The following is a 288,358-nucleotide window of genomic DNA, read 5'->3' on the forward strand; positions in this document are numbered from 1 at the left end:
AGTATAGCGGGCGTGTCATCCATCTTTATATACAGTCTACTTGTGGTAGATACACCTCAAAATTGTGCGATCAGCTAAACAATAATTTTATGTGATTTATAGAGCCTAATATTATTTGTAATAATGCATATGACAATCATGTATTTTTATTTTTCATGTATATTGTGAATGAAAATAATAAATGGAAGCAGCACCCAGGTGGAACTTTGGCCATGGGAGCGGTGCACCCCGGTTTGTTTTCCGGCTGCACCCCAAACGCCGTCTGGATGACGAACTAAAAGCTCCACGTTTTATCTGCATTGAACGGGTCAGTAGTTGGTGCTAAATGCCAAATTCAACTTCATAAAGTGTAACTTTACATGGGAAAATGTTATTAGGATGTTTTGCGATCGTTTGTTTTTTGTTAACTGAGTATTGTGCAGGCAGGTCGCTGGGCTTTTTGGTTAATTACTTTGCATATTGCTTTGTTGTGTCTGTTTACAGTATGTAATTTTATTTAATGAAATGTATTTATAAATATTTCCCTCATAGCACTTCATAGTTGAAGAGATACACATGTCTATGGAGAATGTAAACCTTCGACATCACTATTAGACACTTTTCACAAATATTTAAACCTGTGAACTCTTAGCAAATTGGTGCAATTTCGTTCAAAAACATGGGGAAAAAGGCAATGAGCAACTTGGTAACAAATGTTCTACAAGTTTCAAGAAATGAGTAGATTTAGAAATTTATTTTTATAAAGCTAGTGGAAAATGCTTAGGGGGAAAAGAAAAAAAGCTAGGGAAAATAGATTTATAGCGTTACAGATTTCTTATATGTACACTTTATTTCCTCATGTGTTTGTTTTTAACTTTTTATTAGTTTTTCTGTTTGTTTTTTTTCTCTCGCTATCTTTCAGGTAATTTTGTTGTACTTACAAATTTCTTGCTCATTTTTGGGTCATTTCTCCTTTCATTGCTTGTTTTTCAAAGTAATCAGGTTTCAGAGGGTTAATATTGTGATGTATATGTTTTGATGTATACATTTTAAAGGTACATTATAGGTGAATGTTTAGTTATAACTGAATGGGTTTTACATTGAAAATGTAGTGAATTTGAGTGAGTTATTTTACAAAATGTGTAATTGCAGATTAGATGCTACATGTGTTCAGTACAGTTGAGCAATGCTGTAATTTGCACTATATTTAATATAGTGGCCCAGTTTCACTTATGTAATGGTGATAATGAGTATTAGGATGTTTCTTGGAGTAAAATACTGCAAGTACACAAGGAGTGTATGATATTATGGGACAGTTGGACTTATTAATTGTTTTATGCACTTGCTATATAGACTGAACTGCACTGAGAGAGATTGACACTCAGGCAAATGTGATGTATTGAATAGTTTATTAAGAATTTGAATAGATACGGTCTGCATTACGAACTGAGCACTTTGTGGGTTTTTTTTTTTTGCTGCTGCATTTTATCTGCATTTTACAGAATCTCTTTTTTTGTGGCTGTCCAATTCTGGGACCCCTAACATTAAAACTCCAAAAAAATTGTGTGACAGCAATCAGATGTAGTTAACCCATTCACCAGAGAAAACCCCTGTTGTGCAAAGATGGCGTGAACATTTTTCTGAGTTCACCCATGAGTCTTAAATGGGCAGCAATCAAGAAAAACTGTACGTTTTTCTTTGTGTAATTTATGACTCAAAGCCACTTTGAACAGGGTGTAAGAATTCCCGGCTTTACCGTCACCTTGTGAACATTTAGTGGCACTGATTTTGAAATGCAAAAGTGAAAGTATTTACAGTAACTTGCATCTTTATGGTGGCTTGTCAGGGTTAACAGGAAATAAAACTTCACTGAGTTGGACAATTGCTTTAGCCGTGTAGAGTTCATGGTCAGGTCATGCCTAACCTTATGTCGACATGGCAACTGCAGTATAACAGGAAACATTCCCAACTAAAATGTTTAAGCTAACATGCATTAATTACAATCACATGTCAGTTATTTAATCTTTATATGTATACAAAACAGAGGATTGGCCCTGAATCATATATAACTTGTTGTTTATCTAGAACATCTTTAGCCACAAAGACGAGAGCTCATGTTCTTCCTCTGGTCATCAGTGTTGGGCAATTCAGTATTCAGGAGGAAAGCAGAGTGTGTGAGCCCAAACTTTGATGACTTATGAGTGTTACTGTTAAAGGAAATGGCTGGTATAAAACTCTGATATGTTGTGGTGCTCAGATGACCAAAATATAGAATTGTTTTTTAAGTTTGATATGTTTTCCAATTGTGTGGCTAAAGCCTGGAGGAGAAGGCAAGAAAATGTGTTTAACCCTTTGTTTAACTTGGATCGACATCACTTTTCTTGTGCTGCATTCAGACACCTTCACAAGTATTTAAGCTCTCCCTTTAAAACATAGAAAAGAAGCTATTGAGTTACTTTGCAAGAAGTCTTATGCAAACTGCAAGAAAAAAGTAGATTTAGAAAAGTATTTTTGAAAAAGCAAGGGATAAATTTCCATTTTTTTGTCAATAATCATCTTAATTGTATTTTTTAAAATATTTTACAGAATTATTATTATTATTATTATTATTATTATTAGGGCATTTTAGCCTTTATTAGATGGGCCAGATCAGTAGTGTGAAAGGGGGAGAGAGTGTGGGGGCGACATGCAGCAAAGGGCCTTGAGCGGGAGTCGAACCCGACGCCGCTGCAGTGAGGACACTGCCTTTATTCATGGGGCGCCTGCTTTATCCACTCAGCCAGCAATGCCCTAGAATTATTATTTTTAAGCACATTTTCCCACCAGGCTATTTTATTTATTTATTTTATTTTTATTTATTTATTTTTTAAAATATTTTTTAAAGACTTTTTTCTTTTTTAAATTTTGATTTATTTTTGCAAATATTTATTTTTATATATACATACACACACACACACACACACACACACACAGACACACAGACACACACACACACACAGATAGATCTGCCATTCTGAAAACATGTTGGTCTAAAACAGTTTTCTGTTTCTTGCTTCTTGCATGTATATATGTAAATATATATATTTGGGCTGACATGCAGGGAAACTAAATTAAATACAGTTAGAAAAAGCGGCAAAATTTTAAGGGCTTTTGTCAAAAACACTGAATCAGTTGGCCATTAATTTAGTGGAGATTTTTGGTGAGGTCCATCTGAATATTTCCACTGTGACACAACAGAGTTTGAAATGCTAAAGGGAAGTGTTTCTTAACTGAAAGATTGCTAACATTAACTGTCTTTTTATTGCAGTGAATGAATACTACCTGATTTTCAAAGGTAAAGTGCCAAAGAGAACAAATGGTTTTTGCAAGTTTGTTCTTTTGTGGTAAAACTTGACATCCATATATTTAAACATGACTGCCACAATATTCTCCTTTTTTTAATTTTTCAATAAATGCATCTTTGTTTAACCGTGTGAAACCTGAGCAAACTGGTTGATTTTTTCTGATTTTTTTCTTTCAAAAACATAGGGGGGGGGCAACAACAAAAGACGTGGCCCAAAAATAAGCAAAAAAAAAAAAAAAAAGGAAAAACATTTCGATGAAAAATTCCTGAAAATAAGAACAAAATGTACAAAATTTAAACAAAATGTTGTAGAAAAGTACAGAATTGTTAAAATTAAAAATATAGTCTTCTGGACATTTTGTTTTTTTTTTTTACCTATTTCTTTTATTATTTTCTAATAATGTCCCCCTCTTCTTCACAACTGTTTTTTGGGTAAAATTTCTTGCAGTTTGTGTGATAATTCTTGCCCAGTTACTCATTTCCTTTTGCTCTGGGTTAAAGGGTTCAATACTTTGTGAAAGGTGTAAACAAAGTGAAACATTTCACCAACTATGTACTTCTCTCTTGTAAATCACTAGTCTTTTTGCCCTCAGACTGTTCACCCACAAAGGCCACAGATCATCATTGGGCCATATTTGCCACATTGCCTTATTTAATCTTCATATTTTGCACTTCTGAAAACCAGTGTGGCTTTCAACTGTCGAACAAAACATAAAATACTTTGTTGGCAGCTCCAAGAGCAAAAAGAAACTGACTGAAGCTGACTCATTCAGCTTGATATTTGAAAAAGAAAACAGCAAATATTTTCCGTATTTTATTTGTGTTATTTGTGTCTTGAGTCTGTTGACCCTGAATGCGTTGCACTTTAGCGCTTTGTGGTGATAAGTGTCAAAAGTAACCACTGGCATTAAAGCAGAACATGCGAAATCTAAGAGTCTGCTGATCTTCTTCATTAATCCATTAAATTTATGAATATGCTTATGATTTTTCATATTTTATGTCCTGTTTTTTTTTCACTCATATATATATAATTTGGCTTTCTGCAGAACTGAAAAAAATCAAACTAATTCAATGGTCGCATATATTCTGTTTTTATTGAACAGACATTGATCCACAGTCATTTACAGCTTTCACATATTAAAATTTGTTTATTCTCCAGGAGTTACAAAATGGTCAAGAAAGAAGACCAATATGCTTAAGCTGCAGCTGCTCCAGAGTCTCAGAGAAAGACTGTGATCATGCTGGAGGATAGCAGCAGAAAGAGGACACTGGAAACAGTGGGTATGTTGCTGGAACCAGTGGGTTTGGGGGTAGAAACTGGTTTTGCACCACCTTCAGTCGCCTGGCCAGTGTTACACAAGTCCTTGTCACAGCACTTTATGGGGCCAATACATGCATCACTTGGGGCACAGGTCTTGCTGACGACACCTGCAATATATGAGAAGGAAAAAAATTGTTACAACAATAAAAGCCACCAGACTTTTAGTACAGCATCAGCTCCGATAAATAATATTTTTGAAATACTTAATATTAGTTGTAGAAAAATAATTCACCATTCGCTTCGGCGTAGGCACAACGGCTATTGCTGAGAGGACAAGTAAACTCGTCTTTGCATGTTTTGCCGTTACATACGAAGCATCTCAATCCGCATGCTGTACAAAAAAACAAGAAGAGTGTCACACATGTTTTAAGATACTCCACGTCTAATACTCACTGTTTTACATATTTCCATAAAAGAGAATATGAGGAGAAACATGAAGAAAAACTCAAATAAGCTGACAAATATTACGTTTTGGTATGATAGTGTTTTTTAAAAATCAAATAGAATGCAAGCATTGTTTTAAAATCCGTTCCTCATAAAACAAAAAAAATCCATAATTTCATTATTGTATTATAAACCAATTCACATGAATCACAAGCTGTTCTTACCTGCAGAGACAGTCATAAAGAAGATCAGAGCTCCAAAGAACTGCATTGTGAACGGAAAGAAAGTCAGACCTGTAATCAGCGTGTTAGAGGAGAGCTGGAGAGAAGACCTGAACTCTTCCTTTTATAGTCTCACCCCTCAGTCCTTTTTCAAAACCTGACAGTTGCATTTCTTCACAAAGCCTCTGCCCAGATTGAACACATTATGTACAAGAAACAGTCATGCAACTGAATGTTTAAATACAGGAACAGAAAGTGACATTAAATCATCTTTAGTAGCTTGTAACAAAACAGTTTTTTTTTGGGCGAAACTAATCGGAGCAGAAACATTGAGGTAGTTTAAAGTACTGAACTGATTTATACAGCAACAACTGACATTTGACATTAATTTTACAATCTATTAGCAAATTATGATTTTTTTTTGTGACTTGTTCATCTGTGATCATTAAGTCTTGCAGAGAGAGCAGAGGTTATCCGACATTCAAGATTTCACCTTAATTAAAAGTATTACCAGCAAAATGTAAATTATTGAAAACAGGCAGAATGGTCCCTTTCAGGTAATTGTTTTATGTATTTAATATTATTTATGGGAATATTATTACTCATGCTTCACAACGTGAACAGCATTTAGATGTTGCAGCTGGTAGAGGTGAAGCACATTTGATCTATTTTACATACTGATAGATAGTTTCATCTACAGCTCAGTATTATATTTACCACCTCCAGCTAGTTCAGAATGCAGCAGCTCGCCTTCTTACTGGTTTTACCAGACGACATCACATCGCCCCAGTCCTGGTTTCTCTCCACTGGCTCCCTGTTCGTTTTAGAATTGATTTTAAGGTTTTACTGATCACTTTCAAAGCTCGGTTGGGTCTGGCTCCAAGCTGCATAACAGAAATGTTGACCCCTTATGAGCCAGTTTGCAGCTTTAGGTGGGGCCCCTCTGGCCGTTCCAAAGTCGAGGCTTTGAATTAAAGGTGAACGTGCTTTTGCCCTCAGGGGCCCTCGGCTTTGCACTTCTTTTAAATCACTTCTTAAAACCCATTTGAAAAAAACAAACAGAAAAAATCCATTTGTATAGACTTGCTATTATGTGATGTTTTTTAATTTCGTCTTTTTATTTCTTATTATTTTTTATACATTTTACCTTTTAAATTTATGTTTTATCCACTTTATTTCCTTCTATTTGTTTCCTTTTCATTGTTTCTGTTATTATTGTTTTTGGTCTCTTTTGTTGTATAATTTTATATTATTATATACAGACATTATGCGTCCTGCATCTTGCATTTTTCGGTCCTCTGGTTTTAATTCTATCCTAACTCTACATTAGCTTCCTCTCGATTGTGTTCAGTAGGACTGTCTGGCTTTGCATTGTTGTATTGCTGTCTATATATCCTGTTTTTGCTTTGCTTTGTTTGTCAAAGCACTTTGTAAACTCTGTCTTAAAGGTGCTATATATTTTTTTTTTATTATTTTTATTAATAAATTTAAAGTAACTAGTAACTCCAACTGTCAAATAAATGTAGAGGCGTTAAAGTAGGCTACAATGTTCCCACAGCTTGACCCACAAAAGGAATTTTCCGTAAGAGGTTCACAGCAACTTCCTTTCTGAGAAACTTTGGTCAACAGACTCATTGTCTACTTTCAAATCACTCCTCAAAACCTACTTCTACAGGAAGCTTTGGCTGTCGCCTGGTTCCTGTCCCTCTTTTATCAATGTTATTATTTTTTCATTACACACTCTACTTTATCCAGTCTTAACCCAAGTTGAGTGAAGTTATTTATGTGATTGCTGTTTCTTTTTTTTACTTTTTTGTTTGATCTATATAGCACTTATAACTGTTTTGAAAAGTCTTATACAAATAAAGTTATTTATTTATTTTTAGAAGTTAAAGTTCTTATTATTGCTGTTGTCTTATTATTGTTGGTAGTAATTTCTAAAGTAGCATCAAATTGAAATACAATAACAGTACGTCAAAATTGTTTTTAAGTTAAATAGGCTACTTTGTGAAATGCACTTAGTTACTTTTCATCACTGCCAGAAAGACATATGAGTAGTTGTATTTCAAGTTCTGCATTAGTGTTAAATGTTGTTTTTCCTCTGATTTGTTTGTCAAAGCCACTTTGAACATCTGGTGAGAATAAAAAGGTTAAAGCTGCTTTCTGTCTCCTCAAATAAAGACACGAGTGTGTCAGATTTAGGGGGATGATAATGGCAGACATGGAATAGAATCTGTTTTCATTAGTGTCTAACCACCTGAACATAAGAATAAGAATTGCTTTGCTGTGTTTTAGTCTATCATGTTGCATTGCCATGTTTCTATGGTAGCCCAGAATAGACAAACCTAACACTGGCTCTAAATAGGCCCATCTGCGTTTTCGCATCAGCCACCGTTTCAAGAAGACCCTCCTCAATGAAAGGGTTCGACAAAAAGTACAAGAATTTTTTGAGCATGAATCTGATATTTTTAGTTTTTTTTTTTTTTTTTTTTTTTTCACCAGTATAAATAACAAGATCAGTTTGTTTTGGAGACGAAGAAACCTCTGCGGGTAATTCATGTTATGTTGAAAACCTCCTGAATGTCTGGGTCTTAAGTTATCAGAGATAAAAGCTAAACACACATCAGCAGGTGCTGGTCAGGCGGCCGTCTCTGACATGCCAACAGTGTCAGAGAAACCCTTATTTGTAACATGAAGATGCTTTATTCTGTGTTTTTACTGGATGTTATCACCAGATTAATTTGCTTTGGAGAGAAAGAGGTCATTGTTGATAATACTCCTCTTAAAAACCTCCTGAACAATAAACACTGAAGAATTCTAGCCAGGAGGAGTTTCAACTGGTTGCAATCTGCAATCCTGCCACTAAATCCCTAAAAAGGTACAAAACATTATTTTACATTTGAGTGGTGTCCTTCAACTTGACTTGACGTGACTGGCAGGTCTATTAAACTTTTAAACTAAACTATAAACAGGAATGTGAGACACTGCACTGTTAGTAATTAAAGTAGGTATGGGTATCAGAGACAAAATGGTAAATTAAAGCTACGCTGACACAAGCGCTCGCAGCAGCATTTGTACTTTATGCCAATTCTGTATAATTCTGTTTTCAATTGGGCCACCCTGGTAAAAAAAAAAGTCTGGATACACCATTGTTTAGAAAACTCCTTATCTGGATTTGTTAAACTCAAAAAGTTTGTATCTGGATTATTGTGATCCAATCCAATGCTTTGAAAAATCAGTTGAAAGGTCGTATGGATTAGCTGGTCCCAGACAGCAAAACATAGGATTTCTAAATCAGGATCATTCTGATCCAGATAAAAATTTTGAGTGCTGACCAAAGTTTTTACTTATTCATTAAGATGTCCTAACGTCTACTGTATGGATAGAGTCAAAATCTGCATACATTCACACTCCCCAGGGGATGAATTGCTGTATACGCACGCAGCATTGCTGTATGCTATTCTGGTTTATATTTCTTTTATCACCAAAAGAGAATGTTAGGTGTAATAATTACACTTCATAAATTATCAGAAGCACTTTTGTTATTATGCAACAGGTTGAAAAAGAAGAACTAATGTGAACCAAAGATTAAACCTGTTTTAATTTTAGCCTTAATTGTGTTTTTCACACACACTTTGTCTTTCTGTTCATCCTTTCAGTCAAATTCCCATTTTCACCTCACCTTCCCAGCCCACTGTTTCCTAACTAGTCTGCTGTATTTACAACAGCCCATTACCACGCACACCAGATTGTCCACTTTGCATGTGCCTCTATACCTGGTTTTGCCACGTTTCTGATATAAGGAAAGTGACTTTTTATCTTAAGATGTTACAAATGCGACCAAAACGGTGTTAACACCATCACTCCAACGTAGCTTGTAACTTAAACTACAGCTAGAATAAACTGGTTAAGAAGTGAGAATAGGATGATGACTCTTTTGCACACTGCAAAGGTATATGTAAGCATTGTGTACAAGTTGCTGTACTTTTCTTTTTGTAATCCATCATTATAATTATTAATATTATTGTCATTATTATTTAACATCATTAAAACTATTTTTTTAAATTACAGCTACCTATAACTACTATTTAGATGTGATGTTTGTTTACATTTTTTCTTGTACCGAGAAAGGTTTCTTATGTAGGATTGGAGGGAGGGGACTTGTGAATCAAAATGATGTCAAAATGAACAAAATAGCCAATACATATTATTATAATGATTTTTTTTTTTTTTAAAAGTTACAAATCCTGGAGGACGGCAGTGAGACCAGTTGGTATGTCTCTGTTACATAAGTCCCCCTCACAGCAAATCATGGCAGCTTCCCATGCTACGCTGGTTTGGCAGTTCTTGGTAATTATGTAACCTGCAAAAGATGATGGAAATACTCCCCAAAACTTCCTTTGCACCTTTACATTTTTAGTCATTGACATTGCAAAAGTTTGTGAGGATTAACCATGAGTACATGTTTGTCTGCTCTCACTGCTTTCACTTCTGGCATGAAAATAAAGCGCACCATTGGTTGAGTTATCTAAATACCTTGTTTGAACATAATTATACTGCATAAGATTGCAATGCTTCAGCCACTATAATTTGATGATTTTTATGGGATTCAAGCGACTTTGAAATTATTCTGATGGATTTTGTTTGTCTTTGTGTCGCTTTCTTGCATTCTTGATGCCACCATCAGATGGCGCCAATGTCATTATTGTTTAAATCTTCACACACTAAAGAATTTTTTCAGAATTTCAGAATTTTCAGTATCACGTTTATTGGCCAAGTTCAACAAATGAGGAACAAGGAATTTTTTCCGGGTTGGCAATGCTCACAGTACAGGGGAGTGAAATAAGTTAGGGATAAGAAAAATAGAAAAAAAGACAGACATAGACATGTAATTGTATTTACAAAAGGAATAGATAGGGAATATATACAAAATGTACAGTATGTAATTCAAAAATATACAGTTAGTGCAAAAACCACTGTGCATGAGGTAGTATGAATATATATATATATATATATATATATATTTGTTGTTTGTTGTTTTTTTTTTTTTTGTTTTTGGTTTTTTGGTTTTTTTGGTTGTTTGTTTTTGTTTTGTTTTGTTTTGTTTTGTTTGTTTTTCTCTCCTGACACTCTGACTATTTACAGTTCATCAGAGTGACAGCCTGGGGGTAGAAACTGTCTTTGTGTCTGGTGGTCTTGGCATACAGTGCTCTGTAACGCCTTCCAGAGGGGAGGAGTTCGAACAGACAAAAGACAAAAGAAGATACATTTATGGTAGTGTTTCTACAATTAAAAAAATGCAGATTTTGGAATAATATTACTCATATGGAATTTGGGTTTGACATGTAGGGATTCAGTCAAAACAAGGAATTAATGTACCAGCCATATATGTTATTGTAGGAGACATTTGGTGAAATCCATCTGGATATTTCCACTGTGACACAACAGAGTTTGATGAAGTGAAGTGTTTCTTAATTGAATTACTGCTGGTTTTAATGGTCTTTGTATTACAGAGAAATAATAATTACTGGATTATGAAGGTAAACCATCAGCTGCACTTTCTTGTGTGGATAAACTTGACATCCATATGTTAAATTACCCTAAACTTACTCTTGCAATAAGTTGAAAACATGAAGAACACCAAAAGTGAATTTAGAACTTTTCATATCTCAAAAAAGGCCCATTTTACACATATTTTCAATAAATGTGCCTTTGTTTAAGCTCCTGCAGACAAAGCAAACTAAAATATTTAATAAACAATGTACTTTATACCTGTGAACCACTAGCGTGTTGCATTATCTGTAGATTGTCTTCATATTAATCACCTATAAAGTTGGTTTAATTCAAACAGCACTTAGATGATACAGCAGGTGGAGGTCAAGCACATTTTAATTACTTTGTTGGATAATTGAATCTATAGCTCAGTATTATATTTCATAAATTGATCATATGTTTGTTGAATCGTGAAAGTAACTAGTAATTTCAGCTCTCAGATAAATGTAAAAATGTGAAAAGTACAATTTTAGAATGAGGCCACAGCCTGCCTCAAAGGAAACTGAGCATTTTTCATTTTCATTTTCATGCAGGATGGTAATTTCTTCTTTTAAGTCACTCCTTAACACCTATCTTTACAGGAAAGCTTTTTTTTTTTTTTTTTTACAGTTAACATGTTTGTCTAGTTTCCTCTTTTATCAGTTTTATTATTACTTCTTTATTACACACTTTTGGTGACTTTAAGAAAAAAATCCATCTGGATATTTTCTAAAGTGTTTTTTTTTTTTATTTAAAGGACTGCCAATGTTAATGGCAAAGTAATAATAATTACTGGACTAAAAAACTAAGATAAAAAACATTTTTCTTGTACTCTTGTTTGTTCCGAGTAAAAACTTGACATCCAGATACTTTATTATCTTAAATATAATAAAATAATATAATAACTTAAAAAAATCGACATCAACAACATTAAATTCAGAACTTATCATATCTCAATACGTGAGTTTTTTGCTTAAGTTCCTATGGACAAAGTAAACTAAAATGTTGAATAAACAGTGTATTTTACGCCTGTAAACCACTAGCCTGTTGCATTATCCGTAGATTGTCTAGAATATTCACTTTAAAAAAACATTTTATGTTTCATATTTGCCACATTGCCTGATTTCCTCCTCTTTTCCCCAACTCTAAAAATGAAATGTGGCTCCAGTTTTGACTTTGACAAAAGATAAAAGATATGTGACACAGAGTGCACCAAATATCTGCTACATTTTGTTTGTGTCTAAAGTGATGGGAGTTAGTTGACCTTTGAATGCTTTGCATTTCAGCAATTTGTGATGATAAATATAAAAACCAAAACCATCAAAAAAGGGAAGTGCCCAACCCTAAAGTCAGCTGATCAGCTTCGCTGATCCTCAAATCAACAAATTTATTCAGTTGCATTTGCATGCAAATTGTTGATTTACCAATGGTTATTGAAGTGTCATGTCCTGTTTGCCAATCATGTTTACGATTTAAGATTCTGCAGAAATAAAAAAACAAACAAAAACATTTCAGTGGTTGATCAGATTGGGTTTTTATTGAACCAACATTGATCTGCGCTCATTTTCAGCTTTTACACACTGAAAATATTGCTGCTTCCTTTGGAGTTACAAACTCAGTAGGAAAGAAGGAAGACAAATATTTTTAAGCTGCAGCTGCTCCAGAGCCTCAGAAAAAGAGAGTCATGATGCCGGAGGACACCAGCAGGAGGAGGATACTGGAAGCAGTGGGTGTGGCGCTGTTACACAAGTCCGTGGAGCAGCACTTTATGGGGTCAATACACAAAGCACTGAGCATGCAGGTCTTGGCGACGTTACCTGTGTTACATTATGGAAAAAAAACTCACTTTCAACAACGATAAAAGTCCCCAGGCATTCAGTAAAGCGATATGCCAGCTCAGATAGACAGTTCACCTAAGTATTAGAAATGCTTCATATTGCTGTGAAATGCTGTGGAATAACAACTCACCATCCTTTTCGGCGATGGCACACTGGTCAACACCGGGAGGACAATCTACTGAATTTTTGCAGGATTTGCCTGAACATGTGTGGCATTTCAATGCGCATGCTATAAAAAAATAAAAAAACAGAGAGAAAAGTGTCAGACAGAATTTAAATTACTCCAAATATGATCCTTGTAATGTATGTTTAACGCTAAAGAAGAGCAAACAAGCTGATAAATATGAATCTTAAATTCTCTTAAATATAAAAAATAAGAAAACAAAAATCATTACACCACAGTCTGGGTGCTTTGCAAATGGGCTATTTTAGGATAAGCCTACGCCCACCATGGAAAAAAACACATTCATAACTTACATTACTATATAAGTGAATAATAAACTGTTTTACCTGCAGACAGAGCCATAAAAAGGATCACAACTCCAAAAAACTTCATCGTGAATACAGAGAAAATCCTGTAATCGAGTGTGTGAGAGGAGAACTGGAAATTGAAGTTAACTCTTCAAAGCTTTTCACTCGGTGGTCCGACCCCTCTGTCCTTATTTAAACCTACTGCTGCCTCTCCCTTTAAGCCCTCCTCCTTCCTGACAAAGTGCGCACTTTATCCATCTACATGAAAAATAGTCATGTAGACTTTTTGTAAATAAATACAAGAACTTAAAGGGGCAGTAAATCACCTTTAGTAGCACATTACATTTACTCTGGGTTATATAAACCAGAGCAACAGTGCTGCAGTAGTTCACTTTGCAGTATGCCATTGAGTTCCACAGTACTTTTGACTTTTGCTTTGAAATCTATGGAGTAAATATGAAACAAAGATGAAGTTATTTCCTCACTGTGGTTCATCTGGTTTCACTTAATCTGTCAGAAAACAGTAGTGGAGTGGATGAGAAATGATGCAAGTGTCTAAGTGAATGATAATCAGTATGGTTGTTGAAGGTTTTTGTCTGCAAACAGTAAATGTGTGTTGTTTTGTAAAAGCGTGTGCTTAAAAAAATGTCAGTTTAAGTTGAAAAACATGCAGACATCCAGTCGGGCAGAGGTCTTCAATGTTTTTCAAGCCAAGGACCCCTAATTAAAACAGAGAGGGAGCAGGGACATACTGCATGCACTGTTTAAAATCAGCTGGCATGACTTCCAGTTGTGATGTCTTGAGATATGGAGACATTTAGGAGAGCTACATCCCCTCCCTGTGACTGCAGCAAAGACTAAAAACCATCATGGCATCCAGTAAAAGACTACAAGACCCACAATAAGTAAGCAGGTCAGGGAGGGATTGCTGCCCAGCTGAAAGTAATCAGCTGATTGCCTCAGGGAGGGAGCTGAAGGGGAGGAGGAGTCAGGGCATGTGGAGAAGACAAGTGGACACAGACAGAGAACAATGAGATTTCTAATAATGCTACCCAGAAGACAATGAACTTAAAGTTTGATGTACAAATTTGTTTTTTTTAACTTCTGTCTGCAAGAAATATGTTGACCTTTTAAAGAGGACTGAATGCGCTGAATTTAAGTTTGAAAGCAACATTTAATGGTTTTCATTTTCTGCATCCACACCTTCAGCACCCCAAAAGAAAAGCTCCCGACCTCTCAAACCATCACAACGTGTAGGGCAGTTTTAAATTACAAAATAAATGTAACCAGTTACTGAGAAAAACATGCAATTAAATCAAAGTAGTTATATATGAAAAATAATCATTTCCATAAAAAGTGTTGAATAAACATTAATTCTGATGTGTTACATCTTTGTGCCGTGCAGGAATGCCATCTTTTTGGCAAATTCTAGTTGTGTGTCAGCAAAGCTGTTGAGACAAATTTGAGTGCAACATGTACTTATGTTTTTAGGTCTTTTTAGCTCTATTGCCCTGTTTAAAACATTTGTTTAAAGGGTAAACAAAAAGTAATGTTGTCATAAGTTACCTCACTTTGATGAAGTAGCCTAATTAAAATAGTTCCATAGCATTACATTTTATAACAGGGTAACTAGTAATCTGTAACCTGTTACATTTCAAAAGTAACCTTCCCAAAAGTGGGTGTGTTTCCATGAACCCCTCAAATTGCGCAAAATGAAATTGTGAATATAAAATAGCCTATGTCTAATGGAAACTTGATAATTTCAAAAAAGTTTTTATGCTCTCATGAGGTGGAATTTCAGGCTATTCGAAAAAGCCATATTTCACAAAACTGCAATGGAAACACTTTTTTCGCTTTTATAGCTCATATGATGTGTAACACTGAGTGGCGGTAATGCGACTTTATGGTTGCCAACCGCCACTAAACCCAAAGAAGATGAAAAAGTACAATAAAGTCTTGTGACATTCTACAAAACAAAGCTCGGTATGTGTGAAAGGAAGAAGAGACCGAGATCTTCTTCAGTCTTAAATGAGACAAAGAAATTACGGTGATATTAGATTTTCTGTCCGTTCCCTGTATGACCGGTGCCAGAGCTTGGTCCGCATTGCCGGCAGTAAGTCGAACTCGTTTCCGGTGAGGGTTGGACTCCGCCAGGGCTGCCCTTTGTCGCCGATTCTGTTCATAACTTTTATGGACAGAATTTCTAGGCGCAGCCAGGGTGTTGAGGGGGTCCGGTTTGGTGACCTCAGGATTGGGTCTCTGCTCCTTGCAGATGATGTGGTCCTGTTGGCTTCATCGGGCCGCGACCTTCAGCTCTCACTGGATCGGTTCGCAGCCGAGTGTGAAGCGGCTGGAATGAGAATCAGCACCTCCAAATCCGAGGCCATGGTTCTCAGCCGGAAAAGGGTGGCGTGCCCCCTCCGGATTGGGGATGAAGTCCTGCCCCAAGTGGAGGAGTTTAAGTACCTCGGGGTCTTGTTCACAAGTGAGGGAAGGATGGAACGGGAGATCGACAGGCGGATCGCTGCAGCGTCTGCAGTAATGCGGACTCTGCACCGGTCTGTCTTGGTGAAGAGGGGAGTTGAGCCGAAAGGCAAAGCTCTCGATTTACCAGTCAATCTTCATTCCTACCCTCACCTATGGTCATGAGCTTTGGGTAGTGACCGAAAGAACAAGATCGCGGGTACAAGCGTCCGAAATGAGTTTCCTCCGTAGGGTGGCTGGGCTCTCCCTTAGAGATAGGGTGAGAAGCTCGGTCATCCGGGAGGAGCTCGGAGTAGAGCTGCTGCACCTCCGCGTTGAGGAGAGCCAGATGAGGTGGCTCGGGCATCTAATTAGGATGCCTCCAGGACGCCTCCCTGGTGAGGTGTTCAGGGTACGTCCCACCGGTAGGAGGCCCCGGAGTAGACCCAGGACACGCTGGAGAGACTACGTCTCACAGCTGGCCTGGGAACGCCTCGGGGTCCCCCGGGAAGAGCTGGACGAAGTGGCCGGGGAGAGGGAAGTCTGGGCTTCCCTGCTTAGGCTGCTGCCCCCGCGACCCGACCCCGGATAAGCGGAAGAAAATGGATGGATGGATGGATAGATTTTCTTTACTGAGTGGCTGCAATAGAAATAAACCTGCCAATGTTTTGGACATCCATCACCATGGCTACTGGAATGTTATTGCGAGAGGAAAGTCGCTTAACATCACGAGAGAAGTCAGTGGAAACGCAGTCATCTCGCAATTGTGTTTTATCAAAATTTCGCTTAAGTTTTGGCACAAATTTTAATGGAAACCCAGCTAGAGATGATGATTGCATAATTCATGAGTAACACATTATCATCAGTTTTGTCTAACGTTAACTCAATTGTTTTTTAAAAATGATTAGGCTAATTTATTTTTGATAATAGTATGTTGGGTACTATTATCAAATTTTAATTAAACACACACATGCACGCACGCACACACACACAAAATTAGAATTCAAATTTAAATTAAATTACCAAATATACTTTTTTTATTCTTACTAATAAAGTGAGAGAAGTTACCTTTAAATTAATATGTCGGTTCTACACAGCAAAATGTTCCTTCAGGAGGCATAAACATGACATTGAGTTTGAATGCAATTTAATGCAGTAAGGAGTTCTAATCAAGCATCAGTTCACTTAACTGTACGCATCACTGGCTATATTTCAACGGCAGTAATTACTATTACAGCAACTTTGTTGCCCTTGAAAGTACTTTATCTGCAGTGACTTTTTGGGCTATAAGTTTAGCCTATTGACTAATGAAAGAAGAATTGTAATCAGCAGTTTTTGAAACAAAAATGTGTATATATATATATATATATTCAAAATCACAGGGTGTCGAAGTGCAAAGCATGCAAAGATAATAAAAATCATATCAGTTCAGACACAAATAAAATGTTGCTATTTGGATTTGGTGTTTTCTGTGTCAGATATTCAGCTTAATCTGTCAAATAACAAGTTTCTGGACGTGTTTGGACCTGCTGAAAGAGAAGATCAGACTATGTGGCAAATATATGGCACAGTGAGAATAAAACTGATGAAAATCTTCAGTAAATGTCCTTTGAAATATATACAGTTCAACAGGGGGAGGTGTGGTAGGGAGCTGAGGAGGAGTGAGGAAGGGAAGAGGGAGGAGGAATATACTAGAAAGAAAAAGGGGGAGGCTGAGGAGTCTGCCGCAGGTTCTGCATTGCATTTAACGAAATTGAAATATGTTAAAATATGTGCACACACTTGTTTAACAGCATTAAAAACATGTTTTTATAGTTTCACATATATTTTTTATATACATATTTTTTTAAATTAGTTTATATTTCTCCAGCTATGCATGCTGGCCACCCAAGAATTAAAACTCCTTGAAAAATGCATCTTTACAATAAATGAACAAACCTGTTTTTTTTTTCAAGCCTAAAGAAGAACAAAACCACTTAGAGGGGAGATCTTGACTGAGATGGTCATAATGTATGCACGATAGGGTTAAGTGCGACCACCACACCCTGTTAAATGACTGCATTTCCCAGAATACAGAAACCACTTAAGGATTAAAAAAAGAGCATGGGTGGGGACGAGTGACGCTACCATGGGTCGGGCAGATGGATGTAGGCTGATTTACTACATCCATGGCCGGGGTGGGAAGGAAACGTGACCATGGGTGGGGCGGTGTGACGCAATGATTACGCATTATATCGGCGATCAGACCGAGGGAGATTTAAAAATCAGCTGTTAGCAACTAGCGGCTAATTCAAAGAAGAAAAACAGCGGTCGTGAATGTCCGCAAACTGCAAAAACAATGATGTCAGGGGGCTCCGAGGTCAGCTGCCGAAGAACACACACGTACACGATTGTCACCGATATGTTATTCCTTTGTTATTGTTTAGAAAGCAATGCCGACGCGCACATTATATGTCACACTGTAAGTCGACGCTGTTACATGTCACGGCCGTCATGCCTTTTTAGCTGCCGCAATGCAGCGTGTTACGCTGGAGCGGAGTGACGCTGTAAATGCAATTGGGGTATATAGAGGGGACTTCCATCTTGGCCCTTCAGTGTAAAAGCGACTTTTGGATGGGGTACTTGTTCCTGAAAAGAAGATTGAAGGGTCCAACTATAAAATCAAGAACTTTATAGAAATCACATTTTCTCTCTAAGTCCTCTTTCACATTGTTGATTAAAAGGTTTTTTTTTCTCTTTAGTCATGATGAAGGTCTTTGGAGCTGTGGTCCTTTTCATGACTTTGTCTGCAGGTAAAATCATCTTATAATTCACGTGTACAGGCTTATAATGAAATATATGGATTTTTTAAATTCTTATTGGTCAGATTTTAAAATGATCTTTGCAACTCATTCAGACTGTCTTGTAATAATTTCTTCTGTTTGTTTTGTTGTGTTTTTAAAAATGAAATATTACAAAATATAAAAATATTAACATTTGTCAGCTTGTTTGTGAAAATGTCTGAAACAGTGTGCATTAGATTTGGAGTATCTTAAGCCACGTGTGACACTATTCTCTTTTTTCTGTGCAGTGTGTGGATTGAGATGCTACCAGTGTACATCAGGCAAATCCTGCACAGAGCAGTTAACTTGTCCTCCTGTCTTTGAGCGTTGTACCTCCTTTGTGATGAATGGTGAGTTGCTCTTCCATAGCTAAAACTAGATAATTCAAATGAATAATTTATCTGTCTGAGCTGATGTATTTCTGTACTTTATGTCTGATGACTTTTATTGTTGTTGAAACTGATTTTTTCAATCATGTCTCGCAGGTGTTGTCACCAAGGGCTGCATGCTCAGTAACTTATGTCTTGGCCCCGTAAAGTGCTGTGCCACGGACTTGTGTAATAGTGATCATCCGGCTGATGACATCGCAAAACCCGAAGTTTGGGGTGTTACTGATACCAAACCCAAACCTTCCAAGCCCAAATCCCATGGTTCCATACCCAAACCCACTGGTTCCAGCAACATACCCACCGGTTCCAGTGTCCTTCTCCTGCTGGTTTCCTCCAGCATCATCACACTCTTTCTCTGAGGCCCTGTCACAGCTACAGCATAAGAATATTGGTCTTCTCTGTAACCCAATTTGGGACTTCTGGAAAATAACCAAATTTGCAAATTGTAAAGCTGTAAATGAATGGATTGCTGGTTCAATAAAAACATAATATGATTTAACATTGCACTGTTTGATTCTTTAACGTCTGCAGAAACCCTCATTAGAAACATTAGTGAATAAACAGGGCATAAAATAACAATCATGAGCAAATCAATAAACTAAATCTTTAGTTGTTGATCTGAAGATGAAAGTACGCTAGAAATGTAAAAGTGGAAGTGTTGAAGTGAATGCTAATTCACACAGTTGTTGACTTTTCTGTTTGCAGTATATTTTTTAAACTTTGGCTAAAAGCATGTGGTTGAAAAAAGTTTTAGTTTTAAAAGGATGCAGACGTCCACTCAGACAGTGATCTTCAATGTTTTTACAGGTCAAGGCACCCTTAAATGAAAGAGTGGCAGAGCAAGGAACCCATACTACATATACTCTATAAATTTGAGAAGGATGTTAAACTGGGTCCAAAATAACACATACATCAGTCTAAAGTGCCAAGTCTAAACATATCATTTATGGTTCATATAATACTAAGATATTAAGAATAATAATCACTGGTAGGCTCATATATTAATACACCATGTTTGTTTCTGAGTTTCATAGTATTTTAGAGACTCCTACTCAAAAAGTTACAAAGCCATCGACTGTGGCCTGATTGTGGCTCATATTAGTGTACCTCCACCTAAAATAATAGTACAGCTAACTGGGCAACATTTTTTAATAATACATAAATGTTAGCTTGTTTGCCTAGCTGGCATGTACAGGTGCTGCGCCGTGATTTAGCATATAGCTACCATGATTGTACCAGGATTCAAGGATAAAAGTTAGACGTACTGTAAACTCAAAAGTTGTTATTTTTTTTTAATAAGGCAATTTATTTTTGCTAAACTATTTGATTCATGTTAATATGTAATGTCAGACATATTCATTTTTGAAAAAAAAAACCCACAACAACCTTCAATTACATTATCAAATAAAAATTTAGCAAGCCCCCTACAGTAATCCGTCATGTATGTACACGGGGGTGTTATAGGAATATTGATTTTCATGAGACATGTAAAAAGCTTTGTAGGTATATTGTCTTTTTCGGAATGAGTGCAAAAACCGCACCATTTTATGCATGTATACACACTAAATGATTTTCCTATAAATATGACTTTTATTCCAGTTACAATTTACAAATACCCTAACAGAGTTCTTAAAGGATTACTCCACTCCCTCTAACAAGGATCTCCTTTCTTTTGTATACAGCCTTCACTGAAGCTTGTCGCAACTGTTGCACGGTCTCCATCTCTCCACATAACGTACATTTCCCATCCTTTGTGTTTCCCCACCAACAGTGGTCCGCTCTGCAGTCCTCAGTGCCCCACCCTAATCTAATCAGCTTGATTTCATCTACTCTATTTAGTTTGGCTTTACCATTTCCATAGACCCTTTGGTGAATAGAAAGAAAGATGCCAGCCCTTTGGCTCCTCCTCCCACTCTCTCTGCCAGTACATATTGATTTCTTCTTTAATTAGATTACCACACCCACTTCTACCAATAGAAACCCAGGCATCTATACTCTCCCGCCTTAGTGCAGCCTTGGACATCCTATCTCCTGTCTCATTACCCCCTATCCCGACATCTGCCATGAGCGAATCTACAGGGCAGTTATTGGTTATTTATGCTCAGCACGTGATGAGGGAAACAAGACCATTGGCTAGATCACACTGCAGGACATACCATTTACATGGCTGTTTCTCCAGAGAGGATGAGATTACTATGGGTGGGGGTTTGGTCCGGAAATGTTGCTGTGGCGTTGAAGAAACACCAAAGAGTTAAACTGTTATGAAGAAGCGTGAGAGATCACATGCTCACTCCAGTTCTCCTTTTACAGGGTTGATTAAAAGTCTTTTTCTCTTTGGTCACAATGCAGTTGTTTGGACCTCTGATCCTTTTTATGACTCTGTCTGCAGGTAAACAGCTTATGATTCATGATTATTGGCTTGAGCCTATACTAATGATTAAACAAACAGAGAGTTGTGTAATAATTTCCATTGTCTGGTTTTCTCTCAAGTTTTTCTTCACATTATCTTTGAAAAAATGTCTAAAACATTGAGCATTAGATTTGGAATATCTTGAACCATTTGTGGCACTACTCTGTATTTCTGTACAGTGTGTGGATTGAGATGCCACCATTGTACATCAGGCGAATCCTGCACAGAGCAGTTAACTTGTCCTCCCATCTTTGAGCGTTGCACCTCCTTTGTGTTGCACGGTGAGTTATTGTTCCACAGCTAAATAATTGAATATTTCAAATAATGTATTTATCTATCTGTGCAGATATATTGCTTTACTAAATAGAGACTTTTTATTGTTGTTAAAACTGATTTTTTGCATCATGTCTCACAGGTGTTGTCACTAAGGGCTGCATGCTCAGTAATTTATGTATTGACCCCATAAAGTGCTGTGCCACGGACTTGTGTAACAGCGATGAGCCAGCTATTGACATCCCCAAACCCACTGGTTCCAGCAATATACCCACTGGTTCCAGTGTCCTTCTCCTGCTGGTGTCCTCGAGCATCGTCACACTCTTTCTCTGAGGCTCTGGAGCAGCCACAGCGTAAGAATACTGGTCTTCTCTCAATAATAACCAAATTAGCAAATTGTAAAGCTGTAAATGAATGTTGGTTCAATAAAAGCACAATATAATAGACCATTGCACTGTTTGATTCTTTAGGTTTTGTGGAAACCCTCATTAGAATCAAGAGTGACAAAAAAGGACATAAAATATGAACTATTATGAGCAAATCAATAAATTATATTTTTGATTGTTGATCTAAAGATTAAAGTCAGCTTGAAATGTAAAAGTGGAAGTGTTGAAGTGAATGATAATATATCTTCATATATCATATGTCACATCGATACAGTTATTGACTTTTCTGTTTAAAGTATATGTTTGGTCTTTTGTAAAAAGCAGGTGCTTAAAAAATGTCAGTTGAAGTTAAAGTCTTTAAGTTAAGGTCTTTCAGTGTTTTTCAGGCCAACTAGTTAGTAATCAATGACAAAATAATTGTAACTGTAATCAGTTACAGTTACTAAGAAAAAATATGCAATGAAATGCAATTACTAATCAAAATGATGGTGATTACAAAAAAGGTTACATACATACACAAAAAAACTTTCAGCTCAATATTTATGCACTTGTGTTTTTAGGTTTTAAATCAAAATTCTTATCAAATAAGTAAAAATCACACACGAATGAGATTACTACCATTCTTGTTTTGAGATAACAAAACCTCACACAGGGGACTCCTGCATAGAGCCTTGCCTAAACTGGTTTAAAAACCAACAACCATGTACCCACATTTGGGCACCTTTGTTTGCAAATCACTGAACCATCTGATGACTGTCAATGTGGTTCTAACAACGGTTATGTTGATCCAATCTTTGGTGCAGTCTGAAATACTTATTAACTTTTGGAGTGCTATGACATTCAGCTCAGACATTCATGGTGCCCAGATGATAACTTTGATGATGCTTTGGTTAACTTATAAAGCACTTTTGTTCAGTGTTGTGTCCAGACCTTTTATTTATGCCGTGGCCCAAGTGGGGCACTGACTCATACAGGGCTGGCATGAAGTGCGAGTGCTGTTGCAAGCGCACGCATTGGCATAGCTTTAATGTACTATTTCTGTCTCCACCATGCCTGCTTTATTTACACACATTGTAATGTTTTACATTCCTGTGTAAAGTTCAGTTTAAAAGATAAATAGACCTAATAATAACACAACAGCGTGACACCACACAAATGTAAAATAAAGCTTACATACTCTCATAACAAAATTGTTCCTCCAAAATTAAATTGTATAACGGTAAGTATAAGTAAGTATACTTGTAGCTTTGACTTCACCACATATAAAAGACAAATATTGTACTTTTAACTCCACTATATTCCTCTGAAGGTTCTCACTACTCGTTAAATTTGCTGTGGATGATTTTAAACTGATGCAGTTCTGCATGTGAATTGGTTGTTGTTACCTTGCACATGTGATGCTCAGATTGGGCAGTTTATCAGTAGAGATATGTGGAGAGGTCAAGCTGTTTCACTTTTCTGGCAGTGCTGTGTAACAGGAGTTGAATTAATATACGAACTGTTGACAAAACAGTTGACAAGTATTGGTCCTGATTTAGGCTGAGAGTTTGTTAGATTCTTCTGTAAGACCTGTTGTTTTTAATTTTGGTTTAAAATTTCAAGTTCTCCTCAGAAAAAAAAACAAAACTAAAATGGTGAGTAAAAAAAAAAGAAGTTGGATTAACCCAGCCAGCAAAGATGTCCGTGCATTCAGTGGTTTATTTTTTTGAGTCATTAAGTTCTGCAAATGTACTGTAATAATATACAATAATGCCCTGAGATTAAAAGATTTAAATACTTCAGTATTTTCAGAAGCAAGTACTCCAGTACATTAACTCAAGTAATAATTTGACTCAGCGGTAATGTTTTACCAGGAGTATCTATACTCTGACTTAAGTAAAAGAGTTGTGTAAGTTTTACACCGCTGCATTGTATATGAATTTCTCATTTTTGCTGAATTACAGATTTAGATTTTATTCATCTGATTTGAATTTTTTTCTGGTGGTCTGAGAGACTAAAAACATTCATCATAAACTAGTCTATTTGTACATCAAAATTGGACTGTTTAATTATTGAAGTATTCAGCAACACTTGTAAGCAGCCTGAGTGTGATGGGTGTTAACATCTGTACAGATGTGTAGCCCTGATTATGGGCTGTCTGACTGATCTTTTCTGACAGCAGTCGTATATGACGCCAATGTTTTTATTTTATTTATGTAGTTTGAGGGTGACGGGTCTGCTCAGCTGATATACAGCAGCAAACTGGTATGACGCAGACTGACATGAGAATTCATGTGGAATCATTTATTATCTCAGGATGGGAGTGTTTTTGTAACTTCCTGTACAGACTGTAAACTGCTGGAATCCATGGTGATTTGACTGCGTTTTTTTGGTCACTACATCCTGCTGCAGGTTGCCTGCTGTGGTCCACTTTTCAGGCGAGGTGCAGCTCATCTCCAATGAGCCTATTGTGCAACAAGTTTTGAAGTAATTTTTTCTCTCCCAATCGGCAGCAACATTTCACAACCTTTTTCAAAACCGTTAAAACAGATCTCATAGAAAGACCTAGAACTCTATTAGTTTAACTGTGTTAAATAAAAGGAAGTCATCTATTCACATCTAATAGAAAAACCTGCATAATTATGAATTATGAATAAAACACCTGTGTAAAAACTCCTTTGCACAGTTCTTCAATTAGCAATCAGTCCTAATTCATCTATAAAAGATACATCTCTGTGTTGCTGTTTGCAAGCCTGAATCAAAGAGGAAAAAGGCAAGTATGCAGAGGAGGAGACAAATAGCATTTCTGAGTTTGAAAAGTCTAAAAACAAGACTTGGTCAAAATGTATATGTAAGTGTATGTGTTTCTGAGTTTGGGCTTCATTCTTTATTTGTTCTTTTGTGAATAGCACATGCAGTACTAAAGCTGTGCTATAATGACTGTCTAATCAAGGACTTACTACAGGTCTTTCATATATGCCAGTGACAGATGATGGGTGCGGAAAAATGTGTACACGAGATTAGAATAATAGAAGAAAACTTTCTTCCCCCTTCTTCTTCTTCTTCTTCTTCTTTGCCCACAGTATTTCAACAGCACATCTCAAAGTGTAAAAAGGGCAGGCTTAGAGTGCAGCAGGGTTTTTTGTTTTTCTAGTAAAATTATCATTAGAGATAAGAATACAGTTTATGCTGTGATATGTTTGCTTCTCTTTGTTAGCACGTAGGCAACTGCACCTATGTATAGTATCACCAAATAACACACGCACTGAACACAAAATATTGCAAGGTAAATGTGGTTCATATTGATGGCTTTATTTAGCATTTTGTTGTCCTTTGTACAATGATTGATCGAATACACTCAGTTGACCGCAAGTTGTGTTGATTGATGTAAATATTGTTGCATGTTTTTAATGTTTTTTGGACGTGAGCATATCATGCAAACAAAATGTGTCATTGTGGCCAAAAAACCGCACCATATTAAAATGAATTGTGTTTGTGTAGTAGAGCAGTATGTTCAACACTCAAACATCCAGCCACTTCCTCCTGCCCTACATTTAACACCCCGCCCACTTGTTTCCTATGTCCTTCATTAGTCTGAAATATCTACACAAGCCAATTTCCAACCGCACTTAGGCAGGGTGCCTAGTTTGCAGTCGCCTTAGCTTTCCTGCCTTTGTTTCTGCCTGCTGCCCTTTGGACAAGTGTGCCTGCTCCTGCTTTATGGAAAGTGAACTTTTATCCTAAGCTGTTACAAATCCTGGAGAGAGGCACTGGGACCAGATCTCTCTGTTACACAGGTCCCCTTCACAGCAAGTCATAGCACTTTCACATGGTACACTGGTTTGACAGCCCTTGGTAATCATGTCAGAACTTACAAAACATGATGAGGAAAACTCTCAGAAACGTGTTGTATCAACTAAGTGATGATTGATTTTGGTGTGTGCTTTGAATTCTTAATATTAGAAACATACAAAGTGAAAGAAAAACAGTTGAAAGAGAAACGACAGTTAAAGATAAAGATAAAATAAGATTTGATGTCTGTTCAGGTGTTTCGTTCAATAGAGATACTCCAAATCAAAGATACAGTTTAAACAGATGTTTCTTTTATGGACTTCTGTGTTCTGCTGCAACCATAAATAACCACTGACTGTCTGATCTCAGGTATTGTCTCTCTGCTGTTTACTATATACTTGTATTGCTCTTCAAACAGGCCAAATCTTTTGTGTATTTATTTCCTGAGTGCTGAGGGTTTGCACGCAATTTTCCAGCGCCATTGATAACCACCCATACCAGATCCACTGTCAGAGGTACTCAAAAGGTTGAGCTAGAAGACACAGATATCATATCACACACAGGCCTATACTGTAAGGCTCTGGCTGAAATAACACATTTTATTTGAAAAATGCTCTAAACACATACAACAAAAGCAAATAATTCTATCAATCAGCACAACTTGTGGTAAAACAGATATATTCTTTCACGGCATTTTGTACTGCACTTTGAACTCAATAATAATAGTAACTGAAAAAACACAGCAAATAAATAAATTTAAAATTCATAAAATACATAAAACAATAAGCCCTTTTCCCTGTCATCTAACTTTTACAGGCCCTGTTTTAGTTTCACCGCTAACTTTTACACGTTGATTACTTTTCTGTCTTTATATTTTTCAATGTGACGCCAATATACATGAATCATAAGCAGACTTTTAAGACTTCTTCCAGGTGTCAACACAGAAACACACAACACCAACATACAACATACATGAACACTCAACAACACAACCCACACAAAACCCAAATTCCCCTTACACCCACCCAGCACCCTTAGACCCCCCCTGCCCCCACTCCATAAAGAACCCTCTCAGCTTCAGAGTAAAGCCACACCACCAACAACAAACTCTAACTATAACAATAAACAGAGAAAACAAGATGAATTAGACAAAAGTTTCTATCAGGAAGGAAAGCACTCTGCAAGACAGCAAAAACAAACAGCACAGACTAAACAAAATGAGACAAGCTCTCTGGGAGGGTAACAAGATCAAAAGATATACAGCCATACAGCAGTTTTTCATATTTAATTATTTCTTTATTATTATTATTATTGCAGAAATGTTGCTGATTTATAAGGCAACGACACTTTTAGCAGGATGTAAAAATTCGTCCATTTGGCGCCATCTTGTGAATGTCTGATGGTAGTGAATTTGAAATGCTTAGTGGAAATGTTCAAGCTTGTTTAAACAAACTATAACAATTATAATTCCTAATTCACTTCATTCTCAGTGAGCCATATTTCCCGTTTCACAGTATAAACCATTCACCTAGTGACTGTTATTAAATCAGATTTAACCTCTCCTTCCACTATTTCTTTCTGTATTTCCTTCTTTAGGTATCTTCATCAGACATTCGTGGATGAAGTTTAGCCATTATTAAGCTGCGTCTGCCTTTGTTGACATGGCAATAACTTACATGTAAAAACAGGTTAGGATTATTTTGTCCTACTTTGGAAAAATAGCTAATCTGCACTAACAAGTTACTGAGGTGCATCTCTCTCTCCCTCCCTCTTAGTCTGTCTGATCAAAACAGCTAATTCCAAGAAAACAAAAACACAACAATTCCTTTTTTTAGGTGATTATAAACTAGTGAAAACATAGTTATGAATGTTATACACCATTTCTGTGAATAGATGCCTGTAGATCCTACACACTGGACCTTTTAAACAAGATTTATTATTTATTTTTATTTATTTCATTTTTTATTATTTTTTTTTTAAGTTTCTTTTTTCTATTTACCACATCTTCACACAGGGAACACCTGTATGGAGCCTTGCTGAACCAGGTTTTAAACCAACACACTGGTCTTCATGCTGGTATAGGTGTGTGCTAACCATTGAACCATCTGACTACTGGTGCTGTGGGTCCAAACATGGCCATGTTGTTCAGTAGGTCCACCTCTTTAATCCAGACTGAAATATAGATGTTAGTATGATGTGAGAGCAGCTTAACATTTAAGTTGTTTATTCTTCTTGAGTTGTACAAATTGGGTCAGAAAAAAAGTGCAACATTGAAATAACAAAATCCCAGAGACTCAGAGGAAGAGTGTGATGATGATGATGACTGAAGATAGCAGCAGGAAGAGGATACCGGGACCAGCTGGTGTAGCGCTGTTACACAAGTTTCCTTCACAGCAACCCATGGCACCTACACATGTTAGGCGGTTTTGGCAGCCCTTGGTAACGACATTAAAACCTGACAAAGATGATAGAAAAACTCTCAGAAACCAGTTTACAAAACATGAGTCACAGCCACCAGGCGTTCAGTATGGCATTAATTACTTTGAGTTTGGTTTCTGCAAATAAACTGTAAAAACTATTAACATGAAAGAAAAACGTACCATCTACTCTGACAGAGAAACAGCGGTCGAAAATGACAGGACAGGATTTGGTGTCTGTGCAGGAGTGCAGGTCAGCGGCTGTGCACGTGAAGCATCGTAGTCCACATGCTGCACAGAGACACAGTGCACAGGTCAAGACGCACCACACATCACACATCACATTTATATTTATACACTGTCATTTGGATTTTTTCGCAGTATGTACATGTACGTGGAAAAATACATGATGTTTACAATATGCTTTACAGCTTTATTCAGCAATATAAAAACAGAACTACAATATTTTACTGTATAAATTTCCAGAGATTTCAAATATTTTATACTCAAATATACATATATAAATATATATAAAACCCAAAGTATAGTGAGAGTATCAGTGGTAAAAACGTGTCAGATACTGTGAGGCTGCTGCACTAAAGTGGAAGTGATAGTTTCAGGGGTTGATATTTATAGCTTTAGTTTCAATGTTGTTAAATTAGAACAGAAACTGTATGTATTGATGAAAAGGTTTAGTTCTTAGCGTTGAGTGACAAGTTTTGAGAAGGTGGTGCCATTTTGCAGTGTTACTGCTGTGTTTTGCTGTGTTGTTTTTGTCATTTTTAGTCTGGTTACGGCTGTGTGTGAGTTGCTTGTAAAAGTAAACCTTGGATGGAAAAATGTGCTGAAGCGATCAAGAAAAAACTGTTTAGTTGGGAGTGTTTTGCAAGAAGACGCTGATCACTGCAGTTTTCAGTAAATAGTCAAGTAAAGAGGTGACTTAAAACGAGGGGAGGCAGAAATGACATGTGACAAAAGTTCTCTTCAGGTTGAGTCCCCAAAGGTTGCAATGCGTTCTCACTCCCAGCTCATCAAATACCGGTGCTTGGTCAGTGGCCCCACGTGTAAAACTATGACACTCTAGCTATCCATCCAGCATCAATTTTTGACAGTCTGGGATGGCATGATAGCTCCCAGTCATTACATACATTGGGCCATATCCACAAAAAGACTGAACTGCTTTTGCAGCCACTAAACCTGTTCTGATGAGACAAAAAGATAGCATAACAATCCACAAAGCACACTGGTGAAATGCATGCAAACTGAATGCAAACTGCAATGCCAAGGAGACAATGTCCTATTGTGCCTATCCCATTTGCATGTATGCATATTAAGGGATATTCGAAATATTTGGTGGAAAATTTTCTCCTTCCTATGCCAAGATGGCTCATTGCAAATACAAAATACCATATTCACAAAGACCAGCACTAACTGCCACAGCCAGTTAAAGTGGTGCTATTTAACGCCATTGAGACCCCTGTATTAAATAGGTGCAACTTATCTCCCTTCAACATGTGACCTTTGAATGATATTGAATTGATATTGAGTGATATTATGGGCCAAATATAGAGTCAGAGTGAGGAATCAAGTGCGTTGTGAGCTTATAACAGATTTTGAAATAATATAGTTTTGATGGAGATCAGGATTCATCCATAAGGGCTGCCTCATCACAAACAACCTCACTGTATAAACCCGCGGTCTATGTGTATCAGCCGACCTGTGTGGATGTGGTGCAGAAGAAAACATTTATTACCATCAAATCTCAGCTGATCCACCTGATACTATGAAGCCACCGCAGCACCATGGTTAAAAGTGCACGGCCTATGCCTAATCTGGGAGACATGTATAGTGTCAGCTGCTGTGAGATGCAGGAGCCAGCTGCAACACACCAACTGCGGGCAACAAACAAAAGTGACACTCACTGCAAAGTTTTGTGCTCTCTGCAGTTTTCAATATGAACCAATCTGAAATATGGAGAAAAGCCTGAATTACTGGGAAGAGATCAGCCTGCTCAATTAAACACAAAAGGAGGGCAAATTGCTCTGCGCTGCCAAACTTTGTGGGCTTGTTGGTGCCTGGATGTTGTTAGTGCAAATTCTTTTGTGGATAGAGTGCTAAATCGGGGCAGATTGCCAGTGCTAAATCTGTGTAAATAATGGTGCTATTAGCAGGCGCAATCCTTTCTTTGTGGCTATGGCTCATGGTGTCTTTTTAAAATAAACTTCCACTGTTGGTTTATTTCATTTTTAGGTACTTTCTTAGATAAGGCAGCAAAAGCACTTGGTTAGATTTAGAAAAAAGATCATGGTCTGTGTTAAAATAAAGGCATTTTGATTGTGATGTAACATAATGTACACACATACATCATATGTTATGTAGTAAAAAAAAACTTAAACCTTATTTTGGTTTTGTATGGGACACAAATAGCAATCTTGCTGGGAAAGTGTTGTGTTTTACCCACTTGTGAACCCAGACCTCCTCCTTACATCAACTTTCCAACTCTTTATACTATGTCAGTCAAAAATGACACACTCGGTGCCACGGTGGGTTGGTATGAGGTGCTGAGGGCCTCTCACCAAAACCAAGTGTGATAAATAGCACCCTAGTGACCTACTCACAATACTGTGCTCTATTTAGTCAGTATGCTTATAATTCTTAGTATCGTCAATTCTTCACAATCTTGAGGTGAAGAAACCTGGAAGTTTCCACCTCAGAACAAGAAAAAGTTTGAGGCCATTAAACCAAAAATTTAAGATAAATTTAACATTTGCTGGCTGTATGGACAAACATAATAGTGGTATTAATCTTCTAATAAAAAGCGGCACATCAAACTACTACTTTAACTCTAAGACACCACTTCCCTTTGTGCTTTAAGGGTACAAGTAAGAGCTTTTAAACATTTAAACTAATTTTAAATTTAAATAAATTTAAGTCATAATGTTTAGTCAGACATAGGCCTGACTTGAAAGCTGTTCTTACCTGTAGACAGGGTCATAAACAGAATCAGAGCTCCATAAAGCTGCATCGTGAACGGAGAGGAAACAGATTGTTAAAGTGAAAGGAGAACTGGAGAGAAGCCGTTCTATAACAGCCCAACTTTCCTGCTGTTGTTTTCCTGAACTTGAACATTTGCATTTCCTCACAAAGCCTCCACCCAAGTGACCTGAATAATGTCACCCTTAAAGTGACCTCATTATCCCTGAGACAGTCATCTACTTTTCTGGAAATGAAGACAAAAACTTAATACTGTTGAACAGACTCTGAAATCAATTTTAGTAACGGGGGGAAAATTAACAAATATAAGGATATATATTTTTAATCTCTCCTAATTTCCTGTCTTGACAAACACAGACAAAGCACTTTCACTTCCTTCTCGTGGTTCTTTAAATAACATTTTTAAAGGAAATAAGCAAAAACAAATCCTTAGGCATTCTGTCACCAGAACAAATAAAGCTCTAGATAAAAAAATCAGCAGAGAGGGGACATGAAGTAATGAAAAGAGAAGTGTAAGTCAAATGGAAACTTTGACCCATTAGCCACTCTCTGACCAGTCTAGACAGTGTCATCACTTTGACATGGGACGAAAAGTCTGGTTAGAATAAGGATGGAATGGGTTAATGTTATTTAGTCACATAAAAGTGGTGTCTTCTGTGTGCAATTCATCTAACTCAAATCATTTTAGTCCTTAAAATGCTAATTCTTCCCCTGACATTACTGCCTTCTTCTCCCCGCATCCACCTCATATGTCTGCATATGAGAGGTGATAGCCAATCAGAAAGCTTGTTACATCCCATTATATTGTCTTGTATTGTTTTATCAGCACAAGGCCTAAAATGTCACAGAACGGCTAAATTCAGAGGCCAAAAGCATAAGCTAAATGACTAAGGAAATAAAAACATTTACCAGGAAAAGGAAAAGGTGGAGAAAATGCAAATGCAAATGGGAAAGGAAATTGCCCTTTTAAATGCCTGATTAAAATCTGTATTCTTAATGCAATATGTGAATCCAGTTATTTGATACTCTTTTTCAAACTGCATTCTGAAATACAGTTGTAAATACCATTATTTATTTATTAATTCATTAAAGTATCTTGAAATGATGTACTTACTAGCTGCTTTATTGAATTGCCCATTAAAGAATCAAATAATAGATTACTTTGTAATTTTTTACTCAATTTATTTACAGAGTCATAATTAATTTACAAGTATTTATTAATGTCTGTTGTATCTGTATAATTAGTTATTAATTAATGAAATACTTTGGTATTATTTCTGTGACACTTGTGGTCCTCCACAGCAAGCACAAAGGTGGACTGAAATCTAAAAGATAAGAATCTCTCAGAGGACAGGCTGCGGGAGACTTTGTATGAGTGGTTTTGTATAGCAGCTGCTATATAACTACATAACATGTCCAATGATTCATTGTGATGATGATGGGACACAGCAGCATCTCCTAATGGACTGTTACAGAGCCCTGGACATCTGGGATCTTTGATGGTCAATGTTATAAATCTGTCATGTATTGTAATACGGAAGATGAATTGCAATCTGTGTTGTGTGTTTTTATGTTATAGAAAACAAGATTTGCTATTGTTACTCAGCAGAGAGAGGTACCTGTTGACCTCCATAATTCATGGAACATACTGGACTTACAAACTATCAGCATTTTATAACAATTTATCATTGACTAAATTTACACCTTTGGATGTTTGCACTTGGCATTGGTTTGCACTTTATTTTATATTGTTGTATATTGTTTGTGATCTTGCAGTAAAATTTCAATAAAGATCTTCAAGAACGCAGATGTGGAGGTGTTAAAATCCTGTGCTTGAGTTTGTCTACCGGACTAGTTCACATGATATTGGGTTTTAACAATGATAGATGGCACATTCGCTCATGTATGTTTTAGAAGCATATTTTTCATCTGCAGTTCATGAATTTTTTATTTTTTAAATTGTACAGTCAAAAGGGCATATCATATGACCTAATGAATACAGATTAAAGCATTAACATCCCTGAGCAAACTACAGAATAAATAATAATTCACTTTTTTAAAAATTCACTTTTTTTTGTAGCCCATAGAATTGTCTTTTTAGAAATGCAGGGCTTGCAATTAAAAAGCCACAAATTTGAATGAAATATTTTGCCTAAATAATTACATTATTAATTCCAGACCCTGCTTTCTTGCTTTCCAGTTGGAGACCAAACTTTGTATATTTTTTAAAATAATTTAGAATAATAATATTTTTATTATATCAACAGAAGTTGACCAATATTGAAAAAGTCCCCAAAGGTCTTTGTTTAACTACAAGAAAAAAAAAAGGAAATACAAATATTCAAATCTAGATTGAATGTTTAGTGTATTATGTATGTGTAAATCTTGTCCAATTTTTATTCATCATTTTATTTTACTACATTGTCTTTTGTATATAGCTTTATTTTTTAAGGTTTTGATTTAACACATACAAGAGACTTTACAATTGTATATGTGAAACAATAATCTGTTGGACAAACAAACAGCAAAAATATCGCAACTGTAACAAGTGTAAATTAAAATTATTATTAATGATAATAAATAACAACAAAATAATAATGATAATAATAATAATAATAATAATAATAATAATAATAATAATAATAATAATAATAATAATAATAATAATAATAATAATAATAATAATAATAGATAAAACAATGTAACAGGAGCAATAACTGATAACAACTGTAGAACAAAACAGAAATAATTGGTTTAATTTTGAAAAAATGTAACCGGAAACATTGTCACGTTCTGATTGGCCTGACACTATTTTCGTCATTTACGCGCCAGCGTGATCTCAGCACATGCGCCGCTGTGTTTTGAAAAGCCGGGCAGCCAAAGCCTCTCTCTGTACTGTTTTGCTTCGCGTGTGCACAGATTTCTCCACATTTATGTCATGATGCATCCGATTTAAGGGCAAGTTAAAACATGCCGAAGTCTGTGAAGAAGTCGTGCACCAGTCAGACCTCCATCAGCAGTTATTTCGGAGGACTGAGCAGCAGCAGCAGCAGCAGCAGCAGCTCAAACACTCAGAGTGGGATCAACCAAAATCCTGCTAAGCACCAGCTTTTGAGAGGCAAGGTTAGTGTGCTTCATTGCACTCACCTCACACATAAACTCATGCTAAGAGCAGATATACTGGCATTCAACCCGTTTTGTCATTTCCTCCATTAGCGTCTTACAATGTGGTTATTTCTTTTAATCTAATTTTTTATCTGCTTAAATGAGGTTAATTCTCTTTCCCGCATTGTATTTACTTATTTTTGAAATTTAATTTCGAAACTTGCACCCTCATATGTTGTTGTACACATTACTATTTTTATTATTGTGCTTAAATATTCTTCTCCATTGTGGTCTCAATTTTGGTTATATCTTAAGGGAGCAGGGGAGGGGCTACATGGGTTTCTGACATCTTGTTTTATTTTATTCTGTAAACCTTTTTAATTTGGGAAAATCTTTGTGCTTAAGCTTGGAAATTTCTATATAAATAAAGATTATTATTATTATTATTATTATTGTAGTTGTTGGTATAGACTTATTTCAGTGCTAGTAACTAAACCTCAACTGCTTTTGTCCCGCAGAAGAAACTCTCCCCTGATGACGATTTTGGATTGCCATCAAAACGAGCTAAGCCTCAGGCACACGTGGAGGATTTGGACTGTCAACCAGCATCCGGTCAGAGCACTGAAGGTGAGTGTGAGCACCTCAAACAGAACATTTCCTCTTTGCTCTCACACGTCACCCACGAAAAGCTTCACATCTCTCCAAACAGCGTGTGCAGTAATGCTAAATCCTCCAGGTGATCTATCCAGGTGATGGTTTCAGATATCTTTTATCGGTCTCATTAACTGCTAATAATCAAAGCAAAGGGCCGGGGCTGGGATTGAACTCGTGGCCGCTGCGGCGAGGACACAGCCTCTGTACACTGAGCCACCAGGCGCCTGGGTTGTTTGAATTTAAATAAACACATCAAGTTATTATATTAACTTTGTACTGTTTATTTAAAAAATGACTAATAAATCCACATTGTATGTTGTGATGATTGTTTGACTTTATGATCTATGGATGCACTGCTGCTTGTTTTTGAACTTGTAAGTTGCCTATTAATAACATGTATTATCCAATCCAAATTAATTTATAAAACACATTTAAAAACAACAGAGGTGAACAAAGTGCTGTACACCAATGAACAGATAAAACATGACATAAATAACATAAAACAGGACATAAAAAAATATACAAAAAGGCAATAAAACCACAAGATAAAACCACAAGCTGGCAACTGTCATACAGGGTCTGAGAAGGCCATGGAGGTAAAAATGGGTTTTTATATGAGATTTAAACACAGGCAAGGAGGAGGAAAGATTTAGTATTAATATTATTGTTATATGAAATTTAATTAATCAATAGGCTATGCTGTCAGAATATATGCAATATGTTGCTATGAGCATTGATTGAGGAAAAATGCATTTTGGTATTGTTTGAAATATAGTTTATGCTGTTGTTTTTTTTCAATTAACAATTAATCAGTAGTTAATTCTACCAATAATCGATTGAGGAATGTGAGTATGATTTGCAAACCTAACGTGGACTGATGTGACATGATGTTAGTGTGACAAATTAGTGATTAAATGGAGGAGAAAATCATCCTGAGTCCACTTAAGTTAAGATTATGTATGAAAATATTAAATATTTACTATTTTATTTGGGATTTCCTTTCATGAGATATATTGTATAAGTTAAAGTCACACTCTACTTGTTTTTCTTCTCAATCCAGAGAAGACGCTAACAACGAGCCGAGGAGCAGCCGTGCTCTGCTCGTCCACCTTGGAGAAGCTGAAAGGCTTCAGCTGCTCGGCTGAGCTCAGCGTCGGACAGAGTGACACTCAGAGGGGAGAAAAGAGGGCAGATGGGGCTGTCAGTAAAACCCAGAACCAAGGGAGCAGCGTTTTACCTCCTCTGGACGTTACAGATCAACACAGGCGTAAAAAAGGACAACAGACAGAGGAGGAGTGTGAGGATGACGAGGAGGAGGTCGAAGAAATGGAGAGTTCAGTTCTGGCTGCTTCAAAACAGGTACGCAGTGTATACATGTCGACTCCATCACATCACGGTCATCAGAGGATGTGTTATCCCCATAGTGTCTATGAGCACCATTGAAGCTGACCTCTGACCTTTTGAGAGGAGGGCAAGAAAAAAGTCAGTTTGGCCATATGACAGGATGGGCTAGAGTTTGAGCTGTGGGGAGTTTCATAATTGTTTCGTAAATAAAAGGGGAAAATATTGATTGGCAAATCCTTTTCAACCTGTATTTAATTAAATGCAGCACAAAGAACACGCGCATGTTTGCTTTTTGCAAACATGCACTCATTCAGATTTTGATGCCTGCAGCACCACGTTCCAAAAAAAAAGCCAAGACAGAAGCATGTTTACCACTGATACCCCTTTTCCACCAACATGGAACTGGTTCACTTCCAGCCGAGTTAGTGATATGCAGTATTAGGACATGAATATTTGCAAATAAAGAGAGAGAAAGGAGAGAGGAGCTCAGTGTATCATAGGAAGTCCTCCCTGAGAGGGGAACAGTTTTCACTGAACAGACAAAGAGTGATTCAATATGTTTTGTTTTCTGTTGTAGGAGTTCCGCTTGTCCCAGTTTGCCAAACCAGGAAGAGGAGGAGGAGGAGGAGGAGGAGGAGGAGGAGGGGGAGGAAGGAGCGGCGTGCAAAGTTCTGCGTCTGACTCTAGCGGCCCCTCCAGGCGCTCAAAGAGTGTCTACACCCCCCTGGAACAGCAGGTCATCCAGCTGAAACAGCAGCATAAGGATGTGCTGCTGGCTGTGGAGTGTGGATACAAGTACAGGTTCTTTGGAGAGGATGCAGAGGTGAGAACTGAAACTGTGAAAGAAAAGTAACAATATCAATCCAAAATATATCACTTCTGTTACTGTGTGAAAGTCATGTTTTACTGCTGGCTAAAGGATATTTTCAGACATTGTTAATGCCTTGTTAAAGCATGTCACCTCTATCTTCTTTGGTAATGTATCGCTAAATAATGCATATTTATAATTCATTTATTTTATTTGATAGTGACGATGCATTTAGTTCCAATACAGAGTAGAAACTGATGTGTTGCACAGAGAGTTTTAACTATTGCCAAATTTTTAACTCTCTTCCCTAATTTAGTGAATAGGAAACAATGATGTTGTTTCCTCTGATTGCCACTGATTTATAAATGCTAAGATAAAAACATGAAACTTACACGCCAGCAGTTTATCTAAATTCAGAATTTCCCTGGACTGCTTTATCAAAAACTAATTTGCCTGAACTTTCAACTTGGCCCTTCTTGCAAATGTCATCTTTATGTGTGTAAACAGATTGCTGCAAAAGAGCTGAATATCATCTGTCACCTGGATCATAACTTCATGACCTGCAGTATCCCCACGCACCGTTTGTTTGTTCACGTCAGGCGGTTGGTGTCTCATGGACACAAGGTATGAAATATATCTTGTTTATTGTTGGTGTTTAGAAGCCGTTAGAGTCACGATGTTTCTTATCGCAATGTTATTGTCTTTCATTGCTAGGTTGGTGTGGTTAAGCAGACGGAGACGTCTGCGATCAAGGCGTCAGGGGCCAATAGGAACGCTCTGTTCGCTCGCCAGCTGAGTGCTCTGTACACCAAGTCCACTCTGGTGGGAGAGGGTATCCTTAAACGCTGTGAATGTCTGTGTGAGTGTGAGATTGTCAACTTAGACCGTATTTTTGCAAATTTTTGTGTCTGTGACTAATGGGAACATCAAAATTGGTCCAGTATTAAGTGAGACGGCTTTAGCTGGCAGCTGCAAAACTGGCTGCGATGTAAACACTTTGGGTATGTTTTCACCGTACATTTATGTCCACTAAAAGTGCTTGTTTTCACCTCTGACAGGCTCAGATTGTTGAAAATATCAAGAAAACTATGTTTATAATTCTTACAATTATATATTTAGAATTATGTTACAGTACATATTATTTTTAGGACTTTAATGTATTTTTTTGTTTTTGTTTTTGTAATTTACTTTTATTTTTATGGCTTACTTTAGGGTTTTCCTGTACCTTTTTAATTCTTTTTTAAAAATTTTTTTTTTTACATTTTTTTTTACTAATTTCTTGCTAATGTTTGGGCCACATTTTGTTAAGTTGCTTATTGCCTTCTTCCCATGTTTTTGAGATAAAGCAAGACAAGTTGCTAACCCAAACCCTCAACAACATGGGAAAATACAGTCTAGGTTGAAAAATATCAAAGTTACCCTTTAAAGCAACCTTTTCTATTTCTTGTATCCAAAGTGGTGTCCTTAACAGATTTTTTTTTTGAGACGTGAATCCGGTCTGCAGACTGGGGGGTGTGGAGGAGGAAGGCTGTGGTGACGTAGTGTCGGATCCTCCTGACAGCTTCCTGCTGTGCATCAGTGAGAACTGGGACAAACTGAAGAAGCAGCTCACTGTGGGACTGGTGGTGAGTCTGATGAGTGCTAATTCTTAAAAACTATGGATTCATTCATTTTCTGAAGAAAAGCATCTCTGTGTGCAATGAAACTTTTATTAAAAACAGGGTTCCCACGGTCATGGAAAATCTGGAAAAGTTGTGGAATCATGGAAGTTTTAAATGTCATTGAAAGTTTTGCAAAAATCATGGAATTTTGTTATGTGTAATGGAATTGTTAAAGTAATCTTCCTTTGATAATTTACTGTAACATAACCGCAAATTGATTTTCTGAAGTTGTCGATGTAAAGTAACTCCACTATGGGCTGGATGTATGACAACATTTGTTTAACGTCGTGTACGTTTCTTCATTTTTCTCTCTGCATTCATTCTCTCCCTCAGTATCTGCTAGTTGGCAAGAAGAAAAAATATTATGAGTCCTTGAAAAGTCATGGAACTGTTTTGAAATTGTGTCCATGTAAATGTTTGGGAACCCATGTAAATTAATTTAAACTCTTAAGTAAATGAACTGTGTGAAGACTTTAATTCATAGAAACGTAACGACCAATGTGTGCGTTAATTAAATGCATGTGTTTTGTATGCAGGCGGTACAGCCCGGCACAGGAGACGTGTTACTAGACTCTTTCCCTGATGGTCAGTCTCGCTCTGAGCTGGAGAGTCGTGTCCTAAAGATCAACCCTGTGGAGATCCTGGTGCCCTCTGACCTCTCCGAGCAAACCAGCAGACTCCTGCAGAGCATCGCCAATGCCAGGTAATGTGCTGTCAGGCCAGTAGGGGGCAGTCTGCGCTCATTTACTACATGAGAGTTCATTCTCTGTGTTTATGAGTTTAGTTTACTTCATTCTGAGGGATTGTGTTTCGATTTCCCCCGGCGGGTAGACAGTTGTTTTGTCTGGAGCTCTCTGGGCTCCATCTGAATGAGGGAATCAATGCAGGCTCATTGTGAGTTTATGTGGTAATGGCCCTCAGCTCGCTGGTTTCCACCGCAGGGCTAAACAGTTTCCAACCGGGATCCAACCAGGGCTTGTTCATTTTAAAAATGAAAAAAAAAACCCAAAACATTTTAATAATAATAGTTTTAGAAAGACACGTGTTTGTCAGATGATGTATTAAGTTTGTTTCGTTGATCAAATGTGTAAAGCAGTTATAAATGCTTAAAAAAAGTTAATAAAAGTTACAGTTAATAAAAGTTGGCCCTGAAGGCCCCAGCAGGCTCTAGTGATGATAAATGTATTTGTGAGGCTTCAGAAGTTTCTACTCGGGGCCAAAGAAATAAACTTCTTTGCTATTTTTCCAAACTAAAGTCACTGAAAAGTCTGACTGAGGAAGCTAAAGATAAACATGGGTATAAAAACCTATAGTTTTACAATGTACCTCACAGTCACTTCACAATATTTGCAATGCAGAAAATAATTGTTAGTGGATGCTATTACACAGAAAAGTGGAGGAAAAAGTATTCAGACTAATATTATCAACACCATCATGGAAGAATACTGCCATACAAGTAAAGGTATAACATTTAAAATATGACTTTGCTAAATATTTTAGGTGTTAAAGTGCAAGTAATGGAAGGATAGGTTTATTTTTTCGAGCCCTTCTTAAAACAATATTGAGAGTGCCCCCTGAACATTGGAACAAAAAGTCCTGCTCGCTGTAGTTATTCTCTCTGTTCATACTTTTATGCATGTTGTAAAAAGTGATGAAGTGAAATGTAAGTAATGTGAACAAAATTCACAGTCCTTGTTCTGTGCAAAAAAATGTTTACCTATTTATTGAGGTTTTGATTGAGGCAGCTGTAACTACTCAAATTAAGACAAACTGTACAGGCATATGTGGAAAACAAAGTTCTCTTTAAAAATTCAGCGTTACACAGGGGGAGGAAGTATTGTGAAGTATTCCCTCAATGGCCAATATGAACAGAAATAATTTCTACAGCCAGCAAAACCCTCTTTAAATGTTTTATTTAAGAAAACAGACTTTAAAAAAAATTGAGTGCATCTTTTAAGCACGTCACTGAGTATTCACATTCAATGTGTCACCGTCATTTCAAATGATCACAGTTATCTTCAGCGGTCAAATCATCCCAGTGTTTAGCTCAGCGAAGGTACACGAGGTACAACAGGGAGTCGTCAGCTTTTATGTCGGACTAACAAGCTTCAGGCGAGACTCTGCTGCAAAAACAGACATCAGTTTAATGCACGCAGGCTGCTGTGTGAACCAGCAGATCAAAAAGAGCTAAATAGTTGTTATTTGTTGGTTGGCTGACTAACATGGTCAGCGACAGCTACTGCTGAACTGATGTAATCCAGAAACCTGTTGCCTCCCAACATGCTGCCATTCGCCGGCAGTCCGCAGCCAGCATGTTGACACCAGTGAGGACGGGGTCCTCTGGAGGCTGCTTGTGATCGCGTTATGTTCTGAAAATTAAATGAGGGAGTGGGAGGGATGAGATAAGAGGGGGATGGTTGGATAAATGGGAGAGATGTCTGCTACTTTTTGTTCTTTACTCCTTCATTACATACATTTCTCATTATTTTTTTTTTTTATTCCAGTGGCTACTTTCTTTCCTTCCCTCCCGTTCCCTTAATCCCTCTGTTTCAATTTCATTCTGGAAAATTTGGTTCATTTGTATTCTTTGTTGCTCCCCCTCCTCCTATTTTTCAGCTGTCCGTGTTGAGTGATCATAGCGGAGATGGACCTGTAAAGGCCAGTCCAATTATTGTGTTTGAACAGCACTGCTCTCTAGCGCTGTGCTCATCAGAGACAAGACTCTTCTCAATTTGCAGCCTGTATCATACAAATACAGGGAAGCTTTGTCAGTTCAGCTCAGACAGAAAATTCATATTCACACAGGCGGGTTACAGATCACTACTAGTGGCGACCTCCCTGGATATTTTTCTTTTTTCTTTTTGTTTTTTTCCACAAAAATGATTTATCGGTTTAAACAAGTGACTCTTAACATGCATACAATATTTTTAATTTGATTTTGTGCATATTGGTACTGTTTACAATAAGATCCCACCCAGGTGAGCATTTAAAACAGGATTTTTCTGGCCACTGACGTTAGCTCGACAGCCTCCATGTCTCTGGGGTGGGCTGACGAGACGGGCCCCTTGGCAACGGGAGGTATGTGTGTCCATGGAGCGGCAGGTAATTAGTCCCTGGGAGGTTGGTAGCAGCTAGGTGCAGTATTGGCTGCTTTACTCATCCACAGCCTGGAGTCATGAGTCAGGATCAGAGCAGTGACGGGGATTAGAGCGACTGGAAAAGCTCACTGACTGATGTTGTTAACAAAAATGTTCTCGCTTTTTCAAAGATTTTAAGTCGATGAATGACACTTTCACTCACAAGTTAAAGTTACATCCTGGGAACATGGTGAGACAGTCGTCATATGTTCACACACACACACACACACACACACACACACACACACACATCAGAAGACATAATTTGTGTGTTTTATGTGTGTGTGTGTGTGTGTGTGTGGTTTTAAACAACCACTCTCTTAGCTGTGTATTCACCCCACAGCAATAGAGCCTGTTTACACCTGGTATTAACATATGTATTTGGTGATCTGATTATAAGTGGACAACCTAAGTCTCTTTTCAAAACTAGCATCACAATGCTGCTCTGCATGCATCTAGAGTGACCACTTGTCGTATCTCACTTCCCCGCTCTATATGAATTAAACAAGTGAATCTTTGCATTTTTGTCAAGCAGCAACGCTTCGAGGCAAATGCAGAAGTCCCTAAGCTGCAGTTTATCAATATGCCAATTTAGGCCGACTTCAGAACAGAATAAATCCCCATAGACCTCCATGTTAATACAAACATGTTTACGGCCTTGTACAACAAACAGTTTTAGTCTCTTTGGCTTATTTAAACATTCACAACAACTGTATGGAGGGTGAATATTTATATAACTCAACTGTTTATTGTTTATTAAGGCCCAAAGTTATGCATATTTAGCACCTCACTCCTTCACAGCTCCACCCTTTAGGCCAAATATGGTCATCTCTGGCTCCAAAAACCAAGATGGCAACGGCCAAATGGGCTTCACAATGGCAATCCATAATACAGATGATGATGTCATGGTTGACACATCCGTTATTTGTACAGTCTATGTTGTTTTTAACCGGTAGTGGTATAGACAGACTTCAAGCATTACTGTTTGAAATGAGTAAAATCTTATTTAGTTGTAGAGTTGTATGCAACGTATTGATTCACAGCCCCTCTTTGCCACGCTCTCTCTCCGTCTCTGTTTATCATTTTATCATGAGACAAGTGCCGCTTGAAGACTAAAGCTGCAGGATTTTGAGCTCCAAGCAGGTGACACATACAGTGATAGGACTAACTGTTAACCTTTCACAAAAATAGCTTCCTAACGGTCTTTAACAAGTTTAGCAACAGAGTTGATTCACCGATGGTCTGAGTTTGTTGGAACAGTTCAACAGCTGCTGCTGTGTTAGCTCGTGCTAACTGAGCAGATGCTGAACTGACTGTCCACCAGGAGCAGAGTGGCTTCAGAGACGGTCTTTCAGCTCTTCATCTGTGGGATTCATAGATTTGAACCAACAAACGTTAGATCAGGAAGGATGTCATTCAGTCAAAGTAGGTGATTGTTTAATATGGCCACTCAGAACATACTCATCAAGTACCTTGATCTGTTGTGCTCATTGACCTTTGATGTCTGAGTCGCAACATCTCTGACTTAACCTTTAGCCATCCTTGATTTTGATTATCACTATTAAATTTCTCTGGATGTTTGAAAAAAAAACAAACAAAGTCTGCATAATGTAAAGCACCCTTAACCCAAAAAACAAAAAGAAAAAATCCACTAACATGATTGTTGGGGTTTGTATTAAATGTAATTTCATTGTTGTGACAACCAAAAAAATTCAGTTCACAATGCTATGTCATGTCAGGGTTTTGCAGAAATACTTCGGTGTACCCTTCTGTCCCTGGATCAATACCAGCAGTTGTTGCCGTTCTTGTAAACCTCGTAGTATGGCTGAATTGACTGGTTAAATGATTAATGGTCGTTCGTGCGCCTCTGGAACAATATGCGGTCTATTGATCACTTTTATCTTTGCTCCCGCTCTGACCAGTGACTGAAGTGAGAGATGATGATCTCTCTATGTGTGGGTGTATGTGTGTGTATAAGCATTAGGAAACGGAAGAAAGAAAATGCTCCAGCACTGCGTCCAGAGCCACGTGTTTTGCCTTGGTTGCCCTGGAAACAACAGAACGGACAAAGCAACTGAGTCCTTGAAAGCAGCAACGCTGAGCGAGTGAATGGAGCAGTAGAGAGATGCGATGGAGCAACAGGAAGATGCAGGGAAAGTGTGTGTGTGTGTGTGTGTGTGTGTGTGTGTGTGTCTGTGTGTCTGTGTGTGTGTGTGTCTGTGTGTGTGTGTGTCTGTGTGTGTGTGTGTAAGTTGAACAAAAGGACGGTTGGAGCATGCAGTGTTGCTGAGTCTAATATTTCTCACAGTCAGGAAAATTATCAGATATTGGATGTTGTCTTTTCTTCATTTGTGTGTCCTCACAGTTACAAGCACCACTGACCTCTTGAATCAGTGCTGTCATGTTGTTCCCCTCCAGTGCTCAGGCTGATGACCGAGTGAGAGTTGAGAAGAGGGACAGCGCTCAGTTTGAGTTCACCTCTGCAATGAACACAGCGACTGAGTTCTACTGCCACACCCAGGAGAAAGGTGTGTTTGTTTCTGCCTCATTTCTTTTTAGTCTTTTACTTCATATTCCCTGAAGTTGCTTATATATTCTCCTTAGGCCTCATTCACTGACCGTTCTGAAGAGCCTTCTTAAAACCATCTGACGCAGTTTCACTTAGATTCTGATATCCACCAATGTTTTCTTACCTGGGATTTGTTTTTAGGAAAGAGCAGAATCTATGCACACCCAAGAGCACACTTACACACATTTTATTTGTGCAAAATAATGTGTTATTGTGTTTTCTTTATTTCTTCAGTCATATATTATCATATGATTTAAATTACAGTAAAAACTTTATATTAGTTTTTAATTTTTAATTTTTGTCACTAGGGGTTTACAGATTATCGGCCTGACCGATTATTGAGACAGATACTTGACATTTTGGCAATTATCTGTATCAGCTCTTTATTTTAATGATCCCGAATAATATTAGTCAACTAAAAAGTGCAAACAAAGTGTAAGCATTGGAGGATTGTTTACTACGACCTATTTGTATTTTTATTTTTTTTGACTAAAATTTTCACTTGACTTCATAAAAAAAAAAAAAGATGCTGGGAGCTCGTTGTATATGATGTTGAAAGTTTCCGTTTTGAGTAAACATTCGATAAAGGCCTTTAAACAAAGTTTTTGTAGAGTTTGTTACATTACAGATTATAAATATTGACTGAAAGATTTTCATTTTTGTTGTAAGTGCATATCGATTCGAAATGTCGGTTATTTGTCTCAATAGCTACTAATAATCTGTATTGACATTGGTTCTGTCTTCCTCTTTGTTGTCTTCATTGTCTTCTTGGTCATCATTGTTGTCTTATTTGTCCTCCTCTGCATAGTCTTTGTCTTCTTCATCATCTATGTTGTCTTCTCAGTCGTCGTTCGTTTTTGTAATCAGCTTCTTTGTCCTCTTTGTTGACTTCATTGGCGTTGTCGTCATTTTTGTCTGCGTTGTCTTTGTCTTCATCTTTGTCATGTTCATTGTCTTCTTCTTGCCTTCTTCTATATCCTGTTAGTCTTCTTCTTTGTCTTCTTCTTCACTACAGAGGTGTTTTTTTCTTTTTTTATGTTTCCGGTGCTCTTTCACCCTCTATGGACCTTTGTTTTGGCATTTTCCTCCTCCTTCATCCTCTTCTTCTTCTCATCATCCTGCTTCTTCTTCAGTTACCGTGTGTGCACCTGGCCCAGCAGTCTCATGGCATGTTAAAGGGATTTGCGGGGTGGTTACCTATGGTAGTTAAGAGTGACTGGCACACGCTATGAATTTACAAGGACAATGGGATTCACAATGTTAAGAGCAAAGGTGTGAAAAATTCTGCTTCTAAAGAGTCCGTCATGAACCTAATGTAGACTTTAACTATAAATTTTAGAAAAAAAATGAAGAAGATATTGGTGAATGAGGCCCAATGAGACCAAGATAGCCATTCAGCCGTAACACTCTGGATGTTTCTGAGCAGTGGGCCTGTGAGTCATGGCTGTGTTTTATCTGTAAAATGTGGCATGTTTGTGTGTCTGTGCCCTCCAGGCTCTCGCTCTCTGTCAAGTGTAGCATCCTTGGAGAGTCCACTGATCTGCTGTCTGGGGCCGCTCATCCAGTACCTCCAAGAATTCAACCTAGAAAGAGTTCTTCAGAGTGAAAGGTACACACACACACACACACACACACAGACACACACACACACACACACACACAGAGGCTACAATATATTATCCAGTGTTCCTGCTGGTCATTGAAAACCTGGTCAGAGCTAAGACAATTACTCAGTTACTCGAATAGGCATTCAACCATAAGATAATTGCCCAATATTTTAATCTTTTCATTTTTTTAAACAAAAATAGTAAAAACAAATGCCAAATATTCTCTCAGATGAGAGATTTTGCAGCTTTGCTTTGTTATGTATCACTCAGACTGAAGGATTAGTTGATTTTTCCAAAAAGATAATCAGTAGATACATTTTTAGTTGCAGCCCTAATCATAGGATTAAGGTTTACAGGAATGTAATACAATGTATTTCACACTTTTGTAGCTTTAAAATTCAGCTTTTAGCCCTTTTTTTTCTCCATGTACATTTTTGCTGCGAACTGCAACTTTTACAAGCCAAGAAGGAAGAACAGTTTTCTGTCAAATGTCGATTTGATTTATAGAAATACATTTTTCACTCAATGCAGCTCATTCAAGCGTCTCTCCTGTGAGTCGGAGAATATGATCCTCAGTGCCGCCACCCTAAGGAACCTGGAGATCCTCTGCAATCAGGTAAAAGCACGTCCCAGCCGGCAGTCATGGCAACTGGTCAGGCGTAATTATGATGGGCAGGGGTCTGTCTGGATGATAAATGGTTTACACTGCACCGTACTTTGTGATTCTCCAGTGTACACTCATTGCCAAACAGAACATCTCCACTTTATCTCAAGTCTCAAGTGTGTGAAGGGAGGTCATGTTGCAGGTCTTTACAAGCAAAGTGCCAGTCAGTTGCATGTCTTTAAGGTCTTTAAATGCTGATCATTAAAGTGATACAGCATGTGGAAATTTTCCTTTAATAACATTGTTAGTATTGTATGTACACAGCTGTGACCAAGTCATTTTATAAATAAGCCTAATCTTTGCATTTTTGGTTATCTTGTTCAGATGGCACTAAGACGATGTCTTCTCCTCTAGCGTCACCTTGAGGTTGATTTGAAGCCGTTACATCAAAAACACCAGACTAAATTGAGAAAAACAGTCATTTTACTCCACCAAACAGCAGAGTTCCAGGTCTGCCGCTGCCTCGATCAGCTGTTGTGTACAGTAAAATTTAGTAAATTTTCAAATATATTGTACAATTGAACTGATGTTGATTTAAAAAAAATATGTTACTGTTACGATTGAAAATGACAAAAGACTTAAAAAAAGTCTGCTGAATCTACATATCTCTGCAGTTCAAAAGAGTTGACAGTTTTCTACCTGGAAGTGATTTCTAATGTCAGCGTCATTTCATGGTGATCCGGACTCTAGTGTGGCAGCATTATGGGAAGCTAGACTCCTGTGTGTGAGTGTAGAAAAAACTGTAACTGACGTGGAAAGTGGTTCCTTCATAAAGAAGTCATGGAAAAGTTTAGAAATTTTGTCTGTGAAAATGTGTGGGAACTGTGATTTTTAATGAGATATCTCAACAACTGTTTGATGGATTGCTGTGAAATATCACGTCGTCCATCACTTTGGTTTATGACTAAATATCTAAAATATTAATGACATTCCCATCAGCCTCGTCATGTTTTTGGACATCAGATTCATTCTTCATCGTCCACTATGGAGGAAATTTTCTCTCACAGTCTGTGCAATCAGACACTCAAAATAAGTAACACACATGAACGAACAAGAACAGCACAACACAGGACTATTAAAACAGTGGTTTCTAACTGGTGAGTCGCAGGTCCGAACATGTCAACTTTGTAAAAAAAATACATTTCATTTTGAAATACAGTGTATTTCCAGCACAGTGCTTTTGTTTTAAAGGGCCATTTCCTGCTGTGCAGCAACAATTTTACTGCCCTGTTGTTGGTATTATTTGGCGAATTAACATGCTGTGCCTTTGCGGCGATTTTATGTCACCAATCACTTTTTTCACTTTTTTAGTTGCACTGCTCTTTATTGACTAAGTCTTAGGTAATTGCACTTTATTTTTAGAAAAGTTTTTATTTCTTTGTGTTCTAAGCCCACATGTTGTACATTCTGTGAAATAAAATTGAATATGTGGTAATTTATCTTTTGTGTGGACCTTGAACTAATCTGGACCCTGTGGCTGGACCAGTTGGGAACCACTCTATTACAGTAGATATTTTTCCATTAACCCTGAAATTGTGAATATAAAATACACCTAATGGAATCGTGTCAATTTTAAAAAAAAGTGATATTTTGATTCGAAAAAGCTATATTTAGCAAAATTGCGATGGAAACACTTTTGGCTTTTATAGGTCACATGATGCCATGGCTATGCACTTGTTTGAACTGGCTCCCTCTGACATGATGCAGCAGGCGATAAAAGGTTTTATTGCATTGCATAACTCTTCAAAAGTGGATCATCCGGATGTTTTGAATCTGCACTTCTTCTGTTAAATTGTGGACTATCACCTCCTAGAAGTCTCTCATACGTAACTGCTTCTACGTATAAGGGGCTTGCCTTTTCGTCATAGCAGGCATAACACGGCTACGGCGCCTTCAATTGGAAATAATGACGGCTAGTGCAGTGAAGGCAATAGAAATAATCCTGCTGATGTTTTTAACATCCATCGTCATTCTTCTTGAAATGTTATCATGAGAGGAAAAGTCACATAACATCACTCAGTGGAAACGCAGCCTTCTTGCAATTGTGTTTTATCGACATTTTAAGTTTTCCGCAAATCTGTAATGAAAACCCGACTAGAGACCCCAGTCTGTTCAAGGCTGTGATGAGATTTCTTGCAGAGTAGTTGTCTGAATCTGTGGCCGCAGGGGAGAAGGGTAAAGCATGGGTTAAAGGGGTGGTGCTGGTTGTTTGCTATGATCAGTGCTCTGCAAGTGGTGACAGAGTCAATGAAGGCATTTGGGGGTTGGGGAGGCCAATTATTTTAGAAGATATATTGGTGATTTTCAGGAGCTTGTTTCTATCGGTGTGGTGGTGAAAAATCAGGAGGATGGGTTCAATATGTTCAATGCTAAAGACCGAGCATTGTCCTTTGATACATTGCTTTTTAAAAATATCGATTATAGCTTCAAGTGAAGTCTCCATTTTTGTGACGTATGGCTGACTCAAATCCAACTCTCAAGTCTTCTGTTTTTGAAGGAGACTGCTGAATGGAGGTGCATGTCAGTTATACTTCACTGCGCAGGTTTAAGAAGTTTGAACATGACGTTTGAAACATTCAGACAGACAGAGGAAGTTTTCCATTTTGGCAAGCTTTCACCAGATAACAGCCGGCCAGTTTGAAATATCATGCAGCTTAACAGATAGATAGACAGCTTCCAAATATATAGTTTTTATACATGTTATAATTTTCCTGATTATGTCCATACAACTCATAATAACTCAATTTGCAGTCATGGTTGCACGAAAGCTGTCAGTGGTTGAGTTAAATTGTCAATCCTCCGATCACAAGAAAATATTTATTGACTAGCGAGGCTCTCTTTGGTGATGGCTCAAAAGTTCAGCACAACAGTGCTGCCGTAACATGTGTGTCATATATGAAGTTCAAGCACACTTCAGGCCTTCTCACCCAACTGCTTGTGGTTTCCATCTTCTTATCAAATCTCACACTTATTACATCATAATATTTTTTCTGCCTGAACTTCGGCACTTTCAAAAGATACTTGTGTAAGCTGTGTTTTCTGTGTGTGTGTGATCTTTTGATAGACAGATGGTGGTGTGAAGGGCAGTCTGTTGTGGGTGTTGGACCACACACGCACTTCATTTGGGAGGAGACTGATGAGGAAGTGGGTGAGCCAGCCGCTCACAGACTCACAGTAAGTGCATCACAGCCTCTGACCTCTGACGAAGCTTGACTGTCAGTGCTGAACTCCGCTGATTCAGCATCTTTCCTTCACGTCTTGTCATTCAGTGTCACAGGGACAGACAATGACAGTGTAATCTGTGAGCACTTTCTTGCCCTGAATTAAGAGTCTTAGGCATTGCTTATGTCGCTTTAATATCAAATAAGATGACTGGTAGAGATTAAGAATTAATCGATCACTGGTTTTATGATAAACCCTGGAGAAATTCCAGACAGTTAGTAATACTGTGAGTAATTAATAAGTATTAATGATCATTAAAACTATGTTGGACATGGTGCTTACTACTGCTTTTTTGTTTGTCTGTTTTTTAAAAATAAAACCTGATGCATTTTTTTAGTACTTTTTGGAGAAATTACATTACAAACATTTTAAGAACACCATGATCAGGGATGTCCTGATCGAGCTTTAATGCCCCTAATCCCCTTCTAAGTCCTTTGAGTATCTGTCGATGCTGATACCTGAATCCTGATGTGATACATGTATTTGCCTGGATAATACAGCTGCACAATGCACACTTCAAGTACTTTAAACTCAATTAATCCAGTGTATATGCCTTACAGTTTAATAGCCCTGCAATGCAATACAAGAAAAAATATCTGCATCCACACAATGCCTTAAGGTTGTTTTTTTTTTTTGTTTTTTTTTTTTTACAAAATAAGAAAGTAAACAAACTGAAAATAGTTTTTACAGCTCTTATCACAGCTCCACTTAGTGCAGCATTTATTTTTTTTGACAAAATAACAAAGTAAACAAACTTATATGTGTCTTAAGAGATTGCTCTCAAACCCACTAAGTGTAGTGCTGTAATAACAGTGCAGAACACTATAAATGAGTGAAATAATCACAATTCCACTTCATAGTGGTGTTATAGCTGAACTTTAACATTCCCAGTCACAACAAATAAACATTGGTCCCAGTTTTGCGTATTACTGCATTAAAGTAAAACTCGTTCACTAAAAATGAACAAAAACTTAAATTCCACTTTAATTGGTGAAAAAAATCAGTTTCTACTTATTGGAAAAGCAGCTTTACAATAAAACCTGAATACGTGCCACAAATCGTGCATTCTCAAAGTAACCGATACTGATCAGTTACAAATTGTGTTGATCATGCCCGACTCTGATCCTTTAGATCTGATCAGGATGTCCTTAGCTCTGATAATAATAATAACAGTGATCATTTTTGGTCACTATTATGGGTACATGAGATTCTCCTTTCATCTCTTGTAGAAATGGGATAAATTCCAGTGTACAAGTTACAAGCGTACACCTCATCCGAAATCTCTAGATGGTTGAGTGATTACAGTGTGTCATGCGTTGACAAAAATAAAATACTGTACATTGTTAATATGACATTATATCCATTAAATCTGACGTTTAGTACCTGAGACTTTGGCTAACATGACGGTTCGTAAGGTTTTTATCAGGGTCATTGTCATGGCACGATCATGTTGATGTGACATGGTTGCAGCATTGTTCCAAGGCCGTTCACCCGCCTTCCAAAAGCTCCTCTCATTACACGATCTGGTAATTTTTAAGGTAAGAGATGTTAGCTAGAGTCATGTGTTTTTAGTATTTTTCAAGCAGCCTTGCTGCAAATAGAATTCCCTCTTGTGGGACTAAAAAGATTTGAAATGAACTGACCTGACAGCCTTTGGTCTGTCAGTCTCAGCACAGGAACACAGCCTTCAGGTCAGAGGCAGTGCTTCTTTCTCAAGCTAACTTTGGGCAAATTAGACTTCCAGGACCGTGCAGCTTTGGATTCACTTTATTGTGTCAGTGGGACAGAGAGCAGACTTGCACAATGACTGTAATGTTGTTATTTGAATGATTAAATCCCATGTCAGGACCAGAAATAATACAAGCAACTAGTGAAAGGCAGTATTCTCTGATTTTGATAAAGTAACATAAAATAATATTTATTTTTTTCATGTTTGAAATAACGTAATGACTGAAATCACTTTAAAATAAGCCGGCATTGTTGGAGGGGATGTAAGACAGCGGCCACAATATGATCACTATTTTTCTCCAAGCGGAGCAGCTGTTCCTCCTGTCGAAAACACTGCAGAGTGAAAACACACATAAAAAGCGTTCTGGAGGCGCTCTCCCTAAATAAAAACACTGAAACTGACTCACAGCACCTCAACTATAAACCACCTCTCAGTTATATTATTTCAGCACTGTTCCAGTTCTTTTCTCTGAACAGTAATTTTATTATCCATATATTGATTGCGTGCGTATTTTTGTCTGTGGCCCTCTCCCTCCCACAGAGCAGGGATTATAGCTGTGGAATGGGCACTGCTCTCAGATTATGCAGACAGCTCCTCTGCAGAATTTCAACATCAATAAAACCCAGATTACACGCAGGCACATTAATTCCAAGACACACAGTGCAACAGCACCACATGACACAAACACTCATGCACATACACACACGCACACAATAAACATGCATGATTGAGTGTGAGTTTCATGTCCATTTTATTACATAACTGTGCTTTACTTTTTCTGCTTTTTTCGGTCCATTTTTGTCTAATGTTTCAATCCACAGAATAAGTTTGTACTCATGTCATTAATGGGATGTGTTTTCACAGGTTATGTGTAATTTAGACACAAGTCATCAGTTTTTTTTTTAACACTTTAAACTCTGATACATTGAAACATGAAAGATGCAAGCTCACATTATAAAAGTACAAAACTGCAGCCTCATCCAACACCAGAAAGGATACCATAAAGATCCTGTAAACTAATGGAAAAATATCACATAGATGGTTGGCTTTAAAGGCATTTGGTGCTCCACCTACCAAATGACCTCTTTAATATAAGTAACTTACCCTGTTTATCATTTATTTTGTGAAGAAATTTTTGTTTTTTTAAAATGCTTTAATTAATTAAACAAAGTGTCAAAAAATGGAGAAAATTCTCAGTAAATTGAAGTCACAGGGGTTTACGTGTAACAACAGCAAAACTATTTCAAAACATCTGTCAAGAGACTCTCACACATCATGAGCAGTATAATCCATGTGTCTTTTCTCCAGTTATATGGTCAGTACTTCCCAAACAGACAGCTCCTTCTGATGAGAACTGAACTGAAAGTGAAACTTATCAAATACTCTCTTCAAAACCAGACTCCAGTGACAAAAACTGTAATTTTACCTCATTTACCAACATGGGAGCTGCTGGTGTACCGCTGCATTAATCGGTCAGTAAGTTTGTGTTATTGTGTGACTTTGGTGAATTTGAAATAACTCTTTAAAACATCAAAGTCGCACAATAACATACATAAAGTACTGATTGAGGCAGCAGTATACCAGCATCTCCCGTGTTCAGTGAGGTAAAATTACTGTTTTAGTTAGTGGAGTCTGGCTTTGAAAAGAGCATAAATAGATTTCGTATTTGGATAAATGAGACTTGGATTATACTGCACAGGTTGTGTGAGAGTTTGTAAACAGATGATTTGATACAGTTTTGCTTTCATTAAACGTGAAACCATTTTACTTCAATTCATACAGAATTTTCTCAGTTTTTGGCTTCTTTGTTCAAAATGGAGGCATACAGGAAAGATTTGTTCTCTTAATAAATTCCTTGCAACATGTGGTGAGTAACTGATATGCAGATTGTCTTTTAGGGGGTGAGGTATTCCTTTATATTGGTTGGGCTACTTCCAAACCTCAGCACGTCACATTTGGCATTTATTTCAATGAAGTCCAATTTAGTTCTCCAAATAAGACCATATTTTTGCTGAGGATTTTTGCACACTGCCTTCTTTGCTTTTCTCTCATGAACACACAGGTCTATCTCAGAGAGGCAGGATGCCGTGCAGGAGATCCTGGAGTCGCACTCTCTCACTTTAAATTCCATCAAATCTCTGCTGTCGCATTTACCCGACCTGGAGAGAGGCATCTGCAGCATATACCACAAAAAGGTAAGAAAAGAAGCATGAAAAAAGACACACACACCTCTTACCCCTTGGATATGATCCTTTTCTCACTACCTTGGTATTTTTGAGGAGAACTGGGAATCATTGCTGTCGGTTATGATAACATTTAACAACCACATTGAGGTTAGATCTGTGGGCGTAGTGACCATTTAAAACTGCTGGGAAAAAAAAACACTCAAACAAAGGCGCTGACAAAAGCAAATCTCCCTTTTCTTACTCTTTTGCATAAAAATGAAAAACAATTTTATCTCTCTCCCTCTGTTTTATGACGTGCCTCTTGATTAACGGCAGGGAGCAGTCGCCTCAGTGGCACTTACCTGATTGTCTGACACAATCTCATTTCCCATCGGACCCATTTTTGAAATGTCAGATGGCTTCATCCCACCTGTGTGTGTGTGTGTGTGTGTGTGCACGTGTGTGTGTGTGAGCGTGTGTGTGTGTGTGTCTGTGTTGTACAGAGATGAGAGAGGCACTCTGATCTGAGCTCATGATCAACTTTCTGACTCCTTCATATATTGTTAAAAGAAAACGATCAAATGTCACCGAACACACACAAATACACACACACAACACACACAGGGGCTTTAATTGTCATTTTGCCCATCTGTAGATAAATGTGCCTGTGTGTAATGGCCTGTGTCTCGATGGCTCCATTGACATAATGGGTGGTAGGGCATACTTATGGTCTCCAGTCGCTGTCTGTTTGGGTTCATGAAAGAGCATCACGGGGGACCATTAAAACTGCAGCATGTGATTAATGCCATAAACTACTGTCAGTGTGACTCTCATTAACCTTTCATGACTTGTTTCTATACTGTGACATCACTAATGGTAATTTGAAGTCAATATAATCTACGATATTGATCTTCCAAGATATTTCCATTGCGAGCATTAATGAACGATTCACTTGATTTCATCTTAAAGGTCCAGTGTGTAAAATTTTGCGGGCATCTGTTTGCAGAAATGGTGGATGATGTTCATAATTATGTTTTCATTACTTTATAATCACCTGTTTCTGTTACCTTAGAATGAGCCATTAATATCTACATATTAGTATGCCATGTTTTCTACAGCAGCCCAAACCCAACAGATCAGTCAGTGGCTCTCGATATGGCCATTCACTCACTGTCGATCACTGTAGTTCTTCTGTGTGCAATCTGCAATCTCACTACTAGATGCAAATAAATCCTACACAAAATCCTATTTAATATAATTTAATTTAATTATACTTTATTTTATTTTTTATTTTGTTCTGTTTTCTTATTTTCTTTTATTTTCTTTTCCTTTCTTTTCTTATTTTTCTTATTAATTTGTAATAAAATTAATAATAATAATAATAATTATTATTATTATTTTGATTATTTATTGTGGAATTCAAATCTCCCATGTTTCACTGTATTTATGTTTAAAGCTTCTGCATTGAGGAAACATTAAACAGTATCTGCTCTGTTTAAGATAAAACAGCTGTGTTTGCTGTATTATGGATTGTCAGTAATTACCAAAAGAGCTAAAAACTACACAAAATGAAATAAAGTAATGGCAGCCTTCGATCACCCCCTAACTAAAAAGTAATGATGAATGTAGATACATGTCTTGGTGGTATTTGGCATGAATGAAGGAGGATATCAGTGACTGAAATTTTGAATAAATCCTGCATCTGCATTTTTACACACATGTAACTCAATAAAACATCTTGGATGTTTTGTTTTTGGGGGCTTTATTTTCTTGCTGCCGTATTGTGAAGACTTGCAAACTGTGCTGCTGCAGTTAATGAGTGGTGTCTCTCACCACAGCCTTGGCTGTAATAGATGGTCGCTCTTTAAGCTTGGCTGCCAAACCCAGTGCTGATGAGATTTAGTGATCTAATCTCGCTGGCTTACAGAATCCCTCAGTAACACAACACACACACACAGACACATTTTGCCACAATACTAAAATTTTCAGCTTTAATGCAAAGCGAGTATTAAAACAATGAAAAAAATAATACTCAATGCCTCTTTCGATACCACAGCTAAAGAAAAAAAAAAGTTCTGGGCACTGAAAATATATAATTTCTTAATTAACAACCTAAGGAGCCCCTAAACCCATCAAAAAGTAATGTTTTTTGTTTTTTTTTACCTTTTGTGCAAACACAGTAATTATGCTGTTTTTTACTCTTTTTTTTTATAGCTTTGGTAGTTTCAATACCATTGAGAGTATAATTAAGTGAGATATATCCTGTAGAACACGTGGTCTGGATAAAGCATCAAAGTATTGATTATTTGACAACCTTAACACACACACACACACACACAGACACACACACATACTCACTCACACCTCACTAGGCTATAAAATGATTTGCTTTTTGTTGAAGTATAAAGACAGTATTTTTTGCCTTCTGATCGATTGCAGCTTCACTTACCACCCTAAACACTTATTCCACCCATTCACACTTCATCAAATATGATACATATCTGTGTGTGTGTGTTTGTTCTCCAGTCTTCCACGCAGGAGTTTTACCTCATTACCAGCAGTCTGTCTCGCCTGGGGCTTGAACTTCAGGCCTTGCTCCCAATCATCCAGTCACAGATCAGCTCTGCGCTGCTGCGGGGCCTCCTGTTGGACACTCCTGACCTGCTGGCTCCAGCCCACAGCCACCTCAAGGTGCTCAATGAAAAGGCCGCCAAGTGAGTATGAGGAGGACCACAGTACCACAAAATTAGGCCGAGGATACTGTTGTGAGTAATGCTACATGCAGCTGTCACTCTGCATATGTATTAACAGTCGGCATGGAGCTCCAAGAATTTTCTTTTTTTTTTTTCCCCAGTTTTTACTCCTGAACAGGTTCTCAGAAACTCTCCTGTATTGTGTGTCTGTCCTCTTGAACAAGCCGCTTTGAGCTGCACTATGATTTGTTACGAGCTGCCGTCTCATTTAGACTGTTTCTGTGTTTGTGGAGGTCGGGGAATAAGACAGAGCTGTTCTCAGATCTGTCCAGCTTCCCAGTGCTGCAGGAAAGGAGGGAGCAGATCCAGACCGTCGTGGACGAGATTCAAGACCACCGCAAAGAAATCCGACTGACGCTGAAGGCCCCGGCACTCGACTACACGTCCGTCTCTGGACAGGAGGTACCCACTGTGTATGTTTGAGGCTGAGAGTGAAAGACAGGTGGGAGGAGATTGATGGCCTGATTCGGGTGGAAGACTGAGTCACAGTGATGATCTGGTGTGTGTGTGTGTGTGTGTGTGTGTGTGTGTGTGTGTGTGTGTGTGTGTGTGTGTGCGTGTGTGTGTGTGTGTGCGTGTGTGTCCGCGCCCGTGCGCACATTTTTGTATCGGCGTGTGTGTCAGTTTTAATCAAGAGTGACGCATTGTTTTGAACCGACTGCTCCCGTCTTATTTATCAAAGTCTCCTTCCTCCTCTTCTTCCTCCTTTGCCCCCAGTTTCTGATTGAGGTGAAGAACTCGCTGTCGTCTACTGTTCCACCTGACTGGGTCAAAATCAGCAGGTGAGCTCACAGTTACAGCTCACACACACACACTCACACTTACACAATCACAGCCAGCCAGTTTTTTTTAAATTATATGATAGTGGCACTGACTAAAATTTTCTCCATGGTGTTAAAATCACAGACTACTAAGTGCCATCAGAGATTTAGCTGCATAATTCTGAGGACATTTTTGTTTTTTTTTAATGAACAGTTTATTGTGGAGAGTGATTGTCTCTTAATCACAAAAGATAGCGAATTAGTAATGGAATTACTTTAAAAATGTTAATATATATGATACATTAAGGCAATACAATGGAAAACACGTTTATGATACTATTGATTTCATTTGCAGAGAAACGTGAAATCAGTAACTTGTTATTTCTGTTGTCATTTTCAGCCGTAGCTGTACTCTTAAAGATAAATAGTTAAAAATGGTGGCCTTTCTGATGTTTTTTTTGTGTTAAGGATAAATAGTTAAAGATAATGGATGAATGGATGGATTATTTTTTTACTTTCTTTAGTTTGCTATATTTTGCTTGCAAACTATAGGATGGATGTTTTTCACTTAATTGTTGATCTGGTCATTAACCGGGGACAAAATGCTTGCTATGTGTTAAACGTTGCTTTGCTTAATGGCGGAACAAAACAGAGAAGTTGGTGTCCGGCGGTCTCTGCACTTGTTGAAACTCAGTATGACGTATCGTTCCTTTAATAATGGTTGATGTGACATGTTATACGCGTGATTAATTCCACACTTTTTATCCATTCTTTGCTTTGCCTTCTGCACCTCACCTCCTTGCCTCCCCTCTGCAGCACCAAGGCAGTCAGCAGGTATCACTCTCCCTTCTTGGTGGAGCGCTACAAGAAGCTGCTGCAGCTCCGAGAGCAGCTGCTGCTCGACTGCCAGAGGGAGTGGACTAATTTTCTGGAGTATGACACACACACACACACACACACACACACACACACACACACACACAGAGCTGATCATAAACTTAAATGAAAACTGCTAAAAACATGTCAGTCTCTGGCTCAGAGAGCTGCCTGCACGTCTCTCAGCCTGCCAGAATTAGTCAGTTTGTGGTCAAGTGTGCCGTCAGAGCCGTCTGCTCAAAACGCAACATGCACTCACCTTAATTTACACTTGAAAATCTCTCTCTCTCTCTCTCTCTCTCTCTCTCTCTCTCTCTCTCTCTGCAGTCAGTTTGGGGAGCACTATCACACCATGAAAAGGGCTATTAGTCACCTAGCAACCATGGACTGTCTCTTTTCATTGGCTGAGGTGGCTAAACAAGGGGACTATTGCAGGTGATGTCCTCTCATAACGACTGTAAATATTGGTATATGTGTGTGAGTTTGTTGGTGTGTGTGTGTGTGTGTGTGTGTGTGCTTGTGCGTGGAATATAGGGTGTGTGTGGGTGTTCTGTGTCGTGTCCTATAGTCTCAGACAGGCTGTGTGTGGGAGTGTGCACCAGGCTCTGCAGCATGCTCTGCCAAAACGCCAACATCTCTCCCACACACTCACACACACACACACACACACACACACACACACACACACACACACACACACACACACAGAGTCACACACAGTCACACACACCTTTATTTTGTCAATTTCTAGCAATTCTAGTGTTTTAGCCTCACATCCGTCCACGTCTTCTTTTGCAGTTGCTATTTTTTGCTGTATTTGGACATTTACTTCCTCCTACGTGCTGCTGCTCTTTAAATCGTTGTCCTCCATTCTGCCACCTTTCCACTTCTCCTGCATGCAAATATGTTTTTGACATTTTGGGAAATACATTTCTTTGCTTTCTTGCCTCTGATTAAATAAGAAGATATAAAGTATATCAATCATGTTTGCACGGTAAATATGAAGCTAATCCAGCAGCCAGTTAGCGTAGCATAAAGACTAAGTGTGGGGAAACAGCCAGCCTGGCTCTGTCCATAGCTGTTAAGTGTTAAAACAACATGTTGTAGTTTAATGATGGGTTACAGTATGTGCCGGGCTTCTTCTTGGCGAGGAGCAGAAACCTCCTGGAGTCTCTGCCTGGTAGTGTGTTTGCCAGGAAGTCACTGTGCCAGTCCTCCCATAAACTGTAACTCTCAGCGAGAAAGTCAACAAGCATATTTCCCCTAATGCTGAACTGTTCCTTTAATGAATAAATGCATCCAAGGTTAATGTGCGTGTTTTAGTAAATTTGAGTTTGGCCTGGCCAATAGATCACTGAGCTCAAATTTTGGGTGGTATCAGGTTATCACAGATAAATTGGGGTTTTGTAGACATGCAAAAAGAAATAAATGAGCATCAAGACATGTTTTATTGGTGGCAAATGTATGTATTTGTAGCTGTATTTTTTTCTCGATTCAAGTTTATTTTGTATTTGTTTTGTATTTTTTATTTGAAATCTTTTAAATTGTAATTATAAATGTCCAAAATAAATGTTTTATTCACTGTTACTGTAATGCTTTATATTTTTAACCGTATTCAATATCTTATTGTAGACCTTTTTTGTTTTGTTTTTGTGTTAATATAAAAAACAAATATCAGTTGAACTTGTTTTTATTCGATTATTATTATTTACAAACTTAATATCAGCCTCAAAAATGCTATATAAAAGCAAACTTTTTTTGTGTGTGTGTGTCACTTTGTGATCATTCTTTGTCGCCTTTGTGGTATCAGAGGTTTCTGCAGGTCCATGAACGCAGCGCAGCCCCTTATTATTGTTTTTTTTTTCCTCACAAGCATGTTTTTGAATTTGATTTGCAGGGTAGGTAATTGATCAGTCAGTCAGTTTGTGGGTGGAATCTGTCAGAACTGATCAGATCAAGTTGTTGGATTATAGGAGCAGCTGCTGCAGAGGCAAGTAAAACTTTGAGACCCAGCGCTGGACCACAGGGTGCACATTTTCCATGGGAATTCAGCCAGTTTCATCTCAAGTAGCGGACAACACTATAACATGAGTGCTTTTGTACCAACAAATAAAGCGCTCTTTTTCTATATGAATTAATGAACATTTAAGTTTCATTTTCATTGTGCTTGCCACTCTGCTGCTCCGTCTGTACCCAGAGTACGCACTGCTCTCCTGGAGCGGGGAGTGCTGAATATCTGACCAGTATATATTCCAACAGTGCTCTCAAGTAACAATCCAGCTCCAAAAATAGAAATTCAATATGTGGCGGGCTGCCACAGATACATGAATGTGTTGGAAACCTTGGGTAAACTTACTGAGTGTGTTCTCTGTGTTCAGGCCAGAGGTGTGTGAAGGTCAGCGTCAGATTGTGATCAGGGACGGCAGACACCCTGCCATCAACCTGCTGATGGGAGAGAACAACCAGTATGTGCCCAACCACACCGAACTGCAGGTACACACACACACACACAGGCACACACACTGGCTCATTAAGAGTGCTTTAAACAAAGTTGAGCCAACACTAACATAATCGCTTGCTCACTAACTCATTGAGGCACTTCTGAAAAATTGTAACAGCACACACATAAATACACACATGATGCACACACGCACAGATTTGCACAGCACTGCACACACTTCCTCGCTCAGTGCTGGAGTGTGTGTGGGTTAATTTTGCAACAGTAGCACAAGCCAATAGGAAGAGAAGCCAAGCTTTCAATCCACCCACCTCCTCAGCTGTGCAGGACAGCATGCAAATATCTTATTCTGTCTCTCCCCTCGCCTTCTGTCTATGTCACTGTTATTCTCCTCTCCTCCTCCTCCTCCCCCCCTTTCCTTTGCTACAGGGTGATGGCAGGAGAACAATGATAATCACTGGTCCTAATATGGGGGGTAAGAGCTCCTACATCCGCCAGGTGGCCCTCATCAGTGTGATGGCTCAGATGGGCTCCTATGTCCCGGCTTCTGAGGCCCGCCTGGGCATGCTGGACGGCATTTACACCAGGTATGAACACATGCACACTGAAATCTACTAGTGCCATCCTCTTGATTTACAACCGCCACAGTGAGAAATGATAACAGACTACATTTGATGACTTGCTGGAAACCTATGGTCACCATATTTTCATGTTTTGAGAAGTGACCTCAAGGTAGTTTATGCAGATCCCAAAAACCACACATCAGGACAGTCTTAAAAAAAAAAAAAAAAGCACCCAAACACTGAGCAGATGCCCCCCAAAAACATGATATGGAATGATATGGAAGTGATGTCTCTGAGATTTGTGCTGAGGGATTGTAAATAATTTGATGTGTACATTTTGATGCAATTGATGTGTTCACTTTGAGGAGTCGCACCTGTGTTGAATCAGGTGAAGTTTATACTGTTTATGAACATTCACATGCTGATTAAGACATAATTGCACAGAATTTTGGTCTTTTTGGGAGGAACTATTTTGTATGTGGGCATCAGTGTTTCTAACAAAATATGATCTGTGTGGCGGTAGTTGATGATGATAAAAAGCTCAGCAAACTGTACTTTTTTTCTTTCTTGTATGTTTGATGAGAGTTTTTTTGCGGGCATATAAATGGAGCACAGGCAGAGCTCTCCATATGAATCCTTCTTCTCCTCAGCATCAGTTTGTGGACTTTGAATTGTGGAGTGGATAATTGATCTGTCAATCCAATCAGAGCTGATCAGACTGATGGACAAGAGGAGCAGCTGCTGCAGAGGCGAGGGAAAGCAAACTTTTAGAACCAAAAAAATGAATGGTTAGGTTTCACTTTCACTGCGTCAAGCGTTCTGCTGCTCCTTCTGTGTCCAGAGTACGCTCTGTGCCCCGACAGTTTGTTGCAGTTAATTACTGGATGGTATATACATTTCCATAGAATAGTCCAGCTCATCAACCCGATTTTCATTTTAACCAAAAATCTGTAACATCTGTCCGATGTAAGAGCCCAGCGTCTTGCATATTCACGTCAGGTGCCGGTAGGAATAGTGTTCAAGTTGTGTGAGAGTTTGTGAAGAGATGCTTATATATAGTTTTGCTGTTGTCAAATGTGGTCCGCGATTAATCAGTAAATCAACGCTATTTTCTGTGGAGGCATGCAAGAAAAACCAAGTATTCCTCAAAAATTCAAGGTTACACAGCATGACTAAGTGATACACAAATGATAATTTTGTAGATGATTATTTTAATCTTTGTTCTTGGTTTCTCTAAAGATAATGAGAATTTCACTCTGTTTTCCTCTGCAGCAGTTATTTTAATTCTTCTTCGAATAAACTACTTCGAGGAAAATTCAACAGCAACATCTACATCAAAACTAATTTACAGTGGATAATTCACAGAGCAGATGATCAGCTGCTTTCCTCCAAAGCACTACCTGAAACAACAGCTGAAAGCTGTAAGGGTTAACTGTAAAAATATGTTTTGTAATTTGCGTGAACTGACACTTTAATATGAATCCTCTTGTGAATTGGCTTCATAAAACAGTGTGGATTTTTACAGCAAGATGAAATGAATGAAAGTGATCATTTGATGTAACTGCACAGAAAAATGAGCACAGCTTACACCAACATGTAGATGTTTATTTTCCTGGTGAGCATATAAACAGTTAAACATCCGTAAATACTGACATATTCACAGCATATAAACACTTGTCTATACTTTGTCTATAATGTAAAAGTGACTCAGTATTGCTACTGCCACTAACGGTGTACTGAAGGTTACAGTATTGTAATCCTAGTTCTATTTGCACAGACTGAGCCATCTTCCAAGAGGCTCTGTCACTCCTACAGTGCTCGCTTGTATAATGTCTGATGTGGGAATCCCTCTGTATGCTGTGGGGTCCACACTTATTTGTGTAGGCAAACCCCGATTGGCTGGCTATCTTTGTGCTTTTCTCAGTGTACAAATGCATGTTCATGATTCGAGGCATTTTTTACACAGAACCAAACAACGGCGGTATCATGCCACTCCAGTGTCTGATTTTAGCCAGCATGCAGGCTGAGGCAAGAGGCAAGAGGCTTGAAGTTTAACACAACAGAGTTGCCCTGTAGTGCAACATATAACATATGTGTCGACAGCACTTTATAAACAACAACAGTAGCATAACATGTCAATAACAATCACTTTCCATCTCTAGTGGTTAATCTCGTCCTCTGCTCAGAGAATAAGGAGCTCCCAAATCTCATTGTTTTCCCAGTTTGCACTCATTTTTGGCCACTGCTCTTCTACCTTGAGTTAGCTGCTAACTGCTTTTAAAATATTCAGCAGTGTGTCATATGCATATTACATCATCAAAATGTCACACTCTGCCCATTATTCTGTCCTGCCTGCCTTAACTTCAGTGCTGTTACTACCTCCACTTCCAGCTCAAAGGCGAGACTTGTCCCCCTGCTCTGCTATTATACTTTTCATACAGAACTGTGAGGTGCCGTAATGATGCAGTATTTCCACCTTGAATAGGTGCTGTAAAAGAGGCTAATGTCTCCTCCAAATTGGCTCACTATGAAAACTACAGACAACGGTAGTCAAGCAGGTTCAGCCACATATACTTCTTTGTTATTGGATGAGGCTGCAACTTTGCCAGACAAATTTCGCCAAAGTTGAACTCAATGCAATGTAAATATGTGAATTTGCTTTGCCCCAGGAGCGAAAGTGTTGTTTGCCCTTTCGTTCTTATGTAATTGAAGTGAATGAGAGGTGAATGTTGGCCAGTGTTAATTTCTCACATGTGTGAGCGTGCCCGTAGTGTGAATGTAGCCTCAGACTAATCCCTTGTAATCCCATTGTGTATCTTAGCACACAGGATGAGGTGTGTGAGTGGGAAAAAAAGATGAACAGGAGTTGCTTGACAAGGCCGGCTCTATTGTTCTGTCACGGTTCTGTACGATGCAGCTCTCTGTTTCGTAGGAACCCTCAGACAATAAGGCTTTGTTGAAGAAGATCTTTTTTTTTTCCTCAGCTGATGATTATTCTCATTATGATGAGAGTAGCAGTAAGCTCTGCATGAAGTTTCCAGTCCTGACTGCATATTAGTGCAGAGCACAGGCCAACATGCTGTATGGTCTCTGTTATTCTGCCTCTGCTGCACTATGTGATTAGACCTAATGGCTTGCAGATGTGTGTAATTGTCTTTTTTTGTGGGTTAAGCATGTTCCTATATATTAACCCAGTGGGTGCCAGAGACCTATCAGCACACCAAGAGTGTGTGTGTGCGTGTGTGTGCGTGTGTGTGCGTGTTTTAGACTACATATTAGTGTAATGAGGCCATTCTGGCCAGTTCTCACATATGTAAGAGTCCACTTTACAGTCAGGGTTTGGGTTTAGTGTTATTAGAATGACAGTTTGGGTTGAGTGGACAGAAGTAGAGCTGATCGTGAATCTTTTCTATTAATTGGTGTATACATTATATATTTTGTCATCCTATGAATTGAAAACAAAAGATTTAAAGTACACTAAAATTAGGCCTGTCATGATAATTACGTTATCAACTTATCAATAAGGTTGCTTCCATATATCATATGATATTGCCGTTGTGTTTGTTAAAAAATGTCACCAACGTTTAAGCAAGAATAAGCATCAGGATTTTCCGCGCCATTAAAAGACTTAGGTGCAGCGCCAAAGTGTTTCTTTTCACAACATCTAGGCCGAATGAACTAAAAAAACAAAAACTATGCTGGGACTCGATATCTGGGTGCACTGCTTCTATTGTGCTATCAGGCAGCTCCTCTATATACACAAACATTTAATTTTATTTATTTATTTAGGATATTTGAATTTTTTTTTTCAATTCCAAATTCAATTTCTGAATATTCTTTAGAATGTATAATTTGTACTTACATTATTATGCTATTATATAATCAGTGATTCTTAAAATGACAATAATATCATTTTTTGCAATTATTTTTTAGACAATATGTCGTCCACCAAAAACTGTTATTGTGACAGGCCTAACCAAAATAATCAAAAAAACATCTCAGTTGGCATGGAACAATTTAGTGCCGTGTCAAGTTACATTTTCCAAATAAATTTGAATAGAGTTACACTTTAATATGAATGTATTTTTATTTTGATTAATATTTTTGACTGTTGACTTTAAATAAAAACCTTTGAAATGTGATTTTAAAAAGTAAATACTTCCAAAATCCAGATGAAAATCCATTTTTTAAAATACCAACAGCAAAACACTGTAGGTTAACATGTTTTTTTTAAACTAAATCTGAAGGACGTAATCAGGTGATGAGACACTCTTGTGTGTGTCCCCTATCTCCATGTTTTTCTTCAATGTGCTCATCACAAAAACTGATTTTTTTTTCCTTTGTACACTAAGGTAATTGAGTACCTTCTTCCAGGTGGAAATGACAGCTTTTAGTAGCACAGGCACAAAAAACCTTAGTGAAAATCAGTTTAGTTTGATCAGCTTTGTTGGAGCATTTTATGCCTTTATATAAGCGAGTTGATAGTATAGAGATTACGCAAAATGAGGGGAGACAGCTACGGAGCAACATGCAACACAGCTGGATTCAAAGAGGATGTTGCGGTTCGTGGTCGGCGCCTTAAAGCCTCACGTCATCAAACTGCCCCAACTGATCTGAGTTTTTACAAATCTGGATATTTATTAGGTAAAAATGGTAACAAAAAATGCATTTTTGGATACTAGTGAACACTAGTTTAGATGTTTGAATTAGGGAGTAATTAGCATCAGTTGGAGGTCAGAGTGTGGTGTTAGTTTAGAGAATTGGTGTGTTTCAGACAGCAAAGGTTTACAAAAGTTAGTATTCTCTCTTTCTCCTAAAAAAAATGTGTCTTAAAGATCTAATAAATGCACATACCCACGCAGTATCTGCTGTCCTCTCTTTACCTCCGCTCGTACCTCCATTGTTCTGTCTGTTTCTAATTGGCCAGCTCGGCATCTTTTTATCACTGAGATCCTGGGGAGAATCTGTTTTGATAATAAGTGCTCAATCAATTCCCACTGCTGTGTCAAGTGTAAGAGGCACAGTGGTTGTAATTGCTGAATCCTGTGTGTGTGTGTGTGTGTGTGTGTGTGTGTGTGTGTGTGTGTGTGTGTGTGTGTGTGAGAGGTGTTGTGTGTTTATAAGCAAGAGCGGAGACAGACGTGGAGTGAGAGCTTGTGAGTGGAATTGCCAGACTCTGTGGGCTGGGGGTAATGAGATGGTGCGTAGGTGTCTAATGGGATATCCTGTCTGAACTGATCCACATGATTGATTATCAATGAGGATAAAGTGAATAATCTGGAGATCGGTTTAAAGCAGCATCCTGTCTCGCAGATTCTTGGTTTTATTTTCCTGCCCACTCCACTGCGTGACAGCATTTTTACAAATATGCTTCACAGAGGTTTGAGCATCATTTTGTGTCTGTGAGTCCTTCACAGACTTTAATAGTAAGCCTGGTGTGTGTGTGTGTGTGTGTGTGTGTGTGTGTGTGTGTGTGTGTGTGTGTGTGTGTGTTTGTATGTGATTCCTGGCGGCTGACGGTTGCATGCATGTATGTGCATGTATGCAGCTGCTTTTTGTGCGTTTCATTGTGGGTATTGTGTTGAGTCCTGAAGGTTATAGAGCACATTCTTACATCCCTTCATGGTTGTTATGGAAACAGCAAAAGGAAGCTGAATGTAAAACCGTGTATTGAAAAGGACCTTTAATCGACCATGGACTCGTAGCAGTGATTATACCGTGTTTTACTAAAGTCTTTCACAAGCTCCCCTCCTGCCAGAAAATGCAGTTTTTTTTTGTTGTTTTTTTGTTTGTGAGGTCTTTTTGAATATTAGCAACAGAGATGTTGCTAATATTCAGAAAGACCTCACAAATGTTGCTGAGTGTTTTGGTGCCAGCGGGTCTCAGTGTAACATAGTCACCTTGGTGGGTGTTGTGCAGCGATGTGAAACATGTTGAGCATGTGGAAAAATGTTGCATCCTAAATCGACTCATTCGTTCCTCAGAGTTTTTATAGTGCTGCAGAGTCAGTGCTTGTGCCATGTTGTAGGCGGCATACAGGGTGTGTGAGGCCTTTAGTGTTCTGCAGGACAGTTAAATCTGCAGAATAAACTGGTTAGGCATTTCTAAAATATTGACAAATGTCGTGTGTTATGAGCTCACTTTAATCTCACTGCTGTACTGATCCTTATAGGGAAATGATTTCTTGTGTACCTGTATTATGTGATTTTTATTAGCTTTAACAAAGTGGTTGCTCAGCCTAGTGCCAGAAGAAATTGTTGCTATTGTACATTTCTGCAAACCAGAAATACATTACATTTGAATGTTATTATGTAGCAGATTTGTTAAAATTGTACATATTAACAACACAGTGGTAAACACACAGTGGTAAAAAAAAGAATAGACTGGTAATGAGGCAGTGTCATAATAGAAAAACAACAGCTTTTGGTGGAAAAACTGTGATGGGTTGGTTTAAAACACCCACATTTGGTGCCTTAAAAGACTCTGGAAACAGCAATGTCTCGCTAAATGTGTTTTGTCATTTGTTGGTTTTAAACAGTGTTCTGCAGCTTGGCAGTTGTCATGCCCAGATAACATGCCATCCATTTTCCCCTCCACCTCCTGACAACAAAGTCAGCTCATACACTGACACAATTGAAACGTTGATGTGATTTGTATTTGTATTTGTATGAAGTGCACAAATGGATTTGCGGTTTGGAGAAACATTTTCTCCTCGCAACTACGCTGGATTACATGTAGATGAGTTTACTTTGTCGTTGGGAGGTGGAGGGGATGATGGATGGCGTGAGTCGAGATGGCTGTCAAGCTGCAGATCATTGTTGGAGACCAACAAACAACAAAACCAGGTGTTTTTTAGTGAGACATTGCAGCATTTCCTGGCATGATTGTGGCAACCAAACCAGGTATTCTAAGACAAAACATGGTTTGGATTTTGTCCCTAAACTAAACCAACCACAACGCTGTTAAAACATTAAAAAAAAGGGGAAGTTTAAACAAATCTGCAACATAATTATGACAAATGTTACACATCTGTGATTACTTTTTATTTTTCTGGCAATAAGGTTAGGTTGCTTGTCTGCCGGGGTCCACAATAAAATGTGCATAAATATAAATTACAATTTGAAATCACACAGCATCAGTGGAGCAACAAAGGCAGAATGTACAAAAACATGGGCATAAAAAATGGTACTTTTCAAATCAGATAGCCTCAATACATGTAGTAAACAGCTTAAACAATCAATAAAACAAGATTTTTTTAAGGCCAAAGTTAAGCTGTAAAGACAACATCCAGCATAAACAACCAAATATTGTTATCAAACAGGTTCTGGTGTTCCTGCAGTTTTTGTGCTCATGTAATCACTCAGTGGTTTATATATCCAGCTCAGCTACAGTTAATTTTAAATTAAGTTTAAAGGGCGTTAATGGCAAAGTTTCATAAGCAAACAGCAACAGCTTTATTTTTGCAACATTCAATAGTCACACTTGCAAAGCTTTTTTTCTCCGTAAGTGCCCTCAGTAGATTAAAGTAAATGAAATGCAGGTGGTTAAGAGGGGGTGAACAATACCCAACACAAGGAATAAATAACATCCTGATACAGTGAACTTCAAGATGGCCGATACAGAGTGATGAGATATCAGAGTGATGAGATATCAGAGTGTAACAATATCAGTGTATGGATTTGTTTTTCTTTAAACCTTTAAGGACACTATCATTGTTGTCATCAAACTCAATCCAGGTCTTGACAAAGCATCAATATGTACTTAAAAATTTGATTTTTGCAGCTTTTTAAAAGTTTGTGTTAATGTGTTATTTACAGCTTCTAAAATTTGGTTGGTCAGAATAGAGTAATGTCACAAGGTATCAAGAAAATAAAACAGGGAAACCTGAGCGCAACAAGACCACAAGTGTCAGAAAAGCACTTGAAATGTGGCTGAACATGTTTTCCGGTGTGAGGTGATGATAAATGGACTCTATTTTCAGAATCAGTTTATTTGGCGGGAAAAGCAGGACTTAATGCAGAGCAGCAGGACACCCAGCTGGTGTAGCGGATCCTTGTTGTTGCTGTACATCCGCTCATCAGTGGACGGACAGAGTGTGTGAACAGCGTTCTTCCTTTTCATTTGATTCTATTTGTCTTTACAGCGACGCAGTATAGATCCGATTGTCATAATTTCCCTTGAGTCTTAGCATACATGCACACACAACCACACACACACACACTGTAAATTGGCTAATGAAATGCAGCAGCATGTCTGCCACACCCCTCTCCTATATGGCGTGTGTTGTAACCATGGTTACTCGAGTGCAGGAGGCTCCTGTCGATGGTTTACTGTGGTACTATGTTGAAGGACACCCAGGACAGGAAGAGACAGATTTAGAGGTGAGAAAAGCTGACTGGCGGAGAGATGTGGCATCTGTGATCCAGCTGGAGTCACTGCTCTGTCTGCCAGTGTGTATCAGTACATCAAAGGAGCTGTAAAACTGCCTCTGAGGCGTGTGAAGAACTCAACATGTTGTTATTGTATCTCTGTAATCTGTAAATATCTATTGACACAGACTCGGCAGTTGGTAACATAAATAATGTTAAACTGTATTTGTTTCGCTGTTGGAGTCTTTGATTTTCTGTCACTGACCTCAAATGTGACCACAGTGGAACATCATCAACCATAATTATACTTGAATGTGTTTGTCAATACATTCACGACATGCATTCTAGGCTGTCTTGTAAATGTATTTAATTTGTTGTTTCTCATTACACAGTGGGCCCCATACACAAGCATTTTTGTATCCTCATGTCGGGTTTTATAGCAGCGGATTAATGTCCATGGTTTTGTATTGAAATGTTCAACAATCACTTTTGGATGTTGTGTCCAGTTATCTACATATTTTTGGTACAAAGTGTAGTTTATGTGGATAAAATGGGTAAAAGCAAACAGAAAATAGAAAATGGCATCACTTTAAGACCAGGACAACACTTATTACAATATCCAAAATCTAAGGCAATTTCTAGTCTCACATCGTAACATCAATATAATATCAATGTATTCCCCACCCTACAGTTGATTGTGCTTTTAATTTTATTGGGCTATGTGAGTGTTGCAGAAACATTTTTAATTTTCATTTGTTTTTCTGCAATGCTTTAGGCTTGGTGAGGATAAATCCAGAGTAATTGGAAAATAAAACCTAGAGGATACTTGCAAATATTCAACTCAACCTGAAACAAGTTAATTGAGAAACAGCATCAGAGAACATTTGTATCCAGAGTCATGGAAACCACAGACCTTACTATTGTTATTATTATTACTATTAGTAGTAGTAGTAGTTGTATTGACAATAAACTGTGAATGTTTTTTAAACATTTTTATAAGATACTATATTATCATGACATTTTTATTGCATTTCATACTTCATATCACATTTCACAACCTTTCACAATTTTCACAGCTGTTACTTTGAGGAAAAGAGAACTCAGAGAATCCCTAACATCATAATCAATGACCCATTGCCTTAAAGTTGCATGAAAGTTGGTTTTGATTTCAATAGTTTGTTCATTTCTAAATATATTAACATCATAGCACTTCTCGTGTGTCTGTAATATGCTTTCATAATCCCTTAACATCATCATCTTGACTAATCATTGTACACTTCACGTCACTGAAGGTTCCTCTTGTGCGAGCAGAGTACTGACTCAAATGGAAGCAACAATAAGTCCCTCAAAATGGATTTTTTATTGCATACACAATAAAAAGGGGGGTTGTAAAAGGTTCCTTCTGTCTGAAAACACCTAAAGTTAAGAACTGAGCATGTCTCTTGGACTGGAGTTCAAACTTCGATATTTATGACACATGACAAAGGATGAAAAGGAGACTCCTCCGCACCATCACCCACACCCTGCTGCTGTAGTTGGACTTCCTGGTTTTTCTGTCGCTCGGTTTTAAGAACGAACTGCATGGTGTCAAAGTTACTGTCTCACACGTTCCTGTCCCACACCTAGGAGTCCTGGAAGATGTGGAAAAACAGGTTTACTGATTGAAAAACTCTATCTGTGTCTTTCTGTGAGTAGGTTTTTAGTTTCTGGAAGAACAACAAATTGATCTTAATGGTTTCAACTCTAAAATCAAATTTATAGACTGAAAACATTCAAACTTGAGACAACATTTTATAATTCATGCATGGACATTAATTCCCAAATTCTACCAAATTATTCTGCAATCAAAATGAATCGATGATTCTGGCCTTCTAGAACTTTTTTGTTTAAAGATGAGTGTTTTAATATTCAAAACAATGTCCTTTGCTTCATGACTACAACGTACAAGTTGCATTATTCATTTAATTTCTAATTAACTGTATACAGCTTGTACTGTAGCTTTAAAATGTAAATGATCCCCCCTGCATTATTTGCATTGGTGAGTTACCTAAAATAGAAGTAATTATCTTCTTTTTTCCAGCTGTGTTGCATGCAAATGAATGTATTGAGGTCAACAGTAAATATGTATGTTTTGTATTGAAGGAGCTCAAGGTAGAACTACAAGGTGATAAAGTACCAACTAAAACTTGATTATTGTGTCATGAAGGAGTCAGACTTACATTCTAATCCTTAGAAATGAAGACACAATCAGCCTGACACAGTCGTCATCTCAAAAAAGAAAAAAAAGATATGGTGCAATCTGATAACATCATGCCGCATGGACGCAGAGGGACCCCAGTATGTCAGTTGTCATGCAGCTGCCTGTTTGCCGTCACCTGGCCATTCACACAAGAAACTAATTTTTCTGCATCCGTCAGCAAGCGATTCTGCCCTGCTCTTTCTATTTACCAGTAGAGATCTGTCTCTGTTTGTTTTTGTGTGTGTGTGTGTCTACTTGTCTCTCCAGCTCTTTTAAGACACAACTGACAAATGTGGATGCATTGGATGCATATTTTATCTTTTATCAGATTCAGATCCTTTATATCATCTCTTATATATCCTTTAAATGGTTCACAATAGGAAATCAGTGTGTTTTCTTGCCAGATTTGCCCACAGCTAATGGAAAAAGTAGAACCAGCACTGAAACTGTTGCTGTAGATCACGAGCTGGCTGCTTTACAGCACTTTTGCATCCAGCGAGAACCTAGTACTCTCTCACTCTTTGACTTTTGGCCATTCAATTCTAATTTTGTTCCTTATCTGACTGGTTATCAGGATGGGGGCTTCAGACAACATCTACAAAGGGCGCAGCACGTTCATGGAGGAGCTGACCGAAGCTTCGGAGATCATTTCCCACGCAACCGAACGTTCATTGGTCATCCTTGATGAGCTGGGACGGGGCACGAGCACCCATGATGGGATTGCCATCGCCTATGCCACCCTGGAGTACTTCATCAGAGATGTAAGTGTGCGTTTGTTAGTCGACACTCTGTGCTGATGACATGGGGATAAGACAGATTTAAATATTTAAAGAGGGAAAGTAAAAGAGATGAGAAATGAGAGGAAAGGTGCTGATGGGACATTTGGGTAACGATTAATACGGCTGCTGAAATACCAAATAAAATGAAGTACACCCTGTTGTCAGCTGCACAGATTCCTCTCTTTGCTGCATTGTTGGATCTTGAAAGCGGCCCATTTAACCACCAAGCTTTGCAAGTGCTTGATTGTATATACTTGTGCTCTCTGCAGACTGCAGTGATTGTTTTGCAGAGAGAGATGAGGCTCCAGAGAGGCCACAGAAGCTTGATCTACAATGTTAATATTCTGTTAGAGAGAAAGCTGCAGTGGAAAAGCAGAGAGAAGAGTGATCCCAGGTGCCTAGTTGTTCAGGGATGTATGTTCTGCAGCATGCCTCATTTAGTTCGCATGAAACACCCACATAATCATGGCTGATGACAGGTTGTCCAACGTCCACCTCTGCACACTCAGGGATCGTATGTGTTTATATGCACCATTGACTTTTCTCAATGATGTGATTCCTGCTTATTTTCATCAGCTGTGATTAAGATGATGTGTACTGAAAGCAGCAAGGTCCAGTTTTAGCCGACAATCACGGGAATGATGGGAAGAGCGGAAGTGGTGCAGAGGTTTGACAGAGCTGGAGATGTGCGGGGCTTTCTAGCTCTGCATAATCTGAGTACTTGAAATCAGTATTCCTTCGAGAGAGACATAAGACTGTTTGCATGCATGTGTGTGTGTGTGTGTTTGCGTGTGTGTTCTGCTGGGATTTTGTGCACAGTCAGGAACCCTTTGGGTGTTGCACTATATTGCATATCTTTTGACAGAACAGGTGAGTGGTACCCTGAGAGAATGAGAGAGTGGGATTAGGGTTGTGTAAGTAAAGGGGGGTTATCAAAACTGTCATTGGCCAGTCAAACGTCCCCCGCAGAGATCTTACAGGACTCGTTTGTATCAATTTGTGTTGAACAAACGGATCAATACTGTAAGCACAGAAAACTAATTATAACAGTTTGACATGGGCTGTGTGCTGGAGGTTGTGGCATAGGACACATATCTGTTTATTTTCTCAGCTAGTTTTCACCCAAACAATATAAGCCAAAGAATCATGCGGCGTCCTGTTTGTTCTTGTATAAGGCTGCCAAGGTAGCCTGGACAATGACACTATTTGGATTTTGAGTTGCACCTGCTGTTAGATATTACATCAGATATCTCAAGTTGTGTGAATGCACATAAATTAAAGTAGAGACAGACTTTGTGTTTCTTTGCTGGCAAGGCATTCGGCTGACTTTACGTACGTACATATTGACTGCTTATATTTACAGTTGCACAGTTGACATTACTACAGTAACAGTGAATATAAGATGACAGTAAGTCTTAAAAAATACACTATAAATGAAATAATTTTTAAAAAGTAATGAAGAAAAGATACATTTCAGCAGTTCAGTTGCATTAATCAGTATTTTTATGTGTCAACAATGGATCAAATAACATTTGTTATGTAAAATGGAAAACGTGCAGTAATGTACTGTGCAGCTCCATGACGCATTTTAGGGGTTTAGGGAAAAACAAAAATTTCACGTAGATAATGACATGGGTTTAACAAATTTACTGATGTGAAAGCTGAGGGGCAGAGGTGTTTGGGGGGGCAGGAGGGTGGGCAGTCATTCCCAGGTGCGCTAAAAATCAGTTGTACCTATTATTGTACCCACTTAGTACTTATTATTGTACCCCTTTGGTCTATATATGGTCCTAGTTTTGGTTTTTGGGCCTGAAATCTTATCAACGTCATTTCCAGCAGGAACAAGCAGCTGTTTTCATTCTTGCAAAGATGTTTATGAAGACCAAAATGGAGCCATTGTTGTTGCTCTGTATTTGCTGGATCTGAAATATTTGTCAACTTTTTGCTAACATGTTAACCATATTGACTTTATAAGGTGGTGTCAGATATTGTGTATTTGGCTGGTTTTGATGCCCTTAAATGACCAAAAAAGTGTAGATTTAAAACTTAAATTATGAAAAAGAAAGGTTTCAAGATGGACACAGATTAAGATATATCAGGGGTAACTTTGTCTTTGATTTGTAGTCTGCAAGACTCATAAGAAACACAAAAAAGACAAATTAATTAACAACAAGCTAATATTATTTAGCCCGGGTGTTACAATGGGCTTGTGTTCTCAACAGTTGGGTTGTGTGTGTGTGTGTGTGTGTGTGTGTGTGTGTGTGTGTGTGTGTGTGTGTGTGTGTGTGTGTGTGTGTGTGCGTGCGTGCGTGCGTGCGTGCGTGCGTCGTCGCGTCGTATGCGTGCGTGCGTGCGTGCGTGCGTGCGTGCGTGCGGTATAAGGGTCCTCCAAGCTGTAGCTTCTTTGGGGAGAAAAGATTTATGAACTCAGATGGTCTACACTGACCTTAGGGAACACAAATTTAATCGCGCACTTGAGGAAATTTTCTTTTTGCTGGCTATCGTGGATAAGCGCACCACCGGCTGTTTACCTGACAGTCAATGAACCACAAAAAACACTGATTCTGACTTTTGGGCCCTCGGGTGGTTGTTAAAGAATGAGTCTGGGGTTCAGCTCCCTCTTCAGTCCACATTGATGGGTTTCTGGAGTTTCACCATTAAATTATACTTACTCCACTGCTGCCTTCTGGGTAATCTTACAAGCTGCATCCAATCTGTGAATCTAGTATTTTGGTATTTGTTTATTTTCTGTTTTCCACTGCCTTAGTCAAAAAGCTCCAAATTGCCCTGAGTTGCCCCTGTTCAAATATAGATGAATAAACATTTATCTTTGAAAAACTCCTTCCAGTTTTTATGTTTTGCCAGTTCCACATTAATCTTTGGACAGAATCTTGGGGTTATGTAATCCTGCTGGAAAACGTAGAATGAAAATGTGTAAGTAGCAGCTAATGCAGCGGGTAGCTGCTGCTGGCGGGAGGAGGGAGCTCTCTGACTACCTGTTGTATAACAGCATTGATTTGTTAGAAAAGGCTCGCTATTAAAGGAAAGACAAACAAAAGAAGTTATGCTGTACAGCAAAAGGCCTCCTCAGTACAGGCAGTCCTGCAGAGTCTTTCATGCTCACTCCTCTTCCTCCTACTCGCCCTCCTCCTCCTGTGCCCCGTCCTCCTCTTCCTCCTCCTCACCAAACTCTACAGCTCACGTAAAAAGTCAGACTACTCCTCCTTTGACTCGGTTGTTATAGTAACACACCTTTCCCTGTCCCCCAGTACTCACCTGAGAGGTAGTTAAGAATGTAGATGGGTTTCATAACAGCACTCAATAAAAGAGACAGCCTTGATGCAGAAAGAGAGCAAGAAAAGCAGAGAGGAGAGGATCACTAAAACTAGAAGTCACTTTTGCACGAAGTTGCTGGGTTTTATGGTGCAATCACGACACGCACATGCTTGGTTTTGTAGATGCTTCTCTCCAGCCGTGATGTGCACCTGATACTGTCTTTTTTAGCCAGAACTTACTCTCAGACTCACTCGGACTCTCAGTTTTATTCATGCCAACAGCCGGTCCTGTTATCAGCCTCACACTAAGCTCATTGCTACAAATTGCTCTCCACTGGTACCGTGACTCAGGCTTGCATGTGCCTGCGCCAACATAGTAACACTGCACTGTAAAGGCAGGCAGAATCAGGCCCAGCTTTACACTTGGACTCACAGGAGAACTGACTGAAACTTACTTTTGGCTGCACACTGATGGGTAGATTTTCAGTCGAATGTATCGCTCCACGTGGGCGTAAATGGTCTGATGTGCTCACGCCGATGCACAAAGCTCCTACGGAGACCCACATGTGCTCCACTGCACACTGCACTGCTCACTGTACTCAAAAACAGTACATGGAGGATGAAGATGCTTGTCAGTTTTTCCTCTCAGCTCACTGTGATTGCAAACCAAAAAATGCATAGCCGTTGCAGGATTGATTGTAAGCATTTTGGTTAAAGCTTCATTGTGTGACATACATTGTCTGAAGCAGTAGTTCTTAACATGTGGGTTTTATTTTTATTTGCACAATAAAACAAAATGGCAGATATACAACAACAAAGGAAGACATAAATTGTGCAGGTGGATTATAAAAAAATCTCGAGGCTAACAGAAAAAATCGCCCCAATAAGCATTAGAAGCAAAAATCATGTTATCAATAAACACGCAAACACAGAATCAAAACAATGGTATAAGTGGGTCTCCAGATTGAAATCTGAAAGGTTGCATAATTTATCAAGAAATATCTAAGAAATATTTCTCTCGCTCAAACTTTTTTTTTTTTCCATAAAACTTTTTTTCCACATATCCATTAGTACTTCCAGAGGCCTGTGAACAGACTTTAATATATAAAATGTGTGAAATTGGTGGAGTTCACCTTAACATATTTATACATCTGCAGTGAACAAAATTTTAGGATTTTGTGGCATCTAGCAGTGAGGACTGCAGACTTTTCCCTCTTAAAATTCAGTGTTTGTTGTTCAGGAGATTTTACTGGGAGCTGAGTTATTGCAGAGGTCTCTCACTCTCAAAAACAAAACAAAAAAAGGACCAAACAAAAAACGGACCCGGTGATTTATAGGGCAAACGACCGTGTCCCTTGGGGAGTCCTGTGGGGGGTTCTCCGGGAATATGGGGTTTCAGACCCCCTGATACGGGCTGTCCGTTCCCTGTATGACCGGTGCCGGAGCTTGGTCCGCATTGCCGGCAGTAAGTCGAACTCGTTTCCGTTGAGGGTTGGACTCCGCCAGGGCTGCCCTTTGTCACCGATTCTGTTCATAACTTTTATGGACAGAATTTCTAGGTGCAGCCAGGGTGTTGAGGGGGTCCGGTTTGGTGACCTCAGGATTGGGTCTCTGCTCCTTGCAGATGATGTGGTCCTGTTGGCTTCATCAGGCCGTGACCTCCAGCTCTCACTGGATCGGTTCGCAGCCGAGTGTGAAGCGGCTGGAATGAGAATCAGCACCTCTAAATCCGAGGCCATGGTTCTCAGCCGGAAAAGGGTGGCGTGCCCCCTCTGGATCAGGGACGAAGTCCTGCCCCAAGTGGAGGAGTTTAAGTACCTCGGGGTCTTGTTCACGAGTGAGGGAAGGATGGAACGGGAGATCGACAGGCGGATCGGTGCGGCGTCTGCAGTAATGCGGACTCTGCAACGATCTGTCGTGGTGAAGAGGGAGCTGAGCCGAAAGGCAAAGCTCTCGATTTACCGGTCAGTCTTCATTCCTACCCTCACCTATGGTCACGAGCTTTGGGTAGTCGCTGAAAGAACAGGATCGCGGGTACAAGCGTCCGAAATGAGTTTCCTCCGTAGGGTGGCTGGGCTCTCCCTTAGAGATAGGGTGAGAAGCTCGGTCATCCGGGAGGACCTCGGAGTAGAGCCACTGCTCCTCCGCGTTGAGAAGAGCCAGATGAGGTGGCTCGGGCATCTAATTGGGATGCCTCCAGGACGCCTCCCTGGTGAGGTGTTCAGGGCACGTCCCACCGGCAGGAGGCCACGGGGAAGACCCAGGACACGCTGGAGAGACTATGTCTCACAGCTGGCCTGGGAACGCCTCGGGGTCCCCCGGGAAGAGCTGGACGAAGTGGCCGGGGAGAGGGAAGTCTGGGCTTCCCTGCTTAGGCTGCTGCCCCCGCGACCTGACCCCAGATAAGCGGAAGAAAATGAATGGATAGATAATTATGAATATAGTTCACTGGAAATTTTTCCCTATTTTTTTTTTTAAAAAGTGCTCTTTTATATGCCGGTAATACTGTCTTCTTTGGTGCTCATTGTTTCAGTAAAATTAAATGAATGATTGAATTGTAGAGAATTTTACTAAGCTAACGATGTGTGTAGCATATACTGACTACAGTTTAAACATATATACATATTGTATATGTGATCTAAGCAGCTAACTAACATTAACTCCAGCAGGTAGCCAACAGCCTGGTTTTATACATCCAAAGAAATTCTATAAAAATGAACTGCATGGCATCAGACCCGGCCTCTAATTGAGACGGGCCTTTATTAGTCAAAATGTGTCGTCACACCGGGTTAGTAAAAAGGACTGGCCGTTTGATTGGGACTAGGCTTATATGTGAAGTTTTATGGTAATTGGACCAGTAACATTCATTTGAAAAAAGCCAGTGTATTATTTTTTCTTGTGGTTCAGAGCAAATGAACCAGCTACAGTTGTGAATTGCTGGTCCATGTCAGCATCTGAAACAGGCAGTCCTTACTACTGCAGCCTGGATGATACAAAAAAGCCGCAAGCATCGATGCATGCAGTACTTTTGCTCAAACACAAGTCTAATATAACCTAAAGGGAAGGTCATCACCTTTGCACCTGTCAGTGACCCTGGCTTGTATAGTTTAGGCCAGTAAGAGAACAAGATTGACTCGCAGCCAAAGTCAAAGGTCAATGACACACATGCATGCATCAGTTACACCAAATCTCTTCATTTAACACCACACACACACACACACACACACACACACACACACACACACACACACACACACACACACACACACACAGAGCACCTCAGAGAGAGCCTTGTTAGTTGTGAGGTGAGAACACGAAGGGTGTTGACTTGAGTCAGAAGTGGATTTGTGTCTAATTGGATAGAGAGAAGTAACAAGGCAGAAAGACGGCAACCGTGGTGTTGACACCTTCAGCCTCAGGATGAGATTACTGAGCGGAAGCACTGCACACACACACAACTCTACAGGTGTACAGTCAAACAGACACCAATTTGGAGCTCAGAACCCATCAACGGTGTATCGTGGGAGAGGAAGAGGTGGGCAAGGTGACAGAGAAAGTGTTATCTGTGGCATGTGGCAGATCAGCAGTCTGTCTGTTTTATTTTAACCTCTGTGTTGAAGTCAGTCGAACACACAGCCTGTCCCATCTGGACCTAGCCGCCCGAATGTTTGAACGCTGCAAGCATTCCTCTATTTGTTTATAAACACGCAGCAACTTTTGGCTTACATTAAGAGTGGATATTTAGAAATGTTCCTCTTTTTCAAGTCCCACACTACCAATACTCTATCAAAGAGGCCAAGAAATGTTCCCTGCACACTATTAAACCTGGATCACATTTCAACAGAAATCCTCTAGATCTTCAGAAGTGTTTCTGTGAGGTCTGACACTAAACTGTTATTTTCCTCATCAGTTAACTTAAATCTGTGCTCATCAGTATATTTAAATTAACACTGGATCAAATGATGAGGTGCTGCTTGTAGAGGCAAATCAACAGAAATATATTAAATGACTCAGCGTTAACGCGTTAATTGCAATGCGGTTTAGGTCCATCATTAATGTCTTAATTTTTTTAAAATTGCATTAATCGCCGGGCAACTTTCTTGTCTTTAAGAGGCTGTTCTAGGCTGAGTTTTAAAGTGAGAGTGATGATACTGGTATCATATGAAACTAGAAGACCTGGAATCCAGTGGTACCAGCCATGTTTTTATTTATTTATTTTTTTTGCTGTCATTTGATTTTTAGAATTGCTTTACCTTGTCTATATGGACTTCATACTGTTTAGAAACGAAAAATAATGGAATTGAAAACATGTTATGCGAAAATACCTTTAACTATTGAAATTCTTTGATTAATTGTAGTAAAAATATTCATCATTTTACAGCCCTAGACTCTGCAGTTCCCTCTGGTCTACAGAATATTGTCTTTCAGCTCATTGTTTTGATTTTCTGGTTTTAATATATACTTTTTGTTCAGTCTCACTTCTCTCATCAGTGTTTTTTCATGCCGCAAAAGCTCTGATAAACCAACTGTACAGCACCAAACAACACACACAAAATTAGAAAGGAGCATTCAGAAGCTCAAGAGTATGATATCTTTCTCGGGAGTTAGTGAATCAAAACAGAACTAAAAAGAAAGTGTATTATTGGTGGCAAGAAATACATAATCATATGAAATGTTAATTCGTATCTTCACTAATCTTGAAATAAGATCCCAAGTCCACTTTGTCTGAGACAGACACAAGTCCAAGGCGAGAAAGAGAATTCAAAAGTGGTCCTGAGACAGATCTTGAATATTACAACACTAGTATGAGATGCAACAGGCTTTAAACTCACTCTAGTGTAAACCCATTCATGGTAATGACTTAGTATAAAGAGCGAGAAAATCTGCCTGTGATAAAGGTGGTAGAAGGGTCAAACACACACAGGACTTCCCCCCAGCTGTTTGTGTGTCATGTGGAACCAAAGTCAAAGTTGAGTTTTTTTGTTTTTTTTAAGTACCTATTATAGTTAAGGTCACAAACCTCATGTGACGTACTTACTACCTTAAGTAAGTGAAGTTGCATAACAAACACACTTATTTATACCTAAGTCATGATCTTTTTCTAAACCTAACCAAGTAGTTTTGTTGTCTAAACTTAACTAAACCTAAACCTATGTTTCCTGTGAATACGAAAGTCTATTTTGAATGAGCACTGTATCATGCATCGAGCAGTAATTAACACGCTGTCCCTGAGTGTCCAAAGCTGATGATTTAGGGGTTCCTTAGAGAGACATTGTTTAAAATGCAGGGTCACTGACCAAGCTGCCACGTTTGACCTGTTGAGAGTGAGAACGTGTTTGGATTTTTACTTGTTTTAAACAATTATTTGATCATTCAAATTGCCCATAATTAGTTTTCTGGTTACCGACTAATCGATTAATTGTCTAATTGTTTCGGCACTAATTTCATCAGACCGTCCAGCTCTGCAGAACACGGCTGTCAGTTCACCCGGGGGTGGTCTGCTAATGAGCTGCCATTAGCACCTAATCAGACTATTATCCAGGCTGCAGTCATGCTCCGCTGGTTTTTACCTTTTTCAGTGTAGGTGGACAGGAGTGATTGAAGTAGCTTGCCTTTGTGTGTGTATGAATGTGCAGGTCTGTGTGTCTTTGTTTGAAGCATGTGGGAGTCACCGTGCACGTCTCTCTTAGAGGGAGGTATTACTAGTGACGTGTGACCTTTCTTAGACCGAGCAGTAAGCGGGACGATCCTGAAGCCAGACGAGTCCTGCAGCCGCCTGTCTGCTGTGATGATGTAAGACTCAGACATACTTCACCATCAGAGCTTGTACGCTATTTGTTTTCATTACTGTCATCATCAGACTCAATGATTATTAATTCAAACACTTTAAAGATGTTCAATTCAGTATTAGTTATTGTGTTTCAACAGTTTGTTAAATTGTCAAGTTTTTCTGGTACACAGAAGATATTTTCACATTGTCTTGTGTCAGTGAGTCCACCCTGCTATCACTCACATGTGATTGGGCTGTTAAAGTAAGCAGGAAAAGGAAATGCATTTGTTTTAGTGAAGAGCTCTCAGCAGCTGTCTTGAGAGTGCGGAGCAGAGAGGAAAAATGTTTGTGCATGCATTTGAGAGAGAGCGTCTGAGTGGGTGAGTGTATGCCCCACCCGCTTTTTGTGATTTTTTTTTTTTTTTTTTAACGTCTTAACCTTAATGCCAGAGTTCAATCATGTAGCCTTTGGGTGGCTCCCAGGCCTGGCAGAGATTAAAGTATAGCGGGATGAGGTGAAGTGCCTTCAGTTTGCTCGAAGGCTCTCCAGAGCCTGAAAAGCCAGGCGTGGTGTTTACAGTGAAAGGCAGAAAAACAGAGTGATTGACTGCAGACATCCTGAAGAGAAAGAAACAAAAAAAACAAAAGACTGATAGGAGGAAAGAGTGACACAATACTGTATGTATGTGTTTATACTGCTGGTAATATTCATAGAGCTTGTCTTCGTGTAGTAGCTCAGCACACTGCAGGGTACAGAGGCGACTAAGTAACATTGAGCCAAAGTACGGTAGATGTAGATGCTCTTTGTTTTTCTGCTACAACTTTTGCTTAGTTGTTGTAACACAGACGATGTTACATAATACAGCATTTGTTATAACTCCTACCATTTGGTATAAGTATCACTTTATCTCTCCTTTGTCCTTTGTTTCTGTTTTTCCATCGCCTTTTTGTTTTTGTGCTGCTGAAGAAATAGTAAAGAAAATAACGGTTAGTATTTACCGAGGTCAAAGTACAAATGAAAATAATGAGTAGAACCAAGATTCCAATATTTACTATATATATTATATAGTAAATATACATACATATTCATCATATGGTCGTATTTAGAGTAAAGATGCATATTATGTGTAAGAGTTTTAAAAACCTTTATTATACTTGGAGGGCTTTTAAGGTGCTGTGGGGAAGAAGTTTCTTTGTAGATTAGGCAGGGAAATAGGATTAATCGTCTTTCTGACGTTGCACTGTAAAATCTCAAAAAAAATGGTAACAGTTTTTTTTTGATAATTTAAAAAATTCCTTTTCTTAAACTTGTCATGATGGAAATCCAAGTGGTGGTATCTCACATGCAGATTGAGAAACACGAAATCGTTCAGCTATCAGGCTAGATATGCAAGATTTTCCCCAATTCTGTTCGTAAAGCAAACAGATACCTTTATGATAATATAATATGTTCATTGCTTTCCATGTGTTCCACTTTAAAAAAGGTTGTTTTTCCAACATTAGACATTGGTCAAAAACAAGTCATGTTTTATGTTACCCTAAACATTAAGGTAAAACAAAATTATCCTTTTTCAATTTTGGTTATTAGAAAATTGGTCCTAAACTTTATTCTGAGTGGCATTTAAAAAAAGTCTTAAAAATCTTAATTCTGCCTTGTCTGTTTTGATGTTTGTATGAAGTCCTGCGGGTTTGTTCCGAGCACACAGAGTCTGGCATTTAAATGGACGCTGGTATCTTTTTTAAATCTTCGGACATTCCTATAGACAGTAAAATAAAGTAACTTTATTGTTCAAACATCTGGAATATTAGCAGACATATGTTAAAGTTTGTAAGGAGTTATGTACATTAACCATTTATATTTATGTAATTGAAACCTTGTATTTGTCTGCATTTACTCTTAAACAGGCCTCATTCCAATCGGTCATGCCAATTTCTTCTTGTATATTCTCGACCATATGCCTCAAATATGCTGTAATAAGGTTGACATTTGCGTTTTTTAGTGAAATGTCTCGACAACTAATAGATGACTTACTATATTAATGTAATGGAGACATTAACGTCCCCCTCAGCATGAACCGTACTAACTCTGGTGATCCCCTATCTTCTCAACAGGAGCTACATCGGGTCAAAATATTCAACAAACTTATTAAAACTAATGACATTCCCATCAGCCTCAGCTTTACTTTGTTGTTGGTGGTAATAATTGGTATTCATGTAAACATTACATTTGCTAAATATCAGCATGTTAGAGTTATTGTGAGCATGCCCCTCACAGAACCACAAGCATAAAGACTTACGATAATGGTTTCACCTTGTTTGTAGGAATATTTATGTTTAATTACTGTGTTTTATTTGGGTTCATTGACTTTTACAGGTGATGATTATTTACTCAACCTGACCACCTACAGCCGGTAATAAAATGTGATTCACATGTGAGTGTGTTAAACAAATAATGACAAATACAACCGCAATAGTTCAACTTTTACTTCAGTTTTTTATGATTTTCTTGTCTGCATTCTGTGTACGCTGTGATAGATCTCGTTTTTCACAGGCACTCTGCAAAGCTGGTGAGTAGGTGGGAAGGTGGTAGTTCTATTGTCAGTAAAACCAAACATAGCAGGTGGAGGGTCACCACAAGTGATGTTGGTATACAGCCTGCACTTACTTTTCTTACTTTTACCTACCAGAGAGACGTCTTCAACTCTCGGAGACAACAGATATGGTATAGAGCAGCGACTGCAGTGATGATATTCCTTCTTGCGGCTTTGCTTTTTTTCTGTGCCTTGGCTGGATATTCTCTTTACATTTCTATACACGCTTGCAAAGAATAGTTTGCCACTGATGGCACCATGAGTTGGACACCACATCAAACCACTATCTGCCACCTCTCAACGTGCAGTTCCCAAAATATATTGATCTAATGACATTACAGTGTCAAAAACAGCTGAGTTCAGTTTGCCCTTTTTTATGTCTGATTTCAGTAATTCATGCGGTATAATATATATGTTGTCTTTGTGCCCAAAACAGTGACCAAGAGAAAAAGAAAAACATTTCTCAAGACTTCAGGCAGTCTGGAAAGTCTGGGCATGATTGCTGTTATAAATGCACTTTAGTTACCACAAACTCCCAGAAGATACTTATGATTTCATTTTATGTACGTGTGGCTATTAGAGCTCTGTGAATTGGACTGATTTTGAGAGACTCTTTTGCACAGAAAGTGCCCATTTGTGTGCCATATGTATGCATATGACCTTATTTAAACATGTGCAAATATCATAGTAGCACCGAGACACTATTTGCTTAGCAGTTCAGTAAAAAGTGTTCTTAACTCTTAAGTGGATGCTGAGAGAATTATACTGTTCCTTTGTGCTTGTCTTATTTGTGCAGCTTTAGTGGCCGCCAATGCTGCGCAATCCTTTTGTGAATTCTCCCCTTGATGTACAGATTGCATTTACATCTGGCTGACTCTGTTCATGCAGTTTTCCTGCAGGAAGGTCTAGTACACAGAGTCCCTGGCGGCCTCTGCCTTTTAGACCTGGCATCAAAATGTTAACACTTCACTTTCTCCTTCCTTTTCTTAGGTTAAAGCCCTCACCCTGTTTGTGACCCATTACCCTCCTCTGTGTGAGTTGGAGCGCGTTTATCCTCAACATGTGTCTAACTACCATATGGCGTTCCTACTCAATGAACCTGACATCACCACTGACACTGACGGTAATAGTGTGTGTTTTTTTGTGCGTGCCTGAAAATGCTTTCAGTGGGGTTTTTTTAGGTGAGGATTCTGGATTTGATTGTTGCCTTGCAGGTAAATTTTGAACAATCGTACTTTTTTAAAAATCATTATCACTTGGCACTTTCTTTCTTTAATGTATATATACTGTATGTGTGTTTGCTGACAGATGGAGAGGTTCAGCCAGAGTTCATCACTTTCCTCTACCAGTTAACTGAAGGGGCTGCAGGGCGGAGCTACGGCCTGAATGTGGCCCGATTGGCTGACATCCCAGATGCTATACTACACTCTGCTGCACGCAAAGCCAGAGAGCTGGAGAGCATGGTCAACGCCAGGAGGTACAGTCAACACACATATTCATCCTGAGCATTTGTTTGAGGGATCATACACAAACAGATCAGTTTAGTGGTCAAAGGGAGTACAACTGTGAAACATTTAGTATATTTTGTGGCTCTGGGGGACTTTTTTAAAGTCTAGGGAAATGATGATGATGTTAACGGGGTTATCTCTGTTTGTTTGGGCCAAGAGACTAAAATAATTATAACAGAAATTCTGCGTTGCAAACTGGAGGTGTGAAGTTTCAAAGCTGTTGCTGTTTACCTGGCAGGGTCTCTGTTTTCACAGATCTCTGTTAAAACATCATCAGAGGCTGCGTTGCATCAGCCGAGATAGTGAGAATCCAGGATCAATGAATTTAAAGGCTTATCAGACCCCATAAGCGAGTACAGCGATTTTTAATACTCTGACGCTGGATTTTAATACGCTATTCACATTAAAAAGTAAACTACCATGGAACAAATGACACTTCCTGGTTCAGGAACTTTCTAGGATATTTTTCACATACTGTCTGAGCTGGAACACCTTTATTCACCTTGTAAATGAAACGCTCTGATTTAGCTCCTGTCTCTTTAAGCTCCCCTACCAAAAAAAATTTGCACTCTCGGCATATCTACAACGCGCTTTGCAGCCAGGGAAATCAATCAATCAATCAATCTATCAAATTTTATTTGTATAGCACTAAAAAAGGGATCTTAAAAAAATAGAATAAGTAAAAACCATACAATTTAATAAGTAAAAACCATAAAATAGAATAAGTAAAAAACATACAATTTTGATAGTAAGGCATTTCATAAAAGCCAGACTAAAAAGATGGGATTTTTAGTTTATGTTTAAAAACATTCATATTTTCAGCTCCTCTCAGATCCTCCAGCAGGATGTTCAGTGTTTTGGAGCGTAACGACTAAAAGGAGAGTCACTATATGTTTTAGTTCTATGACTTTAACAAAGTGTAATGTTACTTTAAAACGTGAAAAATCACCAATAGAAGGGTCTAAATCGAATTCTTGAAATCCGCTCGTTTCAGCAGGAATCTTATTCAAAATCCAGGAGAAGTTCACAACATCGGCAACCAAGATTACACAAATCCCTGATGTTAGCACGAAGCAGTGTAGAATATGACTTTATAAAAGAGTCTGTTATGAGCTGACATCAACTCGTCTCAGACGTAAAAAATCAAACATTTGGAAACATTTGTTTGGTTGAGAGGCATTTTGTGAGTGCTGATACGTACAGTACAACATCACTGGGACTTTTAACTATGCATGTATCGCTCTGCCTTACAGGTGTTTACAGGAGTATCATTAACTAGGAATACATTAAGGATCGGTAGTTATCTAACGTTTTTGTAGATTGTTGCAAACTTTGAAGAATGAGAAATTCCTCTCCAAACACTCAAAAAATACCCAAACAAAATTGCGCCTAATGCAAAAGCCCTCTACCTGCAGCCCAGGAGGGGAGCAGCTGTGATAGATGGGTACTGATATATCGCCTTTCCCTGGGAGTAAACCAGCTGTCAAAGTGTTACGAGGAAGTGCAGAGAGGCAAGGACACATTGGTCTGACACCAACCACAGCCTGACGACCACTGACATACACAAACTTGCAATAGAGATCATAGCAGTGAGTGGACACACGCTGGAGCGACGTCCTGTTCGATCACACTAACTCATCTGAATCTCACATGCCGCCAAAGTGGCTGTTACTAGACTCTTATTTCACTGGAAACACAGATAAATGTTCATTATGCTAAGCAGCTGGTCTGTGCATAACATGACGACCAAGCTTCCACAGATCAGCAACAGATCAGCAAGCTGGTGTGCAGAAAATGTTTGTGTTGTTAGGAAACAGTTCAGTTGCGGAGCTATGTGTTTCGGAGCCAAATATATAATTAAATAAACAAACAAATCTTAGTCTGTTGTCATTTATTACTGTTAACTAGTAAATGGTGCTTATAGTACTGTTGTATAAAAGCAGTATCATGCTCAAGGTCGTGCTGTTGTACCGTGTATCACCTTGGCTGTGATTTGGTCGTAGGCATGAGGCCGAAGCCATAATGACATACAACAGCACTCCCCCTTGTGTGATATTGCTTAAATATATGACCGAAAAGAAGGGACACTGTAGTGAATCCGTTTGAGCACATAAACCCAGTTAAGATGCATAGTGAAAAATGTAGAATCCAGCTTTAGAGCTTGACCCACGTTATGATCTAAAAGTCAGGATCTCTTGACCTCTAACTTTGATTTTACTTTTTGAACCCGTCTCACAAATTCCCCAACTTTAAGGGAGTTCAATACTAAAATGCTGTAGTATCTTTTAAACCCTCTCATATATCAAAAATATGCTGTTCCAGTTCTTTTGGAAAGTTTCTTGAATACTATTCAATATAAATGGAGCTTGACAGCTGAAAGAGTCAAATGTGCGTCATGAAGAAATAAAACTCGAAGCAGCTTTACTGACATTAAATCGAGTGTTTGTTTAAACTTTAACACTCAAATGAACTTGATTTAATTCTTGTGCTGCTAACACGTATGAACCAGAAAATTTACCAGTACTCGTGGTACAGACTAGGTACAGAGTACTGGTGCAGTTCTGACTCAGGAGAGAAGGTTCTGCATGTAGGTTTATGATAATACTTTTTTGATGTGGAACAACTCGACTGCTGCTAAACTTCGGCCGCTTTGATCTGAGACATGTGACACCATGTTGCTGTCAACCTCATTTGTGATGTATTTACAGACTTCTCATAATGTCTTGTGAGAAGTTGATGCAGGCATTTCGACCTTATCAAAGAGCAAACAAAGAAAAAAGGCTCAGCGATGCGGTGTTTGCTTTGTTAGTTCCTCTTTTATTTAGCTGTGTTTGCGTGCGATTTTCCCTCAGCAGAAACAGAATAGGTTTTTTTTTAAATGTTCCTTGTTTTGATTTAAAATTAATGTTCCTAATCTCAAATAATCTTATTTTAATTAATCTAAATTTGCTGGAATTGCTCATTAACCCCAAATTGAATACATTTTGTCCAACTTTTGTAATACTTTCCCGCCAGGGGTCTAAATCTTATTTTCTCTTGGCTAATTAATTTTTCCAAGTATTGGGAAGATTGCTCAAGTGCATACTAATGGGGGAAGGGAGAGAAATCTATGTTTTTAATGCTGATGTAGACAAGTTTTTCCATTTGGATGAAGCACACACTGCCAGGTACAGATGCTCCGCTTAGGATTGAGTTAAGAAAAAAAAATACGACAAATTCTTTGTCTTCTGCTGTCAAAGCGTCAGCATATTGCACTTTCTCCAAATAAACTCCTCTATGTCTGTAAATTTGTGCACGGCATCTCCTCGCTCTGTAACAGACAGCCTACTGCAAGTTGAGTGCTGCTTAGCCTCTTCCTAAGTAATCCTCACCGTATGAAATATGTCAGCACACACACACACACACACACACACACACACACACGCACGCAGAGTCATACCTCTGTCAGTGTAATCCTCTCTATATGAAATATTTGTCCTTTGTTGAAGTGAAGCCATGCCGAGCACACAATAGTCACACACAGGAGATGAGCTGCTGGTTGGAGGTTAAGAACAGGGATTTCATTGTACTCTTATTGTACTCAGAGTACACACAGGCCTATGTGAGGATATACAATAGTTGTATATAAAATGTTTTCTTTAAGCAACATTTCAATGTCTTTATCTCTGTCTCTCTAGGAAAAACAAGAAACTTCTCTCAGACCTTATGAGCATCTCGGATAGATCTTCCCTCATGGAGTGGCTGCAGTCAAACTCTTGACAGGGCTGCAGCAGTTTTCGGCACCATGTGGACACACACATGAAGAGGAGAGAACCCAGCTATGCTCAAAGAAGCAAACACAAGGGAGTACAGAACTAAACACTCTTTGTCACTTCACTTTGCTAGTTTCTGTGATGGTGTGTGAAAAGGATTTTAACCATCTCAGGTTCTAGTTATCACCATCTTGTGTGATATAAAGCAATTTGATAACATTAATTAATGACTGATCAAGATTTACCTATTAGACTATATGTCACATCAGTGTTTTTGCGATTAAATGAAAAAAAAAAGATGACCTTCTCACTCTCACTGCTCTTTGACCTTCAAAGGAAACGCAGCTTTAGCATTGCACTACTGTGACACTCACAGTCACGATGGGCCATTGGAAAAAAAGATCAAAATCAATACAGCAGATAGAGATTTTTTAAAAATGTATTCTGCAGTAGGGTTGCAGCAATATATCAGTTTTAAGGTATATTATGATATTAAAGTGGACGGTTATCATACTGTGTTCATTTGCTTATCTACAATATCAGGGGGAGTAGAAGGACAACTTAAACTTTATTTTAGATCATTTCAAAAAGGAGACTTTTTACACATAATTTAACAAACTAATGTTTTCAGGGTTTCAATTATAGTTATAACAAAATCTAACCCTTCTGTTTTTATTTCTTAGAAGGTTAATTCTGTCTGATAATAATAATAATTCTCTAATACCGTAAAACCATGATATTTTCTGGTTAAGCATGATCGAGGAGAGAGTGGGGACGACAAGCAGCAATGGGCGGCAGGTTGGAGTTAATCCCGCAGCCGCTGCAGTGAGGATGTAACTTTTGTACATGGGGTGTCCGCTCTACCAGATGAGCTACTGTGTGCCCTGCGCACTTCCTTGTAATACAGTGGGATTTAATTAAAGTCAATTCAAAGGGGCTTTATTTGCCAGGGACACATGTTCACATTGACAAAGCAAGTGCATGTGTCACTGCTAATTGGGTGACACCTCTTACACACCCACCAGACAAAAGAAAACGCACCTCAAAGCCTGTTGCATGCCATTGTAACAAACATGTCATTAAACTGATAAAAGCGGTGCACAAGATTGAATGTGCTCAATGAATATGCAAAGAATGCAGATACATTTAAAAAAAAAAAGATAGCTGATGAGTTCTTTGATTGCATTTGGTCCAATGTGTCTCTCCACACAAACTGTTTACTTGCCTTTCAAATGTTGGTCAATACTAGTGCGCTAGAATAAACAATAATCTCTTAAAGGGCTCTGGTCAATACTAGTCGGACTACAAACAGACTACAAACAGATACCAAAATCTTGACCCGTTGCCTACAGGTTCTGTATATGTATGAAGATATCTATTTCTAAACATAAACTATAGCTCTACCATTGACAGTTAGGTTGGAGATTTGGGTGTGTTATGCAATTAGCCGCTAATGTGGCCTTGAACTGCTAGCTTCAAGCAGAGATCAGGAACATTGGTCTGATAACCTCAATTCTTTTCAGCTCTGCAGCTCCAATTTTTTGTTTTTTTTTGTCAAACTTGTAACCTTGCAGCATCACTTAAGGCGGGTTGACAGACATTGTATCTTACAGTTCCCCAAAGTGAAACAAAAGGCTTTACAAAACTTTGTTTTTCTACATATGCAGTTGTGCGCTGCCCAAAAATCGTTGGAGGCCCTCTTAAAATGAGAACTACAACATTACTTCTTGTCAGGCAGAGAGCCTGAAACAAGATGAGGTTTACTATTGTAGGACTATTGATCCATTTTCTTCATCCATTAATGTATTCATTTGTGTGTGCTCTTTGATGCAACGCTATTAATAATGCAGATTCACAACATTTGCCACTGAGAAAATCAGCATTACATCTTTCTCTCTCTTTTTCTCTCTCTCTTTCCCTCTCTCTTTTACTCTAACACACGCGCGCGCGCGCGCCTCACGCTCCGCCTTAAATTCCGCCAACTCCAAGATCAGCGCGCATCACCAGAGAGAGATGTTGTGAGTGAGTGTTAGTGTGCGTGTGTGTGTGTGTGTGTGAGGGAGAGAGAGAGAGTTAACCACTGTCAAAGCCGATTACAGTCTATCGGGTCTGTGATTCTGTCACTGTGTCCACTTGCGGGTTCTCCTCCATGTGAACGAAACGCCTTTCGCTTTCTCCTGCTTGTTTGTTTATAGTAGCGCGTTTTTGTTTTGCTTTTTTTTTTTTTTGTAAGCAGCATGGATTCATTCTAGTGTTCGTGGGACTCGGACATCTTTACTATGAGTTCCTGTGCAGAAGCGCTCCCGTCAGCGGGGCAACTTTTCGGTGCGCTACGGCGCCGCTGAGCCGCGCGTCTCTGGGTGGGAAAGTTCACACGCAACCCCTGGCTTCGGTTGTCCCAACTTTCTTCTCTCTTCCAAAACGTCAAAAATGCAGAAGAGCGTCCGCTACAACGAAGGGCACGCGCTCTTTCTGTCGGTGGTCGCGCGTAAAGAGGGGACTAAGCGCGGTTACCTGAGCAAGAAGACTGCAGAGAACAGCCGATGGCACGAGAAGTTCTTTGCCCTTTACCAGAATATACTCTTCTACTTCGAGAACGAGCAGAGCGCGAGACCTGCCGGGATTTACCTGTTGGAAGGATGCACCTGCGAGCGCGCGTCGGCGCCCAAGATGTCCACTACTGGGAAGGAAGCGCTGGAGAAACAGGTGATTGTTTTAAAAGAGCAGAGGGATGTCAAAACTAAACCTACCGTTACTAAAAGTTCCAAAATCTTTTTTTTTAATCAGATGGTGCAACTTCCCAAAATCTGCTCAAAGCTCGTGACATTATTATGCTGCAGTCACTGATTGTAATATGACAAATGATTAAAAGACAAGCACGCCCAAAGAGATACATATCTAGAAGCTAATATGTTGCTTTGTAACAGAAATTTATATTGATTACCGCTTGTTTGTTAAACTTTTTAAAAACCAGAATAATGACAAGTACAACTTCAAATTGTTTCATCAAACTGATGTCCTTGTGAAAAGAGCAAGTGGCTCATGCAGCATCTAAGTGGCTGCAGCAGCTCTGCATCTCTGCTCTCTGGTTTTAGCATCCCTGCAGCATCAAGTGCTCCAAGTGCATCATCCCTGAACAGGTGATCATCCCCCAAAGACTTACATGTGCAAATGGGAGCAGGCTGGTAGGAGGGTTAGGTTTCCCACTGCTTTTCTGAATTCAAAACAAACAAAAAAGTATCCTCCTTTATATGCATTTCTCTCATTTTTTACTCTCTCTGACATAATGAAATTTGCCAATCCCAGCTACAAAGCATACTTTATATGTAACCTGTTGAGTGTGAATTCAATACTCTTTCACATTTTCATCATAAATGGAGTGAAGTGATTCTAAACACCACCTATGTGGATTGGTCAGGCACTGTTGATATGTCTTTGTAGTTAACACTAAAAATAATTTCAATTCTGATGGGAGGAAACCAAAGCAGTGCAGCAACAGGTTCTTGTATTTAACCTCCTTAACGCTTGCACATGCATATTTTATATTTTCTTGATCCAGCACTTCAATAAATCTACATCATCTTTACATTTAATTAAATATTCATTTGCAGGATGCCATGTTTTTATGGCTGCAACATTACATCAAATAGAAATGCTTTTATTTAGCTACACATATTGCAGCGTGGCGTCTTTAGAAAGCTTGTGATCTAAACTGCAATTTGTGATATACCTCTGTGGGTTTAAGTTATGCGTGTTTGTCAACCTGCATCTGAATCCTACAATGCTGAGGAAGGTTAAAGGTTAGGACTTTAAAGCAGTGATATGCAGGGAAGTATTCTTGAGCAAATCTGTTGGCGACTGCTCCTGGAAGTTGCCTTAGTATTGTTGCTCCAACAGTTAGCTGGATCTTGTTGCTAGGAAACATTTGAATTACCATTTGCACATGTATTTCATTGAGAAAAAATGAAAAGCACATACACTGATCAGAAGGATATTGTCAGTCCTATCAATCAAAGCATTAATCATTACAGTTAAACAAAAAACAAACAAAAACTGTTATGCAAAAACTGCTTCATTAAAGTAATCAGTGAAACAGAATAATTTCTGTTTCTGATCCCAGTTTTCTGCTGGCCTCAGAGGCTGTGTGTGTGCACAGGCATCATGCCCATTAAAATGTAGGGGGAGCGATACACTGGAGAGCATTGACTTTTTTACAGTTTGAGCAAGTATTTAGGAGACAGTAAGCGGATGCACAATTAATCATATGAAAGGTGTGGAGAGGGCCAAAATAGCCATCAGTCATTGTCACTTCATCACCAAAAAAAATCTGTCCCCACTGACTCCCACCTACTTATAAAGGAGATGTCTGTCTCTTTAAATGTACAGTGTGTGTAGAGACAATTCATTCCAGATGTATGCAAATGGAGAAAAGGCTTCAGGAGAGCCAGGAGATGGCAGATTGTGGGTTTAATCAAGTCATACATAAAGCAAGATGTCTTTATTACTGTAATGGAGTTGTTATTAATCATGATGAAAGGAAGATAAATCTCTGTTATTTGATGGCAAAACTACATGTGGTTCCAACCACTAATATGATGTAAGCCAAAAAACCTGGCTCTTATGATGTTACAGAGCTTGGCAATTATAATGTCTTATTTTATCCTCAGTCATGCTGACTGCCCCCAACCCCCCCAACCCCCCCATCTGTCTCACTCTGGCTCTACAGCTGTGTTGTTTAATTAGGGTTCTTTTCAATCTGCCCTCAGCTGAAACCTCATGTGCTGCAATATAACTGTTTAACTGGAACACACTTTAACTTTAACACACAGGAGGCACCAAATAATGCTGACATTTTATGGTTTAAGATGCTGTGTGTGTGTGTTTGTGTGTGTTACGTGAGTCTCACTGAAGGAGAATTTCAGAGTTCAGCCTGATCCGGGGCTTTATTCGTTGTGTGCGGGTTTGTTAGGATACAGTAAGAGAAGGCCTTCCATCTCTCTATCTCTTGCTCTTCACTGTGTTTCTGTGCAGTGGAGTGAGTCTGCCAGCAACCTGCAGTATCACACCCCCACAGTGAGCCACAATGCAACCACACAAATAACACAGCCACTGCGCCTCTCACTCTCCGTTGTACTCTCAGATAGACACAAACCCTTCAAATAATTTGGAGAGCAGTAACACTGGTCTGAATGGTTTCCACAGCGACAACTGTGAACATGTGCATGTATAAAACGGCTGTAGATTTCGCTGTGTATAATTTTCAAATCATCACTCCCCCCATCATCAAGCGTGGGGTGGGTTATTGATCCCAGAGAGAAGCACAGTTCATCAGAGGCCATGAACCAGGGGAGATGACTGTTCTATGCAGTACAGTGTAGGCAGTTTCCAGATGGCTGCCCATATGTCAAATTGTGCTGAGCGATTCAAAGGCCTGGTGTTGCTTTATTGAATGACAGTTTGTCATGTTCAAACAAATGAGCCAATCATTCATCATTCGATTTTTGTAGGACTTTGTTGGTCTGTGAGTTGGGAGCATCATCTGATTGAGTCAGAGCCAGGATCCGAGCAAATATATAGAAACAAAGCATCTGTGAAATCAATGTAGCTACAGAGGCTGTTTTAAACTGAACAGAAATTACAGCCCTAAAATATATATTTTTTTAAAATGCATTAAAGAGGTTTCTTCAAAGAAAAGTTTTTCTTTGCTTATACTCCTCACAGGTTTAGGAACTTTATATTATGGAAATGTATCAGTTGTCCCCTCTGGTAAGGAAAGGAGTTGGATTGTTGTTTTCCCTTGATTTCCTTGTGCAGAGCAAAAATTAAACTGTAAACAGGCCTCACTTGTCATGTTAGAGATGGCTGTGGTTCAGAAGGTAGAGCAGAGGTGGGTTGAGCAGGTGGAACTGCAGGCTTACTGTGGTTAGTGGTTGCCCACATGTCAAAGTGTCTCACAAAGTGGACTGCTCCTGACACTAACACAGCAATACTGTGCATGAGAAAGATACATCAATAATGTAGGCTACTGGTAATGAAACGAAAGTTCAGTCAGGGTCGGTATGGTGGCCCTGAGGTGCTGAAATTGACAGCATCAGCATCAGCATCAGCTTATTCCTACAAACAAAAACGCAGTTTTTAAAACCTGCTATTTTTGTAATTTGTTGTTATGATTTTCTGTGAGTGTTCACAGGGGTTGATCCAGTGTAAACATTTTCAAAACCAGTTCGATATTAAAATGGATTTTACCAGGTGTCACACCTGACACAGCAGCCACCTCTGAGTGGAACATAATGATAATGAATATGCACCTCAGTTATTTCATGTAAACAAACCATGTAAATATGGTGTCAGACTGGAGACATGACCATTTAAAAGATGGTTGAGTAGACTACATGCAATCTTCCTACATTTGTAACATTACTTTTTAACAGAAAACACGTATATATTATTGTTATATTATCTAAAAGTGACACAGTGACAAAGTGATACAGTATAGCCATAAGCAAGTGGGTTGTTATTAGTGATGGTCATTTCCGAGCAACTCTCAGCTCACTGGAGATTTCCCTCTATCCATTGTAGTGAAATAAGGAGGTTTCATATAGATAATTCCTCGTAATCATAAATAGAAACAAGGCATCCAACAAAACTTTGTCTCAAAATGGCAGCACTGTGTCACTTGGAGCCAGTTAGGACATCCCTTTCATCAGCTTCAAATACAAAATGTTATGTTTTCCTGAGAGACTAAATCTACCTTGCCTTTTCTTGCCACCCCAAAAAACACATGAACTCCCTAGTAAACCAACAAAATGTGCGCCACTTTTCCCCCTCCCACCTTTTATTGAAATCTGATCTGCTTCGTGTTGACGTGCTCAGCTCCGCAGCTAATGTGTAAACAAGTGTCTTGTCAGACACAAGTGGCTCCATAAGACAGTTTATAAACAAACATTAAATTGATCATGTTGTCATACTGCTTATTACTAATGTAATACAAGCTTGATTTAGAGCTGTGACGCCTGATCTAGCCCACTTTTCAAATTTCTGGAAACATAATGACAAATGCTAGGTCTGCTAGTTTGCATTAAAAAAAAAAACGGTTTAAGCTCATACACCGAACTAGAGCAATAAAACAGAAAATCAACCCAACTCTTGTGTTTACCTGACACAGGTGTTTGTGTTGTATTTACAGTCTGTCACATGGTTCCATCTGCCCTCTTGACTATTTTTCATTACTTTTTTGTAACAATTTACAATTTGTTTTGAAAAAGAGAAGATGAAACATGAACTTGTCTGTTTTCCTGACAGTGCCTCCAGCAGTCTTACTCAGAAGAAAATAACATTTTAATAACCTTTCATTTTTCTTTCCAGAACTGAGTGTAGCCAGAAAGTTGTGTATACTGCAGCAAAAAGTTTTATTCACTGCCAAATTTGGGGCTGTGTATGAAGGCATTGCACGTGTAAAATAATCAAAACCAGCTTTCCCTATTTATTCAAAATGACAGACAATATGATGTGTTGTGGCATTGTGTTTTCTAAAGTGTCATGTTTTTTAAAATGCCATTGTTGCAATATTTTATTTTATGTTATTACCAAATTAGCTGTTGAGGTGCTCAAATTTGTGGTCTTTCCTCCATCTATGCTTAAAGCACCTGTCTGTGGTGCAGTGAAATTCGTCAGAGAGTTAAAGCATGGGAGAGAGAGGTTAATTCAAACCTGTTTAATCTGGCTGGACTGACTTTAATGAAGTGTGTTTTTGTTGAGTTATATGCACGTTGGGGTTCTTTTCAACAGTTTCTAGTGACACTTAAGAGCTGAAGTGCCAGTGCTGACTTCCTGATGTGTGTGTGTGTGTGTGTGTGTGTGTGTGTGTGTGTGTGTGTGTGTGTAATTGTTTCTATTAGAAAGCTCGTCAAGCTCTAAACAGCCCTCTCAGAGCCTCATGTTTTTGCTGTTGCCCGCACTAATCGTCTGTATCAAGGAACCCATGCTTCCCATATTACTGCAGTCTGATCTGCTTTCCTCCGCAGGCTGCTTTTCATTTTCCTCTTAAGTCTTCTGCCAGGAGTTTGAGCCATTATGGACCTCATTAGTGTCAGATAAGAATTTACAGCTGCCATATGTCTGAAAATCTCTCTCTTGTGTTTGAAATACTGCACTAATCAAAGTATGGATGACAACGAGGGTGGATTGTACTTTCAACAAAACACTCCTGGTACAACATCATTGTTCTTGATCTAATTTCTATATGTTCCCTTCTTCATAAAACATATTGTCTCCATTTTGTCAAGATGTTTGTGAAATGGTACATCTTTGGGAAATACGCTTAGATGTTTTTTTTCACGGGGTTAGATTAGTAGATTGATGCCACACTCCTGTTTGTGTGTAGCTGTGGAGCTAAAGCCAGGAGACGATCAGCTTAGCATAAAGCTTAGGCTCTGTCAAAAGTTTAAAAAAAAAGGTTAAGTTATGAGCTATAACTGTTTTTGAATGGCAGCTGGGAGCAGTGACTTCTCAGAGTCTTGTCATCACTGTGGGGTTACCAGGCAACAGTCTGTAAAGTATCTAAAGCTGTCTAAGACATGAAGAGGAATAAAGTATAATATTTCCCTCTGAAATGCAGTGGAGTAAAAGTAGAAATAACATGAAAAGAAAATACTCTAGATACCTAAAATTTGCACCACTGCTATTTACCATATAAGCTTAGTCAATAAACTTCTCTCTAGGTGGAATTAATATATTCTTGACTGTCCTACTCATTAGGTGAATGGGTACATGTGCTGCACACAGCATGCCACAACAGCAGGCGAAATGTCTTCAAGAAACTCAAGCATGTCCAGTTGCCTTTGATATAGCGCCTTGCATACGAGACGTTTAGTGAACACTGTAAATTGTAGCGTCTACCAGTAGTTGGCGTGTGGGGTGTTTAAGGGGCATGTATAATTTGTAGCTACAGAAAATTACAATTACAGTTACAATCAGGCAGAACCACTTCTTCTTCTTCTGCTTTTTCTTCTTCTTCTGCTTCTTCTTCTTCTGCTGCTTCATCTGCTTCTTCTTCTGCTGCTTCTTCTGCTTCTTCTTCTGTTTCTGCTTCTGCTTCTTCTTCTTCAAGTGGCAGAACCACTTCTTCTTCTGTACCGTATGTAGTCTATTGAATGACTGGCATTTTCTCAGTTAGACTGAAAAAAAAAACTTTCTTCCTCCATTATATTTCTGGCAGATTATATGTTACACTGCAGGTGGAACCACTTTGCACAAGTCAAGAGTTTTATTCTGATTGCATTCTCTGTGGCATGTAAATGCAGATCTTATTGGATCACTGTTTTTAGCATCCATTTAAAAAGTTTAGTTGGAATCTCTAATCAGAACGATTTCAATCAAATTGAAGAAATATTGTCTATGTAATCACAGCTAATGATGTTACATTAACAATAGATCAGAGGACTATGCGTGATGTGAAAGTGCTTGCTTTCAGTGATTAACCCGCAGAGAATTACCATCAGACTCTGCAGAGCTTTTTAGTGTCTTTTAGCACATTGTTTGTTTGTTTTTGTTTGACAGCTCATAGCTTGACTGATTTGTTTCACTCCCACTGCTCTCTTTAGTGTCGTTTTCAGCAGCACTTTTTATCCACTTTCTGCTCAGCTCCAAATTTTCTGTTTGGCTCCAAAATGGCAATATAAAACAAATATGTTGCACCGTATTGATCAGCCTGTCATGAAAGCTGAATGTGGCAGGGCTAAAGTTGTTTATAAAACTGGTCAGTCACCACATTGCCTCAGGTTAGACAGTGGAGAGGTGAGAATAATACATAACACAAACATCCAGCAGGTATAAGTTTATATTTCAGTACATCTCCTGAACGGGCGCTGAGCTGTTCTTAGGGAAGCCCCTGGTGATAAAAGCTCTTGGGACATCGAGCCTCTGTACTATTCAGTGGTGTTATTGTCATTGCTGAAGTTGCCCCCATCTATTATACAAGCTCCTCCTGTCACCAGCTACAGGTGCTGATGTGGAGTGTTGGCATTGAGAAAAGCAAAAATCATCCCGCAAGGAGTGTATAAAACAAAGTTTTGTGTCAGATAAAAGGATTTTCAAGTAGTTTCATGTGTGTTTGTTGTCTGCTGTGCAGTTTATGAGCAGTGTATTTTACAGGATAAGGTTAGGCGCACTGGCAATTCTCAAGAATATAGTAAAGCAGATTTACGGTGTGTTAAGACACCTCCCACTCCTGTGGGAGTCGTAGAGCAGACTCTCCAATCCAGCATCTATTGCATTAAGGCGTCAGGATGTTTCCAAACAATTCCTCCTGGCGCTGGAGGGACAAAACAACTGTAAAGCAACAACAAATGTGTTAGATGGGAGAGAAAGGTTGATGATAGCTGTATATTATGTGTGTCTGTTTTTGATTTATGTAGAGTTGGAGGACAGCAGTGAAAATACACAGTTGAGGAAGGGAGCTATCTGTTTAATCTCCAGATAAACAGACAGGTAATCCCTGATCAGAGTGCTCTGAGGCAGCCGCAATAGTTATTAGTATACTCATATACTGTATAGTGTGTGTATGTATGCGAGTTGTGCATGTGTGAACATTTTGTGGGTGTTTGTTTGTGAGTGTGAGAGAGACGGCCCCATACTTTGTTAAAAAGAACTTTTTTGGAGGAAGTGAACAGCATGGAGGGCAATGAAGAAACAGCGGGATGTGGGATGTTGATTCAGTGATTGTCACATTAGCTGGTACATCATTAGTGGAATTCAGCGGTTACATAAAGAACTACTGCTGCTGCTGTTGTCGGATTAATGTTTTGTATCTTTTCGCAATGACAAGTCTAGGGGATTAAAAATCTGTTCTTGTCTTCGAAAGTGAAGTAAAGCTGTTTGGATATCTAGAATTACAATATGGGTCTTATAGAAATATACAAAGAGGGGAAATTTTAAAACTCAAGTGAGAAAATGAACTGTGTCAAAACTAGGTATAGCCATAAGTGAGCTAGTACACAAGTACTTTGAGCATCAGTACTCATTCAGTGTACAGTGCATGCAAACTACATGTGAACTTGACTTTAAAGGACTTGACACACTAATGTTGGTCAATGTTGGGCTGTTGGTGAGCATCTGTCACCCACGTCACTGCACTGTGTCCCACACTGTTGACCCTTGTTGACATTTTTTCCTACCAATTCAGCATGGGATGGCTGTTGCTGAGAGTGGGTTGTCCTTTAATCTGAAGGTTGGGGGTTCGATCTCTGGCTCCTCAAGCCAACTTGTCAAAGTATTCTTGGGCAAGATACTGAACCCCAAAATTCTCGTGATGGCTGTTTCATGAGTGTGTGAGTACATGTCAATGTATAAAAACTGAGTAGCGGTTGTAGTGTAGTGTACAGTAGCCAGCATATAAATGTGTGTGAGAATGGGTGAATGTCACTCGTAGTGTGAAAGCACTTTGAGTGGTCAAAATGACCAGAAAAGTGCTATACAAGTGCAGGTCCATTCCATTTACCATGTTGGATTGGCGGCAGAAATGGCAGTTTCTGTGTCCGTGTCGATGAATGAAATCACTGACTTGAGGAGAGAAACAGAAACAGCTAAAGTCAAGAGACAGTTAGATCAAAACAAACTTGTTATATGAGTTCAGACTGTTTTTCTTTAGCCATTGAGCTCTTGAGCAGAAATATTTCCTGATGTTTTGTGTTGTTGTTCACTGGCGCATAATAAATATGGTTTGTTCTTTCAACATTGGATTGTGTTGTTAATGTGCTAACTGGCTAACTAGCATCAAGACAGTCTTCCGCTTCCTCTTTTTGAATGATGAGTACAGGCAACTGCTGTCTGCTGTAATGACGAGTTATGTTTTCTCACACAGGCACAGAGAGCATACATGGTTGTTGGCTGTCAGTTGTAGTATTTTAAATGTGTTCATATGCGACTTTTTGGCCAAGACACTGATGTGGGGCGATGTTGGGCAACACATCAGTCAGCTTTGTCGCTACAAGTTCTTTAATATATTTTTGGCGTGTCTAAGCCTTAAATATATAATCCATATTTATATATATTTTTCTATTTAAAAAGGAGTAAAATCGTATTATATTATAGAGGTATGTGTAGTGCATAGCTTCGGTCAGTGCTTCTCTCAGTGTTTTGTGTTTATCATGAGACTACTGTTAATTGGCTTGGTGTTAGCCACTGCTGTGTTAGCACTTGCTATCTGGTTGAACTGACCAGATGGAAAGAGAGCAGCTTCAGACTCTAAAGACAGTCCCTCAGTGCTGCGTTTAACCTATGTAGCACCAAAAAGTTGAAACAGATGAAGTATCATGCTATGGTAGCAGCAGAGACTATGCAAACATGCCGCTGAATCAACCCTGAATGTTGAGGCTGAAGTGAATAATGATGACAAAACCCAACCTACATTACCACAAACCGCTTGGAGGTGGCTGGGGTGCTTTTTTGATCGACTGGAATGCTACTCAGCACAACTAGTTGTGGAAATTCAAATCAGTAAGGCATGATTTGATTTGGCGCGGCTTAAGGTGCCAATCAAAAAACTCTTCTGGAGGTTTGTCATCACTTTGAGGTTGCTTTGAGTCCAGGAGGGCCTTTTAAAACCAAAAATTACATTTTGGCTTTTGTATGGATTGAACAAACATATAACTTGTTAACATGTAAGCTTTAAAGATGCTGCTAGGCACATTTTGTCACCTTTGGACAGAGCCTCACTAGCTGTTTCACCCTCTTTCCCTTCTTTATGCTAAGCTAAGTTAATTAGCTGCTGGTTATAGCCTTATATTTCACACGATATTTGTGCATCGATCTCATCTGAATCTCAGCAAGAACGCGAATAAGCATTTTTTCCATGAAACTATTTATTATAGCACATATGATGGATGACACCTGGCCACTTATTAAAAAAGATGCATGGGTGTGCAGTTACTGCAGCCCTCTGTGCAGTAAATAAGTTCAAATTTGTAGTATTGAATGCAGAAGGTTTTCATGACAATAGCAGTTTGTCTCTTTGCTTTTGTCCTTGGAGCATTTTATGAAGCATTCGGCACAAAAAGTACATTATTGCCCCTGTGGGAGCACGGCAGAAGCTGAGAAATGAGAGGAAAATAAAGAGATGAGAGGCAGATTGTGAGTGTGATCCAGAAGACTGGTGGGTGGAACAAGTGAACCCACATCCCTCCTATTTATCTCTCTAAAGCTTCTTCTCATAAATGACTTTCATTGTTTTAGTAACCGATTTAACCCTTACAATGGCCAAGAACATGTTCTACATCCAATTCTAGACATGATATTAATCTCAGTCTGTCATAAAAACCAAAAAGATTCTATTTGCAATATTGGAGTTATTTTGAAAAATGCCCACAGTGTTTGATTATTATGTACCTTTAATTACTCTCATGTGTTTTGGAGGAATATTATCACACTCTGCTTGGTCTTTTCAAACCTAAATAACTGATATTTGTCGTGAAAATAATAATAATCACTTGCTGGTTGGGCCATTTTGTTCTGCCATGAGAATGCCAACAACAGGTGGTTTAAGATTAGCTCTGCTTTAATCATCGCTCACGATCTCTACTTGCAGTTCTTTTGTAGTATCCTATGTTCTGCTGTCTTTTCTTCTTTAAAGAAAAAAAAACACAACATGGTGCCTACACTCCCACACATTCACAGAGGAAATCCAGTTTATGGATTATATCAGTTCCCTCTATAGTCTCACATACACACGCATTAATCTGGTCTCCTCTCTTGTATTTCTCTGTAATGGTAATTATCACCCTGTGGGATGCAGGATCACTGAGCAGTCTCTGTTTCACCACAGCAGTGCAAAGGTGGAGACGCATTAGACATCAGCCTCCAGTGGAGTCCGTTGTGTTAAAACTGCTTGTTAATGATTTTTCTTTTCCTTTCTACTTTGTTATCTGTGCATATGGATCTGGAGGATAGGATGAGACAAAAAAAAAACTTTCTACTTTGAAACTTATTAGATGTTAACTGCAAACACTGTAATTGGTTTTTCCTGCAGCACTGGATTAAATTTAATAACCTTTAGTAGTCCACATATTCGTTGATGCTCTGTAATAACTTTTAGTTTGCTGTGCCTTCATGCAAATAACAGTTTGTCTTTGTACTGTTGCATACCTATTTGCACTATTTTTTGCTCAGTGGCGGCAGTGTCTCTTCTAAATATTTGCTTTTCTGCAAACCAAGTTCAAACGAAGTGAGGCCAACCTGAGTGGTTTGGCACTGATATTCTCATGAAACACACAACCACAAACATGCACCATACAGTACTGTATAAGGAGGTTAGGCACGATGATCCATTTCTCTGACCTACCTGAGAGCTAGTTCCACCAACACAACTTTTGCATAGCGTTATTTGTATGACACATTTCTCAGAATTAGTGAACAGCCTTATTTTCATGTTAATATTAAATAACCATGCCAGTGGTTATGCATTTGTACCACAAAATATTTGCAGGTCACATTGAAATCAGTCAACCATTTGCAAGCTGCAGTATTTTAGGAATTCTTCCCCAGCAAAACTCAGCTGAAGACGCAAAACGTGACATCTGCAGAGTTTTGCTGGCTGCTAAGCTGTTTCTTTAGTACACTAAAATATGTTTCTGAAAACATTTGAAGCAAGAAACAGGCAATGCAGTAACAGATTCGTGATTCATATTTGATCAGCAGTGCCTAGTTTGACAGTTTGACCAAAGTTCAAAGCAGTGATTGACAGCTGCTTAAAGCCTCCTACAGACGGTGAGATTTTAGCAATCTTCAGAGTTTAGTGTAAGCTACCCTGTGCAACATGGATGTAATAAACTCGGGTAAGACATCAAGTTTGATGTATGCAGATTGTGCGATAACATTACTGACGGAATTGCAGGCTATGACAAAAACAAAACATTGTCAGCATGCATCATCCATTTACATCGCTGTAGTGGTAAGAGCAAAATGTAGGAAGTAGAAATTTATTAGCATCTACTAGCATTTAGCACTGTGGCAACCATCAGTGCATCATTTCATGCTGCATTTCTGTTGGTTGGTTAGTAACAGCAGTCACTCAGTGTGATGGTCATCCAGAATTTCTGACACTGTCAGAATTTTAACTCAGGCTGTCTTTAATCGCAAGACCTTGACAACGGCCATCCTTGAACCTCTCTCACTATGCAATGTAGGACTACCATTTTAGAGCCATGACCAAAAATATGCATCACACGTTTCTTTCATGTTGGTCATCTATTGTCTTGGACTTTGCAAAATTGCACAGTGTATACAGGGCTTTCAAGACTCCTGGGCTCTAATGAATGTTTTCGTTCACATACAGTAAGGCCATTAGAAGTACTACAAGGCATAAGAGTAGGCACAGGAGTATGCCTTTTTCCACAGATTATCTGTCTCATTCAGTGTTGTATGAATATAATGAACGTTCATTTTTATAAAAGTTGCCAACTTTAGCTTTTAAGGGACTACTTAGAGGTTTTCATGTTTTGTTGATATAAATGGAAACAAATTGCTATCTGGAACAGCATGAAAATTACATTTGAAGATCCATAAGTGTATGTATACTCAAAAGAACAGATGATTTGTAGTTAACGAGAAAGAAATTAAAGCATTCTGGTATTGTCTTTTAAAAATGATCCATCATGGCAGAAACAGCTCCAGTTTCTCTGTTCTGTTCTAGCCTGTACTTAAACTATACTATAAGTGCTCTATGTGAATGTGCTGTTTCTTTATTATTATTGTTCAGCCAGCCTTTCAGTACTTTCAGTGTATAGATATTTAGTCCTAGTGGGGATTAAACCTTTAACACTTTCAGCATTCATGCCTCCTTCTGCCCATTGAAGTGAACAACATCAAAGCAGTAAAATGCCAGTCACTCTGAAAGGCTGAGTGTGAGAGCTGAGAAAAAAAACACAAGGTCCATCTGTGGTACTGTACAACACAATTTGGCCTCCTATCAGTGCAGATACCAAAGCAGACAGCAGTGTTGCATCATTAGTTGCTATTCCAGTCCCCTAATCATCGCTGGATCCCAACAACATTCTGTCATCTCTGCATTTAAATATTTATAACATGCGAGTATTTCTGGATCCCCCAGCCGTAGTTTGCCTAATGAATCAATTACCAACAAGTCCAGTTTCATCTTTGACTCTTTAATCTTTAATACAGAAAGACGTATTTCATCACAGTGCCACCATGAACCTCAGGGTGTGTGGTAGGTTTTAATTTCCGTAGTCTTTGTTGGCCAGTGAAATGCAGTCTCACTCCTCACCTCTGTTTTCACAGATTTAAATGACTGACCCCAAATTCCTTCTGAATAATAAAAGTTGCCTTCATTTTGCCTGTGTCTTGCACATTGGTGGCAAAATGCACTCTTTTGTGTCACACCGTCAGTTTCACAGTGTCATTTTCCACAATAGCTGTTCCTCAGATTAGGTGAAAAAGATGAGTAGTAAATTGGACGTCAGTAGCATAAAGAGTGCAAGAGTGGAAAAGAGTCTCTGTCTCTTTGTTTCTTTTGCTTTTCCACTCTGTCTTTATTTGTTTAAATGAAATCTCTTACAGTACAGTGAAGACCCTGAGGGATGGAGGCTACATTTGAGCTGATCTGAAGGGAGAGCGAGCCGGTCGTCCTGAATGGTACTGTAGAGTTTGGAAGCTGCGTGTTCACAGCTCAGAGAGAGTCGGACCTCTTACTGCTTTAACATGTTCCTTTTCGACTAATGAGGGCACAGTGCACTGTAATTCATTGCACTGCATTGTTAATGTTTTCAATGCCATGAGGTCCAGCGTGATGCAAAAATCTGCTGTAAAGGATGTGATACCATTAAACTTTAATGATTGCCTGGGGGCAACTGGGTCACTGCTGCAGCACATAGGAGTATAAGGCAGGGTTAAAAACAGTAAATAAAAACAGGATAAAAATATGTAGCAGACATAAAAACTGACAAGTATGTATGAGAAACTGGACTTTGCACGTAACGAAGAATTTGGTGCATTACAGTTGTATTATTTAAACTAGAATGTGAGCTTATATGAAAACAAATTATATCAATATATACCATATGAAGTATAAACACTGATGGATTGTTACTACATTTACTACAGCACTGTACATAGAGGTTTTCTGTGGAGTTTTCTGTAAAAGAATCAAAGTTTACATTCACTTTTTCTCACCAAAACACATTGTGCATCCTTGGGGAACAGACACTTTGCAAATGTTTTATGAGGAAGGAAATGCATTCCACCTCTTTTGAATATTTTAAATTGTGCATTGTTTAAATCCATGTCTGCTAGCTTGCTGTCTTCTTCTTCACTGCCTTTGTGAGCACACTGCTGTGCTCTTTTGCTTCCTTGTTTGCATGAATGACACAAACAAAACAAAACAGGGACACATTTGTAAAAAAAAAAAAAAAAAAAAAAGATTGCTCTATAGTACTATCCACACGAAATCTTGAAGTACAATTTTTGGTACTTGCACTTTGCTTACATTTATCTCTCCACTTCAAATTTCTAGTATTTTGTGTTCTTCGTTCTTGTTTAGTGTTCTTGTTATTAAGTTCATTTAACAGATACGGAGTATTTCTATAGGACTTTTATTGCAGCAGAGTGGTAATGCTGCTTTCACTTAAAGGTCAGCGGTGTAGGATTTAGAGACATCTATTCACAGAAATGGAATATAATATACATAGCTATGTTTTGCATTAGTTTATAATACCTACATATGGAGCAGGTCCTCCTCCATTAAGTTCACTATGTGGTTCTACAGTGGCCCAGAGGGATCAAATCAGAGACTGGTTCTAGATAGGGCCATTTGTTTTGGAGTTCTATTGGCAGTGTTATCTTCCCTGTTTCCACCGATTCCCCCCACAAAACAAATACACAACTTAGACAAACAATAATGATGATAAATAACAAAAAAGAGAATGTTTTGTTTGCTAATTTGCATATTTCGTTTTCTTCTTTGCTTCTGGGCTTTCGCATTTTCATTTGCTCTTACTCTTGTGCTTTAAGTTAGTAGGGGACGCTTGCCTAATGCAACCAGTGTGCTGGGTCCGTCACTGCAAATTTGCAGTCGGTCAGTTCACTGCAAAATGCCCCCCCCCCTCCCCAAAACACGCATGCGCGCACACACACACACACACACACACACACACACACACACACACACACTCCCCTTGTGGGTGGCAAACTAGGCAGCTGCCTAGAAAATCAGTATCTCTGCTTTGTAGTTCTCCTACACACATGTAATAACAACATGAGAGATCTTTGTGACCAAAGCAACCATACGAGTCAGTATCAACATAGTGTGAAATATTTTTGTCTTCACTCTGATAAGGCTTTGAAAGGTTAGATTATAAACCCTGATATACTGTGCTCTGCATTAGCAAAATTGTTTTATTTTCTACTTGACGCTGCTTCCTTCTCACATCTAAAATTGCTGGATGGATCAATAAAAGCACTAAATGAAAAGAGGCTGCGCTGAAGAGCAGAAAATGGAAGTGCAAAAACACAGCGTAAGCGTCAGATATTGGGTTGCCATGGAAATGTTATCTTGTTAGGCGGTGACACAATTCAGAAATATGTACTTGGTTAAGAAATATTATGTAACCGCTCCCTCTCTCGACCCTTCCCTGTCTCTCTTTCTCCCTGTCAAAGGCTGTTAGAGCACCGATTATTGTTGATGTAATAAAATCCAGCCAGCCAGTGAATCGGAATGACAGATACATAAAAAGCAGGGATGGGGGGTTGGAGGGAGAGGTGGAGGAGGGTCTCTGAATGTGTGTTCCAATAACCTTGGTGACTCTGTCCTCAGTCCATTCCCACTGCAGGGGCCCGTCCATCCTCCTTCAGGATAAACGTCTCTCCTCTGGACTCAGTTTGGTTCACTGAATCCTTACTGAGAGAGACACAAAGAGAGGGGATGTGGGAATGGAGGAGGAAGAGGAGGAGGAGTGGGTTTCGACAACAAGAGAAGTGAGGACGCTGGTTCAGCGGGGCAGAGGAGGCGGAGTGGGATGATAGGTGAAGTGCAAAGAGAGAGAGAGGAGGAAAGAGGTGGTTGGATGATGAGAAGTGGAGGAGGAGAGAGAAAGTCCATGTGAAGCTTAGTCTTCTCTGTCTTCCCTGACTAAGAATAGCAGCTCTTCTGCTAACCCAGTGCCCCAGGACATGACCATTTGAATAAAAGCCTCTATCACTTCACATAATGCCTGGTGTGTGTGCTCTAATGTAGGTGTGTGTGCTTGCATGTGTAAGTGTGGGGAAGTATTTTGAAGGCAGATACTTAGGGAAATTTAGAATAATAAGAGAGACAGACAGGACCAGAGAAAGACAGAGAGAGAGAGAGAGATAGGCCTAATTGATGTTGATGATAATAGGCTGGTGGAGAAGAGAGGCACAGACGAGACTTGATGCTTTATTTCAATGAGCAAATAACTCCGTCATTTGTGTCGAGCCACCCACCCTCCTCTGGTCCTGTCTTCCTCTCTGTCTGTGTGCTCTGCCCGCTTCATGAACGACCCCTGGAACTTTATATGGGATGAATCTGGGCAAAAAAAAGAGTGTGAAAAGCAAATGTACTTGAACACCATGTTTCCATATGTGTGTGCCATATGTCTGATTGGCTGTGACATCTCAAAGGAGCAACCAAAACATCCCGTGCTGTGATATGAAACCATTGTTGCAGCTGAGGCGTTCGGTGTCATGGTCACACATATAAACAGCTTATTTCTCTTTCTCTCTTCAGCATTACTTCTTCATTGTGTTCGGTCATGATGGACAGAAGCCTCTGGAGCTGCGGACCGAGGAGGAGAGTGAGTGCGATGAATGGGTGGAGGCCATCCAGCAGGCGAGGTACACACAAAGTATTGCATAAAGTGTACATGTGTGCTTTACCCTCTCTGTTTTGTACAGCAGGAAAAATGACATCACACAGTACGATGTGATGTGACAGAACATTAAGATTAGAGAGCTATAATATGGCCAAACTGGTGGTTTCTCGTTTTCTAACCCATTAGATATGAATCATGTAATTTACTGCAAAGCTGATTGTGTTCCAAAGAATATTAAACTTTTTGTGCCATGTGTCTATCCATTAGATTCAGTTATTTCAGTGCGGTATAAAAGATTGGAAAATTTGATTTATATCTGCAGTAATCCATCTTATTTTCATTTGTAAAGCTGACATTATTGTGGCATGCAGTCACCGCAACAACTTTGGAAACCTCCTCCTCGTTGGTGTGTTCAAAGAGGCTCAGACATTTAAGGTTTGAGATTTAGAGTGTAGACATGGCTCTTATAAAAAAATTAAAATGATAGTTTGGGATTTTTGAAGTGGGGCTGTATACTTAGTCAGTGTATTACATGCAGTAAATGTCGGTGCAACACCTGTTTGCAGAAACAGATGAGACGAGTACCCAACAGTTCAACATTGCATTGCTGTGGACTCATCACATATTGTGGCTTTGCAGTGGATTTCTGCATCTAAATACTATGTTTTAGGTAACCCTCTACCTCTGCTGTATACACTCTGGGATGCCACTATCGTGATGTCAACAAATGCAAAAAACATAGCATTCAGACGGGAAGGTAACACTGGACTCCTGCATGAAAGTCCATTGTTTGTGGGACCTATCCATCGTTCCTTCCACCTGCCCCACAGGCACCCTCACGCTTTTATGTTATGTTGTTATTGGCAGCCTTTCAGCCTGACGCTGTGCTGCTACATTTCATGCGGATGCGACAAGCTCCATCTGGCCATGTTCTCGAGTTATGCCGCCTGAGGGTGAAACTAGGCACAGGTTCAGTGGAGGGAAGTCTACCACATTTCATCCACACATACTACCCACATTATTTTGATATAAAGCGTGTTGAAAATCAGCGAAGTATCCTTTTAAAGTGAGCTGAACATCTGAATAGGACTGGACCAACTTTAAGGTTAATAGTAACACCCATGCTATTCCCCCTATGACAAGTCGAAATAATTGCTGTGAAAAAGGAAGTCACTGTGCACTGATATATAGTTTTCACTTGCAAATCTGAGCCATTATTTACTTCCAATGCAAAGAGGAAATTTAATTAAAAACATTCAACAACCCCAAAAATATCAGAAAATGAAAAAGAATGCACATATGTTGCAAAAACAATATAAAAGCAGTCAGTATGGTCCTTAAAAGTTTCTGAAAACTTACATTTTTTTCTTGACTGAACAAAGCTAGTCTAGTTAAGTTCAGAAAACGTTCAAAGGTTTAGTCATTATTATTATTAAGAGTTTAACACTCAAAAACTGACCAAAAATCCCTATCAAGAATGTGTGTTTGCCGCCTGATAAGGTTTAAGTTATAGTTCTGAAAACATAACAAAACAATCTCACAACTGGCACTAGATTTCGATTCAAATGTTGCTCAAACAAATGGGTGCATTGAAATATGTGACATCAAGTTTACCAACAGTCTGCCCACTCCAAACCTCTGAGAACAGTGAGGGCAAAAATACTGACATATCATGTGAAAATAACTCTGACCAGAAAATCTTGTGTTCAATAAAGGCCCCATTTCTCACAGTGAGAAGCTGTTTGAGAAAACAGGTTTATGGAGCTTTTCACACAGAATGGATCATTTGAATCCCCCCCAGCATTCATTTCAATACACTTCAAAACATCAGGAGGTTTTGTAATTCCTCTCTTTTACTGCCACAACACACAAAGGGAGACAGATTAAAAAAATATAAACAATCTTGTAAAAGCTGCTATTCAGTCATGTTTATGATATAAGTGTCTAATATAAGTCATGTCTTTGTATATTTTTCCCCTTTTTCTTCAGTTACTCTGACATCATCATTGAACGAGAGGTGTTAAGGCAGAAGTACTTCCACCTTGTACAGGTAGTGGAGACTGAGAAAGTGGCTGCCAATCAGCTGCGCACCCAGCTGGAAGATCAGGACACAGAAATCGAGAGGCTCAAAGCAGAGGTACAGCATGCATGTTAAGACACGAACACACACCTACATACCTGACAGGTGTCCATTCAGTAACTCTACCTCTTCTTAGGTGGATTTAAACTGTGTAGCAAACAACCACTGCGTGTGTGCATTTCCCGAAACATTGAAGACAACATTAAGTCCTGAGCACTGGAAGAGGCAGTGTAGTTGTTGATGTCTTTTCAGTGTTCTTTATTAAAATAATCCTCTTGGGCCACAGTTTGTTTGGCTTTGCTGTAGACACGTGAGTTCCTCTTCCTCTGTTATATTTCTGATACATGTGTAATTTTGAATTGAACTGTGGGACCAATTTTGTATATATATAAGTGTTATAAAAAAACAAGCAACCAGAGGTATTAGAATCCCAAACAGGACTAAAATCATAACCATCGCAACTCTAGACAGCATATGTATATCCTTTAAAAATACAAAAATATAAACTTATCTTGGTTATAACTACCATAACAGGTAGCTGATGGTTTTCATCCACTGCCCCTTCATCCCAAAGGTGCACACTAAAAAAATGCTGGCTCAATTTTAAGCCAGTCTGGGTCAATCTAGCACCAGTTCACTACTGTGTAAAGGTAATGCATACCCATTACCATAAAAACCACAAGGTCACCAATAACACCCCCAAAAATTTTGAGTTATTTTGTACCAGTTTCAGTGTTATGTCCTATATTTCCAATATATATATATATATATATATATATATATATATATATATATATTTCTATATTTGGTAATCAGTTATTTTTTGTAATCAGTTTTTGACCCAGTTTTAGTGTTATTTATATAATTTCCATTAGGTTAATCAGTCATACCAATATGTGTTATTTTGATCCACTAGTGGTGTGACATTTTGGTTGGCTCCTGAACATTACCAAAAATTATGGTTACTTTTACCCAGTGTGATGTTATTTTTGACCTTTATATCTTACCATTAATTAGACCAAAAAATGTTGTTTGTTTTTTTTTTTTTAAAAAGTAGGTTTAGTGTTATTTTTGTTTTTATACTGGGTTATTGACCCATATTCAAAAGAGTTTTCCTGTGAACTAACATACATTTTGCATTAACATTCACTGTCATTTAAAACACATCGTTTTCATCCTGGTAGTCTAACAAATACGAGTCCTTTCTCATAAAACACTCTGATGTCTTGACTATCTTGAATCATGCTTTGTTACATCTATACTCACTCACTCACTCATCAGCACCTCAACACAACTCTGTTGCTACCCATCACATGCACACCCACGCACACACACACACGCACACGCACAAACACACACACACACACACACACACACACACACACACACACACACACACAAACATATGTACATCCCTGCGTGTGCTTGTGTGTGCGTGAGTGTTAGTGTGTGTTCTCACAGCTCTGTTTATGGCAGTGGAGGAGTGGAAGTGAACGTTACCCACCACTGAGCGTAGGTGGAGAGGCCCAGCGCTCAATAAAGACAGTCCATCAGCTTCCTCACAAACAGCTGTCAAACCATTACGCTTATCAAACACAGCACGTTTCTGTTCAGCCCTCACAGCATGATAAATCAGACACTCACACACAAAACACAACTGACCTCTGTAACATTGCTGATCAGAACTAATTACAATTCTCCCTGACATGCACAAGCGACGGCAGGTAATTATTGGTTTACGATAAATAGATCACCAGCACTAATTGTTCCTTAAGTAAACAATAAGTGAGCTTACTTTAGATCCTGACATCACTTTGCTACTTTTGTTTTGCAAATTTTCAAACAGTGTCATGTCATACAGAACAGTGCAACACAGCTTGCTCATTAGATATGCCACATCAGGAACTATATATCTCGGTGCCCTTTTTTGTTTATTTATTAATATTGTGACATTAATTTAAACCATATTACCAGCCAATGAGTGTGTAAACTGACCTCCAGAAGAGGTCATCTGTAACAGTGATCCTTTTTTGAAGCACTTAATTTTATGCATTAAATTAATTTTATTATTTTGTGAAAGTTTTCTGCAAGAAAGTTAGTATTTGGTACATATCTTGCTAAAATTGCTCAATTTAAACCCAGTAATTAATTTATTATGTTGAATATTATGCTTGCCTGTAGACAAATTTCACTGTGCTGCATGTTCAGGTGATCTGATTTGCATAAACAAAAAGACTGTCTAGGTTATTCTAGCAATTAAATGGAATTAATTAGCTGAAGATGCACCAACTCAACCTAATTAAAAAGTTATTTTTAGTAAACTAGGAAGCTGTTGGAAAATTATTCAAACATGATTGACTCTTACAGTAAAGTTTAACATATTTCCTGTGATTAAATTTCACATATTTTCTGTGATTAAATTTAGTGTCTGTTGTCATGTGAGGAGAGATTCCTTCGTAGATTTTCTCTGATGTGCCTCATAAATAAGGTGCTGCAGGGTTTGACCCAGTCAACAGTAAAAAAAAACAAAAAAAACAAACTGCAAACCAGGAAAAGGATACATTACATTTTTATAAAATTATTTGGTGGATTATTAAACCACGGGGTTATGGTAAGGAAAAAAAAAATATTTTGGCTTGAAATACCTGCTTTTTATGGCACAATTTGGCAAAAGACGCAGGAATGTCTCCGTAGAAAAATAATTACTTTTTGTGGCACTACCTCAGGTGGAAACACAGCAATGTCTTGGTAAAAAACAAGCACTTTCTGTGGCACTATTCCAGCAATAAACGCAGAAATGTCAAAAGCATTTGCTTTACATGGCACTATCCACAGTAGAAAAACAGTTATCATTCGCTAAAACACAACAGATTTTGTTGTTGGTTGGTCTCAAACAGTGGTCAAACACCATTCACCATCCTCTCCACTGCTGGATGACAAAGTCATCTCATATACTGCGCCACTTTTCAACCATTGATATAATATGATGAGACATACAAATGTATGGTAGGCTTATTCGGGGTTCGCAGAACCATACAATGCCAACATTTACTTCCAGCGACTGGGCTGCAGAGTTACTCTGAATGTACAGGTGCTTGATTAAAATTGAATTCTAGTCTAAGCAGCAGTTTGGCCGAAGGGAAGCTGTTTGCTTGTTCAGCCAGATGCTAACATCTCCACAAATCACAGCTTGACCGTCATTTCCAATTCAGTGGCAGCTCTTTTAGTCAATAATGGCTTGTATATTTTATATATTTGTATAGGCTATATCTGTACTCAGGAAGAAACAACACTAATGGATTAGCCTGCTAGCCTGCTTTTAGGTGTAATTCCCCCTCAGAGCAACAAGTGTGGAAGCTTCTCCCTGCTACACACACTGATTATATCTCTTTGGCAGGACACAGTGAGCCCTGTTGATAATGAAAATGCTAACGACACACATCTTATATTAGGAAACATCTGCCTGTGTAATTGGGCTGCTCATGAAAAAAGGATTAGACTTTGAGAGCCAGTGTGCAGTTGGTGATCCATCTCATTAAAGCATACTCTTGTTTATTTGTTTATGTGTGTGTGCTGCTCCATGTTTATGAATAATTAAACCAACTAGCCACTGTAACTGTCAACAGTTGGCAGACTGGCTCCTCACTCCTGCCATTTGCATGAAAGCGCTAGTGGATAAGAAAATGAAGATGAAAGTGTGTGGCTGGAAAAGGCTTTGGTTTTGTTTTCGTGCTTTTCTCCATCTGTGATAAACTGACGCTGTCAAGAGGCCTGAAAGTAAAAACAAATAGATGGAAGTGATATAGTACCAGAGCCAGTTGTAACCTCCGCTGGTTTAATTTCTTCACTGAAGATAGCGTTGCCAAGAAAAACCTTTTACCGGCTCTGTTTGAAGTTAGTCATCACTGTTATTTAAAGAGAAGTTGTGCTATCTATTATTAGATTTACTATGTGAAATGATTTTTTTTCCTCAGTGTAGTAACATTTTAAGTTTGGTCTGTGTGGTGTATTCTCTTTGTGATGTGTTTCGTGTACGCCTCGGCTTTCAAACCTGCAAGATGACATTAGCTTTGCGGTAGGCAGCTGGCTTCTTCTCACCTGCAGCGAGTAAATGTCACATGTCTAAAGGCTAATCTGACTCTGCTGTGTGAAAAGTCGGAGCATTTCATGGCTGTAAAAACAAGAGCTGTCTTTTAAAGTCTTTAAAAGGCCTCCACATTACGGTTTCCATAGATTCATTTGTGCTAAAATTATCTTCCCCTGCGGAGGATTATACTTATACTAGGATTATACGGCTGTGCACTACAATGCACTGCAGGTGATCAGGCACACATAAGCCTTAATTTGCTTACTGTCACCAGCTGATAGCAGCTCTCCTCTTTCATTGTCTCTTTCTGAATGAAGGAACCAGATTGTCAAAGATGAGGAAGTCTGATGTTTATCTGTCTATGTTGGTGCAAACACCCCAACAGCTCACAGAGCATGACTGTCACATGTACAACGTTAAACCAAGTGTCTCTTTGTCCCTTTAGAAATATATCTTTATGAATAAAAGGTGAATTGTGTAAAATTTAGGGGGATTTGGTGGTGTCTAACGGTTGCAACCAGTTAAAACTTCTCCCAGGTAAAATTCCTTTGTTTATCGGGGGCCTAATTATCCACAGAGGTTTTGTCCTCTCCAAAACAAACACACAAACAAACAAACCAGGCAATTAAAACAGCTATAAACACAGAATAAAATGCTTTTATGTTAAAAATCAGTGAATGTCTGACACAGTTTGGCATCTTGGGGACAGGCTGCTAGTCCACAACATGCTCACCCCTTTTCTCTCATAAATATATGTGTGCTCACCCTTTTCTAGTGCAGATGTTCAGGCAGTTTTTTACCAGTAGCCGAATTATCTTGACAGACCTGGTAATTTAAACTAATCAAAAACCAAAGACAGCAGTTTCAGTTTAAAAATCCACGTATTTCCAACATTGCATGTCGCTTCAGGCTGTTAGTCTGACAAATGCTAAAGTGAAGTCAACTTTTTTTCACTGATATTTTAAGATCCAGACATTCAGGATTATTCAGGATTATACACTAAAGAAAACACACTTGTTATATTGTATTTCATTTCTGCCAATATATCCACCTAAATCTTACGCACTTGTTCTTCAAATCTGATTACTTCCTGCTTTGGCTCAGAAGACCATTGTTCCAGTTTAATTTGATTTTACTGTAATTTATTAGCTCTTTTGTGCAGACATTTAGTCACCCACATCATGATCATATTGTTTCTGACTGAATTTCTCTTAAAAGATTATCGCTCTGAACAAAACTAAGGAGCGGATGCGGCCTTACCATGTCAATCATGAAAATGAAGACCCGGATATCAAAAAGATCAAAAAGGTAAGTAAATATTTTCAGGGCTTCATGTGTTTTGGTTTTTTTTAAAAAATCTTTTATAACCCATCTTTCTTAGTTTCTCACCCAGGAGTTCTTGAATGAGTTGTGTGCAAGCATGTTGCATGCACAGTATACACCTTTTCTGTATATGACTGTGTCTAAGTCAATATGCTTGTACTTCCTTAGGTGCAGAGCTTTATGCGGGGCTGGCTCTGTCGGAGGAAGTGGAAGATCATCGTCCAGGACTACATCTGCTCTCCTCACGCTGAGAGCATGAGAAAGAGGAATCAGATCGTCTTCAACATGGTGGAGGCAGAGACTGAGTAAGTCAGTACTTTGCAGGACATAAAAGATATTCCCATTTTGTAATTCAGCTTTCAATGGACAATGGCAATTGAATTTTTAGAAAATGTGTGGTATCAGGTGATGTTAAAAGTTGATCTAAAATGACCTACTCTGAGATAGAAGATTTTATGCATATCAGCCATCATTCATGTGCATTTAATGGATTGAAGGATTGAAGTGAAATTAATCACAGTTAGATTTTCAGAAACTGATAAACTGAACAATAACCTACATTAATTTTTTTACTTGTATACACACACAGACACACACAGACACACACACGCGCACACACACACACACACACAGACACACACACGCGCACACACACACACACACACACACATATATATGACTGAATGCCATTTGGTAATGCAAGAGAAACTGATAGTTGAAACCTGAAATTAAAGCGATCTGTGAGCACCACTTACATAAAATTATCAGAAATGTATTTGTACAGTTGTGGGCAAACAGGAAGACACATTCAGAAATTATCAATCTAAGCTAAAACAAATAAAGAAACATTTAGTAAATTTTATCATTGAATGGTAGACAATATTTGAAGTTATATTCCAACATTACAAAACCTAACTGCTGAAAATTAACTGTTGAAAAAACCGATGGCTTCATTAAACATATTTGCTCCTATACTGTATGTGTTCTATCTGCTATAGTTCTCTGTTTAAATCTAAAGCCAGATATTATAAGATTATGCATATGACTTTGTTTTTCTATTTGTCTGTGTATGATTGTGTGTGTGTGTGTGTGTGTGTGTGTGTGTGTGTGTGTGTGTACATTTCGACTTTGCCCCATCTTGCATGTGTGTTTATGTTTGTGTGTTTGTGTGTGTGTGTGTGTGTGTGTGTGTGTGTGTGTGTGTGTGTGTGTGTCATGACAGGTATGTGAACCAGCTCTATATCCTGGTCAACTGTTTCCTCAGACCTCTGAGGATGGCTGCCAGCTCCAAGAAACCCCCCATCAGCCATGACGATGTCAGCAGTATCTTCCTCAACAGGTGTGTACATGTTGCGCCTTTAACTATAAACTGTATAAAATAATGAATATTTGATTAACATGGTGCATTTACAGCTATTGTTAACTGTGATAATGCCAATGCTAATTTTTACTAGCTAAAACCAGGCTTAAAACCATTGCAATAAAACATACTTAACAAAAAAACTAAACATCTGACTCCTTAGAGGGACTTTTTAAGGTGACCAAAATGTTTCAGGTAGCTTTCATGAGCTGAAAACACACTGAAATAGCAACAGCTACGGCTATACCTATACTCTGTGAATCTGGGGTCATAGTAACACTACCTAAGCAATCTTGTTGACGTGGTAACAACTTGTCAACAGACAGCACCCACCTGCCAGTCAAAGCAACCACACCCTAAATTATGGATAACTTTAAGCCTCAATGACGTTTAAATTGGACAGTTATATTGAAAATAACCCCCTGTTACAGAGGCCAATTATCTATAGAGACAAAAACTGCTTTTTGTTTCAGGCTGTAAACATGTTTATTAATGGTGTAAATGTGGGCATCTTAACAAGGGTTTCCCCTTGAAAGTCGGAGACTTGAACTATCAGTCGCGGGCCCTAACTTGATTGAGATTGCTATATTTCGAGCAGTTGGGTTTTTTTTCTGTGCAGTATTCTTCTGAGGATGTTTTGGTCTTTAGATTTTGCTGCAGAGTGAGTGCCCAGAGAGAGACTGCACCGTAAGGTGAAGAAGTGGTGAATTTACTGCTCATAGTGAATGACAGTTAAGGTTAATGGGATACAGTCAGTGTTGTTAGCTTTGATGTGAATGCCTCTGTCACACTGAATATCCTGTGGAACCTCATTCAAACTTTAAAACTTTGTATGGAAAACAAAACGAATCATCAAATATTCATTCTGAACTGAAAGTCCTAATATTAACATGCTGCAGGGATGCTTCTATGGGGATTCACTTGCTCGAGGAGTCAGTCTCAAATGGCCATTCAATGAACTTGGCACTTCTGTGTTGGCTTAATTTTTCAGCTCCAGAGGTTGCTGCTTGTTTTTATCTGAATCAGTGAAGTGTTAGTCACGCTGGAGGCACAAACAGTGACAGATACTGAAGATTTAAAAAACAAACAAACAATAAAATCATTTCGTTATTTTGTTTTTTCACACTCTTCCTTCAGTGAGACCATCATGTTCTTGCATGAGATTTTCCATCAAGGCTTGAAGGCGAGGATAGCCAACTGGCCAACTCTGGTGCTGGGTAAGCTGTTACTCACACAACACACAAATACACACTGTGTGCAGCCACTCGGGGACATCAAAGTCAGGTTTTCAGTGGTCCTGTTTGTCTCATTCAAACGTCAGTCTTGACGTCTACTGGCTTTCACACACACACACACACACACACACACACACACACACACGCACACACGCACACACGCACACACATGCTCATTTCCCTATCTCAGTCAGCAACGAGCACACTCATTGTCTTGACAGACAATGACCACCCAGACCAGAAGGCATCCCACAAATTCAGCTCCCAAAACAGAAGCCCCCTCGACAGATAAGCATCACCTAGGAGACAGACTGCTGAAAGACACGGCAGCAAATTTCTTGTGACAAATACAAAAAGAAAAGGGTCGACTGATTAAACAACCTTATCTGACGCTCTGCTTCAGGCTGACACTGAATATAGATTTTTGATCAACAATGCGTTGTAGATCATATATATTTCTACAGTTCTTTCAGGAAAGATTGGTTCCTTTTGTAAGTTTACTGTACAAAAAGCTAAAAAAAAATGTATTCAAAAGGAGATGCATTTCTATTGTTGGGGTAAAATTGTGTAACAATGTCATATACATTTTTTTTAAATGGTCATTAATTTCTAGTTTTCAAAAGAATGGTTTACAACACATTTTTTTACACATCTGAATGATTTCTTTATTTCTTTTTTTTCTTTTTTTCTTGGAGATGAGCTTCGATTGTTAAGAATGTAGGACAGGCATAGGCTATATAAGCTCTTGCTTCTGCCCGAGCCTTTCCAGTCACTACTTAGTATGTAGATTGTTGATTTTGTTCTTACTTGTTGGATTGTTCATGCTTATTGTAATATGGGATGACCAAATAAAATAGTAAAACCACTACTACTTCTTCTTTTTCTTCTTAATCCCACTAGTGGAACTAAAAAAATGTTGTATAAATATCAGTACTATATACAGTGTGTGTGTGTGTGTTTCTGTGTGTTCTAGCTGACCTATTTGACATCCTGCTGCCCATGCTGAACATCTATCAGGAGTTTGTGCGTAACCATCAGTACAGCCTGCAGGTTTTAGCCAACTGTAAGCAGAACAGAGATTTTGACAAGCTGCTGAAACAATACGAGTCTAACGCTGCCTGTGAGGGAAGGATGCTCGAGACTTTCCTCACATACCCTATGTTCCAGGTAGATCATCAGCTCACACACTTTTTTACAAAAATACAAATGCCTATGTTTTGGGGGTTTTTTCCAAATCCTTTTTATATTTTAATATCTTTGTTTAACATTGCATTTTTCTCCCATAAGATTCCTCGCTACATCATCACCTTACATGAGTTATTGGCCCACACGCCTCATGAGCATGTGGAACGCAAGAGTCTTGAATTCGCCAAGTCCAAATTAGAGGAATTGTCCAGGTACGTGCCTTGTTGTCAGAGCTTTTCCTGGCACATTTCGATATTTAACGCTGAACTAACTGGTATGTTTGTGTGTTGCCAGGGTAATGCATGACGAGGTGAGCGACACGGAGAACATCCGGAAGAACCTTGCCATAGAGAGGATGATAGTGGAGGGCTGTGACATCCTGCTGGACACCAGCCAGACCTTCGTCAGGCAGGGTGAGTCTTTATCAGGTCACAGTACTGCTTACCAGACAGCAAAGCTCTGGAGGTTTTTCTGACAGTAAAAACCTTCTGCCTGTCAGCCTGCGAGCTGAAAGCAACAGTACCTTGGTGATGCTCAGTCACTGAATCATGACATTGGCTTCTGTAATTATTTCTACTGGGGGAGATTTGTCTCTCTGTCAGTTTTCCCAATGAAAACACGATTCTACAAATTGGCTTTGGTTCTCCAAGCTAACTTCTCAATTATTATTATTATTAGTAATTATTTACATTTTTATTTTCAACACACATAACTTAAAATAACAATATCTTCTAAATTAATTATTCCCAAGCATTTCAAAATAGAATTTACTCACATTTCAAGTACAATGTTGCAGTTTCTTTCATGAAACTGTCAGATTAAACCAATTCTCCTTTTTTAAATGAAAAACCTTTAAACGCTTGTACTGGCTTCACTTTCAGTGCAATTATTGTAGCTTGTTTTTGTCAAAAAGGCATGCCACATTAATATACTGTAATACTGTAATGCAAAATTATAGCTATAAAGACACTTCTAGTTCTCATTGTCTTACTGTGAAGATACATGTCTGTGATCACAAAGTCATTTTGATCACCTTAATCTCAAAATCCCCAAATTGTACTGTAGTTATCTGCAATTGCTCAGAGCAACAAGTAGTTGGAGAAACAGTGCTATAAAGGCACTGGTCCAAGACCTGCAAAATCTGTGCTCTTAAGAAAGGCACTGAAGCACAGTTTGCGCTAGCAGTCGTTATTAGAAGTTGATAATTGCTACATTAAATGGGAAATAGCATTTTTTTACCTAACTGGACATAGTATTTTACAATATGCCTCTGATCTACCCATTCACACACACACACACATATTTATACACCAATGATGGTGGAGCTGCCGTGAAAGACGCTGGTCTGCCTGAGCAGATAGAAGAAGCTGGGACCTTGTGATTGAATAACAACCAGTGCTGCCCACTGAGCTACAGCAGCCCCGAGTGTGCAACACTGAAGAGCCATCTCATCTGGTTTGTTTGGGTCACTTACGAATATAGTGCCAATACCAGTTTTGACAGTGCACATCTTTTCTTGATCTGAGAAACAGTTTATTCCCCTGAATCAATCCATTTTAATGATGTCCTCCTTCATAGTTTCTCCTCATATTACAGGTGCACTTACAACATACACATGTATGCAGAAATAAATACTTCAGAAATTTTGCTTTTTACACACATTTGTTTTTGCCAATGCAGATGCTTAGCCAGTGCAGCCCTCCAAGCTTAATGTCAGCTTAATGAAATGCAATAATCCTGTGCCCCTGCTGCTCATCAGGCTCTCTGATCCAGCTGCCGTCGGTGGAGCGAGGGAAGCTAAGCAAGGTCCGTCTGGGCTCCCTCTCTCTAAAAAAGGAGGGGGAGCGACATTGCTTCCTCTTCACCAAACACTTTCTCATCTGCACACGCAGCTCCGGAGGAAAACTGCACCTTCTCAAGGTGAGAACACCTTGACCTCAGTAGTTTAAGTAGATGTCAGAATGGAAATTAATTATTTAATTGAAGGTAACTTTTAACCAATTCTCCAATAGACCTTTCTTAATATTTGCTGTCAAACTCTTGCAGCAAGGTGGAGTTTTGTCACTGATTGACTGCACTCTCATAGAGGAGCCAGATGCCAGTGATGATGAGTGTAAGTTCACCACATCTATGAAGCTGTGTGTCTTTGTTGGGAGACACACAGGCAGTTCTTATTGGTTCATTTAGGCCCTTCACCACTCATGGAGGTTAATTAGGTGTCAGACGATAAGTGTCCAGAAATTACTTCCATTTAAATATCAGATGCTCACCCCTTTAAATGTCAGGTTTTGATCTTTTGACACTGATGATCTTTGTCAATTTTTTTTTTCTTCCTGAGGATCCATTTTACAAATACAGGAGACTGATGAAACACCAAAACACACAAACACACACAAACACGCACACACACACACACACACACACACACACACACAAATGCGTGCACATACACACACTCAGTGCTGAGACATCACATGTATGTGCACTTTAACAGACACCTTTACACTTAAGCTGCAGGGGTGCGTAGAATGGAGATAGCAGGTCTGCTTAATTAACCCTGTGTGTGTGTGTGTGTGTGTGTGTGTGTGTGTGTGTGTGTGAGAGAGAGAGAGAGAGAGAGAGCTCAAGCATTTATTTTTTACTACCATTGTAATTAAGAAGACCATAAAAAGCCATTTGTTTTCTTTTATCACACAGCTAAAGCTGGCGGTCAAGTATTTGGTCAGCTGGACTTTAAGCTGGTAGTAGAGCCATCAGACACACCCTCATTCACTGTGGTGTTACTGGCACCATCGCGACAGGAGAAGGCGGCATGGACCAGTGATATTAGCCAGGTAATGCACAAACACTCACCCAGACAAACACAGAATAACAAGACCCTCCAAATAGCAAGAGCATGTCTCCACTGGGCATTGAGGCGGCTTAGTAATAAGTAAACACAGACATGGGTGCAGCTCCCCAGGGGCGAGTTCAGCTCACTGCCTCAGTACTTCACAGACAGAGTAACACCGTACAAGCATGTCAAAGTGGATTAATTCTTATCAGACAAAAATTAATTGACAGCTTTAAATGTTTTCTTTTTTTCCATCAATCCCTTGTCAAATCATACTTCTGAATTATTTTCACAACCATTTTCAGGATTTATGATACATAAATGAGCACTTTAGGTAAAGTGAATCTAGATTACTTTTCTGCTTTAGAGATCTAGTGTGAAGGATTTAGGGGGATATATTGACAGAAAAAGAATACAGTGTAATAAGTACATCCTGGGTGGAGCAGCTTCTTGTTCAAAACAAGAAAAGAGCTTTAAAGAATTTTTTGAGGCTGTCATTCTACCATTGAAAGATGGCTTTATACTGTCCCTATCTGGTGGCAAATGCTTCTTCAAGAATAATGTAATTTAATGTAAGTGCACCATTATTCATGAAATATTTTAAAGATTAAACAATTTTTAAAGCAAATGTTTGGTGTAGTTTCCTTAAGCTCCACTGTGTAGGATTTAGTGGGACATTTTGGCAGAAATGCAATATAATATAATAAATATATTTTCTTTAGTGTATAATCACCTGAAAATAAAAAAAAAACATTTTGTTTTCATGACCTCGGAATGAGCCGTTTATATCTACATAGGGAGCAGGACATCATCCACGGACTCCACATGTAGAATCGCCATGTTTCTGCAGAATGGACAAACCAAACACTGGCTCTAGATAGGTCCAGTCATGATTTTGTGTCTGCCCTCATAGTTGGCGGGCCCTCTGCAACAATGCAAAACTATTACATTTTAGCGCAAAAATACTTCATTCAGTTTAAATCACTGGGTCAGTTTGTTTTGGGGAGGAAGAGACCTCTGCAGATAATTCAGCTGGTAAAAATATGCCTTGTAAGCACCTTGATCATCAGTCATCAGACAATAGAGATGAGAATTTATTAGCAGGTTCTGGGTTTGAGGCATGTCTGTGACAGGATGAATAGCATCGGGAAAAAACACTGATTTGTTAAGTGAAACTGCTAAATTCAGTGTTTTTTTTACTGACTTAAATCACCTCGTCTGTTTGTTTTGGAGAGGAAGACACCTCTGTGAATAATTCGGCTCCTGATAAAAACCTCCAGAACAATGACCACTGAAGGAATCCTAACCAGGAGAAGTTTCAGCTGGTTGCAATTTGCAAGCCTCACGATCAGATGCCAATAAATTCCCCTAAATCTTACAAAATGAGCCTTAAATGGAGCGTGCAGATAAACAAATAAGCACTGGAAAGATTATTTCAAAGTAAATATTTTTGGTGTTCTAAGTTCTGTTTGTTAAACAAACATGAAAAAAATGTAAATATTGTCACTTTTTCGTTCTCATACTGTCATTCTCTCACTTCATCTTTCTGTTTTTAGTGTATAGATAATATCCGCTGTAATGGCTTGATGACCAGTGTATTTGAGGAGAACTCTAAAGTCACTGTGCCTCATATGATCAAGTAAGTATGTTTGTGTTTGTGAAGAGGAACACCCATCTCTTCATGCCATTGGTGCAAAACATGTGGTGTAACCACTTGGGTGAAAATGTTACAGTCTTGTTGATGTACAGTAAATTGTTAGGCTTTATGTTATGTTTAAGCTTTTCTTTATTAAATATTTATTCCTGCTCAGAATTATTCTTTGGTATCCACTCTTATTTTTAGCTTCCTTCTTTGTAATACATTGATTTTCTTTATTCATTTATCGATTTTGTACTTGGCTGTTTTTGCTCGGCTATTTTCATAACCTTTTCCTTGCTAAGCAGCCCAGCAGTCACCCATGCTCAGTTGTGTGTGTATATGTACGTACGTGTGTATCCATCAGATCCGATGTGCGTCTCCATAAAGATGATGTTGACATTTGCTTCAGCAAGACGCTCAACTCCTGCAAGGTCCCCCAGATCCGCTACGCCAGCGTGGAGCGGCTGCTGGAGAGGCTGACCGACCTGCGCTTCCTCTCCATAGACTTCCTCAACACCTTCCTGCACACGTACAGGATTTTCACCACGGCAACTGTGGTCATGGACAAACTGGCCGACATCTACAAGAAGCCCTTCTCCTCCATACCTATTAGGTCATACAATGCACACACACAAATATACATTCACAAACAGAGAAAAAGTGTCGACTCAGATAACTCTTGTTGGTTTTATGTGTCCATATGAGTGAGTGAAATGTGATGAGTGTTGTGAAAGTGTTTTATGAGCTTTCCACTTTTCCCTCTTTTTTCTTCCCATCATCCACCAGATATTTATCTATATTCCAGTTCTTAAAAATTAAGATATAGACTGGGATATAGACTGCTATATCCCAACTATGATTGGTTAATTAACCCTAAAATATTATACAGGCATTCATGGTCCCCAGAGGATGAATTCTAATGACTTTTGTGGTCCTTTCACTTTTCGTCTCGTCTCGTACAGGTCAAAATTTTTGATTTACCCAAGACTTTGGCTTTGACCTCATACCTGCAACACTAATGAAATTCCCATCAGCCTCAGCTGTACTTTGTGTTTAGTGCTAACTAGTTATCCTATTACAATACTGGGATTTCTAGCTTTGATACAATACCATAATGATATCGATATTCAATACCATTTTCAGTACTACAGGAAAAAAAAGACAATTGAGGGCGTAAAATTTTAAATTTAACATGGCCATCTATGTCAGAGAGAAGCCAGAAAGTAGTGATCAACAGTATCAATACTGTGGAAAATTTGTATTAAGCATTTCAAATATTCAGAAACGGTTGTTTTAACCATGTCTATTTCATGGGTCTTTTTTGAATATTATATATTTAATATTCAATCTTGCAGTTATTATTTTTTCATGTCTTTTAAAGAGCATTTCTTTACAAAGTTTGGAGCGCTGCAGTTTCCCTTCTTTTACAAATAAATAGCTTGAACCTCTGAGGGGCATTTCAGTTTTTGGATCCAGAGAACTAAATTGCCCCCTAAAGTCCACCTGTGGTTGAGTTTATTTTCTCGATTGAAGAGGATTCCCCCATTTCATTCTTGTCCCTTAAGCCTGTCTCACAGCAATCAAATACTGACGCTTGGGAAGTGAACCTCAACTCAGGTACTGACACACTGAAGTACCTTAACAGCGCCTTTCTACCAGATATGTTGACAGAGGACATCTCAAAGCTTTCTCTTTGTTTTCAATGGAAAGCAGGAGAAACCGTCGTGCAGTGAATGGTTGGAATGTGCAGCTTGTTTGCCGGTCTGTATTTGCATAAAGTAAAATAGATTCAACTTTATGTAAATGAGTCGATCTGGCGCAATGTGGTGGATCCAAGAAACTTGGATCAAGTTATTAAATAAGGTGATGTAGTTTTAAAATGAAACAAGATTCAGCAGGATCTGGTGAAAATGTAGCATTATTTTGACTTGTAGGGCCAGAGTTGGGAGTGAAAATGTGTTGGACTCTGCATGGCACTATTATGTTATATAAATACATAAACACAGACTTTAATGCAGCTTTCTGCGTCCATTTTGCACTGTTTTTTTCTCCCATTCAGTCATGTGTTATTATCTGGGAGATGGAAAATGTGCTGCTATTCTCTCACTCACACACTAACCCCCTCCCCTTCTTAAACACACCTTTCCTTTTCCAAGAGATTCATCTATCATCTCTCCATCATCTTCCCTCAAGCCAAATATTCCATATTCAGTCTCTTCTCCTACTTTTCATGTCTCAATTCAACCATCACTCTCATCCATTTTATCATTTTTCTGTGTCATCCACCCCCCTGTCTCTTCATGTCCCCTCTAACTACAGGGCGCGGTACCACTCATTTGATCGTCTGTCCATCTCATCCATCTGTCCAGACTACAGTCTGAAGATCAAGAAGATTGCCATGGATCAGTCCAAGTAACGTCTATCTCTGTCCTCCTTCTTACTCTCTCTTTACAACTTCTCCTGCCTGTTCTTCTTCTCTGGTCTTGGTCTGATATGTTACTGATGCATGACTTTCCCTTTTTGATCTGCATATCTCTTTATATGAATGAAAGAACTCATTCTAGTTGTAGTTTTACCAGTTTGAAACACTTTAGGTTGATGATACGTAGACAGCATTAAGAGAAGGGAAATATATTCCTCAATCTGCAGCCGGTCTGTAGCACATTCTCTCCCTGGAACATCACTTCCTCAAGGCTGTTTTATTTTTCTGTTTTCATATCGATCCCTTTATGCCATTGCTTTTCTGTCTGCTTTGTGTCCTTTTCCCAAGCATCTTCCGCTGCTTGCTTCAAAGTTCTTCAGCATTCCTCCTCTCTGCTTTTCATGTATCTTTCCTTCCTCTCTCCGTCTTTTATTTCCTCCCCTCCTCTTTCAATCTGGGATGCAATTTGTTCCTCTATTTCCTGCTGAATAAGTGGCTTGTGTGAATAAATGATGGATGTGTTTATCTATGCATGATTACTTCTCCCTTGATGTAGCTCTGTACACATGACTCTCTGAGCGGTGTTAATGTCATCACGAAGTGCTTGCTGATTAAAGCTTTTGCACTTTCATTGCCTGGTAAATAAGGCGTTTAAATATTGCAAACGCAGTTTTTGATAAAAGACTAAAGACTTAAGATATATATATATATATATATATATATATATATATATATATATATATATATATATATATATATATTTATTTATTTATTTTATTTTTTTTTACTCTAATCTATGAAGTGGATACTTTTTTGTTGACTATGATGATCCCACTTTAGGCAAATATGCCGGTACTAAAATCATAGAAACTTTCCGCTTGAAGGATTTTTGAGGGGGCTTATAAACACATTTGATGAACAGTTTTTGAATATGTTGATGTTGAGTTTTGCTTTCACACGGGACACAAACAGCAGTCTCTAGAGTGAAAGTCCTGTATTTGACCTATCCATCCATCCTGACCTCTTTCCTACGCTGCCTTTGTTGCTTTTTATGCTACATCACCAGACTCCCTTCTTTGCTTCTCTCATATTTACTACTTTTACTCATAATAAGCTACCTGCACAAGAACCCGTACACCCTTTGAAATGATAAAAATTGTAATTAGAACAACTATACATTTATCTTTACTTGTCCTGCTACTGTTCATTAAAACTAAGAAACAGTGCATACAAAGGTTTAAAAGTCCTACACTGTTCATCTGATGTGGATGCAAACACTCCAACATTAAAGCTGAAAGTCAGGACAGTAACATCAAAGACATTGTTTTATTTACAACCCAGTCTGCTCGAGTGCAGACACAACACTATAAAAATTATGTCTTTGTTCTAAAATTTTGACTGCGCTGTATGTGCCCACTCATTATCAGTCACTTTGGCTAACTACATCAGCTAAATGCCCATATGTGACACTAAATGCCTGTGGGTCCTCAGTGTGCTGTGATTAATTAGATTTTTTTTCTTTTTTTCTGGGACACTCTTTATACTTCTTTATAAATTCAAACTCTGTTTTTCCTACTAACCAGGTGTATGTTTCTAAGACAAAACTTCTTTGCTATTAAAACTTTTACTCTTTAAGGCACATGGAAAAACAAGCTCTTATTTTCAGCTGTCACATTTACACATTTTCTTTTCATCCCTTTACGATATCTTCTTATTTTGCTAACAAATTACTTTTTCTTCTCCTTCCAGGTCCTTGGAGCTTTTCTTTGCCACCAACCAGAACAACAGAAGTGGCGAGCACATAAACGACAAATCTCCTCGTCTTTGTCGCAAGTTCTCCTCTCCGCCTCCTCTGTCCATGCCATCCCGCACCTCCTCCCCTGTTCAAACACGAAAGCTATCCCTCCACTCCCCCATCACTGCCAGGGTTGGAGGCCTCGACCTGACCAGTCCTCTGTCAAACCCCAGTGTCAACCATAACACTTCCCAGTCTGCTGCCAGTAGCCCCACATCTGCCCACACCCCCCAAACCCCGACGCCTCAGACCCCGACTCCAACCACTTCCTCTCCTCCTCCTCCTCCTTCTTCCACCTCTCCCCCACCCAACAACTCAAAGTTACCTCAGGACCAGGTTCCTCCCATCCCCTCGTCCCCGGATCAGAGTCCCTGCTCGACTGCAGAGGGGGAGGAGGTGCCCAAGTTCGACCCCTTCTGTGGCAAACTGAGACGGAGCATTCGCAGAGGTACGTTACAGTTTCCACACAGATACAGTGCAAAAATATTGATACTGTACAAGCATTAGGGCTGGAATTGTTGAAAATGCCATAAAATGATTAAATGAAATGATGAGAGACAAACAGAGAGAGTATGTCTGTTGGTGTAGAGAGCTGGGTGAGAAAAATGCATTCAATTGTGTATTTGTGCGAACAACTGCCAATAAAGCAGCAACTGAATCCTGATTTTTGACATTTACACCCTTCTGAATATCACTTTTAATTGTCACTTTAACTTATTGTCCCTGTGGAGATCTTCCCCTGACCGTTTTATCTCATCTCAATACCTCTTTCATGTTGCTGATTATGTGGCTTTTAACACTGCGGTTCATAACCTGCCTCTTCTGCTCATAGCTTGAAACCACAATTTTAACAGACAGGTGATAACCAACCTCTTGATATCCAGGATCACCAATGTTGGTTTTAATGAGGAAGTTATCCAAAGAAAGACAGAAACCTCAGGACGACATTAGTGACACGGAGGTTGGCTGGTGGCCAAGTTCTACAAACCTTTTTTCTCGGGCTGTAACCAACTCAGAATAATGTCAGTCACATCAGATCTGGAAGTTCAATAATAATTTTGACTATTCATTTATCTTAAATTTAATTATAATTCATTTTAAAGTATGAGCAAGTGTGACAGCAGCATACAGGTGATATAGAAAAAAAGCTAACAGCGCTTACTGCGAATGGGATACGTGCAAGAACATTTTTTGTCGACACTAGATATCAGACAAAAGCCAGAGACTGTATTGTATTAGGTTGCTGTGAGCCTTAATTACCACAACTAAGAAGAAGAGAGAAGACATTACCTCAGGGTGCAGAGTCACTTCCTCATATGTGCCGCTGCAGAATGCACGCAGCTGCTTGAATCAGCAAGTGTAAATTCACAGCGCTCACTCCACAGCAAAAATACAGGGACCAAATCATCCCCACCCCCAACAAAAGGAACGACTGCTTGACTTGAAGCAATCTCAGCTGACTGAGCGGACTCCGACTGATATTTGAATTTCCACCTGTCAGGAAGCAATCCTGCTTTTTTTTCTGACAAACTCTGAAGCAATGTATTACAATACTACATATGACATACTGTCTATAATACTGTTCACATTTTTTTATTACTATAATGTCTTGATGCCCACCTTAAACCAGCATCTTGTCAGTCCACTTTCAGTCTGCCTCTTTTGTCTCTGCTCCATTGTCTCTTTTTTGTCTTATACACACACAAACAGGCGTGTGCAGAGTTTTGTTTCTTTTGTGGTACCCCACTACGCTTAGCACAGTGAATGCTGCCTTCATTTGTCTGAGTATAATTAAACACAGAAAAGTATGACCTTTAACCTGTACCCATTAATGACAATTGTTTGGGGATCAAATTTCCCTCTTTTTTGCATTGTGGGGGGCATGGCCATGTAACATGGATATTACCACTCTCACTAAATAGCACATATGCATGTAGACATTTGGTCAAAGGATGATCTTCTTTTTAATCATACTGTAATTATGGAAGCAACAGGGATAAAAACGTAATTATACATTTTGTGGGTATGTCAGTAAGGTTAACAATACAATAATGTAATGATTGTAATTACTTTTTAGGGAACAGCAGAACTGTGAAGCATCTGCAGATTTTTTAAATTCTTATTCTGTGCCTCTACACCATGGTTAGCTCATTAAGATATTCTCTGTGACTGAACATTGACATTGTGGAGCTTTACTGGCGAACTGAAATGCTCATGAAGAGCTTGAGGTCACTCCTCAAATGGCAAGTGTTCCCTTTTAGAGGAAAACAGGCGCCTGGTGGGACATCATTATATGCTTACATTTGTGTGCTTGAGTCTTCCCATCACAAATGCTCAGATCCTCTAATAGTGGTGTTAAACAGCCTTCTCAGGCTGAAGAGAGAGTGTCAGGGCATCTGAAGCAGCACAGCAAGGACAAGCTGCAGTAAGACCCTCATTAGCATGTGTGCGTGCGTGTGTGCGTGTGTGTATGTGGCAGCTGCTTACTGCTCACTAGGAGACAAGAGCCATTAGCACTTGTACCATGAAGCCACTCTCACCTCCTTTGCATACTGTCTCGCAGTTTCTTTATCTCTTAATTGGACATTTATGTGTTTATATGTATCTATGAACATGCAGTCATTTGCATATCTTCCTATCTGCTTGTTCATCGTGCCCTCTCTCTTGGCCTTTTTCCGTCACTGACAAACTGGTGTGATATTCTGAGCATATGTTGAGGAGTCATCAGATGAAATAGGCAATCTCTGTCTATCAAATTACATCAAAATGAAATTGGTTGTAATGATACAACACATGCATTTCTAAGGCGAAACAACATGATGCATAAGTAGCAACTGAGCATCTACAGTGCAGAGCTTCCAGTAATCAGGTACTGTAATGTTTACTGTGCTTAAACATTACAAAATGTCCCTTTGAATAGTGAAACCCATGGATGCATAATAGGGAAATCAGATCAGTTTCACTAGTATCACTATTTCCCTTACCTGTCTGATCTCGCGCGCGAAAAATATCGCGAGACTAGGGCGACCAATCAGAGCCGCTGCAGGGCTGGCGCTGAGGGTAGACCGGATAGCAGTGAGAGCACAGTGCTACTGCTATTGGTAAATACTAGAGGGTTTACTAACATTATTCACATCCAGTGCTTTCAAACATGCACTGCATAGGTTGTCTGATGTTACCGATCTATGGATGTGTCCCTGGACGTGGTGCCATTGCGCAGAGAGAGCGGGAGAAACCGGAATATTTGAATCGGTGAGTTGCGATAGTGCTATTGTTGTTAGCACGCTGCTATTGTTTAGCCTTGGCGGTGCTCTGAGTAAAGGTTGCCCATGTTGTTATTGAATTGCTGTTGTGAGCCACACATTGCAAAGAGGGTGCTTTTTAGTTAAAGACTGTGTTAGCGGCTACCGCTAGCTTCTTTAGCCTAGCGGCTAACGCTATCATGTTAATCGTGTTCTGTCACGAAACTGTTCTGTCACAGTGCGATATTTTGATAGTAGATTCATAATTTGGCAGTTGATTATTGCTGTATTTGGAAGTAGCACAGCTGTGACAACAAACCAAATCCTTTGTTAGTTGCTACCATCTGTCAGATCAGGTCAAGCCTCTCGATGATCCTCTTGAGGTTGAAGGTGCAGGCGGGCAGTCTGTCCCATACTGGCATGAAAGTAGTTGTTCTTGTAGCCCAGTTTAAAGACATGGCCATACTTTTCATATTTTGAGCTCATTTGCTTTTGTTTTATGTTTTTGTTTTTTCTGTTGTTGTCAGTAATACCTGGTACCTTTTCATCACACTTTCTGTGTACCGGGTTTTCATTTCATTCTGCCCATCAGTATACAAGTTCCTCCTGTTTAGTCCCTACAGTCTCCTGAGTTATTCTTCTCTACTAGTCCTGTACCTGTTAGAGCGAAGACCCCGCTACAATAGCAATTACTCCCCATGTTAAATTGAATTTGTGAAGAAAATTTTGTTTTCCATATGCCTCCAATGAACAAACAATCCAAAAAAGTGAACACTTTTTGATGAACTGAAGTAAATGGGGACTATGTTTAACAACGACAAAAAATATTTTAAAACATCCGTTCACAAACTCTCACACAAGTCTTGCAGTAGGGTCCAAGTCTTACATTTTTACGTTCATGTGTTTGGGAAGCACTAAGCACACAACTGGATAAATGAGACTTAGATTGTACTGTGCAAGTTCAATTCAGCAAGAATGTTCGCCTTTTTTTGATTCTCTGTTCACTGTGGAGGCATGCAAGAACAATTTCCTCACAAATTAAGTGTAACACATGTTGAGTGACTGATATAGTAATGGTCATTTTGCAGGGAAAGTATTCCTTTAAGGTCAAATACAGATTGGTAGCAAATTAAAGGAAAACCCTGAAAAAATGACTGCAGAAACTGAACCGATGAACAAAAGAAGAAACTCAAGCAAGTCCAGTTGCCCAGGATTTAGCAATTAGGACTTCAGAAACATAATACATGTTACAGATGCTGCCATACAGTAAACAAGCCATCACTGAGTGGTTTGAAAAGTGAGTTTGAAAATTATATAAATTATATATGCCATGGCTTTCACAATCCCCAGCTTTCAACCCAATAGTACACCCATGGTACACGTAAATGCAAATTATGTAAATTACTTTGACGCATACTCACACATTAACAAAATGTGCAGGGAACAATATAAATGTCCTGGTGTTATAGAAATGGTCATACTGAGTAATCTCTGCATGGCTGTGAACTTCAGTGTAATAAAGTTCTCCTCTCCAGTAGAGCAAAATGGCCAACACTATGACCATAACATCATCACTATCATCATAACCATCATCGTTATTCTCGTCCCTCTCTTCATGTCTAGCCGTGCTGGAGTCAGTGTCACTGGAGAAAATCATTCCAGAGTCTCCTCAGAGCAGTGAAGCAGGAGACATGTCTCCAAGTCGGTCCCCTTCCACACCTCGACACCTCCGCTACAGACAGCCGGGAGGTAACACTGTGTGTGTCTGTGTGCTTGTGTGGTTTTATGAGTCATTACTGGACCACAGTACCATAACTAGAGGCCCTCGCAGTGGGCAGTACTGTGCCCACTGACAGGCCACTCTGCAGAGCCAGGCAAACATCCCTGACCCTGGAGGCAGACATCTTTAGTGCAGCATAATATGAAGCTCAGATAGAGCCAGACCACGGCATAAACGGTCCTGTGCGGCTAAGTGAGAATGACTGGTGTCTCAGGATTATTTTCCCTGATATTACCACAGTGGGGGTTTCTGTATTGCTATTGGAAATGCAACCCGGCAGAATAAATGTTGCGTTGCACATTTTTGCAAACCACCGGTATGAAATATTTATAGGTTATAATGTAATGGATTAGTTGAAACTTACCGTTTCTTAACGCTGCAACAATGCTTAGCTTAATGTGTGGTTATGTTTAGGCACAAAAACCTCTTGGTTAAGGTTAAGAATAGTTGAAATTGACTTTAAATACCTGGTGTTGGTGCACAATCACAACTGGAAATTCCATTGATGTCTCACTAAAAAAAGTCACCTGGTTCTGGGGGTGCCCAGTGGCTCACCTGGTAGAGCTGGCACCGCATGTGTAAAAGCTATGTCCTTGCAGAATCAGTCACAGGTTCGATTCCAACACATGGCCCTTTGTTTCATGTCATCCCCCCTTTCTCCCTTTTCACGCTGAAGCTATCTTATCCAATAAAGGCAAAAGCTAAAAAATAAAAACACCTGTTTTGGAGGCACAATCACAACTGGAAATTACACCAAGGTCTTGTTAGAAACAACTGTTTTTATTGCTTATTAGTCTCAGACAGCAGTCTGCGCTGCCCTCAGCTTGGCAGCCATCTCACATAGGTGACACACCATGAGCAATCCTCTCCGCCTCCTGATGACCCCCTCACAGCTCAAATTCATGTAAACAAATCTATATCACGTTTGAAACATTGATGTGTTTTTATTTATGAAATGAACAAATGAATCCTTTCCATGGCTTGCAGAAATGTGCAATGGCAAAATTTTCCTCTGACGACTGTGCTGGGAATGTTGCTAACATGCAGAAGTATATTTATGGTCTGTGATGTGCATGTACTGTATCAAGAATGACAATGTTGATGAGTTTTGTGAGTAAATGATGAATAGGTGAATTTTCAGATTTGTATTTTTTATCTATAGATTCTAGTATTTATCAAACACGCTGCACTGGCCCAAATATATGTTTGTCTTTTTTACATGTTTGTGCTTGATGTAATAAGTACAGGAGCCAAATAAACGTGGCCAGTGTCTACAAACATTATCTTCACACATTATTAGTTTGAAAATTTGGTTACAGTCATAGTGCTCATTAACACATAACCTGTAATGTGCAGAGAATGTGGTCTTTATTAGATTTCATAGGTCATTTACATGAATATTAAGGCAAACTTCGAACTGTTTGCCACGTACATACTTATGTGAATATTTCAGCACAAGGTTTCCAAGCAACTACCAACTATTTGGTTACTATTTTGGTTGTTATTATTAATTAGATTGACACAGGAAAATTGGTTGCTGTGAAAAATTAATCAATTATTCAATCTTCAATTATTATAATATGCGCTTTGACATTTAGGTTAAACAGGTCATCAGGAGTTATTTTAATTTGTGACCGATCATGTTTCATTAAAAAAAAAATTTAAATTTAAAATTTAAATTTAAAAAAATTATAACAGTAATGTTGCTGTTGATGATAATTATGTGTTTGTGTGTCTGCAGTCCAGTCAGGGGAGAACTCGCGCTGCTCCGTCTCTCCTGCCTCAGCCTTTGCTATCGCCACAGCAGCAGCAGGACATGGTTCACCACCAGGTACACACACACACACACACACACACACACACACACACACACACACACACACACACACACACACACACACACAATGATGAAACATGATGTGAAAAAGTTTCAAAACTACTAAAGATGAGAGTTTTTATTTCTTGTTTCAGTTTGCAGTAGTTATTATTTTCTCTGATACTAAATTAGTAATATTTATAGCCTACAAGTCTCACAAAAGTGTGGAACTATTAAAAGGAAACAGTTTTTTGTTGTTGTTGTTTTTTACTTTGTTGCTTCATCTGTTAGCAGGAGCTATTAGATACTGTAAATATTAGGATTCAGTTATTAATACACATTGTGTTATTTTTGCCTACAGTGCATTAGGAAGTTAACTAATAGGAATAGCAATGCGTTGAAACTGTGAAAATGTTAAGTTGCTGATTTACCCAAATTACTATTTTCCACTATTTCTCCTGCCACCCTGGTTCTATAGCAATAAATTGTATTTGTGGTGGTCTAAGTACTGAAAAAATGCTAATTAAAAAATTCAACAGTATGATAATTTTTTACAAATGGTGCCGCGCTGACACTGAATAATCCAAACATCAAACTGTGAACAGTTTATATTGAAATTACTTTGGTCCATCTGAAAATGGTTAACAATGAGGTCTGTGGGGATTTTCTGGACTTTAATGTTATTGAAATTACCCTGTAAAAAACTGATTACAAGATCCCTTCACACAGAAAAACACAAAAATATTTAAAACGCGTACTTTTACATTCAGTGGTAAAGCAGCCTAAATTTTGCTGCAAATATTTTTTTTTTACATCCATAAATGTTTTAAATACATAGTACATTTTTTGATTGCAATAGTTTTAACCACTAACAGATTTTGCTTTTGTTGGTTAATACCATAGACTGTATATGAAGATGGACGACACATCTCCACTTTCTCCCACTGAACAGTAACAAAGCCAGAATATCTCGGATACAGCGCTGCTGTCTTGTGCTGATGTCATCATTTAGCCAGTGTCTGAGAGTTCTCCGCACATCGATTGACATGCACAGCTCTCTTTTTCTAGCATCAAACAACTGATTAAAACCAAACTGATCAGAAGAATGAAAACTTGAGCATAAATCAGCGTGATAGGAGCTATCTTAAAATGACAGAAACCATCTTTGGGGAAAATTATTTGACTTTGATATTTTGGTTTGTCTTATGTCCCGTCCCTTAACATGGAAAAGGGGGGATTTTTAACCTGTACTGCAGCCCACCACAAGGGGGCAAACGTTGTCTTAACTGTCATTTGTCCATCTTTATTATACAGTCTCTGGCAAATACTGTTAAGCTTATCACTGAAAGTTTTATTTTATCACATAAAATACTATTTTTCTCATTCGCTTTTTCCTTTTTGGTTTTTAATTTTTTCCTCAGTGTTTACAAACAATGAAAGAACTTGTGATAAAGAGTTCATCATCCGCCGAGCTGCAACTAACAGAGTCCTCAACGTGCTGCGGCACTGGGTTTCCAAACACTCACAGGTCTGTCTGCACCCACCGCTGTCTCTCTCTCCCTCTCTCTCTGTGTAGGTGTGTCTGGGGTCCCCTGTTTTTGCGGGGGTGATCACATCTGTGGTCTCATTAAAGCAGGTGTCTGATGCGTTCTCTCTCTGCTCCGCCGCTCTCACTTGAGCATGTAAACAGCCACATGCACACAAACACATACTGAATATTGTTGCCGTGTTAACCGGACGACGAGCTCAACTCGCCTCAGTCCACCTACTCCTCTGCTAAACAGCCAGTGTTGCCTCTAATGAAGTGAATATCACAGTAATTGTCTGACTCCCCGCTTCGAGGTCTAACTGCATCGATCTGTTTTATGTATTTTTCTTCAATAACACAAAACGCTGTGATGACAGGCCAGCTTTAGTAGGCTTATTAACGCCGAGGCAAAGCGCAAACACACACATATGAACACCCACTCACATTTTTCTTTGGAAGGCCAAAGAACAAAGAGCTTGTTAAAACTGACCTTTGAACAAGAGTTGAATTGCAATGGAAGTGAAAGGAAAGAAGAGGAGGGAAAGGAGGTGCAGAGGCTGTTAGATTAAGGCAGCTCAGGAGGAGGGATGGACCGTCGGAAGACATGAAGGATTATGTAACAGTGATTGATGATAGATCACAGTATGTGGGGTCTGGAGAAAGCCACCCGATACATACAATGACACCAGACCTATTTACATTTGTCATTCTTTAGAGATTGTTTATACTGTTGTGGTTGCTGCCTCCTTTAATATCTCTGAGTGTATCAGGATCATGTCGCAAATCAAAGACGAGGACACATTTACTGTAGTATTTGTTCCCTTTCTATGAGTTTCGCATCAGTGTGATACCTTAACCCTTTGAAACCTGGATCAGCATCACTTCTCTTGTGCTAGGTTCAGAGGCATTTTCACAAGTATTTAAACTTTTGAACACTGAGCAAATTGGTTTGATTTCTTTCAAAAACATGAGGAAAAGGCAATGAGCAACTTGACAAGCATTGTGTCACAAATTGCATGAAATCAGTCGATTTAGATAATCACTTTTTTAAAAAGCTAGGGGAAAATATCCACATTTCTAATCATCATACTTATATGTAGTTATTTTACAGAATTGATATAATTTTAAGCCCTTTTTTCAGGTAATTTCTATGTTTTTGTTTAGTTTCGTTTAGCTTTATTTTGGTAATTTTCTTGTACTTTATTTGTGAGGAAATTTTCCTGTACTTATTTCTTGCTAATTTGGGGTTTTATTTCTTCATTGCTTTCTTCCCATGCTTTTGGAAGAAATTAAACCCATTTCCCCAGGTTTCAAAGGGTTAAATAATCATGTATTTAGTTAAGCTCAAAGCAAACATTTTCATCTGATTATTTTATCTACAATCACATTCTTGTTACATTTTTTGTTGATGTTACTTTCAGGTAATATTCGGTTAACTTTTTTTTTTTACATTTTCCTTTTTTGTGATTTTTGGGGCATGTCTCATTAAGTTGCTGGTTGCCTTGGTGCTATGTTTTTGAAAGAAATTAACACAATTTGCTCAGATATCAAAAGGTTAAACGGAACAATGTCTGCATTGCCTTCTTAGACTTATTATTTTAAGAAAGCAATGCAGTTTTGATGTAAGCAAAAACATCTTGAGGATGGTTTATATCAGTCTAGAGGAAAGTGTAATTCCCTACAACATCACATGCTGGTACAGAAATTCGGGGGCCGAGAGCAAAAGTAAGATCACAAAAAATAAACACTGCCAGCAAGAAACCCCAGAGACAGCTGAGGGAGCTGTGCAGCACACAAACCAGGAGGAAAACTACATTAATAGTTCAGGACCCTTCACATCCTCTGTTTAATGAATTTGAAAAACTCCCTTCAGGAAGACGATAGAGCGTACCCATAGCAACGAGAAACATATTTAAGAAATCCTTCCTTCCCTCCTCTGTCATCTTACTTAACAAATGACTTTATTAGATCCTAGTGACTGCTAGAGTTTATTTTGATGTCTATATGCATTATTAGTACTTTCATCCCAACTGTTTGGCCCACTTATTTATTACTTATTGTTTTTATCTCATGCGTTCTAACCGGTGGCAGAGGCAGTTGTTTTAAGTGTATATAAAGCCAGAAACAGATTTGCATGTGAGCTGACAATAAAAGTGTTGTTTAGTCTGTCTCTTAGAGGAAATATCATCACATCTGTCTAAAAAGATGATGCATCATAGAGGATTTTGTTTTCCTGACTTCTATTTTTGTGAAGACCAATTACAGTTTTGGAGATAAGTGAGAAAAAATATGTTTTCATCAGCCTTAGCTTCTGGTTTAAACGTTTCTGTTAGAATTAGGTTTGGGTTAATGTCGGGGTAATGTTAGGCGTGTGGTGGGTTCTGGAGAGCCCATTACATTTGTTTATAAGGGTCTTTTCTTGTTCAGAAGTTAATTTGTGTTTGTGTTTAGGACTTTGAGATGAACGGGGAGCTGAAGATGTCGGTGATTTGTCTCCTGGAGGAGGTGCTCAGAGATCCAGACCTCCTTCCTCAGGAGAGAAAAGCCACTGCCAACATATTAAGGTACTGCATGTGCAAAAATACACACGAAAACATGCAGCATGTGTATGAATCATTCAAATATAACACCTAAAAGTTTATTTTTTTCTGCCATCATATAATAGTTGTATAATCGCAATATTACACTCGAGGGTCGAGCTCAAATGACGTTTTAGTACACCCTAGACTGTAATATTGCTTAAATAAATTATCATGAAAGCTTCTGTTATTCTATTCTTTTGTATTCTATTTTATTTTCTATTCCATTTTATTTTGTTTTTATCTTTTTTATTTGATTCCATTTTATTATATTCTGTTTCATTCTGTTTTGGTCAATTCTATTAAATTCTGCACTGTTGTATTCTGTTGTATTTTGCTCTAGTTTACTTGATTCTGCTCTAATCTGTCTTATTGTGGTCTGTTCTGTTTAATTGTCTTCTGTTTACTTCTGTTCTGTTCGTTTGTGTCCTGTTGTCTTATTTTTTGTGTTATTCTGTTTTAGTCTGTTCTATTCCACTCTGTCTCCTAGTGCCCTTTCTCAAGAGGAGCAGGATGATGCCCAGCTGAGGATCGAGGACATTTTACAGATGGTGAGAAAACAGCAGCGGGACATTGACTCATTGCAAACATGTTGTTGTGATTTTATGAAAAACATTTTGTTATTGTGTTGAATCAATGAAGCAGCAAAAAACTGTAGAGAAGAGAAATCCTACCTCTTGATGCATAATGTAAACCTCTAGTTATTGCAGAAGTGTATGCAACTTTTAATTTGAATTTGGATATGAATGTAGTTCTCTATGGGATGACCAGGTTCTATGAAGCTCCGCTAAAGTACTTACACATTAATACGCACCTCCCCCAAATATGTTTCCAGTTCCCATAGATGAAAACAAGTAGGATACATGAGTTAATTGGCTAAATGGCTGGGAGTCACAAACATACATACATCACCTTTGTAAGATGTGAGAAGCCTCAGTCAGTACATGCTGTCCTCTCCTCCAGGCAGGAGGGTTAAATACACCGTCTCCTGACTGACGGTCTCCAGGGAACTGTCAGCTGTCATAAAATATACTCATCATAGCCAGCTTTCTTTATTAGATATTTATATCTCCTTGTTATCTGTGTTATGGTGTGATTATTTGTTTGTTTCTGACTCTGTCTCTCCATGTGTGTGTCCATGTGTGCATGTTCAGGCGGACTGTCCGAAAGCGGAGTGTTTCGAGTCTCTCTCAGCGATGGAGCTGGCCGAGCAGATCACTCTGCTGGATCACATCGTCTTCAGGAGCATTCCTTATGAGTCAGTCCTCTCGTAACTCTCTCACACTGTGATCTGCGTCAGGCCAAGCAAACTAAATCACCTTTAGGGATACTGCTTATTATGACACCAGTTAGCTTACTAACTATAAAAGACAATAGCAAGAAAACTGAGGGCATTGAATTTTAACTTTGGTTTTACTTAATATTGTATTTACATTGACCCACATTGCATCTCCATCTAATTAATATTTACTGTGTTGCCCTCTCTCAGAAATAGGTGACTAATGAGATTATCAAACTCTTTGCTTTGTGACATTAAAAAACCAACTGGAACAATAAGGAAACGCATCTTTTGAATAATTAAAACTAGAAGAAAATTTCTTCTGTGGTTTCTCAAAACTTTATATTTGGCTGGATGACAGTAGAGTTTCATCCAGCAATACCATCCACAAAATGGTGTTAAAAGATCACAAAAAGATGTAAAGGAACGGCAAAGAGACACAACATAATTACAAAAAAGGTAAAATAACTTGAGACACAAACAAAAAAAACAACCCAAAAGACACAAAACTACCTCAAAAAGACACATGACGACTACAAAAACACAAAACATACAGAAGAAGACACAAAACGACTAAGGAGACACAAGATCAACTCAAAGCAACACGAAAGGACCAAAAAGAGACACAGGTTGACAACAACAACATGGCAAAACCGCCACAAAGCTTGTGTGTCTTGCTCATATATGTAGGAGAGGTGGTGGGGCCCTCTGCATGTTTGTGCCCCGGAGCCGAATGTCTCATAATCTGGCCATGCACCTAGTTTAGTTTTTGACTTGTTGACAGCCCTCATGAGACATCTCTATTTACTTCTGTTGTTTAATTAGTTTAAGAAATCCTTATCAATCTCTGCTGGTGACGTGATAACATCCTGAAGTCACAGGCTTCAGCTAGTTTAACTTACATCGTGTGAGATTAACGTGCAACATTTTAGTGTGTGTGAGATCTCATTTGACTTATCACATTCACTGCCCCCCCTCTCTCAGAGAGTTCCTGGGACAGGGCTGGATGAAGGTTGATAAGACAGAGAGGACGCCATACATCATGAAAACTACTCAGAACTTCAATGATGTAAGCTCTTTCTATAACATTAACAACCTTTTTTTCTGGCCTTCCTGTAAATCAACGCATCTCTTACATTCTCTTTTCTATTCCGTTTGAAGATGAGTAATCTGGTGGCATCACAGATTATGACCCACACCGACGTCGGCTCAAGGGCCAACTCCATAGAGAAGTGGGTAGCTGTGGCTGACATCTGTCGCTGTCTCAACAACTACAACGGAGTACTGGAGATCACAGCTGCCCTCAATCGCAGCGCCATCTACCGTTTGAAGAAGACCTGGGCTAAAGTCAGCAAACAGGTGGAGTAATTCACCATCAATCCTCTCTGTGTGCTTAAAAACAAGTCTATGTTAGGTTTAGCTAAGCATAGAGGGTTAGAAGAAAATTCTGTGGTCTCTATAAGGCCTTCACATGTATGCTGAATTGATGTCATTAGAGAGTTCTTGGGAAAATGATGCACAGGCATTTATCTGTAATTGTATGTCTTTGCTCTATTCTGATGACACTAAATCGATTAAAGCCATAATTATCCAATCACCAGCCAGTCTGTCTCTTCTGCAAGCCTGTTGCCTATTCAGGGCCAAAGACAATTGGATTTTGTCATTTTATTATCATTGTGTTTTATTAAGACTAAGTGAATCTTGTGTTGCTCATAAAAGTCTTTCTAAATGACTATATGGTTTATTTGTGGTCTTGTCCAGACTAAAGCCTTGATGGAAAAACTGCTGAAGACCGTGTCCTCTGAGGGACGGTTTAAAAACCTGAGGGAGACCCTGAAAAAGTGAGACATTGCGAATTATATCAGTATACCTATCACAAATTAGTTAATAAAAATGTGCTTTTGTTGACTCTGACACAATTTGTCACACACAGTATTTCTTCACACTTTCCTCCTCCAGCTGCAACCCTCCATGTGTGCCATACCTGGGAATGTATCTAACAGACCTGGCCTTTATTGAGGAGGGAACACCCAATTTTACCGAAGAAGGTCTTGTTAACTTCTCCAAAATGAGGATGGTAGGCCTCCCATACACACATTAAAACAATGCAAAACATCTGTGTGTGTATATTTCCCTTTAACTGTCAACTTAATTTTGGCATTTCCTTTAGATATCCCACATCATCAGAGAGATACGGCAGTTCCAACAGACTCCGTACAGAATAGAGCATCAAGCCAAGGTACATTTCTTTAAACACATACATTTCTCCAATAAGAGTGACTTTTACTTCTCAAGAACCTCACCAAAGCAGCACTGAACATCATCAAATGTACGGTACATTTTTAGAATAATAAATAATAAACCTTATTTATCCTGCACTGTTATTAAAAAAATATTGTTACAAAGTGCTCTATAAAACATCAAACATAACATTCATAGAGGTGGCCAGATAAGGCTACTGAAAGGCTTGAGGTGGCACATGAAAATCAAATACCATAATTAAATTTCAGGAATTTTATTATGCTATTATGTTGAAATATATATGCTAGTTGAAAACCATGTCAGTATGAGGAATTGCTTACTGATAAACTTATGTTTCTGAATTTACAATACGTATGATCTGACATGCAGAGAGTAATACCGGTACAGTTAACATTTTAAGTCCCAAAACAATCGTGTTTTAATGTGTTCTGTGTCTGGCAAACGATTGTATCAGTGTGACCCTCTGTGGCTGCCCCTCGGCAGCTACACGGAAACCGAGGGGCAAAACCATAAAAATTGCCAACTAAAATGAAATACATTATGATATGACACCTTTTAAAGATTAAATGTAGTATGTGGAAGTGAGTTCTGAAAATAGTAACACAAGGTTAGACAACACGAATCCTTTCTTGGCTGCTGTTGTAAAGGATTGTTGTTGATTACTTTGATATGCGGTGGTCTTTCAAATTATATACTGGTAATATGTTTCTGAGAGCTAAAGACCTGTGTTTCTGCTACAAGATATCCATAGTTCAGTTTAACCCCTTGAAGCTATAAGTTGGGCCAATCTGAGAACTGTGGACAGCAGTTCAGAAAAAGATTAGCTCTAAATTCAGTTTGAATTGGCAGCATATTTTCAGAGACATTTTGGTTTATTTCCTGTTCCACCTTCAAAGACTATCTATTCAACTAGTGGCTTCAAATGCTAAACATCTCAGTCTTTGCCTTAATATCGTAAAATTATGCCGTAACTAAAATAAAATATGCCACCAATCTGAAAAAGGAATGGAACGATATGAAAATTTTATGTCACTATTATATCATCTTCATGTCCCCCTGACCAAAATAATTAAGAGTCACCCTATTATTCAGATAATAAACATAATATGCTTCAAAGTTAAAAAATGCGCTAAAAAAATATAAGAATCACTTAACCTCAAATCATGTTAAGAATTAATTTTTGTTATTGCATTACAGGTAGGACACTCAATCTTTTTTTTGTGAAAGTCATTTTCAGTTAAAAAAAACAGCAACAAAAAAACAGTAAAGCCATGCTTTTACACAAATTGAAGGCATCATATCTTTGGATATAAAATATGTCAATAACTGATTAAGATCCTTTGCATGTTTGAGGTTGGTGCATATACAGCCTGTTTTAGCAGTGTCTTGTTTTTTGGAAATTCACTATATAAGTTTTTTTTATGCTTTCTGTCCAGGTGACCCAGTACCTTCTGGATAAGACTCTCATAATGGATGAAGAGACACTCTATGATCTCTCTCTGAAGATCGAGCCCAGGCTTCCTGCCTGAGTTACAGTTGTTTGTGGCCAGTGGGAGCCTGCCAAACCTGCACCCCTAAGGGCGACATGCCCACGTAATCTTATCATTCAAGAGGATATCAGGAAGTTTTGAGGGTGACTCCAAAATAAAAAATGAAAGAGATACAGACTGAAGTTAGAGATACGTTTAGAGTCAAATGTGAGGCCAGTTGAACAAGCTTTTGCAAGAGGCTGAGAAAGCATGAGAGGCAGAGAGGCTGAGAAGTTGCTGGACTGGATTGTTTTCAGGGAGAACAAGAGGAAAAAGTTTTGGTTGCATTGGGTTTTGAGGAAATGACATGTTGCTGTTTGCGCTCATTATTCCTCAGTGTGTGGTGCACATGACATCACACTTCCTCAGACCGCCTGAACGTGCAGGAAAGGCTGAGAGCATTGAGTGAAATACAGTGGATGTAACAGAGATGTAGCATATACAGATAGTGTGACAGAGAGATGTCTGAGCTCGTGTCTCTGTGCTGTTGTCTGTGTTCCGTTGCCTGTGCGTTTCCGTGCCATGTCCTGGTGCAAAAAGCCCCAAAAAATGCTTTCTGTCATGATGGTCACTGCATAAAAGTTGCATGATTTTAGCTTGGGATGTAAATGTCTAAATGGCCTTCAACCTGACCCCTGACCCTCAGCTTAGCATGCTTCACTCTTTCAGGGTGACTCTCTAAGCCACTATGCATCCTCAGTGGGCTGGGTATGGCAAAAATGCCTTTAAGCCTTCAAATATAATGTAGAAAGATATTAAAAACAACATAATTCAAAGTGCAAAATTTGATATATTTTGATGAAGTGGCAGATTTTTCTCAATGATGAAACACTGAATTATGTATTTAGTCTGTCTTTGCCTAAAGACAGCCCTTGAGAATGAAAAGCTCTTTCTAAAAAAATACAAAAAAAATAAAAAATGTCGGCATGAATGATACAAAATTTTAAACTATCAGTGCCTTCCACTAGTGTAGGTCAATGCCCCCAAAACTGCCATTATACAAGCATAAAATTTTATATAAATCCTGCTTTGAAATCTTAAGACTACCTTTTAAAATTGGAGTATAGTTTAACTCATTCAACTTCTCTTTTCAGAAAATAGGTCATGTGGACTTAACAGTAGCATGTTAGTGTGAACACAGTAAAGTCATTGCAGTAAATATCTCCCTCTAGTGTTTAAACATTGTCATAACCTCTACTGACCCAAAGCTTTTGCGGCGTTTGTGAGCAATTTGATTTCTTTGGCTTTTACACATTGTCAGAAACTGACGTGTGTAGTCAGGTCCCATTGTGTAACTCTTGGATGTAGGCTGGGACAGTTTTTGCACTCTCTGAGATGTAGCTTTGCTTGAGTGGCAGTTTGATCGTTATTTACCACGCTATTTATTTCATCAGATACCGTATTCATGTTTGTATATAGTGCTGCCACACATATCATATGATTGATGAAGACATAGTTTGAATTGTTATGCTGTGAATATACGTTTTTTTATTTGTCTATTGCGATTATGTTGAATTCTAGTTTTGCATCCCTTGTATTGCGAGAAATCTATCACTTTATTCCAAAAAAAGAAAAGAAAAAAATCTTTTGAAGATTAAAAAAATGTAGCATTTGAATAATCAGAATTTGTTTTCCGTATTGCTGATATGATAAACCTAGTTGTCCTGCATGCACACAACAGCTGCATGTTGTGCATGTCTGATTGGACTCTCCCTGTGCATCCTCCCTCTGCTGCTCTATATTAATATTGTCTCTGTAGCTGTTGGGAGGCTCTCTTAAAAGGCATAGAAACAATATTTTGTCCATCAAAACTCGCACGTTTGTCTCGTAGTGTAGCACATGAAGTCAAGCATAGTCTTAAGGCCATGTCATCCGCAAAACTGCCTGTAGTTTTGGAGTAGCAGTGTTGAAAGTAATGCAGGACTCAAAGAAGACAGAGAACTGTCCTCATAAAGCGGTAACTTTGTTCCAGATTGATCAGAGGAAATGTTTTCAGGCGTTACTTTTAGAAAAACTTGACCTGTACACTGCGTCCGTAATTCTGAGTGTCTGTTTCACAAACAGGTTTTAGAAAGACAGGATGCTATGTTTGTAGTGTACTATCATTTCAGTGTATTTGTTTGCATTTCACTTGTAGAAGCAGGGGAAATAAATTCAACATGCCTTATGTGTTTGCACATTTTCTTAGACTTTAATAGTTTCAGTGTGTAGTTTCTCCATCCTCTGACAACAGCTGCACTTAACTGTCCCCTGTATGTCAGATTTTCAATATACTGTCAGGCCTACACAATCTCTGATGCGTTTAAAATTTTTTAACAATGATAAAGACCAAAAAAATCTCAGGTAGAACTCTGGGAAAAAAATACTATTTCATGTTTTGGATTTTAACCTAGAAAAATACACAAAAACATCATCAATTTAAACAACAAAAGTAAGACAGTGTGAACATTTTTACAAGGGAATAAGAATTTTTTTTATGGTCACTAAACAAAATTTAAAATTTAACTAAGAAATCCTCCTGCTCACTTAGAGGTTTTATCTGTTTTTTAGGTTTAGGAATACTATCTTGTAATTTTTGCTATTGTGCAAAACGTACTATTCTATGACTTTTTTGTTGTTGCTTTTGGACATCATACTATACGATGACTTTTTGACGCTAATTTGGAAGACATAATATAGTATGACTTTTTTATACTATTTTGGGTGGCATATGTTTTTTAATGCTATTTTTACAAAATATTATATTCTGACTTTTTTGTGCTATTATAGAGAAAAAACTCACTCAGAATGCTGCAAAAAACACCAAAAACACCATACAATGGCATGTTGAAAAAATGACCCAAAAAGCAAGGCTATAGTAAGGCAAAAATTTGAAAAAATAACATGTCCCAAAAACATCTTAAACCTGCACAAAATAGCGTGCCGAGACACGCCATCGTATAGCTTATTCCAAGATTGACCAAAAACACCAAAATAATACATGTTGAAAAATGGCCCAAAAAGCAATGCTATAGTAAGGCAAAAATGTCAAAAATGACATGTCCCAAAAACAGCTTAAAACAACTTAAAACTGCATAGAATAGCGTGCCGAGATACGCCATGGCAAAGAATGTTGCAAAAAAAGCCTAAAACACCATGATATCGCATATTGCAAAAATGACCCAAAACGCAAGACTATAGTAAGGCAAAAATGTCAAAAAATGACAACTCCTAAAAAAAGCTTAAAATAGCTTAAACCTGCATGAAATAGCATGTCGAGACACACCATGGCAAAGAATGTTGCAAAAAAACACTAAAAACACCATAATATGGCATGTTGCAAAAATGACCCAAAAAGCAAGACTTTAGTAAGGCAAAAATGTCAAAAAATGACATGTCCCAAAAACAGCTTAAAACAGCATAAATCTGCATAAAATTGCATGCCGAGACACGCTATAGCAAAGAAAGTTGCTAAAACAAGCTACAAACACCATAATATTGCATGTCAAAAAATTGACCCAAAAAGCAAGGCTATAGTAAGGCAAAAATGTCAAAAATGATATCTCCCAAAAACAGCTTAAAACTGCTTAAATCTGCATAAAATAGCGTGCCAAGACACGCCATGGCAAAGAATGTTGCAAAAAAACACGAAAAACACCATAATATGGCATGTTGCAAAAATGGCCCAAAAAGCAAGGCTATAGTAAGGCAAAAATGTCAAAAAATGACAACTCCTAAAAACAGCTTAAAACAGCTTAAAACTGCATGGAACAGCATGCCGAGACAAGCCATGGCAAAGAATGTTGCATAAAACACTAAAAACACCATAATATGGCATGTTGCAAAAATGACCCAAAAAGCAAGGCTATAGTAAGGCAAAAATGTCAAAAAAATGACATCTCCCAAAAACAGCTTAAAATAGCTTAAACCTGCATGAAATAGCATGCCGAGACACGCCATGGCAAAGAATGTTGCAAAAAAACGCTAAAAACACCATAATATGGCATGTTGCAAAAATGACCCAAAAAGCAAGGCTATAGTAAGGCAAAAATGTCAAAAAATGACATCTCCCAAAAACAGCTTAAAACAGCATAAATCTGCATAAAATAGCGTGCCGAGACATGCCGTGGCAAAGAATGTTGGAAGAAAAACACTAAAAACACCATAATATGGCATGTTGCAAAAACGAACGAAAAAGCAAGGCTATAGTAAGGCAAAAATGTCAAAAAAATGACATCTCCCAAAAACAGCTCAAAACAGCTCAGAACTCCATAAAATAGCAGACCGAGATACGCCATAGCAAAGAAAGTTGCTAAAACAAGCTACAAACACCATTATAAGGCATGTCCTAAAAATGACCCAAATTTTTAGCGTGCCGAGACAAGCCATGGCAAAGAATGTTGCATAAAACACTAAAAACACCATAATATGGCATGTTGCAAAAATGACCCAAAAAGCAAGGCTATAGTAAGGCAAAAATGTCAAAAATGACATCTCCCAAAAACAGCTTAAAACAGCTTAAAACTCCATGAAATAGCATGCCGAGATACGCCATAGCAAAGAATGTTGCTAAAACAAGCTACAAACACCATAATATGGCATGTTGCAAAATGAACCAAAAAGCAAGGCTATAGTAAGGCAAAAATGTCAAAAATGACATCTCCCAAAAACAGCTTTAAATTGTTTAAAACTGCATGAAATAGCAGACCGAGATACGCCATAGCAAAGAAAGTTGCTAAAACAAGCTACAAACACCATTGTAAGGCATGTCCTAAAAATGACCCAAAAAGCAAGGCTATAGTAAGGCAAAAATGTCAAAAAATGACATCTCCCAAAAACAGCTTTAAATTGTTTAAATCTGCATGAAATAGCGTGCCGAGACAAGCCATGGCAAGGAATGTTGCAAAAAAACACTATAAACACCATTATAAGACATGTCGTAAAAATGACCCAAAAAGCAAGGCTTAGTAAGGCAAAAATGTCAAAAATGACATCTCCCAAAAACAGCTTAAAACAGCTCAAAACTGCATGAAATAGCATGCCGAGACACGCTATATCAAAGAAAGTTGGAAGAAAAACAAGCTACAAACACCATAGTATGGCATGTTGAAAAATTGACCCAAAAAGCAAGGCTATAGTAAGGCAAAAATGTCAAAAATGACATCTCCCAAAAACAGCTTAAAACAGCATAAATCTGCATAAAATTGCATGCTGAGACAAGCCATGGCAAAGAATGTTGCATAAAACACTAAAAACACCATAATATGGCATGTTGCAAAAACGAACCAAAAAGCAAGGCTATAGTAAGGCAAAAATGTCAAAAAATGACATCTCCCAAAAAAAGCTTAAAACAGCTCAAAACTGCATGAAATAGCATGCCGAGACATGCTATATCAAAGAAAGTTGCTAAAACAAGCTACAAACACCATTATAAGGCATGTCGTAAAAATGACCCAAAAAGCAAGGCTATAGTAAGGCAAAAATGTCTAAAAATGACATCTCCCAAAAACAGCTTAAAACAGCATAAATCTGCATAAAATTGCATGCTGAGACAAGCCATGGCAAAGAATGTTGCATAAAACACTAAAAACACCATTATAAGACATGTTGCAAAATGACCCAAAAAGCAAGGCTATAGTAAGGCAAAAATGTCAAAAAATTACCTCTCCGAAAAACAGCTTAAAACTGTTTAAATCTGCATAAAATAGCGTGCCAAGACACGCCATGGCAAAGAATGTTGCAAAAAACACTAAAAACACCATAATATGGCATGTTGAAAAATTGACCCAAAAAGCAAGACTATAGTAAGGCAAAAATGTCAAAAAATGACAACTCCTAAAAAAAGCTTAAAACAGCTTAAAACTGCATGAAATAGCGTGCCGAGACAAGCCATGGCAAAGAATGTTGCATAAAACACTAAAAACACCATAATATGGCATGTTGCAAAAATGACCCAAAAAGCAAGGCTATAGTAAAGCAAAAATGTCAAAAAATGACATCTCCCAAAAACAGCTTAAAATAGCTTAAACCTGCATGAAATAGCATGCCGAGACACGCCATGGCAAAGAATGTCGCAAAAAAACACTACAAACACCATAATATGGCATGTTGCAAAAATGACCCAAAAAGTAAGGCTATAGTAAGGCAAAAATGTCAAAAAATGACATCTCCCAAAAACAGCTTAAAACAGCATAAATCTGCATAAAATTGCATGCCGAGACAAGCCATGGCAAAGAATGTTGCATAAAACACTAAAAACACCATAATATGGCATGTTGCAAAAACGAACCAAAAAGCAAGGCTATAGTAAGGCAAAAATGTCAAAAAATGACATCTCCCAAAAACAGCTCAAGACAGCTCAAAACTCCATAAAATAGCAGACCGAGATACGCCATAGCAAAGAAAGTTGCTAAAACAAGCTACAAACACCATTATAAGGCATGTCCTAAAAATGACCCAAAAAGCAAGGCTATAGTAAGGCAAAAATGTCAAAAAATGACATCTCCCAAAAACAGCTTAAAACTGTTTAAATCTGCATAAAATAGCAGACCGAGACAAGCCATAGCAAAGAATGTTGCTAAAACACTATAAACACCATTATAAGACATGTCGTAAAAATGACCCAAAAAGCAAGGCTTAGTAAGGCAAAAATGTCAAAAATGACATCTCCCAAAAACAGCTTAAAACAGCTTAAAACTGCATAAAATAGCGTGCCGAGACAAGCCATGGCAAAGAATGTTGCATAAAACACTAAAAACACCATAATATGGCATGTTGCAAAAATGACCCAAAAAGCAAGGCTATAGTAAGGCAAAAATGTCAAAAATGACATTTCCGAAAAACAGCTTAAAACTGTTTAAACCTGCATGAAATAGCGTGCCGAAACACGCCATGGCAAAGAATGTCGCAAAAAAACACTAAAAACACCATAATATGGCATGTTGCAAAAATGACCCAAAAAGCAAGGCTATAGTAAGGCAAAAATGTCAAAAAATGACATCTCCCAAAAACAGCTCAAAACAGCTCAAAACTCCATAAAATAGCAGACCGAGATACGCCATAGCAAAGAAAGTTGCTAAAACAAGCTACAAACACCATTATAAGGCATGTCCTAAAAATGACCCAAAAAGCAAGGCTATAGTAAGGCAAAAATGTCAAAAAATGACATCTCCCAAAAACAGCTTAAAACTGTTTAAATCTGCATAAAATAGCGTGCCGAGACAAGCCATGGCAAGGAATGTTGCAAAAAAAACACTATAAACACCATTATAAGACATGTCGTAAAAATGACCCAAAAAGCAAGGCTATAGTAAGGCAAAAATGTCAAAAATGATATCTCCCAAAAACAGCTTAAAACTGCTTAAATCTGCATAAAACAGCGTGCCAAGACACGCCATGGCAAAGAATGTTGCAAAAAAACACGAAAAACACCATAATATGGAATGTTGCAAAAATGACCCAAAAAGCAAGACTATAGTAAGGCAAAAATGTCAAAAAATGACAACTCCTAAAAAAAGCTTAAAACAGCTTAAAACTGCATGAAATAGCGTGCCGAGACAAGCCATGGCAAAGAATGTTGCAAAAAACACTAAAAACACCATAATATGGCATGTTGCAAAAATGACCCAAAAAGCAAGGCTATAGTAAGGCAAAAATGTCAAAAAATGACATCTCCCAAAAACAGCTTAAAATAGCTTAAACCTGCATGAAATAGCATGCCGAGACACGCCATGGCAAAGAATGTTGCAAAAAAACACTAAAAACACCATAATATGGCATGTTGCAAAAATGACCCAAAAAGCAAGGCTATAGTAAGGCAAAAATGTCAAAAAATGACATCTCCCAAAAACAGCTTAAAACAGCATAAATCTGCATAAAATTGCATGCCGAGACAAGCCATGGCAAAGAATGTTGCATAAAACACTAAAAACACCATAATATGGCATGTTGCAAAAACGAACCAAAAAGCAAGGCTATAGTAAGGCAAAAATGTCAAAAAATGACATCTCCCAAAAACAGCTCAAAACAGCTCAAAACTCCATAAAATAGCAGACCGAGATACGCCATAGCAAAGAAAGTTGCTAAAACAAGCTACAAACACCATTATAAGGCATGTCCTAAAAATGACCCAAAAAGCAAGGCTATAGTAAGGCAAAAATGTCAAAAAATGACATCTCCCAAAAACAGCTCAAAACAGCTCAAAACTCCATAAAATAGCAGACCGAGATACGCCATAGCAAAGAAAGTTGCTAAAACAAGCTACAAACACCATTGTAAGGCATGTCGTAAAAATGACCCAAAAAGCAAGGCTATAGTAAGGCAAAAATGTCAAAAATGAAATCTCCCAAAAACAGCTTAAAACAGCATAAATCTGCATAAAATTGCATGCCGAGACAAGCCATGGCAAAGAATGTTGCATAAAACACTAAAAACACCATAATATGGCATGTTGCAAAAACGAACCAAAAAGCAAGGCTATAGTAAGGCAAAAATGTCAAAAAATGACATCTCCCAAAAACAGCTTAAAACTGTTTAAATCTGCATAAAATAGCGTGCCAAGACACGCCATGGCAAAGAATGTTGCAAAAAACGCTAAAAACACCATAATATGGCATGTTGAAAAATTGACCCAAAAAGCAAGGCTATAGTAAGGCAAAAATGTCAAAAAATGACAACTCCTAAAAAAAGCTTAAAACCGCTTAAAACTGCATGAAATAGCGTGCCGAGACACGCCATGGCAAAGAATGTTGCAAAAAAACACTAAAAACACCATAATATGGCATGTTGCAAAAATGACCCAAAAAGCAAGGCTATAGTAAGGCAAAAATGTCAAAAAATGACATCTCCCAAAAACAGCTTAAAACAGCATAAATCTGCATGAAATTGCATGCCGAGACAAGCCGTGGCAAAGAACGTTGGAAGAAAAACACTAAAAACACCATAGTATGGCATGTTGAAAATTGACCCAAAAAGCAAGGCTATAGTAAGGCAAAAATGTCAAAAATGACATTTCCGAAAAACAGCTTAAAACAGCTTAAACCTGCATGAAATAGCGTGCCGAAACACGCCACGGCAAAGAATGTTGCAAAAAAAACACTAAAAACACCACAATATGGCATGTTGCAAAAATGACCCAAAAAGCAAGGCTATAGTAAGGCAAAAATGTCAAAAAATGACAACTCCTAAAAACAGCTTAAAACAGCTTAAAACTGCATGGAACAGCATGCCGAGACAAGCCATGGCAAAGAATGTTGCATAAAACACTAAAAACACCATAATATGGCATGTTGCAAAAATGACCCAAAAAGCAAGGCTATAGTAAGGCAAAAATGTCAAAAAATGACATCTCCCAAAAACAGCTCAAAACAGCTCAAAACTCCATAAAATAGCAGACCAAGATACGCCATAGCAAAGAAAGTTGCTAAAACAAGCTACAAACACCATTATAAGGCATGTCCTAAAAATGACCCAAAAAGCAAGGCTATAGTAAGGCAAAAATGTCAAAAAATGACATCTCTCAAAAACAGCTTAAAATAGCTTAAACATGCATAAAATTGCATGCCGAGACACGCTATAGCAAAGAAAGTTGCTAAAACAAGCTACAAACACCATAATATTGCATGTCAAAAAATTGACCCAAAAAGCAAGGCTATAGTAAGGCAAAAATGTCAAAAATGATATCTCCCAAAAACAGCATAAAACTGCTTAAATCTGCATAAAATAGCGTGCCAAGACACGCCATGGCAAAGAATGTTGCAAAAAAACACGAAAAACACCATAATATGGCATGTTGCAAAAATGGCCCAAAAAGCAAGGCTATAGTAAGGCAAAAATGTCAAAAAATGACAACTCCTAAAAACAGCTTAAAACAGCTTAAAACTGCATGGAACAGCATGCCGAGACAAGCCATGGCAAAGAATGTTGCATAAAACACTAAAAACACCATAATATGGCATGTTGCAAAAATGACCCAAAAAGCAAGGCTATAGTAAGGCAAAAATGTCAAAAAATGACATCTCCCAAAAACAGCTTAAAACAGCATAAATCTGCATAAAATAGCGTGCCGAGACATGCCATGGCAAAGAATGTTGGAAGAAAAACACTAAAAACACCATAATATGGCATGTTGCAAAAATGACCCAAAAAGCAAGGCTATAGTAAGGCAAAAATGTCAAAAAATGACATCTCCCAAAAACAGCTCAAAACAGCTCAAAACTCCATAAAATAGCAGACCGAGATACGCCATAGCAAAGAAAGTTGCTAAAACAAGCTACAAACACCATTATAAGGCATGTCCTAAAAATGACCCAAAAAGCAAGGCTATAGTAAGGCAAAAATGTCAAAAAATGACATCTCCCAAAAACAGCTCAAAACAGCTCAGAACTCCATAAAATAGCAGACCGAGATACGCCATAGCAAAGAAAGTTGCTAAAACAAGCTACAAACACCATTATAAGGCATGTCCTAAAAATGACCCAAAAAGCAAGGCTATAGTAAGGCAAAAATGTCAAAAAATGACAACTCCTAAAAACAGCTTAAAACTGTTTTAATCTGCATAAAATAGCGTGCCAAGACACGCCTTGGCAAAGAATGTTGCATAAAACACTAAAAACACCATAATATGGCATGTTGCAAAATTGACCCAAAAAGCAAGGCTATAGTAAGGCAAAAATGTCAAAAAATGACATCTCCCAAAAACAGCTCAAAACAGCTCAAAACTCCATAAAATAGCAGACCGAGATACGCCATAGCAAAGAAAGTTGCTAAAACAAGCTACAAACACCATTATAAGGCATGTCGTAAAAATGACCCAAAAAGCAAGGCTATAGTAAGGCAAAAATGTCAAAAAATGACATCTCCCAAAAACAGCTTAAAACTGTTTAAATCTGCATAAAATAGCGTGCCGAGACAAGCCATGGCAAGGAATGTTGCAAAAAAAACACTATAAACACCATTATAAGACATGTTGCAAAATGACCCAAAAAGCAAAGGCTATAGTAAGGCAAAATGTCAAAAATGACATCTCCCAAAACAGCTTAAAACTGCTTAAATCTGCATAAAATAGCGTGCCGAGACAAGCCATGGCAAGGAATTTTGCAAAAAAACACTATAAACACCATTATAAGACATGTCGTAAAAATGACCCAAAAAGCAAGGCTATAGTAAGGCAAAAATGTCAAAAATGATATCTCCCAAAAACAGCTTAAAACTGCTTAAATCTGCATAAAACAGCGTGCCAAGACACGCCATGGCAAAGAATGTTGCAAAAAAACACGAAAAACACCATAATATGGAATGTTGCAAAAATGACCCAAAAAGCAAGACTATAGTAAGGCAAAAATGTCAAAAAATGACAACTCCTAAAAAAAGCTTAAAACAGCTTAAAACTGCATGAAATAGCGTGCCGAGACAAGCCATGGCAAAGAATGTTGCAAAAAACACTAAAAACACCATAATATGGCATGTTGCAAAAATGACCCAAAAAGCAAGGCTATAGTAAGGCAAAAATGTCAAAAAATGACATCTCCCAAAAACAGCTTAAAATAGCTTAAACCTGCATGAAATAGCATGCCGAGACACGCCATGGCAAAGAATGTTGCAAAAACACTAAAACACCATAATATGGCATGTTGCAAAAATGACCCAAAAAGCAAGGCTATAGTAAAGGCAAAATGTCTAAAAATGACACCTCCCAAAAACAGCTTAAAACAGCATAAATCTGCATAAAATTGCATGCCGAGACAAGCCATGGCAAAGAATGTTGCATAAAACACTAAAAACACCATAATATGGCATGTTGCAAAAACGAACCAAAAAGCAAGGCTATAGTAAGGCAAAAATGTCAAAAAATGACATCTCCCAAAAACAGCTTAAAACTGTTTAAATCTGCATAAAATAGCGTGCCAAGACACGCCATGGCAAAGAATGTTGCAAAAAACGCTAAAAACACCATAATATGGCATGTTGAAAAATTGACCCAAAAAGCAAGGCTATAGTAAGGCAAAAATGTCAAAAAATGACAACTCCTAAAAAAAGCTTAAAACCGCTTAAAACTGCATGAAATAGCGTGCCGAGACACGCCATGGCAAAGAATGTTGCAAAAAAACACTAAAAACACCATAATATGGCATGTTGCAAAAATGACCCAAAAAGCAAGGCTATAGTAAGGCAAAAATGTCAAAAAATGACAACTCCAAAAAACAGCTTAAAACAGCTAAAAACTGCATGGAACAGCATGCCGAGACAAGCCATGGCAAAGAATGTTGCATAAAACACTAAAAACACCATAATATGGCATGTTGCAAAAATGACCCAAAAAGCAAGGCTATAGTAAGGCAAAAATGTCAAAAAATGACATCTCCCAAAAACAGCTCAAAACAGCTCAAAACTCCATAAAATAGCAGACCAAGATACGCCATAGCAAAGAAAGTTGCTAAAACAAGCTACAAACACCATTATAAGGCATGTCCTAAAAATGACCCAAAAAGCAAGGCTATAGTAAGGCAAAAATGTCAAAAAATGACATCTCTCAAAAACAGCTTAAAATAGCTTAAACATGCATAAAATTGCATGCCGAGACACGCTATAGCAAAGAAAGTTGCTAAAACAAGCTACAAACACCATAATATTGCATGTCAAAAAATTGACCCAAAAAGCAAGGCTATAGTAAGGCAAAAATGTCAAAAATGATATCTCCCAAAAACAGCATAAAACTGCTTAAATCTGCATGAAATAGCGTGCCAAGACACGCCATGGCAAAGAATGTTGCAAAAAAACACGAAAAACACCATAATATGGCATGTTGCAAAAATGGCCCAAAAAGCAAGGCTATAGTAAGGCAAAAATGTCAAAAAATGACAACTCCTAAAAACAGCTTAAAACAGCTTAAAACTGCATGGAACAGCATGCCGAGACAAGCCATGGCAAAGAATGTTGCATAAAACACTAAAAACACCATAATATGGCATGTTGCAAAAATGACCCAAAAAGCAAGGCTATAGTAAGGCAAAAATGTCAAAAAATGACATGTCCCAAAAACAGCTTAAAACAGCTCAAAACTGTGTGAAATAGCGTGCCGAGACACGCTATAGCAAAGAAAGTTGCTAAAACAAGCTACAAACACCATTATAAGGCATGTCGTAAAAATGACCCAAAAAGCAAGGCTATAGTAAGGCAAAAATGTCAAAAAATGACAACTCCTAAAAACAGCTCAAAACTGTTTAAATCTGCATAAAATAAGCAGCCAAGACACGCCATGGCAAAGAATGTTGCAAAAAACACTGAAAACACCATAATATGGCATGTTGAAAAATTGACCCAAAAAGCAAGGCTATAGTAAGGCAAAAATGTCAAAAAATGACATCTCCCAAAAACAGCTTAAAACTGTTTAAATCTGCATGAAAAAGCGTGCCAAGACACACTATAGCAAAGAAAGTTGCTAAAACAAGCTACAAACACCATAATATTGCATGTCAAAAAATTGACCCAAAAAGCAAGGCTATAGTAAGGCAAAAATGTCAAAAATGACATCTCCCAAAAACAGCTTAAAACTGCTTAAATCTGCATAAAATAGCGTGCCAAGACACACCATGGCAAAGGATGTTGCAAAAAAACACGAAAAACACCATAATATGGAATGTTGCAAAAATGACCCAAAAAGCAAGGCTATAGTAAGGCAAAAATGTCAAAAAATGACATCTCCGAAAAACAGCTTAAAACTGTTTAAATCTGCATAAAATAAGCGTGGCGAGAGAAACCATGGCAAAGAATGTTGCAAAAACACTAAAACACCATTATAAGACATGTAAAAATGACCCAAAAAGCAAGGCTATAGTAAGGCAAAATGTCAAAAAATGACATCTCCCAAAAACAGCTTAAAACAGCTTAAATCTGCATGAAATAGCGTGCCAAGACACGCTATAGCAAAGAATGTTGCATAAAACACTAAAAACACCATAATATGGCATGTTGCAAAAATGACCCAAAAAGCAAGGCTATAGTAAGGCAAAAATGTCAAAAAATGACATCTCCCAAAAACAGCTTAAAATAGCTTAAACCTGCATGAAATAGCATGCCGAGACACGCCATGGCAAAGAATGTCGCAAAAAAACACTAAAAACACCATAATATGGCATGTTGCAAAAATGACCCAAAAAGCAAGGCTATAGTAAGGCAAAAATGTCAAAAAATGACATCTCCCAAAAACAGCTTAAAACAGCATAAATCTGCATAAAATTGCATGCCGAGACAAGTCATGGCAAAGAATGTTGCATAAAACACTAAAAACACCATAATATGGAATGTTACAAAACGAACCAAAAAGCAAAGGCTATAGTAAAGGCAAAATGTCAAAAATGACATCTCCCAAAAACAGCTCAAAACAGCTCAAAACTCCATAAAATAGCAGACCGAGATACGCCATAGCAAAGAAAGTTGCTAAAACAAGCTACAAACACCATTGTAAGGCATGTCCTAAAAATGACCCAAAAAGCAAGGCTATAGTAAGGCAAAAATGTCAAAAAATGACATCTCCCAAAAACAGCTCAAAACAGCTCAAAACTCCATAAAATAGCAGACCGAGATACGCCATAGCAAAGAAAGTTGCTAAAACAAGCTACAAACACCATTGTAAGGCATGTCGTAAAAATGACCCAAAAAGCAAGGCTATAGTAAGGCAAAAATGTCAAAAATGAAATCTCCCAAAAACAGCTTAAAACAGCATAAATCTGCATAAAATTGCATGCCGAGACAAGCCATGGCAAAGAATGTTGCATAAAACACTAAAAACACCATAATATGGCATGTTGCAAAAACGAACCAAAAAGCAAGGCTATAGTAAGGCAAAAATGTCAAAAAATGACATCTCTCAAAAACAGCTTAAAACTGTTTAAATCTGCATAAAATAGCGTGCCAAGACACGCCATGGCAAAGAATGTTGCAAAAAACGCTAAAAACACCATAATATGGCATGTTGAAAAATTGACCCAAAAAGCAAGGCTATAGTAAGGCAAAAATGTCAAAAAATGACAACTCCTAAAAAAAGCTTAAAACCGCTTAAAACTGCATGAAATAGCGTGCCGAGACACGCCATGGCAAAGAATGTTGCAAAAAAACACTAAAAACACCATAATATGGCATGTTGCAAAAATGACCCAAAAAGCAAGGCTATAGTAAGGCAAAAATGTCAAAAAATGACATCTCCCAAAAACAGCTCAAAACAGCTCAAAACTCCATAAAATAGCAGACCAAGATACGCCATAGCAAAGAAAGTTGCTAAAACAAGCTACAAACACCATTATAAGGCATGTCCTAAAAATGACCCAAAAAGCAAGGCTATAGTAAGGCAAAAATGTCAAAAAATGACATCTCTCAAAAACAGCTTAAAATAGCTTAAACATGCATAAAATTGCATGCCGAGACACGCTATAGCAAAGAAAGTTGCTAAAACAAGCTACAAACACCATAATATTGCATGTCAAAAAATTGACCCAAAAAGCAAAGGCTATAGTAAAGGCAAAAATGTCAAAATGATATCTCCCAAAAACAGCATAAAACTGCTTAAATCTGCATGAAATAGCGTGCCAAGACACGCCATGGCAAAGAATGTTGCAAAAAAACACGAAAAACACCATAATATGGCATGTTGCAAAAATGGCCCAAAAAGCAAGGCTATAGTAAGGCAAAAATGTCAAAAAATGACAACTCCTAAAAACAGCTTAAAACAGCTTAAAACTGCATGGAACAGCATGCCGAGACAAGCCATGGCAAAGAATGTTGCATAAAACACTAAAAACACCATAATATGGCATGTTGCAAAAATGACCCAAAAAGCAAGGCTATAGTAAGGCAAAAATGTCAAAAAATGACATGTCCCAAAAACAGCTTAAAACAGCTCAAAACTGTGTGAAATAGCGTGCCGAGACACGCTATAGCAAAGAAAGTTGCTAAAACAAGCTACAAACACCATTATAAGGCATGTCGTAAAAATGACCCAAAAAGCAAGGCTATAGTAAGGCAAAAATGTCAAAAAATGACAACTCCTAAAAACAGCTCAAAACTGTTTAAATCTGCATAAAATAGCGCGCCAAGACACGCCATGGCAAAGAATGTTGCAAAAAACACTGAAAACACCATAATATGGCATGTTGAAAAATTGACCCAAAAAGCAAGGCTATAGTAAAGGCAAAAATGTCAAAAATGACATCTCCCAAAAACAGCTTAAAACTGTTTAAATCTGCATGAAAAAGCGTGCCAAGACACACTATAGCAAAGAAAGTTGCTAAAACAAGCTACAAACACCATAATATTGCATGTCAAAAAATTGACCCAAAAAGCAAGGCTATAGTAAGGCAAAAATGTCAAAAAATGACATCTCCCAAAAACAGCTTAAAATAGCTTAAACCTGCATGAAATAGCATGCCGAGACACGCCATGGCAAAGAATGTCGCAAAAAAACACTAAAAACACCATAATATGGCATGTTGCAAAAATGACCCAAAAAGCAAGGCTATAGTAAGGCAAAAATGTCAAAAAATGACATCTCCGAAAAACAGCTTAAAACTGTTTAAATCTGCATGAAATAGCGTGGCGAGAGAAACCATGGCAAAGAATGTTGCAAAAAACACTAAAAACACCATTATAAGACATGTCGTAAAAATGACCCAAAAAGCAAGGCTATAGTAAGGCAAAAATGTCAAAAAATGACATCTCCCAAAAACAGCTTAAAACAGCTTAAATCTGCATGAAATAGCGTGCCAAGACACGCTATAGCAAAGAATGTTGCATAAAACACTAAAAACACCATAATATGGCATGTTGCAAAATGACCCAAAAAGCAAGGCTATAGTAAGGCAAAAATGTCAAAAAATGACATCTCCCAAAAACAGCTTAAAATAGCTTAAACCTGCATGAAATAGCATGCCGAGACACGCCATGGCAAAGAATGTCGCAAAAAAACACTAAAAACACCATAATATGGCATGTTGCAAAAATGACCCAAAAAGCAAGGCTATAGTAAGGCAAAAATGTCAAAAAATGACATCTCCCAAAAACAGCTTAAAACAGCATAAATCTGCATAAAATTGCATGCCGAGACAAGCCATGGCAAAGAATGTTGCATAAAACACTAAAAACACCATAATATGGCATGTTGCAAAAACGAACCAAAAAGCAAGGCTATAGTAAGGCAAAAATGTCAAAAAATGACATCTCCCAAAAACAGCTCAAAACAGCTCAAAACTCCATAAAATAGCAGACCGAGATACGCCATAGCAAAGAAAGTTGCTAAAACAAGCTACAAACACCATTGTAAGGCATGTCCTAAAAATGACCCAAAAAGCAAGGCTATAGTAAGGCAAAAATGTCAAAAAATGACATCTCCCAAAAACAGCTCAAAACAGCTCAAAACTACATAAAATAGCAGACCGAGATACGCCATAGCAAAGAAAGTTGCTAAAACAAGCTACAAACACCATTGTAAGGCATGTCGTAAAATGACCCAAAAAGCAAGGCTATAGTAAAGGCAAAAATGTCAAAAATGAAATCTCCCAAAAACAGCTTAAAACAGCATAAATCTGCATAAAATTGCATGCCGAGACAAGCCATGGCAAAGAATGTTGCATAAAACACTAAAAACACCATAATATGGCATGTTGCAAAAACGAACCAAAAAGCAAGGCTATAGTAAGGCAAAAATGTCAAAAAATGACATCTCTCAAAAACAGCTTAAAACTGTTTAAATCTGCATAAAATAGCGTGCCAAGACACGCCATGGCAAAGAATGTTGCAAAAAACGCTAAAAACACCATAATATGGCATGTTGAAAAATTGACACAAAAAGCAAGGCTATAGTAAAGGCAAAATGTCAAAAATGACAACTCCTAAAAAAGCTTAAAACCGCTTAAAACTGCATGAAATAGCGTGCGAGACACGCCATGGCAAAAGAATGTTGCAAAAAACACTAAAAACACCATAATATGGCATGTTGCAAAATGACCCAAAAAGCAAGGCTATAGTAAGGCAAAAATGTCAAAAAATGACATCTCCCAAAAACAGCTCAAAACAGCTCAAAACTCCATAAAATAGCAGACCAAGATACGCCATAGCAAAGAAAGTTGCTAAAACAAGCTACAAACACCATTATAAGGCATGTCCTAAAAATGACCCAAAAAGCAAGGCTATAGTAAGGCAAAAATGTCAAAAATGACATCTCTCAAAAACAACAAATAAGCTTAAACATGCATAAAATTGCATGCCGAGACACGCTATAGCAAAGAAAGTTGCTAAAACAAGCTACAAACACCATAATATTGCATGTCAAAAAATTGACCCAAAAAGCAAGGCTATAGTAAGGCAAAAATGTCAAAAATGATATCTCCCAAAAACAGCATAAAACTGCTTAAATCTGCATGAAATAGCGTGCCAAGACACGCCATGGCAAAGAATGTTGCAAAAAAACACGAAAAACACCATAATATGGCATGTTGCAAAAATGGCCCAAAAAGCAAGGCTATAGTAAGGCAAAAATGTCAAAAAATGACAACTCCTAAAAACAGCTTAAAACAGCTTAAAACTGCATGGAACAGCATGCCGAGACAAGCCATGGCAAAGAATGTTGCATAAAACACTAAAAACACCATAATATGGCATGTTGCAAAAATGACCCAAAAAGCAAGGCTATAGTAAGGCAAAAATGTCAAAAAATGACATGTCCCAAAAACAGCTTAAAACAGCTCAAAACTGTGTGAAATAGCGTGCCGAGACACGCTATAGCAAAGAAAGTTGCTAAAACAAGCTACAAACACCATTATAAGGCATGTCGTAAAAATGACCCAAAAAGCAAGGCTATAGTAAGGCAAAAATGTCAAAAAATGACAACTCCTAAAAACAGCTCAAAACTGTTTAAATCTGCATAAAATAGCGCGCCAAGACACGCCATGGCAAAGAATGTTGCAAAAAACACTGAAAACACCATAATATGGCATGTTGAAAAATTGACCCAAAAAGCAAGGCTATAGTAAGGCAAAAATGTCAAAAAATGACATCTCCCAAAAACAGCTTAAAACTGTTTAAATCTGCATGAAAAAGCGTGCCAAGACACACTATAGCAAAGAAAGTTGCTAAAACAAGCTACAAACACCATAATATTGCATGTCAAAAAATTGACCCAAAAAGCAAGGCTATAGTAAGGCAAAAATGTCAAAAATGACATCTCCCAAAACAGCTTAAAATAAGCTTAAACCTGCATGAAATAGCATGCCGAGACACGCCATGGCAAAGAATGTACAAAAAACACTAAAAACACCATAATATGGCATGTTGCAAAAATGACCCAAAAAGCAAGGCTATAGTAAGGCAAAAATGTCAAAAAATGACATCTCCCAAAAACAGCTTAAAACAGCATAAATCTGCATAAAATTGCATGCCGAGACAAGCCATGGCAAAGAATGTTGCATAAAACACTAAAAACACCATAATATGGCATGTTGCAAAAACGAACCAAAAGCAAAGGCTATAGTAAAGGCAAAATGTCAAAAATGACATCTCCCAAAAACAGCTCAAAACAGCTCAAAACTCCATAAAATAGCAGACCGAGACACGCCATAGCAAAGAAAGTTGCTAAAACAAGCTACAAACACCATTATAAGGCATGTCCTAAAAATGACCCAAAAAGCAAGGCTATAGTAAGGCAAAAATGTCAAAAAATGACATCTCCCAAAAACAGCTCAAAACAGCTCAAAACTCCATAAAATAGCAGACCGAGATACGCCATAGCAAAGAAAGTTGCTAAAACAAGCTACAAACACCATTGTAAGGCATGTCGTAAAAATGACCCAAAAAGCAAGGCTATAGTAAGGCAAAAATGTCAAAAATGAAATCTCCCAAAAACAGCTTAAAACAGCATAAATCTGCATAAAATTGCATGCCGAGACAAGCCATGGCAAAGAATGTTGCATAAAACACTAAAAACACCATAATATGGCATGTTGCAAAAACGAACCAAAAAGCAAGGCTATAGTAAGGCAAAAATGTCAAAAAATTACCTCTCCGAAAAACAGCTTAAAACTGTTTAAATCTGCATAAAATAGCGTGCCAAGACACGCCATGGCAAAGAATGTTGCAAAAAAAGCTAAAAAAACCATAATATGGCATGTTTAAAAAATGACCCAAAAAGCAAGGCTATAGTAAGGCAAAAATGTCAAAAAATGACAACTCCTAAAAAAAGCTTAAAACCGCTTAAAACTGCATGAAATAAGCGTGCGAGACACGCCATGGCAAAGAATGTTGCAAAAAACACTAAAAACACCATAATATGGCATGTTGCAAAATGACCCAAAAAGCAAGGCTATAGTAAGGCAAAAATGTCAAAAAATGACATCTCCCAAAAACAGCTTAAAACAGCATAAATCTGCATAAAATTGCATGCCGAGACATGCCGTGGCAAAGAACGTTGGAAGAAAAACACTAAAAACACCATAGTATGGCATGTTGAAAATTGACCCAAAAAGCAAGGCTATAGTAAGGCAAAAATGTCAAAAATGACATTTCCGAAAAACAACCTAAAACAGCTTAAACCTGCAAGAAATAAGCGTGCGAAACACGCCACGGCAAAGAAAGTTGCAAAAAAAACACTAAAAACACCACAATATGGCATGTTGCAAAAATGACCCAAAAAGCAAGGCTATAGTAAGGCAAAAATGTCAAAAAATGACAACTCCTAAAAACAGCTTAAAACAGCTTAAAACTGCATGGAACAGCATACCGAGACAAGCCATGGCAAAGAATGTTGCATAAAACACTAAAAACACCATAATATGGCATGTTGCAAAAATGACCCAAAAAGCAAGGCTATAGTAAGGCAAAAATGTCAAAAAATGACATCTCCCAAAAACAGCTCAAAACAGCTCAAAACTCCATAAAATAGCAGACCAAGATACGCCATAGCAAAGAAAGTTGCTAAAACAAGCTACAAACACCATTATAAGGCATGTCCTAAAAATGACCCAAAAAGCAAGGCTATAGTAAGGCAAAAATGTCAAAAAATGACATCTCTCAAAAACAGCTTAAAATAGCTTAAACATGCATAAAATTGCATGCCGAGACACGCTATAGCAAAGAAAGTTGCTAAAACAAGCTACAAACACCATAATATTGCATGTCAAAAAATTGACCCAAAAAGCAAGGCTATAGTAAGGCAAAAATGTCAAAAATGATATCTCCCAAAAACAGCATAAAACTGCTTAAATCTGCATGAAATAAGCGTACAAGACACGCCATGGCAAAGAATGTTGCAAAAAAACACGAAAAACACCATAATATGGCATGTTGCAAAAATGGCCCAAAAAGCAAGGCTATAGTAAGGCAAAAATGTCAAAAAATGACAACTCCTAAAAACAGCTTAAAACAGCTTAAAACTGCATGGAACAGCATGCCGAGACAAGCCATGGCAAAGAATGTTGCATAAAACACTAAAAACACCATAATATGGCATGTTGCAAAAATGACCCAAAAAGCAAGGCTATAGTAAGGCAAAAATGTCAAAAAATGACATCTCCCAAAAACAGCTTAAAACAGCATAAATCTGCATAAAATAGCGTGCCGAGACATGCCATGGCAAAGAATGTTGGAAGAAAAACACTAAAAACACCATAATATGTCATGTTGCAAAAACGAACGAAAAAGCAAGGCTATAGTAAGGCAAAAATGTCAAAAAAATGACATCTCCCAAAAACAGCTCAAAACAGCTCAGAACTCCATAAAATAGCAGACCGAGATACGCCATAGCAAAGAAAGTTGCTAAAACAAGCTACAAACACCATTATAAGGCATGTCCTAAAAATGACCCAAAAAGCAAGGCTATAGTAAGGCAAAAATGTCAAAAAATGACAACTCCTAAAAACAGCTTAAAACTGTTTTAATCTGCATAAAATAGCGTGCCAAGACACGCCTTGGCAAAGAATGTTGCATAAAACACTAAAAACACCATAATATGGCATGTTGCAAAATTGACCCAAAAAGCAAGGCTATAGTAAGGCAAAAATGTCAAAAAATGACAACTCCTAAAAAAAGCTTAAAACAGCTTAAAACTGCATGAAATAGCGTGCCAAGACAAGCCATGGCAAAGAATGTTGCATAAAACACTAAAAACACCATAATATGGCATGTTGCAAAATTGACCCAAAAAGCAAGGCTATAGTAAGGCAAAAATGTCAAAAATGACATTTCCGAAAAACAGCTTAAAACAGCTTAAACCTGCATGAAATAGCGTGCCGAAACACGCCACGGCAAAGAATGTTGCAAAAAAACACTAAAAACACCACAATATGGCATGTTGCAAAAATGACCCAAAAAGCAAGGCTATAGTAAGGCAAAAATGTCAAAAAATGACATCTCCCAAAAACAGCTCAAAACAGCTCAAAACTCCATAAAATAGCAGACCGAGATACGCCATAGCAAAGAAAGTTGCTAAAACAAGCTACAAACACCATTATAAGGCATGTCCTAAAAATGACCCAAAAAGCAAGGCTATAGTAAGGCAAAAATGTCAAAAAATGACATCTCTCAAAAACAGCTTAAAATAGTTTAAACATGCATGAAATAGCATGCCGAGACACGCTATAGCAAAGAAAGTTGCTAAAACAAGCTACAAACACCATTATAAGGCATGTCGTAAAAATGACCCAAAAAGCAAGGCTATAGTAAGGCAAAAATGTCAAAAAATGACATCTCCCAAAAACAGCTTAAAACTGCTTAAATCTGCATAAAATAGCGTGCCAAGACACACCATGGCAAAGAATGTTGCAAAAAAACACGAAAAACACCATAATATGGAATGTTGCAAAAATGACCCAAAAAGCAAGGCTATAGTAAGGCAAAAATGTCAAAAAATGACAACTCCTAAAAACAGCTTAAAACTGTTTTAATCTGCATAAAATAGCGTGCCAAGACACGCCTTGGCAAAGAATGTTGCATAAAACACTAAAAACACCATAATATGGCATGTTGCAAAATTGACCCAAAAAGCAAGGCTATAGTAAGGCAAAAATGTCAAAAAATGACAACTCCTAAAAAAAGCTTAAAACAGCTTAAAACTGCATGAAATAGCGTGCCAAGACAAGCCATGGCAAAGAATGTTGCATAAAACACTAAAAACACCATAATATGGCATGTTGCAAAATTGACCCAAAAAGCAAGGCTATAGTAAGGCAAAAATGTCAAAAATGACATTTCCGAAAAACAGCTTAAAACAGCTTAAACCTGCATGAAATAGCGTGCCGAAACACGCCACGGCAAAGAATGTTGCAAAAAAACACTAAAAACACCACAATATGGCATGTTGCAAAAATGACCCAAAAAGCAAGGCTATAGTAAGGCAAAAATGTCAAAAAATGACATCTCCCAAAAACAGCTCAAAACAGCTCAAAACTCCATAAAATAGCAGACCGAGATACGCCATAGCAAAGAAAGTTGCTAAAACAAGCTACAAACACCATTATAAGGCATGTCCTAAAAATGACCCAAAAAGCAAGGCTATAGTAAGGCAAAAATGTCAAAAAATGACATCTCTCAAAAACAGCTTAAAATAGCTTAAACATGCATGAAATAGCATGCCGAGACACGCTATAGCAAAGAAAGTTGCTAAAACAAGCTACAAACACCATTATAAGGCATGTCGTAAAAATGACCCAAAAAGCAAGGCTATAGTAAGGCAAAAATGTCAAAAAATGACAACTCCTAAAAACAGCTTAAAACTGTTTTAATCTGCATAAAATAGCGTGCCAAGACACGCCTTGGCAAAGAATGTTGCATAAAACACTAAAAACACCATAATATGGCATGTTGCAAAATTGACCCAAAAAGCAAGGCTATAGTAAGGCAAAAATGTCAAAAAATGACATCTCCCAAAAACAGCTTAAAACTGCTTAAATCTGCATAAAATAGCGTGCCAAGACACACCATGGCAAAGAATGTTGCAAAAAAACACTAAAAACACCATAATATGGAATGTTGCAAAAATGACCCAAAAAGCAAGGCTATAGTAAGGCAAAAATGTCAAAAAATGACAACTCCTAAAAAAAGCTTAAAACAGCTTAAAACTGCATGAAATAGCATGCCGAGACAAGCCATGGCAAAGAATGTTGCATAAAACACTAAAAACACCATAATATGGCATGTTGCAAAAATGACCCAAAAAGCAAGGCTATAGTAAGGCAAAAATGTCAAAAAATGACATCTCCCAAAAACAGCTTAAAACAGCATAAATCTGCATAAAATTGCATGCCGAGACACGCTATAGCAAAGAAAGTTGCTAAAACAAGCTACAAACACCATAATATTGCATGTCAAAAAATTGACCCAAAAAGCAAGGCTATAGTAAGGCAAAAATGTCAAAAAATTATATGTCCCAAAAACAGCTTAAAACTGCTTAAATCTTCATAAAATAGCGTGCCGAGACACGCCATGGCAAAGAACGTTGCAAAAAACACAAAAAACACCATAAAATGGAATGTTACAAAAATGACCCAAAAAGCAAGGCTATAGTAAGGCAAAAATGTCAAAAAATGACAACTCCTTAAAAAAGCTTAAAACAGCTTAAATCTGCATAAAATAGCGTGCCGAGATACACCATGGCAAAGAATGTTGCAAAAAAAAGGGCAGGTAAGAGGGTGCAAAGTGCAAGGCTCTCTCTCTGAGAATCGTGCTGCACGAGGAGGAGGCATTATGCGCAGCCAGGTTTGTGAGGGTTCTCTCTCTTGATTTTTGTTTCTTTTTTTTTCTTTTTCACCCCTGGCATGTCTAGATTGTCATGATTTGTTGTTTTAGTTTGTTATGTTAGTTTGGGTTTGGGGCTTTCCAGCAGTTAAGTTTTCAGTCTTTGTCTTAAGTTAGTTTTTGTTTTTGTTCTTTTGGGGAGTTAAGGGAAAGACGCTGAGTCTGACAGCCCTTTGTGGTCTGGCTCAAAGGTTTTCCACCTTTTTATTTATTTTGGCCGGAACCTCCATCCCTCTTGATTTGTTTATGTTGATTGTTTGTTAATTTGTTTCTTCTTCATTTTTCAGAGTGCCAACACAAAGTTACTTCACCAGTATTGAATAAAGTCTTTGCATTCAACTGTCTGGCATCCTTCATATGCTGTGGTCTTTGTTGAGCCTTTTTGTTAGTTTTGTTATAAGCTGTGATATTGACATATCCCAAAAACGCTGAAAAAACCTGAAAACTGCATAAAATAGCGTGCCAAGACACGCCATGGCAAACAATGCTAGAAAAGACATTAAAAACTCCATAATATGGCATGTTGCAAAAATGACACAAAAAGCAAGGCTATAGTAAGGCAAAAATGTCAAAAAATGACATGTCCCAAAAAAAGCTTAAAACAGCTCAAAACCGCATGACATAGCGTGCAGAGACACGCTATAGCAAAGAAAGTTGCTAAAACAAGCTACAAACACCATTATAAGGCATGTCGTAAAAATGACCCAAAAAGCAAGGCTATAGTAAGGCAAAAATGTCAAAAAATGACATCTCCCAAAAACAGCTTAAAACTGTTTAAATCTGCATAAAATAGTGTGCCGAGAGAAGCCATGGCAAGGAATGTTGCAAAAAACACTAAAAACACCATTATAAGACATGTCGTAAAAATGACCCAAAAAGCAAGGCTATAGTAAGGCAAAAATGTCAAAAAATGACAACTCCCAAAAAAAGCTTAAAACAGCTTAAATCTGCATGAAATAGCGTGCCAAGACACGCTATAGCAAAGAAAGTTGCTAAAACAAGCTACAAACACCATAATATGGCATGTCAAAAAATTGACCCAAAAAGCAAGGCTATAGTAAGGCAAAAATGTCAAAAAATGACATCTCCCAAAAACAGCTTAAAACTGTTTAAATCTGCATAAAACAGCGTGCCAAGACACGCCATGGCAAAGAATGTTGCAAAAAACACTGAAAACACCATAATATGGCATGTTGAAAAATTGACCCAAAAAGCAAGGCTATAGTAAGGCAAAAATGTCAAAAAATGACATGTCCCAAAAACAGCTTAAAACAGCTCAAAACTGTGTGAAATAGCGTGCCGAGACACGCTATAGCAAAGAAAGTTGCTAAAACAGGCTACAAACACCATTATAAGGCATGTCGTAAAAATGACCCAAAAAGCAAGGCTATAGTAAGGCAAAAATGTCAAAAAATGACAACTCCTAAAAACAGCTCAAAACTGTTTAAATCTGCATAAAATAGCGCGCCAAGACACGCCATGGCAAAGAATGTTGCAAAAAACACTGAAAACACCATAATATGGAATGTTGCAAAAATGACCCAAAAAGCAAGGCTATAGTAAGGCAAAAATGTCAAAAAATGACATCTCCGAAAAACAGCTTAAAACTGTTTAAATCTGCATGACATAGCGTGGCGAGAGAAACCATGGCAAAGAATGTTGCAAAAAACACTAAAAACACCATTATAAGACATGTCGTAAAAATGACCCAAAAAGCAAGGCTATAGTAAGGCAAAAATGTCAAAAAATGACATCTCCCAAAAACAGCTTAAAACAGCTTAAATCTGCATGAAATAGCGTGCCAAGACACGCTATAGCAAAGAAAGTTGCTAAAACAAGCTACAAACACCATAATATTGCATGTCAAAAAATTGACCCAAAAAGCAAGGCTATAGTAAGGCAAAAATGTCAAAAATGACATTTCCGAAAAACAGCTTAAAACAGCTTAAACCTGCATGAAATAGCGTGCCGAAACACGCCACGGCAAAGAATGTTGCAAAAAAACACTAAAAACACCATAATATGGAATGTTACAAAAATGACCCAAAAAGCAAGGCTATAGTAAGGCAAAAATGTCAAAAAATTACATGTCCCAAAAACAGCTGAAAACAGCTCAAAACTGCATAAAATAGCATGCCGAGACACGCCATGGCAAAGAAAGTTGCTAAAACAAGCTACAAACACCATAATATTGCATGTCAAAAAATTGACCCAAAAAGCAAGGCTATAGTAAGGCAAAAATGTCAAAAATGATATCTCCCAAAAACAGCTTAAAACTGCTTAAATCTGCATAAAATAGCGTGCTGAGACACGCCATGCCAAAGAATTTTGCAAAAAACACTAAAAACACCATTATAAGACATGTCGTAAAAATGACCCAAAAAGCAAGGCTATAGTAAGGCAAAAATGTCAAAAAATGACATCTCCCAAAAACAGCTTAAAACAGCTCAAAACTGCATAAACTAGCATACCGAGACACGCCATAAGAAAAAATGTTGAAAGAAACCACTAAAAACACCATTATAAGACATGTCGTAAAAATGACCCAAAAAGCAAGGCTATAGTAAGGCAAAAATGTCAAAAAATGACAACTCCCAAAAAAACCTTAAAACAGCTTAAATCTGCATGAAATAGCATGCCAAGACACGCTATAGCAAAGAAAGTTGCTAAAACAAGCTACAAACACCATAATATGGAATGTTGCAAAAATGACCCAAAAAGCAAGGCTATAGTAAGGCAAAAATGTCAAAAAATGACAACTCCTAAAAAAAGCTTAAAACAGCTTAAAACTGCATGAAATAGCATGCCGAGACGAGCCATGGCAAAGAATGTTGCATAAAACACTAAAAACACCATAATATGGCATGTTGCAAAAATGACCCAAAAAGCAAGGCTATAGTATGGCAAAAATGTCAAAAAATGACATCTCCCAAAAACAGCTTAAAATAGCTTAAACCTGCATGAAATAGCATGCCGAGACACGTCATGGCAAAGAATGTTGGAAGAAAAACACTAAAAACACCATAGTATGGCATGTTGAAAAATTGACCCAAAAAGCAAGGCTATAGTAAGGCAAAAATGTCAAAAATGACATTTCCGAAAAACAGCTTAAAACAGCTTAAACCTGCATGAAATAGCGTGCCGAAACACGCCACGGCAAAGAATGTTGCAACAAAACACTAAAAACACCACAATATGGCATGTTGCAAAAATGACCCAAAAAGCAAGGCTATAGTAAGGCAAAAATGTCAAAAAATGACAACTCCCAAAAAAAGCTTAAAACAGCTCAAAACTTCATAAAATAGCAGACCGAGATATGCCATAGCAAAGACAGTTGCTAAAACAAGCTACAAACACCATTATAAGGCATGTCCTAAAAATGACACAAAAAGCAAGGCTATAGTAAGGCAAAAATGTCAAAAAATGACAACTCCTAAAAACAGCTTAAAACTGTTTAAATCTGCATAAAATAGCGTGCCAAGACACGCCATGGCAAAGAATGTTGCAAAAAACACTGAAAACACCATAATATGGCATGTTGAAAAATTGACCCAAAAAGCAAGGCTATAGTAAGGCAAAAATGTCAAAAAATGACATGTCCCAAAAACAGCTTAAAACAGCTCAAAACTGCATGAAATAGCGTGCCGAGACACGCTATAGCAAAGAAAGTTGCAAAAACAAGCTACAAACACCATAATATTGCATTTCAAAAAATTGACCCAAAAAGCAAGGCTATAGTAAGGCAAAAATGTCAAAAATGACATCTCCCAAAAACAGCTTAAAACTGCTTAAATCTGCATAAAATAGCGTGCCAAGACACGCCATGTCAAAGGATGTTGAAAAACACACGAAAAACACCATAATATGGCATGTTGCAAAAATGGCCCAAAAAGCAAGGCTATAGTAAGGCAAAAATGTCAAAAAATGACATGTCCCAAAAACAGCTTAAAACAGCTCAAAACTGCATGAAATAGCGTGCCGAGACACCCTATAGCAAAGAAAGTTGCTAAAACAAGCTACAAACACCATTATAAGGCATGTCGTAAAAATGACCCAAAAAGCAAGGCTATAGTAAGGCAAAAATGTCAAAAAATGACATCTCCCAAAAACAGCTTAAAACTGTTTAAATCTGCATAAAACAGCGTGCCAAGACACGCCATGGCAAAGAATGTTGCAAAAAAACACTGAAAACACCATAATATGGCATGTTGAAAAATTGACCCAAAAAGCAAGGCTATAGTAAGGCAAAAATGTCAAAAAATGACAACTCCCAAAAAATGCTTAATACAGCTTAAATCTGCATGAAATAGCGTGCCAAGACACGCTATAGCAAAGAAAGTTGCTAAAACAAGCTACAAACACCATAATATTGCATGTCAAAAAATTGACCCAAAAAGCAAGGCTATAGTAAGGCAAAAATGTCAAAAATGACATCTCCGAAAAACAGCTTAAAACTGTTTAAATCTGCATAAAACAGCGTGCCAAGACACGCCATGGCAAAGCATGTTGCAAAAAACACTAAAAACACCATAATATGGCATGTTGAAAAATTGACCCAAAAAGCAAGGCTATAGTAAGGCAAAAATGTCAAAAAATGACATGTCCCAAAAACAGCTTAAAACAGCATAAATCTGCATAAAATTGCATGCCGAGACAAGCCATGGCAAAGAAAGTTGCTAAAACAAGCTACAAACACCATTATAAGGCATGTCGTAAAAATGACCCAAAAAGCAAGGCTATAGTAAGGCAAAAATGTCAAAAAATGACATGTCCCAAAAACAGCTTAAAACAGCTCAAAACTGCATGAAATAGCGTGCCGAGACACGCTATAGCAAAGAAAGTTGCTAAAACAAGCTACAAACACCATTATAAGGCATGTCATAAAAATGACCCAAAAAGCAAGGCTATAGTAAGGCAAAAATGTCAAAAAATGACATCTCCCAAAAACAGCTAAAAACTGTTTAAATCTGCATAAAATAGCGTGCCGAGAGAAGCCATGGCAAGGAATGTTGCAAAAAACACTAAAAACACCATTATAAGACATGTTGTAAAAATGACCCAAAAAGCAAGGCTATAGTAAGGCAAAAATGTCAAAAATGACATTTCCGAAAAACAGCTTAAAACAGCTTAAACCTGCATGAAATAGCGTGCCGAAACACGCTATAGCAAAGAAAGTTGCTAAAACAAGCTACAAACACCATAATATTGCATGTCAAAAAATTGACCCAAAAAGCAAGGCTATAGTAAGGCAAAAATGTCAAAAATGACATCTCCCAAAAACAGCTTAAAACAGCATAAATCTGCATAAAATTGCATGCCGAGACATGCCATGGCAAAGAATGTTGAAGAAAAACACTAAAAACACCACAATATGGCATGTTGCAAAAATGACCCAAAAAGCAAGGCTATAGTAAGGCAAAAATGTCAAAAAATGACATCTCCCAAAAACAGCTTAAAACAGCTCAAAACTGCATGAAATAGCGTGCCGAGACACGCTATAGCAAAGAAAGTTGCTAAAACAAGCTACAAACACCATTATAAGGCATGTCATAAAAATGACCCAAAAAGCAAGGCTATAGTAAGGCAAAAATGTCAAAAAATGACATCTCCCAAAAACAGCTTAAAACTGTTTAAATCTGCATAAAATAGCGTGCCGAGAGAAGCCATGGCAAGGAATGTTGCAAAAAACACTAAAAACACCATTATAAGACATGTTGTAAAAATGACCCAAAAAGCAAGGCTATAGTAAGGTAAAAATGTCAAAAAATGACAACTCCCAAAAAAAGCTTAAAACAGCTTAAATCTGCATGAAATAGCGTGCCAAGACACGCTATAGCAAAGAAAGTTGCTAAAACAAGCTACAAACACCATAATATTGCATGTCAAAAAATTGACCCAAAAAGCAAGGCTATAGTAAGGCAAAAATGTCAAAAATGACATCTCCCAAAAACAGCTTAAAACTGCTTAAATCTGCATAAAATAGCATGCCAAGACACGCCATGGCAAAGAATGTTGCAAAAAAACACGAAAAACACCATAATATGGAATGTTGCAAAAATGACCCAAAAAGCAAGGCTATAGTAAGGCAAAAATGTCAAAAATGACATTTCCGAAAAACAGCTTAAAACAGCTTAAACCTGCATGAAATAGCGTGCCGAAACACGCCACGGCAAAGAATGTTGCAAAAAAACACTAAAAACACCACAATATGGCATGTTGCAAAAATGACCCAAAAAGCAAGGCTATAGTAAGGCAAAAATGTCAAAAAATGACATCTCCCAAAAACAGCTTAAAACAGCATAAATCTGCATAAAATTGCATGCCGAGACATGCCATGGCAAAGAATGTTGGAAGAAAAACACTAAAAACACCATAGTATGGCATGTTGAAAAATTGACCCAAAAAGCAAGGCTATAGTAAGGCAAAAATGTCAAAAATGACATTTCCGAAAAACAGCTTAAAACAGCTTAAACCTGCATGAAATAGCGTGCCGAAACACGCCATGGCAAAGAATGTTGCATAAAACACTAAAAACACCATAATATGGCATGTTGCGAAAACAAACCAAAAAGCAAGGCTATAGTAAGGCAAAAATGTCAAAAAATGACATCTCCCAAAAACAGCTTAAAACAGCTCAAAACTGCATGAAATAGCGTGCCGAGACACGCTATAGCAAAGAAAGTTGCTAAAACAAGCTACAAACACCATTATAAGGCATGTCATAAAAATGACCCAAAAAGCAAGGCTATAGTAAGGCAAAAATGTCAAAAAATGACATCTCCCAAAAACAGCTTAAAACTGTTTAAATCTGCATAAAATAGCGTGCCGAGAGAAGCCATGGCAAGGAATGTTGCAAAAAACACTAAAAACACCATTATAAGACATGTTGTAAAAATGACCCAAAAAGCAAGGCTATAGTAAGGTAAAAATGTCAAAAAATGACAACTCCCAAAAAAAGCTTAAAACAGCTTAAATCTGCATGAAATAGCGTGCCAAGACACGCTATAGCAAAGAAAGTTGCTAAAACAAGCTACAAACACCATAATATTGCATGTCAAAAAATTGACCCAAAAAGCAAGGCTATAGTAAGGCAAAAATGTCAAAAATGACATCTCCCAAAAACAGCTTAAAACTGCTTAAATCTGCATAAAATAGCATGCCAAGACACGCCATGGCAAAGAATGTTGCAAAAAAACACGAAAAACACCATAATATGGAATGTTGCAAAAATGACCCAAAAAGCAAGGCTATAGTAAGGCAAAAATGTCAAAAATGACATTTCCGAAAAACAGCTTAAAACAGCTTAAACCTGCATGAAATAGCGTGCCGAAACACGCCACGGCAAAGAATGTTGCAAAAAAACACTAAAAACACCACAATATGGCATGTTGCAAAAATGACCCAAAAAGCAAGGCTATAGTAAGGCAAAAATGTCAAAAAATGACATCTCCCAAAAACAGCTTAAAACAGCATAAATCTGCATAAAATTGCATGCCGAGACATGCCATGGCAAAGAATGTTGGAAGAAAAACACTAAAAACACCATAGTATGGCATGTTGAAAAATTGACCCAAAAAGCAAGGCTATAGTAAGGCAAAAATGTCAAAAATGACATTTCCGAAAAACAGCTTAAAACAGCTTAAACCTGCATGAAATAGCGTGCCGAAACACGCCATGGCAAAGAATGTTGCATAAAACACTAAAAACACCATAATATGGCATGTTGCGAAAACAAACCAAAAAGCAAGGCTATAGTAAGGCAAAAATGTCAAAAAATGACATCTCCCAAAAACAGCTTAAAACAGCTCAAAACTGCATAAACTAGCATACCGAGACACGCCATAGGAAAAAAATGTTGCAAAAACCACTAAAAACACCATTGTAAGACATGTCGTAAAAATGACCCAAAAAGCAAGGCTATAGTAAGGCAAAAATGTCAAAAAATTACATGTCCCAAAAACAGCTTAAAACTGCTTAAATCTGCATAAAATAGCGTGCCGAGACACGCCATGGCAAAAAATGTTGCAAAAAAAACACTAAAAACACCATAATATGGAATGTTGCAAAAATGACCCAAAAAGCAAGGCTATAGTAAGGCAAAAATGTCAAAAAATGACAACTCCTAAAAAAAGCTTAAAACAGCTTAAAACTGCATGAAATAGCGTGCCGAGATACGCCATAGCAAAGAATGTTGCAAAAAAAAGGGCAGGTAAGAGGGTGCAAAGTGCAAGGCTCTCTCTGAGAATCGTGCTGCACGAGGAGGAGGCATTATGCGCAGCCAGGTTTGTGAGGGTTCTCTCTCTTGATTTTTGTTTCTTTTTTTTTCTTTTTCACCCCTGGCATGTCTAGATTGTCATGATTTGTTGTTTTAGTTTGTTATGTTAGTTTGGGTTTGGGGCTTTCCAGCAGTTAAGTTTTCAGTCTTTGTTTTAAGTTAGTTTTTGTTTTTGTTCTTTTGGGGAGTTAAGGGAAAGACGCTGAGTCTGACAGCCCTTTGTGGTCTGGCTCAAAGGTTTTCCACCTTTTTATTTATTTTGGCCGGAACCTCCATCCCTCTTGATTTGTTCTGTTGATTGTTTGTTAATTTGTTTCTTCTTCATTTTTCAGAGTGCCAACACAAAGTTACTTCACCAGTATTGAATAAAGTCTTTGCATTCAACTGTCTGGCATCCTTCATATGCTGTGGTCTTTGTTGAGCCTTTTTGTTAGTTTTGTTATAAGCTGTGATATTGACATATCCCAAAAAAGCTGAAAAAACCTGAAAACTGCATAAAATAGCGTGCCAAGACACGCCATGGCAAACAATGTTAGAAAAGACACTAAAAACTCCATAATATGGCATGTTGCAAAAATGACACAAAAAGCAAGGCTATAGTAAGGCAAAAATGTCAAAAAATGACATGTCCCAAAAACAGTTTAAAACAGCTCAAAACTGCATGAAATAGCATGCCGAGACACGCTATAGCAAAGAAAGTTGCTAAAACAAGCTACAAACACCATTATAAGGCATGTCGTAAAAATGACCCAAAAAGCAAGGCTATAGTAAGGCAAAAATGTCAAAAAATGACATCTCCCAAAAACAGCCTTAAACTGCTTAAATTTGCATAAAATAGCGTGCCGAGACACGCCATAGCAAAAAATGTTGCAAAAAACACTAAATACACAATTAAAAGATATGTCGTAAAAATGACCCAAAAAGCAAGGCTATAGTAAGGCAAAAATGTCAAAAAATGACATCTTCCAAAAAAAGCTTAAAACAGCTTAAATCTGCATAAAATAGCGTGCCGAGACACGCCATGGCAAAGAATGTTGCAAAAAACACTAAAAACACCATAATATCGCATGTCGTAAAAATGACCCAAAAAGCAAGGCTATAGTAAGGCAAAAATGTCAAAAAAATGACATGTCCCAAAAAAAGCTTAAAACAGCTTAAATTTGCATAAAATAGCGTACCGAGACACGCCATAGTAAAGAATGTTGCAAAAAACACTAAAAACACAATTAAAAGACATGTCGTAAAAATGACCCAAAAAGCAAGGCTATAGTAAGGCAAAAATGTCAAAAAATGACATATCCCAAAAACAGCTTAAAACTGTTTAAATCTGCATAAAATAGCGTGCCGAGACAAGCCATGGCAAAGAATGTTACAAAAAACACTAAAAACACCATAATATGGAATGTTGCAAAAATGACCCAAAAAGCAAGGCTATAGTAAGGCAAAAATGTCAAAAAATGACATGTCCCAAAAAAAGCTTAAAACAGCTCAAAACCGCATGACATAGCGTGCAGAGACACGCTATAGCAAAGAAAGTTGCTAAAACAAGCTACAAACACCATTATAAGGCATGTCGTAAAAATGACCCAAAAAGCAAGGCTATAGTAAGGCAAAAATGTCAAAAAATGACATCTCCGAAAAACAGCTTAAATCTGTTTAAATCTGCATAAAATAGCGTGCCGAGACAAGCCATGGCAAAGAATGTTGCAACAGACACTAAAAACACCATTATAAGACATGTCACAAAAATGACACAAAAAGCAAGGCTATAGTAAGGCAAAAATGTCAAAAAACGACATGTCCCAAAAACAGCTTAAAACTGCTCAAAACTGCATGAAATAGCATGCCAAGACACGCTATAGCAAAGAAAGTTGCTAAAACAAGCTACAACCACCATAATATTGCAAGTCAAAAAATTGACCCAAAAAGCAAGGCTATAGTAAGGCAAAAATGTCAAAAAATGACATCTCCCAAAAACAGCTTAAAACAGCTTAAAACTGCATAAAATAGTGTGCCAAGACACGCCATGGCAAAGAATGTTCCAAAAAACACTAAAAACACCATAATATGGCATGTTGCAAAAATGACCCAAAAAGCAAAGCTATAGTATGGCAAAAATGTCAAAAAATGACATCTCCCAAAAACAGTTTAAAACAGCTCAAAACTGCATGAAATAGCATGCCGAGACACGCTATAGCAAAGAAAGTTGCTAAAACAAGCTACAAACACCATAATGTTGCATGTCAAAAAATTGACCCAAAAAGCAAGGCTATAGTAAGGCAAAAATGTCAAAAATGACATCTTCCAAAAACAGCTTAAAACAGCTTAAAACTGCATAAAATAGTGTGCCAAGACAAGCCATGGCAAAGAATGTTCCAAAAAACACTAAAAACACCATAACATGGCATGTTGCAAAAATGACCCAAAAAGCAAGGCTATAGTAAGGCAAAAATGTCAAAAAATGACATCTCCCAAAAAAAGCTTAAAACAGCTCAAAACTGCATGAAATAGCGTGCCAAGACACGCTATAGCAAAGAATGTTGCAAAAAACACTAAAAACACCATTATAAGACATGTCGTAAAAATGACCCAAAAAGCGAGGCTATAGTAAGGCAAAAATGCCAAAAATGACATGTCCCAAAAACAGCTTAAAACAGCTTAAAACTGCATCAAATAGTGTGCAGAGACACGCCATGGCAAAGAATGTTGCAAAAAAAAGCCTAAAACAACATCATATTGCATGTTGAAAAATTGACCCAAAAAGCACAGCTGTAATCAGGCAAAAATGTCAAAATATGTCATGTCCCAAAAACAGCTGAACACACCGCACAACAGTATAAAATAGCATGCCAAGACACACCATAGCATAGTTTGTTGCAAAAACGGCCAAAATCACCATAATAATAAATGTCAAAAAAATGACGTAAAAAGGCAACACTATAGTATGGCTAAAATTTCAAAATATGACATGTCCCAAAAACTCCTGAAAACACTTCAAAACAGCATCAAATCGCAAGCCGAGACACACTATAGCAAAGTATGTTTCAAAGGGCCAAAAACACCACAATAATACATGTTGAAAAAAATGACCAAAAAAAGCAAGGCTATAGTATGGCGAAAATGTCAAACACACACCATTGCATAGCCAAACAGCCAAAAACATCTCAATAATACATTTTGAAAAAACTACGAAAAAAGGCAAGGCTATAGTATGGCTAACATGTCAAAATATGACATGTCCCAAGAACTGCTGAAAACAGCATAAAATAGTGTGCCAAGATGCGCCATTGCATAGTATGTTACAAAAACGTCCGAAAACACCATAATAACACATGTTGAAAAAATGACAAAAAAAGGCAAGGCTATAGTATGGCAAACATCTCAAACTATGACATGTCCCAAAAACACCTGAAAACACCTGAAAACAACATAAAATATCCTGCCGAGACACCCCATAGCATAGTATGTTGCAAAAATGACCGAAAACACCATAATACTGCATGTTGAAAAAATGATCGAAAAGCAAGGCTATAGTATGGCTAAAATGTCAAAATATGACATTTCCTGAAAACAGCATAAAATAGCGTGCTGAGACACACCATAGCATACTATGTTGCAAAAACGGCTCAAAACACCATAATAATGCAAGTTGAAAAAATGACCACAACAGGCAAGGCTATAGTATGGCTAAAATGTCAAAATATGACATCCCAAATCAGCTGAAAACACCTCAAGACAGCATAAAATAAATGTGGCGACAACACAAAACCATGGCGAGACATGCCATGCCATAACATAGACAGTTGCAAAAACGACCAAAAACACCATAATCTACTATGTTGAAAAACTGACCAAAAATGAAACACTATAGTATTGCAAAAAATGGCAAAAAATCACGTCCCAAAAACTGCTGAAAACCGCATAAAATAGCATGCCGAGACACGCCATAGAATGTTATGTTGCAGAAATGGCCAAATATACCATAATATAGCGTGGCGGAAAAACAACAAAAATTGCCTTGACCATAGTGGATGTAAACAACACAGTATATTAGGCTATGTCCTTTTTGGCCATTTTTTCTGACATGCATTATAATGATGTTTTTGTGGACATGTCACGCTTTGAAATGCTATACTATGTTATTTTGGGCCTTTTTTTTTTACATTCTCTATTGTGATTTTTTCTGCTGTTTTCTTAAACATGCTATAGCTGTTTTTTCAACATGTATTTCAAGATTTTTCGACATTAGAAACTATGTTGTTTTTTACAGAAGCCCTAAGCGGACGTGTTTTTTTTTTTTTTTACAAGCCGTTTTCTCGATATAAAAGATATTATCTCGTTATCTCGAGAAAACGGAGTTTGTTTTCCTGAGATATTATCTCGTTATCTCGAGAAAATGAACTTTGTTTTCCCGAGATATTAAGTCGTTATCTCGAGAAAACGAACTTTTTTTTTTTTAACTCGAGATAAAAAGATAATATTTCAGAAAAACAAAATCCGTTTTCTCGAGATAACGAGATAATATCTTGTTATAACGAGATAATATGTCGTTATATCGAGAAAACGGCTTGTAAAAAAAAAAGAAAAAACACGTCCGCTTAGGGCTTCCGTAGTTTTTGGTCCTTTTTCCATTATGTTATATTATGTCGTTTTTTTAAGATGCTATAATATGATTGGTTCGAGATGCTCTTCTGTGTTGTTTTCAGCCCTTTATTTGGCATGTCATATTTTGACATTTTTGGACAAATTATACATTGTTATTTTGACTTTTTGACGGGATTTTGAGAGACATGCTATAGTATGATTTTTTTTTTTTGCAGTACTTTTGATGACATGCTTTAGTGTGATTTTTTTATGCTATTTCGGATGTCATGCTATATAATATGAATGTTTTGTGCTGTTTTGAAGGCTAACAAGCTAAGAGACACACAAGGCAGCACACTCACATGAGAGCAGAGGATGAGACATCTCATTCTGCTACATTTTATTTAACAGCTAATGAAGGATACGTTAAACACATTTATACATGTTTTGAGTGCCTTCTTTTCAGAACACTTAATATTAAGGTTAAACCTCAAGCTGAAGTGTCACAGAGCACATAACCTTAAAAAACTCTTATCTGCTATTCAGTGTGGGAGGTGATGTTTACAGATTTATAACAGGCATCAGGAAGTACCTGCATGATATGTCAAGCCAAGTGAATGTTATTTATAAAGCCCATTATCATAAATCACAATTTGCCTCAGAGGGCTTTACAGCACGCAACATCCCTCTGTCCGTAGCCTCATAGAACATTATGTAGCTTGGATTGTGTGACCATCAGTCATGTTATGAAAGTGTGTAAAACAGCAACACATTTAAGGTGTTGCATTAGTGCCTGGTAAATAGTTTGAGTTCATGTGTATGTGTGAGCATGCATGTGTGTGAGTGCATGTGTGAAGTGGCAGGCAGACATGCTGACTGACAGTAGAAAGAGGATTTTCTGTCTGTCGCTCAGCGAGAGGCTAATCCCAACGAGCCAGTGTCCCCATCTCTCTGATCCCTTCCCTGTTCTTCAGCCTGCTCTCACTTTGCAGATCGAGTGTCTCCGAACAGAGCTGCAGGAAACGCACAGGCCCTTTGCTGCCTCCTCTCTTCAGACAAACTTCAGGTGAGTGATGGACTCCCTCTCCTCACCTCTCAGAACTTTTTCTAGCAGCTCTGTTTTTGTTTCCTGCCTCTTTGCAAACACATAATTAATTTCGAGAAGTTGTGTAGCAGTTGTTTAGGCTGCTTTTTTAAACATTATTCACTTTTGTTTGTGATCAAATTGGGCTTTCCTCTAAAAAGAGTGCGATATTCTGAAATGAGACAATACATTTGTTTTGGGGGTAAACATAAAGAGCTAATTAGGATTGACTGTATTTTTAATGTTTTTAATCATCAACAATTTACGTTACACGGCATATGTACAAACTTCCAGAGACTGCAGCCTTTTCATCAGCCTTTTGTTTTTTATTTTATCCATGGGTGAACATTTACAGCTCATTGTATAGTAAACACAGCAACCTCTTGCATTAGGGCCCTTTTTATCTGCCACATATTATCAGGGACACAGCCACCTGTCAACAACTGTTCCCCTTTAATTTGTCCATTTCTCAAATCTCCAGCAGTGTCTTCTACCCTTCAAACAGATCGTTCATCAACATGTTTTCCCAATTTCAGAAAACAGAGGTTAATGGTGGCTCAATTCATTACTTTCTCCATTCATTTAATCTTATAGTCACGGATGGTGAGCTCTCTAATCCTACCTTTCTCACACTCTTTCTAACTCTTAAACTCAACCTTAATGTGACCACTAACACATACCACACTGCCACTCACTCCCTGAGCTAGGTCAACATGTTTTGCCAAAGCTCCTCTCAAATGCGCTCTCTCCCTCTCCTCCTCCTTTCCAGCATTTATTTGGCCTCCTCCTCACCACTTCTCCACTCTGTCTCTATTGACTTCCTTCTTGTCTTGTGTAACCTCAGCTGAATGACCCAGGATGTCAGGCAGGATCATATGATGTCCAGGGCTGATGCCAACTCTAAACTGGCACATGAGCTTAACCTCACCAACTGCAACTATCAATACTGTGTGTGTGGGTGTGGCTGGCAGGTCACTGTGACCCATAGCTTAAGACAAATATAAGATTTGCATTCGTGTTTTGGGCAGAAGATGGGCTACAACAGCATCTCACAGAAGTGCTGTAATATTAATTAATATTGCAGGTTAAGATGCTTTATTTACTGACAGGTACTTTAAGGGCAGATGACATTATGTATGACAGTATTTCTCTCAGTGTCCAATCACAAATCATCTTATCACCTGACATGGTGGATCTCCCAAGATAACCAATCAGAAGGCTTCTGTCTGCTTCTAGAATAATCTCATCCCACAGACTGCAGCAGTATCTGTTACTTAAGCATTTGATAGGTTAATGCAATTAGTAGTTTAGTCTGAGTATGTACCTGTAAAGATGTGTGTTCTTATTGCAAACTTAAAAACTTCTTCCACTCCCAGGAGGCTGGTGTCCTCAGCTGACATTACTGTCTTTCAGAGGCTGCAGCAAGCAGAGTTTTAGAGCTAGATTGTTTTCTATTTCTTTGGGAAGAGGGTTAAATAACACTCCATAGTTTGGCTAAATGGCCATTTCCACAGAAGTCCCTTGACCTCTAACCTCAAGATTTCTCAATGAAAATAGGATCTATCGGTAACCTACCTTTTACTGACATGCCCACTTTATGCTAGTTTCATGCAGTTTTGGACAAAGCCATACAGTTTTTCCTATTTGGTACATATTAGTAATTTCCGCCTATTGTATTGGAATATTTCTGCATACTGGTGTCCCTAAACAGTCTTATAAACGCATAAATTGGGTGTTACTGGAAAGCTGAGATTCTTATGGATTCAATTAGTCCAATTTTATACATATGTGATGATGTAGGTCACCAAAGTAGCCATTTCATTGTAGTGAGACCTATTGTGACTTTATGATAATCAGAGCCTAATGAAAATTTACAGTCATAAACTAGATATCTTGGGGATTTAGAGCATCTATGGATTTAATAAGAAAACTGACAAAAAAGGCTGTTTTTCAACAGTTTCCAGAACAGAGGTGCTTTTTGCTTTACTTGGTATTTTGGAGGATTTTTTGACCATTTCACTTAATTCTTGAGTGGTCAATAAAATGGTAAATAAATTAGCACCACATCTGTGTAACAAATGGTGTCAACAAAAAAAAATGCTAAAACCACTTTTAAGACATAATTGAACCTGGGAATGGCCATCATATATTTTTTATCATACTGTTCTATTCTAAAAGATTGAATAGGCGGCTAACTAATTACACACTTACACACACATATTTATGAAAACTTAACACAGTGCTGAGCTGCAACTCAAATTAATCTTCAGGTTCTAACTTTCAAATGATGTATACAACTTCTATGTGGCGTATACTGTTGACCAGCTATCTCCTCCTAAAGAACCTCTGTCCTACCCCTTTGAAAGACAAAAGTGGGTCTATGATAGGGAGGGGATAAGATGACTGTAGACCTGTATAACAAACATTAGGAAAAGTATTACCGGCTTCCATCTGTATCCTCACAAACTTTATCACCACAAGACTTGAATTCCTACTTTAATGTGTTTTCTGTGTGGTCACAGAGCAACAAATACAAATATCGCTGCAGAATTGTCAGTGGTCATTTAATTCAAAAGCCACATGCACTGCTACTTTAAAATATGTATTTATCGTTGCAGTCCCACACTAATGTTTACACATTTATACAATGCTCTAATCTCACCACTGTTAGAAGAAAGTTCTGAAGAGAAACATACAGCCACAACACATACAACAAACACTCTGCCACACAGATTGTTGCCTATGTGCTCTCCTCCAGCCGTCTGCTTTAACAATCTGGTTTCTAATTATCAGCCATCTGTGACATTCAAGATGCTGCAGTAAAGTTCAGGCTTGTAGCTCAATATGCTACAAAGTAACGCAAATAACATAAACATAACCTGACATGTAAAACTCCCTAATGAGACTATAATCAACTATTACTGCAAACAGTATGGTACACATTGGTAAATATGTTGCCAGATTTAAAGATGTAACTTGATTAACAGACAGCACAAACTAACAGACTGGACAATGTTATTTTTTCGTGTAAACAAATCATCTATTCCCTTTGGCTTTTCAACAGGTAATAACCAAGACCAGGAAACCATGGCAAACTCTTTCACCCGTGTGATGTCTGGCCGCAACACGGCCGTAATCTTGGCCGGCATGGGAGCTGGGACACTGGGAGCTGGATACCTCCTCAGTGACAACTCTGCTGCTGCTGGTGCATCTGCTGAGAGGAGGAGGCTCTATCCATCCAGGTATGATAATACCGTTTTCAATAACTTAAATATAAAAGCAGATCAATTAGTTACAAGGGTCAGCTGACATTTTATATTTCAGCATGTGCTATTCCTGCAGACTGAGGTTTTGAAACCTGCAGATTTTACAAAAACAATAAACAATTTCATCATAAAGCATGATTATGTTTGAATCTATTGAGTTACAATATATGTTATACACGTAAAAACTCCCTGAATCAAATTTATGTTTTGTTTTTTTTTTTCCACTGCTGAATTTCAACATGACTATTTCTGTTACGTGTCATTGCATATTTTTTTTTGGCAAAACCTCCCTCTTCAATTACAACAACTCATGTCAGCATATATGAAATACTGAATAATCATAGGACAAAATAAAAAGGTACTACATACATCAACATGTGTTTAAAAAACTACAGACAATTATACTCCTATTCCTGTACCGGAATCTCTCCAAAACTTTGAAAAATATTTCTCTTACACTCATTTCCCACCAAAATCAACACATGCACATGGGTATTTTTTAACACGTATAAACCTACTAAAAATAGGCTATTGACTGCTTTCCCGTTGCCGAGAGAAGAATTGTCTACGGTGGATTCAGTGTGTGTGTGTGAATTGTTTTGGTATGTCCACTCGACATCAGGGACAGGCCAGAGATAAGCAGCAGAAAGAAGCGTGGACAGAGGTCTGTGAAAGCTGAACAGTGGTTACTTCTCCTTATATGTCTCTTATTCAGTCTCTCTTTCAAAGTCAGTGCAGCCTAACTTGGATCAGTGTTTTAGCACTGCTTAGGAGGAGACGGACAGTATTCAGTGGCGGCGCGTCATTGTATCTGACCAGTTAAGGAGCTGAAATTAGCACTTTCACATGAGTATTGTGTTACAATCAATGCCGACAGGAGCCGGAGATAATAAATACCACTGACTATGGCAAAATCATTTGATCCGGGTGTGAATGCTGATTGTACACATTCCCATTGCACTAAAAAGCCAGAAGTTGGCTGTTGTTAGTTAGTTTTTGTGCAGTGGGAATGATGCTTTAGAAGGGTTATAGACTATGAAAACAGCTGTAAACCTTTTTTTCCAAACACTAAGTTAGCTTCGTTCTACAGTGCTGATTTCCCAGACCTGAGGAAGCACAACAACTGCATGGCAGCAGCCCTGACACCAACCATTTATGGACGCCTGAGGGACAAGACAACCCCCAACAACTGGACCGTGGACCAATGCATCCAGACTGGAGTGGACAACCCTGGACACCCCTTCATTAAGACTGTGGGCATGGTAGCTGGAGATGAGGAGAGCTACGAGGTTGGAGTTCAAATTTGGACAGTTTTTTTTCTCTCCTCAGTCATAAAATCGGGGGAAAATGAGTATTTGATTTTTCCTATCAGGTGTTTGCTGAGCTCTTTGACCCAGTGATCAAAGACAGACATAATGGCTACGACCCTCGCACAATGAAGCACCCCACTGACCTCGATGCTTCCAAGGTAACATCTTCATTTCTTTCCACTAATTTCTTCTATACATCAAATATCCCCAACATACAGTGACCTAATACTTTCTCTTTACCAGATATCCTCAGGTATGTTTGATGAGCGCTACGTGCTGTCATCACGTGTCCGTACTGGTCGCAGCATCCGTGGACTGAGTCTTCCCCCTGCGTGCACACGCTCTGAGCGCCGTGAAGTGGAGCGTGTGGTTGTGACAGCTCTGTCCGGCCTGAAGGGAGACCTGGCTGGTCGCTACTACAGCCTGGGGGAGATGACAGAAAGAGAGCAGCAGCAACTTATTGATGTTAGTGCCCAACAGACGCACTCCCACACACACAGACAAGGCTCTGTAGTTTTATCAGTGGCTATTGACATCTAATGTTCCCATGATTCCTCTGTCCCTTTACTGGTCAATCAGGAGCACTTCCTGTTTGATAAACCTGTGTCACCTCTGCTCACGTCAGCTGGGATGGCCAGAGACTGGCCTGATGCTCGTGGGATCTGGTAAGATTAGGAGAAAGTCATTCTAGAAGAAATACTTCTGTTTTGTAGTTCAGCTGTAGTCACTATAGTTTCCTTAAAGTGTCTAAAAACATTGTTTCTGAAGAGATGTGGCTCAGAGGTTTGCTAAAGAACCATGTGCAGTCTTTTACTCACAGTCATAGTGGCTGTTTTCTGCTGGGTACAACTGGATTTTTAGAGACAGTAATAGAAAAACAAAAATGACAACTGCTGATCTGTGACCATCTTCATCCTATTACTATTTTTTGCATTGTTGCTGTCTTATTTGATGACATTTGCCAATTTGTAAGATACAAGGGTTTAGATTATGCAGAAAACTCTGTGCCCCTGCTACTGCAAGGTATAAAAATCACTAGAAAACAACAAGCAGATTTAGATTCACTATTAGTATTTAATGATTTAAAGAAAAATCAAAATATCAAATTACCAATTCTCACACTGCTTGTGCAGCACTTTTTGGATTCTTCCTTAACTGTGGAAACATGAAAGAAAAACCTACTTCATGAATTCAAGTTAACACAGGTTACTTTATCACACAGTTGCTCAAAGTGTGGCCTGGGTTGAAATGACATCTTGTGGAAAGCTACTGTTTGCATGGTAACTAGCAGTAATTGCGTACTGTCACCAATACTTGCCATTTTAGCTAAAGTTAGAGATTTTGCAGGACAACTCAGCAGTTTAATAAGGGAATGAGATGTGTAGTTTTCCTGTGAATCCCCCAATTATACGATGGCTCCCTAAATTGGCATTTAGTCACCAAAACTGTAAGCACCCCTGTTTAAATACATACGCCAATGACTGGCCTGACACTGCAGCCATTTTCGGCTGAATGACTAAAGTGTATCAGTAGATTGGTACCAACATTAAAACCCAGCTTTGAATTAGAGTTTAATTCGATTCTGTCTTCCTGATTTTCTCAGGCACAACAATGAGAAGAACTTCTTAATCTGGATCAATGAGGAGGACCACACAAGGGTCATATCCATGGAGAAAGGAGGGAACATGAAGAGAGTGTTTGAAAGATTCTGCAGAGGTCTTAAACAGGTATGGATGTTTCTGTCTTCTTCCACCACCACTCAACAGTGCAGATTTCTAAAATAACTGCCTTCAAGACTAAATGAAAACTTTACTGCAAAAACAACATATAAAGGAGAATTAACACATCAAATATCAAGAAACCGTGCCTTATCTGCCAAAGAGAATTGTATATTTATGTTGCAAAAAGTAAAGAATATAGTCTTTTCTTGTAACTTTTAGGTGGAGCATCTAATTCAGGAGCGAGGTTGGGAGTTTATGTGGAATGAACGTTTGGGCTACATCCTCACCTGCCCTTCCAACCTCGGCACTGGGCTAAGGGCTGGTGTGCATATCCGCCTGCCTTTCCTCAGCAGGGTAATGCAAGAAAACACACAGTTCAACTTCAACTACACATATTCCCTTTCGTATTATAAGTGTCATGTCTGGAAATGGTTTCATATACTCATGATCTAGGACCCACGCTTCAAAAAGATCCTGGAAAACCTGAGGCTACAGAAGAGAGGCACAGGAGGCGTCGACACAGCTGCTACTGGAGACACCTTTGACATCTCTAACCTCGACCGTCTGGGCAAGTCAGAGGTAAACACTTGAAGAGGAAGTCAGCAGCTGAAGTCCGAGTAGAAATGAGCAGCAGGCAAAGAGAGATAGAGTCAGACAGAGGACAGCAGACATCCTAACAGGTGTGTGCTGTGAATAAGTGGACCCACTGCTGTTCTTTAATCTGTAATCCAGGCAGGGATGTGCCAGCTGAGGTTAAAAGACCTCTGTCTTCTGAGCTGAGCCTTTCCTACGGCACTTTCTCACAGGCTGTGATAACAGCCTCCAGAAGGCACTACCAATCGAAGGCTGGTAAAGGTCATAGGTAGTTGAGGTCAGGGTTATGGTTGTGGTTAGAGTTTGCCAATCATGCCCAAGCAGAGGAAATCCTAAAATCAGGGCTCTTAAGTCTCCTGGTGTTAGCTGAACTTGCCAATGCTGCCAGAAGTGAGGAGGTTATGGAGGGAGGGAGGATGATATGGGCATTATGTTTGCCAGTTAGAGAACTACACAGAGCTTAGAACCACGAAGAACTTACAACGGCAAGCACAGACAAAGGTTAATGGCTCTCAACTACCTCACATGTAATGGAAAGAGTGCTAATGAAGAAGGACTCAAGTTATTTCACTGACTAACTAAACCTGGATTACCATCAATTTCTTGTGCTGCCTTCAGATGCCTTTCACAAGATATTTAACCCTCAAAAACAACACTCAAAAACACAGGCAATGGCAATGACACTCTTGGCAAGAAATGTCCCCCATATTGTGAGAATTTAGTAAAAAGAAAAAGGTGACAACAAACAACCTGAAAATTAGTTAACCTGAAAATTAGTTTTCAAAAACATATTTATCTATTTATTATTATAAAATATATAATTGTCAGAATTATATTTTTAAACCTATGTTACAGAGAAAAATACATGTTTTCAGCACTTTTTGGGGGTCATTTTCTTGTTTGGTTTCACTTGTCTCCTCTTTTCTTTTATGCTTATTTTTAGTTAATTTTGAGTTGCTCATAGCCTTCTCCCTGTGTTTTTGAAAGTAATCAAACTAACTTGCTTAGTTTTCAGAGGGTCAAAAAGGAGCATTTGTAACTTAGTGAAATTATTAAAATGTGTTGTATGTAACTCTGGAGAAAGATAATTGATGCTTTGGGTTTGTAGTTGGATCCAAGTGGCAATCTCTAAGGCTAAAAAATTACTAGTTGAAGGTGTTTGTCTGTGAAGGTCAGTACTCCTACCCACTGAAAGTGTTTGGGGTAGCACAGAGTCCAAGACTGATCGGCATGACAAAACAACAATGAACATTGGATTTTTTGTAGAGCTGCTCCTTCATCACCAGTGGAGCCAGTTGATAAATCAAGCTTTTGGCAAATCCAGTTGGAAAAACAGTAAAAATATCATACCATACTCTTGGTCTTGTTTAATTGTTGTTATTGAGTCAATTTCTGCAATAACTTCACATATTGCTGTGTTTACTCTGCTAACATCAGAGTTAGCACTTATCACTTTGGAAGTGACCGGCTGCTTATGTAGTCCACTATGTACAGATCACTGATTGGCCTGGACTGGATTTTAATGTCTGGACATGAGACTGGGCTGCACTGAGTCCAGACTGATTCAAAGGGTGAAACCAAATGTTGAGCTGATGTCGTCAGGTTGGTTTTACCAAGCTAAAAAAAATAAAGTCAGTGTGAAAGTGCCAAAAACTACAGTTCATCAAAAGGCTTCCTGACGCCTCTTCTAATATTAAGTCAGTCCAAATAGACTCCAACATTAAAATGCCCAACTGTTGCTAGTTAGCATTAGGGTTAGCTCCACCCCTTTATTCAAATATGGTCACCTCTGGATCGAAACATTCAAGATCGTGACGGCCAAAATACCAAACTCTTGACTTCAGAATGGGAGTTGACAAACTAACCAACCCAAAGCTTTGGTATTTGACCACCTGGGAATGAGACTCCGCATTCAGCTATCTTTCTCCAGAGTTGCATACAGCACCTTAAAAACCCAGCACAAATTTCAGATTAAATTTTGCAATGGTATGGGAGAAAACCCTAAAAGAATACAAAATGCAAAGTAGGTAAAATCTGAATTAACTTAAAAATCAGGACCATAGTAAATCATTATCATGGATGTTAACTCAATTGTAACCTGACTCTGTGTAACAACTATACACTGATCACATGACTTTTGACACTACCATGCATTCACAGGTCGAGCTGGTGCAATTAGTAATTGACGGCGTAAACTACCTAATTGAATGTGAGAAGAGGCTGGAGAGGGGGCAGGACATCAAGATCCCCTCCCCCATCTCTCCGTTCAAGAAGTGAACGTCACCTCTGCTGGGAATCCTGGAGTAGAGCAGGCACTCCAACCGCTGGTTGTTAAACTGTTGGTCCTATAAGATATTCATGGCATGTATAGCACTGTACTGACATACATGCACAATAAATGAAACTCTAAACACAATAAACTTTCTTGATGAACCATGTTGTATTTTGGTGATGTTACAGCCCCTGTAGTGGAAAGAAAAAGATTACCTAAAACCTTAAATAACTTCTCAATGGTGGTGGAAAGTAACTAACTACATTTACTATGTTGTAGCCTATATATTGTGAGAACAATTTTGAGGTACTTGTACTTCTAATTGTAACTGATGCTTCTTTGTAGTTCTGCTCCACTACATTTCAAAGGGAAACTTTGTAGTGTCTACTCCACACCTATCTGAGAGCTATAGTTACTCTTAGATGCTTTTCAGATAAGAAATTTAACTTTAAAAAAAAACAAAACACATTTAATCATCCTATAAAATATGATACATTGTTAACTATAAAAGTAGTGGTCAGAACCTTTTTGGCTTGTCGCCCCTTACGAAAAAGCAGGGTCTACTTGGGGCCACTTGTCAAGTTTCAGATGTGAGTTAGCAGTTCCAGCAAACAGACTTTTCCCCCTAAATGTTTCAAATTATTTCATTAAAATAACAGGTTGGAAATAAAGATTAAAAAAAAACAAACAATTTAACAAATCTGGCTTTTTTTTTTTCTTTTTTCTTTCTTTTTTCTCTACCCCATTAATCATCTCAACTCCACCTAAACTAATTTTGTGATCCACTTGGGGCATGACCCTTAGGTTTGGAACCACCAGACTTAAACATTAAATAACCAAAGAGTTTATAAAGTAATTTCAAATAGCTCCACGTTGTCCTGTTACAACAGTAAAATGCTGACTCCACATTGATATGCCACTATCTGTAAAATAAAGCCAGCCACAGGGGGCATTTCTATCCAGTACATTTTCTTCTTGTACTTTTAGTGCATTTTTTCAGAGTACCTATGTACTGTTTTTTAAGTAATGATTTGAATTCAATACTTTTACTTGTAATAGATTACTTTGCATTCTTAATCAATACTTTTACTTAACGTAGAAGATCTGAGTAATTCTTTCACCACTGCTTTTCTATCAAATCCAATCAAGTCATATTTTTTTACCGCATATGCGACAAACATTAAGTTAGATTAAAAAGCCACAGCTATTATACAATTTTAATTCCTATAAACTAATGCAAAACAAGTCAATAAAACAGTGCTGCGTGTAGGTCAAACATAAAAGACACTTACCACTGCTCTGCTAGTTCTCCCTCAGACAGAGATGCCGTCATTAAGCCATGGCCGACTGCCAGACTTAACAAGATAGAGCTATACTGGACAATAATGTCATGACCTTTGCCACTCTATAATTAAGTGCTCAACCCTTGCTTGTCCTGACTCGCAAAAAAAACTATAGCCACGGTTACTGAAGCAAGTAAATTTCTATTCTAAAAATAAATTAGTAGCATCAGGAATAAAAAAGTTCCCCAAAGGATAGATTACTCTTCAGCAGCTGGGGGTTAACCTGGCATTCAGACCTCATCTGCCTTTAATCCAGGGGTGAAAGGCCAAGCTCATTACCAACAGACAGCAGATGGGCCACACAGAGATGGCTGGTTGACACTACAGTATGATATAGCCAATTTCATCTTATTGACATGCTTTGCCAAGACGTGGGGATTATACTTTATAAATAAAGGCATCCTGCCATGAGAAATTAGTGTTTTAATTATTTGAGTGAGTGGCCCTTTTAAATCCTGCTGCCTACAGAGTCACTCTTCCTTTTCTGGAAGCAGATTAATGACGTAGCTCTATTAATGCTATTAGAGATCGACACTAAACAGCACACACAGAAACTGTGTGTGTGTATGAGTGTGTGTTAGTAAAGAATTAATGCTGCAGTTATTACAACCTGAACAGGGCAAGGATTTATCTGATGGATGCTGAAATTGAATTTCCTGTGCAGGGATGGTGAATAGCCACATCACACAGAACCAATTGTAGTGTGGGGTTTTTCAACCACTTAAAGGGAAAGTTCACCCAAAAATCAAACATACATATCTTTTCTCTTACCCGTAGGGCTGTTTATCAATCAATATAGTTTTGGTGTGAGTTGCAGAGTGTTAGAGAAATCGGCCGTAGAAATGTCTGCCTCCTCTCTAATATGATGTATCTAGATGGCACTTAGCGTGTGATGCTCAAAGAGCCTAAAGAGTACATTTAAAACACTCAGCAGCGATGTCTCTTTCCTGAAATCATGACCTCGTTACTCGAGACAATCATTAGACCTTGTAAGCAGTTTTATGTGGGAGCTATTTTTATTTCTAGCAAACTGAATTGCCAACTGTTTCACCACACAGACGGAAGCATCTACTGCTAGCTCACCTAGCACTACTGAGCCAGCTAACGTTACAGCTCAGCTGAGGAGGACGCCATTAATGTTTACATCTTGCTCCGTCACAAGCATGAGCCTCTCCAGTAGATGCACATTTTTTTCTGCACGGTGATTTGGTTGGCTGGTGTAGTTTTGTAGAAAGAACATGAAATTGCTCAAAACATGTCTCTAGATTATGTTGAGTAACTCTGTCATTATTTCTGGAAAAAGACATTGATGTTGAGTTTTTAAAATATATATTTTGGGAGATTTGAGCACCACAAGCCGAGTGCCATCTAGCTCCATTATATTGGAGAGAAGGCAGACATCTCTACAACCAATATCCCCAACACTCAGCGACTCACATCAAAGCAATCTAGACTGATAAACAGCAATCTGGTAATAGGAAAAATATTGTTTTTGATTTTGAAGTGAATTGTCCCTTAAGAGTGTATCATCAGCATTTGCAGTTCTACTAAGAAACCTGCAAAGTCATTTTGGCTGTACAAACATTGATTAGTTACACATTGACATCTCCAGGTGTGGCAGCTTCAACTTCAACACATGACTCAAGTGTTTTGGATGAATGTCTTACACAGAAACAAAAGACACACTTTAAAATCAAGTTACGCAAACTCTTATTGACACTAGAATTCCTTTGAAAGCTGGATTATGGATGAATTGGTGGGACTGTAGAGAGCCCTTAACATGTATAAATAAATGATCGGTATTAAAGAACAGCTGATGGACACTCCCCTAATGTGAAGTGTCTGAACGAAATTAGTTATTGGTACTCAGCCAGTGTAGTGGGGTTTGTTTAGGCTATAAACCCACAAGAAAGCAGATCATTTTCATTTGACATTAGAGGTCCGGCATGTTTTCAATTCTCTGCATTTTCCCATTTGATAAAAGACTCAAAATGAAGCCGTTTGTATCTTTGGTGTTAATCTGTACGATGCTGGCAGCAGGTAAGTGCAGTAAAGGTGAGCAATCACAATAAAAAATAATGCAGAAGTTAAATTTTTAATGACCCTTGTGAACATTTTGCATTCTGCTTTGCCTGCAGTGGGTGGGTTAAAGTGTTTCACCTGCTGGGGTGCAAACCCTGGCACCTGCACACAGATTTGGAACTGTCCTAACCATTACGACCGCTGTGCCACCACCATTGGTAAGCTGAATTTACAGCCATATTTTTTCTTCTAAGGTGTGATTTGCATAGTCTGAACTGTAATTCTGTGGCTCTTATCACATATTTTTTATTTAATGGAATTTTCTCTGTCTTTCTCTGCTGCAGTGGCTGAAAACATGGTCACAAAAGAGTGCATGAGAAGTGATGTATGCAGTAACGTGGATTCTGTGGGTGTCAGATGTTGTGCCGAAGACTTGTGTAATGGAGCCAGACACACTGGAGTTTTTCTCCCTCTTATTCTAGTACCTTCAGCAATCATCACACTCTTCATTTAAGTCCAAACACCCTAATTTTTACATTTTCATGCTGTAACAATCTGCTGTGGTGCCTTAAATGTTTTAATGTGAGGGAAATATCCTGGTAATCAAAGACATTTTAAGCAGTGGTTATCTTTGAAAGATATTTGGAGCCCTTGAGGGAAGCTGTTAAAATTTATAATCCTGGAGGAATAATGACAAGAATTTGCTTTTAACATCTTTAATTATTCTGATTATTTGTAAAGTGTAATTTCTGCTTATTTTGTTCTTACTTACATCCTTAAAAGACACTGTACATTTTTAAATATTTGTTATTAAAATACTACTAACAATATGCCAACTTTTGCTCATATTTGAACAGCAGCTTTGCCACACCCTTTTTCTTTCAGACTGCATTTACTTGCAGGTGTCTTTTGGTTCCTTTCAACCAACAAAGCGTAATTATAGCTATCTCAATCATGTAAGCTTTATGTTTCAGGAACTTTTTTGAAAATGACTTCAATTGGAGGGTGTACCATGCTTTATCATTGTTGTAGTTAATGTAATCAGACAGTAGAGGGCAATACAGGAGAAATCAAAAAATGGCACACTTTCACTGAGAATGGTGAGATTACCAAATCCAAAACTATTTGTGTGCGTCAGTCTGATGAACAACTTCTTTTTTAACATTTCTATGTAACATATTTACCAAAAGTGCTCATTCTGAAGAATGTTACTCTTACAAATTTTCTATTGTTGTTTTGTTATTAAGCAGTGTTTTAATGTAAGTGGCCCAGATGCTGCAAGGGTTGGAATTTTTTGGCCGTACCTTGTTTTGGGAACTTAGAATTTAAATACGATGTGACTGTTGACTAGCTAGGTACAAAATAGCAGCTATGATTGATGTAAAATAAGCAAAAGCTGCATTAGAAGTTGCAGACCATAAACCAGTTTGATTTACTGTGATAATTATATTGCAATTATGTAATTAATGGACATTTTTGAAAGTAAAAACATTGCAGAGAAATCACCAACTGACCCAGTGTGCACCTCCGAAAGAGCAGATCAAAACCACAACCAGCCTCATGATCAGCTCTGATCTCTGTTTAAAGTGGTTTATTACACTATGACTACATATAAATAAACTTACATTACTTTGTTCAATTACTCTTGAGGTTAGTGTGGTCTGCCAAATAAAAGGCAAAACTAAATAACTGGGGTTTCTCCATTGTGTAATTAGTCTAGTGTCACAAAATAACTCCTCTCTGCCTGTGTGTGAACTGCATTCATCACAGTATCACAGATATAGTGCAGTAAATTACATGCACGCAGTGTGTGAATGACGCAGGGTATGTTATTTGTTGTGATATGTTTGCGCTGGGGTCAGTTGCTGATATCAACTTGTGAAGCAGATTGATTTAATGCATTCTGAAGCCACAGAGCTGGGGTCATATTCATAAACTGGTGTGTTGGGCAGTAGATACAAAAGCATGTTTTCACCTATAAAAGCTCATCTATAGATGTAAAGAATTACTATCTGTATTTGTCTTGCAGTTATGTAATGTTGATTTATGGTCTCCTCAGGCATGTAAAATGCATATACTGTATGTACATATCAGCGGGGATTTACTGGCTGACTGTCTCCCCAGCTTCCAACATAAGCCAAGCTGTCCATTAAAAAAGGATCAAGATGGTTGATTTTCCTGTCTGCTCTTACATTTTAAACCTTGAGATCATGTTATTCTTGCTTTGCTGGATTATACTAGGGAAAATTACACTTGATGTGTTGTTCTGTTCGCCACCTGCAGATGCTGTAAATCACCAATGGATAAGGTGCTTTTTTCACATCACACATCACAACACAGATGCTATGTCAGGCTATGTCTAAAACAAGCAATAGATTCCTTTTCAATAGAGGGTACTTTGTAGCCTGCCAGAAATAAGACAAACTAAGACAAAATGACCAAAAATAAATAAAACTGGACACAGCAGCAACATTCATTTTAAAGCCTGATGAATTAGGCTTAATAAACTGACACTTGTTATAGTATCAACAGCAGACATCACCAAAGCAAACAACAGAGATGTGCAAACAATGTCAACTCCACAAAGACTGCAGGGCTGAACACTTTACAGCAAAGAGAGCAGTGTAGAAATTGCACATGTAGTGCACACACAACGCATGTTGCTTCAAAACATCTTCTGGGAAGAGTAACAAAAATGAGTGTGTTGTTGTACTCACCTGTCTGAATGTCATTCTGAAAGCACTGCAAGGTCCTCTGCAATCTGCTCCAGGTTCAACTTCACTCCTCGCTCATTCCAAAAGCACAAGCCCACTGTCTCTGTCGCGCTGTGCCCACCAAAGTTTTCTGACATTTGAGCTGAAGAAGACTCTGCAATCACATCAGAGATCAACGATTACAGCAGATAGTCATAACACACCTCACTGAAGGTCAAAGTTCCTCAGAAGAACTGTAAAAGTCCGTATGAATGTTGAATTTACCATTGAGGGATTATGTTAGCATTTAGCATGTTAGCCAGAGCCAGGATGAACCTGTTGTTGATGCAACATACTGGGTGTGTTTGATTTTATTTTATTTTTTACTTTGCGGAGGTGCAATAATGCTAACCATTCTCACACATTTTTTTTTTTTACTTTTGCTTTGTCAACCTACATGTATGAAGTGCAAAAAAAATCTTAGGCCTAAGTAGCCAGCGAGTAATGATTGTTTATTTAAAAAAAAGTTTACTTATAAATACACAAAAGATTTACAGTTCGTAGAGACTATTGTGACAATAGTGGAATTTATTATCTACTATATTTATATGACAGCTATAGTTAGGCCCTGCTTGTTACTTGCAGATTAAAAGCAACAATTTTCTTGCAACTCTCAATCATCACTTCCTGTCATCTCTCTACTGTCTATGATGGAGGCTTATTATACAAATGTTGAGGATCAAGTCAGATCTATAATATATCTATAATAGCCAAAAAAAAAAAATACCCTGTCATTGACAAAACATGTAATGACAGAAAGGTAGAAAAGCATAATAAACTAGCAGTAGTGAATTTTTCTCTCAGTGATGTATTCACTAACCAGTCCACTGTGGATAATATCTTAAATAAACATCATTTCCGTTTTCTGTTACTTTAGTGTTATTAATAACACAAGCATGTCTCTTTCTTTATAGGGTTGCATCTCATCCACAAGGACTTATGACCCCTTTAGGTCTAACAAGTGACAAACTAATTTCCCATCCACCATCACAGGCCACTATAAATACATTACAGAGTGTTCAAGATGGCTGTGCCCAGTGCTCGAAACAAATAATCAGACTTTATCTCATTCGATGGCATCCAAGGCGCGTTTCATTCTCTAATGAAGACTGAAAATTGCAACACATCGAGCGAAAAAAAGACATCCGCTAGTTAATTGAATCATCGCGGCTGAGCAGGTTTGAGATTAATTCCACGTAAGGAGAAGATCAAAAGCAAGCCAGTTAGGAGGAATTCAAGGGGAATAAGAGCACTGAGGCTTGTGGGATAATCCCATTAAGAGCTGCACATTCATTCAGACTGAGGATCCACAGATGTACAGTATGTAAGAGATTAGGGCTGTGATGGAGAGGGGTCACAAGCAAACCTGTATTCTCACAGTTTCAGCACACAGCGGTGTATTATTCTGTGCTCTCGGTATTAAGCCTTTTTAATTATGATTCTGAGCAATGATCAACCACTATGAAAGCTATTTCAGAGTTTGTCTCTGGAACAGATTGGATTACAAAAATGAAGAGAAATGCATGCGTCATTGCTTAATACTGATTTCCAAGGACATATTTTAATACAGTGGAATACACATAGCTACATATTGTAAATACACTGTCTGTCACACACACACACACACACACACAGTACAGTAATGACGTATTTTGTCTAAGATTAAACTTAATTCTTCTACAATATTGGGAAATATGTCTTTGCATGAATATTAACACTGTGGAAGAAACTCACTATAGCATCTGCCGCAGAAATAAACTGTTCATTGGCAAGGTCACCCACTCATTGTCCAGTATGATATTTTACCAAACCACACACTGTTCATCAAGGCTATACACCACTGATGAAGGAATGCAAAAGTCCGTAACTAAAACAAGACTGAAATAGTCCACAGCCATGGTAGCAGCTCTCTGAGGCTGTTTTTAGGCACAGTGGTGCTGAGCTAAATGCAAATGTAAGCTTGCTAAATCAATGAAAATGCAACCTAATGTTCAGCAACTATAATCTCTACTGAGTAGAGGTTACAGGTAGGTGTTATCCTGCTGTGCCATTACTGCCTGCCGCACCTCCTCCGGTGCCCAGTGGTCGGCTAGGTGCAGGGTCATCAGGCGGGTACCACCAGTCACCAACATTTTGCTCCTTTCAACCCGGAACATCTCCTGGTGGTGTAGCAGTCGAGGTGCAGCCTTTGAGGGCCTTCAGTTGGTGTGCACCGGTTACACCCATGTCCCTCATAAGGCGAACAGCTGATGTAATGACGACGCCACGGCATCCCACTTCGACCGGATAGATGATGGTTCTCCAGCCTGACTCCTTGCATTCAGCAGCGAGGTCCGAATACTTTAGCATCTTCCTCTTTGAGGCAGTTTCAATCCCCTCCTCCATGGGACAGTTAGCTCGTTATGGTCTTAATGCTGCTGGACCACATCACTACGTATGTCCGGGGGAGGCTTGTTCTGGTGATCTCCCTGGGGAACTGCAGCTTTCTGCCGAGATCGATTCTCATGCTGCAGACCTGGGTGGCAAGAACTGCCCTTGGTGGAGATCTTGGTTTTTATCTTCTTTTATCTTGGTGGCCTTTATGTCCACCCTGTTTACCGTGGATGAGGTAATTCCACACAGTTTAAAGTCACATTATCCTCTGGAAAAGTGTGGTGTGATAGCACCACACCTTGAGTTTTCACCGTCAGCTGTTTCATGACGCTGTTCCCTGCATGCTTGTCAGAAAGCTCTGCCGTGTACGGCCTCTCAAGGCTTTTGATGGACTGTTGGGCCAGCAGGGGCATCCTCTCACCGCCCACAATGAAGATGGTGTTGCTGTTCCTGACTCCCCTCCTGAGTGAGAGACTTCGGGACTTGGCAGGCTTGATCTTCATCCTCGCCAAGGACATTCAGTCATTCATTCTCCTCAGCAACCTCGATGTACAGGGCGCTGTCGGCAGGAGGGTGGCGATGTCGTCCATGAAACTTCTCACCGGGGGCAGTCTCTGACCAGATTGCAATCTGACTTCTCCCACCACCTGCCTTGCTGCAATGAGAACTATTTCAAAGGTGGCCACAAAGAGTATGGGGGATGTAGAGCATCCCATGGCGATGCCTAGCTCCAGCTGCTGCCATCCAGTTGTATACTCCTGGAGGGTGAAGCCCAGCTGCAGGTCCTTTAAGTAGTTTGAGACCAGACTCCTGATGGTGTCGGCCGTGTGTAAGAACTCAGGGGTGAAGTTGATGAGCTGGTGTGGCACTGATCCATAACCATTTGCAAGATCAAGTCAGACTACATGCAGGTCAGACTTTTCATGCTTGGCCCACTGGATCTGCTCCCAGATCAGCGATGAGTGCTCCACACGCCCTGGGAAGCCAAGGACCCCCGCCTTCTGGGAGCTGTATCAACATAGCCATTCTCTAGCAGGTAGTTGGTCATTCTTTTTGCCAAGACAGAAAAGAAGATTTTGCCCTCTACGTTAAGCGGGGCGATACTTCTGAATTGGCTGATTTCCCTGAAGTCCTCTTCCTTGAGGATGACTACGGCCACTGCTCTTCGCCACTCCACAGGGATGCACTTCTTTTTCCAGGCGGCTTGCATGAGCATCTACAGAAGCTTCAACACTGCTGGGCAGTTCTTATAGAGCTTGTAGGGTATCTTGTTGGGGCCAGGGGCTGCTGCAGCTCTGGCCTTCCTCACAACCTCCCTGACTTCACTGAGCTTGGGGGGAAGGGTTTCAAGGAGACGGGACACGATTTTGGGTGAAAGTGTTCTTGTTTCCATTTCGAGTAGTACTGACAAAGTATGTTTAAACAGTAGGTAAGAGAGGCTGAATGCATTGGCCAAATTGCAATCTTGGAACCCATGTGCTATGTCTCATTACAAGTTAGCGTTATATTGCTTTTTTTTTTTTTTTTTTAATTAATCTGCATTTGGATGTTGATAAAGATTAGTGATTAGCGAAGATGAGGGGAAATCTTGGCACCAATATCCGCTGGCTATACCAGAATAGCCCAAAATATTGGCCCTCACTCTCTGAGGTTTATATCATCATCAGATGACAGCCGATGGGTTGTGAGCATGGTATAAAATGTACCACAATCACTATCTAAGTGTTGTGTTTCATGTAAGTACAGTTGAGCATCCAAGACTGATGGGACTGTCACTAGTTTGCAGCATTTTGTCATAAACCAAAGTACAAGTACCATTAAAAATTTGGACTTAAGGATTTTGTTAGATGAGAAGGTCACAATCAAGTTAGTACAATGATGGGGGCATGAATGTCTCTGCCAAATTTAATTATAATCCCTCCAGTGATTGTTTCGATATTTTGCTTAAAACCACTAATTTCAACTTCCTTGTGATGCTGGAGGAAAAGTCAAGGGATCACTAAAGTCATTAAAATCCAACCTCTGGGGACCACGAATATATGTATAAAATATCCTGCCAATCCAATAATTAAGATATGTCAGGCTTGACCAAAGCGGTGTCACTAGCCTGGCTACGAAAAACAAGATCTGAAACTCCAGACGAACTTAAAAATCTCTGTGGCCTCATCAACTATCCTGATCCAAAATAACAGTGGACAACAGCTGTCTCATATCAAGGCAACTCACTGATATGTAAATGCGATACAGCAAAAAATCTTATGCCTGATGAATAGACGTTAAAAACCCACACAAGCACATCACTTATCGTACTAAGTGCTGGATTAGACTGAAGGACATTCCCATGTTTTCCGATCTGTCGTCAGGGGGTAAAATGGATGGATCCCGCAGAAGCACACCAGTGACACAAACACCAAGCAAACACCAAGTGAACATGCAGTAAGAAAGCTCATAAAAACAGACTGACTCACAAATGCAGAACATTAAAAATGTGCTCTATCATGCAAGTCATATTTATTTTTAAATTGTCATGGCAATATAAACAGAGGAAACAGCAGAGAACCTCCCCAAAAAAATAAAACTGCTAAAAAAAAAATGAGAACAGCAGAGGAAGGGTTTGAAATCAACGCTCTTTGCCAAGAAATATAATGTAATACAGATTTTCCTGACAAAAAGAAAATTAAATCGACCATCCTCCGTCTATTCGAAATGAATAAATATTTGTCAAATAAATATTCCATGATCAAAGCGAACAAAATTAGGTCACTAAATAAAATATTTGGCAAAACAATACAAAATATGTATTAACGGCATTAGTCAAACTGGTGTATTTACAGAGAGATGGATGACTGTGTGTGTGTGTGTGTGTGTGTGTGTGTGTATGTGTATGTGTATGTGTGTGTGTGTGTGTGAGAGACAGATCTCATTCAACAGAGCAGAAGTTATCCAGAGCGTTCTCTCGGGTCTTGGGCAGCTCGCGTTGCTCCAGTAGTCGGTACTGGAAGGAAACACGGTTGATATAGTTCCCACTGGAGACCAGCCTCACCACTGAGTTATCACAACCAATCTTCATCTGGGCTGAAGGGCCGAAGAGAAAAACAGATACTTTACAGTGGAGCACATTCTTGTTCCACAGCTAGCCCTTCTCAGCCTGGTTATGACAAGTGCATGTGTCTTTGTTCTGTTTTGTGTGTCTTTGTATGTAGCATTGCACCAATTTGACCAGATAGAGATCAATCAATAAAAATGGTATAGTATAATAGCAATAGATATTGCAATTTAGTATGTAGCAATAGTTTATTACAATGTATAGTATATTACATTTGTGGGTTATTATTTTTGTATTGGTGTTTATTTGTTTGTAACCTCAGGTTGTAAAATACAATTTGCATTGCAAATATTTCACAACGAGAATCGTATATCTTATATTCTTTTATTTTAAAGGACTAATCTACAGTATCATCTGTTGTAATTTCTATTATTGGGATCAAATTCTGAACTGCCCTTGCCATGAGTGGACCCCGCTGCTGTTACACTGTGGTGAACAGTGTTTTCATGTGTGGGTTCATGATATGGAATTTAGTTTAACTTTTACTACAAAGTTGCTCACTGCCTTTGTACCATGTTTTTACAAAAATACCAATTCCCTCAGGATTCAAAGGTTTAAATGCTCTGAAAGCAGCACAAGAAAAGTGATGTCACTCCAGCTTTCAAAGGGTTAAATCAGGATTATTGTCAGTGAAAATCTGTAAAAGCTGAAAAACGGTGAGGCTATAGGCATAGCATTGCATAACACAATACTGTCATACAGTCACTGTCCAGAACAACGAGGCATATTTTGGATGGAAACTTGCAGTTACAATTAAAATCTTAGTTTCACACTGGAGGGAAACTAAAGCGGCTCAGACTCACCGAGCCCACTGAGAGAAAAACAGAGGTCAGCTACAGGGAACATCATAGAGGTGTCCACCCCATTTCCCCCTAGCAGCTCCACATAGTCACCTGACCCCGAACAGCCCGTCCATATCTGCCTCTGTTAAAAAAAACACACACACACACAAAAAAACATTTTATTCTATTGCTAGAGTGCAAGCAGGAAACTTATTAAGACTGAATATTAAAGGGATACTTTTATGATACGATTTTCAACTAGCTTTGTATCAAAACACTGTGAGTAGTGTAAATGAACCGTGATAAACTAACCTCCATCTAATCATAAGACTGATCAAAGGGTAACACTAGGCAGTGCTAATCGAATAGAAATCAGGATTATGTTAGTGCACGGCCTATTTCTTGCTGAAATTGTTTTCAGAAACACATATTAGTGCCGTGTTTAGCTGTAACAGCAAGAGTTTGTGAACAGAAAGTGGGCGCCATACTGTTTGCTGCACAGTGAACATGGAGGCCGACAAAAAGTTAGATCAAAAAGTAAAACTAAGGGGATCTGTTCAAAAAAACAAGACTCTCTTACTAAGCTGCATATTTCTCACTTCAGATGTTTTCAGAGACACGTTTTAGCTTACCATTTAACTGTTGTACGAGATTATTTCTTGCCGACCAGCAGCTATTGTTTCACATATACGAGTTTGCATTCATCACCAACCAGCAGGAGTGTTTATTGGTCTGGTGCAGTGCTGTGCATTCTGGTAGTTGTAGGTTTTCTATTTCTTTAATCTGATGTCTCTAATCAAGTAGCATCAGTTTTCAAAGTATTTGCATCTTTCTACTGCATAGACAATATAGTTTCATTTAAAGGCCCTATATACAGCAATGAAATCTCTTGAAAGTGCTATATGAAAGAAACTCTGTGGATTTTTTTTGACCACTAGTTGCGCTATGAAGCAATGTGTTGATGAGCAAGTCTATGTTTTGTTTGTATCTTCTGTTTACCAGCATATGCTAGTAGTTAAAGTAGTGATAATAAGGAAGGAAATGCATTCAACACATTTTTCAGGTCTCAATGTATTGGTAAGAAATACTAAAAATAAAGTTTGTTCTACATGCTGTTGGTTAATGTGTGGTTGGCCTTTTAATTCAGACAATAATTAAACACGGCTAATAGAGAGAAATACATAAGCAGCAGTGTGATAGTCTGTCTGTACTTTGGTCCCTCATATGTTCTATCAATGCTCCTTTTTTATCACATCTGTTTTACAGAAAATGCAATTTCATGCAGCTGTATTTGCCTGTAAAACTGAGTAGAAATGTCAGGTTGTTGTATTTGGCCTAACACATGCAGTACTTGCAGTTTATCATAATGTCAACAGTCTGGCAGCCAGTGTCAGGACAGCTGCCAACATCATTTTATTCTGTACAGGCTTTTATCAAGATGATTTACATCATTTCTGTTGTTCTTGAACCTGAACTTGAGATTTGGATTTCAAGTGGTGTTCATTACTGAAATTTTCTAACTGGCTTTGAGCTATTAAAGGAATACTTCACCAACAAAATGAGCACTTGAAAATCTATTAGTCATGCTGCATTACCTTGAATTTGGGAAGAAAACTTTTTAAATGCCTCAGTAGAAAACAGCAAACATTGATTTACTGATTTATAGGGAACAACGTTGAACAGCAAAACTATGCCTTAAAAAAAACGTAGTATTGGAATCTATCTTCGAGGAGGGCATAGAAAAGTTTCACTTCAAGTTAAGTTTTATATAGCAAACGTGCTAGGGAAGTACTGAGCAGACGACTGTTACAAATGAGATTATACTGCACTAGTTGTGTGAGAGTTTGTAAACAGATGTTCTGATATAGTTTTGCTGTTAAACATCAATCAATCAATCAATAATATCAGAAAGACAATTTTCTTCACAAATGCAAAGTAACCCAGCATGACTAACTGTTACAGAAATGGTCATTAAGTAAGTGAAGTACTCCTTGAAGTAGATAATTAGCTAAAGCTTAACAATGAGCTGGAACTCACTGTAAAGGTCCGTGCAGCAGTGGGTGACACCTTTCACATTGTCACATCGTTTTCATTTTGACATTTTGTTTTTGTAGAAAAAAAAAGAGAAGTTGATCGCTGTTTTCAAAAAGTTTGACTCATATTTTCTTTGTACAGTATAAAATGATTCAATTATACTATACATCAGAAACTGTTCAACTACTTGATTGAGCATTAAATATGAGGGGTTAACAAACTGCAATCTTTTTATGCCCACGTTGCTCATGAGAGCTGACTGAAGCCTCCACGCAGCCATTGTGAACCACACAGGTGTTTTCAATTTACCGAATTAGACCTTAAGCCATGGAAGTCTAATTATACTTTGTTGCACCTGTTAGAGCACGACAACATCTGACAACAGAATCACTCAGAGCGCCACGTGGGTCTGCAAACTGTTTGCCAAACAGAACATTGATTTTGGACAACTCTCTAAAACCCTGGTCTCGTTTCAATTAGAAAAGTTTAAGAAATTAACTCTCAATGTTTCAGCTGACTATTTCTATGAAAACGTCAAAAACAATACGGATGAGGTCTAAACAGCTTAAATAAAACAAATGGGCTAGAAATTCTTTGACATTATGAGAAATATGCATATTTGCTTTCATGCCATGAGTTTGATAAGAATATTGGTATGACTGTCATGTCTGTAGGGTAACATTTCATAGGCATAAATACATATTTATTTCAAATATATTCTGCTGAGCCAAAGGAGAGTCAGTTTCACATAGCAGAAATTTGGAAACGGGGACACAGCTAGTCTGGCCGTTTTCAAAAACACAGATAGCTATTTTTACACCTAAGTATTTGTACAGATTAACAAAGCAGATAAAACATGTTAACTATAGGTACCGATACACAGATTTTGTTACACTGACAGATCAAGGCTTGTGTTTTCCAGCCTTTGAGCAAACTATGCTAACTGTCTACTGGATGTACATTTTTATTTAATGAACAGACAAAAATATTGTTTCAATTGTTTCTTTGTGAGGGAAACTGATTGATTGGGGGTTCATACTTAGGTAATGGAGGTAGTTTTGACTGGAGGCTGATGGATCTTAATGGTGAAATTTTCTAAATGGAAATAAGATTGTGTCAAGCAGTAATATTATAAAAGTTCATATGATCAGTCTGGCTGGTGCACAGACATATATTTTATTATTATGTTAAGAAGAATTTCTTCAAAGTTAGAGCACTGCTTCCATCGCTGGTTTATTTCACAGAAAAAAGAAGATGTCTTCTGTGTGTGTGTGTGTGTGTGTGTGTGTGTGTGTGTGTGTGTGTGTGTGTCTTTGTGTCTGTCTGCTTATGTTTCACCTGCGGGCTGAGCTCATTGCTTTTGGCCTGCTCCAGGCTGAGTTCTGTCAGTCGGATCTCCACAGGGTAGATGATGGAGAAGCTGCAGTTCCTGCGCTGGTGTGGCATCACCATGGTGAAGCTGCCCTCTGGACTCTGAGACATGATGTTACAGGCTTTTCAAAAACACACACACACACACACACACACACACACACACACACACACACACACACACACACACACACACACACACACACACACACACACACACACACACACACACACACACACACACACACACACACACACACACACACACACACAGGAGGAGAGGTTTCAAATTAACAGTTCCCCGTCACCAGAGAAACTCATTACTGACACCTCATGTCATAAATTGGACATGATCAAGGCTGACTGCGGGGAGGGGACACAATTAGGGCTGAGCATGGAAATCCAATTCCAGTTCTGATGACAAAGATAAGAAAATAATGAAATTTGATTCGATAACAGTATGGTAGAATAGACAGGCACCAACAGGAGTCGGAACAGTTTACTCCTGCGGGCATGTTGTTCATTTAGAAATATTTTCGTGGTGAAGGAGGCGTGCCAATCAAAGTCAAGGAGAGAATATCAGAATAAATGTTATCGAGTGTTATTTGTTCTGCAAGATTTCAAGAAGAGATGAATGACTGAAATGAACTGTTGTGTACGTGTTTGTTGTTTTTTTTCATATTGGATCAACCGTCACTTACACCATTTACAAAGGAGCAGAATGAATGCAATTAAAATCTGCTTTAATTTTGATCAAATTTGCCAAAATCGAGTGAAGTATTTGTTTTTGTCAGCCATGAAGGGTCCACACATGTTGAGGTAGATAACATTGCACATTCTGAGATATGACTGCAGTTTTAACCACTTGTGGCCACTTTGTGACACAGAGGCAGGATTGTAAATAAAGCTCACTCATTGACTTGAGATTTTTGCATTTTCCAAAAAGGTAATGCCTTCAAACTCCCTTTTTTCGTGTGTCAGTGCTCAGGCTTTGACTGTGATTGTTATGTTGCTTGACACAGTGTTAACACCGTGTTTGTCAAGCAGCTGGAAAACAGGTGCATGCCTCTCATTCAATCCTGTCCTGTCGCTCTCGGCCTTGATTAATGCTCGACCAGGCGCAAATGTCCAGGAAGGACACACATGCATGCACACAAGTCACCAGTCTAGTCTTCATTTCAAATCTCATACAAATAAACAACACAAATCTGACACAGATGCAAGGCTGAGTTTGTTCAAATGTGTTTCTTATGATTTTTTTTTTTTAGTTTTTTATGGATGTTTTTTCTGTTTGTTTTGCTTTCAGACTTTTCAGCCCTCAAGTGACTCCAAGGACTCACGGAAAGGGTTGTGTAGCTTTTTGACAGTGAGGGTGAAGCCGCTGTCGGGGCTGTGGGTGCGAAAGAAGACCATAGCGACGTTCTGAGAGGAGCGGCTGCTGGCTCCGGGTGTTGTGGAGGAGCAGTAGTCGGTGTAGCGCTGGTGCAGAGGGAGCTGGTGGTCCTGCCTGCTGGGGAACTTCTCCCCCTTCAGAACCCAGCCGTCAAACATCTGCAGCAGGAGAATCATAATGTCTTATTTTGTGAACTCATGAAAGTATCAGTAAAGTGTTGGGAGCCAAAAATGATGCGTTAGGATCATTTACTCCTGTGCCACTTCACATACACAATGCAGAGACCACTGATAATAAGCGTTACATTAAAAGTTAGAATAGATTTGTTTCCCAGTTTTGTTTAAAAAGACCGGTAAAGGAGTCAAACAGATACCATCAGTAGGACTTTTTGTCTTTACATACAGTAGAAACTGGTCACCATTGGGCACTGGGCAGTTTGAGACCAACCTTTTTTTTTTTTTGCATCATTTATGCTGTATTATAAATAAGTGTATCAACAGTGTTGGAAAGGCTACTTTTGAAATGTAACAGGTTACAAATTACTAGGTACCTGTTAAAGTCATGAATAATGTAAACTGTTTCAATTACTTTATCAAAGTAACGTAACTTATTACATTTGGCGATAAAACTGTAAAATGTCAAGAAATAGGCTATGCCAAAAGAAGACATTCCTGCACGGAAAAAAGATTTAAAGCAATAGAATTAATGTTTTGTTTTGTTTTTCAAAATATAAACTTTTTATCCAAAATACTTTTTTTTTCATGTATAACCACTTTGTAATCACCAATATTTTGATTAGTAACTGTAATTCAATTACATTTTTTTTCTCAGCCTGTATAACTGACAATTGCATTTATTTTGTAATTTAATTACATGTAACTAGTTACTCCCTGACATTGTTAGTCCATATGCCAGTCTCCTAAAATATCCTTGTGCTTTCATTATCTTTATTTTATTTTTTATTTCATTTCTTCAGATTTGTATTATTTATTTGTATTAAACTTTACATAAGCTTTAAATATTGCACACTACACTGTTTTTAAATTAAAAAAACACAACAATATTTTAGCTAATTAAGATTAAGTTAATGTAAAGATATATTGCTTTACTTCAGGTGTCATTACATTACATATGACTGTGCCTGTGAGTTGGCTGTTTGTACCTATGAGCTGTGTGTACCGTTCATGTCATGGGTTTTTGTGTATGTGTGTGTGTGTGTGTGTGTGTGTGTGTGTGTTTGTGTGATTTTAGCTACCTGCTCTGCTCTGCAAAGCACTTTGGTTGAAGTGGGTCGCTTTTAAATGTGCTTCATAAATACATTTGTTGTGTATGTGTTGTGAATCATATTTAATTTCAACCATAATCCAACATGAATTGACTGGATTAAACTAAGTCTAATTTATGCAGATTTTGTGTTCAGAAATATAGATGTGGACTGTTTGGTCGTGTTGTGCATCTTTCTCCTTCTAAAATGGGATATGTGCAGGTCAGATGAGACCCTGACCCAACCTGTAACTCCACTCTGTGTTCTAAAGTCAACCAGTCTTTGTCTCTGTTATGCCTTTTACCTCTTCGGCCCACATAAACGGTAGCTGCAATGTAACTGGGAGGCTTGGCTTCACAACTAAAGCCTTCCCACACTTGCTCTGAGTAATGTGACCAATGCATAGAGGATTCAGTGGGGCGTTTGGCCCTTAAAAACCGCCTTAACCCTGTTTGGCACCATTTTAATCAAACAGAGGAAGATGAAATAGGATTCAGAGTTTAAATTTCAAAGACCCTTTTGTGCATGAAAGTCGGGAGTCCTTCACTCACAAAAGGGTCGGAAGATGTGTGGGCATTATTTTTGGTGAGTGAAGCCAACCTTTATGAAGTCTCCGGCGCTGCAGTCGATGTTGACGTCAGACAGCTCCAGGCTGATGACCTCACTGGGTTCAGCGATGATGAAGGCAGCACAGGCCAGCTGTGGCCGAGATGCCACGAAGGTGAAGTAGCCATCAGTGGCAAGCATGTCCAAACATCCTGGAAAACGCACGCACACACACACAAACATTAGTGATTCATAATGACAGAGGAGGGATTCGCAAATCATTTTTGATCAGCTTTGACTACAAGTAATCATCAAGGATTTGGTGAGACCTTAAAAACTGAACTAAAAGTGTGATTGTGATAGTCAGCTTCTTACTCATGCATAAGTCCTACAGTGTGCATGAGCTGTTTTTGTGCACATACAGATTTTGAATTACAAACTTGTAGCAGGCAGCTCAGTATGACATAATCAGTGTTGTTTAGGTATACTAGTACATGAGACACAAGAATACCATAAGTGGGACTTTTCCTCTTTACATACGGTGGATTGTGAACATGATGGACAGTTGGAGAAAGTGTTCAGCTAATTTTTACATAGGATGAACATATAGTTATTAACTTAAAACATACAAAAAATGAGCTCAATTACAGTTACATAAAGGTAGTATGGCTTTGGAAAGACTGTGCCAAAATTATCTAAGTGTCAATTCATTCTGATAGAAAAAGACTTTAAAAAAGAGACATCTAACAATTTGTAGTGTGCACTTTTGGGAAATATTAAATAGATGCCCTATCATCACTGCGAGTACAGTATTATGTACAATAAATATGCACGAATGGATTGATTGATTGATTGATTGATTGATTGATTGATGGATAAAGTATTCAAATCAGTATCTGTCTGGACACTAATACTGTAATGAACATCTCTGCACTGACTGTTTTCAATTTATCACTTAACATACTTTTAATTGTGCTAAAGGTCTACTTGTTGCCACGTCTGTAAGCCGAATCAGCTATTAAATAAAGCCATTATTTACTGTTGCACTTACTGAGAGGTCGGCGGAAAATAAAATCCTCTGATTCTCTTTTCTGGTCCAGACTGAGCAGAGAATATAATCCATCTGCAGCTTCGTTGTCCTGAATAAAAAACATAACAGAAATCAAATTTTAGATCCCAGATGTTCTCGCAGAGCAGCTGGAGCAGAAACAGTTTAACCTGTCTGATTTAAACTGAAGCAAATTATTGATTAACAATCGAAACTCTCACCTCAATGTAGCGACTGAGCCCCATCCTTGATGAGAGGGAGATCAGAAAGAGGAACAGCTGTGTGCGCAGAGCCACCGTCATGCTGAAGTGCGTCTCTCGGTAAAGTGTTTCCTGAAGCAGAGAGGGAAAATAACAGCGCTGTGAGAGGTGGCAGCTTTTATAGCAGCACACACAGACAGGCAGGCCTGCATCAGAGGGTCACTGACAAACACTGAGCCGCGCTGGCTTACAGTCATTCCAATCATGTATGAAAATCTGTCATTCATCATACCAGTGTTAGTACACTATTTTTGGCTGTGTAGGAAGTGAACTAATAATAATTGTGTATAATTTTGTGTCACTAATCAACTGGGTCAGAATGTAAACCTGCCAAATTGCATACATAATATAGTTTAGTCAGTTATTACAATTTTGGTGACACTTTATTTGTAAAAAATTAAGGCAAACGTTGGCATGGCAAATAGTGAAATAAAAATGAAGCAAATAAAAAAGCACATGTGAATTCATCAAATGTGCAACATATTTATCACATTCTCATTTCACACTGTTGTATTTATAGTGATTTTGAGCATTTGGTGTCATAGAAATGAACCTTATTGACTGATTAATACATTATCTTTATGATGAATGGGTATTGTCTCTGATAAAAAAAAACAAAACAATGTAGCGAATTGCTAAAGTCACATACAAGTATTTTTTTTTTTACTTCATATGTAACATCTAGTATTGCAAAAAGTTAAGAAATCCCACATGTGCACATTTTATAAGAAATTAAATGCTTACATTAAGCAAGTACGCTCATGCAAACTTGCATGTGATGATTCAGTTCGCAACAGTGAGAGCTTCAGGTTTGAACATTCAACAAAATAACAACTTGCAGTGTTTGTGAGGGGGAAGCCAGTGAGGGATCATGGTGCACTGGTGGCCAAAAGATTAGGTTTGTGACTGAAAGGTCTCCAACTGAATCCCCTGTGAGGTTCAGGTCTAATGTTTGTAGGCCTCAGAGCACTCTGTGATCAGTTAGTTGATAACACTAATTTTGTTAAACTCAGACACACAAACATACTAATACTATACCTGCTTAAATAATATACTTTTTTTTTTTTTTTTTTTACATTTGATGATATAGTGACAGTGTTTTCATTATTTTGGCAGGCATAGGACGCATTTGAAAGGGGGGGGGGGGGCCCCCCACCAGAAAATTCTGACCATTAATCACTTATTTTGGATAAATTTGTATGTATCACTGTAGGCTATTTTGCATTAATATATGGTGTAAATATCTTTAATTTTGTCAAAAGAAAATTCCACTGCTCCTTCTGTGTTTTTATTTGAGGGAACAAGACGTCTACACCTATGTTCCCACCAGAGACTGGATGTTAAGTGTGTGGTTGTGTTGTTCCTTGCACGTCTGTATGGAAAGGTGTTCACACCATTTGTGCAGGTGATGCTCTGAGGCGGAGGTGGTGGGCGGCGTCCGGGGCTCCACCCCCAAATGTTTTATCAAAAGCTCCAAATCTTTAGGTTTTGAAAAATACATTTAACTTTGTGTTGATCAGATACCAATTGATGCCAATGTTGTTTATCCTACTACGCAAGAGTATTGAATACCCCATTTACTTGAAACTTTTGGGGATCCTTGATTTGCAAGTAGAGTAGCCCAGATTATTATGGATTCACATGTATCACATTTCTCAGCTAAACATTAATTCTGTGAACCTCCAGCATATAATAAAAACAGATTTCTAGAGAAGTGTCTGGCTCCACCACTTATTCTGCTAGCGAGACCCAAAAGCTAAAACATTATAACGTACAGTTACATTCAAAAGCACGATTAATTATGTGTTTTAACAAAACAAGACCAAACTGAGGAGCATCACTTCATGCACAACAAAAAGACAAAAAGGACCAGAATGTGAAGGAGAAAGCCAGAAAGAGTGACAGAGATGGAGGAGCTGTGATGTAATTTGGTTTGCAGTGACATAGCAAATTCATTTAGATGAGACTAATCGTTTGTGTCCACGCTGCCTTTGTAAAGGTCAAACTCAGATGTAGCCGAGTGGAAGAGATGACGATCACCCTGTCAGCATTCATACACACTTCAGCCCACACTTTCTCTCATTCATCTGAAATGAAGACGAGGGACTCTGTGTGAAACTCTGGCCCGCAATTATCCTCAGCTAATGATAGCTGACATTTTCTCAGTGATGAAGGTCTGTGACGCCACACGCACGACTACAAATAAAACAAACAAAAACAATAATGAGTATGATGAATAACATTTGGTCTAATGGCCTCTCAGCCTGTCGTCTTACAATGCTGATGACCTATTCAAGGTGTATTACATTCATTTAAAAGCCAGTGGTCAGCGGTAATAATTAGTTGTCTTACAAAGTCCTCGTGTTGAGACGATGTCTGAAGCTATTAGCCGGGGTCTCGCTGCAGAAGTGTGCTTTGCTAATGTAAATGACAGCAGAGGAAAAGGGAAATGTTAGCAAAATGCTTAATGTGTGTGTGCATGTGTCTGTGTGTTTCATGTGCTACAAGTGCTTGTCCCTTGGCGATTTCCACACAAATGCTGCGATGTGATGCTGTGATACATACTGTAATTGTTTAAGTCCAATTTATTTAATGAATCGATAGATTTTAATGAATGAGTAACCCCTCACAGTCTCATTACGCTGCTCTGAATGATGAACAGATATATCAATTTGTGTTATGCTGGTCTGTTCACAGAGTTCATCTTCTAATCTAATCCAATCTAATCTAATATCTAGCCCCCTCTTCCCATTTTACCACCCCATAACCCCCCACTCCACCCTTTGACTAAAAATCCTGAATGAATGAGGGAAGACGCATGCTGCACAAAGAAAACACAACAGTGGCCAAGAAATCCAACAAAAAATTATATAAAGAAAACATGACAGCATGCAAAAGTTCCCTGCTAATATGTGGCATAAAAACACAGATAAACACATGCATACTAAATCAGCTGTTTGAATGATTTGTTTGGTATGCAAAAGTTGTCAGATAGCCCTCCTCAAAGGCCGTGGCCATGGAGTCTTACGGACAATCATAAATTATTCATTAGTGAGTTGTTACAAATACAATTACATTCTAGTGCAAACTGACACATTGATGTTAATGTTATCTTTTCATGCATTTCCTGACTAAAGGGAAGTGTTAATATTTATATCGCGTGACAATAATAAGTTTCCTTTCAACAACTGATGGGAAAATTAATGGATCTTAACTTTACACAAAGCAAGCGAGAGGAATGTGCTCAGACTGTATGGGCTGTTCGTTAGGTTATGTATGGAATAATGCCCGCTCAGTCCGTTCTCTTTTCAAATACCGCCGCTCAGTGGGTATGATACGCCCCCGGACAGCCGGACAGCACCTGTCGTTGCGGCAAGTGGCTTCAGTTTATAACACGGCCGGATGAAAGCTGCAGAATGAAGCGCTGGCCGTAACAAGGAGCAGGAAAGTCCTTAGCGTAGGCTGGAGGGCAATAGATGGGTCCAGCAAACCCCGGACTTTCACCGTGCAGCCAGCTGTTCACTTCCTGTATGAGCCAAACCATTGTGTTTTTTTTTTAAACAGAAACACAAAGCGTTCGACTGACGTTGTAAGTTGTACATTTCCTGTGAAAACTAAAGTGTATTTTGAAGACATTTTACAGGCGTAAATTGACACGTCATCCCATTACATCAACAACAAACGCAGGAGGATATCTAGTGTGCGATATGTAGATGTGAGCGGCACTGACCAAGCGGCAACAAGTTGGGATGGGAGAGTGTTGGCTTGCTAGCTAGTGTTCAGGCAGGAATAAAGCATAACACTGCAGGAGGAAAAGCATTCATAAAAATATCATTTTTATATCAGTTTACAAAAACTATCCCAGTCTACAGTGATATAATCCACATTAAACTTATATTAGCCTATATTTTAGTTTTCCTCTTTTTTTTAACATATTTGAAAGTAATGAAATAGAGAGACAGTACAGTGTTGGATACTGAATATACCACAGCAGATGAGTAATGTCTGAGGTACACTCGGACAAAACACATGCAGAAGTGCAGTGCTCTGTAATACTCAACCAGTTGTAACAATAATGGCAATATTTTATGTTTATTTACTATTTTGATTGAATTTGGTGATTATTTTAGACAGCAGTGCGTGGGTGCCTGTCATAGCATTGCAGTCTTTTTATGTATATTTTTTTATTAAAATATTGAGGGGGACATTTTGAGCATATTTGAATATCATCTCCCAGCACCCAGTCTATATTAGAAAAGCTGCCCTGCCCTGATTTTGCTCAACATGAAACATGAAATTCAGATACGATTAATCATAATACGATAATTCATTGAGAAAGCTCCATGTCCTCACTAAAATAGATCCAAGTGCAGCTGCCTCAAATGTCTCAACAACACACAGACTACAACTCCATCTAGTGGCAACAGTGGGCTTAATTTTGGGGGTCTATGTCATGAATTAAAGCAGGAATCAAGAACCATACCTACAGTGTTATTTTAAAAAATGCAACTATTTCTGCTCATGAGGATTTTCTTAAAGACAGAAGCAGTCCAGGAAATTTTAAGTAGTGTGATTTTTGGAGTGCCCTCTGTGTGTGGTGTCTGCCTCAGCTGGCCAGATGTGCCACTCAGCCCTCCATGAGGTCAAAGTTAAATCACAATGATTGTTGACTCCACACATTAGCGTCTTAACCCTGCCTCGTATCCCAGCATGCAACCTCCTTCTGCACACCTGCTCCCTGCCAAAGATAGCACATATAGCTAAGTATTTTGGCTCTGTTGTTCACTGCGTGTTGACTCCCTCACACACATACACACTTCTTGTGTGGATCTGTCCGTCAACGCAGCGGTCCAGCCCAGCTCTCTTTACTGCCTGACTGACCCATTCATCTCCTGTGGGGGCCGTAATGAGCCGACCCTCCCCGTTTGGACCGACCTGACAGAGAGAGATTACTTTAAAGCCTGCATGGATTTTCTCCCTTGTCCCCCCTCCCCGTAGCTCTCCACTGAAAGTGGTTAATTCAAAGTGCATTAATGAGGAGCGATGGATAACACACTCTTCTTTTAATTACCTTCCAGCGGAGTTCTTCAGGGGAGGCCTGGTGACTCCCATCTGATGCTGGCCTGTTTGTTTGATTCGCTTTTAGAGTCTTTTGTCTCATACATTATGTAGTCAGGGTAAATTATAACAAAGCATTTACAGGTCAGTCAGGCATACTATATATTAATGTAATAAATAACAGGACATACAAAATATAGCTCCATAAAAACGGTCTTGTAAACTTGTTTAACATCTATCGCACACTTCCCAGTTTCTACTAATTATTGTCAAGGTTACTGGACAAACCTTGATTGTGTTCATCATTGAGAATATTGATATTACATACTGGAAAAAGCCACTGGAACATCTTCTGAAGAGTTTTTTGTTGCCTTTGTGTTAAAAGCAACTGTTAAAGCAACAAACACATTTAGAAATTGTGTAGTGGTGATTGATGCTGCATGCAGATGGTGAGAATAATTCTACATAATAGTTTAATTACAGAGCGCACTGTGGAATAATTGTTCGAGAGCAGCAAGGGACATCTTTTCTCGTGGAAACACAAACAGACAGACTGAAGTCATAAAACCGCAGAGTGTCCCAAAATGTAACTGAAGGGGCTGAGGGAGTAAAATCATTGCTTAAGAATTTAACTCCAATTTTGTTTGGGCGATTGGCTGATTGCAAAAAGATGTCTAAAAGCTTTTCAAAACACTTTTTAACCAAATTTAAGACAGATTTTGGACAAATCTTCTCTTTCGTATTCAAGCATTGCAGGTAAGTATAAAGTGGAGTGTTATATAGCCATGTGCAGATTTATGTAGGAATATGGTTGTCAGCATGAGTTAGGTTAATCTACAGTTTGCAAACAGATAAGTGTAAATCGCTAGCTTGGAATTACAAAGTTAAATCTGTGTTAGGAGCAGATTTGAGATATTGACTTTCAAGTTTTTATATTCCAAATAGCAAAAAAATTATATGAACCTTTTGGTTTTTTTCAAATAAAAAGTCAAAAATTGACATAACTTAAAGAAAAACACCTCACATTATGAAGTCACATGATAAGAATATATGAAGAATCAATTTTGACAAAAATCTAAAGATAGACCTTATAATGCTAAGGTGATAAGGTGTAAAGCAAAAAAAGGAAATCATTATGTTTATTGGTAGGTTTGAAGATTTTTATGTTTGTGGCATTTGAGACCTCACAAATTTAGAATGATTCAATGACATTTCAAGCCTAATATTTATAAAATTATACAGTTTAAAAATGTGTAAAGACCTGCATGCACCAGAGTCTATCATTGTGCGTTTCGTCCTCATTCCTCACTCATCACTAACTCACTCAAGCCTGATCCTAAAAGTTGAAATTAATTGAAATTATGACAGGATGCTATTGAACAACCTCTCTTGTAAAACTACTTGTTCTTTCAGCGAAACAACTCATATCAGAGTGACATGACTTTTATTTGGCATGCATGGTTAGTCAGAGGGGTCAGAAGAAAACAAATGATTGTTCAAAATACCTGCTTCAGCGTAGTGTATAATAGGGTAGCTGGGTTCATGATTCAGGAGCACTTCCACTTCCTAATACAAAGTCTCAGGAGGCTCTTAAATGTCAGCCTGCAGCTTTTCAGCTCATGTCTTGGAAGTCATTCTTCCAGCTGCAGGTAGAATAAGCTACCTTAAAAAATGCCCTGTTCTTATTATAGGATCTGTTAAAATCTCTACAATTTTGTTCAATAATGTTTTACAACTTTTACTATAACTTCTACTTAATGTTGTCACTGACATTAACACTTTTCTATAATCTAAGATTGAATGATCCACTTCATGCTCTGTTTGGAGGATGATCCCCTGTTTTTTCTTACCTTATTACTTGATATTTCTTTTCTTTTTCTTTGTTTTTCTGCTTTCATAAAAAATGTTCTTGTTGTTCTGCACATTTTGTATGATTTAATTATCCTCCAAAAGTTTTTTGTTAAATTCCATGTCTCATCGTACTTATATTGTATTATTTTTGTTGAGGCCCCTTGAAAATGAGATGGCATATTAGGGTTATTCGTAATAAAGAAATTCCAGCTAGTGACCACTTACTTGTACAAAAACAGCAGAGCCTCACCTGTGTCATTGCGTCTGAAAATTCCTATCTGATGGTTTTAAGCCATGGCAGCGTTAGTGGCTTCCTGAAGCACGTGCTGGACTTTGGCACCAGTGCAAGGAAGGATGAGTGCGCCTGTGCCAAAAAAAGGGAACACTGTTAAGAGTCCAGTGTCTTTTTCATTCATTAGGCAGAGGCACACAGTAGACAATGATAAGACTAATACATTTTCAACATTGAAATTGAATTGTTAAAACATAACTTCTACTCTTTTTGCACAAATTATCCTAATCTTTGCAGATTTTAAATACTCAGTTTGGCTGACGCCTGAGAAGGCTTAGTTTACTTCTAACTCTGCATCGTTGTAGAGGAGCAAGAATTCTGCTACTGTATATGTTGGGAGCAAAATCTCCCAACTTTAAACCCGATACAGTTTTTTATTCATAAACTGAGCACTGTCCCTTCTTTTTTTCCTCGCAAGCTTTTAGTAAGGTTTACATTGTAAAACGTTAAAATGTTTAGAATTGAGTTTCAATTGGTTTTCTTATTGTTCCCCTTTTAAAAATATGCTCTTATCTTTTCATGTTTCTTTGTAATACCTCTTAGCACATGATTTTATCTTATATGTTTTTGACCTTTGTCTGTAGTTTTTTGCTTTTTTATTTGCAGCACACTGAGTTTAAGCCTGTCGTATAAAATGTGCTCTATGAATAAATTTGACTTGACTAAACACAAGTTCCCAGTTTGAAGTTCCCTTAAACTCTGAAACGTGTGCTGAGGGCTGGTGGGTGGGCCTCTGACACTCAGTAAATGTGTTCCTTCATCATTCAGCCTCCACTGTGGTCTGGCCAGTCTTCTCCAGCCTAATAAACATTGATTAGTCCACATAATCAATGCACTCAATGACAATGATTCAGTGCACTGCATAAATGTATCGACTGCAATCAGCTATAAACAGCAGCCCTCTTTTTTCATGCATTTTCTGCCTTTTATTAGCTGTGTTTTAGATGGAACAATAATTGTATGATTCTCTGTAGAGTTAACAGACATATTTCATTAAGTGATGCTGAGATGAGATAAAAATATATTGACCATCTGTCTAGGTTTTTAAAAAATATATAAATAATTGTGTGAATGAATTAGAAAAAAACCATTCTGAACAGCTGTGTGAGCCTCAGCAGTCACCACATGGTGGCAATGTTTAGCTGCTGTTGGCGTCAAAGTACCACAGCTCTGTTGCTTTCTCGCCCTGAAGTGTTGCACAAGAAATTATATTTTCAGTATCTCAGCAGAGGTGAGTGAACTTGTTAAAAAAATAAATATGAGTGGAAATCTGAGTTTTTCAGGCTTTAAACTCAACTATAATAAGGGGATCAAATCATGAAATGAAGAAGAAAAACGGTTGGATATTGTTGCCAACGGTTCTGTTACACAAAAGTAGTTTAGCCACCTGCGTTCAGGTTCAGCAGATATAAAGACATTTACATGTCGATCTGGGTGAGAAAAGTTTTTGGGGAATTCCATAACACACCTATCTGCTCATATATAACACCATCTAAGATCCAAAAGATGAATCATCTTTCATTTAACAACTGAATTCAAGGAAGACGTGCAGTTAGGAAAACCCCAATGTGAGGCGTGTAACTTTGCCGCTCCTGGTTTCCTCGGCCATGCATGACCAGGTCATGTAATGAATGTTGATAAAGTAGAAAAGCCCGTTTAATCAGGACGGATCACTGTGCAGAGGTGGAGAATGTCAGAGAGAGCAGGCACAGCTGCTTAGTGAGAAATCCAATATTGACTGTCGGGATAAATGTCCTGCATATTCTCTCATCTGTCCCAGGGGCCGTGGTATTATGCCTCTCACGTTAGCACTCCTAATTGGATTAAAAATGGCTTGTTATCGGGAGAAAAATGACTGAGAAAACTATCATGATTATTGCCTCTCAACAATGTTGGCTCTCAGAGCTGAAGGGCTGAAGTAATTGTGATGGCTTTGGAAAATGCCAAAATCGGGCCATGCAGACTGTTTGGAAACAAGCAGTTGCTTTGATTGATTGTGTTTTAAGATCAAACTGATGCAGTCACATTCAGTGCCTTATTCATGGTCTTATTCTGTGGTAATAAGGCTAGAAATGTCACATCGAAGTGCAGCATTCATGGCATTTAGATGCAAAGTTTCATACTTTTCAAATTGCTATATAATCAACTAAACACGTATGCATGCACGCATAGCTGTGAATGCACGCGTGAACAGAAATGAAACAGACAAATCCATCAGACGTCCACTGGGTTTTGGTTTGTATACCACCAGGAGCACCCATTAACAGAAAATAAATGCCTGACGCCATAAAGCTGACAGTGTCTCATTCATACTGACACACGGGCTAAATTACACATAAAAGCACTGATAACATCATCATTAAATATTGATTTTAAGGGTGGTTGAAACGAAAACACATCAACACGTATTCTGCAGATGAGGGGATTTGGATGGGACTCAAAGCAGATTGAAGCGGAGTGGTTAAAGAAAGGCAGCTGCGGTGGCTTCTCGTGGGAAAAAGATGGACAGCAGAGAAGCGGAAGAAGAAAAGAAGAGAGTAAGAAAGAGGGAGAGGGGGTGAGGAGTGAGGGGAGGTAAGGGGAGAGGGGAGGTAGAAAGAGATTTAAGGCTGAGGCTCAGAGCAGATGTTAGTGTTGATGATGATGGATGCAGGTTGTTGAGATGCAGAGTTGTTATCATGAGAGGCACTTGCAGCCTCCTCACAGCACACTTTCCCCCCAGATGTCACTCTGTGTGTGTGTGTGTGTGTGTGTGTGTGTGTGTGTGTGTGTGTGTGTGTGTTGCACAACAGTGGAGTGGGAGATGCTGAAATGAGCAAGCCACATGCACAAATTAGGTTAGCGCTAAATCTACTCTATCTATGTTGGTTTTTATGAAATTGTAGATTGAAAATTCTTTTAATGCAAGAAATTTCCTCCTCAGTCTGAACTTAGATCGACTCCAAGTAATCACAACAACAAACGGGAGCAACGAGATGCAACAATGGAGAGTTTAGAGGCTGATTGTGTCACAGATGAGACTAATGAACAACTATCTTTACATTGACAGACAAAAAGCAGCTTCCTCTAAAGGCTTCAATTGGATTAATTTGAAGATTTTTCAACCTGATATCACCGGGCTACCACATACATCTCTGCAATAATCTATATTCACTAAAAGCCACACACGTTTGCTGCACACACAGACATACAGGCGGCAGGTGGTGTGTGTGTGTGTGTGTGTGTGTGTGTGAATGGGACATGTTGAGTGGTAACCTGCTCTACACTCTAACAAGATAAAAGGTGCAGGACAGAAACACGTCGGTAATTGATTGCTAATTAGTTCTTTTGTTGTCGTCCATTGTGTCCTGACAGAGCTTTGCCCCGGCTGTCTATTCACCCGCAGACTCTGTGGCCTCGCAGGGAGGAAATAAGCATAGCCAGTCCATAATGAGACACACTGATGTAACCCCGGCAGGAGAGAGAAGCAGCTTCTGTTATCAAACTCCTGCATGAAAATGAGAAGTCTTTACATTTTAAAGGGTGGATTCTTTTCCCAATTCGCTTCACATGTATTCTCAGACAGAGAGAGTATGTTAGGAAAAAGGGTAGAGGAACGTCATACTGTAGAAGATGTTCCTCATTTCTTAGCCCTGACTCTACGTGCTGGCCAGATGGGGTCGCTGAAAATATTGGGGTGGTGCCCCACAACCAAAAGACATGACTAAATTTTGAAATTTACATTATTTTGTTAAAGTAACCTGGTTAAAAACTGGCACTGTGGAGAAATGAATTGAATTGAACTGAGCTGAATTGAAGTGAAATTTATTTCAAACATGTAAAAAAAATAAAAGGAAAGAATGAATTTGTAAACATACACAAACATACATGTATGTACAAACATACTGTATGTCAAAAAAGGAAAGGGAAGAAGTGCGTTAGTGTATTAACTCCCACCCCTTCTCCATCAGTTGTTGAAAAATAATTTACCTTCTTTCCTTCAAGTTAAGGACATGCATACTCTGGTTTCTCATTTTACAGTAATTATTACTAATAATCAATGTGTAGAGACTAATATAGGTGCAGTTAACATTTTAAGTTCCACACCAATCTTATTTATGTTTTTATGTATCAGGGTGAAAACAGGTCTAGCAGCGCACACATCCAAAAGCAGCTAAAATACAAAGTGCTGGACAGAACAAATAAGGTGCAAAAATATGCAAATAGAGTCTGAACACTAGATGATATTTTTTATTTTTGCATATATTTTTGTATTTACCTATCAGGGTGGCCTTGGGGGCACCACTTGGTGTGAGGAAGAGTACATAGAGAATGTCTCTCATGTCTCTCATAGCTCAGACTTTTAGGTTGCCATGCAATCAAATACATTTCTTTAGGAATATGTTATATTGAACCAAATAGACCCAACCAGGGCTGTGCTTTTATGGGCAATCCCAGTCTTGCAACCATATACTTTCTCAACACTCTTTGTGGAAACACTAGCTTCAAACAACACACCTGGCTACCCGGACCTGCTGGGAGAAGGCTGACTGATGTTTTTCTCCAGCTGCACCAGCTGACCCAGCCACAACTACTGACGATGTCCACACAGGAAACCTGACATCACCATCACCAAACACTCAAGATCGGAACAACACCAACGTGAGGTCAATGAAATACAATGCAAAACTCACGCCGTGAACGGCGCACGGCTAATGCATGACAGCCAGTATACGAGTCCGCCACACATTTTCAATAACTGCTTAAAATATGGTTAAGCATGGTAGCGGCTCCTGAGCCTGGAGTCTCCCTCACACATCCTGTCAAACATGCACCTACAAAAACACCGAGATGTAACGAGCTGGCAGACTTGTCATGTCCACGCAGGGTAATTTCGCACTTTCCACAAAGTTTGTATTTGTATTTGTATTTTATATGATACTTGGGCCGAGAACTTACCTGTTTTCCTCAGTCTGTTGTCCGATGCTCCGTCTGTCAAGCTGCGATGCAACATTAGTGTTCCCAGCAGGCCTTGCAGCATTTTCCACAGTGTTTAATTTACCTTTCTGAACGATGTTTTAAGTCCAGTTGTTGTCCAGACGGTTTCCCCTCCAAAACGAGGAAGAAGAAAGCAGAAGGGGGCTTTTTTTGGCTGTTAGCCGAGTTTCCGCTCCTGGTTGAAGAATCGCGGCCGCGTGAGTGAGACGAACCGGAAGTACCTGAGCGGCTGCCATGATAAAAGCTGTTTGAATTCTGCTAATATGAAGGAAAGGTGCGTCAATGCTTTATAATCCCCTTTAGCACTGGATCATGGATGTGTTATAGTGAGCATAGGATACACTCGTGGATGTATGGATACACTGCAGCGTCCTTTACCAAAGGAAGAGAGAGAAATCCGTCCCACAATTCTTTGCGGCGACAAATGTTAAAGTGACGCGCGACATAGGCCGCTATTTGGGGGGTCAGCCGTGGATGTATTATAAGGAAGTCAGCTGTTTCATTACATTATGCTTCCACAGTCTGTATGAGCCAACTTAAAAACACAATCATGTGAACATGGAGCCATTTACTGAGCTGCGTGCTGCTTCTTAAGCTTTTGGATACACAGGTTTATAATCCCATTTTTGCCCTGAATTTAGGCTATATATTTTTCAAAAAAACATATTTGTTATTGCTTCTTATATTCTCATTTTGTTATTTTTTTTAATCATGTTTTATATGTATTTAATATTTACTATTGACAATAAACATGTGTAGTCTATAAGATCAGAATCAGCACATTATCCAGAGCACCAGGAGATGTTTAAAGACAGCTGATGTTTTCAATTCAGCACGTTTGAAACGAAAGAATGATCATATGTACAGTAGTGGGTTATTAGGCTGCTTTCATGAAATCATTTAGGATTCATGACCATAAATATAAAGGAAAAGGAGAGTGAGTGTGAGCAGCCACCTCCTGTGATAACGTTTCATTTTACTTCTGTGACTGGCAGCCTGTATTCCTCTTTGTCTTATCTTTTCCCTCTTGAGATGTGATGATGTTATCAGGTCGGTGTGGTCCCAAACGTTTAATTTCCAGTTTCTGCTCGAGGGGTAGAGCGCTAAATGGCACAAAAGTTAAACAGTCCTCCTTAGCTAAAGTCAGCTAGCAAGATGTGCGCGGTGCGAATACATCTGGGACTTCCCTCTTATACATCCGGGATTTGGGGCGCTGGCCGCGATTTCACCATAATGCATCCATAGTGTCAGGCCCCACTTGCTAAACTGAAGTGAGCACGCGCACACATGCGTAGCCGTTTGTCCACAACACTGCAGGTGCAGGAAAGAGGCGAGCAGCATCAGGCACAAAGACAAATTTGCACACTACTACACTACAAAAAAAAATATTGAGAGGAAATTGCATAAGTAGTATAATATGAAAAATTGCAAATATTTCATGAAGTAGACAAAGCTGGATTTGCTATTAATTTAAGCTCAATGACATTATTGTTTTTGACATAGGAAAGCCTATAATCTTCCTTTGCACAACAGTGCCCACTGGTGGGACCGTGCCCCACAGCCCCCTAATGAAAAATCGCCACTACTGCTGTCTAACGTCAGATCTCTTAGAAACAAAACCCACAAATACAAATCCTAAATCAAATCCAGACCAACAAGTACTACAGGAACTGCTCAGCCATCTGCCTGACTGAGACTAGGTTAGACCACACTGTGCCAGACCAAGAGGTATATGTCCCTGGCCTTCAAATCAACCGGTTTCAAATGCAGCTTTTATCTCAGCTGCAATAAAGACTCTGAACACCTTTCACTAACCCTGACAGCTGTGCAACACTAAAACTCTTATGTCAATCCTCCATATGGTCTGCAATTTTTTTCTTGTAATGCCATGTGACTAATGTGATGGGATGTTAATTTTGTCATTTATGATGTAAGTGACACTGTTATGTATTGAGCTTGCACACCATGCTGTAGTGAAAGCAAACTTCAAAGACCTCAGCCTTGTGCTCATTGATAAATGATGGATCGATTCATGAAATATCAGGGTAGTTTTGACCACATACCACAATACTGATATTGCAACGATATTGTAGAGTTAACTGTTGGTGCTTTTACAAAATATGTGCGCAATGACAGTGATAAATAATCATCAGTAATGTGGATATAATGAGAAAGAGGGTTAAGGGCAATAACAGATAGAGGTCAGAGCATATTGGTGAGTTCAGAAATTACATATCTTTACTGTAATGCAGCCTTTACAACCAAGAGAAGACAACACTTACAATATCAGAATATCCAAAATCTAAGATGATATCTAATCCTATCTCATAGTATTGATATAATATCAACAGATATTTATATTGCTTAGCTCTAAGACCAACATAGTCACACCACCGGACAGGCTGCTAGTGGTTATCTAGTTAAACACAAACCCAGAGGAGACGCAGTATGAAGATCTGTCAGTTATAGCACCATCACAATGTGAAACAATTTACCAATGATGATCACTAAAGCACCTAGTAAGGCATGTTTGAGGCTACTAATAAAATTCCCTCGTTAAAAGTCATGCATGAGTTTTTTGAATGGGTTCTTGGTTAGATGCCTGAAATAAGGTCTGTGGTTAACTCAAGCTGAGGAGACTTTAATGTTTTGTTCTATGACATGAAATACATCAGTAAATACCCTAACTAGCAAACTTTGAAGCTTTTATATGTCTTAAAAACGGCAGTTGCTAGAAAGTGGCTAAATGAGAGTAAAGAATATCTGCACATCAAATCCCGCCAAACATGGCTTTACAGCCTGTTGCAGTGGCAACGTTAGATCAGACAATTGTTTATAGCCTAACATTATTTTTTTTTACTCCTGGCCATTGCATTTAGGCTTAAAAAATCCCTAAAAGCGGTGTTCATTTGTAAGGATTGTTTTGCTGAACAAAATCTTTTGTATCATAAATGTTTGTTTGCAATAATCCAAAATCCAATGGAAAATCCCATAGGCTTTTTGACGACTGAACCAGGGCGAAGTGAACTTTCACGTGGGCCTACAGATGAACATCATCCCTAGGGCACTCTTTTAACCAAACTAAACATCCACAATGGAATGCAATTTAATTAGGGGTCGACTGATAACATTATTAGTAGTAAATGAGACTGATAGTCGATATTTGGGATCAGTATGCCTTTACAATAAATATAAAAAGCTTTGTTAGAATCTAGATTATAACAAACTCCAATACAAAGCTTTCCTTAAATGCGTTTAGCAAATGTTTAACCAAAACCGCAACTTTTAACATCATACATCGAAAGTCTCCTGCAAATATTGGCCCCAATAATCGGCCCGGGCGATAATCTGTTGACCCCTACATTTGATTTATTGTGATGTTTAACTTTTCATTTGGGTTTTACTTGTCTTGAACATGTTCTTATTGATACTTATTATGTGTTGCAGTATATGTCTTGTTTTGCATGTTATGTTTTGTTGTGTGCAGACCTCAGGAAGAGTAGCTGCTGCCTTACTGACAACTAAATGGGATCCAAATAAAGAATAAAGCATGCATACATGCAAGTCTCCTTCATGATGAGGTGATTCATTTACCCCTAAACCTGTCCAGCTGCAGTGCCCCCCCCCCCGCCCCTCCCCAGCTGCATTCTGCTTTACAGTATGTGGTGCAGCAGACTATGTGCCATTTACACTGGGCCGCTGCTATACCCACATCTCTCTCCCTCTCTCATCAGTGCATGAGAAATTACCTAATGAGGAATGGGTCGCACATTTCCACAAACTCATTAACCCGCGAGCGAGTGAGACTAATTGCAGCGTTTGGGTAATGTGATTTCACATCTGTTACTGCAGCCCAGGACACAGTAGTCAGCACAGGGCTGGATCTGGTGGGCTGAGCCACACATAGAGCTAGATTTACCAGAACAACACACACACACACACACACACACAGACACTGCTGCAGCTCCAGCCTGGACAGGTGAAGCAGCAGTCAGTTTGGCTGTGGTTATAACATTTGATCAAATGTTGTCATGCAATATCTTGTAATTACATGCCTGTGTAGGATGGGTGGGCCACCTGCATTCAGACTGAAAAAAGTATAGTCTGCTGCCCCAGATAGGATGGGTAGTGTTGAGGTGAAAATACAGTTTAAGACAAATAAACAATGACTTTAAGGTGGTGACAATCATAAAGTATACAGCCATTAAAGTGAGAGATAATTAATTGAATTTGTTGTTTTTTTCTCTCTGTTCACAAAAGAATGTCCACTTATTTTGAAATTCAACAGCAGATTGAGAGGGTTGGCCAAAACAAATCCTATAAATAAGTAGATTAAACATCCATTTACATTCCTGATTTACACTGATACTTGTTTGCACTGACTGTAATGTTCAGTGAGTATAAACAATTGATAACCTGAGCTTAATTCCCTGCACATTTGACTATTGATTAAACACAAAAAAAGGAGATTATTTCTTAATTAACTGAGGGTCTTGCTTCGTTGGTTTGCTCCAATTAGTCTAGTCTGTAAAATAACACAATGTGGCCTGTTTACTGTATCAGGCTGTAAATGTAATAACAGTGTGATCCTGTGTTGTGCTGCTGCATGGCACACTCTTAAATAGCTTGGAAAATAATATTCAAATTGTGTTTTTTTTTTTTACTGTATGTTAGAAAACTTTAGGCTATTTCATTCAAGCTAATTGCGTATAACGGAAACACAGGGTTTGACACGCGTGCGCGCGCACACACACACACAAACACACACACACACACACACACAATGTGAAAGCACTGAGAGGAATAAATGATTTTTTTCAGGGTCTTGACTTGAGTTGGTATTTTCAATAATTCACTAAATTACTGCAAACAAATTTATGTTAATAGAAAAGGTGGGAACCAACTGTTTAATATGGGGAAAGTAATATACTTTTGTTAATTATGATTAATCCTTTGTTTAACCCCCCTGCATTGTTACAGAAACTCCAATTATAAGTTTACAGGCAGTGGGACTGCTTATGGTAATGCCATATCTCATCAATTACCATCCCGTGACCGTAAATTGGCCTCAGCGCTGACAACGAGATGAGGTTAACACGCTGATTAATTTGAGCTGCTGTGATTTCAGGCTCAAGTTGACACTTATAATCTTTGACACAGACAGTGAGGTCTGCTCACTTTCATAATGGAAAAAATTTATTTACTTCTCTCGGAGCTGCGTCTGAATTTACAGACATTTCACCTCACATCAGGATGATCTGAAATTAAAGTAACGCAATCAAGGTGAGAGTTTCTCTTATTAGACAACTGATGGGCAAGTAATGAGGAACTTTAAATAAATGTCAAATGATCAAAAGGTGTAAAAAGCTAAACTACTTAGTACTGATTATCTGTATTTTTGCTTTTATTGTGACATGAATGTAATGTAGAAAACACTAAGCCTAATAATAAATCAGAAATAATGAAAACTTGTCATTTTAACAACTTTAGGGTGACAGCGTGTCACTTGAGATTCATGAATGTCTCAGAGAACTGCTTTTGTCCATCGCTCTAAAAACATATAATTGATATTAGAATTTTCAGTGTTATGGATGCTGTCAATTTGTTTCCAACACTGTTTTTTGTAAGTTAAACACAAGCAGTTGGAAGACTTGGAGGAAATTGCAAAATATCTCGTATTTTTTTAACTTCACTCTCTAATAAAAATGTCCAGATTAACATGTTTTAACATCCATTTATCTAACTGATATTTTATTTATTGCTCATTGGGTTTGTACTCTTTACTTTGTGAGGGCCCTGACTGACAAGTGCCAGACAGCTCCCTCCTCTAACAATTGTATGTGCTGCATAAGAGGCCTGAAGTGTGCAGATGAACACAGTTATTGATCATGTGTCGGTAAATGGTAATGCATAATTTTGGGCACCTGTTGTCACGGCCACCATAGTGGGCGGGGTGGTGAGGGGAGTGGGACAGAGTACCCAGGGCTTCAAGAAGCCTGGAATGAGTAGTCATTTTTTTGGTTGGGTTTTTTTTAAAATTTTTTTTTAGACTGAACTTTGCATGAAAAAAATAGTGAAGCCTCTCTAAGGCCCCCTCCCCTGAAAAGTGGTTTAGTCCACCCCTGCACTAGGATTAGTCACTAAATGCAGCTAGAGCTGACTGAATGACTGCTTATTGCTCATTTATATTTCCTTTACACTCAAAAACAGATTTGCCCATTTCAAACATTGTGAATGTGACTGCCCGCATACTTCCATGCCCTCTTTATGATGGCATAATCATAGTCAGTAGATGGCACCAGAGGGGGGAGTAAAAAGTTTTGGACAAAAACAAACAAGGCTATGGTGGAAAAGGTCGTAATAATGTATCGTTTAGGGGGGGCTGCGTTGTAGTCAGCAATAGTCTGTGAGGCCATTAAATACATCATCACATGCAGACAGAGAATTATTTTCCCTATATTCATTCCCTTATGCCATTTTAAAAATAACTTCCATCATCTCCTATGGTCATGTCTCATTTGAATTACGCTACACTATCCCCATGATCTCTGGTGCGACTGCTCTGTTTTATCTGTATCCGTAAGCTTTCAGAAAACGTGTACAAATTGGACAAAATGAACTCGGAGTACAGACAGAAAACTCTGTCTGTCTTTGTATCTAACATTGAGCATAAACAAGCTCTTAGGTCATGTTTCCCTAAAAAAACACAAATTGGGGATTCAAAGGAAAAGGGAAAGAAAACGGAAAGAAAGCAAAAGGACTTTGTAAAATGAAAGTTGCTTGAGAGAGACATGCATCAAGAGAGGAGGGGGGGGGTCCACAGAGACTTCTTATGCATTGGGCCCAGAATTTGGTATTACGCCCCTGCTTGGTTTAACTCTTTATTATTTATTATAGATTTGCCAAAAGCTTATTGGTGCAAATTTCTTTTTGGTGCAAGAATACAAAATGAAGCCAGTACCTGTGTGGGTTCTTGTTAAAGTCTGTAGGCCTGCACTTACAGTTTTGTGAATAATAATATGAAAGCTACAGTGCTTCTGGTCCATCTGTGGCTTTAGATTAAGCATAGTCTTATTAAAACGCTTGAACAACACCAAAGTTAAAGCAACTGTTTGGGCATTATACTGTCTGTACAAACAGCCATTTGATAACTAGCTAATAGCAAATGTTGCTTCCCTGTGGCTGTTTAATGCAACCTATAACACGAGTAATCTCACGTTCTCTGGTATTTCTATAATAATATTACAACACTTCTAGTTTTGCTGCAACTAATTGATAATGTCATTTCTACTTTGTGAGGCAGCATCATAGCAGCAAACTCTCAAATAAAAGCTTGAGAAAGGCTGGTGTATACTATAGACAGACAGACAGACAGACAGACAGACAGACAGACAGACAGACAGACACACACACACACACACACACACACACACACACACACACACACACACACACACACACACACACACACACACAGCTCTGTGACTCCTCCTGTTTAGTTACAGTCCATCCAGTCTGCTCAGTGGGATGACCGTCATGGTTAAAAGCAATGACCGTCACATCACAGCACTGACATCTTTACCGCTCCTGTCTGCCACACTGAGACCAGTCACCCTTCATAAACCCTTTAACCCTGTCACCTCAGACACTGGTCACTGAGCAACAACCACCAACAAGATGAGTTCGTGCAACAAAATTACATCTTAGGATATCATACACTTCAAGGTTGGTAAAAAATATAGTAAAGCATTTTTGACAATCCAAATATATTAGAAGTACCACCAACAACCTACCACAAAGGTAGGTCAGTACTGAGGGTCACAAATGTTTGTTTATCTAGGAATTTGTACAAAATAGTCATTATGATACCTCATCAACTTAATGGAGACATAAATCATTCTTGTTTTGACATTCTTGAAAATTACTTTTATTCATTTGTTCATTTTAAATTGGTACAAACCCGTCAATGTGGTGCATTTTGATGTAAGATCAAACATTTAAGAAATGTGTCAAGTAATAGCACATACAATAAGTTAAAACATGTCACAAAAAAGACCAGCGGGTACATAGCAAGAATGTTTTATCTACACAAAACATCCTAAAACAGCATAGGCCTACTGAAAGATCATTGTTTTTTTTTCTTCTCCTCTTCAGGTTTTCGCTCCCGTCTCATGCAGACGAGACTTAGGTCGCCTAACAAACCTTCAATCTGAGTGGGCACCATTTTCTCCTTAAATTATCCAAACGTTTAAATCCACATGCACGGTGCATGCCCGAGACCCAGTTCAATAGGCCCACCTACAGTATGGAGCATGTGTGGTAGGCTGTTACCAAAATTTATACCCAATCTTATAAATTACCGTTTGACATAACACAACTTCACCTGAACACAATAACGTGTGCGTAAAGACGCACTCAATGAAAACGTAAATACCACGATTGTTTGGCTCTCAATAATTAGGGCCTATAGTCTAGAGATCATTACAATAGATGTATTATCAATAGCTGATAAAATCCTTTTGAATTAACAAGATAAATAACCCCAAACCCAAGATATTTTTTCTTCCGTTTGTCCATCAGTGTTGTCCTTTTCTTTTTGTCATTATGTCTAGATGAAGTCACATAGTCTCCATTCTTTCGCATCTCAGACCTGATTAGCTCACTTGTTCTCTCGTTTTGATCTAATAGCGGGAATAAAAACAGAAAAAGAGCTGCAGGGTGGGGCTGGGAGAGGGGGGTGAGGAGGACAGGGGCGCGGTGGGGTGTTTTTTTTTTTTCTTTTAAGTCACTAAGTGAAACTCATGGACACTGTGTGCTCCAGAGCTTTGCGCCGCAGTGACGCGATGCTTGTCCCTCTCCACATGTCACTGTCCGGTGAACTACACAGCTGCGGGGAGCCCGATACGTTCGTGGGGCCGGAGAGAGAGGCCGACATTCCGGGGAAATGCGACTGGTAGAGATGGGACTGCAGGCCGGAGCCGTTGGAGGAAAGGCCGTTGGACAGACCCATGGAGTTTGGTGGCGGGCCTGGACCTAAGCTACACTGTGACAGAGACTGTGGCATGCCCGGCTGGCGACCCAGGGCCGGCGGGAGCTGCAACTGGGACACTCCCGGCATCCCCGTGGCCCAACGAGAGTCGTTGGCGTGGAAGGAGCACAGGCTGTTCTCCATTGCAGCCGCGGCAGAGAACTGTGGCAGCCCCGGTGTTGGGAGCAGCGTCCCCGGGGCGCGGAAAACATTGGTGGTCTTCTTCCTTTTCTTCCACTTAGCGCGTCTGTTCTGAAACCAAACCTGTAAGCAGAGAGACAAGACTGTGAGCCACCAGGAGGACAGACTGAGGAGCATTATGTCTGGAGCAGAAAAGTGGATGTTGATAACATGTTATGTGTTTGTGTAACCATGGGTGAAAGATACTATTTACGCACGATCATTTCACTAAAATCCCGCCATACAGAGACTTACCATAGGACTATAGTACGACATTATTACCTTTAGAATATTAGTACAACAAAATTGGAAAAACTAAATCTGACCGTGTTATCTTTCCAATGTTGAACTGAGGTAAAAAAAAAAAAAAAAAACAAGACATAAATGTGTAGGCAATTGGCCTAAGCACCTCTTATCAGAACATACTCGCCACTACACGCGTAAAATGCAGGAATTTAACGGAGAACTGTCTAATAAATTGCATTGGTATAGCCGATAGAACGATAAATAATGCATCTATTTCTACGTTATACCTCTAAAAATAAGGAGTCATAATGAGGTGACTGTAAATGCCAACCATTCTGCTACCGTCAATATAGCATCCTGTGTTCACACTATGATTTGGGCTGAAACAGTCAAAGTGCCATGGTTATGAATATCACTGTGAACATAAAACAATATACAGAAGGCGCTTTGTATAAAAATACAGCCGTCACATGAGGTTTTATTGCAGCTGCTCCGCAACAGTGGGCCGAACAATTTATCTTTCTAACATCTTATTTACAAGGAGATTAACTAAAAATTGCCCTAAATATTGTGTGGGCTTAAATACAAATGGCTCGCATTACTGTACACAATCCACGTGCAAATACCCATCCGCGCGCACGCGCGAGGACCACAAACACACCGACTCACGTGTGCACAGCCAAAAACGCACGCGCATCCCCGTTGGACTTTATAAAGATTTCATCATCTCCGAGCGTGATTAATGCGCGCGCGAGGCCGTGAGTCGATGCCTCCGTATTAAAAGTGAAATCTCGCTCTCATTCCGCTCAGCCATCCGTGAAACGTCGCCCAAACCCATTACACTCGGGGGGAAAGAAAATGCAATTTCTCATTCCATTAAAAAAGTACAATATATTCTTGGGTTCTATTAAGACGTCGCTGATAGAGCATTTTAAAGGAGAGGCTGTGGAGGCACGCACGCGGGGCCAGCACGCCCACTGAAGGCTGCACCTGCACGACCTGCACTAATGTTTACCAACAGCGAGCGCGAGCCGACCTGCACTGAGCGGCGAGGATCCTGCACTGCATAGAATAAAGAATTGATTATTAAGGTGACTAATGATTGTTCTGGTTTTATTGCTTTCAGTGGGATAATTTGCATGAATTTCACATCACTGGTTAATAACCCGTTCACTGTTATAAATAAGACTGAAATTGGTTGATAATGTGTTTGGTTTATTAAAGCCTGCTATGTTCCTGCATGGCTGTTCAAAAAAATAAGCACGGAATGTCTTAGCCAGTTGAAATTGTTTTAAAGTGGTTTATGTGTTAAATTTCCAAAAACACAAACTACTAAATACCATATTACATATTTATAAGTAAGGTTGTTGTTTTTTGTTGGAGTTTTTTTTTTAATGCCACATTTTCCCAGCCTAATAATTTTGGGGAAAGCGGTAATCTAATTTTTTGAAGCAAATTCTTAAACATCTAGTCTGAAATATTTTGGACAATAATGGGACCAGGGTATTTGTTATAGTAAGAAAATATCATTCTTAAAGCCTTAATATCGCCTATATATTTTTATGTAATTGTTGCAGTTCGACAGAAACAAACAAACAAAAAGTAAATTAAAAAAAATATATATATAAACAAACAAAAAAAAAAGAAGAAAAAACGATAAATACTTTTGACCCCAATTTCAATATTTCTGGGGACTGTCACCACAGGTGGCGTTATACAATATTTTCTGAAATAAATAATAACCATCTGAATATTTTTGACTTCATGATGCCGGGTTGTGCTCTGCAACTGAGAAATGTGTCAGCACCTTGGACAGAGCCACTGGTATATTAGGGGCACGGCTTCCTGAAATTAAATACTGCTCTTCATCAGGCAAAACTTGAACTTATTACTGTTATTTTGAAAAATATAATTTAATTAAAATTCGCTTGAGTTGGCAAAACAACTGTTATTGGACCTTTAGAACACAACGAATCTACCTTATACACAATGCTCTTTAATGCAAGTATACAGAGGCTGGATATAGTGTTGTAAATAACCCTAAATAAGAAAATATTGCCAATTTATTATTCTATTTTAACGGCAACCTGCACAATAATACAATTTAAGTTATAGTTCAACGCAAATTAGACTGAACCATTGGCGCCAATCCACCAGTTAGCTGTGGGTTTTTTTTAAAGTATTTCAGCCAACACTTATTAACACCTGATGGCCACAAATTTTCTGTGCACAATAAAATCAATGACATAGAAAATGAAAATGATTTGAGGTAAATGAAATAAATATATAAGTGACGAGACTATCTTTTACAAGCGCACAGTGGGAACATTGGTCCTGCATTTTCATGTGAGTCTAGACTACTTTTTCACCGCCTTCAAGCTGGATTTAAAGGATGATTTTTGATTAATTTATCGTGCTGATAAACTTTGCAAGATCAAATCTGGACCTAAAGCCACGCCCTGCCATATAATGCCAGTGTTTGCATCCCTAAAATCCACATTGCATAAGTGTTTACCTGAACTCTGGACTCGGTGAGGCCGATCCTCAGCGCCAGTTCCTCCCTCATGAAGATGTCAGGGTAGTGGGTTTTGGCAAAGCTGCGCTCCAGCTCGTTGAGCTGCGCCGGGGTGAAGCGCGTCCTGTGCCGCTTCTGTTTCTGGCTGGCGGATTGACCGGAGCTCTGCTGCGGCTGTTGCTGCTGCTGCTGCTTCTCCTGCTCCTTGCCGTTCACCGGCATGCCGGCAGAGTTGGATCCCACAGTGGCGATGTCTTCTCCCGGCAGCAGAGTGGTTCCCTCTACAGAGTCCGAACCAGGGGCCATGTCTCCCGGATGCCCCTGGTCTGGCACCCCACCACCCAGCCGGCACTTGAGAGCCTCTCGGTGTCCGAGTAACTCTGCAGCATCCTTCATCCCTGAGAGGATGAGGAGAAGAGGGGCTTTTAGTGAATACATAGCAAATCTCACAGCGTAGCACATTTAAATGAGAATTGCATGAAATAGCTTTGCTTGTTTATGACAATAGACGTAATCCAAAGAATACAACAAATAAACTCGATTTAGCTTGGGTCGTAATTTTACACCGTAATTTTCGCTGTCAGATCATTCCTTATTCCTGACAAATTACTGTAAAGCATTGCTACAACCAACGATAAACCACTTAGCTGTTAACACAATTAACTACACAGTCTATCTATCACTTCACAAAGGTTAAACAAGAAGTTGAAATCTTACACTGGAGTTTAGGGCCGGAGTTTAGTGATGATAACTCACCGAGCCGAGCATCCAGGAGGTCGGCGTGAGAGAGCATCGCGTACCGCTCCAGGGTGAAATGCGCTCCAAAAAAATCCCACAACTTTGGGGCAATTTAAAAAGTATATATCGTCTAAATGAACGAAAATTCGGTTTGTGGTTAAAAAAGGAGGTCCCTTGCATTATAATGTCCTTTAGAGCGATGGGGAGGCGCTTATTAGTTGAAAGAACCCGTGAGCTTCCTCAAATAAGAGCCAATCAGAGCGGGAGCTTGGAAATGTCAGCAACGTGACTCCCCCCCTATTTTTTTTTTTTTTTTTTACACACACATACGCACGCACGCATGCACGCGCGCGCACAGAGCCCAAAGGCGCACGAAACACTACAATTCAATTCAATCCTCTGCCATTCCGTCCTCTGATTTATTAGCTTTTCATGCTCAAATTATTCCACGTTAAACATCTTAATGTGTTTGTTTAATCTCATATAGCTCGTGCCATGACAGGACTCCTGTTTGTAGAGAGATATACGTGTAAAATACTGGAGATGAGCTCGTGCAAAGGCTGGTTTTATTTTTTTTGCCCAAGGTGGTGCGGTTATTTGAGCCAGAAAATGTACTGCCATTAAATAATTAGCCTTGAGAAAATCTCAATTTTCAAGTCACTGAACTGTGCCAATTAGCATGTTTACAGACAAAAGAAATGGAGAATTAATTTCCCAAATTAATGAAAAAAAATCTATAAATTAAGGCATTTTGAAGTTGATTACTCTTTGTTTTTGTTTGTTTTGTGTCTTTTTTGTAATACTTTTTTCCTGCTGACAAGAATAGCAGATTGTGTGTATTCTGTACACATGACAGTGTGAACTTTGGTTATAAAGGAGAAAAACGTAGTAGATAAGAAGCCTTATAACGCCAGGCCTCCTTTCAGCACCTCAGAGCCCCACTTCCCTCCCGTCCTTGGATCACAAACAAAACGAATATCGCTCCCATTCCCCCATGGCAGGTGATTTGTGGAGACAAATCGAGGAAATAAATAAATAAACGAGTACAGATGGATTTAAGCTCTGTTAGTGATCGCACGCTTTAACTTCCATCGACTTTTCATCAACGCGGGCGCAATTAAAGGTATTTAGGCCTGTTTGGTTCAAACAAAATCAGACGTGGTAGACCCTAAACGATTGTGCCCCTTTAGCTGTGGTCCATAAGTAGGTCTATTATACAATTAACAGGACAGCCATTGATCTGCGCTCCGCTCTTACTTCTCCAGACAGTGCTGGTTAGAGAGGGGCTTTTGGCAGATGTCAGAGTGAGCCTGGTGAATAGACCACCGCCTGGGACTAAATAGGTTTCTTTGCAGCCGCACAAAGGAGGCGTCCGAGCGAGGACTCCTCTCTCCCTCTCTCTCCTCCTGCACCACATCAGCAGCTCATCTTTTATGCTCCTCAACCGCAATCTGCCGGGACGCAGGGAAGTAGCCTATATGTGGCACAGCGTGAAAACTTAAGGAAATGGACATGGTGCATGGTCCACTGAGATGAGGAAAGCTGTGACCAGCTCCCGGAGGTTCAGGAGAAGCAATCAGCAGCAGCAGAGCCTCGACTCGTTTGACTCAGACGTGTAGACCAGGAGAGAGGAGAGGGACTGTGTGTTGGGAGTTTTAAGGCCAACCCTGCGTTTGAGAAGGGCTTGAGTCAGGAGAGACGGTCTGTATGCTTTGGAAGCCGTTTGATTTTCAGTTAGTGTAATCATGAAGACAACTGATGTAAAAATTTATTAAATAAATATTCTTTTCTAAAAAAAAATTTAAATCGTTAAAATTCACTCAAAAAGTGAAAGTCTTTTTTTCTAAAATACTATTAAAAATTGCATTAATTAATATACGAATAATTCATAATTTATGATACTGTTATGTAAAATATGAATTAACTGAATTTAATAATAAATTACATTCATTTCATTTTAATTCAGGATTATTTTGAGGCCATTATTCTATTTGTTATGAGTCAAATCGAAACTTTGCATTTTTTAACAATTGGAAAAAATGCATAATGCCACTACTAATACTACTAATAATATTAACCATTATTCTCATTATCATAATTATTTTCATTATTATTATTATTATTATTATTTAATATCGTGTTGGTTAAGTAGTATTTTTTCTTTATTTATTGTGTTTCTTTTATTTCTATAGAAAAAAGACAAGATGAATATTTATAGCTACAGATGTTGCTTCAACAATAATAACATTATTCATTCTAATTCTAATAGTACTACTACTAAAAACAATGACAATACTACTACTAAGAATAATAATAACAACAAAACAATATAATAATCATCATCATCATCATCAATTCTTTTTTGAAGGCAAAATTCATGATGAATAACATTTAAATTTAATGATTTTTAAAACATCAAAAACACCACTTTTTTATTATTATGTCTTATCATTAATATGGACGTCCTGTATAAGGCACGTGTAAATATCAAAGTACTGCAGTTACTGTTGACTACTTATGTGAAGACCAACATGATAAATATTGATATTGTGGTGTGCTGCAGTGAAAACAGCCCGGAAAGCAGACATCCCCTCAGCTGTCCGATCCCCAGGCTGTAACTTATTGCTGTAATAAGAGGAACCCACTTGAAATGGGTCTATGTCTCACTCAGCCTCCCTAACTGGACCGCATCAATCTTCCCCAGTAAAAACACACTCACATACAATCCTCCCGGGTTAATGCGGCGCATCTAAGTGCGGAACGGCTGTTTACACGCGAGGAGACACTTTTAATGGAAGCGCACCAAAAACAAATGCAATTTTGTAGAGCAATTTCAAAGATCAAGAATTCCGTGTCCACCCTCTCCGCGGTTTTTTAGCAATCAAACTGCGTTAAATCCATTGCTCATATGGGCCTTTGCAGAACAGGTTAAAATAATACAAGGAACAGAAGGAAGATACAGGGATAGGATCCTTTACAACAAAACCAAACTGTAACAGCATCAGGCGAGCTGCTTGTTTGTTATGTTCAGGCCTACTGCATCGCCTCGCGGGCATCTGCATTCACTCTGTTATAGAAATCTAAAGAAGGAAAATCGATTTTTACATCTGTTCTCTAACAAATCACACTGTGATTTTGTGCAGGTGATTTGATGACAGTCGGAGGAATAAGAAGCAGACCAATAAGTGCGTTGCATCCGAGCCTGAGAGACGCAGAGAAAGGCGAGAGCGGGGAGCCACAGACAGGCAAACCCATTAGAGGCTCCCCTCTCCGGCCACCCAGCCTGGCTGCACCACCCCGCGCATCTCATGCCCCAATTAGGCCCTCTGCCCTCCGCCTGCTCTCCGCTACTGCGTGATCTGGTGGACAGAGCGGTAATCACGGCCTCAAATAAAATAATCAGCAAAGAAGAGCGATTTCCTTAATGAGGAAGAGGAGGCGTGTGTCACGGAGAGTGTGCTGTGGTGACGGCGTGAGTGCGTGCGGTGTGTGTGTGTTTGGAGGTGTGTGGTTGTTGGTGGTTGGGGGGTTATTAAAATAGCCATGAAAGTCACAATAGGTGTCATTAACGCAGTGGTGTTCAGAGTCTCAGCAGCTTTAAATATGCTCATTACTTCTGCTGTTAAATTAGTTGACCCTATGTTCAGGCATTCTATGTTTAGGATAATTTGTAATGAACAGAACCAGCCTGTGTGTGTGTGTGTGTGTGTGTGTGTGTGTGTGTGTGTGTGTGTGTGAGAACAACCTCAGGTTGAAGTCAAAGATATACTGTATGTGGTTTATCAATATTAAGTTCAGCAGCTCATGTCAGTTAAAATCAAACATGAGTTAAAGTTTTGCCACTGTTCAATATAAAAGAAAAGTGCATTTATGACTGCATCAATTTCCAATGTATATTATATTCAATAGTACATTTGTAAATTTGGGGGGAAAGCAGGTGCCACACACCCCTCAATATTTAGATTTCTATTGAAATTTTTCAAAAGTTAGTGTCTGGGCTGCTGTAAATGTTTAAGTTGACTGAATTAAAGAAGATAAGTTGAATCATTACAAAATCCCCCCAACTTGTATTTTCAGATTCAGTCAAGTTAAAAATTTATGGCAATTTAAGCACAGACACTAACTTTAATTTAATTTAATTTAAACTTTAATTTAAATCACTTTATTTTTTACAGTGAGAGAATTTATTTTGACAACATCAAAAAACACTTTCACCATAAATGTTTGCAGAAAAGGCACACATTGCCCCATAAAAATTCTCAAGAATACAGAAAATTAATTGTCTGGCACTTTTCATGGGCAAGGACCCCGAAATCATCTTGTTATAGGCCTTCCCTAATGTTGAAACAAAACCTACTGCCTTGCACAAAAATAGTAGTTTCAACAATAAGTAAACATTTGGAGTGAGTTAGTTTGATTAAATGCCATTGCATAAGTGTTTTGTTTGGGGGTTTTTCTGGTCACTCTGTGTGACTGACAGATGGAGAGAGAGAAAGTGAGGAAGTGGGGGTTACCTCTCGCTTGTCTCTAGAAAATGAACATATGGGTGCATAAAAATTCACCATAATGCAGGAAAATAAATGTTTGATGATCATAATTGTCTTGTGAAGGACCCCAAAACTCCCTGTTTCATAGATGTCCCAAAGTATTTAAACAAAACCTATGCCCCTGTTCTTTAGACATCTACAGCCAATGATACCAAGTTTGCCAACGCTTTACACCCAGCAGATCAGAAAAGCATATACTGTATGTGCACTTAAACTCTCAACATAACCACAACAATCCTGGTTCCTTCTGTAAGTGAAAGCAAAGCGGCCTCATGCTTAATAAAAACTGTAGTATATTTTGCTGTTGTGAGGATTTAATGTCTAATAAAAGCCTCTTGTGCACAAAGACACCATAAATATTGACTATTCAGCTAAAATTCTCTCAGTCAAACAAGACACTTTAACGTCTGATTAGTCACCTAATTGACTAAAGGGTGGCAGCACTAAACATTACACACAGTCACAGAAAGTCCTAACAATGAAAGGCTGGTGGGATTGTTGATGCTGGTGGTTAATTTGCATGTACAATCAGGATTTGTAATCAAATATAAATACATATATGAAGTTATCACTGAAGTGCCATTGAGCTGGATCTGCTAGTTGCCAAAACCCAAATGTTGGTTATTTGATAATTGCAGTTTAATTGATAGGTTGTCTGTTTTGTATTCTGAACCCTTCAAAATGATTAAAATCCATGAAGTGTTTGGTGATTAATGTGAAATCAAAGCTGTTTCCTCTCTGTCTGAAAACTGGACATTTTGGAAATACAGGGTTTTAAGGCCAGCAGCAAAACAAATCTTCTGTGAAATCTGTTTTGACAGCTTATTGGCTGGGAGCATCTACTGAGGTTTGCAATACAGTCCTGATAAAAGCTTGATTCCACGTGATCATGAGTCCTGTATGTTTTCATTATCCCTCACTAGTGTTGGCAGTATAAAGCAGCACTGTGCTTTTTTCTGCATGTTAATTTAATTTCTGCACATAAATATCTATCTTAACTTAATCACATTTAAAACAGAGGAAAAATATTTAACTAACAAGGTTGGGTCATTATGCATGTAGTCTGTAATCTCTTGTATTTACAGTGTGACCTCAGTCATTTGGGCTCCTCCAGCTGTCTACAGATCTAATTCCCTCTCCTCCCAGACACCTTGACTTCCTCTCTAGTTCTGCTCCAGCTATTAGAATATGTTCTTTCTTAAGTCTGGTCATTAGTTAGGTCCATTACTGTGGCTCCATCATTAGGAAGCTGTAATGCATCATTGAAGGTAATGAGTGCCTTACATTACAGGTGCCAGCGAGCCTTAGAAACACTGAACGGAGCCCTTTTCCACACTGCAGCTTGAAAACAACTTCAGTTTTATTCATTTTAACCAAAACTATCACAGTGAGGTGATAGTGGCATAATAAGGGCAATAATCTGATATATTTAATACATTATGACATATTGTATTTACATAAAAACTCTAGAGATGCTTTGTGAGAGTAAATATAATCAAGTAAAACATCACTTATTTATAGTTTAATAGTTCTAAATGGTGAGAATAAGGTACATATACCATGCTCACACACATATCCCTCCTGCACACACTCATGCTCCTAAAATACCAGATAAAAGGGGAGGACTTGGGTCAGTAGTGTCTCTGAGTAGCTTGAAATTAGAAACATGTGCTGGTAATTATCAAACTGCAGCAAAGCCACATCATGCAATTTAATGCCTCAGCAAATTAAAGAATAAATGGGATCAGTCTCTTTGACCTTGCTCACTCTGACTTGCCGAACTTGATCTACCTGATACTTCAAGTGTGTGACTCGCTCACTTTGAGACATATAAAGGCGCGCGCGCACGCACGCACGCACACACAGGACAATATATAGCCTAGCGTAGAGAGAGATAAAGATGCATGTGTACATAAACATACATCCTAAAAATGAGCTCTATTTGATTGTGATGATAGGAACAATGTGAAAGCAATGCAGTAAAACCTGGAAATAAAACGAGTGCGCGCACACACACTTGTTGTATTTCTCTGTTGTCGCCTCGCTTCTTTCTCCTGTTTTCTGCGCGTTACTCACCCAGCCAGTTCAGTTCGTCTCTCACTTCACAAATCCCACACTTTCCCATCCATCCATTCTCTTTATCATCCTCTCCTCGTCTCCTCCCTCTCTCTCTCCTTCCTCCTCTCCATCCACTCCGCCACATTTCTGCCGCTTCTCTGCTAAACACGGCGCACTACCCCTCCCAAGATTAATTGATCATCAATTTAGCTCTAATTTGGACCAAGTCAGCTGGTAAATGGGGCAGTTTTCCCTGATTGTTAGTGAAATGTGTGCAAGTACATTGATAAATTTTGATTATTTATCAATTACAACCAAATGAACTAAATCTATTGAATAAATTCTAGCCTGATTGCCATAATAGAGTTTGAAAATATGGCTATTGATAATGATTCCGGCTAATAGTCTTTTCCGGCCGTGGTTGCCGGCTTGTCGGAATGACAACACAAAACTCATTTTTCACAGAATCAGCTGAGTGAGTGCGAGGCCGATCTTTCATTAATCAGTCACATTACGGAGCTGATACGCCGTAATACGCGACGCTTTCCTCAGAAAGACTCAAACACTTTGTCATATTTTATGTCAATTACCAGTCATTTCGTTGTGTTCCATCAAGACATCATGTAATAGTTAACATATGCTAAGGTAAAGCTCCCCTGTCCCGCCCTCTGGGAGCTCCACTGGAGGATGCTGTCTCTGTGTTTGGGGGAAGAGAGAGCGAGTGAGAGAGAGACAGGGGGGCTGATGATGAAATGGGCCCTGCTCTTAATTTCTTATTTTCCTGAGCTGAAGCGCTTATGGGAAGGGTGGAGCACGGGCTTTTTTTTTCTTTTTTTTTTAAATGGACCTGCCACTGTGTTTTCCCAAAGTTAATGGAAAAGCAGCTTGCTGGAAAATAGGAGAGGGAAAAATTGGAATTAGGTTCAGAGGCTTTCACACACAATAACAAGGGATAACTATGAGCCGAGGACCCATTTCAGCACAGACATACAAATTAGTGCTGTCATATTCTCGCAACCTCACGCGTTTAACTAAAAGTGATCTTTTGGGATTTTATGTATAATTTGTAAGAAAGGTGTGTGACACGGTTGCTCGGTCTGAAATTGTAGCAGAGGGTGGAGTCAAGTAATGTGGGACACTTTTTGGTACATACCAAGAAAAATAGCTAAACTGAATATTACTTTACTTTTAGATTTTTTTATGGTTCTCTGCTATGTTTCCATGAAGAAAATATGATAAGTAAAATATTTTAGAAATTCTGAACCTTCAAAACACATTGAGAACCCCGACCTCTTTCTGATGACCTGTTCAGGTAGTATGAGACAGCTGGTAAGATAAATGGGACAAGTTGTGTTTTGTGTTTGTTTCTTAAATGGTTGAATCCATTATCAGTTCAATCATTAATTCAATAAATCACTAATGTAACCTGTGGCAATTCATTAAAAAAAAGATTGTCTAACTTTTCTGGCATGCTTTCCTCGTACATTTGCTGTCTGTTTCCTTGGTGCCATATCTACAATGAACATGTTTATACTGCATTTGTGTCACAACTATGGCTAATTCTGGAGTATTGCGGCTGTCATAGACTCACTGCATCGTTCATAATATTTTTTTTAGTGATAAAAATACTAAAAATGTCTGAAATGTGACAGGTTGGCACACAGTGGCATAATTCATGAATATACAGCAGCTGATTTCACTGTAGAAAAATGTCCAATTTCACCTGAACTTTTTAGTTCTGTATTACCCGAATGCATTAAGTACACCCTCAAAACCCTTTCTCATAAATAAATAAATATTTTTGAATAAAAGTCAGACAATTACCATAATGCAACATCCCCAAACCCTTTTGTTGTTATACACTTAGGTTATTTGAGCTGCAATACTATTATTACCAACATGAGCACATAAACATGCCACATGGCTTTCCATCGAAGTTCTCCGACCAGTCGATTTTTGAATCTTTGGTGTGCCCATACTATCTCAGACCACTAAATATGATTGTTTCATGTAAAGCACAATTGTAATAACAAAACAATAACATGTTTGATGACTGGCTGCTCAGATTTAAAAAGCCAAAGGTGTAAAACCTTTGCTGTCCCATTTTACTTGATGCCCCACATTACCTGACTTCACCTTATAAAATGTGTGGAAATGATAGCATGAAATACTGCACTGTGCACTGCTCAGTGATTTGATCTTAAATGTGTGTTACCTCTGCAGCCTGACCGCTGAGAGAAAAGGGAAGGAGCTGAAATAACTGCGATATCAGCCTTCCTTTTTAATCAATGATATGAGCCCCTCTGCACCAATCATGGCTGCTGGAAGCAACTTAATGATCAGCATTTAGACTGGGCAGGTAAACCGCAGCGCTATGGAGCCAACACAGGGGCCAACTGCAGGTGAATTAACCCAGTCCAGATCTAATATGCTGGTGTCAGGTCTGGTTAGCTCATGGCTAACCGCAGCCTGTATTGGCAGTGGCATAGCATCCAACGTTGTCTCCCTCATATGCCAGCAGGCAGCTATCTATAATCGATGGCCACTTTTAATTGGACAGGCTGTCTGTTAGTGGACACTGAAGGTTGTGCAGGAGGGGGGCAGCACTGTATTTACCACATGTGGATAAATAGGTCGGGGACGTAGGAGGTTTTCTCTATTAAAAGCCAATCAAGGCCTCTGCTGTTGCATGACAGTCAATCATATTTGAAAATTTCACACAGTGACCCTAAACAATTTATTCCAGCCATAAATGCCGTGATAAACATGAAACACTATAGACTGAACCATTAATGTGATTATCAATATTTTCTTTTACATTATCCAAACTAGACAATCACTTACGCCACTGTGACCCTCCCACGCCCTTGCATTATATCAACATTGTAAACAAAGATTACAGTTTACCACAGACAACTACAATTGTTTCCATTGCTAAAAAAAGAAATAAAGACAACACCATTAATGAAAATGTCATTTGAGCCTAATTGAAGTGAGTGGGCCTATTATATTCAAACACAACTCATGTTCACTCCTCTAAAAAAATATAGGTAAGATATCGAATCAATAAGGTAAGACAGAAATATCTCCAGTAATGTAGTCAATAAATGAAATCAGACGCCATTAGCCTCATTTCTATACTGAGGCAAAGAGGTCAGAAAAGAGGAGAAATGTGAATTAATTCTCTCTAAGCCGGAACGACCTACTGACGCTGGGTTGAAAGGCTTTTCATTCCGTATCCACATACTATTCATTATTTCAAAAATGAACTCCACAGAGGTAGGCGACACTACCTTGACTAATAGGCCTAAGTGACGTTTCCTTTATTTCTCCTCTTGATTTGAACCTTGGAGGTGCGCGCGAGCCTGTGCACGGTTAAAAATATCACCCAGATGTGCGGCTGCAAAACTGCCCTATGTGTTATTTGGGGTAGCTGAGGCTCCATCTGATGAAAATTGCCTTAACTGTCCTTTCTCATTTCTCCCTCACGGTTGATGATTGCTACCCCCAATCCCTTACCACTACTCTGCTCCATTTTCCTTTCTATTTTATTATTAGGTTACTATTTTTTAAAGCGCTGTGAGGAGGCTGGAAGCAGGAGACGGAGGGCCACCGGTGGACATGCTGCTTTTGGCGCAGCCTCTAATTGATATTGAGCGAGCTGCTGGTGAGGAGCGCACAGGGCCACTGCTGGCTAATCTATGCTTTAATCAGCGTGTGTAATGAGAGTGGCGGCACGCTCGGAGAGAAAAGAGACTTACAAGCAACGTCTGTCAGGGTACGGGGGAAAATATTGGCTCTAATTGTCGTGATTAAAGAAAACTAGAAGACTTTGGGATCTTGTAGAAGAAGAAGGTGTGAGGGAGTCTGCTTTCCTTCAGCACCACCTGAGCTGAGCCCTCAGACGCTGTCCAAGGTGCTGAAGCTGTATACGCAGGTAACTGAAACACGGGCCCTATTCACTACCACTGTGTCGTGAAAAATATCTTTGCATCTCTTTTAAAATCTGGAATTTCGTAATTATTGTTCTTATATCTTGCGAGAACCTGATCACAATTCTGGTGAGGTCAGCTAATTAGCGCATGAGGTTGCTATTGTAACGGAACAATCCGTACCAAAGGGAGAGGGAGGAGGACAGGCAGGCGGAGGGCAGGCCGCAGACTGAATAGCAAGCGGAACATTAGTAGAGGTGTGTGTGGGAACACTGTCTGGCAATTAACAGGGCATTAGAGATGGCGCGCGCACGCTCAATCACATGCAAGCACAAACGTAGCCACGCATGCACGCACACATAGGCCTACACATCACATGACACAGCCTCTTCTCTGCATAGACACACATTTAAGTGGTGCATGCTCACATTTGCACACATCATTAAGTGTTTGCATGTACAATGTAATGCAAACTGTGAAACTTTCAATTGTTGTTGACACTGTCAGATGTGATTCAGCTGGCAATTCGCTGTATTGCATTGGAATGTATAAATTAATAATGGTTTTGCTCCTCCAAAGGCCTACATAAAACCCAAGGTCACATATTGACAAAATACACACATTTTGTCAAACAAAACAACTAAAATAACAAACTAAAGCTATCAAACACTAAAAATTGTGTTGATTTCGGGGGGACGCAGGAGACACATCCTCCTTAATATTTAGATCATGTGCATTTGCACAAGTGGACGGAGAAGGGAACACTTATTTTTGTTATTTTCAAAGAGAGATTTTTATACATACAAAAAAAGTTTAAAGTGGCAAAACGTTTGCCCAACCAAATCTAACCCTTCCCTTTTCATTCCTTTAAGGGTCATTCTGACTTATAAGAATAATAATAATTTGGTAATCACGTGATACAGATGCAAAACCGCGATATTGAGATGGCACATCTCGTTTTCTTCTTGACTGTCAAACTTTTTACACATATGTCCACAAAAAAAATTCAAGTTACAATAAATATACTGTTTTAACCAAACAATCTTCTACTCTTATTCTTTCAAGGGTCATTGTAGCTGATTATGATAATAGTAATTGTGTGAAACCGCATACCCTGAAACCGCGATATTTTCCAAGACGGTTATGATACTGTAAAAATAACCTAATAGCCCACAGTTGCAACTCTATTTGAGTGAGTTAGTTTTGACTGCATGCCATCGCACAGGTGTTACTATTTTTCTGGTCACTTGGTGTATGACTGGCAGGCAGAGAGAAAGAAGGGAGAGGCAGAGGAAAGAAGAAAAACCAGTGCAGGGCAGCCGAGCGCCATTTTACACCCAGAGCCTCAGCAAAGCTGCCTGACAGTCTGCCTGCGGCTAAGATTAGCCTCATCTATCCGGTGTCAGTGACGGTCGTGTCCAGAAAATCACAGCATAAACGGGTCTGACTGAGGTGTGTGTGTGTATGTGTGTGTATGTGTGTGTATGAGAGAGAGAGAGAGAGAGAGAGAGAGAGAGAGAGAGAGAGAGAGAGGTCAGCGGATTACAAACAGACTGAAATAGACTGCGGTGTTGTGGGAATGTGCGGGGAGGTGGAGGGATTGCGGGATGAATTGGGCTTCCATGTGACAGAAACAGAGCACACCTAAGTCTTCCCCGACCGGGTCCACTTCCTGTCCCCGGCGCCAACTTTGTCCTTTCATCAATCACACCTGCATGAATTTATATATAAACAATGTACACGCACGCGCCCACATTCTTGTTTTATTTTCGTGTAAAAAACGTGATGTGACTGCATTTATCTTGCATTTATCATTTATCTTGAACAGATATGTCGTTTTCATTATCACATAACTGAAGAGGGATTTCCCCCGAAAACAAAATGAGATATCCAGCAGCACACATAAGTGACAACTTCTCTAACAACATGATTGATAGCACAAACTGGAAAGAAATCATGGCACTTTTTAAAGGTTAGGACGCACCTGGAATCATTTGCTGACAAAATGATTACACTTGCACACAGTGGGTCCTGTAAATTTAAGAGATATGACTGATCAACCTCGGGTGCTGTTGTTGTAAATGATATGTTTAAAAACTCCTTAGCCGTCTTATTTAACTACAGTGATTTGCAAAATGAGGCACCTAGTGGGAAATTTGAAATTAGATGTTGTAATGTGGAAATCTGTGAGAAATAAAATCTTAGGCTAAAGGTTAAACCAGAAACTTTAATTATAATCTATAATTTCCTTAATCATAACAATGCATTTAGACAATTTAAAATGAATCAGTTGTTGTAATTATTAAAGAGGCTATTAGGAATGAATTATGCATTTTCATAAAAAAAAGTTGTACCCTACTTATCTTTATTTTTACTTTTAATATTTTTGCTTAAATAAATTGGAAAAATAAACACTGAAGCATTTTGTGCCCGTGCTCCCCATCTGTAAAATATACGGCGGCACGGAGAAATGGAGATATCAGGAGCGATCGTATTTATGAGGCTTTCTGACAAATAGGCGCAGTTACGCTCCACCGGCGCACTGCCTGTTTACATAGACCAGCTCCATTTCAGCGCCAGGCGTTTATGGAGCGTGTACGTGCGTGTGTATTGACGTGCGTGAGCGTGTACGTGTGTGTCGTCCACAGATGGCCTGATGACCTTGGACAGGGTCACCTGTGAGAAGGTGATGCGTCCCGGAGAGACAGGAGACAAACCAGAGCTTTGTGGACGCAGACAGCTCCAGCAAACCTTCCAAAGCTGCTGAAGTTTTGAAGGTGACTGCGTGATTTCCCCCCTCGTGCATCTGGAAATGCCAACATCCTGTATGCACTTTGCCTCTCCCGGGCTCCCCGTGCGCTCTAACTGCCTATTATGGCTCATATTGGAACGACCTGGAGTTATTTCCTTTACAAATAAAGTGCCTTTGAAAGAGATTAGAGAAATATGTATGAATTTCAGCCTAATTTATTTGATCATTCCACATTACAAAGCAGCGTAGTGCTCAAATGTGATAACAAGTTTTCAGTTCCTTTCATTATGTAAGAGAAATTAGACCTCGATAGGATATCACTGGGGCGCGGTGGTCCCTCGGATGAAATGTAATTTGTGGGGAGAATTTGTTGTATCTGTCACAAATATTCCCAATTAGCCGCGTAATTATTTGAGGGTTTCTGCAATTACGGCTTAAACCGGTAAATTTGAAGCTGTAGCTGTCCCTAATTGCTCTAGATTTGATATTTTGCATATTTGCATAATGAGGAAATTGGGAGGAAATTGTGTTCATCCATTTGTGAAAAATTCTATGAATTTTATGAATCTGAAAGCCATCCCCTTGCGGTCGGTGACTTTGCCTCAGCTCCCAGAGGAAGCGGGGCGGGGGCGCGCGGGGCACGGTCACGTCTCCATGTGCGCTCGAGACGCACTCAGGGTGAACACAAGAGCTGTACAGTACTCTCTGCAGGAAATGATGCACAGATCTATGCATTGTAAATAATATAGTTTAAAATAAAATTACTTTTGATTGATATTTAGTTCAACCCATGAAAGTGGGGGGGAAAGTATATTAAAAAAAAGACTGCAGTGGATGGATAAGAATATACATTCGGAATTTGCTTTGTGTCTGATCATTGATTTATTTAACATTAGCATAAGCGCTATGGTTATCTTTTTCATTTTCCATCAGTTAACAAACAATATGGCAGTAGGGTTTTATTAAGAAGTCTTTGATTTTGTCATTAGGTTTATATTAGATAATTCATCCAGATTGGTCTGTGAGACTTAATTATGCATTATCACAGTGTGCTGATTGATATTGAGAAAGCTAAGTGTTCTATGTAATTGGTAATAAAGAAGGTAATTTTAGAAATTTGTCCAATCAGTAATGATTATGAGGCTGTGAGTAGGTAATGATGTTAACCCTAGTTGCCTTTTACACAGTCCACCTCCAGCATATCAAATACTAAATATAATAAGCTACAAAAAGAGGAAATACCCGGTTCACACACATTAACATTATTAGAAGTATTAGTTTCAAAAGTTAATGAGAATTTAAAAAATGAGTTCAAGAGGCCAAACCTCAGGCCCAGTATCACACTTCACCTCTCAGGTGTTTCTCAGATATTACATGAAGGCTCCACAGTCTGGTGATAGTGGTGGTGGAGTGTGTGTCCTCCTCATGTAAGGGCTTTAGCCCGCTGAGAGCCGTATATCAGAAAGCAGTAAAAGAGAGACGCTAAGAGCACTGATGAATGTCTGGGAGATAGATGTGTTAAGTGACCTTGGTACATTACACTCTCCTTCAAAGCCGCAGCAATGAAGATTAGTATAGTCTTTCCTTGCCACGCCAAGTGTGCTTGTGTGTTATGTGTGTGTGTCCGTTTGTAGTCTACTGGCTGTATCTTATCCACTTTTCCAAGAATGTCTAGGTTGTTTTGTTTTAAATAGGAATAGCACTTGAATAAAAATGAGTCTACACACATTGTGTGATTTTCAACTTATTGTTTTCTTTTCTCCCTTGTGTGTGCATGTATTGAATGGAAATATGTATATAAATGTGTTTCAATTTCATACTAATAACTGACATATATTGTCATTGAAAAGGAGTGCTTAACTGTTGTCCCATGAGGTAACATTTTGCATTTTAATATAACTAAAGAAGCTTTTTATTATTGATTCAATTGTGGATTATTTACACAATCAATTTTATGGTTTATGAAATGTAAAAAAAAGATTAATAAAACTGCTCATCACAATTTCTGTCCAACTAACAGTCCAAAAGCCAAATGTATTCAATATACAATGCAAGGGTGCAGGTTTTGTTTCAACAATTGAAGGGTTTCCTGGATTCTGGTGATTTTTTATTCATATAAAAGTCTTAAAGTTTGTCAAAATTTACATCCTCTGCCAATTTCATGTTTTTATTGTGGGGGAATAAATGTACATGTTCTATAGAAGTGGACATTGCCCCTGCATCCCCACCACAGAATCTACATACATATGCTACAATCATATAAAACTGGAAAAAAAAACCCTGTAAATCTCACATATAAGTAGCTAGAGAAATGGAATTGGAAAATTTGGGTTAAAAAAATGAGCAAAACTATCATGAGTACCAAAATAGTTTGATTAATTTTTCTAATCAGCTAACTGTTGCAATTCTATTTTAATGTTATTTCTTCTTAATTCTCCCAGAGCAAGGCTGTAGTTTCTGAAAAGGTGACATAGAGGTTGTTACAAAACAGTTAAACATTTGGCTCACACTGAGAAAATTTTGGATTGAGTCTGTCAGAGGAGACCCTGAATTACTGCAAGCGTGGTTTTATTAAAAGGGACGAAAGCAAGCCAAAAACAAACACAATCACATTGATTTATGAGAGGGACATCACACAAAATATCCTTCTTTAATATTCACAGGCAGCTCATAAAACAGGCTGCATAATAATTTTACCATTTCATGGGATATTAGACCATAATGACCACAGTCCACCCCTCTACACCCCACAGCCCTACAGGCTACACACACATACAGATATACACCTCAACCCCTGGGCAGACCAGCTTCGGGGCTAATTTATAGTTGAAAATGAAAGGCGAGCTTAAAGTAATGGCTCCTTACAGCCATGAGATATTATTTGCACCATCACTTCATGGATTCAGAAAGAGGAAGATTTGGAAACAAGGAGGAATGTGGGCTAAAGGAGGCAGCAGGTGAAAAGAGAGAGACAGAGAGAGAGAGAGAGAGAGGGAGATGGAGGCTAAACATCAACACAGGGATTGGAGGGCTCACAGCACACATTCTGCTTGTTTTTTTTTTTTCCCGGGAAAAAACAACAACAGCCATGAATGTGTTCCCAATGAATCTACAACTACAAGCCTGAACAAATAGAATCACACACACACACAAACACAGCGGCAACAACAGCAGCAGCAGCTGAAACTGGCGTATTCTACTCTTTGAGTTAATGGGAATAAAATACCTCAGTGGATGAGTGCAGATGTGTTTGATACAAATAGTCATTTTCCTATTTGCTGCCTCATTGGGCATGATGAATGATGGAAGTCATGGAGGCGGTGTGATAAATGGCAGCACCTTGGCTCTACTGCATGGCCTATTGATTCTCCTTCTTTATTACCCCTCCAACCCAGCTGGCTGCTCTGCCCCCCCTTACACACACACGAGCACGCACACACATGCAGTGCTCGCGGAGTACAAATACACACGTGCAGCCATGTGCTTGGTGAATTCACACACACACGCGCACACACACGCACACGCACACACACGCACACACACGCACACACACGCACACACACGCACACACACACACACACACACACACACAAAGCATGCAACACATGCACATTTGGAGATACACAGAGCAAGGGATGACAGCAAGTAAAAAGAGGCAAAGAAAAAGTAAAAGGAGGTTGGAAGAAGGGTGAAGAGAGCGTAGCAAAAGTGTGTTTTCATATTTAACAAAGCCATGAGATGGTTGGCTCAGATGGAAATCTACATCCAGAAGGATGAAACACCAAAAAAAAAAAATCCAAGAGGGAATGAAAACATACAGATGACTCAATTAAAGTGTTTTGTGAAGGTTGATTTAATCTTCCCGAAAATGTTTGGTTCATTTATAAAGCTCAATCTGTCAAAGACTGAATAGTTTGATGAGGGATTGGCCCGTGTGTGCAACGCCATCAGTCACACAGACAAAGCGGGCAGGATAAATCAGTGATATGACCATCTACTGAGCTCTTCATCATGAGGTAATGAGGGTAATATCCTCCTCTGCACAGTAGCATCCAAGCAGGTTTCAAATAGACAAACAGACGAGCGTGCGCTACCTCTGCTATACACATTCACACATGCATAACCACACTGTCAACGAGTGATGTTTGAGGAGCAGTGACAGGCGTTTTCTGGGTGACAACAAGTGCAGAGGTGAGCCAAAAGGAGTACTTCCTGTAGGACAGCAGGAAGTGACACAGGTCAGAAGGAATGAGGTTAGCCGAGGAGAGATAAGGCCTGTCAAAGACGAGTCAACAAAATGTCTCTATCATCCACTGTCATAAAAAAAAGAAAACACCACTCTGTTTCCAGGCTGCATCTCTCCAAAGGAGCACAAAGAAACAGAGTGATCAAACTGCACTGACCTCTCAGACTTCAATTTACCTGCTGCATCTCCTTGACCTTGAACCGCACAGATAATAATTCAGGGTCTTGGGCAGGTGATAAATGGTTTGTGTGCATGTGTGCACGTGCATGTGTCTGTGTGTGTCCATGTCTAACTCACAAAAGCCAGAACAAATGCAGAGGCAGTGAGCTAGACAAACAGAGCCAAAGCACACACACATGATTAAAAAACACACCTGCTACTTGAATCAGTGTTGTGTAATGTGCTAGATTGTAACAGAAATTGCTGTTTTGCAATTAAGATCAACTTTGTTCCATTAGGCTGCAGAATAATTGAATCTTTTTTTGGTCTTTTGCATCATGTTGTTTTCGACTTTTCCATTATTGGGATCTGTGTGTCACTGTTGTTAATATGGTCGTTTAATACACTACAAGTTATTTGGAACCACTTCCTTATAAAATGTATCCTAGACAGAATAAATAAAAACTAATGGTTTTACTAATGGTTAAATAATAATTTACTAATGCTTAACAGATCAGTAAGAAGCTATTAATAAGAAGTTTTGCTTGTCAGGTTGTGGCTGATGTTTTGTTTTTCTTTTAGGTGATATTTAGTTACAGATGTTGGTAAAACAACAACAAACACCCACAGGTCTCTTGCTCTGAAATAGCAATAGCTATAGCACTAAAATAATTTTAATGTTTTCATATATCAGGACACTTTACTTTCTAAGCAAATGTAGCAATACTGCAATATAAATGTACTTTTAAAAAAATCATGTGACATAAATGTCGTTTAAGTAAATACAAGTATTAAAATTAAAACATTTTTAAAGCATTTCTATTACTGATGTGTTAATGTGTGCACAGCATTTTACTGTTGTTGATGTTGGTTATTAATGTGGGGATAATTTTAACTATTTTATGTGCCCTCTCTAAAGAGGGTCTTATCAAAAATAACCTTTTTGGAAACATGTAAGCCCCCATACCCCAACAGCCAACATTTCGCATTGTATAAGCTAAGGTGGGAGTATATAAATCAATAGAGCATAGAATCACAATGTTTTGTGTGGCAATATTGTATCAATATATGGACGCCAAATATAAGTTTTTAATTATACGAAATTAAATGTCTGGTAGCCTACTAGAATAATCATTTTTTTTTAGTCTATCAAATACTTGTTGCTACACTATAATGTATTTATAAGCAGATTTTAGAATTATTGTATTTTAGGCACCCAGAAGTAGAAGCTGGTGAAAAAAACAGATAATTAATGACAAGTAAAAAAAAACAAAAACACTTGTAATAATATAAAATGAGTCTTCACAGAAAAAGTTACAAATGATGATAAATAGAGTATATTAATAAACACTTAAATGTCCTTAATTCTGCTTATAACTTGGTTGCAGTGGGTTATAAAACATTTCTTAAACTGATTTTAAATGCTAAATAAGGAGGTTAAAGTAATCTCCTTTGGATGTATGTATGATGCACATGACAGCATAGGTCAATACAGCTTCATAAGGTCACTCCAGCAACTTTTTTTTAATAGTGCTGACTGCATTTTTGCTTACGTGTGTGTGTGTGTGTGTGTGTGTGTGTGTGTGTGTGTGTGTGTGTGTGTGTGTGTGTGTAGGCGTCATGAGCATGTGCGTGTACATGTGCGGGCTTGATGGCTTCCACCTCACGCTCCCTGCTTTAAAAGTCCATTTGGACTCCTGCCTACAATCACCTTCTCGTCGTCGCTGTGGTAACGGAGCCAGGCCTAATTAGTATGCATTATCAATTAACAAACTTAATAGCCGGCAGATTGATTAGATCCTCAGTTATAGGGGCAGAACTCAGGCGAAACATGGAATGAAAAATAATCATACGCACAGGCTCGCATGCTCTCTCTCTCTCACTCGCTCTCTTTCACTCACACACAGCTACACACACACAGCAGCAGCTCACCAACCTTCTCCTCCTCCTCACTTGTGTAATTACTGTATGCATATGGCGGTGAGTGGATTGGGAATGAGGCAGTGTGAGGTTTTAAATAAACCTTCAGCTTATAATGAGTCAGGCCGCCATGGCTAGTTTAGCTCTGATTGTGCTCCACTCTAATGAATGACAAACCTTCTCCACTGCGCGCACACACACACACACACACACACACACACACATAGAGAGAGAGAGAGAGAAACTGTTTAACTGTATCAATACAACAAAGACATGTGCAGTGTGTGGAGAAATGTATAGGGTGCATCTTTCACTCCCACACATTCACCATGCACGCTGTGTGTATACACTCACACACAGATGTAGACACACAAACTCATACCCACACACACCGAGAATGTAATCAGGCGTTGGGTTTACCCTCCTATCAGTCTAATGGAGGTTAATGAATGATTAGGTCTAATAATTTTAGAGTGGAGCTCTAGCTTAGCCGCACGATGCATCAAACGCCTAACGGAGTGAGAGCAACAAGAAACAAACTACCCATCAGTGTTGTGATGGTGACATGAGAGTAAAAGGAGAAAATATCTAATAATGCAAACAAAATATTATATTGAAATTTAGAGAAGCACAACATCGAAAACTTTTGCTTTTATGTACTGATCACCAGTTGTGCTGTCCGTGGTGCTGAAACCATTAGTCTGAAAAGTTGGAAGATACAAAAGAAAATATTCTGCTGGTTACATAAATAAATTTATAAATAAATATAAATATTTTACATTTTCAAACCATGTTTCTGCCTACACTCTTTCGTCCCTGTTCAAAAAACTAATATATCAATTTGAAACAACAGGCACAGTTGGGGAATCGAGAAGTCGTGGACAAAGCCTTTAGGTGTCAAAAAAAAAAAAAAGTCACAAATTTTTATCTTGGATTTCTTTTTCTGGGTAGAATAAAATAATTGTGGTACTTTTACTTGAAATTAGGGCTGGGCAGTATTTAAATATTGTAATGATACTGTGATATGTGACTATTTATTATCATCTTTCCTATGTTTTAAAGGCTGAATAACAGTTAAGTGATGTCATTTTATTAACTTACCAGACTGTTTTGGCTGTTCTGTTAACTGTGTTAAGTCATTATATCCACATTACTGATTATCTATCAGAAATGTCATTGTGTTAACATTTTATAAAAACACAAATCATCATCAATATCACTGAAACATTGATCAAAAAAATATTGTGACAAGTGATCTTCTTGATATCACACTGGCCTGTTTGATAATTCATTATTCATTCTCCAAATGACATTCTGACATGTTTGATCTAAAACTTTCAAATTTAAAGCAAAACTCAGAGAAATAAATATGACTAATTAAAAAATGAGCCAAACAAAATTACAATACAAGATAAACAAAATTAATAAATCTAAAATAAAAATGTGCTCCTCCTTAATGATCCAGTGGATCTGATCAATCAAACTCCTGACTTCATACTGACATTCAGAATATGACATATTTTTGACAGGCTATTGAAAATGATATATCTGACCAGTGGTGTGGTGGTAATTGATTAGGTGTGTGTACTACTAGGTAGATGGGTGTATAATCTCCTATATATTTGCCAAATTATTTGAAATTATGTGCAGTTTCTCAAGTTGAAAAAGACTGATCCATCTACCAAGAGTTTTTAACTGAATTCCACTCAGTGACCAAACAGCCTTTCCCTTTTCTTCTTTTATTCTTTCCTCAGGTTAAGCAGTTCAATTTGTCAGTTTGGTTAGACGACAGTTTTATTAGTTTCATCTCTTCAATAGTCTTTCAGTCATTAGCTGATACCTTGGTAGTAGCAGGTAGTTGGTAGCAGCTTAAAAAAAAAATTCATTAGAACTAACAATTATTTTTTGCCTGATTGGTGGGTATACTGTAAACTGACAAAAAAGAGGTGAGTATGTCCAGTATACCTGTGTATACTCTCCACTACATCACTAGATCTGACATAAAACATACTAAGACAAACTTTGCAATAAATGCCATGGTATAGCAGGGGCATTCTTTTTAAATAACCAGAAACTCAATCTGTTTTGTAATACTGGTGGTTTGCTGACATGTGTCATCTTCGCACTTAGAAGAATGGAGATACTGAGGCAACAGTCAACCAGTCAGCACTGGGATATGGTTTTCCTTCCTGAGCTGTGGCTACTAAATGCAGGACTATAGGCCCCATATAGAACCAGTGACCTACCACATCAGTGAAAGGCCAATTCATGGACATTAAAATGCAAACGTGCGCATATTTCACAGCGTTAAATTTTATGAAGCATTTAAAGCACCATCCCTCCAGTAGTAAATCCAAATGGTCTTATTTCCTATTCATAATATTCATACTTGCCTCCTCTAAGCAGCGGCATTAAAAATGTTTGCATCTCCACCAACTTAGAGGTTGAAATTAAACTGAGTTTGGCAGTGCAGACACACACATATTTACACATAATCACACGCGCACACGCGCACACGCATATGCACACGCACACACACACATGCACAGTGTGACTTTAGTGCAGATGTGCGCCTGGTCTCCTCTGCTGCATTGTGGCCCAGTTTGCAGCCATCTCCCTCTGATGTATAACTCGTTGTCCAAGCCTTAATGTTGATTTATTATCCATCCATAAATTAGAAAAATATGTTTGAGAATTCCGTGGCGCAGCCAGGCTCTGCGGACCGTCTGGGGATTGGCTGACGTGTCAGAGGCGCATATTGGCTCGCCAGGCAGCCTTTTGTTTCCCTGCACCAGCAGGCATTTAATGAGTGCTGATGGCTTAAGGTAAATGTGTTAGGACAGACAGCAACAACAGCCACAAAAACAGCCTGCTACATGGGAGAGACGTAGAGCCGCTAAACAGCAGAAACCTGCTCCTTTTGTTTACAGATGTCTGCGCATACTAAACAACAGCATGATTTTAATTCTATTTTTTTTTGTAAAGAGTCAAATAAAGTTTCACAAGCAGTCGATGACTATAAACTTCATGAGCGGTGTCTTTACACTACCTTAAAGACTGCTTTGCTAATTTTACAAAGCTTCTGCCTTCCATTTAGCAATTCAATAAAATGCCTCTCCAGAGCCAACTCATCATATTAGCTCCAGTTTCTGCAGTATGCAAGCCTATTTTTCTCTTATCCTGCTATTATCGAATAAGGTTGATTATTACTGGTGATGATTCTCCAGCTGGTCCTGGCTGACTTGTATACCGACATACATACTAATTTCTAATAAAGCCTCAGACATCTCTGGGGGTAACATGTTGCAGCACAAAGCAGACTGTGCCACGGTCCTACCAGAAATGTTTTTGTGCAGTTTGCATTAATCATAGAAGTAATCACAGGTCAAGGTTTAATTTTGTGACATAAAAAGCTGCCGTGATTTACGCCGGAGCATCATCCTCCATTTATCCAGAACAGCCTCCAGCTCTAGGAGACACACTGTACGCTGCATAATCAACACACTGAGACAGAAACATCATTGTCATCTTGTCTTGAGCTGACACTGTCACTTCATTGTCATGGCTGTTAGGTCTGCTGTGCTGATGTCCTGCTCTACTGTTTATGTTACAGATGTTGCAGTAATCAGAGCAGCAGTGTGTGAAGGACTCAGCCTGCAACCCCGACCAACATCACGCCTGCAAAGGTCATTGTGGAAATGCTGGGTGATGGTGATGGCTGGGATAGAATGAGACATGGTTCCACTGAAATAACCCATTTTTCTCACATCGATACTGCCGCCATCAGTGACTCTCTTAACTCTTTAGATGCTCATATGTCTCCCTGACAACCTTAAACACATTTAAAAAATGAAATAAAAGGAGTAATTTTTTAAAGCTTTACAAACTGCTACAATGTCAAGTTTTTTCTCTTGGTGGCTCATTGCAATATCAGCAATTAAGATAATTCAGTCGGACAATAACAAGGACAGTAAGGCGCTCAATGTTTGTTCATAATCCATTACCATATTTTAATCATCTTGCTAGAATTTTGAACCAATTACAGAGCTTGTCACAACATTAGCTGGCCAGTTTACTCTCAAAATGGCTTTATCCATTAGCTGGGATTCTGAGTGCCTTTTCTCATCTAGAAAACAATGAATTGCGCTTGTGGAAACCCATATCAGTCAAGACACAATTGCTGTTTTGATGCCAGGCTGGGTTGAGGAAACAACTGATTTAGGTTTTTGGGGGGCTAAAAAAAAAAGATGCCCGTGAGGCACACTCTGAGCATTTATCCTGGGCCTTAATGGGGTGCTGAGTTGCTAGTGGCGGCCATTGTTTAATGATCTCCTTGGGCGCTGGGAGTAAACTACTGCAGTAATCAGAAGGGTAAACTCAGCTATATTTCAATTTGGAGAGCCGCTCTTCCGTTCAGAGAGGCCGCTCTGAGACGATAAATAATAGGACTATTTAGCCTATCCCACAGGCTGCCTCTCTGACACCTACCCAAACACACACACACACACACACACACACACACACACACACACACACACACACACACACACACACAAGTCAGCCTATAACAATTCATGTCCCTTCCATAAATCAGCCCCACTAAAAGCTGGTGATTAGCGACATCATTTAGCCCCTAAAACCCAAACAGCGACAATTGTTTCCTTCCCTGTTTTAGGGAGAAGATGGAGAGATGCACAGATGGTAAATTGGTTGGAGGGGAATGAACTGTAGCTGGATGACTGGACTTGGGGATGTAGAATAAATACAATGCAGGTTTCAGTTGTGGAGTTGAGATTATTTGGGCTATTTGTTGTGGCCAGTGATGCTTTCGACCTTGTGGATTATGAAATGGTCACAGGGGAGATGATAGTGTCCTTTATGAAGTATTTTGTTGTTTATAAAAAGGTCAACAAAATGTTTACGAGTGTGGATGTAACTAAGCACATTGAAAAAATATCAGTGGAATCTATCACTTGCTAATTTCATTATTTTGTAGTGTTTATTGAATGAATTCCATTTAAATAAATCCATGTATATTTTACATCTAATGATGGTTTTAAATCAGAATACAAAGCCAAATTACTCTTCTTTATTTCTACTACAAAACTACAGATAAATAAACTGGACAAATGTATAAAAAATTATGCAAATGTACTATGAGAACATCTTTAGTGGGTCATTTCAATACTTTTAACTTTTCCACATATTTCATTATTTTTATCCTCTGTTGAGTGATACAAAAATTGACAACATTTTGCTCACTCTTTACAACATCTAACAGACCCAGTGACAAACATGCGGTTGATATATGAATCATCTTTTAGTCACACACTTTTGTTTTCCCTCCCAATTCTGGTCCTAGAATAATTCCTGGTGCCTGTTGTGCCTTTAAATTTATATCAGTATATATGGACAAGTGCATTGTAATATTCCTCTACTTATTTTCTTTTCAAGAGCTCAGTAAGCCCCATGATGATTATTTTTTTATCGTCTATACATCAGTGGAAGCAATTTTCTAATTATGGTCGAGCACCATTGCAGCGTCAGACACTCCTGGAGTTTTCTTGTGCTGCAGAATGTCATGTTGAGAAGTGGAAGACTTAAAGCTCATAGTAGAGCCACACGTTGAATACAAATAAAAACAGTTGATGATGCCATACTGTGCTTTATGAAAACAATATATCATGTTTGGGGTAAAGACTATGAAATAAGAGAGCGTTTTTATGTTTTTACACTCTGGCCTGCTATGCAGAATAAATGAGTATTAACATCTCTACTTTACCATTTCTCTTTATTTTTGTTTGTTGAAAAGTTTTTAAAATATATTGCAGAAACAAATGCAATAAGTCAAGACTTTTTGGTCTTTACTGTTTGCATTGTATTTGTTTTTTGGTTAACAAAGAAAAATAGAGTTGATTACAAAAGCACAGATAAACAATGAAAACTGCAGTGTAGTATCACTGAAAATCCTCCTAGACTTGCGACTAGGGATGTTCCTAATGACTTATTTCCCCATCATTTAAGAACACTTTTAGACAACAGGTGAAATTGAGCACAATTTAATCCATAAAACTAAGCAGTGTCTGGAAAAAATACTGCATATAATACAGGAGCCAACATCAAATTTTTCATTTACCAAATCAGATTCTAAATGCTGCTGAAATGTGTTGCGCTTTGCACAATACATTAAGACCAGAACACATTGTCTCACATAACAACAACTCACCAAATAAAAGTTAACAAGTAACAAATATTTCAGACAACATTCCTTAGGAATATAAAACCTTAGGGAACAAGCCAATTATTCCAGTGGCATTCTGACTAGGTTGATGCAATTGCTTAAAAAAAAAAAAAAGTTTAAGTGACTAGTATTTCTCCTGTTGACTTGCAAGAGTTGCAACATTGGTCGACTAATGACTAACATCTTTACTTGTGACGAGAAATTCTTTAAAACTGATCCTTTCACATGCAGCTTATATTAAGCAGTACTTAAAAAAAACAATATCTAATTGATCCGTATTCATTTCTTCAAAAGAAGCACAAGAAGCAGTTTATTGGACTAAAGACAAATTAAAAAAAATATTTTCCAGCCAGTAATATCCTCATTCTGTGTTTAGCGAGAAACCAGTGATTTACACGCATCAATAAAATCAAACCGATTAAGCAACCTAACCTCACAATTTTCTCATCTACCATCCTGCAATACTGTTGTACTGGTCTCAGTGGAGAAGGATCAGACGTGTGTCTGATGATGGCTTCCTAAAGAGCTTCAATTAATGGCCTGTCACTTATCATTAGAACTGCTGAAAGGCGGGACACCAGGGAGCATGATGCAAACAAAGGCACGTTTTAGAACGTCAATTCTAAAAGCACCCATCGACTCTCTATTGTAGCGGCCGGCCTCTGAGGCCCTCATCCCTGCTGGCCCCAAACCCTGCTGTCCCTCCTGGGGGATTAGAAGGATCTGGAGAAATTAGCCGTTTGGATGACAAGCAGAGGCCAAAGGACGAGCGGGTGTTAATGTCCCCTTTTACGGGAACAAAAGCAGTGGGGATTTTAAATAACATGTCTCCATTGCCGCCTGCGTCCACTCCAGTCGCAGTGTGAGTGTGGTAGGCGGCTCAGCAGCATAATTGAATGAAGTCATGTGCTAGCAGAAGGAATCAGTGTGTCTGATGGCCTTCATCGCCCTGCATCTGTGGCTCAGAAATCAAGCTTGTTTTGACAATTTTAATTTACATGACTGATGCCAATTTAAAAGCAACACTACTCCAATATCGTGACAGTGTATATAATCTCCTCAAAAATTTCTTAAAAACTGTAAATTAGATTTTTTTAAATGTTTCTATTAGGGGCTAAAAGTGCCAACAATGTCACCATTCAGCTTGAAGTCATACATTCCTAATGCAGCCAAACTACCTTTAGTCCGGCACTAGCAAGGATGTTTACTCTTCATTACAGTTTCAGACAGAGGCAGGGAGATCCTCAAAGAGAACATCCACAACAACATCCTCTTGACTGGGGCTCTGCAGTGCTGCTTTTGTCCATTACGCTTGGCCTCCTCATTGACAGCCAATAAATCATTCATTTAGAGGCAAAGCAGGGAGAGAATCAAACAGCCATTTCAGAGCCTGAGGCCTTTCACTGTAGTGGCTGCTGCAGGCCACAGATCTAATGTAGAGTGGCTAGGCTGCAGGCGGGTGGAAGGGCTCTTAAGAGACAGGAGCGCATTGTTTGGAGAGACGGGAAACGCTGCTCTCATTAGACCTGGAGCTGAAAACCAACCTGAAAGGCCTGCTTCAATTTACCTGCCCTGTGCTTGGAATAAATCACCTCTGTGTGTTTGTGTGTGTGTGTGTGTGACATACACAACACATGTACAGCTGCAAACACATATGCACACTCATAAGCAGACACTTACAAAGAGCTTTATACATGCCTTTCAGAGCGCACCTCTTCAGGTTCAGAGTTGTTTTAGCGCAGCGCTTGTTAAAGGTAAAACCTTTTACCTCTCTGCCTCCGATGGCCCTTTTGTTAAGCTGCTTTCTCATTCAAATCAGAATCACAATTAAGCCTGTTCTGACTTGTGTTTTTTTTTTTTCTTCTCTGTTCTGTAGATTTGAGTACTTCTTTGCACAAAGTGACCCGCTGTAGTGATGGGTAGCTGGTGCATAAGCAAGATGACAGTCAGGGGCATTTGACTGCTGCAACAAGAGCTGCCTCTGGGCAGATAAGAAGAAGCTTACAAAGATATATGTAGGGTTGCCCCCTGAAAGTCTGAGATTCATATCAACAGTTGGAAATCCCTCAGCAGACTAAGACTGCTTTAAGTGGAGAAGTTACTTGAGATTTTTTTTCCAAGTCAGTTTGCAGCCTGTTTCTGAAAACTTTGGTCCCCTGATTTTGCTGCGGAGTGAGCGCTCTTCACTTTCATGCTGCACTTTGGTACAGGCAGCTGCAATTATTAAGGCTCAGAAAACAACAGTATCTCCTGTCTTCTGCTTGTAAGTGGTGAGTTTAAAGCTCACAGCAGCATCATATCATACAGTCTCTGGCTTTTTTGATGGTGTCAGCAAAAAAAAAATTGCGATCCATCATTCATGCAGTCAAGTTGTCTACTATATAATGTGAATGTCACAATAGTGACTACTATCAATAAAAAAGTTGCTAAGAGGCTAAGTAGGCTCTTAACTGTGACACATTCAAAGATCATGCTGAAGTTTAGATGTGTTTTATGGTGGTTTACTAACAGAAGACTAAGACATGCCGGCAAATGAACCAGTAAAGAATGTATAATAATGTAAACCCCCGTCCCTCGGTGCCTATTACAACTGGAAGTGTGAGAAATGCACATTATTTCCCCTACTGTCACTGTCAAACTGAAAGTCCTGCTGCACCCTGTTCAAAAAAGACTGAATAGACTAATATTCATTGAACAGTCAAATCTGATTCGACTGGCATTTATTCTGAGTTAGTTATATATTAGTTATATATCAGTCATATATATAGCTGTTATCATTTCCATGGACTCCTGGAAGATTCAGGATAATTTCAAACTCAGATTTAGCCTTTGGCCTGTTGCCATGCTGAATTTTCACTAGAGCCAAAAACTTGCTCAGCGCAGCCAAAGTAAAGAGAATCTAATACTTTACACCAGGTAGTCAGGCACAGCAGGTAACACTCTGTGACAAATTCCAACACACACTGAGACAAAACAAAAGATAAGAAAAAGAATACATTTCACAGTCAGTGATATAAAGACCAGAAAAGGGAACTGACAGAGCAAGAGAGTGGCCTGGTAGAAGAAGGACGGATAGAAGGTAAGGACAAAAAAGAGCAGACAGGAGACGAGCTGGAAAAAGTAGGAGAGCAGGAAGCCCCTGCAGAAATGTGGCTGCGAAGATGTCAGAATATTTAAATACTGATGAGGCCCTCTGTCGCTCCTCGTCTCTGCTAATGACACACTCGTCAAAGCCAGACAAAAGAACCTGCAGCCTGTCACAACACACACACCAGGGTACATCTGTGTTTGTGTGTGTGTGTGTGTGTGTGTGTGTGTGTGTGTGTGTGTGTGTGTGTGTGTGTCAGGGGGATTGCCGTTCTGTCAGGATGTAAGGTACCACTGAGAGGTGATAAATCTCCTCTTCCTTGTCAGAGAGTGCTGGCACTGCATCCTCAGACACTTGCGAAACAAACTCCCCACTTGGGTCACTTTCTTTCTGTACTCTCCTCATCTCTCCTTCCCTCACTCCTCATCCATTTGTTCTCTTGGCCTGCTGTGTCTCCACCAGCATTCAAAATTAAGGTGTCACACTAGAGCAGATGGATTACACACGCATGCACGGAGTCACACACACACAACTCATAAATGAGGTGAAATGGAATCAGGCTCTTATTGAATGCCTGCTTGAAAAACTGGGTTTTGCCCGTAAGCACTGCACTCCGTTTCAACCCATATCGATCTCTGCTTGTTGTTTGTTTTGAAGTGAATAGTATGTTTGGACTAATGGCAAAGTCTTTGTCTCTCTGACTGCTGACAGGAAACAGCAGGTGATAGAGCAACATCATGAAAGGGACGGCCTTCTATAAAACAAGCAATGAGCACCGTGAAAACGGGTGCCTCACAAAACCCATAAGCCTGTTTGATACATGAACACAGAGTCATGTCAGACAATAATGTGTCTATGCAACAGACACTCAGACAAAGGGAAATATATTTGTTTGGGTTTTACTGTGTGACTACATTTCCAATTGTTATTGCAGCTGGAAACTAAACTTTTCTTCTAAATTGGCTTTAAAAAGACATCGTAAAACTGTCTTTCCATCTTTCATCGCCTCTCCTCGTCTTCTTCCGTCTCCTCTTTGTGACTTTAGCTCTAAAGCAGAGGAGAGTGTCAGCGAGGGTTCGGTTTGATTCAGTGCTATCTAACCTTGCTTTATGAAAGCATTAAATTGATGGTTCCAGACCAGCCCAGAGAAAATGCACATAAAACTGAGACTAACTGAGAGATAATAGTCCTCGTAAACTGGTCTAAGAGCTCTATAACTCACAACGTCCTCAACTTGTTCTGTCTTACACAGCACAAGCTGTCACATCCAAAATACTGATGCGCCCAAAGGCACAAACTGAAATGCAAATGCAAATAAAAGGGAAACCACACTTCAACAAATGAGAAAGATACAAGACTGGACTCTGCTATCTCTTCCAAATCTATTGATTAGTATTCAGACACACAAACCAACACTAGACAACAACTAAATCTAAGCTGGTAAGTGTTTGTAAAAAAATTTTAAAAATTAAAAAAGGCATTTACTTTGCATGATTGTCAAATTGAGAAACACAAAATGCTTATTTACTATATAGCAGTCAAACCTTTAAGGGAATGGTTTTATATTTTGGGAAATACCGTTGATGGTTTTCTGTGGGAGAGTTAGATGAAAAGATCAACAGCAATCTCATATCTGTCTATTAGATATGGAGCTGGACCAGCAGCTTAGTTAGCTTCGAACAAAGACTGGAAACAGCTACTCAAAGTAAACACCTCTGACGCTCAATAATGCACAGGTTAACATTTGCTTAATTCATCAGAAGAAACCAGAAGAAAGTGTTGTACAATTCTGCAAATCATGTAGGTTACATTTATACCCTTCATACATATCATATCAATATTTTTAAAGTGACTATACAGGCCGACATTATAATCAGGAGGTAAAGGGGTTAGTGGATGACGTGACACCTGAGAGTGATACCTGCCTGGTTGCAAACCACTGTTTGAGACAAACTAACCACAAAACCAGTTGCTTTTTAGCAAGTCATCGCTGTTTCCAGCGGGGTTAATGCAATGATAAGTGGTTGGGTTTTTTTCAAAGATATCACTGCTTTTCTAGATTGGACTGTGCCACCAAACTGGGTTTTCTAAGGCAAAACATGATCTTTTCCTAATTACAGCCCATTGTTTTTTTGCCCTTAAACCTAACCACATGTTAACCACAGCATCACTGAAATGTAAAGAAACATAAAGTTTCAACTTCCGCTACATAATAACGCATAAATGAAATGTATCTGTCGTTTGAAAAAGCATATAACGCTAACAATTACTTTGGTAATTGGTTTGAAAAACAACACAATTTGTAATTTCACTTGTGCTTGTGTGCTAGACTATTTCTTGGCATGCAGCAATAACTTTCTGGAGTCTGAAAATTACGAACCAACAAATGTGTGTGGTCCATAATACAAAGTGCAGCAGGGTTTTTTTGGTAATGTGTCTGAGTACCTGTTTGTCTTACATATGGGCATTTTCCTCTAAATTAACTGCTGTGTTGTAAAGTATTTCTACATTTTATCAATAATATATATTCTGCATGTACATATATGTCACTAAAATGTGGATACATGATGTATACTTGCATACATGCAATATTATTTTTCTCTTTTTTTGTTGATTAACATGACAGTTTGAAATGTGTGTGTAGCAGTAATAGTGGTAGCAGCTGCTGTCGGCTGGATGACTGATGAGCCATGTAAGGGCAGCCTTAAGTGTGTGTGTGTGTGTGTGTGTGTGTGTGTGTATTTAGAGAGAAGATAAAGACATTTTACCCTCAGCACCCAACACTTTCGAGGTCTGCTCAGCCCCCATGAACCAACTCTGCTTCTGTACTCTGGGCCTCTTATGTCTTAAACATAACCATCTCCTCCATCCTCTTCCTCATTCTGCCTTTGCAGGACAACACAAATCACGCAGTGCAAGAGGAAGCTAAATTTTATAGGTCAATAAAATTTTTTTCCAAAGACCCCAACAACAAATAATGGACAGGGCAATGAGTGCTACTGCATATGCAGACGACAAGTATGGTTCACAGTGAGTCCATGTGATCTGTGAGTCTATTGTACATTTTTGCAGGTTGCGCTGTGTGGTAATGGATGGCCGGCGGGTGCCCGCTGACGTGTTATTCTTTTATAAAACATTGCCTCTGCGTACCGGAGCGCAGGGGAGAGCGTGTCACACTTGTGATGAATGACCAGAGGGTAACATCTTCACTCCTGACCCCTAACACGGGCGTGCATGCTCACACATAGACACAGACGTACATAAAATCAAGCATGCACTCATGCACATTCAAGTTAGTAAACAGTTTTTTTTTCACCATGAAAGCACACATAAACATCTGATGCAGTGAATCCACTAAGCAGAGGGTGTTCCACATGCAGGGTAGTGACCTCTCTGTTTGCCTTCCTTTTCAGTGCACTGTGAATACAGAGAGGCTCCATCTTTGTATTCTTTTCAAAGCTCCTGCTTGAATTGGTTTCATCGCTTTATTATTTTTTATTTGATCACAGATCCGCCATTAAAAAAGACTTTTCCTTACTCCCCCTCATTTATCACACGGCCTGACTAACAGGCCTGCAGCCATCAAAGGTATCCTCAGCCATGTCTCCAAACAAAGCATGAAAGAACAACATCAAACGTAGCTCCTATTAACACTGGCAGAGCCAGAGCTGCTGGACAATGGAGGAGCTGGAGAGGTGAGTAACAAGCAGTGACCTTCTGCTTTTACATACACACACACACTCTTGAGCACGATCTAACAAGCAGCAAAGAATACTTATACATCAGAGGACTGAACCTGAAGAAGTGCAGCAGCAGAAAGAGAAAAGAAAAAGAAAGACAGAGAAAGAGATAGGAAGAGAAGGAGACATGATAGGGAGGAAAGCGAGACAGAGGGGATGAGGAGGGAGACAATGAGACAAGGAGACAGAGACAGAGTGGGTGAAGGTGGCGGAGGAGGCGGCGGAGGTTGGGGGGGGGGGGGGGGGAAGGGGAACAAGCAGCCAGTCTATTATCAGGGGTCTATAGAGAAGCATTTAGGGACAAATAGGACACCACCCCCCTGTCACCCCAAACCATTCAGCCCCTGTCAGCCTCAGCCATTCAGCCAAACCCCAGGGGGAAGTGGCAGAGGGGGGACAGAGGGAGGAAGCAGGATCAGGGTGGTGGGGGCTGAAGATGGAGTACCCCGGTACCACCCCTCCATGATGCTTCAGATGCTGTATCTTAGCAACGGCACTCTGGGTGTGACCCATAGTCATATGGCTCCATTCAGTTTCACAACTCTTGGACACACACACACACACACACACACACACACACACACACACACACACACACACACTCTGACACACACTGACCCACACTGACACACACTGACACACACACAGGGGCCCCGCAGTGCTCATGAGGAGCCAAAACAGGCTCTCATGTACGACAATTAGCACAGATCATGCCCCCCACCCGTCTCGCCCCAACCTGGCCATACCAGCAACCCCACAGGGAGCAAACTTAATTACCATCAACAGACAGAGGGGAGTTTATCTTTACACACTTAAGATGATCCACTTTGCACACACACACACACACACACACACACAGAGGCCGAGTCATCCTATACAAAAACTCTTCATTTCAGCACGTTGTCAATCACATGCTAATTAAAACAGCATATTGATGGCATTCTGTTCTACCCTGATTTTCATATGGAATTAGTATTTAATGAATTGTGTGCAGATTAATTACAACATAATGATATTTAATTGTTACCAACTAATTGTTGTGGCGCTCTTTGTTTTGCAGTTGCTGGGAACTTTGTTTGGTTTGAGTTCAGAGAGGAACAGTTGGCTGAAGAACACTTCATTGAGCAACTTGAATTGTTTCAGTAAAAACAGCCTTTTAATCACAATTGTGTTTTCTTTTTTCATGAAAATTAGCGAGTAACGTTTCATGCAAGATAAGTTATATTAAAGATTGAGGATCAAAAGACATGCTTTGGGTGAAATGTTTTTATAAAATATACTTTGATTCTTTGGATCGATAGCATCTGTGCTTTATCTCCGCTGTCACCTTAATAGCAAGAGACAGACACACGCTCACAGACGCGCGCACACACACACACACACACACACACACACACACACACACACACACACACACACACACACACACAAAAAAAATGGTCTTAGTTTGGTAATCCCCCTTTCAGAGGGATAAATGTCTTTATCAGGCTTGTTCAGGATAATAGATTTATACTCCATCTATTATTTAGCCAGGGATTATCACTGTTGCCTGAAGGTAGTGATGTACAATGTTTACCATGACCTTGGGCCACACACACATGCTTACACACACACACACACACACACACACACACACACACACACACACACACACACACACACACACACACACACACACAAACACACAAACACGCACACACATCCAGCACACTCAATTTGCCATGGAATTGGTGAGTGATAATAAACAGGCGTGCAATAATTGTTCCAAAGTCACTTTGTTCTTTTTCCAACTCTAAGGACCCTTGCAAGCCAATTCTGGGGCCTATTGAATAAGATTGTCTACTGAGTCTTTATGACTACTCATTAAAACACATTTTTATCATTTGTTATAATATAGCACACTCCTCTTCAAATGACATCATTAAACATAATTCAATCTTTACCTCTTCTTCATGTGTGCTGGTTTTCCTGATTTATCCCCACTTTTATTTCATTTTCTTGCCCGCTCCACTGCTGCACTGCTGCACTGCCCCTCTGTGGATGGTTACGGAGCTGCACGAATAACTGCACATACACACAAAAAAAAAGAAAAGAAAAGGCAAAGATCACTGAAAACCAAACTGTCCACTCAAACCAAATTGATCTACAATATTACTGGAATACAAACAGACAGCATCAAGTTTGCACAAATGTTGCTGAGCACAAACACCTGGGGCGCATGCACGCAGTAACACACACTCACAAACACATTGCTCTCTGTCTGTATATATACACACACGCATAGGGCAATTTAGTAAATGTCATCAGGTCTGCAGAAAGAGAGGGAAATAGGCCTGCCTCCTATCTTTGTATTGGGAACACAGGTGAGATTGATGAGTAGCGTCTGTTTATGATATCGGTTATTCAAGATGAAAGATGAGGGTTTGTCGAGGGGTTCCTCCCATTCACTGTCATTGATTTACACACGCAAACACACACACACACAGGAGAACATACCCACAGTGAGTGCCCTTGCATTGTCAATAGTCAAGGTTATTTCATATGCAGCAGAATATTTGACTAACATGAAACAGAGAAAATAAAAAAAATACTTTTGTTATGATGGCAGAACAAAGACTTCTTAAGGGACGTAGTCTCACCGGACAAGCGAGTAAGTACTGAGTGAACATCCATCAGCGGAGAAAGAACATAAAACTGTGGTTTAAAAGCAATAAAATACGGCAGGGAAATTTGTGAAGAGCAGTCAGGGTGGAAAACGAAGCACTCAAGCTAGAGGCAATTCTGTTCTGGTGAATTAAAACCTAAACCCCTTTCGCATTAACATCCACAGAGAGACAAGTGCTGCGGTAAGTGAATGTGTTGCCTGTGTTTGTGTCAAAAGCCTGTTTTTCTTCCTCCGCCAATTAGAGGGACTATGGCACAAAGGCAGCTAATTTTGTCAAGCTCCTGTAAATGGAATGATGGATGCTGACGTTTGGGAGGACAGGGGGGAGCGCTGTGAGTGAATGTACGCCTCGTGGTTACCCGGCAAGGCCTCCTTCATTAAAGCTCCTTCTAAGGACAGACAGAGTGAGAGAAAGATGCACAAACATTCCCTATTCAGGATGAATTAAAAACCCACAACACACTACTTTTCACAAGAGAGCATTCATTATGGAGGCCTAATGTAATGGCATAAAGCACAGGAGCAACAGCCTATCAAGTGCAGCAATTTGGCTTTTTTCACTTGTGCTGTTTCGTTGCTATAGGGTAATTTGTAGCACTCAGCAGGGCAGGGTAAAGTGAATCAAGATTAATTTACATGCAGGCGAACACTTAGGCAGAGGCAGAGCGGTAAGCAAACGCACCGTCTCTGCGGCTGAACGGGGAAGAGGGCAGCAAGGCAGAAGAGAGAGAGAGAGAGGGGGGAAAGTGTCAGATAATTAAGGAGCATCAAATGTGATTGCTGAAGGCAGTTAAAAGGCCACAACATGCCGACTGTGGTCGCTCTCAGAATGCAGCCTTCGCGTTTTGTAGTCGAGCTGCATTGATGGAAGCATGGATTCTAATGGGAACAACAGCTGTAAACCCAAGCAGCCACTCCGGATTCAGTCTTCATTAATTGTGCTTTAGTCTCTTCTCCTCTAAGCATATTATTCCAATACATTAGTTTGTTTTCATTTAGGAAAAAGAGTGCCGGCTCAGTACTGCACCAAGCAGGACAGTGCACTGCTATATTGGAAGCTCTGCATGAACCAAAAAGCAAAGAGGTTATTCAATTGAAACACTTGATTTAAATAACACATTGCCGTACATCACAGTGACACAAAGACAAAGAGTCCCTGAAGATGCGAGCTTGAAGTGACAAGGCTAACTTGGACAAACCGCCGCAAACATTCACATACAAATGCGACTACAAGCAGAGGGGAATGAAAATACTAAATGAGCTGTTTGAGGTGGACACACATCTCGGAGAAGCGATGGAAGCCGAATCCTTGCCCCGCTGAACAGACTTAACATATCAGAGAAAGAGATCACTGGGATGGGATAAAAAGAGAATAGCTGGTGGAGTTTCTCCCCTCTATCGCTCAGTGGTAATGGACCCTGGACCAAGCTTGTGGCAGGGGAATCTGATCAAGCATGCTATCCTGGAGACCCGTGCACACACTCCACATGCATGCACGCACACACAGAATCATTCTGTCAAATCTGAATAAACACAAACACACATCGGTTGGATTGTGGGGTGCAGCTTGGGGATTCGGGGCGAGCGTCTGGCATATTTGGCCATCTCAGATCTCCTGTCAGGGCCTGAATGCAGGATGACAGCAAGAGAGAGCCCGCAGCGTCTGGAGACCTGTCTCCATCTATGCATCTCTCACATAAACAAATTCTCCCATCGCTGTATTCAGACTAGCCTCTCTGCTCTATTACACACAACACACAGCTGCCACAAGCACTCAGACACCCAATCAACAACCACAGAGAGAGAGAAAGAGAGAGGGAAGGGAAAAGGAAGAGAGAAGGGTAAGAAAGAGAAAAAAGGCAAAGGGGGGAGAAGGGCAGCAGAGGGAGATGGAGGAGATGGAGGAGAGGAGAAAGCGAGACAGGAGCAGCGTCAGGGGAGATGCTGAGATGAGAATGTTGAGAGGAGGGCCAGCGCTCCGAAACTGTGCTCAGCGTTCTGTCTGGCCGAGCAGGAACCTCCTAAAAGCAGGACGACGACCAGCGTGGATGAAAGAGAAATGGGCTCTAGTGGGATGAGGAATAGACAGAGGCAGAAGTGGGGGGCTAAGGGTTGCAAACACATTGAACGCATGAAATATTAGGACCACCTGCTCTTTCCATGAAATAGGCTGAGCAGGAGAATGCAACGGTTGAGGCCAAATGTTGAGAGACTGATCCCAGTGTTTCGTGTACTCTGCGGGATCGAGCACAGCGGCTCAGTCGTCAGCTCTGTCAGCTCTTAGCAGTGAAGGTGTTGGGTTTGTTCACAGATCCCAGAATTTTTTGTGTTTTATGTACATGTTTGTTTTTTTAGTTCCTTCTGGGAGCTTTGGTTTCTTAAAAAAAACAAACAGTTACAATCCACATCAGCTGGAACAGACAATTCTCTGTCCTGCTGTGGAGAAAAATCCTGGACCAGCTCCAGTGACAGTGTTTGCGTATTGTACAGATTATAAAGAACTAGGAGGAAACTTGGTCACAATGGCATGACCCACATGATTTTACAGGAATATTTTACTGCTGATATAGGAGTTTATTATAGCTTTTCTCTGCTGGAAGTACATTTCATTAATATAAAGCTGTAACTAATGATTATTTTCGTTTTCGATTAGGCTCAAAGTAGTTAACTGATTTTCTATGAAATGTCAAAAAATAGCAAAAATGTCCCTCATCATATCACAGAGCTCATCTTTTAACGGCTTTTGTCAAAACAAAATTTCAATTTTGAGAAGTCGGAAATATTTGATATTTTAGCATGATGAAAGACATGGATCATTAATTAAAATATTAAAATTAGATTTGAGTCAAGACAGTCAACAAGTTTTCTCAGAGAGCTTTAAAATATTCACATATACCCTCATAAAAGGTAAGAACCACAGAAAAGAAACAGAAGGACCACCTCTGTCAGGACAGACAAACATGCAAGAGATGACAGAGTGGACACAAGTAGTTGCAGCAGAATCACTGTGAAACAGAATGAGAATATTGAGTAAGTAAAGACTGTTGTGAGTTCATTGTCTGTTAATTGACTATCAGCACTGCATAAAAAAAAAATCAATTAAATCTTACATCTTAAACAACAATACAACTGGTCAGTGTTTTCAGGTCTCTCTGTCTTCATTTCTGCACTGTCAATGCAACAGTGGAATGAATGTGAAGTGTATAGTGATTAATCAAAAAAGCTTCTTAACCAAAATCTTCACAAGAGGACATGTTCCTCACTATAGGGCCAAGCTGCCAAAATGCCGATGATTCTTGTATCAGGTGCTCTCTCTTACCAGCATAATAAACATATTAAAAAGAGGACATGTTGCAGCAGACATATGATCCGAAATTGGGGAGAATTTCAAAACACTAGTAACCGAGAACACAGGTTTCCCTGACGTTCACATGTAGCTACATGCAGCAGAGTGTGAAAAGTAAACATCTGCAGTAGCGTGCCTGGAGCAGACAACTCTATAAAGAATTTGTTTCCAACTTTTTTTTTCTATTTTCAAGACAAGCTGACGTCAGTTTGTTACAGAGTGTTCAGAGCAGTCTGAGGTTTTAGCACAAAGGGATTATTTTTCCGTCATGATCTGAAACTTTGGCCATTTTCAATATGAACATCTGACATTCTAACTAGGGGTCGACAGATATTGTTTTTCAGGGCCGATACAGATTATTAATGGTTATTGAGATCAATATTTGAAACCGATATGCATTTACAATAAAAATGAAAATCTTCTGTCAATATTTAGAATTTGGACTATAACAAACTCCAACACAAAACTTGTTTAAATGCCTTTAGCAAATGCTTAATCAAAACCGAAACTTTCAACATCATATACAGCAAGTTCCCTGCAACTTTTTTTTTTTTAAAAAGTCAAGCTGAAATTTAAATTAAAAATAAATTAATAAAAACAGCTCCCTGAGATTTTACAAACCTCAGTTGTTGATTAATTTTATCAGCAATGATTAAAATAAAATGCAGATACAGATAATCTGCAAAATGCCAAATATCTGTCCTGATAATCGGCTAGGTTGATGATCTGTCAAAGTCTAATTATAGCATTATATATACAGTATACGACAGAAAATAAGAGAAAGAATCAATAGGCGCCCTTTAAAACCATGACTAGAAACTAGTAGAGGTTAAATAAAGCTACAGCTAACAACAGCTAATAAATATCAGGCATTCATGTCGTCACCTAAATGTTTTTAATGTCAGCGGATCTCCTGGTGTCCAGATATTGACTTAATTGTCCAAAATCCATCTCCATGGCAGATTTTCTTTTCTAATGGTGTTTGTCAATGTGTGTTCAACCTTTGGTCAGAGTTCTTAGAGACGCTGTAAGACTGAAGAGGACTAGAAGAAGTGTGTGGGAATTTGTAATGATTGTAAGCCCTCCTGAATCCAGATATACGTCGGGCAGAGAAGCACTTGAGAAATAAGCTAAAAAGCAAAAGTTAAAATGGGCAGCACAGTGAATGTGATAGGTGGACTAGAACACACCCAGAGACTGTGCTGTTGAGCCAGATTGATCTGCCACATTACAAAACATCCCTCCTCCTTCCTCTGAGTCCCTACTTTCTCTGCTCCCACCTCTTCTGATCAGAGTATCGATCCCCGGACCAGTCGATCGGTTGCTACTCTGTGATCTGGGCCGGGCCAATTACTTCAGTGAGTAATAGTGATTAGTTTGTGTCTAGATCAATCCACACTGATACAGGCAGAGAGGCTGTGGACGGGGCCAGGGGAACCACTGACTATTCACATCAGCAGCATATTTGTGAAACAACAACAGTGTCGTAGCAGGATGCAATGCATACTATATTGAATGTAATTGTTTCATCATTCAATCAAACCTCCATAGAGTAGATACTGTATCTGTGGACTTGTAGTTCAACTGAAGACCTACAGAGGCTCTCTGGACATGATTATGAAACAACGGGCCCCTGGACATAGATATGCAAAGGGCCCCACCTCTCCTTCATAAGAGCAAGACACACAGAATTTGTGGTTTTGCATCTCTTCATAGTGTTAATGAATCTTTTTGTAGTTTTGTGTCTCTCGATGTCTCCGTGTGGCTGTTTCATGTCTTTTTGGAACCATTTTGGTCTCATTGGGTCATTTTGTCTCTCTAAATCTAATTGAGATTGTTTTGTTTTTTGTAATTATTTTGCATTTTATTCAGGTATTTTTGTGTCTTACTGAGGTCATTTTGTGTTTCACTGAGGTAATGTTGTCTCTTTGTGGTCATTTTAAAACTTCTTGAGATTGTTTTGTGTATCTTTAATGTCATTTTGTGTCTTATTGGGGTAATTGTGTACTTTTGTCATAGTTTTAAATCATTTTGGTCTCTTAAGAATTCTCAAGTTTTTTTGTTTGTCATCAAGGTTATTTTGTGTCTCACAGAGGTAAGTTTGTGTCTCACTGAGGTAATTATGAGTGTCACTGGGGATATTTTGTGTCTCATTGAGGTTATTTTGTGTCTCACTAAGGAAATGTGTCTCACTAAGGTAGTTTTGTATCTCTTTGTTGTCATTTTAAATTTTCTTGAGGTTGTTTTGTCTTTTGTAGTCATTAGGATCTATTTCAGGTCATTTTAACTTAATTAATTGGTCACTTTGTGTTGATCTGTAGTCTTTTTGTGTCTCGTTGTGGTAGTTTGCCCGTTTTTGTAGATATTTCCTCTCTCTTAGCTTTTTATTTGCAAGTCTTTGTGGTCTTTTTGCATCTCTGTGTTAATTTTGAATTCAGGGGTCAGAAATCCACCCATGTTTCCAATTTAAATATTGACCCTTTTCCCCACAAAGAAATATAAAACGTATAAACAGACTGAAAAAACGCTGCATTCCTTCCTTATAGCCCATACTAAACACACATGCATACATAAGCACACACACACAAATCCACCACATATAGTTAGTGCTTAAATCTCAGCCTGTGGCATTGGTTTGACATTGTACAGGTCATTAAAGGAAAACTAGTACTAATGTCGAAGGCAAATCTATTTATGTTGATAGTATTCATGGGCAATCTTTTCATAACATTGATCAACACAGTTTGTCTAATAGGAAAATAATAAACAATTACTCCTGCAGACGAGAAGGGTAATTGATTTTCTTCTGTAAATTACTACCACCATCAGCCCTGCGTACACAGAAAGGTGATCATCTGCATAAAATCAATGGGATATGATCCTATCTGTATGATAATCATGGACTGTAACCAAGGAGCCTTCATTAGCTTCAGAGAGAGAAGGGAGCGTGGAGGGTAAAACAAAGAGACAGACAGAGCGAGCAGCAAGACTTTAAACAGATGGCTGCATAAATCTTGTCATTGCTGGCAGAAAGAATTTCAACATTTTTGTAATATCAGAAGTTAGAGCAGGATCTGAGCTCTAGAATCAATGCTGCTTACATTGTATATGACATTTATAAAACTGTTAAATGCTTTGGACCAAATCTGATCCCCACAATGCTCTCGTGTTCGGCTTCTCTTGAAAACTGAAGTCAAACTCCAGCCAAACAGTATGATACTGTATGAATAATATGAGAACTGCACAGACTCTAAAAGTAAAGTATTAGAGACGAAGGCTGCATTAAATCTCTCTGATTAATTTCTGATGGGTGCTCACACCACCCCTGGTGTTCCCAGCCGGACACTGACTTATGGTGATTGGTAAGCCCACCACTGGACAGCTGTATGTATGACTGCGAGCAAGCCTCCAAATCGATACGCCCACCAATATTAATATCACCACATACGTCAACAAGCCAGCAAATGCTTGCAACCAGGACAAAGATTGAATGAAATGGATATCACCTACTAACACTATCAGATACTTAATTCACAAAAGCAGAACAAAAATATTAAATATAATCATTCTCTCTCTTTGTTGGTCTCACCAGAAAACAGCATTGGTTGTTTGTTAAAACACTTAAAATTACACAAAACAATAAGGAAATCAAAATTCCAGCACATATGAGGATGCCCAGGTTGACATTAACATAAAACCACATATGTCGACATTTAACTTGTTTGTGTAAATACTCTCAGAAGTAAATTGGTTTGTAGAATTTAGCAAACTGCAGTTCTACAATGACAAATGTGAATAAAAAGTATTTAATGAGCTAATCACAACATTTTCAGGCTTCATTTGTTAAGATTTGACAAGTTTTGGGCCAACAAAATACTTAATCAATTAAACACTAAAATGTTATGCGTTGGGTTAGGGTGGGGAGGGCTTTGAGACAGCATTAAGACCTTCATGTCACAAAATTAGATTTTCAGAAAGCACAATTGAACAGTTAATTCAGTAAATAACATTTCTAAATAAAAGAAAATCTAAATATTAATAAGAAAATTACAGACTTTCTTTTTGATATAAGTCAATACATTTCTGATTCAGTGTTTTGGGGATGTCATGAGCTTAGTATTTTTAATATCTTGGCTTTAAAGGGTGTCCAATTTTAATACTAAGGACTACAGTTCATATACTGTGAATGAATCTGGAAAGTTGCAAAAATGTTGATACGGAATCTGCGGAACAACGTATTTTTATTCCTTTTCTGCCAAAATAGGCAATCTTGGAATATGCTATCTACAACACTGTTTTTCTATTGTTATATTTTTTAAATGAACATTTAATCAAAATCACAATCTTTTCCTAAATTTAACCAAAGTGCTTCTGTTGCCTAAACCTAACTACAGACACAATTCCTAAATTCTTGTCTCAAATTTCTGCACTATGTGTGTCACCACCAAACCAATCACTTCACTGTGACACCAACGCAGTAGATAAAGTGTTTTATTAGCTCAAAAGAAATATCTTTCAACATATCTCAGGCACTGATAACACCATCACCGCACTGTAATTATAAAAACAGAATTTTTAGGAGTGAAGAGTATCTCGCCAAACAAAATTAAAGTTAAATTTGACTCAGGCGTCAAAGTCTCAGGATGATGTAATGATGCAAAGCTCACCAAGAGGCATTTAGTATTTCAGCTGATATTATTCTGTAGGTGTGCAGTTTATTAAACTACTAAAAACCCAAGTAACGCAATGAATCTGAGCCTCTCGGACAGTTGTTGGCTTTGCCTGGTTGATAATTCAGCCTTGAGCTACTTTAACAGTTTGCTAACGGTGCACAAGGTCTTCAACAACACTACAGTTTGTATAAGACGACTGAGATGTGAAGTGATGGCTTTGATGGTGGAGCACAACCTGTGTCAAGACAGAGAGCTTTTAGTGTGATTACTTTACTGTACCTCCATATCTCTGTGAATCAGTCTTCCCTGTCTATTTAGAAGCCAAACACAGACTTACTGTATAATGAATCTATTTTAGGCACCAACGGCACTCAAACCCCTTTCATTCTCTGTTCTCGGAGGAAAATGTGGTGCCCAATATTGTAAGACCCTAAAACCAAATAGAGGCCTTTTCAATAATAAAGGCTCTGGGCTTTTAAAGCTGAGAGAATGAGTAGCTGGAGACAAACAGTAGGAAGAGGCTTTCAGTATATTAGCTTCTCAAATCAAATCACTGTGAAGGGAAGACTGAACCAGCATTTAACATAGTAAGGAGGCCTGGACACGGACAAATAAAGTGAATGCTCTGTTTGAATCTGTCCTCCCTTCATAGATTTTAATGGCCTATGGTAAAGTGAAGTGCGTTAACACTTGATAACTACATTAGCCCGGGACTATTTTTTAAAGCACAGAAAGGGCTTAGCCCATTTACCATTTCCATTTGCATTATGCTGTAAATTGCACAGAATGAAATCAAAACCTTGGGCACACTCAGCCCGCAGCCTGTTATCAAATTATATTGATTTATTAAAACTAGTTAATTTGAGACACTAAGTGAAAATAAAGACACAGGCTGATATGCAGTGGCCACTAGCCAGCACAACACCTCACACAAAGCCAAGATTGCAGGTTTGGATGTAGTGAATATACAGCTGAATTATAACTGTTGAAGAAGTAGCTTTGTTCAGATTGATGTCCTGCTTTCGTCATGACCGGCTGAAAGGCTGGGATCACTCAATACTAATCAACAGGCTGGACACGAGCTGGTCTTTATCACTTTGTCCCCTTTATATGACTCCCAACCTTGGCTGTGCGACCAGTTGCCTGATTTCTCATTTTGTTGCACTGCGACTGACAGTGAGCAGCTCTGATTGAGGGGATCCATTAGGGATCAGCCTGAGGAAAGCCTGTTTGATGGATGAGACCAGCAGTCACCTTCAGAGCTTGCTAACAACACCTGTATCCTCTCTGTCACACACACACACACACACACACACACACACACACACACACACAAACACACACACACACACACACACACACACACACACACACACACACACACACACACACACAAGCACAAAGTTTTGCTGACATATAACAATTCCCACGTAGTGTGTAGAGAGTGAGAGACAGAGAGATTTTAAAAGATGAAAATCTATACCGTCTTATCAGCAGTGACTGCTCAGTTCAACCTTTAGCCAAAACTAACAATTGATGAAACTATTCTTGTGAAATGAAGGAGCCACGCTGGGAAAACAAACACTTATTCAAAGCCTGACTTTCTTTTTCCCAACGGGTGAAGATGACAACCATTAAAAGTTTTGCACAACTCAGACAACATTATTACTAGTTATGAGCAATTTAAATTTCAAGTCAAGTTTTGTTTTCATATCAACAAAACATTCAGACCATCTGTTAAACTGAAACTTAAGTATGTTGGGCTGACAAAATATTTTGGAGACATGGCAGAAAAATACAAACTGGACACAGAGAAGACCAGTAAAGTCAGCTGAGACAGATATTTTGTCAAGGACAGCTTAAGAATTGAGAGACACTAAAATCAACATATACTGAAGACACCAGCCCCATAAAGATGCTGTACATCCAATTAAGAAAGTTTACAACTTAAAGCTATCATCATTAATAACCTAGAAAAGTGCACACAGTAAAGAGAAGATCTCCACCAGGCTGCCAACAGAGCTGACCATGGTCGCTCTGGACAATACACACGGCGCTGCTGCACCTGGTCGAATCATCCCTACAGGCTCTTCTACAACCAAGATGGTGTTAAAGATAACAAAACATGTGTTTTTTTTCCCCTATCTAATATATTTCCAAACTTAAGTAGATTATAACATACTGGGAAGTTCAAAATGACACTAAACTTGGAAGCCAGTTTTTAAGGCCACTGAAATGCCACAATGTTGCAGAAGACTCTAGGCTTCTTGTTTTTAGTAATCCGGAGTGTAGTTACTTAAATGTACAGATCATAGGTATTTTAAAAGCTAATTTTAATGCTGGGCAGTATACCATATTTTTCTGCATCACGCAAAGTTGTTGATTTTCACTATACCTTCTGCAACATAATTTAATTTTTTGGCTGTTAAAACCTATCCTTCAATCTCATACTGCAATTGTAATGCAAGGCACTAAATAACTAAGAGACATATGTTTTTATTTGCACAGCTCAACATATGAATGCATTTTCTTATAGGTGGTGACACATGCAGTGAAAAAGAGAATTATCTTGGAAATAGCCAACAAGGCAAGATGACAGAGGTAAAACAGTAGGCTAGTTGTTTTTAGCTTGTAGCCAATTACCTCAGATGCATTTTACTCAGTGATTTTGCTATGTGGTTTTGTTGATAAAAAAAAAAAAATAAAACAGGTTTTTGTACCCAGAACAAAAAGTTCAAAATGCGTCACAGATATTAACTGTATTATGTATGATTAATTTGAAATCTGAACAGGTTTCTGTGGTGCAGTAGGGGGGAAAAATCACCACAGATTTTACACTGTTCTTGTTGCTTTCACAGGCTGACAAGATGATCTTACTTAAAATAATCTTGGAAACCGATCAACTTGAAAAAGTAAAGTCAACATAACTATCGATCTGAATTTGTTTACTTCACATCTAATTGTTAAGACTGCTTGAATTTTAGCTGTAATTACTTAATTTTGTTAAGTTATTGCAACTTAAAAATGACAAGTGAAATTACCTTGCTCTAGTGTTGCCAACTCCAGTAAATCAAGTTAGTCTGAATTAACTTGATTATGAAAAATAGGATTCTGTTTTCTTAACATGTTTTAAAATATACAAATATCGTTGACTAGTCTGCAACCGGCAGAATACAGAAAATTTATAAGTTGCAATAACTTCACAAAATTAAGTAAGTCCAGATTTTACAGTGTAACAGTTATAATAAGAGTCTGATGTCACCTGCTTACATACTGGTACTGTAGTGTTTTGAGTTGCTTAACATCATGAGGAAATTTTAAGATGAGCTGACATACAGCTGAAGTGGTGTTCATGCAGTGTTCATGCAGTAATAGTATGGCCTTGTTTTCCAAACAAGCCTTGGATAAATCACTGAGGTATATATTCAATTTTTCCAGGAAGTGGCAGCTGTTTTCACCACTCAGCAATATACAGTATGTATAAATGTATGTATACACCTACTGTATGTGTGTGAGTGTAGTGTCTTAAACAGTCTTCTGTGTGTCTCGCAGGCTAATTGCTCTCAGCAGTATTATCTCATTAGGGCCCATCAGCATTTGACATTTAAATACAGAGCTGCTAAAAGCCTCTCTGCTTATTTAATATTAACATTACCATCCATCACATCCTCCAGAGAGGCAGGGCAGGCACAGGCCTCGGTCTTGTTAGCTCCTTTTCTCCCGACTCCCAGCTCTTGGAGACCCTGGGTAATTTTTTTTCTTAAATCACCAATTGGTGCATTTAATAAGAATAATGTTGTTAATAGCCACAGCACGAATGTGGCAAAAGGGGAGAGCACAATTGTATTGCATGTGCAGTCAATGAACATGGAATGAAATAAGGAGGGGATGCCGAGATGAGTGAAGATAAGCAGGAAGGTGAAATGGAGGATGAGAGATGGAAGAGTAGGGAGGGATGGGAGCAGGTGAAAGAGAGGGAGGGAGGTCAGCAGAGCGGTGTTAGAGAGGGGAAGGTAGAGCCTGATGGGCACCAAATGAACAAATTATGACGGGCTCCATTTTGCAGGATGGGGTCACACACCCCCCCATCCCACCCTCCTCTCTCCTCCACTCCTCCTCTCTTCTCTTCTCTCTCTGACAGTTCAATTTCCCCCGCTCGCCTCCCTGCTCCTGCCTGCTAATTGTGAGTGAAGCCTTATCATTGGGCCCCCCATCCACCCTGGGTCCGAGGCATCGCGGTGTCTGTGAGAGGAGACTGGAATGTCAAAATGTTATCCGAGACAGCAAACAGCCAGAGAGACGGAGGTCACACACAATAAGACCGGACGTTCATCTGGATGCAGAAGCACAGGATGCACAGACAAAAGGAAGCCTAGAAGTATCTGTGCAGAAAATATAATTCATAAATTCATTTTATCTTGTCTGCAAATTTGTGAAACAAACAATCTCCACATGCTTTTTCTAGTGTTTAGCTTCTTGTCAGTAGTCTGAAAGATTGGCTGCAGCGAAGGATAACTGAGTGCCAGGTGTCAATCAAATACAATCATGAGAAAACACCTCCGTTACACTGGGGGCAATAAAACTGATCCAATAGATTCTGTTCTGAAACATATTGGATTTTGAGACTTAGAAAATCAAACTCACGCATTCACAGCAGGAGCAAATTCTTGGCGCTGGATTGATTCATGTGCTTTATAAAAATGGTACACACACACACACACACACACACACACACACACACCTCTACCCAAATCTTGGCTGAGAGCACTTGACTCTCATGTGCAAAGTGGAGCTGAGGCATGTTATTTACAGACTAGAGGAGGCCATGTTTAAATGACACCTGAGGATAAAGCTCATCTCACACCAGTGCTCAGCCCTCTGTCTCTACTTTGTCATTTGAAATTGAAGCATTGCCGAAGAGCATTTACTCATGGTTTCCTTTTTAGTCGCACTGTTCCCCCTGTTCGCACGAGACAGAGACAGATAGACAGACAAGCTGAGAGATATGAGGCAATCTTTGCTCTGTGGGGAGCAGCTGGCTGTTGGATAGGTTGGGGTTTAAAGTGCTTTAGTGGTCAGCTGATAGGGCTGATCTAAGGTCAGAATAATCTGAATGCAGGAGGAACTATCAGAGACGACACAGGACAGAATCACTGACCCCAGACGTCCCCCATCTCAGGGAGCGAGATGGAGGGTAGGAATGGCATAGAGGGGAGAAGATTCAGAGCAAGAGCGGGAGAGAGAGCGCTCATCTATATTCCAACACTGGTAATGAAGGTTAATTCATTGGTTAAGGATTAACAAGGTGCAAGAGTATGATAGGCAAGCAGTTGCCTTCTTGAATATAGGTTTAAATCAACCCTATTATGCGTGATGTAATTTCAGCTCCAGAGCCCCGCCTTGTGGGAAAGTAATTACGCCATGACTTCAGGGAGTCTTCTTAAAGTAAAACTACAAACCTGTGGTGCACTGATACAAATCAGAGGTGGGCCATTTACAAGACAGACCTTCTCATTAAACAGCATGTCTACAAGTATCAGATAATAAAGTTTAATGTTTTTAAGACCTTTTCAAGAATATCTTAAACCAAATGTAAGGCTGATTTTTGGACAAATCTTTTTTTTTAAATTTTATTATTAAAGCATTTCAGGTAAATATAAAGGTAAGTGGTATATACAGTGGTGAATGTAGTACCTGAAAGGCAAACTTGAGTAAAAGTACAGAGATCCTACCAGAAAATGACTTTGGTAGAAGTTAAAGTCAAATATTCAAATATTACCTGAGTATATCTGATATCTACCTGATATTTAGTGTACTTAAGTACATTTAATATCCTAAAATTTATTTTGATACTTAAGAATTTAAAGTACAAATACGAGTAAATGCTGGTAATAAAAAAGCAAGCACTTCTTCGTTACATTAACACCTACTTAAAAATGGAGCCTATGATATACTTGAAGATAAACAAGGTCTTTTTTTTTTAACTTAAAAGGATTTTAAGAACAAAATCCAGTTTTCTTTCCTCCCATTCCTTAATTAGTCCATCTTTCCACCTTTCCTTCCTCCCTTTTGTCCCTATTTTGTAAGTAACCAAGATGTCTTTGACATCAGAAATGTGGACTTTAACAAAGAAGAGCTTGACTCATTTTGACAAAGAGAAATTACAAGATGGATAAATAAAATCAGATAAAATGTTTGTAGCAACTAAGACATCAAAAGTTCAAATTTAAGACTTTAAAGACCAGCAGACACACGGTTAAAATAATCACTACCTTCACAAGTCATTCCACACTGTGCAATTATGTCAGTACGAAAGTCATTTAACCCTATCTTAGATGCACTAATCTTTACATATTAAATACTCTGTCTGCCACTTACAGGTGTGAACATATTTCTAGCATCATTTTAGTGTTGTGTTTCTGCTGCATCCACTACACGTCAACTTGAGAGAGGACAGCATGGTGTAAAAGCTGCAGGACATCTCTTGAATTTATTTAATGGAGAGAATTAAATCTGAGTTCTTTAAATGTTGAAATTGGGTTGTTAATTGTTCATTTAAGGGGAACTATGCCCATTTTCAAAATGTATACATGTTAGTCCTATGGTCAAAGACAGTCCAGATTATTATTAACTCTCCCAAATCCAAAAACTAGAGTGGTAAACCTCAAACTTGTGATGTCATCAAGTGTAAAGTGTGGAGCTGCTCCATAGACAATGAATTGGGAAAGATGTTCTAGAGGACACTGAGAACAGCCAGGGGAACGTTCTGA

At 38.7% G+C, this 288,358-nt stretch overlaps 10 protein-coding genes and 1 long non-coding RNA gene across 20 annotated transcripts in view; 6 read left to right on the forward strand and 5 right to left on the reverse strand.

Annotated features, from left to right (window-relative positions):
* Positions 1-4,397: 4,397 nt before the first annotated feature.
* LOC148189735 (uncharacterized) lies at positions 4,398-5,411 on the reverse strand. The gene is made up of 3 exons (XM_088076582.1): positions 5,252-5,411; positions 4,876-4,974; positions 4,398-4,750 (listed from the first exon to the last, which is right to left on the reverse strand). Exons 1-3 carry the CDS (start codon positions 5,295-5,297, stop codon positions 4,542-4,544), a joined length of 354 nt encoding a protein of 117 aa, XP_087932708.1. The 5' UTR covers positions 5,298-5,411; the 3' UTR covers positions 4,398-4,541.
* Positions 5,412-12,289: 6,878 nt separating this feature from the next.
* On the reverse strand, positions 12,290-13,289 carry LOC121944948 (uncharacterized). The gene is made up of 3 exons (XR_015776407.1): positions 13,129-13,289; positions 12,749-12,847; positions 12,290-12,597 (listed from the first exon to the last, which is right to left on the reverse strand). It is a non-coding gene; the product is annotated as an uncharacterized LOC121944948 (long non-coding RNA).
* A 4,514-nt stretch (positions 13,290-17,803) lies between these two features.
* On the forward strand, positions 17,804-19,262 carry LOC121945003 (uncharacterized). The gene is made up of 4 exons (XM_042488992.2): positions 17,804-17,911; positions 18,294-18,344; positions 18,623-18,724; positions 18,860-19,262. Exons 1-4 carry the CDS (start codon positions 17,869-17,871, stop codon positions 19,120-19,122), a joined length of 459 nt encoding a protein of 152 aa, XP_042344926.2. The 5' UTR covers positions 17,804-17,868; the 3' UTR covers positions 19,123-19,262.
* A 1,731-nt stretch (positions 19,263-20,993) lies between these two features.
* On the forward strand, positions 20,994-21,892 carry LOC121945068 (uncharacterized). The gene is made up of 3 exons (XM_042489075.2): positions 20,994-21,152; positions 21,353-21,454; positions 21,589-21,892. Exons 1-3 carry the CDS (start codon positions 21,107-21,109, stop codon positions 21,777-21,779), a joined length of 339 nt encoding a protein of 112 aa, XP_042345009.1. The 5' UTR covers positions 20,994-21,106; the 3' UTR covers positions 21,780-21,892.
* A 4,290-nt stretch (positions 21,893-26,182) lies between these two features.
* On the reverse strand, positions 26,183-31,155 carry LOC121945066 (uncharacterized). Its single transcript, XM_042489073.2, has 3 exons — positions 31,000-31,155; positions 28,204-28,311; positions 26,183-28,058 (listed from the first exon to the last, which is right to left on the reverse strand). The coding sequence occupies exons 1-3, from the start codon at positions 31,043-31,045 to the stop codon at positions 27,898-27,900; spliced, it is 315 nt and encodes a 104-aa protein (XP_042345007.2). The 5' UTR covers positions 31,046-31,155; the 3' UTR covers positions 26,183-27,897.
* A 2,701-nt stretch (positions 31,156-33,856) lies between these two features.
* On the forward strand, positions 33,857-89,673 carry msh3 (mutS homolog 3 (E. coli)). Of its 2 annotated transcripts, XM_042488342.2 has the most exons (24): positions 33,857-34,137; positions 34,638-34,746; positions 35,834-36,132; positions 36,695-36,940; positions 37,433-37,549; positions 37,640-37,757; positions 38,411-38,550; positions 39,123-39,289; positions 44,142-44,251; positions 45,787-45,901; positions 46,431-46,515; positions 49,628-49,737; positions 53,577-53,709; positions 56,206-56,393; positions 56,666-56,834; positions 57,150-57,214; positions 58,010-58,126; positions 58,397-58,504; positions 60,448-60,562; positions 60,957-61,114; positions 72,273-72,459; positions 85,104-85,236; positions 85,422-85,590; positions 89,299-89,673. In XM_042488342.2, the coding sequence occupies exons 1-24, from the start codon at positions 33,985-33,987 to the stop codon at positions 89,378-89,380; spliced, it is 3,393 nt and encodes a 1,130-aa protein (XP_042344276.2). In that variant the 5' UTR covers positions 33,857-33,984; the 3' UTR covers positions 89,381-89,673. The 2 variants fall into 2 exon arrangements, 1 of the variants encoding a protein (XP_042344276.2); XR_015776408.1 differs by lacking the exon at positions 89,299-89,673 and having other exon boundaries at positions 85,104-85,327; positions 85,422-85,591.
* A 1,691-nt stretch (positions 89,674-91,364) lies between these two features.
* On the forward strand, positions 91,365-147,352 carry rasgrf2b (Ras protein-specific guanine nucleotide-releasing factor 2b). 4 transcript variants are annotated; one of them, XM_042488161.2, is made up of 29 exons: positions 91,365-92,079; positions 109,127-109,233; positions 111,201-111,348; positions 116,597-116,686; positions 116,870-117,006; positions 117,924-118,040; positions 119,199-119,278; positions 120,270-120,463; positions 120,584-120,693; positions 120,776-120,894; positions 122,241-122,401; positions 122,528-122,594; positions 123,179-123,315; positions 124,871-124,953; positions 125,318-125,566; positions 127,273-127,365; positions 129,125-129,618; positions 134,036-134,161; positions 135,934-136,023; positions 137,430-137,536; positions 139,988-140,100; positions 140,579-140,666; positions 141,270-141,373; positions 142,379-142,463; positions 142,556-142,753; positions 143,156-143,235; positions 143,354-143,471; positions 143,565-143,633; positions 145,093-147,352. In XM_042488161.2, exons 1-29 carry the CDS (start codon positions 91,804-91,806, stop codon positions 145,183-145,185), a joined length of 3,933 nt encoding a protein of 1,310 aa, XP_042344095.1. In that variant the 5' UTR covers positions 91,365-91,803; the 3' UTR covers positions 145,186-147,352. The 4 variants fall into 4 exon arrangements, with proteins under 4 accessions (XP_042344095.1, XP_042344096.1, XP_042344099.1 ...); XM_042488162.2 differs by having other exon boundaries at positions 140,606-140,666; XM_042488165.2 differs by lacking the exon at positions 127,273-127,365 and having other exon boundaries at positions 140,606-140,666.
* Positions 147,353-183,705: 36,353 nt separating this feature from the next.
* Positions 183,706-193,202, forward strand: LOC121944240 (creatine kinase U-type, mitochondrial-like). Its single transcript, XM_042487970.2, has 10 exons — positions 183,706-183,860; positions 186,943-187,120; positions 188,235-188,433; positions 188,517-188,612; positions 188,698-188,919; positions 189,034-189,119; positions 190,058-190,181; positions 190,395-190,529; positions 190,629-190,754; positions 192,930-193,202. Exons 2-10 carry the CDS (start codon positions 186,966-186,968, stop codon positions 193,044-193,046), a joined length of 1,260 nt encoding a protein of 419 aa, XP_042343904.1. The 5' UTR covers positions 183,706-183,860; positions 186,943-186,965; the 3' UTR covers positions 193,047-193,202.
* A 2,612-nt stretch (positions 193,203-195,814) lies between these two features.
* On the forward strand, positions 195,815-196,988 carry LOC121944092 (uncharacterized). The gene is made up of 2 exons (XM_088076034.1): positions 195,815-196,624; positions 196,751-196,988. Exons 1-2 carry the CDS (start codon positions 196,483-196,485, stop codon positions 196,918-196,920), a joined length of 312 nt encoding a protein of 103 aa, XP_087932160.1. The 5' UTR covers positions 195,815-196,482; the 3' UTR covers positions 196,921-196,988.
* A 7,036-nt stretch (positions 196,989-204,024) lies between these two features.
* Positions 204,025-225,719, reverse strand: LOC121944765 (corticotropin-releasing hormone-binding protein-like). Its single transcript, XM_042488655.2, has 9 exons — positions 225,476-225,719; positions 220,496-220,609; positions 213,298-213,408; positions 213,080-213,167; positions 212,083-212,240; positions 210,166-210,376; positions 208,793-208,947; positions 205,442-205,562; positions 204,025-204,607 (listed from the first exon to the last, which is right to left on the reverse strand). Exons 2-9 carry the CDS (start codon positions 220,502-220,504, stop codon positions 204,453-204,455), a joined length of 1,008 nt encoding a protein of 335 aa, XP_042344589.1. The 5' UTR covers positions 220,505-220,609; positions 225,476-225,719; the 3' UTR covers positions 204,025-204,452.
* Positions 225,720-233,426: 7,707 nt separating this feature from the next.
* The window catches only part of LOC121944011 (homeobox protein orthopedia B-like), a 70,666-nt gene continuing 15,734 nt past the window's right edge, over positions 233,427-288,358 (reverse strand). The window contains exons 2-4 of one of the 6 annotated variants that reach the window (XM_042487659.2): positions 272,848-272,968; positions 237,484-237,881; positions 233,427-234,806 (exon numbers count right to left, since the gene is read on the reverse strand). In XM_042487659.2, the coding sequence (XP_042343593.1) occupies positions 234,303-234,806; positions 237,484-237,879 (900 nt within the window). In that variant the 5' untranslated portion in view covers positions 237,880-237,881; positions 272,848-272,968 and the 3' untranslated portion in view covers positions 233,427-234,302. Of the gene's footprint in view, positions 234,807-237,483; positions 237,882-238,200; positions 240,239-255,241; positions 255,723-272,058; positions 272,257-272,847; positions 272,969-288,358 lie in introns of those variants that run through there. The other 5 variants (XM_042487658.2, XM_088076587.1, XR_015776410.1 and 2 more) reach the window with 5 other exon arrangements.

Source organism: Plectropomus leopardus, chromosome 4 (genome assembly GCF_026936395.1).
Source record: "Plectropomus leopardus strain MGB_pleo_1.0 chromosome 4, ASM2693639v1, whole genome shotgun sequence".
NCBI lineage: Eukaryota > Metazoa > Chordata > Actinopteri > Perciformes > Serranidae > Plectropomus > Plectropomus leopardus.

Excerpts from the sequence above, each read along its gene's own strand:
- LOC121944092 (XM_088076034.1), top strand. The coding sequence starts at position 196,483 with ATGACCCTTGTGAACATTTTGCATTCTGCTTTGCCTGCAGTGGGTGGG. Across the intron at positions 196,625-196,750 it reads CCGCTGTGCCACCACCATTG|TGGCTGAAAACATGGTCACA; the intron begins GTAAGCTGAATT and ends TCTCTGCTGCAG.
- LOC121945068 (XM_042489075.2), top strand. The coding sequence starts at position 21,107 with ATGCAGTTGTTTGGACCTCTGATCCTTTTTATGACTCTGTCTGCAG. Across the intron at positions 21,153-21,352 it reads TTTTATGACTCTGTCTGCAG|TGTGTGGATTGAGATGCCAC; the intron begins GTAAACAGCTTA and ends ATTTCTGTACAG. Across the intron at positions 21,455-21,588 it reads CACCTCCTTTGTGTTGCACG|GTGTTGTCACTAAGGGCTGC; the intron begins GTGAGTTATTGT and ends CATGTCTCACAG.
- LOC121944240 (XM_042487970.2), top strand. The coding sequence starts at position 186,966 with ATGGCAAACTCTTTCACCCGTGTGATGTCTGGCCGCAACACGGCCGTA. Across the intron at positions 188,434-188,516 it reads GAGATGAGGAGAGCTACGAG|GTGTTTGCTGAGCTCTTTGA; the intron begins GTTGGAGTTCAA and ends TTTTCCTATCAG. Across the intron at positions 190,530-190,628 it reads GCCTGCCTTTCCTCAGCAGG|GACCCACGCTTCAAAAAGAT; the intron begins GTAATGCAAGAA and ends CTCATGATCTAG.
- msh3 (XM_042488342.2), top strand. The coding sequence starts at position 33,985 with ATGCCGAAGTCTGTGAAGAAGTCGTGCACCAGTCAGACCTCCATCAGC. Across the intron at positions 38,551-39,122 it reads AGCTCACTGTGGGACTGGTG|GCGGTACAGCCCGGCACAGG; the intron begins GTGAGTCTGATG and ends TTTTGTATGCAG. Across the intron at positions 46,516-49,627 it reads TGGAGATCCTCTGCAATCAG|ACAGATGGTGGTGTGAAGGG; the intron begins GTAAAAGCACGT and ends ATCTTTTGATAG.
- LOC121945066 (XM_042489073.2), bottom strand. The coding sequence starts at position 31,045 with ATGCAGCTTTATGGAGCTCTGATTCTGTTTATGACCCTGTCTACAG. Across the intron at positions 28,312-30,999 it reads GTTTATGACCCTGTCTACAG|CATGTGGACTACGATGCTTC; the intron begins GTAAGAACAGCT and ends GTCTCTGTGCAG. Across the intron at positions 28,059-28,203 it reads TTTCTCTGTCAGAGTAGATG|GTTTTAATGTCGTTACCAAG; the intron begins GTACGTTTTTCT and ends CATCTTTGTCAG.
- LOC121945003 (XM_042488992.2), top strand. The coding sequence starts at position 17,869 with ATGTCCGCAAACTGCAAAAACAATGATGTCAGGGGGCTCCGAG. Across the intron at positions 17,912-18,293 it reads TGATGTCAGGGGGCTCCGAG|TCATGATGAAGGTCTTTGGA; the intron begins GTCAGCTGCCGA and ends TTTTCTCTTTAG. Across the intron at positions 18,725-18,859 it reads TACCTCCTTTGTGATGAATG|GTGTTGTCACCAAGGGCTGC; the intron begins GTGAGTTGCTCT and ends CATGTCTCGCAG.
- LOC148189735 (XM_088076582.1), bottom strand. The coding sequence starts at position 5,297 with ATGCAGTTCTTTGGAGCTCTGATCTTCTTTATGACTGTCTCTGCAG. Across the intron at positions 4,975-5,251 it reads CTTTATGACTGTCTCTGCAG|CATGCGGATTGAGATGCTTC; the intron begins GTAAGAACAGCT and ends TTTTTTGTACAG. Across the intron at positions 4,751-4,875 it reads TGCCTACGCCGAAGCGAATG|GTGTCGTCAGCAAGACCTGT; the intron begins GTGAATTATTTT and ends CATATATTGCAG.
- rasgrf2b (XM_042488161.2), top strand. The coding sequence starts at position 91,804 with ATGCAGAAGAGCGTCCGCTACAACGAAGGGCACGCGCTCTTTCTGTCG. Across the intron at positions 120,895-122,240 it reads CCAGACCTTCGTCAGGCAGG|GCTCTCTGATCCAGCTGCCG; the intron begins GTGAGTCTTTAT and ends GCTGCTCATCAG. Across the intron at positions 123,316-124,870 it reads GGACCAGTGATATTAGCCAG|TGTATAGATAATATCCGCTG; the intron begins GTAATGCACAAA and ends TTCTGTTTTTAG.
- LOC121944765 (XM_042488655.2), bottom strand. Across the intron at positions 213,168-213,297 it reads GGCTCAGTCGCTACATTGAG|GACAACGAAGCTGCAGATGG; the intron begins GTGAGAGTTTCG and ends TTTTTTATTCAG. Across the intron at positions 212,241-213,079 it reads TATTTTCCGCCGACCTCTCA|GATGTTTGGACATGCTTGCC; the intron begins GTAAGTGCAACA and ends TGCGTTTTCCAG.